Consider the following 260927-nt stretch of genomic DNA (forward strand, 5'->3'; position numbering starts at 1 on the left):
TTACAGGTATATATTTTAAATTAAACAGATTTAATTTGGTGGTACTCAAAATACGAATTTGAGTGATTAAACCAGTATTTTAACAAATATCCAAAAATCAGTATCAATTTCACTTTTTGTTTTAAAAGTCTTAGCAGTGTATTTCTAAATGCTGCTTAATCCACTACTATTCAAATGCTACACTATAAAAATATTCTAGAACTAAACAGACTGCAAAACTAATCACTCCAGAATGGTCTCTCAAAGTCAAAAGCCAACCAGTGATGAACCCTTACCTCTTCATCAGATATGTTTTTGCCAACTGCAGTTTTGAAATAGGCCATTGTTTCTTCTAAAACCTCCATCCACTCTGACAAGCTCCAAATGGTGCCATAATCTTGGTATCGAGGATATGCACGGCCACATATGCCGTCAACTACTTTATGAAGGAACTGAAACAATGTGATACATAACTTGAGAATATAATTCTATCACAGTTAATCTACCAACTATGAGACTGATCAAGCAATTCAGTTATCACCCTTCCATCCACTAGGTACTCCCTCAGTGCTTCCCGAATGCAGCATTCTAGAAAGTCTTTAAGAGGTAGTCCCTGAATGCGAACTGTCCCCCCTTCTGCCCTAAAGTCAATTCACGAAGTTCGGCCACAGAAATCACAGCACGATTCAGATTCCCCCTGAATGTGGATGTAACTGGCATGCACAACTACACAGCACCGCTGAGCAGCGGAGTTGCCACGCCAAAGGCACCTCAGTCACCTCTGCACCGGGATGGCCAGGTTGCACAGCACAGCTCCAAGTGCTGATTTCGAAGCCTGTGGGCATCTCTGGTCTCCCAAACCACCGTCCTCCACCACCGCGGCCTGGTGGGAGGGGGCGGTCCCGCTCCGCGGCCCCGCGCCGCCGGCGGGCCCGGCCTCGCTTACAGGTGCCGGGGAGCGGCACCTGGGCTTTCCCGCGGCGAACACCGCCCTCCCCGCCCGGGGCCGCGGAGAACCCACCTCGGGGGCCCGTCCCGCCGGGAGCTTCTCCAGCGCTGCAGCATCTCCAAAACCCCCCCGCCGGCCACGTGACCGTCATGGCGGCGGTACGCATGCGCACAGGCAAACACCCGCCCTCTCGTCACCGGTTCGAGTCCCAGTCCCGGCAGTGCACGGCGCGATTGGAGTGGGAAGCGGTGCTCTGTGTGCGACCCTTCGTCAGACCCTGAGCACCGAGACCTTCCAGATTTTACGACCTCTTATATGCAATAACACTTTAACTATATTTGCATTCTGCCTGTTTGCTTTTTGACTCTTAACAGATTAACTTTCCAACTTGTGGCGCGAGAGGAAACTCAAGGCTTGCGACAGGCACTACATCATCTGTGATACTAAATTAAATTGAGGAAGTTAAGAGAAACACTAACTACAGAAGTTCGTGCTGCTGTAGTGTTTTCCATGAACAGCTCACTTTTTTATGCTTTGCCAAAGTGGGAGTTCAGTGCTAACCAGACCATGGAGGAGGTTTATGGAACAGGTTTTAGCATTAGCAACGACCTTTCCGTGCCTTGAATTGATTGAATGCGAATGCAAAGAAGCAAAATTGCCCCGAGCACTTGTATGAGAAAACCTGTAAGAATTCAAATCCCAAGGAAGACAGAAAACTGCACAGAGCAGGCAGACCTTATTTCCCTGAAATCACTGGGCTAATTTACAGTCAAACAACTGGGCTGTAAGAATACAAAAGCAGCTACAAGTCTGTACTGGCGGATATAAGGTCTATGAAAAAAAACAGGCTGGTTAAGTCAGTTTGCAGCACATTCTCCGAGCATGTGGCCTTGTAGGAACAATGTGGTGCATGGGAGTTTTGGAGAAGAAACAGAGGGGGAAGAACTGATTTCAACTCAGTCTCCCTCAGGGTTTGCTACCGCTAGTAGATTAGACTTTTAGAAAAGGCTTCTTGACAATTTATTGAATTTTATTATGGAGAAATTACTCAAAGCTGCTGTTAATTTCAGGAATAGATGAAATTCCAAATAAAAAATTAATTTTCAATAATAATTTCCTTTATTCCCTTGGAATTCGCTTTGTTAGATAACTGTAAACCTATCCAGTTTGTTTTGACTGTACTATGTTTTTACACTACAAAATAGAGCACCAGGGGGAGCATCTGCTCCAAACAAAATAGACCCAGAGACAACAGGAGAAATACGAAGGTGATCCAGGCTTGGAAAGAAATAAATTACAGAGAGGAAGGAGAAAGATAGCGAGCGTCCCACTCAGTTGAAAGGGATCAAACAAGTGAAAAATGCGAGAGAGCAGAGATGTAACACATGAAAACAAGAACAGATATAAGAGGATAGGAAACTACCATCCCATGTGACACTATCTCAGTGAACACTTTCAAAGCAGCTAATTTTTTGCAGATCTGAAGAATAAAGAGTTTCACTCTTCATGGATATGTAGTTTAAAAATAATATTTTGGGTTCAGCCTACTGGCCTATGAAGAGCAAAGGGGGATGGCGCAAGAAAACCACAGTTGGTTTAGCTAAATCCATGGTTCAGAGCCCATGTTCAACTACAAAGGAGCAGGGGATATAAAGCTGGCTCTGGCAGTTTGGAATTTGTTTGGGCCTGCATTACTTGGATCTGCCATCAGGTCGTAACCCTTAAAAATACCTGCTTTTCATGCTTCTGTACCACAGCAGCAACAACCCATCCCACCCCCCTGAAGTTAAGCTCTCAAATAACCACAAAATCAGAGACAGGGAGGGAAACTTGTAGAACAGTGAGTAGACAGACAAGAGACGCCAGGGCAGCAAGGAAAGAAGAATTTTATGAGAGAGAAATGCAGAGTGAACTTTGCATTATTTTATCCACATTGCTGATAACTTATAGAGCTTTATTTGCTTTAACAGATAACCCACAAGCTGCAGTAACTAAACCTATTTTAAAATTAATCCTTTTGTAGCCCTTGGTTTTGGAAGAATGGCATTAATTAAAACATTGGGAAATAACTTAATCAGAGGTTCTTAATATTATAGTAGCATAAAGTTGTATTACATTGCTCTAAATATATCCAGTTGGGGAGAGCATCCAAGCACCGGTATAACTGTCCCACAAGGAACTATTAAATAGGTATGTCAATAGAAATAAATAGATATCTGTGTATTTTACCAACACAACAGGGACAGTAAATGTGTTTTTAAATGCAGTGGAAACATGAGGTTGCAGTTCAGATTATGATGAGCTAAATGTAGGAAAAGGGAGGTTCCGCTGGTCCCCTTGCCCCTGTTGCCAGCTCTGCTTCCTCTCCCTGACCCTTATGCCAGCACAGGAAGAAACTGCAATTTGTTTGAAAACAAATTGTTATTTTTGCACTGGTTTATGTTTTCCATGGGTTAGATTTCAGCCAGGCTGGAACAGAGCACTATTTCTGACAGAAGAAACAGACCTCTTTCTCTTTTTCCTCTTTGGTACTGAGGGGGAAGACAGAACTACCCCTTCTGGCAGCCCATACTTAGATCAGATGAAATTAGTCCTGAAACTACAGCCTGACAAATTAATATCAATCAGGGAACCTCTTTAATTATCAAACCAGGAATCTTGAAAGCTTTTGTAGAAGCTTAGATATAAACATGTGATATGCTACAGCTGAAGGAGATTGAAAATAATGTTCCTAATTTTTACACTCTGACCAGCCAGTGAAGTTCATAGTAAGTGAAGCTGGATGAACAAGGTGACACGGATGCATAGAATATACTTTATCAGCTATTCGCTCTTCATAATCCATAGTCATGACTCCTCCTGAATGACAAATTGGTTTCTTAAATAATTTTACTTGTCAATTTTAAACACACAAAAGCATGAGATGTTTTGGTTCTCCTCCACCCTCTTCCCACTCTGTAAATAGAATGCTCATGTATTTATTCTTTGAGATATGAAGAGTACAGTATGTGATACATAATGGATACAGTCTATGTCCACAGGTTTACACTTGTCTATCTTCTCTACCTGTTCCCAGTAAGGCGATGTAACAAGAGGAACTTCCTTAAATGTTCTTGATTTCACTTCTTACTCTGATATTTCAAAATTCTCTTGTTGGTTTCTGCAGCAGTTCTGTCCTTCTGACAGATTGCACTGAAGAACTAGCAATACCTCTGAGGGAGATTCTTCTGGTTCACCGTAGAGACACACAATTTATATACCAAACTCTGTACTGCCTTTCACAGACAAAAACACACTGAAGAGATCATTCAAAAGATCTCTCTGCTACATGGTAAGATTTTTAGAGAGGAACTCCTATTGCTGGAGACACTCCAAAAATACTTAAAGTACCAGATAGGGAAAAATCTCATACATATTAATCAAAATCAAACAAATTAATATCATAAGTTTGTAAAATACCTGAACTATATGCATCTCTGACACCTGCCTGGCTGAGGTAGTGGAAGAGACAGAACCTGGTATCACACCCAGTATTCTGCAGGACAGAGGCAGGGAAATAGCTCAGACCAGAAGAGTGACCTTCTGTATAGTCCAAGGAGCCTATAGTTGGCTTGAGCCACATGTCCACTAAAGCAACAGCTCATAACTCAAGACAAACTAGAATCAATAACTGGGACTCTGCTCACAAGTAACACTGGTCACCATCTTTTGTAAACAGCTGGACAGGCACAGACTTATTCTGCCTTTCCTCCCCTGTCTCCAACACACTTCTTTGCATAAACTTCTTTGATGGGAGAGGGAGGAGTCTTCGTCTTCCATCCTACAAGAGTATCTATGAATATTCTCCTAACTCTCCTTTCCTACAATTCAGGCCCATTATTTCTTACACTGTGCTCAGGGAACATGTAGAGAGTTTATTTTTATCTGCTCTATTGCTATCATCTTATAAGGAAAAATCTATTGTCACCATTTCTATTCCTCTATGTCTCTTTCTTCATGCTTAAGAATTTTAAGTGAACTGAATACCAGGTATGTGTCATGTCAGGACTGGAATTTTACTCACAATGTGTAGGTCTAATGATTGCAGCGTCTGGAATGACGATGACAACAGAAAATTAGTAGTGCCATTTAGGGCAGATGCAGTAAAACCATAAGCCAAATATTCCCTCCCTTCTCTAAGCCTAAACTTAAGATTTCAGTATTAATAATGAATGGTAAGATTGTGTTGGTGGTTTTCAATAATCTCTGGACATCATAAAACAGAAAAGAAAATGCCCTGTAGGTAAATTAGCCCTATTAGTAAACAACAATTAGTAGATGCTGGAATATGCTGCATAGCAAGTTGTACCAACACGTAATAGCAGCAGAGAGAATGTATTCCTAAAGTAATAAACACCCTACTAGGTACATCTCCCCTCATCTACACAAGGAGTTCATGGACTGTATTTATTATATTACTCTGAGTTGAGAGCTACTATGGTAGCTACTATAGATTTAATTTTTATTGCAGCAATTTTAAAGCAATGAAAGTTGGTGAAAGTTACGCTGGCAACATTCTGTTTTTGCTGAGAGAGATTGTTTCAACCAAGGCATATAAAGAGAAGGTAATTTTGATAGACTAAGAAAAAGCAGTTTGTTTATACAGCTACATCCACAGTAAGAGTGCTTTTGCCAGTACAGCCCAGCGGTGCTTTTTTGACTCAATCCCTTCCAGGGTAAAAGGAGCCAACTTGCTCCCAAGTCAAATGGCCTTTCTCAGTCTTGTCAGTCTGTGTCCAGTTTGGCAGCACATTGTGCTGGCCAGATTGTCTGGACTTCTTTGGGGTCTCTAAATAATATATTAAGGGGCAGCTTTTCACATATCTACTTCCTACTTCTGCTTTTGTCTTTTGCATAAGAGAAATAATTAATAGACTTCACCAAAACAAATCAAAACAAATAATTTGAAAGTAACATCATCTCACAAAGCTAAGTATTCAAGTATTAATGTTAAAAGTGGATTTTGGGAAGCAGTTGTAAGAGTCCTGGACAACTTCCTTATAGTTACCAACTTTTCAAACCTTGCTAACTGCCACACTGTCACTGCAGTTGTATAATCGCCTTGACCCATGTCCTCCATGACTCCTGGGGCAAATTCTGCTTTGAATCATATTACTGTAATTTCTCTTCTTTTTTTTTTTCCCCCCCAGCTTGAGAGTGTCTCAAATTAGCAAAGATACAAAAAGAAAAGAGGCACTTTTTTACATTGGCAGACAATTTTCTTGTGGCTTAGTCACTGATGATGCTGGTGACAATAGTATTTTGATTAGTATTTTGCTCACACCAGGTTTGCAATGGTTTGATGTTACAGCATCAGTAGAAGTATTTTTTATTTTCAATGAAGTAGCTGACATTTGCTGTTATTTAGAGTTACTCTGGAGCAAAGTCTGGAGGAGAGCTCTCTAGAAAATTTCTTTGCATAGTGAAGACACGGTCTGCTTGTTCTTCCAGAAGATACAGTAAAGAATGTAGTAGGAAATTTTTATTTCATAGTTTCGAGAATATTTTTTGAGAAATATTGAGTGACTTAAAATAGAAAATTTACAATTATGTTTACTTTCCTAGTTTTCCTCATATAGTTCTTCTACCTATACAAGGAAAATAAGAAGAAAATATAAATTGTTCACTTGAGGACATGACATGTTTTTTCCATATGTTATTTAAAATGCATTATATGACATAAAATCCTAGCAAAGAGCAGTTGTTTTAATATTGTCACATATAGTGCTAGTTAAAAGCAAACCCTAGGCTTTCTTCTAAGTTTGAACTTGACATACAATACCTTTAAAAGTATAAATCTCTCTTATCTTTACCAGGGCTTTTCATTAATTAATCTTGGATCTGTGATGTACTGGGCTAACCAAGTGGATCAGAAACACACATGTGGTAACATTTCTTCCAAGTTAACTAAAGTCGTACTTGTGCTTTGGCTTGGTCTTGGTCTATCTTGGTTTACACTTTCTATCAGTTTACACTGGCTCTAGAAGGTGAGATGATCAGACATAATGTCTGCTGGGACAAAGTTTCTCCTTCAAAATTGTTGAAATATATATGAGCCATAAAAATGAGCTTTTATCAGTGTGGTGTCTTGTGGACACTTTTGATCTGATTCAAGGTTTCCTAAAAATATATTAACCATCTTATGGTAAACCAGCCTTGAATTCTCTCTTTTGGAAAATACCTGAGAGAATCCAAAGTCTAAATGATATCTTCATATCTATCTGCTGGATTATTTTTACTTGTTCAAGAAATGGATACAGTAATTGTGACATAAGTAACTATGTTAGAATATTGACAAAATTTGATTGGCAGCCAGCAGTATTTGAGTTAGAAAAGCTGTAAACAAAAGTTAATGGGAAAAAAAAAAACCTAAAAACATGAAAAATATTATAGCCCAGTTAATAACTTTCTACAGGCAGAGAGAGAAAAAAGGCAATATTTACTAAATAGTTCATTTGATATCACTGACTCAGGTCATTTCATTAGCTGATAGAGTGGTTTGATAAAAAGAAGATGTACAATTAAGGATATTTTGTGGACCAAATAAAATCAACACGTCAACTTGCTTACATATACAATGAAAAGGAAGGCATATAAGTACATAAGTGCATATCAAAAGTGTTTTGATGCACAATGAATCTGTAACAGTGTAAACAAGCTAATGACAAGTTTACAGCTGTAGATAAGGTTGAAGATTAGCCATGGGAAATTGCTACATCAAATTAAACAGAAAAAGAAAGGATAAAGCAATTGACCCAAGTGCATCGAAGCTCCTGTGTGTGCAATTCCACTTAACTAGAACTACTTTCCAACCATACACACTTTCCCATCAGTCCAGAAGTAGCAGATTTAGATGGTGTTCCCTTTCTTTAGGGTTACTTTTGTGTCTTCTCATGTTAGTTCATGAGTAGTGACCCAGGATTGTTAGAAGCTGGAGTCTCACTATAGATTACCAATTCAGCTTCCCTAGTGAATAAAGTACAAATGACAAGATAAGAAGTAAATTCCTGCTGCACTAGGAGCTGCAGTAAGACCACAGTGTCTCATTTAAGATGATTTTCTGCTTGTCCTGGTAATCAGAGTCTCTTAAAAGTGAAAGACTTTCAGATTTCTTGTTGAATTCTAGTTGATAATTACTTTCTGCAGAACAACAACAACAGAATGAAAATCTCTAGAAGAAAAAATCTCATCATCTCAGTGACTTTCAGGATGGAAGTTCCTAACACACATGACGGCTAAACCACAGTGAGTGGTAATCAGGAAGTCCTATGCCAAAAACAACAACCGCTACTGACTGCTAATAACTGCCCTCCAAAACTGGGATATAACACAAGCTTCCTGATTCCTGGCATTCTGCACTGGCCTAAACACAATGGTATAAACCACAGGCAAAGCATGGGGATTGCACGAGTGAATATTTCAGTCAGTGACTCCCTTAAAACTTTTCTACACAAGCTGTGCCAGCAATTTATCCAACTGTAACTAAGCTCTGAATGGATTTGTTATACACCTTTGGCTGGACACTTTTATTCAAAATTTAGTTAGCCTTCATTCAGTTTGATATAATTCATTCTTATCTGGTTTACTTTAGCAAAACAAAGATGGATTGATAAACACCAGGAACAAAAAATTATTTAATGGAAACAGTGGTCACTGCTAATATAATAGCTAATGGGTATAAGTTTGAGTTTAGAATTCTTAACCCTTATAACAGCCATACTCTGGAATAGTTTTCTAGTACAGTAATGTGAGCAAAATACTTAACTACTTTTAAGGTAAAGCTCAGTGGGTCTATGAACCAGATTACATGGCATGTTTGCAATAACAAGCATTTAATGACCCTGAAGGTGCCTTTCAGGAAAGTTCCCACAATAATATTTACATACCTATTCTACCTCTCTCAAGATTTGCAAAATGTACATAATATACACAGAACATATCTTCCACTGTAAAAACATTAAAACAAATGTTAGATCTTTCAAACTCAGTATGTAGTTTCAGAATCACTAACAAACACTTTCTGCCTTGTTTCAGCTTTTTATTTGTAACATGGAAGTAGTAATACCTTCTTGTCTCACAGGAAGCAACTAAGGAAAATTCATGACTATTTATAAAATGCTCACTCCAGTGAGAAACCCAATCTCCTCACAATGAAATCACTAAACTAATACAGATTTAGACAGTGTATGGTAAATAAAGGTCTTAGCTACACACAGCCTAAACAAATAAACAGCTGTTTCCTTCATTGTGTATCTGTCCTCCTGTCAGGATTTCCTGACAGGGGTCCTGCCAGGAAATATATCTGAGGACCTTGAAGTATCTTGTAGTAAGAAATTACCTTAGTGATGTGCACAACAGACAGCTTTAATTTGCACTGGCAACATTGGTTAGGACTCTAAACACATAATTTAGCCAACGATCTGGTAAACAATAATTCAGTGTCATTTAAAATTCAAGGGTTTTTTGGCAAAATCTTAGGTGCAGTTAAATTATTTGGGTTTACCGCAGAGTTAAGGAGGAAAAACATGAAAAACAAATTACTGGGTAATAATCAATTCCCTTTCTGGCTATAAATTATTATTAATATTCTACCACATCTTCAATATTTAAACTAGAGTGTATATCATAGTATGTCACTATTACACTGTAAATACACACTGAATCTCTCAGGTACATCCACTGACCTGATATGAATGCACCTTGTACTTACTAAGCTGATCCAGGAGCATCCATACTGCAGTAACGATAACCATCTATGTCTACAAACTCAAATCCCCACTGGCTCTGCTATTTATGTGGATTTGGCACTGGAATCATCACTGGGTATGATTCTCCAGAGGAGAATTATACCCAGGTTCCTAGCATTTCATTAACTTGTGGTGCTCTGGGAAACATTTGATAGCATGCTATGACAAATTTCCATCTTCCTTTCAGACCTTCATGGGAAAGTTTTCAGTCTGCCAACCTGTTAGGTTGACAGCTGCTGTGACGTAAGTTCCTCTCTTTCGTGTGTCCCAAACAGTGCCAATATGAGCACAGCAGGATGAGCAGTTCATGCTTGTACTTGCAGAGTTATCACAGCCATGAACAGATAGGGGAGCTGAAGTACACAAAGAGCTCTCTAACTGCTCTGGAGTCATCAACAGCTCTCACAATGCCCATAGTTTCCCCTTGGCATATGGATGTTCAGGAGGTGATATAAAAGACACCTGCAGACCTCTCTGGAAAAAAAAAGGATATATCTGTGTGGATGACAGTGTTATTACCTCCACATAGAAAAGCTGTCAGTGAGATTTCTCAATGAAGCATTACCTCTGGTGACTGTGTTCTTTGTAGTTACTTTTCCATAGGATACTTGGGAGAAGATAGTTTTAATTACACTTCAGACATTCTGGATGGTTGCTTTGCATGTTTAGGATCAAGACCATTCATACTACTGGACAGTTGTACGAAAGGAAAAAAGTGAAAATATTTATATGTAATGGCCAAATCAGGAGACAGCAATGCCTCTCATGTACCTGACCAGTTGTACCTCTCCAAACAGCTCATATGCTCTGCTTCAACACATCTAATTAGCTGCACTAAGGCAGTTGTGCTCTTTGTGGCAGCCAAACTAGCTCATTTATGGTTTGATCAGGTATTTTTGCACTGCACTGTTGTGCAGGCCTAATTGAGGCAACTGTTACTGCTGGGCAAACAAGGGAAACAAAATAATGCTTTCTGTAGCTGTAGGCTTACAGAATAGACTCACATGCATGAAAAAATATGAATGGGAAATGTGAGACACTGCATATGAATTATTTACAGCTCCAATGTGATGACAGTAGAGGTGGTTATTTTGTTATGAGCTGTGTGATGTTCTCTTCTTTCTCAAACATCTCTGCAAGATGAAAGTTCCAATAAATCAATGTTAACCAATTAAACCACATAAAGTGGTTTTAGCACACCTACTATCACCTTGTGTCTTGCAGCAGCTTGCTCTGCCCTCCTCAGAGTTGCTTGCTCTTTCCTACAGCACCTGATCCAGCAAAGGTGGTGGATCCTGCAAGGAAACAAAACTCTATATCTTTTCCTGCCAAGAAGAATAAACCTGCATTTCAAGACAGCACTTATGGCCTTCCTTCATGTAGATGTGTTTTTATTCCATCTGATGCACCAATGTGTTTTGAAATTCCTGCTGGCCATATGAGCACTTCAGAGAAAGATCATCAGCTGCTGTTCACTGAAACATACCCAAAATGTTTTCAGTGTCAGGTCAGGGGTGCGGGGCCTGCTAAAATGCAGGACAACAGAGGAAAACAACACCATGCACATGGGAAGGAGAGCACAGCCAACTACCACTGCTCAGCACAGCCCTCCCAACTCTGTGTTAGGAATTCATTGTTGACACTGGACAGGTACTGGTAATCCCAGTGTACTTCAGTAGGGACCAAGGGATCCGCAATTAACCTTTCCTGTTGGTTGTTACACAGTGCTGAAGCAGGAATCCTCTCTCTTCATGTAAAAGGCCATGTGATTTCACTGTAAGAGGCAGCTTTCAGGAGTGCCCTGGTAGACAGTAAGAGCAAAAAGGACAGTGTGGGACTTCAAAAGGACTATTGATGAAACAACTCAATGAGGTTCCTGATGGCAGTAATCTGTTTAAGACAATTTGGAGAGTATCCAGAGGCTTACTTCCTAGAAAACAAGAGAGTGTTTGCTATCCTCGATTAGCCTAGTGGCTAGAAAACTTTATGTTTAGATGGGCCAAGCTGCCTTCAGACTGTCATGGCAAAAGATTAAGAACATCAATTTCCCTGACAAGCTGTCAAGAGCGTCAGGTTCTGTCACAGCCACACTCCTGCCACAGCCTCCATCTGCTGAGGCCTCAAGGGGAAAAAGAAAAAAAAAGAAGCCTTAAAACAATAACTAACCTCTGGATGGGTAAGCGCCATCCACGGACCCTACGGCAACGAGCAAAGCTTCCCGGCCCTCTCGCGGAGCAGTAGGACGTACTAAGGAGCCGCTTTGGGAAGGGTGCCCCGCCTCAGTCACTCCCCGGGGGAGAAAGAGCCGAGCCGGGAAGAGGCAGGGCGGGGAGGAGGCGGGCCGGGAGGGCGGGAGCGCCGGGCGCGGCCATTCCGCTGGGATGTGCGCGGTGCCTTCGGTAAGCCCGGCGGGGGTTCAGGTGGGCAGCTCGGTTGCGGGGTCGGGTCCGTGGGGGGGCACCGGTGCTGGGCACCTGGGCCGAGACCTGGCGCGGGAAAACGTGGAAGCAGCGGTGGCGGAGGGAGAGGGGTCCCTTCTGCCCGAGCCGGGCGGCGTTTTGCAGGGCCAGCGCTGAGGAGCCCGGAGCGGCCCCTGCAGAGCACGGCGACGGCGGGGCTCGGGGTACGAGGGCGATTTGTGCCTTTATGTCTTTAAATGCCCCCTGCGCCCGAGCCACCCCCGCGTGTTTTAATCTCCTCGACTGAGCTGCTCTGGCAGCAGACCAGAAAGAAAGGTAATGAAGACTGACTCCAGAAACAAAAGCCATTGTTTTAATAGCTCGTGGTAGTGACTGAGGTGTAAGCTTTTTAGTACTTTACAGATTTATGGTAAAGAAGTAGACTTAAGTCCATGTAAGTCACAGGGAAATTCCTAGAGCTTCAGGGAAGTTCCCAGGGGTGCAGAGTGCACAGGGCACTCAGGGTTGGACCACAATAATAGTTACTGGGCTTAGTGATGAAAAAATAATCATGAAGATGGGAAAGAAAAATCAAAGTTCTTGTCAGAAATACAGCTACTGAAGAAAAAGGTGCTTTTAAAATCAAAATTATTGTAGTACTAAATCGATATGTATAGGGTATTCATGTACTCACCGATGACCACAGTTTTGAGAAACCTCTTATTTAAAACATATTTGTCTTCATGTCATCACCAAGAGAGAAGTGAATTGTCATTATTCCTGTTTTCATAAATGGTGGTTTGCAGCAGAGAGGCACTAAATGGTTTACCTAAAATCAGAGTGGAATTTAAATCACTTAACTCTTGTGTACCCCAAAAGCTGGTCTGAAGCCATTGTTTTAGACTGAATCTTTACAGTTAGGCTGTGGGCATTATGGTTTACAGGAGCAAAAGGTAGAACTGACAGGCAAGGATCGCATTCTTCTGTTACTTGCCACTGCTGTGGATAATCTGAATTTCAAAGGCAATAGCCAGAGCTGATATATATTTCTAATGAAAACTAGGCTAAAATCAGGACCAAATGCTCTACATAAGAACTCAAAGATAGTCACTCTAATCTGACATTCCTGTCCCACTTTGCTTGTGCCAACAAGTGCTTTCACAGCTGTAACAATGGATTGGGAAATCCAGTAATTTTATTGTCTTTGAGTTAGTAAAAGGTCTTGCAGATCAGTGAGAACCAGGTTCAGTAAGTAGCAGATCGATTATCAAGGAGGGATAGGAGCAGGAGGTAGAAGCAAGAACTGTTCCATTCAATGTTAACTTTTAACTCAGTTGAGCTACTCACAGCGGTAATACTATAGTGTCTTAAATAGTTTTGGGGTTACTGGGGTCAGACTTTGAGTGTTCTTAACTCCTTGCATTTTTTTTCAGGTTTATATATATTTTGGCTTCATTTTTATTAATAAAACTTTTGAAGATACACGTTTATAGTTGAGCCCTGAATTGCTGTAGGTAACTTCTCACTGTCAGGCCTGAAAAACCATCTCAAGATTCATGTTTTGCTGTCTTGCAGAAACTCTCTAGTGGTTACAGTGGATTCACAGGTTATTCCTCTCAAAATATCGCCAAACAGTGAGCAGGTTTTATTGCTCTGTGACAAATACCTGATTGTACTCCTGAGGTTATACAAGAGTAGGTTTTATCAAAAATTCACTAACCTTAGAGTACTAGATCTGAAAACCTCAGTGGATGCCTTGGGAGTTTCTGGAACTCTTGAATAGCTGACAGTGTAGGTGTCTTAGAAAACCAGAAGAAGAAAAGAAAAACCAGTCAGAGACCTAATCTAGGATTTTAGGAACTCCAGTACAGTTTCTTGCTGTAACAGGTACTTTCAGTATAAATTTCAGTGAGTACCCTAGACCTCATCTACGCAACAGAGATTGGGCCCTTTGAGTAAATCAGCATAGTTAAAAACCAGCAATACTGCCAGTATGGATCCATTTCCTTTAGAACTATTTATGATAACATAGGGAGTGTACACTGCTACAAAAAAAATCACATCGTTCGGTATCATGTGAACACCAGTATAAATTTTTAACATGGCCCACACCTTAGTCTTACTGTGACATTAATGTGAGTTTCACACATACCAAAGCATTTGTAGTGATTAAATGCTGCGTGACCATAAGCTAAAGATACCCTTGGGTGGAAAATGGTCATAAAAGAGCGACACTTAACCTGGAAGGTTTTGGTTTACAATTTTGAAACCAATGTGGTGCATGAGAACAGGGTGTAAAGCAGAACTTTTCTCATGAATGAAGAAAAGGAGGTTTAATATTTGCACACAGGATTGCTCTTCAGCAGCCTTCAGTTCTGTTTTGCAACTGATTACCTGGAGCAGAAATACATAGCTCATCTGAAATTTGTTAGTGCATCGTTTGGTTGTGTCTGTAGGTACAAGATCTGATTGGCATCCTAAATAATTTTACCCAAGGTGAAGGAGATTTTTTTGGGTTTTTTATACTGCTCCCATACTGTAGCACATGAACCAATACTACTGCATGTGTGGTTTACTTTTAAGTTGTCTTGTGTCAGGGCCTTGGCACTTCCTGGGTTTTTATGCAGCTTGCTGATTGTTTTTTAGTTGTGAACAGCTATCGATGGCTGGCTTACCATACTCACAGCCAAAAAATTTCCTTTCCAAGATCCAAGGCATTTTAAAGCTTGCAGGTTTTCAGTGTTGCACATACTAAATTAGACTTTGTAGGTAGGAGTGCATGGCAAAATAGTGCCACAGCAATTCACTTTTCATAATAGCGTCTGCTTTCCACTCTTAATTCAAGAGTTCTTAGCATCCCCTTTATAAATATTACTCAGAATACGTGGTTGCAAGTAACCACATATTTTTCTTAAAATTGAAGCTTTGATTCCTGCAGGTTTTTGGCTGCTTGTCCCATGAATTGGCAGCACAAGTCTTATCCAGATCTATTTGGCATATTAGAGTGTCTCTGCGTATTTCACGTTGGCTTGCAAAGACACGTGATAAATTTGTGAAATCGCATGTTACAGAGAAAGTAGCAAACCTTAGGAAAAGAGATGAACTTGTTCTTCAGAGTGTAAATTAATCTTCAGACCCTGCTTCCCTTAAGTTTCTCCATTGTCTAATAGCTTCTGAGTTTTAAAAGATGATTAGAAGGAGGTTTTAACGTTTAGCCTGTATAGTTCTGTCAGCGTAGGGACACAAGTGCTAATGAACCTACGCAGTAACATTTACTACGATGTTTAAATGGGACTTTTGTGTGGATCAGGGCTGATCCACTCTTCCATAGCATTGTGTAGTGTGATCTGCATCTGGGTCAGTGTTTTTAATCTTCCCTGGCCACCCAGAACCTCAGACCTGGAGAACATCCTGAAATATTCAGATGGAGAGCAAAGAAAAGGGATGTTGCTGGGGAGATGCACTGTCTGAATTGCTTCCCTTTTGGGTGCTGTAGACATTTTTCAGGTAAGATAGTGCAATTTTATTGATTGCATTTCTGTTTGCTAAGAATTGATTTATTACTTCCTACTGGAAATCAGCACAGATGACACAGAAGGCCTATTGCACATTGCCTGAGAAGGAACAGAATAGAAACACACACCATAAACATGGTTTGAGAAACATTCTTGTCAAAAGTGTCATTTGCTAAGTGTATTTAACAAAGAATTTTCTGAAAGAAGAACGAGGACCAGCTATTTGGAGATCATAACAAAAGAGAAGGATGTTGTCAGAAGGGAGGAAGTGGTCAGGAGAAGGCAGGGTAAGTGGTAAGGCACTTAAAGTGACATGTGAGCAGATGACCACAACATAATAGTAAGGTGCAGTTCCAGAGCATAAACATAGACTAAATTATCTACGCATTTGTTTTGCTGACAATATTAAGAAATGGTCTAGTATGGGAGAGGTCAGTGATTTGAAAAAGGCTACCAATAATGTAACTGGAATTAAGGAATTTTTTGTCTCAGCTCAGTCCCCCTGCAGGAAAGCTAGGAGCAAAGCTGTGCATGCAGATATGCAGGTGATATTTTGCAGAACTGGAAGCTGACAGAATTTATAAGAGAAAATGGAAGGCAAGTAATTGGAAAAGAAAACAAATTATGGACATGAAATACACACGCAAGAGAATGCTTATACTGGGCTTTATGATGAAAGACCCTTCTTTCAGGGTGCAGACCATTTAAAGAAGGGGGTTTCTCAGTATTACCACTAGCAGAGGGTTCTCAAAGGCGGTTTTTATTGTGATATAGGATGGTTAAACATGGATAGTGTTGATCTGTCCTGTGGTAAAAATGACACTGCTGTGCCTTGCTTTAACAAAGATATGACAACCAGCTATTTCATGCTAACCATATCTAGTCCTTCCAGTTTATCATATCTCAGATATGAAGAGGAAGCAATCAGAGTACGTGAGGGAACTGGTATAGAGAGAAAGCAAATATGTCCAGTGTCAGATAATTCCTTCCACATTTCATCATTATCATGTGACGTTAGTGAGCTTGCTACAAAACTTTTCTTTTTGAATGTAAGACATCCTGAATTACCTCTGTATCATCTCTTGCCATTCAGCAAGATCAAGTAGTATTCACTTGAGTGTATAGTATGAAAATGAGAATGGTCTAGCTTGTATGACACTGTCCTCAAAACTTGGCATGTGATCATTTAGGCTTCCTGTTTTCAAATAGTTGAACGTTATTCTTGGGTTTTTTAAATAAAATTCTAAAAATAGTTCTTCAGAGTAATTCATCTTGTGGGTCGTTTGCCAGTGTTTAAAGAATTATCTGCCATTTTTTATTACTACTTTTAATTCACATTAGCTGGAGAACTCAAGAATTTAAAATGAAAAATAGCATAACAAGAGGGTCAAGTAATGTTTTAAGGGAGGGGATTTCTTAGAAAAATTGTTCAAAACAGCTTTTATTTGATCTTCAGCAACTTAATCCTTGATAATATCTAATGTGAAGTTGATGAAACTCCTTTTGACCAAAGAAAAGGTGTTCATTACTTTCTGAACCAAATTTAATGAGGAAGAAGAATAAAATGATTCTAAATAGTTAAAAAAGCAAAAGAGATTTCTGAAGTTTGACACCTCATAAATCCTATTTTAAAATGGTAATGCAAATGATTTAAAAAAAAATCATTTGCAGTAGTAGCTCTGTCAAATCCCGGGTGAGTCAGAGGGCATTGTGGCAGAGTCTGAGGTCCAGATACTTTTTTTCCCAAGATTAAATTGTCTGATTCACCTTTCTGATCATAGAAGATTACTTCTTGTTTCTCATACAATGCTTCCAGTGTGGTAGGTTCATGTTAGTTATTTCTGGTCCATACAATCTTCAAAGTTTACTTAAAAGTTGTTACATTAAAATACTGGGGATACTGGCAGAAATATGCAGTGCACACAACGGAATGTGATGCTTCCTGTCCCTTTCTAAGCTCTGCTTCTCTGAATAAAGATGAGGAAGGGTGGGGCAGAGGTTTTGGAGCTGTGTCAGGGATCAAGGGTGTGTATGTGGTGAGGGATGACTGCTCTTCTGCAACACTGCATATGCAGTTTAAACCTTTAGTTCCAGATCTAGTGGTGAGGAATTCCATCTTAACATGGTGTCATGTTAAAATGTCCAGTACTCTTCCATTCTGCTGTTCCCCCTCCCCCTTTTTTTTTTAAGTAGTGGTCACTGGGTATCAAATACTAAAAAAGATAATAAATTATGAAAACTGAAAAGACCTAGAATTTAGGAGGGTTTGAAATTTTTCAGGTGTATTTTAGCTATATAGGTTATTTAGCCTGTATAATTTTCACTGAATGAGCAAGATCTGCTATTTAAAACTTCTGCACTCCCTTTAGCGCTGGGAATTTTGGAAAGAGTTCATTTTAGTGCTTCTTCATCAATATCAGATGTTTGTTTGCTTGGTCTTGTGAAGACAAACATGATTTTCACTACAAATCTAACCTGCTCTCAAATACCTCACTTGTGGCATCCTGAAAAAATTTGCAGCATTTACTTAAGTTTTCTACAAGGACATTGCACATTATAACAATATGTAGAGGTATGTAAGGTTACTGGGCAAAGAGCTGTTTCAAGCAAAAGTGTGGTTAATTGACACACCTTGTATGATTCATGCTAAAGACAGAACCTTGAGAGAGTCTGATAAATTTAATAGAAGAAATCATATTAAAACTCTTCCTGATAATTCAGCACATTGTTAATTAAAACGAACATTTATTTGAAAAGGTCCCTCACTGCATAAGATCTGTTTGTCAGAAATTACTGAGTTGTCACAGCAGAGGTTGTGAAGAAGTGGTGTTTTCTCAAAATGGCCAAGACTTAAGAATGTCATCCAAAATGTAGATGTTTGGGGTTTTTTAAATAGCTGAACTGCCAACATTTGTACCTCTTTTTAAGAAGTCATCTTTTTAAAGTCTTTAATTTTCAATACTTTGTTCTTTGTTCTTTGCTTCAGTCCTGACTTCAGTGTAGGTGGGTCTTTGTTAATTTGGTTTTTGAGAGCTCTAGGTGTATTGAAGACTCTTCATAGCCATGTGTGGACTCCACCAGCAGCACGTTCAACAGTACCTAAACATTTTTAAAGACTTTACTACCTTTCAAGCTTCAGACTTGTTCTCAGGCTCAGTGTAAATGAATTGAAGCATCTCTTTTGCGTGTGTACAGATCAGTGTTCATATGTATGACTATATAGTAACCATGCATTAAAAGTAGTTAATTGGTGTGAAGTAGCTGCTTCTACATGTCAGAGTTTCCATTTCTGGTGGAAAGACTGACCCTGACTAAAATGGGTCAGTAACCTCTGTGCAGTCCCTCTGGGAACTGTCTCCCAGGCAGTAGGATTAGGGGAAGCAAAGGTAGAAGATGCTGCATTCTGTGCAAATAAGAGGATGCCATGTGTTTTGGAAAATTTTCACAACTTTCTTCTTTCTTCTCTGAGAAGTTCCAGACATAGCTTCCTTCCCATGCAACCTTTGTTAGTCCGATGGTTACTGGGACCACAAGATTTAGGACTGAGAAAAACAGAAAGCCTTTTTCTCAGACTGATCCCTTACATTGCCTGAGGGAGTGCTGCAGAAGGGCCTTGGAAGAACAGTAGGGTACTGCCAGGGAATGCTGAGAGGAGATGCTATATACAGGTTTGTTATTCTCTCCTTTGTATGCAGATCATGGTTTCTAAACAGGAATGTGATTTTAATGTACGTGGTAACAATCCTCTGAGACATTAAGATTGTAACAGTCAATCACTACCACATCTCATGGTGATAGGACAAAAATGTACCATCTTATTTCATGAGAGGAAGAGGCCAGAGAGACAGTAGGGAGCTTGAAGGGTAGTTGCGCAGAGGACCAAGCTCTTTAGGAATGTTGGAGAATTTTCTTTTTAAGAATAGAACAGGTTGATGTAGAGATATGAATACTGTCTCATTGTTAGAGGACCTACTGAGGGCATTGTGCTCATGTTTCAAACTTTCTACAATTATAATAGGAAAAAGAAACCAAGGACGGTATGTAAGAGAAGATAGTTTGGATAAAATGGATTAGTAGTTTGGAAAATTGCTTCTATAAGGAACATTTTGGAGGAATCTTGAGCAGGACAGTGGCATTTGTCAATGGCAGAGAGATATCACACGAATAGAAAATTGAACTGATTAAAGCCAAAATCAGGATTAAGCTGATGACTGCCTAGGGTCTGTTGTAAAAAGATTTCATTTAGAAAGATCCAGCAAGTTTTAGAGGCAGCTTTTGTGTGGGAACTTAGGAGGAGGATTTAGTAAAAAATTTTGCTAGAATGTATACAATTAGTAAGACACCAGATGGAAGGAAAGTAATCTGCAGTGAGAAGTACTGATGATTTAGGGCTCAAGCAATTTATAGTTTTAAACAAATATACTGTAAGCTGTTCTATGGAAGAAATAGTACAAGAAATGTAGCAACCATTAAGGTGTAAAGGTTCATAAATTGTAAAAAACTTCATTGTAAAAACCAGCACTTTTGAGCTTCTACTAAAGCATGGTTTGTGTGTGTAAGAGGCCTTTTCTGACTGCATTAGGTGATTTGAAAAAGTGAGTATCAGCTACATCTATGAACTTCAGCTTTCTTTAGGAAGACAAATTCCTGTGTCGAATGCTAGAGCTTGGCTGGGTGGATGGAGGAGAAGCATTTGCATGAAATTTATTCATCCTCTGTCAGTTGTTAAAAATTTTCAAACTTGTTTCTAATTCCATAGAAAAAGGGGTTTGTTCATGATAGTTACTTAGTGCCTTTCACTGGCAATTCCTCACTTTGTGTCAGTACTCAGATTCATATTGCTAGATTGTTGAATTCTGAGTTTAATAAACTTTGTTAACCATCAGTATGGACTGCAGTGTCTGAGATGAGGATTCCTTAGAAAATGCTGTTCCCTGCAGAATTAGCATCTTTTCTGCTTTTTTAATACTGTAGCATGAGAAATTGGTGGGCGGGCTGCTATTAAAAAGCAATTGTGCATTTTAAACAGAGTAATGAAACTCTAGGATCCTGAAAGAGTGGATGAAATTCAAGCTTTGAAGCGGAAGTTCCTGGCCTCACATAACCTATTAACTGTCTGGGTTGGTTTTCCTTAGTCGAAATATGAAAATCACTTTTTCTCTGGGCTTATTCAAAACTGTGACTTTTTAGTTGAAAAGCCTTTATAGAATTGTTATGTAACTTGCTGTATTTTAAAACATTTCTAGGTAGAGGACATTCCTTGGATTATAAAGCCTTCCAGGTGCAATGGCAGATCCCATCCGCTGGGCCCGATACCGTTGGCAGCGACTGATATCAGCAGAGGGCAGGGAAGGCAGCAGCAGCAATTCAAGTAGCAAGTGCCATCAATCATCAAAAACTAGTGGCAAACATAGGATAGTGATACCTTGTTTGGGACATTTTAAAGAAGAGTATGAAAAAGTATCAAAACTATACATGAACAACAAAATACGGACTACTAAGTATACTTTACTGAATTTTTTACCACGGAATTTATTTGAACAATTTCACAGGTAATTAACTCCTTTTTGATTGTGGTAGTTCTTCTGAAGTGGAATCTTTTTATTTAAATGTGTGTGTGTTGCTTTCTGTTCAAAAATTATTCTTCCTCCTGACCTGCTTATCATTTCTGAAAAGATATGTGTTATTTGGCCAAAGTGTCTTAAATATCAGTGTTGGACTAATCCTTTTCTTCTTAGCTTATGTACTTTCCACGTATTCAGTTCTTTGGACTATTGAACTATTTCTTCTTCTTGGAGCACTGCCACACACCAATCTGCAGTAGGATTTTCAATTCATTTCCTGTAAATGTGTTTTTCCCTTTCCTTCATGTCTGTCTCTCTTGCCAGTTTTTTTTCATCTTCCTTCTGCTTGGAGGACTGCTGATTTGTAAAGTTATGCAGGGAGGTTGTAGGATGGCTTCCTTTTTAAGACATGCCATCTCCCCTGAGAGATGATAAAATTAAGTTTAAAAGACCTGGAAATTTGAGAGAGTGGAAGTTTGCCAGTGCTTTACTAGAAAACCTGTGCCTGGAGGACAGTTTTGAAAATAAAGGAAAATTCTTGGTTTCTGCATTGTCTGGTCATGTATATTAAGCAGCAGTGCAGCTAAGTAATCTGTTGACCGGAGAGTGAAAACAGAGTTCTGGATACTTAATTCTTAAATTGCAGTTGGGGTGAAGAAAAGATAATTGCTGTTAACTTAAATGTCTATATAGCATGGAGTGGGGAAATAAGTATCACTGTCTGCTAGTACGGCTAACTCCTGTGTTTTCTCTTTGTTTCAGAGTTGCCAATTTGTATTTCCTATTTCTAGTTGTCCTAAATTGGGTTCCTCTGGTGGAAGCTTTCCAAAAAGAAATTACAATGCTACCTCTGGTAGGGGTTCTGACAATTATTGCAGTGAAGGATGGTTTGGAAGATTACTCAAGATACAAAATGGATAAACAGATAAACAACTTACTAACCAAAGTATATAGCAGGTAAGAGGCAACTGTCTATATGGTATATTGCTGTTATTTGATTATGACTATTATGTGAAAAGTTGTTGATAATTCTTTTGATTTACTTTCTGAATACTCATAGAATCATAAAATAATTTGAGAAAGGTCTCTGGAGGTCATCTGATCTTAACCCCCTGCTCAAAGCAGGGCTATTTAGATCAGGTCGCTCAGGGTCTAGTTGAGTCTCAATCACCAGTTTTGCTAAATGGGTATCAAATTAGTGTAAAATTTGCTGAAAAAAAATTATGCTTTGAGCCGTGTTCATGCATGAGTTTGTACTGTGTTAACCAAGCTACTTTGACTAGTTAAGCATTGTTGTACATGGCATTTGTTTTGAAAGGTGTATTTTTAGTTCCTCTAAAACGGCTGTAAGCACCATGGAAATTCAGAGGCTGCTACTTTATCACTCATTAATGGCATCATATTGTACTTACAATGTAATAACATTTGCCCAAGCAGAATGAGATAATTTTCTATTTGAGTGCATCACAGTTTGGTACAAATGTTAGCATCTGTTTCACCGTGCAGGACTGCAATATTGCAGACTGTGGGTGCAAGTCAGGAGTGGAATCTGCTAGTGGCAAGAGGTTTGCTGATAGGCAATTATTATACAGGGATAATAAAGAGATAGGAATACAAACTGATGATATTCTAAATTAACTGGCAAAAAATTCTTTTAGTGTATGTTGGTGCTGCCCACATAATTGTTTTTCTTTTATACCTGTCATGAAAGGATATTCTGAGCATGTAAAATACAAAGATAAAGGAAGCATAGGGAACTCTTTTTCTTTCTTGCATGCTCTGTTTCCATGTAGGGAAACAAGTATTTTGGAAAATGTCACTTTTAATGTGTTGTGGTAGCCATCACAAATAGCACCTGGAGAGGTGCTGGAGAGGAGGGATTGAGAGTTCAACACTTAACATACTGTAGTTGCTGTAGTATGAAACGACATTTAAATCTTCCTCTTTTCATTAAAGACACACCTTTTCTTAGTGAAGGCAATACAGGGAAAATAAGCTTTTCTAAAATCTCAATGTGCTAGTTTAGGTTTATGCCAAACCCTAAACTTTGTACTCTAGAGGTAACCTTAATTAGCCCATGCAGTGTATTTACAGTCTGGTACTACATAATTATTAAATGTAATGTGGTAGTTAGCAGATGGAATCTCCAGCTTTCTAGCATTTGCCACACTCTCTTGGTAGTTTAAGAACTAACTCATAACCATAAAAGTCTGGACTATCATCTGGGCAAGTCTGCTTATCATCTGGACAAGCAAAACCAAACAGATTTTGTTGGCAAACACAAATATATATATAGCAGCTTTCCCAGAAACATTCTATTCAACCTATACAAATTTGAGCTCAAAACAAGTAAGAAATTGGGCTATTAGGGAAGATAAGTGTTTTCTTTCTTTTTCATGTCTGCAGAGAAGGTTTAAGGGAGAAGCTGGATTATTTCTGGCTATGAATTGTCATGTACCCTGAAAGAATTCATTGCCAGAAAGCTGAAGTATTCAATCTTCATATTCCTGAAGATTCTGTGTTACTTGTAATCTCATACCAATGTTAATGAAACAGAATTAATTTCTGATCTTCTGTTCTGGCTTTATTTTTTTCCCCCTTCACCAAAAATCTGTAATAATCAGTGGCCATATTAGTCCTGTGTGAAAATTCCTTATTGTGCTTCTAAATGTTTTGGCTTTGTAACTTTTTTTCTCCTTAGTTTTTGTCATGAAGTATTTTATATAGTCTAGTCTGGTTTTAAAAATAAGCTGAGAGGCATGGTTCAGGAGAATTAAATGCTACTGGTACAAAAAATTATTGCTCACTACACGTGAGCTGATTTATCTTAAACTTCCATTAATCTCACATTAGGATTCAGAATTTCTTAACTTTTTTAACAAGAATCCCCTGTTCCAGTGCATGCATTTTATCAAACATAGTAATTGTAAACGTGATGAACAACTAGGTAATTTTGAATACAATTTCCAGTAATTTTCTTGCTATGCATTTGTTCATGTGGAAAAGTTGTATACATTGTATGTTCTGTCTGTGATTTTACTTACACGTTAGATACTGACACCTACATGGCTTCTGTGTGCCTAATATAGCAGCTCTTCTTGCTATCTCAACATAACTAAGCAATAGTTGTCATGCCTGAAAGCTGGTAGGCCAGCTTTTTGTACCTGAAGATAATTTGTGTGATGAAGCATTTTCAGGAAGACCAATGATCCTTGCATCTTGAACTCTTGTGAGGCTTGCTTGTGTACAAAGCTAAGGGTTTTCATAATAAAACCCAGTTTCACTGTGCTCTGTTCTCCATGACAAAACGTGACAGTCTCAGTGCCTCGATAGGTCTATCTGAGCACCTAGATGCTAGTTTCTCTGTTTTTTGACAAACCCGACACCATCCCCTACTCCTTAATTGCTTTTGCTTATAGCAAATGTCTGACATCCATAGTTTCAAAGTTTTCAACCTGCTACTTTTTAGAGCTGTGGATTGTATCCATTTGATGGATCAGATTTATTGTATTTGGTCTTAAATACACAGAACCTGAGGCAGATTTTTCTAGGAAAGTTTATTTCTGTGTTGAAAATGTGATAATATTGCTTAGAATTTTTTCCCCTTTCTCATTTTTCACTTGTGGAGTAGTAAAACATATCAATAAGATGTGCTAATGTGCATTTTAGTTTAGTTTATAATTGTTGCTATGATGTTAAATAGTTATCAAGTCCTTGTGCATTTTGAGCAAGTTATCATTCTAAAGTAGTAGGATCTCATTTAAATAGCTATGAATCATGAAGTATAAAGGCATTTCTGTTTGAGCATCTGTTAACATTGTGTAGTTCATGTCATTTTAGTAGAACAGTGGTGAGGTGACTATGATGGAAAAATCCATTTAGTTCCCTGCTGACCTACCACTAAAGGCAGCTACACTTTTTTGTTAGACTTTGTGCTGAACTGGATAGAGAATATGTGCATGATCCACCTGCTGCATCAGAAGTAGGATAGATGATGTTGCTGGTTGATATGTTTTTCTTCTCTTCTTCCCTCTTCTGCAGAGCTCTTCAAGTATATTTCTTTTTCATTGCAAACCTTGCGAGTAGATGTGCTGTAATTACTGTTCTTTACAAATACATGTTTATGCAAATCATTGTATATATTTGGAATCCAGACATAATTTAATAATCAGTTTTTCTTTGTGGAACTGAGCTCTGTAAAGAAAAATCCTTTCTACATGACTCTTCCTTACTTTTAGCTTTTCTTTCCTCTCCCAGACTCCAGTCTGGCATAAAGAAAGTGGGACTAATTCAAGTCAATCAAGTAAAAAGAAGCATCATACATTTTCAGTCTAATGTTCAATAAACAGGTAGTGATTTAAAAGAGGAAATATTTTCCATCACCTAATCTCAACACTGGCAGCATGGACAAATAGTTTTTTGTATTTTTTTGTGAAATGCATAGTAGTTAGAAAAAAATACAGGGATGTGAGAGTACTGGTATTTTGTACTTTTTTTAATCTCTTGTAAATAATTTCTTCAAGAATAAATCAAAGGGTTGCTTTGTCACAAGGTCTAGAGTTTCCAAATATTTCTATGGTTTTGGAAATTCCAATTCACTTTGAAAAATCTCTGTAGAAGTCAGGGACAGAAATTGACAACTATTCACCTGATATTTTTATCTTACTGCATTAGTGATGCCATTGCCTTCTTCGCTTATGATCTTATTTTGTCTTGCTTACCTTTCTGTTTCCACCCTTTCTCTAACTCTTCTAGATGCAAGCTGGCTGAGGAAGTAATCTTCCACTGTCCTCATGGGTTCTCAAATCCTTTCCATCCTGTTTCGAGGGTGAGGTAAAAGGTTGCTGTTTTGGAGTGACCAGGGCATTCTGCTCCAGTTGGTGTTGCACCCTAGTTGGACTCGTTTGGCCTTCATAGTGGGGTAAAGTGGCCTACACAGAAAGTTATGCTGATTGAGGTTCTTTCTGTACCTGAAGGGTAGTTCTAAGCAAACAAACAAACAAAAATTACTAGTTTTCGTATCTCTGTCTCCTGAATAGATTTACTTTGTCAGCTATCAAAGCCTAAGTCATACCTTCAGTAAGTGAGAGTCATATTGTGTTTCAGCAGTTCTTCCTACCCTTTTTCTGTTTGCCTCTATAATTAATTTGAGGTTTGTTAATTTACTTTGGAACTTTTTCCTTCAACTCCTTTTTTTTTTTTTTCTTGTCTTTATTTCAGTGGAGATGTACTGGTATGAAAAGTTGATTCCTGCAGTTTTTTTAATCCATCCATCTTCTGATAGACATGACTGTAGCTTTAAGTTTTACATGCTTTCCATTGTGCCAGCGTTCCATCTGCGTAGAAGACTAGTGATGAGCATCTTAAGGAGAAAACAGTTGTGCATTATATCACTTTAATTTTTGTCAGCTTTTATTGCTTCCTGGTTTTGCTTTGTTTGCACTTTGAAAGCAATATAAACACCTCCTTATCTTCAGTGGAGAAACTGTCATCATTACAGTGGTTAAATGTGTGGGCCTTGTGCCATCTGTTTGTAGACAGGTATTTTCTAAGGGATACTATCAGATAATGCAGGTCTGAAAAGTACGGGTGCAAAGCTCAATACAGGAAATGTTTTTCCGATATTTTCTTTGTCATTAGGAGTGTCTGTTTCTGTTTGAATAGAAAATACAGCCCAAACCATACACCAGTCTGGATGACTGAGAAATGAAGACTGTGGAGAGTACGTGCTCCTCTCTTTAAACATTGCTGTTGGGTTAGTCCATGCAAGGCAGGAAACAAAGCAGTCACTGAGGGCAGTAATAGTTTTTACAAAAACCTACTCCAGACCTGCACAGTCCTTGTAGCAGTCACTGTAGGTGTGTTTCATCCACCCACATTGCACTAGCCTGCTGCTATGTGCCTCTGGCTAACTCCTCAAGCACTCTTTGTTGCTTTTTACCTTGCATCCTGTTTACCACTCTAAACTTCACTGTGTTTGCAATGAACTGCTGCGATTATACATTAAAGGAAAATTCTTAATCTCAGCTGAGAACACAAAAAGCAGCTATAAATGGAATGTTGAAAACGGTTCAAACTTATTTACTTCATGCCTGGATATTTCATACTAATAAAGAATTTCAACTCAATGCAGACAAGCATGAGCTTTTATTGACTTCACTGAGTATTACAGAGTCTTGGTACCTTCACAGAATCATAGAATGGTTGAAGGGACCTTAGAGATCATCTAGTTCCACCTCCTAGCCATGGGCAGGGACACCTTCCACTAGACCAGTTTGCTCAAAATACCATCCAATCTGGCCTTGAACCTTACATTCAAAAATTAACAAAAAAAATACTTTAAAATTCTGTAAATACAAATATTTATATTCAGAGCATCAGTGAAGTTGTTGCTGAATATTCTTTCCTTACTGGTAAATATTTGTTATTTTGGGAGACAGACATTTTTGAAAGGCCTTATCAGAAGAGAATAAACTGTTCTTGTTGCGTAATTGCAAGAAAAAGTGAAGGCCCAAAGAGAAATACTGAAAACACTGTTTCCTTTCTTGGAATGATGAATATATAGGAAGCAAGTGTGTTGAATTTTAAATAGAGCTAAAATAATTCTCAGAGGGTGTCTTGAATGTAATTCCCAGAAAAATGGCTTGGACTCCAGAGTTGATTCTTTGTAATTATATTCAGCTTGCGCTATCTTATCAGAGATTTTTAATGGTTGGAAGCATAAATAGTTATTTGAGACATTTTCTAGTTCCAGTGTGTTTGTCTGACCTTTCAGATTAGATTATGCATTTGTAAAAAGTCACTGTTCTTCTGTGTATTTCAGGAAGGAGAAGAAATACATAGATGAGTGCTGGAAAAATGTCAATGTTGGAGACTTCGTCCGGCTTTCACGTAATGAAATCATTCCTGCTGACATGGTGCTGTTATATTCCAGTGACCTGGATGGGATCTGTTACATTGAAACAGCAGGCCTTGATGGAGAAACCAATCTGAAGCAGAGACAGGTGGTGAAAGGATATGCAGAGCAGGTGATAGTTGTGTGTTTCTAGTCACCTAAGAAAGTTGACAAGACAGATGGTCAACTAAAAAAACCCAATCAACTCAGCCCTCTACATTGCCTAATTCATGATAGCTCAGCAGTCCACATCTGAAAACAAAGTTATTAGGTAACAGTTATAAATTGTTACTGGAGTTGTTTTGGAGAAAATATTTATGTGTTCACCTAACCCTGAGAAAGACAGATCTATTTGAAGTAATGCAAGCCGGTGAAATTACCTATTCAGGTAAATGTCAAGAAGTCAAGTATGGTGCATAGCATGCTGTGGGTGAGAAATTTGAGTTTTTTAGAGGGGACTTCTGTGCTGTATAAAGACCTAAAAAGAAGAGCAGATATTATCTTCTCTTTCACTGTTTTTTTTGTATTTCAAATATATTGTTACTCCATACAGTACTTTAATGTTATACCTAGCAGTCAAAATGTTGGAGACTGGCACAATAGGAAGGGGACAATATCAAAAGATCAAAGAATCGTGTCATTTCTGCAGTCTTCAGCACACCTGGTACTGAGTTCTGCTGCTGAAACACCATGCTGAAAACAATAGCGAGGAGACTCAGTGCTGTCTCCATAACAACAGACTGATTAGTCCTCTGGAGTTAAAATTACCTGAACTGCCTCTGAATTTTCAACAGTGGTGAGGAAGTGAGAAGTTGTCTCTAAGTCCCGTTACTTAGTGAGTCTGGTAATAACAAAGGCATGATGTGCTGTCCACGAGAGTCAATCAACTTCAGGTTAATACAGTGCAATACATCAATACAGAAAAACATAATAAAAATTTTTTTAGCAAGCCAACAATATATAAAGCTAATAATATAATGTCTTCTGAGTTTCAAATTCTACTTACAGGGTCGTGTTTTAAGCTCACAGTTGCTATTCTGCCAGTGTGAAGCCACATGGTTGTGGGAGTACAGCCTTCTCAGAAACCTGTAATTATGCAGATGTATTCAGTAACACCTGTGAATCAGACAATTATACCTGGGAGTTTGAAACTTTGAATTGTGTATTTGGTTTTTTCTAAACAGTAGAACTTCCAAAGAGTTCTTTCCAAAGAGTTAGTGACAGGTACTCAGTTTGGAAATGACTCAGTTATACCCGTGGCTAGCCTGTGTTATACTGGGGACTAGAGGCATATGCCATTAACTGAAATTAAATTGCAACAGCAGGTAATTCCTAAAATAAGGCCTTTTGGCTTTTCTCTTACTTCTTGTCATGCTTCATTCTTACTAATACAGGATTTTGTTTTGCTTGGCTTTTCTAATTAACGTGTACCTCTGGCCTTTCATAACAGCCTTTTCTTTGGTACTCATGAGTCTCAAACATCATTACAAAATTCTACCTGCTTTCTTTGTGTTAGCACAAATAGCATCCTGGTCATGGTACTAGGAAAAAAATGCCTGTGTGCAAGAAATACTGCTTGCAGAGAAGACAGTGCCTCTTCTTTTTCTTTTATTTTCCATATAATGAAAAAAACCTATGGGAAATCTCTTCCTTTTAGATGTTCTTATTGGTTTTGTTGTTTTCTTCTTCCTTACTCTTCCACCCATTTTCTCCTTTCCAGTGCTCTCAGAATATCAGCAATGCAACTGATACTTGTCAGGGCTTGATATTTACTAGAAAGTCGTTCTATGATTTGTAAGTCTGATTTATGCAGGGTAGGAGGCCATCAACACCACCCACAACCTACAGTTTCAAAGATAGCAATATCTGAACCTATGAGTTTATGATGTTTTTAAGTTCTATCTCATTTTGTCTGAGTTCTGTTTTTGGGGTTTTTTTTTTGTTCCTGTGGCTTTAGGTCTCTGAAATTGATCCAGAGGAATTTTCCAGTAGAATAGAGTGTGAAAGTCCTAACAACAACCTCAGTCGATTCCGAGGCTTTGTGTAAGTATACTTGATGGCTCTTTAAACTACTGTCTTTTGCTTTGTCAGAGTTTGTAATGTTTGCTTTAAAAAATAACAATATAGATAGAAATCAGTTTGCACCACTGCCTTTCTGAGTGCAGCCCAACAGATAGAGCTCCAGAGGGTTTTCTGAGCAGCAGATTGTGAACTGATGCTTTTTATTTTCTATTGAATATTTTTAACATCTTAGTTCAGGCTGTTTTGCAATTGTGTATTTCATACTTGAAATAGCTGTTTCAAATCTGCCCTTCATAATGTGTGACCTCTACAGTATTTGATCTGGAGCATGGCCTGATTGCAAAACTGCATTGCTGAGAATTGGAAATCAAAAGGACTGGCTTCCCTTCCTGCTCTTTGTTTTCTTTAACCATCAATTACTTGATCAAACTCCTTTTCACCAGTGTACCTAGCTGTAGTTTTTTTGTCAGGTTTAGTTCATGATTAGGGTTAGGGTTTTTCTTCAGGGTTAGAGTTGGAAGGAGCCTTAAAGAACTAGATGATCTCTAAGGTCTCTTCCAACCCCAGCCATTGTATGATTCTTACAGGTTTATGATTTTCTGTAGACAGTAGGAAAACAAAGTGCTGTTTTATGGGGTAACTGATTTTCAGGATTTGAGAGTTATGTCTATATTCTTCCCTTTGCACACTGACACATTAGATATTTGAGAAGATAAATAAATATATATAAATCTTAGTTTGAGGAAGCACCTTTACAGTGGGCCTGCCTGCAGTGAAAGTATACCACAGGAGTGGTGATGCTCTCAATATGTTTAAAATGGAATTTTAAACATATTTTCTATTTTCTCCAAATTTTTTCTGATGCTGGTAATCCAAGTAGAAGTTATAGGGTTTCAAACTTCCAGTGTTTGTCTTGGATCTCTTTTCAATAGTGTTGCCTACTTCTCATATGACAGCTGGCAAATTCTGGGCTTATAAACACAAGAAAATTGTAATGCAGTGCCTTTATGCTTGCTTGGATTTTCAAGAGTGATCTGCTTGCATGTTACTCCATTCTTTTGAAAAGTCCAATCAGTAATGTCAGAATGGGGGTCAGTGACTAGCAGCTTCTTTGGGAAGTCTACTCTCCAGTGGTTTTGCAAAGCCTAACTGTAATTGCTGGAGTCCTACAGCTGACGTGATGTGCTTTTTTTTACAGTGAGCATTCAAACAAGGATCGAGTGGCTCTCAGCAAGGAAAACTTACTCCTGCGAGGATGCACAGTAAGAAACACAGAAGCTGTTGTAGGCATAGTGGTTTATGCAGGTTAGTGAACCACCCTGGCTTTCACAGATTGCCTTGCACACAAGATGGTTATGTGCCCTAAAAAACAGTATCATGCAAAGGGGAATTGGAAGAGTAAAAGCTTGAATCCAGCAAAAGGCAGCTGTAGCTAGAAATGTTAAGAACTCATGTCTGGGGGAAGTTTGCTTCTGATTTAACAATGTAAAAAACTGATATGCCTAATTATTACTGGAAGAACAGATCTGTTGTGTGTGAACAGGCCCTTGTCCTTAACTATTAGTTGCAATGGTAAACCCAGGTTTTGAAGTGAACATGGAAATGCTTGGCTTGCTTAGGATTTTTTTCTTATCTGAAACTGAAGCTAGTGCTGTTCTTCAGTGTTCTGCATCAAAGGGCAGAGGTTTTTAAACTAATCAATATGATGTATCCAGCCAGATAGTTGTAACAGAGGCGTAGGATTTTGTAGAAAACACTAGAAATAATATAGAGGGATCAAGAATGAGGTTGTTTCTGTAGGAAGGAACATTAGTGACAAAAGGTAATGTACACATGACAGATTTTGATATAGCTTGTTCAGTTTTCTTTACAACAGAATTCATGCATTGTATGAGAAATTAATTTACTCGTATTTATAACCACTGTTCAAATATTTGTCTATAGAAATATTCTGTTTCCCAGAGCTTTAGAAATGTAAAGCACTTGTGGTTCTGATACCTGTCATCAGAGAATTTCAACCTGTTTTTTGGTTGCAGGTCATGAAACCAAAGCCATGCTGAATAACAATGGCCCTCATTACAAGCGCAGTAAATTGGAAAGAAAAGTGAACACTGATATTCTTTGGTGTGTTCTACTTCTAATTTTGATGTGTTTAACTGGAGCAATAGGTAAGTGAGAATCACCAGACTCCTACTATTTTCCTCTCTCAGCTTAGTGTTTTATTTTGGAGTTGATTCATTTTGTCAGTCTTTATCCATGTGTAATTCCCTAAAAATTGAGGATGCTGCCAGGTTTTAGTTCATGTTGTCATATTTAATCTGGGATGTGGTCAAGAAGTATATTTCTGATGTGAGTTCTTAGGTCTGGAACCTGTTTCTCTGGTTGATTTCCCTTTTCTCTCACTACTGCTCTGCAGAACTCCTACTTTCTCTTGGGATTTTTCAGATAATGTGTGATGTACACATTGAGGTGAGAGATCTAGCGTGACTAGAGTTGTAATGATCTGATTTTTTAGGGATTGATTAAATGGTGACCTTGAGTGTATCTAAACATACTAACTTTTCTGACAGATCATGAAGGTGTTTAAAATATGTTTAAAAATACTTCTTCAGACTGTACTTAATAATGATGACGTTCACAGGTAGACTAAAACCTGAACAAGCAAGGGTAGCAATTAATTGCCAGAGGGGGTTTTTTGGGGAAGAGAAGTGTTTGTGAAGTGTAGTTAATATTTCCTTAGTTCTGAGATATGCTGTATAGATGTGCTGTTGATAGAAATGCATGTAAGGTATTTCTTCTATGCACTGATATTTGGGTTCCTGTTGAAGAAAAAATTAAGAAAGAAAATGGTAGTTTAAAAGCATAGAAAGGACTGCAGAGTGTAACAGGTACCACAACGACCCTGAACTGTGATACAGTTTACATACAACTGACTCACTTTATCTTGTTCTTGTTTTCAAGGCCATGGAATTTGGTTAACTAGGTATTCGGAAATACCTTTTATTAACATCCCCAAGCCAGATGGGAAATCGGTTCCTCCAATATTAGCAGGGTTCTATATGTTCTGGACGATGATAATTTTATTACAGGTAACTTTAGTCTGCTTTGAACATGGGTCATATTCTGATCTCATTTATACCCTTGAGTAACTAACTCTTCAGCTTCAGTAGAGCTACTTTATATTTGTAACTGGCCAAAGACTTTGGTTTTATTTAATCTCCATGTTTTATTTTGACAGGTCTTGATCCCAGTTTCTCTCTATGTTTCAATTGAAATTGTCAAACTGGGACAGATCTATTTAATACAGAATGACATTGATTTTTACCATGAGAAAACAGATTCAACTATTCAGTGTCGAGCACTGAATATTGCTGAAGACCTTGGCCAGATTCAGTATATCTTCTCTGACAAGACTGGAACCCTCACTGAAAATAAAATGGTTTTTCGGAGATGCAGCATTGCAGGACAGGAATATTGCCATGAGGAAAATGGTAAGACACTAAACCTGTGTTCACATGGGTCATTTTTCCAACATGATACCATTTTGATACCATGAATGTAATATCCTTTACTTGCTCTGGAAGAAATCATGACTACTATGTTTTGTTTCTCTCCTTGAAATATTCAGAACCCAGAACACTGGAAAATTGCCCATCTAGTCTTTCCTCTCTTTTTTTTCTTTCCCCAACTAGAGTGCCAGTGCTTACCTAGCATTTTAGGGTTTAAACATACTGTTGACTGACATAGCAATATACCAGCTTTATATAGTATATCTTAAGGCTGCAATTCAACATACTTTTGCCCTTGAGGATACAATAACATAAATGAATTACATGCTTAACAGTATTAATACATTACTTAACAGTAATTTTAAGGTACAAGTCAGTCACGTGTGTCCATATGTGTGTTAATGCAAAGATAAGTACCTCCATCAAAAATGACTGTTGTATTCTTACTTATATCTTACACACAGCTGTTTATTGTTAGCCAAAAATTTACCAGGTGGTGTTAACGGATAGTTGCTATCTTATTGTCTAAAAGTGTACCATCTTTCAGTATACATACCATGAGAGCCAGCTTGAAGCCTTATGGGAGCCAGGAGAAGATACAACTCCAGACACAAGAGAAAACTGGGCAGAGTGACACGAATTATTTAGTAGCTATTTTATTAATTATATAAAAACACAAAGTTTTTGTTACAGTTACCATGTGTAAGTACTAGCGGCTGCAGACCTTCGCTCTTTTGCTGGTGGGCAATGCAGGCATTCCATATGAGATCAAAGGGGAGGTGCTGACAGGTGGACATGTGAAGCACAGCTGTGTATTAAACCCTTTGTGGTATTGGTGGGTTTGCTGCCAGATAGAGCTGCTCACAACTGCGAGCAAAAGGCACACCCTGCTGGCCACAGCAGTGAATCAGTTCAACCCTCCTTTTGTCACAGGACCAGATGGTTGCAAACAAACTTTACAGCAATTTCTGCACATATTTTGAAAATGTTATGGTGTGGCTGTCCAGATAATTCTTTAGCTTTGCATGATTGTACTGGGAAGGATGGCTACAGCAAAGTGAGAAAAAAATATTTTTAAGTCTCAAACTTGGTGAATGAACAACTTAGATAAGAAGTAGAATGTATTTTCAGAGCATTTCCTATAGGAAGGAAAAGTATTTCAGAAGAGAAACCAAGCAGTAGTGTGAATGATGCAACTGTAGCTGATTCAGGTCTCAGTGTGCTAGGGAAAGTATGTCTACATGTACTTTTCTATGTAGTTCACATAGAGTTATCTTCCAAAATTATTAGTGTGTTAGTTATGTTCATAATTATTTCCTCCTGCACCCTGTTTTTTTCCTGGAGAATAAGCATAGGTTTCTTCCTAACAAATTAGAAATTATATGAGCCCTGAAAATCACTTTATGAAACCTTGGTAGGTCCTGTGGTTTAGCCCCGCTTTGTATTTGTTCAGTTGCATAGAGCTGCTGCTTGCAAGGCTGCTGCTACACAGGTTAAGAGTTGCAGTGCAACACAGTACAGTCCTTTGCATACAAGCCACCTAGTCTAGACATTTATCTCTGTGTTTATATCTATGACCCAGGGTAAAGGGAGCACATGAGGGAAGCACACAACAGCAATGCCTGTGATTCAGTATAGTCCTCCCTATAGGTGCCCCCATGCGGTGTTCTCTCTAAAGTAACACGTGCCTCTTGCACCATGGCGGTAGAGCAGTCTGGTTTTACAAGAGGTGACACATGTCACTTCAGACAGAGCATGCAGTTCTTCTCAACAGCCTAGAAGCATAGTGGAATGGGCATGTTGTCCAAACCTGCCTCTGCAAAATAAGTCACTGGCGTTGCTTTCTAGTAAAAGGTATCAATGCCTCATATGGGATATTGTATTTGGTAGTTGTGGAGAGCCACAGTTTGTTACGTTCCCATCTATCTGTTTTTTGAAAGAATTACGTTACTAATTTCATGTTGACAATAGGGAGATGGCCTCCCAAGGAAGGTGTAAGCTCTGGTCTCTCTGCTTTCCTTGGCTCATCAGAGTGGCAAGATGAGAGGATTCTTTCATTTATGTTCCAGAAACAGAAGACAAAAGAAAACATGGAAAACCTAACAGGGTAGCAAATCTGGTACCTCATTTCTGGAACATAGCTAAGCTCCTGTGCTTTGCTAGGAGGAAAAGGACTCACAAGTGACATAACAAACCTATTTCCATCTCATTTTGAGCAACAGAGCTGGGGACTGAACTGTGGATAGGTTTTATGTTTACATAAAACAGAATAATATTACAGTTTTCACTTTTTCCTGTACAGTAGCTACCACTTGAAATAAGAAAGAAATAGGGAATTAGAGGTGTTGCTGGATAAGTCTGTGTGTTAATGTTTTGTTTTTCCTAGGATGCCATTGTTTGTATTCATACTTCAATGAAATAAATATGCAACACACAATCCTCAAAACAATTTTTCCATGCTGTCTGTGGATTTTAGGTACTGAACTGCTAGTGTATGCTCACTGCATGCTGTTTTCACAGTGAGAGGTAAAACGTTGAAACCTGAATAGTGTACACTGATCCAGTGCTTTCTGGATTCAGATTTCAACTTGTGACATGTCATCAAACACTGTTTGAGAGCTCCAGTGTAAACACTTGGGTATGTTCTTGATCAAGTACATGATAGCATAGGAGTGTTTCCATTTGCTATAGTGGTTCTTTACAGCACTGACCTTCCTGTGGGGCATAGAACCGCATTTATATCTGTGGTGCAGTTGCCCTTCACTTGAAGACTATTATTTGGTTCCCATCAGTGTGCCCTTCTGAAGACTGTGTAACTCCAGCTAATTTTACTGTTTCCATGTGACATGTTGTCTAGAAACCTCATCATTCTTGCTTCCTCTTCTGGATTCGGTCCAGTGGAATGGTGCTCTCGAAGTGCAGTGTCCCAAACAGGAAGTCAGTGTGACGGCTTCCTACAGGTTGTGGATTAATGGTGGATTACTCTTAACTATATATTAAATTCCTTATTTTAAAATTTTGGTTCCTGAACCTTTAGGCAGTGTTTTAGACAAGTTTCTTTTTGCTCATGGAACAATAATTTTGTTTCCCTTTCCTTAGCAAAGAGGTTGGAATCCTATCAAGAGATGGATTCAGAGCATGAGGATTCGGTTGATTGTCAGTGTGGCTCTTCAACACATATGTCAAAATGGCAGAGGCACAACTGCAGAGCTGTGTGTGAACCTTTGAACAGAAAGTCTTTGAACCAGTTGTCTGGTAGTTACCCTGCATTCATAAGGGAAGATGGAGCAGGTGGTGGTCCCCACTCAGGACACATGGCTTTCAGCAGTCCCATTGTAAGTAAAAGCTGTTGGGTTTGATGCTAAATTTCTGAAGTAACTCATTAGGGAGTATCTTTTTACCCTCATTTGATCAAGAGTGCTTGTCATTTAAGAAATCCCCTCTCTCTCCCCTCAAAATCAGAGCCTGTCATGATGGCTTGGCAGCATCCTATTTGCACCTGAATTGCAGATACTCATTGAATCATGAAGGTTTATGCTTTGGTTCTTGCTGCTGTGAGTCCATGACCACTCCAGATGAAATTGCCAACTTCATCTTAATAACAGTTTGTTCTTTTATTTTAAGAAGTTTCTAGAATTTTCTTTTGTTTTTAATAGGAAATATCTAGATGATCAATATTTATTTGAGGTTATGAGAGGCAAAAACTCTGCTTCTGTACCTGAAGGTGTCTAAATAGCATTCATCATACTTAATCTCTGTAGAAGTGTCTGTAAACTAAGACCTTACTGTTTACCTCTTTGGGCATGAAGTTTTCCATTTTCAATAGACTAGCATAAGGCAGTGAAAGCGCCAAAGTGTTTCTCTGTTTCCTAGTATAACTAACTTAGCACAGGAGGGAAGTTGTTCATTCATTCTTCTGTAACTGATTTAATCTTCAGAGACTGAGATTAATTTTATAACCTAATGGACATTGTTCATTTCATAATAGGAAACGGATGTTATACCAGACACACAGCTGCTGGAGAAGTTCAGTCAAATTTCTTTTCATTCCTATCAACAGTCAGAAGAAGCTAGCAGCAAATTATCTTTGGAGACAATGTACATCACTGACTTCTTTCTTGCTCTGGCAATCTGTAATACTGTTGTGGTTTCAGTCCCCCATCAACCACGTCAGAAGGTAAGAAGGCTTCACTTTTGGCTTTTGGCCATATTTACAAATAACCAAGCTCCGTTTTGGTTTGATTACAAAAGGAAGAAAACAATTAACTGGCAATTAAATAATTATCCTTTTATCCTCTTAGTTTGTCCTGTTAGAAAAAGAAGGGAATTACTGTAAAGCTACAGAGTGCAATGAGTTAATGTATAAAACAGTGTTGGTAACTTGGCTTCCATCTTTTTGTTTCTGTGTATAGACTGTTCATAACTTTTACAAGACAAATTTTGAGATTGAATTGCCATTGTAACTTTTTTCTATAATCTGTGTTTTTTTCCTAGATATGGGCATAGCTTCCTTTAAGAATACACCAACACTTAGGCTACCTTTACAAATAGGTTACTCTTGGCTGAAAGATAAGAATAATCTCAGGAGATTCCCAGAATATTGGAACTAAGAACACTCTTCCCTGTTCCCTGACTATTCAAATAGAGCTTCAACAAAAACATGGAAGATCAATTTTTTAAGTATATTAATCTGAAGAAAAAATGCTTTACAGTGTGACATAAACTGGTCTCACCTTGAATTGACGGTGCATTTGCTAGATTGTCCTGCTTCAGTAATCTGGAGTGACTACTCATTGTTTTCAGAGCACACAATCTAACTTTATATTTAAAGATACTACTATTTTTTTCAAATCTTTGGGTTTTTTTCAGGGTGGGATTTTCATAACCCCATTTTTTACCAGTTTTGACTGTGTTGCAGGATAATTCTCAAGTTCAGCTTCTATTTCCTCCCCCCATTCTTTGGTGATTTCCATTTGTTGACTTTGTCTTTTGAAAAAAATATTAATGGCACGTGAAGGACTAGATTTTTGTGTCCATCTAGGCAGTGAACCTACAATGATAGCTGGAGACATTCCCAAAACATGTCCTGTAGGATATGAACTACCTCCTGTGTATAAATAAGCCTGGTATTTTACTGTGCTTCCAAGCATTCCCAGAAAGTGTCATAGGAAGCCTAGAGGTCCATGTGTGGATGGGGCACCTGAGTTCATAGTTTATAGTTAGCTATTCCTTAAATGCGATGAAGAAAAATATACAGGTGAGAGTGTACAGGTGAATATTCAGAAATATTCGGAGATATTTCTGAATAACTTGCTAGCAGAGTAGAAGATCTCCAAGCACTGGTAGGAAGGCTGAGAAGAGCAATGTGGCATGAGGTTTCTGAGTTCACAATTAGAGAATGAATGAAAGAGCTCAAGGCAACAGCAAATTTCAGTGTCGCATTAGGGAGGGGTAATGTTCCTAATCTCTATTTCCATGATGTTGAACGCAGACACATTACAACTTGCTGGAATGGTGGTAGAACTGAAGCCAGAGTCTGTCCTTAATTTATGCTTTTCAGTGGTAAAAGAACATGTTTTCTGGTAACTCATTCTTAGCTTTTCAACAGCAGTGACAAAGGAGTCAGCCTTGCATGCCTTGTTCCTCTGTTGTAAGCTGTTAGCTTACTAACTGTTCTAAGTAACAGAAAGCCAATTATTTTGTAACATTGAGGAAAGAGGAACTGACCTTTAATTTAAAACATTGAAAAAGTATTGATAAGGTACTGTGTTTCTAGCAATTCTTGTAGCTAGTTACTGTGAGGGGTATGGAGTTGGTTTATTCCTCACAAATATCTTCTAATTCAGAACAAGGATTAAAGTGTTCAATTCAGTTTGCCACAACTTTTAAAAGTTACAATGTCATACTAACTCTTTTCGTTACTGAAAGTTCTAAAAAGGAGTATTGTGTAGAGTCATGAATCAGACTTGAAACACATCCAATTTTCAGACCTGAAGTGTTTTTACAGCTTGCAGGAGCTGTTTAGTGTACTTGTGTGTTTATATGTTTAGTTGAACTGCCCATCTTTAATACAGGCAGTCAAACTTGTGGTAAATTTTAAAATACTGCATTCATTAAGAAACATACATAGTTTGTAAGTTGTCCTTCTTTAATATAATAAAATATGAAGAATTTAACATAACTGCTTTCTCTAACTATTCTTTTCCAGATGAGACTCTCTTCACTGGGTAGGATGCCTATTAAATCGCTTGAGGATATCAGGCAAATGTTCCAGAGGCTGTCAGTCCGGAGACTTAGTTCCTCCCCACTTCCAAGTGTGAAGGAGTCATCATCTGAAAGCCCCAATAGTTTTGTGAGAAAACTGTCTATTTTCAGAATGAAACTGGCCTCACCTGCTTTGGATGGAGCTGCTCACAGAGCTGGTGAACCTCACAATACTGACAGCCCAGAAAATTCCCAAGTGCCTCAGGAACTAGATATGGTGAATGTAGCTGGCTGTGAACCCAACAGTGCTGTGTCATCTATTGAGTTATCTCCCTTACCTAAACTACGTTATGAAGCTGAAAGTCCAGATGAAGCTGCTTTGGTTCATGCTGCCAGGGCTTATAAATGCGTTTTACAGTCTAGGACTCCAGATCAAGTAACTGTGGACTTTGCAGGTCTGGGATCTTTAACGTTTCAGCTTCTGCATATCCTGCCTTTTGATTCACTGCGGAAAAGGATGTCAGTGGTGGTTCGGCATCCAGTCTCCAACAAAGTGGTGGTGTACACAAAAGGCGCAGACTCAGTCATGATGGATTTGTTGAGAACTGCATCTGAAGGTATCTGTAGAACTCGTAATTCTTTGCTCACCTTGTACATTCTTCAGTACAGGTGAAAGATGGCATGATTCATGAGAGGAGACAAATGAGCAAGCAGAAGTATTATCTGTGTCCTTGTGGGGAGCCCAGAAAGGTAGCACTGCATGTCACCTAGATATATCTGTGCCGTGTGCTGGTGTGGGAACTGCAAAGAGAGAAGCAGCTGTTAATCAAAGAGTTTAGTGGTGTCTTAAGCAGACCCTTTGGAGCCAACTGAAGTATTTCCAGTTGCAAAGTAAGGTCATCTGCACGAGAGTTGGCTTCTGCTACACAGTGAGTGGTGTTTATTAGAATGAGATACTTCTAGCCTTTACCTATGTTAGCGTTTCTCAACTTTTGGAGAGAGGTGTCAGGAGCAGATGTCAGCTCTCAGAGTGTTTTGATTTTTTTTTTCCTCAGCCACTCATTATTTCTGTGTTTCTAGATGTAATAATAATATCTGCTGGGCCCTGTTGTGTGGAGGTAAATGTTTCTGAATGGGCCGCAGGAGGGATGCACCAAGCACGTTGTTTAAGCTCTGACTTATTCATACGCCGTAGCAAATGGTCACTGATTTTTAACTGAGGGGAGTAAAGAGAAAATATTACCTGTGTATATTAGAAATAAATACCTAAGTATATTTAAGTTCAGAAGATGTTCCAAGGTGGTGGTGGGGTTTGTTTGTTTTTATGGTTTGAAAAGTAATATAAAGGAATTATATTTAAAGGCTTGCTTTCTGCAAAAGGAAGTTTGGTTTGTATGATGTATGAAGAGAAATGTTTCCAGTTTCAAGAGTGGATTTTAACTTGCCCAACATAAGCCATCTAAAGTTTAGACAAAAAGCCTCTGTAGGCTTTCATCTTACTAGGGGAGTAATTTCATTCTTGAGGTGCCTCGCCTTACTTTGTTTCTCAAGGTAAACTTGGAACCTAACTTTTGCATCTCCGAAGTTAGGTGAATTGAATGCCTGTCTGAATAGTCCACCCCTTAACAGTTATTTTTATCAAAGCTTTTCAGTAACTGCCCTTTTGGGTCCCTCCCACTAGACCAGTAACAGTAAAGCTTCTTGACTATTTGTGGCCCAGTTCATTTTAGAAAATAATTTTTTTTAGAAAAAGATTTTGATACAAAGCAAAGACATATCAGTACCAGATGGGTTCATCTGCACTGCTTGTGCAGACTGGTGCACTGCATGCTCACTATAGAGACAGCACATGGTGGAAACATGAAGATACATTCATAGTTAAAAGTTTAAACATTTTGGTGTTTTAAGAACGTATTTAGACCTTCAAAATTTTCCACAAAATTTAGCCTAAACAAACATGTTTTATTTGCTTTCTCTTTTTTTGTGTGTGATAGCATGTACTAATAATTCAGAAATTGAAGAGAAGATTAAAGAGAGAACTCAGCAGCATTTGGATGACTATGCCAGAAGAGGACTGCGCACTCTTTGTATTGCTAAGAAGGTATTCCTTTTAATACATACTTTGAAGACTGTTTGCAGTCTGTGACCAGCCTGAGAGGTATCACCGGTGGAGCAAACATCACAGCTTCTAAACAGATTCTTCCATTGCCCCACTTTGTTTATCCTTATGTTCTTTCAGAAGGAATCTGTAAGATAACCCAGATCAATTCCTGACTTCTGTTGGATTACCATAGTTGTTGTCAATTTAGGATCAAGCAGCTTAACAGCCCAATTGTGAAACAGGGGTTGTTAAATACTCTGATTTTTCTTTAAGAGTCCTAAGCAGACCTCCTTGTGCGAATCTTACCCTGGTTGGAATTTCAGGCACAGAAAACAAATTAAGTCACACGTGTTTTATTGGATGTCACAAACAGTTTGAAATGTTACAAACTCTAGATGCAGAACTTAAGTGATGTTTTGAGATTCCACTTTAAATTCAAAGCTGATCAGAAGTAAATTTCCTTAGGGATTGAAACAGGCAAGGAGCCTCTTTACAAAGCCTTATGTAAAGTGAAAGAACAGGCTGTGTAGTTGCGCAGTCATCGAGCTGTACTCAGCTGTGCAGTGGTTCTGTGGCTGTCTCAGTGCTGCAGTTAAAGAGCAGTAGGGAGAGAATACTGTGTCCATGGACTGCTACCTTCCGTCTAAGTGGAAATCTGGCAGGCAGCTCCAGGAACCCGCAGGGTCCCAGTGAGTAGGCTGGGTAAGTAATTCAACTCTCTGAACACTGTACTAAATCCAGGGACATGTTGGAGCACATGTCAGAGCAATGCTCTGCCAGGGGCTGCACTTCTAGGCTCAGGATGTGGGCAGCAGAAGTAACCATGAGAACACTTCCGAGGCACCATTGAAAACACAGTATAGATACATGCCGGATGTTTTCTCTCCCTGTGTAGGTGATGAGTGATGCAGAATATGCAGAGTGGTTAAATCATCATTTTTTAGCAGAAACCAGTATTGACAACAGGGAGAAGCTGCTGCTTGAATCTGCCACGAGGCTTGAGACAGAACTAACTTTGCTCGGTATGTAGAAAATGCTGTAACCCCCAGGAAACAGCTTAGGATGTTCATAATTGGAATTTGCTTGTAGAGAGCTGTGCTAATCTCAATTTGTGTAACACATAGCTTTCTACAGACCTAGAATTTATTGTCACTCCTGAATTTTCATAAGTCTCACTAGTAAATTTGTACTAGTAAAACACTCTGAAGACAGCTGGTACTCTTCTGTTGTTTGTAAAGGGTAAACTTTTTTTTACTGATTTTTTTTTTTTTTGTAATCATTACCATTGTATTTTTCTGTGTTCACTAGAGTTTTTAAATATCATTTTAATAAGCATATGAAATGATAATAACAAATCACAGGCCTACCTATGCAAACATTCAGAGATATCCCACTTCTGGATGTGTTTTCCATCAGTGTTGCATTTGTGGCACAGCAGGTATACTTGTGCTGTGTCCTTCTGTAATGATATGGAGCTGGGAAGTCAGGCATGCTTCTGCAGGAACCATTCTTCTGAAGGTCATTCAACTGTGCAGAAATGAAATAAAAAATGTTTCAAAAGGTGTGTAAAAGGGCAACTGCAGACTGGCAGTAAAGGCAGCTCATGCTAGAAGCTAGAAGCTGAAGAGAGATGGGTCCTATTGTGTAAAAAGGTGTTACTTCCCTCATTTTGTGCCATATCTGCTTAGTACAAATGCCATAAACCTTGATACTAAAAAGAGTTCTGGAATTACTGGCTTCAGTTTCTGGAGAGAAGCCAGAGGAGTGCTGCAAACTGATGTCATTTTAAGGATATACAGGTACCCTTTGGCACTAAAGCCAGCAGAGAGAAGTCTAGCTGCTGTGGGGTCCTGCTGTCCTGCAGGCCAAGGCATTTTTTTTTGCTTGTGTCTGGTGTGATAGTAACCAGTATGGGTTGGCCCTAACGTTAAATGGAAGTGAGAACAAGGATGTTAAATGGCTTCATACAGCCAAGGTGCTTGCTTAATCTCACTCTCCCTCCCTCCCTCCCTTAATCACTCACTCCCTCCCCTCTGTCCCTCCCTCCCCCCAGCTCCTTCAATCCCACCCTCCCCCCCTTTATCCCTTATTTGACCCCACCCTCCCTCTCTGCATCCTTCCCCCCCTGCATCCTCCCCCCTCCCACCCTCTCTTAATTCCATTTTCCCTCCCTCCCTTAATCCCCTAATCCCACTCTCCCTCCTGCCTTCACTCCTCCCCCTCCCTTCCTCTCTCCCCATCTCGCTCCCATTTTCAAGCATTTCACAGTAGGGTGTCTAGTTTTGGATGTGGGTATGCAGAGAACCATCTTGTCCTGTCACTCTTGCAGCATCTTGAAAATAACAGCAGCACTAATCCTTCTGCTTGTTTAAATTAAGGTGCCACTGGCATTGAAGATCGCCTGCAGGAGGGTGTTCCGGACACGATACAGGCATTACGGAAAGCGGGAATAAAAATATGGATGCTGACAGGTGACAAGAGAGAGACAGCTGTCAACATTGCCTATGCTTGTAAGCTGCTGGAACCAGATGACAGAATCTTCAGTCTTAAATCACAAAGTAGAGTGAGTGGAAAATTAGATTTTCTTCTCTGCTGAAAAATTCTGTTAGGCTGTACCACAAGACAATATAGAGAAACAAAATGTTCTCTGCTTTCTCAACCAAACAAAGACAGCATGATTTCTTGGAACATGAAAATACTGGAAAACTAATGGTTTCCTTCCATGTGGGTAACATGTGAAATCTTTTCTATGTATGTAACATTTGTTTCTTTATATACAGTCCCTAAATTATGATTAATTATTTCAATTAAGACTGCTTAATTTCCCATTATGATAAGTTAGGGTGTTAACAAGGCCGCAGGTTGTGCCAGGGGAAGTTTAGGTTGGATATTAGGAAAAGTGTCTTCACCAAAAGGATTGTCAAGCATTGGAACAGGCTGTCCAGGGAGGTGGTTGAGGCACCGTCCCTGGAGGTGTTTAAAAGGTGTGTAGGTGTGCTGTTGAGGAACTTGTTTTAGTGGTGGACGTGGCAGTGTTAGGTTTATGGTTGGACTGGATAATCTTAAAGCTCATTGTCAACCCAAATGATTGTATGATTCTATGTTATTAGACATTTCAAATGGCTGTGAGTTATAGCATATTAGCAGTATGAGAATTACTGTTAGGCAAATTCTATTGAATTAAGTTTTATGTTACTTTCTGTAATACTTGCCTTCAGCCCTGGTTGTCTCACAAAGATATAGAAGGAATAATCTCATTGAAGTACATTGCATGCAATTCAAACTAATCTGTCAACACTTTTATCAGAGAAAAAACCACCTTCTCCCTCACAACCCGGTAATTGAATTGTGTGATAAAGAGTGGTTAAAAATGCTGGTTTGGATAGCAAGTTTAATCCTACTTCATCATTTCATCCTCTTGTGGTTGCTTATAAAAAGCTGGTTTTCAATTAATTTTTATCAATTTTGGATTGCTTACGAAAGAGATTGCTGGTAAAGCCAGTGTATGAAATGTCCCTCCTCAGAGCAGCCATAAAACCTGAGGCTTCTCCAAAATGTGGAGGAATTTTCTAAGATCTTTCATTTTTCTTTGTTTCTCTTAAGAGAAACACGTTACTTAAGAAATATAGTTTGTATTTCTTAAGATGCCATAAAAGATAGTGTGGCAAGTAGTAACTGGGGGTAAAATAAAGTGAAAAATAAAGGATGTTAATGCAGTTGTGTTTGAGGAAAGCTTGGAATTTGATTTCTGGTAACACTTCTCTCTGTTTTTTTTTCCCGACTGGGGAATGAGTATCTTACTTGACAGTGGGAACTGAGCCACTTTTGGAGTAGTGCTCCCTCTAACTGGGTTTTGAAACAAAAAATAGGATTTGGTACTGTTGCATTTCAAAGTAAAATAATGAGAACATTTGTTCTTCTGTATGGCATGGACTTACATATATTGATATCAATAAACTTTTGGGCATCTTATGTTGATTCTGACAAGCTAAAAAATTCTACCGGACCAGTTCTTCAACAATTCACTGCAGCTCACCTGTAATCTGATTTGAAATGCACTTTTGGCTTTGCATGCTAGACAAAAGAAATCTAAGGAGCAAAAGTTTTTTATGAAAGCTGTACTAACATTACAGAATCCTTAACAGTTGCTTTTCCTGATAGTCTGTGAAGGTTTTCTGACTTGCTTCAGTTTTTTCCCTTCTCCTTATGCAATACCCAAGCCAATCTGCTTAAGCAAAGTTATATCACAGACCCTTTTATTAACAATGGACTGCATCCTTAGTGATTTTAAAGGGTTATTCAGGCTCATGTCTGAGCCTTTCTGGATTAAAGAGAAATGCTATACAAGGGCTGCATTTGACCTTTTCTCCGTACGTATTTTATGAATTGAAAAGGGAGCCAGAATACAAACAGTATTTAATAAGTTGCCTTTCTTTTGTCTTTAATTAGGATGTCTGTGCCTTGGTAATGAGCAAAATTTTAGAAGACATCCAGAAGAATGCTTCTGCCAAAAAAAACCCCAGTCAGAAGCTTGGAAATGTCTCTACAAGTCCCTCCACCCAAGCTGCAGGGTTCAGTGCAGGCCTGGTTATTGATGGAAGGACTTTAGAGCATGTCCTTCATGACAGCCTACAGAATATTTTCTTGGAACTCACAGAAAAATGTCGGGCTGTAGTCTGCTGCCAAGCCACACCACTACAGAAGAGCGTCCTGGTCAAGCTGGTGCGAAGTAAGCTAAAGGCAGTGACGTTAGCTGTAGGTGAGTCCTGTGGTTATCCTTCTTCCTCTGAAAAGAAGTAGAAGCCAGTTTCTTCTCTCCTGTATTTTGTTAGTGTCTGTAACAAAATTTGTTTTGCAAGCAAGATAATCTTTGAACCGTAGTTGTCTCTAGCATAAGATGCTGTTAGTCTTCTGAACTAGCAAATTTAGTCCATAAACTTAGAGTAATCTAAAGCAATAAGAACACCATCAGTCATGCAATGTTATGTAACATGTGCAAAGCAGCAAGTAAGAGGGTTTTCCTTTCCATCACAACCCCCCAGAATAGGAAGGCAGAGGGGATATAACTGGCTCTGATTTAAAACACCCATATTTTCTGTTCTGGCATGCCAACTAGATTCTGGCAAAAGGAACAGCTATTATCCATTTGGAGAATATAGCTCAGTTCAGTCAGGCCTTCCACTTACTAATCCTCTTTTCCTTAGCGTTTTCCATAGGCTGCACTGTTGGCCATAAAAATGTTTTTCTCTGAACTCTCTGGAGTGTAGTATTTGTCTTTTCCTGCCACATCCATAGCGATGTGATAGCCTGCAAAGCTAGTTTTGATTCTCCCTCTTTTCTCTATAGGTGATGGTGCCAATGATGTCAGTATGATCCAGGTGGCTGACACTGGTGTGGGAATATCGGGCCAAGAGGGCATGCAGGTAGTGTATCCAAAGACAGCTGCAAATGACGTCAGGTTCCATTTTAAATCACTTTGGAGTGTACACTGGAGACCCAGCAGCTCCACAGTCTACACCCTTACACAGGCAAGACTTTGCAGCCTGAGCTCGCAGCCTGAGCTCACGCCCTGGTCTCAGCATTCTGCCAGGAGCAATCAGAAGCTGAATGCTGCAGGTCAGGCTCCAAACAACAGATCTTTTTGCCTATCACTGAGCTCCCAATTACTCATGTCCTGCAGGGAAGTGAACAGCCTAAGTGTCAGTGATTTCTGTGCACTTGTGTGGTAATAATGGCAACAGCTATGTTCCTGCCTATGCTATGTTGGGCTGAGCTCTGTGTGTTAGTTGTAAAGTTTTGTATGGAAGGGGATATCTGAGTGAGGGTAACCTCGTAAGCGCTATATATAAAAAAATCATAAAATAAGTATTTCCAACAGTGGGTAAGTTGCTCACTTGGCGGTATCTGAAGCTTGTCTTTAACGGTTTGGATGTAGCATATCCTTTTCTTCATGTGCATTGCAGGCTGTGATGGCAAGTGACTTTGCAATCTCTCAGTTTAGACACCTCAGGAAGCTGCTGCTTGTCCATGGTCACTGGTGTTATACCAGACTTGCCAACATGGTGCTTTACTACTTCTACAAGAATGTGGTATGTAGCTATCCAATCCCATAGAAAACACAGTTTGCATATTTGGGGGCACTGAGGGGTTTAGTGGGGCTTCATTTTGTTTTTTCTCTTCCTATTGTGAATGAGATCAAAAAGCATATGTCAAACAATTCAGTTTCTCATTTATGTCTGCAGAGACCAGAGACTCTTATTTCTTGGACTGAATTTCCCACTCAAAGCCATTGTCTGATTTGATTAAACAGTGGGTAATGGGTATTATTAATGTGGTGGCAGCATGACTATTTAAACAAGTCATGTCTGATTTTGAAGTGTAAAACTGCATGCTAGTCAAATATAATTTCAAGTGTCAGATGGCATGAACTCTGTAGCATTTATACCTAGTTTTCCACAGATTACTGTAACCAGACCTAGGATCTACCTGGTTTTCTCCTGGCTTTTAAAACACTTGTCTGTGAGTAACATTTTATCATGTCATCTTTGACTTTTCAGACCTACGTGAACCTCCTATTTTGGTACCAGTTTTTCTGTGGGTTTTCAGGCACATCAATGACTGACTACTGGATCTTGATTCTTTTCAATCTCCTTTTTACATCGGTGCCACCCATCATTTACGGTGTCTTGGACAAAGATGTATCTGCAGAGATACTCATGCAGCTCCCACAGCTGTACATGATGAGCCAGAAATCTGTGGTAGGTTAAAGAGTGCTTGGCCTGAAGCAAATTGAAATGGTCAGCATTTGAGCCATTTTTATCTTTCTTTCATGATTCACCTCAGACAAACATTGTTTTAAAGCACTTTCTCTATTAGAAAAACATCTAGGCCTGTGCAGTATGTGCACAAATAAAATCTGTTTTTCAGAAAATTTTTGTTGGCTCTTTTTAGTCATAGACCCGATCTTATCAGACATTTGGATGATAAGAAAAATTAAAGACTTCAGGTGAAGCAATGTACTACATAAACATTGTTAGAGAAGTCAAGCAGAGCATGTACCAAAAAGAAGGGGATGGACAAAGAAGAAAGTGGGACTTGGCATTCAGTGATGGTGAAGTGCAGGGTACATCACTGTCTGCTAGCCCCCTCCTTTCCTTAGTACTCAGTTAACTACAGCTCTAGTAGGTCTGTTCTGACAGAAATGACTGTAAGATCAGAGTTCCCAGAGGTGGCTGCTGATTTAAATACTAACAGTTATGGTTGGAGGGAGATCTTCATTCTAATAACTATAACACAAAAGATGCTTCTTTCATTGGGAAACTAACTGGAATTACTTCTGCATGTAATCTTTCCCCAAATCCAAATTAAAGCTAGTTAAGGATGCAGCAATTTGTTCAGTTTGTTTCAATGCCATTATGTTTTTTTCTCACAGGCTTACGTGCCTTCAACTCTCTGGATAACCTTGCTGGATGCTTTTTACCAAAGTCTGGTTTGCTTTTTTGTGCCTTACTTTGTAAGTGCTGGATACAGAATACATTTATACATTTTGACATGCTTAAAACCTAGGCAAATCAGAGAATAAGTATTTGATTTTTCTTCCTGATATATAAATGTATACTAAGAAGATCGTCATTGGAATTCAAGTGAAATGTGTGCATGCAAATATGTATGATATTGAAACTATTCATGACACTTTGTATTGGGACTATATGTAAAGAATATATTACACTGACTGCTGTCTTCCTTTACAGACTTACTATGACTCAGACATAGATATTCTTTCTTTTGGAAACCCTATAAACACAGCAGCGCTCTTCACAATACTGTTTCACCTTCTCATTGAGTGCAAGTCTGTGGTGAGTACTTTATTTCCAAAACAGTATATTCCTAACAGAATATGTGCATACAGCTTTCAATAAAATGAAATGGAAGAAAGATCTTTATATACAAAACAGAATACATATAAAAGGGCCAAAACCTAAATATTATACTTATGTGACCATGACAGCTTTTCTAATGCACCTCTCATTGGAACCAATAGAATTACTCATATGACTAAAATTAATACAATTTGGCCTCAGAATTATTTGTAAACAGTGAAAGGATCCTGCCTTGTTAGGGTATGGTGGATTTTGGGGATGTCAGTTCAGTTTTGCAAATGATAAAATCAACCAGTGATCTACTGAAACTTCCTTAGTTCTCAAAACTGGCATCTCAAAAACAACAATGTGAATTGTTGATTTTGAATGCTTGGAGCTGATGATCTGCTCTGTTGCCAGGATGAACAGTTCGGAGGGGTATTTTGATGCCAAAATGGGAAAAGCAGTATGGTACGGAAACATTATTGCAGTTTTTAATTAAGTCTGCGCAAGCTGACTCATCTGCATTACCTTGGATAAAGTTATAGCCCTTACAAGGGTAATATTTGGCTATTTGGCATAATTTTAAAGAAAATACATGAATGTTTACAGTAGAAGGACACAGGTTAATGGATTTTATTATTTATTTGACTTTTTTTGAAAAATATTTTTAGGATTGTTTTATAATGGATGAAATTTCAAGTTGTGATTTCATTGTTCTCTTGGGAGCGTGGCAATCATGACAAAAATGTCTTTATTGAGAATATATGGATAGCATGAGTGTATTCACACTCTGAATAGAGAACTTGACTTAAATGGGTTTTGTTTGGCGTTTTTGAATGTCGGCAAGCTGTCAGACCAGTTACAATGTTGTTTCCTATTATAGTCGTTTAGGTGTAAAATTACAGAAAACTCCAGTGTAGAAAGCTGACTAACCTCTCAAGCAAGATACATAAGGGTGGTGTCATGTGAAGATCTGGCCTCCGTTTGCTTGAGAAAGCTTTCTTTGCTGCCAGTAGATGAGGTGGCAAATGGCATAAAAATGTCTTTCACGAAAGAATGAAAAGCTATGAATTTATTAAAATTAAATAAATTAAGTGGTTGGGGTACCTGTGTACTGTGGAAAGACAGCTCCATTCTTTCTGGACCGTTTTGTATGAAATTGGGAATATTATCTGAACAGATGTATCCTCTGGTACATTCAGCAGCTGCCCTTGGAGGAAGAGGATGCACGTTCATGCTTGCCAGTGTACACACATACAGGTGTTACAGGTCTTCCTGTTTTAGAGCTTAAATCTAATTTCTTTCCTTTTCTGCTTTGCAGACTTGGATACATACAGTAGTTATAATTGGCAGCATCCTGTTTTACTTTATCTTCACTCTGGCTTTTGGAGCAACCTGCAAAACCCACAACCCACGATCAAATTCTTACTGGATCATGGAAAAGCACATAACAGACCCAGTATTTTACTTAGTTTTCCTCCTGACTACTTGTGTTGCTCTGCTACCCAGGTGTGTTTCTGTTTTATAATCACAGATTTCTGCTGTTACCAAAATTAGTTTTCTGTGACTCAGTGATGTTATAAATCTCTGGCTAGAGGTCTTCCCCCCCAGCCTCCAATTTAAAGAACATTTCATGACTCTACCAGACCAAGCTATTCAAGGACAACTTTTTAGTGACACTTAGTTCTCAAAGTAAATTTCAGTAATAAAAAAACATTTTGTTATTTACATTATATTAAATATTGTCTTTGAGGGGAAAGAAACAGTAATTTTTCTAACCACAGAGTTCATAATTTATATACAAATCGGTGATCAAAGCTGGACGTGTACTATGCTTAGTGCATGGACATATAAGTACTGTGCTTAGTCTGTGTTTATTTGTGAAATGATTTTCTGTTTGAAATTTATGTCACAAGTATATACACGAATATTTAGAATGAACAATGCATGTACAGACTTCTTTGTGAAGTGAAAACACACTGACTAGGTTCACAAGGGACCCTGATATTTTTTGCCTCACTGCAGAAGTCCAAGTTCAATAACTCATTCACTCTGGAAAGGCGGGAGCATTGGGTGGAGGTCCCAAACCCCAGCATGCTGAGCAGGGTGACACCTGAGTGAGCCAACAGAGGAAAACAGTGTGAAAACCAATGAAAGAGACTTGATCAAACTCTTGGTTTAGCTCTCCTTAGTAGCCACAGCCGTCTTCCTTTCACTGGCTGAACATGAACTTGTCTGCAGCCTATCGGTGAAGTGCCTCTGCTAATTTGTTCATTGTTCTGTGTTTTGTCTCTTTCATTTCAGAAAGAATTAGACTTGAAATTGAATTGCACAGACAGATACTAAGAAGTGCTGGGGAGAATAAGTGCTGTTTCTTCCTCATCTTATGTAATTTTATATGGCTAGACACAATCTCAGCACCCTTTCTGGGTCAAGTGCTGCAGTACAGGCTGCATAAGTTGTCAGTGCTGCCAGCAGGAAAGCTGGCAGAGCTGTACCTGTAGGTGCCTGCAATAGCCACCAAGCATTCAAGTCCCCTTTGAACATGGCTTGATCTGTGTCTTAGGCGTGTCATCCAGGGTTTTGCTGCACTCACTGGGGATCATGACTGATCTGATATGACTGATAGCTTTGGTTCACACTTCAGCAGAAGGACAAACTGTGAGGTACAAGAAACATGTCTGCTCTTTTCTTTGCATCCTTGCTTCTCAGCTTGGAGGTGCTGACAGTAGAGCTTTTTCTTTCACACACAGTAAATCTCCCTTACATGACAAATAAGTAGATAAATGCTGTTCTGGGACCTTTTGGTAGGGCTGTAGAGAGCCAAGGCAGGAGAAAACATTCAGCTTGGTGTCTGCTTCCAATGTACAGCTGTTCAATTTTGTAGAAGAGGGTGTGTTTCATGGTGAATTAAATGCAAAGTAAACTGCACACGGATTTTCATGTCTTTTTCCTGGGGCCAACACTATACAGAGAAAGTTCCACTTCCAGTGTAGTTGGAACCCTGGCCCTTCACTGAAGCTGGCAGTGCATACTGGTGCAGAAACTAGTGTGTAGGAGAACTGTATTCAGGACAGAAAAATGAAGGCAGCTGAGATAATATCTGTCTTTGAAAATGACAGTTTTATGGCATGTTCTGGTGCAGTTGCTGGACTAACAGTTTCCAGAGCCTGCTGCAGCCTCAGGGTTACTTGAAGGTGTTCAATTTCCTTTAGTGTAGCTGGAAACAGTTTTGAGTTTGCTTTTAAACAGCTTATTTGTAACTGTGTTTATTTTGTAGATATTTTCTGAGAGTTCTCCAAGGAACATTGTTTCCATCTCCGTTATTGAGAGCCAAGCACCTTGACAGACTGACCCTCGAGGGGCAGACAGAAGCAATTAAGAGATGGAAAGATGAGTGCAATGTGAATGATAGAGGGGAGTCCCAAGCTACTTCTGTGTCTTTCAGTTCAGCTGCACGTGCTGCATCAGAGGAAGAAACCACTGACAGTGTTTTGCCAACATCTAAAACACCTTTTCAGGCCTGTTCAAGAGATGGGTTAGTAGAGGACACCTCCTCCTTACTAGACATTCAGGATGATTCTGGGAGTACAAATGACTTGAACTCTAAAAAGACTGAATTTCTGAACTTATCAAAGGAAACTAATACAGATACATTTGGTGGTATTAATTCATGTGCCAAAGTCTCTGTGTGTGCTTCTGAAGTGGGCAGCAGTGCTGTATCTCCAGCAGAAAAAGCAGGTTTGAATTCTCTTTTGTGTGAAGAAGATGCTTTACTCTGTTTTACAAAGTTGGAATGCTAACTGGTTAAACACAAGAGTAATAACTGCTGATTTATGCTACACTGTGGTTCTGTTTTCTTCAGCCAAGGTAGATGACACACACATTTCCTTAAAAGCTTTTTTGTTTATAAAACTTTTCAATAATTTATTAAGATGTTCAAGATCTCAGAGGCTGGGTTGTTTTTTATATATCTTCATACAGTAGAATTTGCATACTGCTTATTTCTTGTATGCAACATTGCATAATACCTAATGGTATTGCATGGATGCAGATTTGCAGGATCCAGTTAAGGTAAGTCATCCTGCTCCTTTGCAGTGCTACCCTAGAATCCTGGCATTCCCTGGGATTCACCATTTGCTGAAGTGTGAAGTAAGCAGAAGGGCTGGGATGTAATGTTACTGGTTGGCTTGTTTCAAGACTTGTAGTTACTTGTTGCAGTGTGTGTACACAGTAATTTCTATAACCATTATGGTCCAGTTTGTTCACCAGGCTATTGCAGGGGCCATCTCACTGCTGGCCAAACACCTTTTTAACCATCAGGAGAGCAGCCCAGAAGAGACATGTGTCATGTGTGTCCCTCACCTTTCTCTTCACGAAAAGAGCAAATCCTAATGCAGTCTTTTGTTCTCTGTGTTAGTTCATCCTCCTACTGCATCCCTCCATTTTGACTCCATGTACCATTCCAAGTTATTCACCACTGACAGGACTTCTTTTCCTCCTCACCCAATTCAGATGTTGACTGCTTGACTTTTCTGTAAACTGCCTCCTGCCTGCACTGCAGAATTGTCTGGCAGTGGGTAACTCCGGTCTGTCTTCAGGCTTTCTCTTACAAATAGCAGCTTCCAGCTGATGAGATCACTCTTCTTTACTCTCAGGTGTTTTTACATTCTTCCAGACTTTTATAATAATCAGCTGAAGTGTCTCTAAAGGCTGCTCAGAAGAAGGTATAGCCCACTGCATATCCCACATTCGAGTGCTGTTGCTCATCTCCTCTTGGAGGTAGATGAGTCCAGCACACTGAACAAAGGTGGTTGAGGTACACATGGCTACTTCTGGATTCCAGACTAAAATATGGCTACCATTTTACTTCCCTCCATTTACTTCCCTTTGCCAGTTACATGGCAGATTTATGGAGGAACTTAGGAAAATTTTTTGTATCTGCTAACACCTGTTGAAATAAAAACTTTCCTCAAACTGTAGCTGCTAATGAATTATTAGTATTGAGCCCATTTTTTGGTTCTGTTACTTTCTGAAAGGTTCTGCTTTCCAATTGCCAAGATTTGTGTTTATTTTTAGGCACTGTGTTTGGGGCAAGGGCTCTGCTTTTTAATTGAACCATGAGCTTTACACATCAATGATCAACATTACATATTCCACATCTTTTAAGATCTCTGCAAGAATTTAAACAAACGCTGTGAGGTCTGAGACTGCTGCTGCTATGCAGGGCAGATACTGAGGGCATGCTAAGTTCATTCAAATGCCGGTCACCACATGTTACCAAAAGTTTAAAACGGTTCTGTTTTCAAAAGGTAAAATGTAATTAGGGCTGACTCCATCCCTAGTGTTAGTGAGGAGAAAAAGAGAAAAATAACCTTTTTGTTTTTTCTTCTGTAGAAATAAAAAAGAGGAAGAAGCCAGTGATGACAACTATTTCTGATTTTTTTTTTTTAATCTGGTTGAACATGAGACAAAATGTTTTGTTAAGTTCTAACATCAAGTTAGTGGGGACCTTTGAAGTGATGGCAGACATTCAAATTCTAAGAGATCATGTCGAGCATGTTGGTTTGCAGTTACGTTTTCAGATGTTTGTCTGTAACATCCTTCTTGCTGTGGGGGCACCTTGCCAGGAGTGGCCTCCAGTTGTTCAAGTGAAACATCTCAGCTTTCTCTACAAACCATGGGAGCTGCAAGGTGTCCAAAAAGAAGATGCAAAAAAGCCAGCAGGTTGTGCAGGGAGATGAGCTGATACAAGGGCAGAATCATACAGGAAGAGACTTACTGGGATGCAGTGAAATCATCTACTCTGCTGCACAGTCCCAAGGCAAGCTCAGCTCTACCCTTGCAATTCGTAGCAGATGTTCTCCTGTTGTAAAGAGCTACAGAGAAACAGGCCAGGCCAGTGCTTTCCTGCCCTAGAAGTCAAATACTGGTTTTGTTTCTATTGTCTGACCTGAATGAATCATCTGCACCTTAAGCCTACGGCACTTGTGTCTACAGGGCAGATTGTTTTTATGTTCTGTGAGTCTGTGACTATGACTGTTGAGCTTTTATGGAGGAGCTTTGAGACTTAGCAGTGATCTGAGGGAGTGCAGGGCTCAGCTCTGTCCCCTCCTGTCACTGTGAAAAAGAGTTTGGAGGACAACACTGGCCTGTGACCTGTCCTCTTACTGCCTCTGCTGCAGGAGCAGAACCTACCAGCACATTTGTCAGGTAGATCATTTGGAGTCAGGAATTCACATGGGTCTTACACAAAAGCCATAAATATTAAGAGTAAGATCTTCCAAAACCTGTCTGTAAGCCATGGCATCAAAATAACTACATGAAGAAAAATAAGTTGGAGTCATCTGTCAGCCCTTAGACCAGCTGCATGATGCCTCTGGGACATTTAAATTGCTATTATGTGACTCTTTACAAGCATGATCACCCCACTACTCACAGCTTAGTGCAGGACACATCTTAAACTGGATGAAAGCTGATTTCATTTGGGTCTCAAAAGTGCCAGGCTCTGTGGGTTACTGTGAAACTTCATATAATTTTAAATGTTTCTCTCTGCTGAGATTGTGTTTTTGTATCACTTGAAATGGTGCAAAATAACACACACTTTTTTTATTTTGTGTCTTGCATCACTGATGTATTTGATACTGCATGTTGCTTAAAATTGTCCTCTATAGGTTGTGTTCTAGTAGAGGACTTTGACAAGCAGTTTGGGTGATAAAATTATCTGTTATCCGTTGCATAAAACACTTTTTTGGGGGGTTGCTTTTTTTTTGGTTGGTTGGTAGTTTTTTGGGTGGTTGGTTCATTGGTTGGTTGGCTGGTATTTTTGTGATGGACAAGCAGCAGAAATACCTGAGGGCTGTTTGCTGGGATCACTTGCTGTCTTTTACTGAAGGGAAGATGAAGGTAGTGAGTCTTTAGTAAAAGCTTCAAAATGTTAATTGGCCATATCTAAAGTGGTGCCAAATGAAGGGTGCAAACGAATTGCTCTCCCTATACTTCTCAACAGTTCAATGTTCCCTTTATTATTTTTTTTTTTAGCACTGAAAACATCATGATCCCCTGCTTGCTTATGCACTCCTGCACTTAGGCACAGCATGACCTCACTTTTCCATTTTGAAAACAAGCTTTTTAAGATCATCTCACAGGTGCCTTCCAGATGTCATGTACATTTAGGCTTTTGTCATTTTAAAATAAACCAAAACAACCACTTTGAATTACCCCAAACTTTGCAGCTACACCTAGAGCAGCTTTAACTGCCTTTGTGATGTGCAATATTTGATTTTTCTTTCACTGCAGCCATGCCTGTGCTAAACATTTGCAGGAGGCAGTCAGCCATTGCCTTTACTGAGCAAGTGTTTTGGCAGCACTGAGGTTTGGTCTGTACCTGGGGCACAATTTCAGCTGAATGTTTAGCCCAAGCCATGTTTTTTCCTCAGGCCCACTGGCTGCAGCTCAAGACTGAGGAGAAGGCAAGGCAGAGTGCCTGCTGCTCCTACCATCCCTGGCTCTCTGTGAAGGCTAATGGGCAAGTCCTGAATGTGACTGTGTTAAGATCATTCTCACAACTGAATTTCAGTGTGGGTTTTGTATTATTTGTTCTTGTTTTATTCTGGTTGTGTTACTCTTGCTCTCATGGTCCTGGCTGCCTTACTGCAGTGAAAACATACATTTTAACTGTTTTAAGCTTCTGTGTGCATTTTGATTTCAGCATGTTTGCATGTTGTTGAAATGCTGTGTACAAGTTAAAAGAAGATTGTTATTTCAAACTAATTGTATTCCAGAGAAATAGCCATAGAACAAAATGTGTTCCGATTGCAGATTTAGTTTTTCAGATTTCTCAGTCTGTTGCTGGTAATATTCTGTACTGGAAGCATACACACAGAAGAAACTGAAAGTTTTACAGTGATAGTAGTGACAGAATCTCCACAAGTGTTGCAGTGCTTACAGGCCTGTCAGGGCTGCGTAAAAAAAAGCCAGCTAAGGGTACAAAAATGCTTTTTGGAGGCTATTTTTAGGCATTATTGCTAAAGTTATAACTTCACATCTCCTTATTACCATTTAGTCTCTGTAAAGTTTAAAACACATTTTCAACAGAGAGGTTACTTGGAAAATGATTGTAAATTTTTATTAGTACAACCAGAAAGACACGCGTCGGCTTGACTGTGTGGCATTGCTTCCATTTGGAGCTACAGCTGTGGTGGAAACAAAACTGACAAATGTTACCTTACCTGTAAGAGAAAAAGTGTAATTATGATCAACACACAGGGAAAGACTTGCTACAGTGGAAGGAAGAGCATGTTTGCCTATTTCATGTGCACACATAAAAAAACCAGTATAAAAATACCTTTATAAAATTACAAATTTCCTCTTTACACGGAATGTTGTGTCAGACAGAGTTGTGTGGAAGGACAAGACCCAACTGCTCCCTCCTAAAGCCATTTGGGATGGGATTCAGCCTGTAATTTCTTCATAGGAATCCCATACAAGATGGGTCTAGACCATATGTTTAAGCAGGACTCTCCCTCATTTCCTGGGAGGGACTGCTTGGAAACTGGTGACAGGCCAAACCCAGTTAATTAAAATGTATAATTACATGTTATCATTTAGTAATGCTAATATCTACATGAATGATTATATGTACTCCAGTGCTTTACAATATTCAAAGCTGATAACCACTTCATCTGGTGGAGAGAAGTCAGGCTGGGCTGCTCATTCTGCAACAGCACCTCTTTGGAAAACAGACCTGGCTGAAACCTGTTACCAGGCGTGTCAGAGGGACAGCAGGGCTGGCTGGCTCTGGCAATCCCTGGGGCCGCCTTCTCAAGGAACTCTTGGTAACCGGCTCCGGCTCTGGGACTTGAGCTTTGCTGCCCTACAGCTGCAGAGATCCTGGCCCCACAGGAAAGCTGAAGTGAGGACTGAGAGCTCCACCCTCGATATCCTTGAGGCAAAGATACCAATAACCTGCTTCAGCTGTAATCTACTTGCACTGGAAAAACACAGTCACAGCTGCTTTCTCTCATTTATAGCTGGGGGAAGAAGAATATTAAAGTGTTACAGTAAAACCAAAAACCCTTAAGATACCAAAAATAAAAAAAAAAAACCAAACAACTAAACCAAAACCTAGCAAAGCCTCAGAGCGTTTTCTTTCTGAGCATGAAACAGTGATTCAATAATCAATTAGTTTCAGAATCCATAACATAAATCTTGAATATGTATTAATATTGATGTCTACATCGCTGCCTAATATGACTAATGTTCTAATGTTAGTCATGCTAAAGAAGATATGGAGATAAGAGGTAAACCTTCACTAAAGCAATAGGTCTATGTAGATAAGTTGCAACATGATTATTAGTACCTGAAATGTCCATGTGTTATGTCTTTCAATGCATGTTTCCACATATGGCAGTCATGGTATTGACAAGGCCCTGCCATGTTGCTATGGGGGCATGCCAGAGGTAGCAGAAAGGGTAATTATGTGCCTTAGGCTGGATTTGTGGGGGACTAGGCACAGCACTGAAAACAGTTTTTAAACACATTGTTCCCCAGTGGAATTCATCCTGTAATCCTCAGTTCCTGACTTCTCCTTCCTTCTCTGGCCTCCCAAAAGCTGAGAGCTGTGCTGGACATCACCTACAGAATTTGATAAGACACACTGTCCCTCTTGCACCATGAAGAGGTGCCAAGCTCCATTATAATCTTTTTCAACCAGACTCCTGGAGACAAGGCTTAGTCTCTTACTACTGCACAGAGCACTCCATGTCTGGCTACCAAGCACAAGAGCTAGGCTCTTTGAGCCTTTGCTGGTAAAGCTGTTGTACTTAGCTTCACTTATTTCTAAAACTCATTTGAACAGAAGCTGGAATCTCAAGCTGCCTACTATTCAAGTTTCTTTCTGCTTTTTACCTTTTCCCAAATTTTTACTCTTGTTAGTCAAAATTAAACTTTAAATGCAAGGCACTAGAAGAGACGTATCAAAAAATACTCAGTTCCCAGTATTATGGACATTGCCCATACTGTATCTTTTCCATTTTAAATCTGCATATTCCATCTCTCACCAGATGTCCAAACTAGCTGACTTTAGAAGGGGAAACCATTGCAGTGGCATAGGCAACCTTCTCATGTTTTTAGAGGGCTGGAGAAGGTCCCTGCATGCTTTGTGTGCTGAACACACATGAAGAGAAAAGCCAGTGGGGCACAGGTTTGATAAATGCACTGATCACTGTACTGCTGCCAAGACATGGATGTTTCCTGGACATGTTAGGATACTGGAAGCTGCAGAAAATAAAGTGATAGAATCTGTCTAAAGAGTGTGAATAATAAAGTTTTGGTCTTGGGTGCCTCAAGTGGTAGTTACGGGTCTTTTGGCCTACTGGTTCCTCCATCACTCCTCCGAGATGCCCAAGCTGTCTCTGGGAGCAGAAGCTGTGAATTCAGGACAGTACAGGGTTTTGCCCATGCAAGTTTGCCACTCTGAGGGACAGAATGCAGTGTGCCAGACAGGCACACTGGGAGCATGTGGCTACACACCTTTGCAGACCTGCATATGTGCTTTGATGTGTCCTGTGCCACATGGGTGTACAAACCCATCAATCTCTTCCACCCTCCAACATATGGTGTGACCATGTCTTTGTGTTGTCCTTGTGAATATATGTCCTGCAGTGCCACCTGAATGCACAGAGTTCCTTCCTCATGACAAGAAGTGAGTGAAAATGCATGTGCTACTAATTGAATAGTATTAAAATAGGTTATTTAAAAAGGTTTTCCTAGCCTGTGCTGCTACTTAGTTTTAATAGCTGAAAGGCAGAAAGTGGCTGATTCTTTCCTTTTAAGCCTTTTGCTGTGTTTGGAATAGCACCACAACACAGTTAAAAGAAAAGTCCAAAGGATTATTAATTCTACCCCAAAGTATATTCATCATCAGAGGGTTCATCATTAACATAAACTGCTTGTTCTATAGCTCCACAACAAGAACAGACAGAGCTTGAAACTACTTTATAGAGTTTCTGGACTGCAAAACCTTTAGTGTTGAAGTGCTGACTCCTTTTTTCTTTTGTCTGTCAGCACAATTCTTACCATCTGGAGTTAATTTAGCAGAAAGGTGTGGATGTATATTTGTCTTTCAATCCACTCAATAAAATGTGACACGTTACTGTAAACTCCAGGTCCCAAAACCTTGGAAAAGCAGACAGAGCCCCAGGATGTTAAACCAAACAAAGTCCAGCGCCCTGCAGGTTGCTCGCACACAAGTGGTCCTCCGCTGTCACCCTGCAACAGAAGAGGGAAAATCAGTCTCTTATACATGTGGCTAGCAGTCATGGTTAAAGCTACGTCACAGTTCCTACAGCCATTTGCCTTTAGTAAATAACTCAGCTGTAAAAACCAGCTGCTCTGCTGAACAATGTAGCAGCACACAGCATTACCAGTATTTATGACATTTGTACCAAAAATTACCTGCAAAAGGCTCATACAAATTAAAAAGTTAACTAATATAGATTAACCCTAGAGTCTTCAAGCAGCATTTAATTATCATGAAATTTTTTACATCAGTAACAATAATAGTAATAATAATAAAAGTTTGTTTAAAATATGTAAATAGATGGTTGTCATTCCTATAATAAAGTATGCTATACCTAATAAACATCACTCTACTTTGATTTCTAAAAGCAATTTTGACTGTTTCCATAGAGAGAAGCCTACCATGCAAGAGTCCACAGTGCCAGATTCATAGCCAGCACACAGCATCCTGCTGGTGATGATTTTCATGTCAAAGTATGACTGGCATTGTTCTAAGGAAATGATGCGAACCTCTCCTTCTTGAAGCTTGAAAGGCACTGATAAACAGAATTAAGCATTAAACTATATGCAAACACACAAATACTTAGCTATGATGGCTGTTTGAGAAACATTTTCATTGGGATGAATTTTTAATATTGCTCTGTATATTAAACGTAAGGAGTGAAGAATCTCCCTTTAGCACAAAGCCAAGGTGAAAGCCAGTGGATTTTTGCACTATTGCATTGCAGGATTTGTGACTGTCATGCTCCTGAGCCAGGAGCATTATGTGTTGCATTCTGGAGAAGGACTGAGCACTAGTGCGATGCTGTTTATTGAACATTCGCACCTTGACATGATATGGTGTGGGATTTCTAAGACAGGGGCAGTAGTGGTTGGAAAACAGTCATATGAGGAAGGTGAAGTTTGATTCACTGTTCCATGGCAGGATCTCCCTGTTTCTTTTGTTTCTCATGGTAAAGCCTGGTATAATCAAAGCCATTTTGAGTTATGTTTGGGTAAATCTGACTTACAGAATGTATCAGGGAATCAGAATTCGAAGCTTATTGAAATGATTGTATCACTTTCAGGAGACAATAAAGGACTTTTTTGTAGACTGGACAACTGAGTGAGCTTGAATTCTAATCAAGTTGTTCAATCTAGGTGGTGCAGTAATAAATGGTTTTTGATGCTTCCTAACATAAAACCTTTAAAAGCAACACTGACCACATTAGAGAGCCTTTTTCCATTTACCAGTGCTGTGAAAGAGTTCTTTTGGGCTTTTTTTCCTGACATTACATAGAGATATTTTTAGATGGATAAAGCTGCTAGTAAAAGCCTGCACACACTCCTCATGTGTGCAGTTTAATTTTTACCCCATTTGACCTGGCCACTGCAGCTGAAGTCCCACCTGAAGCAAAATGGAAAGGAAAATTTCCTTTTCCCGTGTACAGAAAAGCCATCCCTAGTAATTACTATAATAATAGCAAAGGGAGAAAAACACAATGGCTAGTACATTAACAGGGTTGGGGCAGGCTAATTTGCATATGATTCATACAGAATCATTTTTCCTGAACAAAGATTTACATAACAGTTCTTGTCATGGGACACAAGGATTGCAGTAGCCAAAGAACAAGAAAACACATTAACATTCTGTTCAAATACAAAACCAACAGCTGTGATTATGGAATAAATTGTGTCACGAGTACAAAGTGTGATCCAGTGTGCTGATTCAAGACCCTATTCCTTCAGCCTGTGTACCAATGCTTTCAGAGCCTTCAGCTTTCACTGAGCTAGGAATATTTCCACCTGCAATGATGATGCGATACCTTTGCAATACAGTTCTGAATACAACTCAGACCAGTAAAATGATAAGTAATTCAGGTGACTTTCTTGACAAGAGTTTCTAGGTCCTCAGCATTTTTAAAAATCAAACCACTTGTCTAAATAAGGATTAAGAAGCATAAATTGAGGCTGCTGCTTTGGAAAAGCTAGGCTCTAATCACAACTTGATCTGTTCGAGAGTAGCTCCAGTTCCCTGGTATTTACTAAGACCCAGTAATAGTATAAATGGATGAAGGTTTGTAACAGGATCACTTGTTTGAGTAACTCAGTAGAAGGTTCACATGTCTTTCCTAAAGTCCCAGAAATACTCATCTTACTTTTGTTGCCCATGTGTCCCCAGCCTGTGATGTAGCAGTAGGTGTCTGGCTGAACCAACTGGTCCTTGCTGGGCAAACAGACAGGTCTTACATAGCTTGTCTCATTGATATCCTTGTCAAGCTCCACGATGCTGATATCATAGTCTACGACTGCTCTGTTGTACCGTGGATGGAGGATGATGGTCTTCACTAGTCGGGTCTGCATGAAGCCTGATGGATGATCAAGATTGCTAATTCCAAACACTACTTTCCAAACAGCTGCATTTTCTCTCCTTAGTAAAAAAAAGAAAAAAGAAGAAAAAATGTGAAATTCAATCAAGATCTTTCTTTTAAGATAAAATACCTGAGAATTTTTTCTCCCTTTTTGCACACTGCACTTTGCAAAGCAATGCACATACAAATACTACACGAAAAAAGAAACACTTAGGCATCATTCCTTACAGCTAAGATCTGAGCAACAAAAGACACTGCTTTCCATTTCCTTCCTGTCTGTAACCAAAGGCATTGAAACTCACTCCGTTAGAAGATATGTAACCATCTCTTAGTTGCTGTATTAAAGGCTCTCAAAATCATCTCTTGAATTCTGCCCAAGTGTTAGTTGCTCACATGCTCACTGGTGGGCACATTCAAATTTTACTGGGATGAGAATATTGTTCAGTAGTCTGCTGCTGACAGCAGTAAGTCTAGCTGAAATCCCTATGGAGTCTCAGAGAAGCAATGCTATTACGTAAATTAAATATTTTATGATGGCCATGGGAAAAATCCCTTATTTATTGGGCAGTCCATCTGTGCCAAGCATACTTTCTACGCCTAAGATCAAAGGTTACTTTGACTCTTACATTTGTTTAAGACTCTTCTGGTAAATGTACAAGACCACAAAGCAGTGATACATATGATACAAGTTGGGAAGACTGAACTAGTGTCAGTTGAGACACAAGTGAAAAACACAGATTTTATGAAAGGCTTCTCTTGATCATACCTGGTCACAGAACAAGTTGCAGGTTTCTAATTAGTCTTCATGGGTTCCTAATTAGTCTGTGATTCGAAAAGCCCTCAAAAAAGTCAGCAGTTCTCACAACTGCTGAAAGACAGCTCCATATAACTGAGAACCTTTGACAAAGGATTCAAAGCAGTGTAAATCAAAGCATGCAAAATTTCAGCTTTTTCACAGTACTCAACAGGATTGTAATTCCTGTAATTTGCCAAGAGATTTGGTTGCTAAATAAAGGCTATTTTTATCTTAAGAGTTGGATGAAAATTCTGATATTTCAGACTATAATGATCGTTTTACCATCATGATCAGTTTGTGAGTTTTTCCATAAAGTTACAGAAATTAAGTGCTAAGAATATTCATAGGCTCTTGTTTTTATGAGCATTGAGAAAAGCATTGCCTAGAGCAATAAGCAGTCACAGCCAAAATGTATTGTCCTACAATTAAGAAAAAACCTTACTGTCTTGGATGCTTTAATATAATGCATTTCAAAACAATCTTGACAAAACTCTGGGGACTACAATAATAAAACTAGCAAAGACCATGATGTTCAATGCAGCTCTTTCCATGACTATTAATACTACATTACTGTTATGTATTCCTCATGTTTTGTATTCTGAACTTCATATTAACTTCATAAAATACTTTGCAAAATGGAGCATTTTGTATAAGGCACCAGAGCACTTTAAAGTCTCTTGAAATTATTGTCTTATCTGGTTGGTTTGGGACATTTTTAAATACTTTTTATCAAGAAAACTTTTTGACTTCATGAATGATCTTGCTGTTGATACATTAGGCTTACAAAAGAATGATCTTGCTGTTGATACATTAGGCTTACAAATGGCTTGTTACAAATGAAGAATCTGAAGATTTCAGACTCCTCAAATCTATTCAGAAAGGCAGAAAAAAGTTCATAACTGCACAATGAATTATTAAACTGGAATGTTAGTACTTTAAGGTCTTTAGAACACAAATGTGAAAGAAACAAGTAATACTCTGAGCTCCATAGAAACTATATAGCCCTATGTGAGGGGTAAATGCACAGCACCAAAATGTAATGGCAGTCTTTCTACAACTGACAAAACTGGGAGAATTTTTGCTTTGTAATTTGACAGCTGGTTTTCCTATCTTTCACTAATGGGAGAAATCTCTTATTCAGGAGATTCAGTATCAGTCCAATATTGTGGAAGGATCGATCTCTGTCCCACTCTTTATTTTAGAAAATGTTCTTCCAAAGGTTAGGAAATATTCCAGCAGTATATTTAAAAACAGATGGAAAAAGAAGAGAAATTTCTTCTGGACCCAAAACCTGATAAAATACTTTGTTCTTGTTTGTATTATACACATTTAGCACACTGTTTAGGAGGAAGGTCATCTATGTTCAAGTTTCTGATTATTACTTTTCTTCTTTTTGAATGCAATCAGTTCTTGAACATCCTTAGAGCTTGATATGATGTGTTAGTCAGAACTGAGGTCTATCCAATGGCATTTCCATTAATATGGTATATCTCACACCTTGAGATACTCACAGACGTCTTGAGATACGCCTGATGTCTTCTGGCTTGGACACAAAAGTCACAAACCCCAACAAATACCAAATAACTCAGTCTTTCAGAAATAAAAAGACAAAATTTAAATTATTACTCAAAAAGTGAACGACTAACATTATAAAGAAATATCAGTCAAGAGAATTTTGCTTAGCAGAGGATTTCAGCAGGCTTGAACACAAAGAAAGGTGTTTAGAGTAGTTTAAAATAATTTCCAATGAGCAAACACCAATTTAAAGCAAGATTAAGCAACCATAAAAGCACTTGCTAACTACAGCAGAAAACACTCGTTTAAATTTTCTTTAGAAATTCAATTTAAAAACTTTAGCACAAGACAAAAGATACAAGGTAATAAAATTCCCTCCAAAATATGTGGTTCATCAAAAAGAAATATCGGTTAGCACCAAAAAGCTGACATGATCAAAGCAATTCCAAGACATGTAAACATCCCTTGCACACCTGACTGTTCATACACCACAGGGCCTCAGATACCAGGAGGCATCAAGTAGTGGTTAATACTGACTTCTTAATGATTATGATCCTAATAAAAGGGTGAACTGTATAAATAGAAAAGGCAGTGACTTCAGTATGTCATTTGCACTGTGAGCAAATACTCAGTTTTCATTTTTACCAATGGCCATAGCATTTTTCCAGGGTCTTTTGTACAATCATGTACAGAATGATTTTTTTAAATCCATGGCTGTTGTAGGAGAGCTATAGGATTAGTATTTTGGTCTTCCTGTTTTCCTGTTTCCTGCTGAAAGTCAGGGCATCTTCGTTGAGCTTTCATCAGTAGAGACACCAGCAATGAATAATAAAACATCTGAAAACCTAAGCTGATGCTAGTTTGTACCTTTTACTTTCCTTTTTAGTCTCTTAAAAAGCAGGCCTCTATGACTGGCCATTCTGCAGAGATCATCACCTCCCCCCAGTGTGTTTGGTAGTGGAGGAAGGACTTGGTAATTCACATGTGCAAGTTCATATGAGCAGTAAAACCATCTTGAGCTCTCTCACCCTTCAAAGCAGTGTGCTACTGTCAGGACCCATCTCTTTGCAATCAGAACACAGCCACATATGTGTCCACTGGGCTCACTCTGCAGGGAGCACTGCCATGGCCACCGGCCCGGGCGGCTGGTCCTGCCCCCGAGGATCCTCTTGTTCATGCGAGCAGCGGGGCGGCGGCCACAGTCTGGGGAGGAACAGGAGAGCGTTAATCGTTACCACAGGGGCAGCACGTACAAGGCTGGCTGCAAGAGAACAGCACAGAATGGTCTTAGCAGAGCTGTGAAATTTTAATTGACTGAAATTAAACTAATTTAGTGTACAATACAGTAAATTAGGTCATCGGCAACTGCACAACAGTATTAAACATACTGAGCCATTTTTATTCTTCCTTTGTATCGAAGGATTTGCTCTCCTGATGTTAATTTTGATTGGCTCAGCCTGAAATATTAACCAAGCTAAATTTGGCATCCTGACTTCCTTTCTCTCAGGAGTTACTGGACTGCTCTTGGGGAGGTCTCCTGGTTTCATATCTTTGTCCTCCTGTCAGCTAGCAACATGTTAGCCTACTTTCCATGAGAACCACTCCTGGAAGATCTGCTCAGCAGTAACAAGGCTTTTCTTAAGTCAGGTGTGAGGTTAATGTCACACTGTTTCCTCAGCTACACAGCAGCAAATTTGCTTTGCCTGTGGAATTTACCAAGGAAAAATATTTGAAGATCTGAAGACATTCCAGTAATCTGTCCATTCCACTTTACAAGCCACTTCCACTGGAAATTATACCAGATTCCCACTTGACAGTAATTTTTCTGAAAGAATCGTTCACTTTTGTTTCACTTTATATTCTGGACTTGAAAGACGCCAGACTTGTTATTTATCCTGTTTATACTCACTGTGATTTAGAGAACAAAAGAACACCACCAGTTTCTGCAATCAGCATCCCAAGGGAGAATATGCTACCATTGCATGTATCTGGTAATTTAGTGGTGAAGAAATAAATTGGAGCAATGGTTATTTCGTAACTTGTAATTCCTAATGTGTTCACTTAACTTTGGAGGGCAAGGAATTTTAAGTGTACTTTAAGTAACACATGAGAGGCAAACACCTTTGACAGGCTCCTATGCGCTTTTTCCTTTTTTTGATAAATAGCAACTGTTTTGATTAGTTTCCCAAAGTTAGATCATGCCTCGAAATTACTTTTCCCTGGGTCAAGCTAATTCATAGTTTAAGTATTCTGCAGCAAAGTTCTCTTTGTCTGTAGAACATGATTTCATCACAGACGAACTTCACAGATGAATTTCTGCATTTTCAAACCGCTTAAACTTGCAAAATCTGCTGCGCCAACAGACTTGGTCTGTAACTTTCTACTTCAGGTTCTTCTGTCCCCTTGTGCTTAACAACTAAACAGATCACAGCTTCAACTCCCAGGCAGATAGCCTGCTAACCACTCTGGTGGTAAAGGATACTTTCAGAAGGAAGTGTTATGAACTTAATTCTTGGAACCTGACTGCTGACAAAATTTGTTTTGTGGTATCAGGACTGGGCTACCTCAATACACAGATCCAATAGTCAAAATATAAGAAAATCTGATGAAATTGAGAAAAGTAGGGAAAAAGAAACCCAGTGCAAAACTGGATGTTGCAGAGGTCTAATAAAAATTTCAGAATGAAGCCACACTAAACATCCACATTTCTCAAAATGATTTAACACATTTTAACACAACATCTATTTTATATGCATTCCTCTCTTACCTTCTTTAGTGCAAAAGAGAGCCACTTTGCTTCTGCTTTGACACATCTGTCTAAATATGGAAACACAAACATGGCAGAAATCTCAATTAATTGATTAATTTTAGTAATTTGAAAATCAGCACAGGTATTGTACTCAGTGTAATCCAGTTGTTAAAAATTCCCCCAAACTGTAAAAAGAAACTCAAGGAGTTTCTTATGCCAGATCATTCATGGTTTCCAGCATCTGCCTGGTGAAAATTCAAAATATTAGTTCAGCTTTACAATGCATTTCAGGAGGGGATGCTACACATTTTGCAGACTACCTCGCTCCCTGGGCATGGATCCAACTCTGAGGTCGACTGGGATGTACAGTCTGTCAAGTCGTAATTTATGGCCCCCGAAAGCACAGAGATTGCCAGTCTCCTCTTCCTTACAGTCAAAGGACAGAATTTTCCTTTAAATGCCTTTGATAACATGCCTTAGAAGTTTTGTGCCATAAAGTTTGGGTGTTTTGAAAAAATCCAGGAAGTTTGCATAAGTAAGCATTAAAACAACAAAAACTTATCATTTGTTGTAAGTTTTCATATGAGAGAGGGAAGAGGTGACTTTTTTGTCAAGCGAGGGGAAATCCTGGTTAAATCAGTGAGCACTGTTGCACAAAAAGAACATTATTCTGGAATGTACTGAAAAACACCTGAAAGACAACACAGTCATCAGTCACAGCCAGAACGGCTTCATGAGAGGAAAGTCCTGCTTATCAAACCTGATTTCTTTTTATGACAAGGTAACCCACCTAGTGGATCAAGGGAAGCCAGTTGATGTAATCTTTTTGAATTTCAGTAAAGCTTTCAATACCGTCTCTAATGGGATCCTTCTGGACAGACTGTCCAGCACACAGCTGGATAAACACATCATGTGGTGGGTGAGCAATTGGCTCATGGCTCGAGCATAGAGGGTAATAGTGAATGGGGTGACATCAGACTGGTGACCATCTTAGGCCCAGTTTTCTTCATCATCTTCATCTTTCTTCATTCATAAATGACTTGGACACAGGACTGCAAAGGATACTGAAAAAGTTTGCAGAGGACACAAAACTGGGAGGAGCTGTCGACTCCCTCGAAGGCAGGGAAGCCCTGCAGAGAGACCTCACAAATTAGAGGAGTGGGGAATCACCAATCATATGAAGTTCAACAAGGGGAAGTGCCAGATTTTGCACCTGGGATAAGGCAACCCTGGATGTACATACAGGCTGGAGAATGAGATTCTGGAAAGCAGTGCTGCAGAAAGGGACCCGGGTGTCCCGGTTGATGGCAAGCTGAATATGAGTCAGCAGTGCCCTGGCAGCCAGGAGGGCCGACCGTGTCCTGGGGGGCATCAGGCAAAGCATCACCAGCTGGTCAAGGGAGGGGATTGTCTTGCTCTACTCTGCACTGGTGCAACCTCACCTTGAACACTGTGTGCAGTTTTGGGCACCACAATATAAGAAAGATATTAAGCTGTTAGAGAGAGTCCAAAAAAGGACAATGAAAATGGTGAAGGGCCTTGAGGGGAAGCCGTATGAGGAGTGGCTGAGGTCACTTGGTCTGCTCAGCCTGGAAAAGAGGAGACTGAGGGGAGACATTGCAGTCTAGAACTTCCTCATGAGGGGAAGAGGAGGGACAGATACTGATCTCTTCTCTGTGGTGACCAATGACAGGACCGGAGGGAATAACCTGAAGCTGCATCAGGGGAGGATTAGGTTGGAGATCAGAAAAAGATTCTTCACCCAGGGGGTGACTGGACACTGGAACAGGCTCCCCAGGGAAGTGGTCACAACACCAAACCTGCCAGATTTCAAGAATTGTTTGGATGATACTCTGGGGCATGTGGTGTGACTCTTGGGGGTAGTCCTGTGCAGGGCAAAGAGTTGGACTTAATGATCCTTGTGGATACCTTCCAACTCTGCATGTTCTGTGATTTTGTGAACTAGCTGACTGCCTTTGTATTTCCGCTACTTTTTCATTCCTACTGTGTACATGCTTTTCTGGCAGAAGCAGAGCTACCTGTTCCCCATGTAATTCTTCGAAGGCTTTAATCTCAGTCAGTAAGTAGTGTCTTTAAAACTGCAATCACCTAAAAAGAGGATGCATCTGATTTTAAGTCATAGATAGTAATATGGGCAAAACAACAGAGTGCCAGCCACCTCACCAGATTGCCTTGAATCTGGTATTTGACCAGGCCTTTTTTCCCTACATTGCATTTACCTCATTCACATACTGTGCAAATCAGTTTGTTTCTGTTCTTGAAAACACAGACTATAAAATTATTTTCCAGAGATAGTAGAGATGGACAATCAATTTCAGGACAGAAAATCATGTGCACAATTTTGAGAGACATTTGCGCTCCCTAAAAAAATTCACAGAATACAACTGAGAACAGCCATGATCATGTTTTACACTTGTTTCTTTGACTTACCAGACAGCCTGCTCTAAACGGCAGTTCTAAAGAGAAAACGTTAAGCTTTTATGTGTGCATAGCCTGTACTGTCAAAACTTTATGAATTAGTGGTGTATTTTTTAGTTCTTACCCAAGTTTCCATTAGTTCAGGAGCCAAACAGCCCTTTAAACATCCAACATACTCCACAGCACAAATCATTTACGTGGTGCAATTGATCCAGATGAATACACCTAGACTGCAGGGCTCGGGAGCACTTCCCAGTCATCTGGACTGGATGCCTGATGCAGCCAAAACAAAAAAACCCCTCACCCTTCATGCAAGGCTTTAGTTTCTCACTTCTTAGAATCATAGAATAGAATCATAGAATCAACCAGGTTGAAAAAGACTATAAAGATCAGCAAGTCCAACCCTTCAAGTGCAACCCTTCTTGTTACCCATTTTCTGGATTCAGGGGGACTCAAACATCTGTTCCTATATATTACTTTAATTTATGCAACAGATTTATCAATAATCCTCATTACTGATGTTTTCTCTGCTTGAACTTGTACTTTGGGCAAAACTAGATCTTTTGCTACTAGATCTTGTAACTCAGAGGCTCCAAGTCCATTCCTTCACACATTTCCTAGTAGACCTCTTTCAAACATGTCAAAAAGTACCTTGAAATTTCTGCTTTGCACTTTAGTGACTGAACAGAATATGACTGTGGATCTGCCTTTGCATCTGGTCACAACCCAAGCTGTTTATTCTTGTATTACCCTGGAGAAAAGCATTTCGATACTGTTAGGCTAGAGGAAAAACACAGTGAGAAAGGAAAAGAGTTAAAAAGACAACCTTCAGGTGTCAGGCACCATCTCATAATGACCTTTCTAGATGAAGAAATAAAAATGAACTTGAATGGGGGAAATACCAATGTAAACCAAAAAGTGTACAAAGTTGAGATGTACGAAAACAAAAGTTGCTTCTTGCTAGCTTCTTTTTAGTATTCTGCCATTAGGAAAAACTTTGAGTACAAAAAATAACAGAGTCAAGCAAAAGAAAAGTAGATTTATTCCTCAGATTTGTGTCTTCACACATATTGTATCTCTGCAGTTACCCAAGACAGTCTTTTCTTGTGAAATAGAAGGATTTTCTATGGAAGAAGGATGTTCTGAAATCTCCTAGACATTTGAAAGAGAGAATAAAAACTATACATCTGCTTTTTGAAGAATGCAGCTGTAGATGTGGATTAGGTGTCTCTCCCAGTTTTTCCCAGGATTTCTGAGTTAATTGGTTCTTCAGTCTCAAAGTCACACTTTGAATGTCTGAACCATGAGATCCTGGGTTCTCATTAGCAACTACCTGTTTAGTCAGGTTAATTGAAAGGAATATACCATCAGCCAGAGGAGCTGCTAAGGAAACCTACTGTAAGTGGATACAGACTCTGCTGAAGAAGCTGTGTTTGCTCCAGATGTATGAATCCAGACTACACGGGCTGAAGAGGATGGTAAGATGTTGCTGCAGATTTTGCTGGACTGTCTTGCTCAGCAGAGTTTTAATGAAGCTGTCTGGTCCAGGTGCTTCAGGGGCATCACCTATGTATTACTCAAGTGCTGTTATTTTAGCAGAATGGCCTCCTGAGGATTTGAAGTTAGACGCAGACTACAGTTGTTGTAGACACTAAAATCACTGCAGAGTGTATCTTAACAACTCACATGAGTATGTGCTGGGATTTATACACAGATACCTTGGAAAAAAAGAGCTTTCTTTGGGAGTAAGAGGGAGTTTGTTATCCTCCATTAGTAAGAGACTACCCACAGCAGTGACATAGATCTTATTTACCTGTTACTTACCCATTCACTAGAAGAGCGTGTAAAGTGGATGCATTTTTATTCTTCCAGTCTGAGTGCAGATTCAGCCATTTTTGGTGTTGCATTTCCTCATTCTCTACCACAATTTCTGTTTTGGATGGTCCTCTGAAAGAAATGAAAGACACTGATAGAACCTACTTCCAGTAGGTTTCTGTGTTACAGCTAAGAAAGTGAAGAGGCCCTAATGCCCTCTGTTTACTACGAAGATACACAGTTGAATGTTATGGCAAAGCCATGTGTGGCAGACACATAGTTAGGAGAATGAAATCACCCTGAGAAGCCAGGCCAGCCAATGTATGACTGCCACTTTGTCCTTTCTGACAAGAACCCAAACTAGAATCAGGAACAACAGGAGCCTTCTGGTGGCATTTACTGTAGTGCACACATTCATACTGTTTTAAAAGCTTCTCGCCTCCAAAAATAAAAAAAAAAAATAAATCTTCATATGTAAAAGTGGTGAAAGAAAAATTATTTTCTTACATTTCTGTCTTTGGAAATCCATTAAAATTTAACAGTAAAGAGCAGTCTAGGTCTTGTTAATAATACTTGAGAGTATCTATAAATCCAAACTGTCTGCTTTGTGAAACAGAACAAATCATGGGTGATGATGTCAAACCTGTCCTTCTGCAGCAAATTAAAAGTATATGTGTAAGTTAGAACAGTTCACTAGGAGATATTTTCATATATCCACTTCCTCAGTCTAATTACTGCCTGATAGACTCAAGCCCCTGAAGAAATTGCTATTTTACTAAATCTTGATTGCCAAGTGGAAAAAAGGAGTGCATTTCTATATGGCTTTACAAGTCATGCAACTTTCCAGCACAGAACCATCCACGATTAGCCATCGATCCCTGTCAATGACAAAGAATTACAATGACTGCTCTCCTGAACACTGGTCAAAGGCCAAATTCTAAATCCTAGTTCACAGTGAAAAGAATGAGAGAAGTTCAGAAAAAATGGCATGTCCTAAAACTGTCCTCTGCACCCAATTTCTCCTGACAGTACCTAGGAATGCCAGCCAGGTTACTAGTTTAAGTTCAATTTTCAGAACTGACTATATATCTTTTTAAATCTTTAAAAAACTCCAGCAGCCTTTACCCTTGATTGCATAAAGTAATAGAGATCAAAGAATTCTGTTTTATGGTAAAGTTTTCAGCGTAACCATATGGAAATGTTTTCAACAGAGCTGGCAGAATAAACTAGGCTTTGAGGTCACGGCTTTGGATTTTTCAGAACTTTCTCTGGGCATATTAAGCAAATATCATTCCATGATCTACTAAACAGAATGTGCAGGCAGATACTAACAAGCATTTTTAAAGACTGTGGTTTTAACTCATTTTGAGAAAGCTGCTTGCTGCAAAAAGGGTTTTCTTTCTCAGCACCTGCTTATAGCAAACACATAAAGCTCTCCTCTCTTCATATCCACATTTCTCACTCTTTTTCACAAAAAACATACACAAGTGTTTTTTCTGAAGATGACATTCTGCCTTATGATCTTCTGTGAGCAATGATGTTCATCATTTCTTAAATGTGTACAGTGATATTTTATGTAGTTGTAAACAGTGTCTGATCTATAAAATATGTAACTCAAAAATGTCCAAAAGGTGGAAATATCATGCCATTTGATGGATCCAAAACTATATTACCCCACATACCAGATTTTTTTGCTGAGACCTGCAGCTCTGAATTACAGCTTACAGTGATGATATAATCATCATTTAGGAGATACATACTTCTAAATCAAGGTAACAACCCACAAGACACTTACGCCTGTATGAAATTTTATAATTATTTATACAATGTATTATCCTTAGTCAAAAGTAAGATTCTGGCTATGCCTTTTTTTCCTTGGTGGTCACATCTTGATATACTACACTGAAAACCAGTATAGCCTAAGTTGTGTCTTTAGAATGCTTTATAGGAACACTTATAGTGTGACCCCCTTGATGCTGCTTATAAAAGTTTTTCTTTCAGATAGGCAAGGGCTGCCACTTGTCTCCTTTCATTTATTTAATTAGAAATAACCAGAATGAAGGAGACCTAAGATCATAATTTCTAGGTGAAGAAGGATGGAGACAATGGATAGCATTTGTGTAGAGACCAGAGCATACCCAGAATTGCCAGAGAATGAGAGAACACGAGCTAAAAATGTTAGGATTAAAGACTTGGGCTGGTGTGAGCTTCTGGGTGTGGGACTTTCAGAGGGGCATCTGGGCCAAGAGTTTACATTATACCAGGGACTATAAATCACTCAGAGAAAAGGAGAGAGGTGGAGCAGTGAAGACTTAATTTAGGCAGACCCATCCTGTGCTCCAGAAACACAGCAGGCAGCACATTCTACTCAGTTCCTCTTGGAGCTATAACACACAATTTCTTCTTAGAGTAGACACATTCTAAAGAAAAGGGAAGAAGGATCTTGCAATGGACAGAGCCACATGAACTCACAATTCACAAGAATATTTGGCTTTATGGAGCTTCTCAGACTCTTAAAAAATAAGGTTGCAGCTGCTAATTACCTTTACACATCGAGCTTCAAGTTCAAAATTAGCTCTCCTGCCAGTTTTATAGTTCAGTGGCCTGCTGAAGTTGCAGTATCTTTCAGGATTTCAGGCAAACCAATTAAAGACTTTTTTTTACTAAACACTTTCAGAAGGCTCTTTCACTTCTCTGCAGTTTTCTATTTTCCCCTTTGGTTTGCATATACCGGAACAGTTTTGTTCAGAAACCTGGTGTGGATTTTAAACTAGTGCTTTTAATTATTACCTGTACTGCAATAAAAAGCAAAATTGAAACAGTGTTTCTTGACTGAAACCATTTATATTGGAACACAGTGTGCAGTTTTGAGGCGCCTCAGTTTAAGAGGATATTCAAAAACTGGAAAGGATCACGCAAATGGCTTTCAAATTTTCTAGGGCACTCTGGCAGTGACGCATAAGTAGGGTTTGAGGGAACTGGACTTGCTTATTCTTGTGAAGAAGAAGCTAATGGACAATTCAATAAAAACCTTCAACTACTTGAACAGGAGTTAAAACACAACAGAAAGAAATTTTTCCAGAAGTGCTGCATGGTAAACCCTGGGGGAAATGGCTTACAGTTGCAGCTTTGGAGATTCATAGAAGATGAAAAGGAAATATTTTTTCACTAGGAAGGTGAAGCAGCTCTGGAACAGAGAAACTGTGAAATTCCAATCTATCCAGGTTTTTAAGACTTAGTTAAACAGAGCAGTGGTTGAGCTGAGCTCATTTTGGCAATAATCCTGCTTCAAATAGGAGGTGAACTAGATTTCTCCCGCTGTTACTGTGAGGATTTTATGATTCTGTTGCACAGTACAAATAGACTGTAGTGACCAGTACCTACACTGAAGAGCTAAATTTTAAAAAAGGCCAAGTTACCAGAACAGACTTTACACACATCAGAGTGTATTTTAACATTAAGGTACAGTCACTGAATCACAGAATCAATTAGGCTGGAAAAGACCTCTGAGGACATAGAATCCAATCAATTTCTACGTGTAGATATCTGAACTATCTACATTACTTCAGTAAGTTTATTAGTGATATCTGCAAACTTAAGGCATTCATACCATGGTAACAATAATTCACACCTTTTCAGTTGTGATTTTTGGACCAGATCCCTCACCAGGTTTCCAAGATAATGTACAAATCCTGCCTGCATCCACATGACTTTATAACATCTCGTGGTGCTATTTGGATGAAACTATTAGTGTACTGAAATACTATTTTTAAACCCTTGGGGTTTTAAGAATCTGAACAGACCACAAAAGTTTAATTGTCTCATGTGTCTAGTGTCTGGAGTAAATCTTTATATCCAAAAGAGCTATGCTAGAGCTTCTGAGCTCAAACTGCTCAAACATAACACTCAAAGAACATACTTTAGGGTTCCTGTAGTCCCAGCCTGTGGGCTTCTCCAAGACTATATGAAAAGTGCCATATTTAAGTAAGTTTAAAACAGATGCACAACAAACAGCAATGTTTTATGATTTTTTTCTCCTTTATATTTGAAGTGATAGAAATACCAGGCTTAGTGGTAAAAGACAAGTATGACTTTCATGTAGATTTTCATTAGGTCCTCTGCACTGCTTTCAAGAATGAAATAGAATTAGCATCTATGAAAAAATTCTTCCACAAGACTTTCTTTCACTAAACAATTAACTATTGGAAAATTCAGCCGAAAGAAATCTTACGAGGCCATCTGATCCATTCCCCTAATCCAAAATAAGATCAACCATATCTAAATCCTGACAGATTTTGTTCTAGCCTCTTTGTACCTATCCTCAGCGTTTTAAGGCAATATATGCAAGCAATGTTTTTCTAATGTTTGTTCTTAATCTGCCTACCTGTCTTTTAAGCTCATTACTCTGTCTTATTTCCAATGGAAATGGAGAACAAGTTACTCCTTACCTTTTACATATTCCAAGGCTCCTATACCTCCCCCTGACTGACTACCCAGAGTTTCCAACCCTTCTTCATATACCATGCTTTCTAGGTCTCCGGTCATTCCTGTGACCTATTCTGAACTTTCCTCATCTAGTCAAAATCTAACACAAACTGAATACTCCAGAGGGATTACTCATAAACATTCCTGGTTAATTCAGGCCATTTCTCCAGTCTGTCAAAAATTTTTAAATTCTAATTCTGCTCTCCAAAATGCTTTCAGATCCTCCCAGTTGATGGTGAATGAGAAATGATCAAGCGTACTCTCCACTCTCTCTTCTGAATGACTCAGAACACCACTACCACTCCAGACACACTAGAATGTGTCTAGCCCCCTACCAAGACATCTTTATGGTTTGACAATGAATCATCAACAGTCTCATATCACTTTATCTTCGTCCATATCTCCTTATTTATTTCAAAAGTAATTTCACATAGTGTGAAAGTTATATCACATCTACAGTTCCTTCCCCATCCACAGTGGCTCTGCTATTTCAAGGAATAAATTAAGGGACTCTGACATGATTCATTACTGACAAATACATTCTGCCTGTCATTAAGACCTCATATGTCTGTAAATATTTGTTGGTATTTGAAGCTAGGTGACTAGTTTGTAAATCTCTGCATCTTCTTCTTTTATCCTTTTTAATGAAAGATGGCATACCAAATAGTTTTCTCCATTCTCTCACACTTCTCAAAATTATGGCTTCCATTACTGTCAGCCATAATGGAGACCAACCATAGCCATAAATTTAAATGCACTTGGATGAATTTCGACAAAACTAGCTACTATGTAAAGTACTTTATTACCTATTATTTTCTTACTCTAGCCCCATTTCTTAGGTCTTTGCCACTTTAGACACATAACATGATTTCCTAAGGTTTCTTTGTGCTTTTGTTTTAGTTTTTTGCTTGTTTGCTTTGGTTTTGTTTGTTTGTTCGCTTTGTTTAATATTCCTGGTTTTTTCCAGATATTTTTGCTGTTGTTCTATACCACTTCCTGTAAGTTTGAACTACATCTTCACTCCCTCTAGAATTCCATTTCCAGTTTCAGGTCACTCTACAGCTTGTGCCTCAGCCAAGTTAGTCTTGTTCTTCACAGAAGATGTCTGCTAGATCTAATGAACTTAAAATTCTAACATATCTAATTTCTTTAATCTAAAAAGTTTCCTTTAATCTAAGTCAATTAAAAAAATCAATAATCTGTAAAATCAGTCACTCATAAAATCAAAAAACAAGACATTTCAATTTTCAGTAGCACTTACGTCTACGCCAGTGGGAAATTCTAACATTCTTACATTTTCTTATTTTTCAATTTCAACTTCAAAATTAGAACATTCCTTTAATACATTTAATTTCGCACTATCTAATTCCCTTATGTGTGTTTAGGAGAGGAATTTTTAGAATTAAGAAAGAAAAATCCAGTCTGTGTTCTACATTATAAATGTGCTCACAGTGGGGAAAAGTAATGTTTCATGAGATAAGCTGTACAATGGAAATATTAAATAAAAAGCATTGAAGCCTGCTACCTGCTGATCACTGTGCACAACAGTCAAAGTTTATGTTGGAACACAATGAGCATTATGATTTGCATGTTAAATTATAATAAAAAATAAAGAAAAAAATAAAAGGCAGGAATTAATTTTAGTTTATGAAGTTTGTCATTTTGTTTGTAACAGTTTGGGATACTTTATTCTCCCTACTTCATTCTGGAAACCTCTGTCAAATGTATTAAATTGCAAGTTTAGGATAAAGTTTAATCCATAAACTGGATTACTTCTCCCTTCAAAGTAACAGTAACATGCATCTGTTCAGCTTCTATAATTCCATTGTTGTAAACCTCTTGTGACAAAAGGCTTGGAAAAGGAAGCCTTGAGTTATTCCAGAAAGCAATGAATAATGCATGTATGGGCAGTAATTTAAAACAAATTAGGCCTATTTCTGAGCTGCCACAGCATCTGTTTCCTGTCTGTACTTACTAGTTAAGATGATTCTTGGTCTTGAGTAGAATTCTCTAAAGCCACAGCCGTGCCATAGAATATAAAGTAAAAGATCAAAAACTTGATTTTTACAGCATTAAAATCAGAGAAATGTGAAATTGTAATGTGAAAACACATTGAAACATAGAAAATGGAAATTAAAAAGATTTGCTGCATTGATAGAAAACTCAATGATTAAATAGTTCTTAAAATTTCTAGCAGAAAGTAGGCAATCACTGTGATATTTCCAGGTTTCAAAATCCCTAAGTCTTATGTTCTAACTGATAAACTAGTCAACCCTACCAACAATTCTACTTGCTTTATTTCTGTGTGCTGGTTTTGGCTAGGATAGAGTTAATTCTCTGTAGTTAGTATGGAATTGTGTTTCGGATTTGTGCTGAAAACTGTGTTGATAATAGTGGGTTGTTTTTATTCTTGCTGAGCAGCGCTTACACAGAGTCAAGGTCTGTTCTACTCCTCACCCCATCTCACCAGAGAGAGGGCTGGGAGCGCACAAGGACTCAGCAGGGGATGCAGCCAGGACAGACCCCAACTCTCCAAAGGCATATTCCATACCATATGGCATAATGTTCAGCATGTAAAGCACGAGGAAAGAGGAAGAAGGGGAGGGGGGAATGTTTGGAGTGATGGCATTTGTCTTCCCAAGTCGACATTACATGTGAAGGACCCTATTTCCCTGGAGAGGGTTGAATACACCCCTGCTCACAAGAAGTGGTGAATGAATTCCTTGTTTTGCTTTGCTCGTGTGTGTGGCTTTTGCTTTACCTATTCATCTGTCTTTATCTCAATCCACAAGTTTTCTCACTTTTACTCTTCCCCATTGTCTCTCCATCCCACTGGGAATAGTGAGCAAGTGGCTACATGGGGCTGAGCTGGTGGCTGGCATTACAACACAACACTCAGTTGCTTGAGTTTGTAAATTATAGGTCTCATAAAGTATGATTTTGTAGCTTAACTTAAAAAAAGACCATTTGGGACCATCTAAATTTAAAACTTCAAATAAAATCTAGATTTTCTTAGCTGGAAGTCTTAATTCAACTTCAAATTAAATGTAAACTCCGTCATTTAAGGTCAATTAGGTTTTAATTTTTAAAATACGAAGGACGCATTTTAGAGAAAAATATTGTTTTGAAATAAAATTGTACATGTTTCCTTTTAAAAAGTTGAAACAAATAACTTGACTTTTCAACCTTTCTTCCCCTGCTGAAGCTGTTCACTGAATTTGAACAAAATTCACTTGTTTCTTTGTTTAATGTTGTCCTTGACAGAATTATTATCCACTAAGAAGTCTTCTCATAGTTCTACTGGTAATAACAAATTAGTAAAAAAAAAAACCAACAACCAAACCAAACCAACCAACCAAACACCTCCCCCCAAAAAAACCCCAAAACCACTTCAACTTGCAGATTACAGAAAGACTTTTCAGTGCAGACAGATTTAATATCTGTTTAGTGTTAAGGTGAGTAAATTTGACCTGGAAGCCAGGGAAAAAAAAGAAAATGAAGGGGGGTTTATAATGTAATTTGTACAAGCTGTGACATAAAATATTTTTAAAAGGATTTGTGATCAATACTTAGAATAAGAATTAAGAACATTTCCTTTGTTGGCAGTGTTCATTTATCTTTCTTTTAGTCAATCACAGAATGGCTGGGCTTGGAAGGGACCTTTGGAGGTCAAGTAGGGCCACCTATGGCCAGTTACCCAGGAGCACATTCAGGCAGCTCCAAGGCCTTTGAGATACTAAATTACCAATAACAATTCTCTTTTTACTTAAAAAAACCCCAACTATCCGATTATGGAGCTAAAAAGTGTTATATGAGGTAACTGACCCTATGATTAATTGAAGAAATTGTCACAATTTGCCAGGAATTATTAGGCCGAAGTTTCTTTGTAAAAAGCCTTATCCAAATAATTATATTTTAAAATACTACATATGTACATGAAAGATGAGACATAATCTATCAGATTTAATCTAATGCAACTCTAATACACTGATTAAAGTCTGCATATTTTAATATTGGTTTACAGTTGCTCAAAATTACTAAAACAGCTTTCTACATCTACCACAGCTTGTGATGTTATTTTCAGTAAATTTTATTAACAAGTTATTAGTTTCCATTCTTAAAAAATTAAATGCAACATGAAGAATTTGCTATTTTGCTAAATCACCTAGAGAATTAATAGAACACACTGTGGTCATGGACAATGAGAATAGATTCAAGGTAGGTCAAGAATATTTTACATTCTGTTGAGTGTGTCTAGAAATCCAGACAATTAATGAGTTCAAATACTTCATCTTTGGCATGGAATTTGATTCACTAAATGTCATATTTATTCTTGGAGAAAATGAAGTAGGTTACATTCAGAAGTTCAAATTTATTATATGACAGAAGTATTCAGGGTTTTTTCCTTTGATTTTTTTAGACAATCAAGACATTAAACTGAGCTTCCGTTATCCCTGTTGCAGAAACAGTTATATAGTAATAAGAAAGCATAATAGTTCATGTAAGAACAACAGGTTATTGGTCCAGCAGCTTGACTGCTCAGTTGTCAAATATTAGTAAAGAACTCCATACAAAAGAGAGAGAGTGAGAAAGTATTAGGAAAGACAAAAGGCCAGACAGTAAGAAGAGATTGGTCCCTCCCTTTCATAAATACACACACAGTAGATGCTACAGCAGAGGAAAAGAAGGAAAAGGAGCTACTGCTTTCAGTGGAAACACAGCCTCCAAGAAAAGGAGCAGAAGCCGCAGGAAGAGGTAGCAGAGTTTACAGTAGATTTTTAAAAACAAGTATCTTGGTATACAGCTGTGATTTTATGCTCTTACTGCTAGACCAGAACAAGTAGATGAGGTAAAATACTCCTGTACTCGTGCTGGGTACAAGCTGCTGATGTTTATCATTATTATATTTCTTATATCATCCTAGTGCAGCAAAGAAAGACAAAGTATTCCATTACATTGCCATGGAGTAACAGAACAGCTCCACTAACTTCTGCCTTTGTCAAACTTCAGAGCTGAGCAGACCATGGTTTTACGGTCACTATTTCATCAACAAAAAATGTGGATTCCAAGTATATGAAAGCAGTTTTCTTTAACTGAACATCAAGACAAAACTACAGTCTTCTAACATAATGTTCTGAACCTACACGCTACACCCACCTTCAGCAGCATAGCCTCTGTTGCACACACCAGGACAGATGTGAGACTGATGGCAACTGCTGTTCCATTTTCTATCTGTGTCAGCAGGAAAATTAATCGCCAAGGTCTGCATTTAATGTCACTGTACTGAAATTTGGGACTCAGAAGGAGGTCTCTGAACAAATTTATGTGTCCTGAGATGAACAGGCAGTTGCATCAAGTGATATGATAGTCCCGTCTGGCTGTAAACTATGAAACCTAAGACCTGAACATTCCCATTAGGCTCTTAGCGTTACAAACAAAAGCTTACTTCATATCTAACATTCTTTTTGCACTAGAGGGAAACATAAGAACTGCTAAGAATACATACTGCATAACTTTAGCAACAGCCATCATTAGTCTTTCAGACAATGCTTGGAACTTGCAGTTTTCTGTGATGTTGCATCATGCATCACACAACAGATTGCACGAGCTGTGCAGTAAAAAATTGGAGAACCACATCATCTGTGGAATTACAACTGGCAAACAGCCAGGAAAACTACTTGCACTTTGTGCAATAGGCAGAATAGAATTAATTTTAATGCTGCTTCAGACATAATGCTTATACATCCCAAAGAGACGGATTGATATTCTGCAAAATGTGTTACCACTATCAGCTAAACTAAACCAACTTTAACCACTGTCATTTAATTATCTTCATCTGTTTTTCAGCTTGATTTAGACTTAAGTATTAAAAATATGTTATTTTTAAATAACTAGAATATCCAAAAGCTGTTAGAAAGACACTGTTTTAGTTTATTAAACATTACCACATTATATAGCAATTGGTAGTTTTTATTTGGCAAAGTTATGAAAAGTAGTTTGCTTTACAGAAAATAAAAATGTCATATGTTACCATTCATTGTAATTCCAAGTCTAAGACATTAATAAGTCCTAACTTTGATATCTGATGTGCATTACTTTTCTCTAAGAATAAACAAGGGAACTATTACATCAAAACCAAGTATTCAAGAAGTCATTATTAAAAAAATCTGCACAACTGCAAAACTGGGTGTTTCTGTACTGTGCTCTAATATGGACAGACTCTGTATATTCACACCTTTAATATTCTGAAGGAGTAAAATGAAGTTGTTCTGACTGGGAATACTTGAAGAAAAGAACTGCTTAAAATATTTTCTATTTATTTATTAATAAAAAGGAGTGTTTTTATCATTATTTGAGTTCTGTGCAATATACAGTCTAATTTACCTGTACCCTCAATGGTGACTGGAAAGACCATGTTAAATACACCAATGTTATCAACCTCACAGACATTCTTATTGTAAGTCAAATAAATAATATATACAGGACATAACAGTCAACAGATGAAGTTTATGGTTTCAGATCAGATTTCACAGTGAGTGGCATGAAACTCCATTTTATAATTTGGTCTTCCATTTCACCATATAGCAAATGTTACCTCTGTGACATTTTCATTGAACCCCTATGCAATGTTTACAAAGGAATTGAATAATTATGCTAACTCATATTACTACTTTTTTAAATCAGTTCTGCTGAATGCATCATAATCTTTGTTTTTCTTACAACTCTTCTTCAAAGACAATTTACTGTACTTTTGGCAGTGCCACTTGACAAAAACTTGGAGAACAGCTAAGAAAATCAAGCTTCAGGTGACTGACAAAATCAGGCACTAAGAATGGAAAGACAAACACTAGTTTGGCTTTCTGAAGTACTGTGAGAAAGAATTAGAAATTCATACTGGAGTCAGACTGAAGTTGTAGACTTCAAGTTTGTACTGGAATTTCCCACTGCCCTTCACACAACTACTGTCACTACTAAAAAGATCTTGTAGAAAAACTGATTTGTAAACTATCTTTCTTACCCTGTTGGAAAATGGATATGTGAGATTTAAGAATCATTTTTGTCTCATGTTTCTTAAAAGTGTAGGATTGATAACATCTGTTAGCAAGCATCAGTGAAGAAGCAGGAAGGTATAGGTTTCTACTCATGCTCATGTGCCTTCAGCCTAGGCACACTTCTGTAAAAAGGAAGGAATCAGGGGTCCTGTGATAATTAAACACCTTTTTCATTTTCCTAGCAGCAAGTATCATAGGAAAGTTAAGCAAATTTTATGTTAGGAATGATGTCAAGTTGAATATGAGTCAGCAGTGCCCTGGCAGCCAGGAGGGTCAACCATGTCCTGGGGGGCATCAGGCAAAGCATCACCAGCCGGCTGAGGGAGAGGATTGTCCTGCTCTGCTCTGCACTGGGGCAGCCTCACCTGGAATATTGTGTTTTGGGCACCACAATATAAAAGATATTAACCTGTTAGAGAGCATCCAAAGAAAGGCAACGAAGATGGTAAAGGGCCTTGAGGGGAAGTTGTATGAGCAGCAGCTGAAGTCACTTGGTCTGTTTAGCCTGGAGACTGAGGGGAGACCTCATTGCAGTCTACAACTTCCTTGTGAGGGGAAGAGGAGGAGCAGGCACTGATCCCTTGTCTATGGTCACCACTGACAGGACCCAAGGGAATGGCCTGAAGTTGTGCCAGGGTAGGTTTAGGTTGGAGATCAGAAAAAGGTTCTTCATCCAGAGGGTGGTTGGGCCCTGGAACTTTCCCAGGGAAGTAGTCACAACACCAAGCCTGACAGAATTTAAGAAGCATTTGGATGATACTTTGGAGCACATGGGGTGACTCTTGGGGTGTCCTGTGAAGGGCCAGGAGTGGGACTTGATGATACCTGAAGGTATCAAAGCATTTTAAGCTTTATTAGGATGTTATATAAGGTTAAAGCATAATGATATTATTTAGATACACTAAACTAGCTAGAGGAGTATAGAATCTTTGTGTATTAGAATGGCAGGCAATCCATTTACAGATGTTCTTGAATGCAGGGTATTACTACAACTGATGTCAAGTATCCCCGCAGTGCAAGGCAATATGCAGTAAGTTAAGTGTAACCCAGGGTCTTTATTCTCCTGTGTATTTTGAGAAAGGTACAAAGAACAAGATTACATGTCAGTATGTGTAGTGGTGAAAGACAAATAGAAAAGACAATTCTTAATCCAGTTTGGGGATCAGACACTGACAAAAGATATCCTTATATACCATCGGATCTGTCTTTTCCTAGTAGAAGACAGCTGGATATCAGAACAGATGAACTTGTTTTTTTCCCAACAGTTATATTCGTATCAACTATTCCACAAAGCAGCTATTACATTAGTGTGCGTGCAATAAGAAAGACATACAGAGGCTATTTCTTTTTCTGAGTTCCACAAAGAAAGCTCTATTTTTAACAATTCATTGTTCAGAGATACCCAAGCTAAATATATCTGCTTGCCTAACTCACAAGTATTTGTTGCAGAATGCAAATAAACAAAGAGAAATTTTCCTGTGTTTCCTAAGTCTGCTGTAATTCTTCGGGAAGAAACAGAGTATCACATTGCCAAACAATTCTGAGCCTCAGCAATAACTGCAAGTTCAAATATTGAGACTTGGCAAGACATTATCTGTTCAACACACTCTTTTAGTAACAATCATGCAATGTTCATAAAGTGGTGAAAGCACCTAGGTTTTAGTGAACTTCTGTTCCTGCCATAGTTTACAAAATTTCTTTACCTCTTTTCTCAGTGAATGATTTCCACACCAAGTCTAACATGGCAGTGATAATGATAATATCTAACTCCAGCACTCCGACTGTCCTAAGAAATTTATCAAATCTACAAACTACTGACCTTACCCTAAACCCATCTGATTGCAGGCCAGTTGGCTTAAGTTTTCTTGCCACTCATCAGCACAAACATGGTTATCAGTAGCTGATCTGTGAATGGTCAGGAACATCAAGGAATTCATGTTTTTAGACAGGGTAACTGGAAAGAAAAAAGGAGGACAATTTCACTGTTATTTCACATAGTTTTATAAATGGCAAACTGAAAACATACAACTACATTAAAAAGAGTTTTCCAAGATGCCAGCACTTTTCCTGGGTTTATAGGCTGAATAGCTGTGCAATTTAAAACCAAGGCAACCGTGGCTATCAGAACCTTGCTAAGATTGAACAGTATGAGACACTGGTAGCATTTAATCCTGTAAAATGATGTTTCACCCCACAGATAGTACATCCCACTGAAATAATTTCTGGGATGAATGCTGCTTAACATAAGAGTGATTTCACTCTTGGTAACACATACTGCTCCTGTCATAACAATTTGTGGGTGTAGAGATAGAAAAAAACAACTACTATTTACAAGAAAGATCATCACCATTGCTTCTCAATCAGCATATCAAATTTTATGAACTGCTTTTATGACGTACAAAAAGATTTCTCAAAATGGCCTTCCTAGACTCAGCATCTTCCTACTCGCTCTTCTATCCACGACATTTTCCACACTACCTACACATTTCCCTGCCATATCACTTTTCTTCTATATTTACACTGTGACACTTCTCACCGAATCTTTGCTTTCTCTTTTGCCCACTTCCTTGGATGCTTTCCCAACCTCAATCCAGTCTTCCCTTTGGTAATAGAAGGAGTATTGCTCCACCACTGCAACTGTATTCTAAATCAAATTACCAGTGACTACTACCATCACCCAAACATCAATTGAAAGCACCCCACAGGGGAAACTTACCACAGTCCCATTCATCTGAGCTGTCACTGCAGTCTGCCTGCCCATCACACCAGAGCTCACGTGGCACACATTCATGGTTGGCACATTCAAGTTCACTCTCTTCACAAAATGCTGCAAGGACAAAAACATGTTTCCCTCTCAGAAGTAAGTGATCAATGTGAAGTTTACATTGAAACTAGACAAACAAGGAGGGTGAAGACCAGATTTAGGGAGCAAGAAAGTGAGACAGATTTGGCACAAAATTCAGCATGGACATCACTGAGGCAGAAGGTGCTTGCTGCCATGCAGTGACAGAGGGCACCACAACTCAAAAGGAAGGAAGAGTGTCTGGAAATGCAAGATGCAAAATTACTTAATATCATTTGTGGCCTTGTCATATGAAACCTCTCTAAGCCTCTCAGAAACTCTAAGTAAAAATATTGTGTTCCATGCTGTTTTGCAGACTACTCCATATTTGTTTAATTATTCATGTTCTTTGAAAAAATATTTTACTGTAATCAATACATATTTCCTCTCATCCACAGGAATTCTATATCAATTTTTGGATTCTCCTTTGCTTTTTAAAATTATGGATTTATTTTTATCTCCACTTTAGAGATGGGGAACTGCTGTACAGATAGAAATGCTTTTGGTCCACAGTTTTTTGCCAGTTGACAGCATGAGATAGGGATTTCCAGAGTCTGTTCAGTGCAGGAACTACAAGAGCTTCCATATGCAAGTGACTTCCAGCTTTCTCCAAATCGTAACAAACCCCCTCCCAAAAGGCAGGTGTGTAACATTACAGTACCCTTCTCACTAACACATTTCTAGCTTCTATAAACTCTATCATTAGAAAATTCTAGAGCCGGGGTAGGGCAGAGAGGGAGAGAATACATGGAAGGAAGTGCCTTCCAGTTGTGTCTATGTTTGGCTTATGTACAGCATTTATACTGCCATACAATCCAAGCATTTATTTACAACACAACTGCAGAAAGTATACTCCACAGTGAAAACCATACAGACAGAGCAGGCAGTGCTGCCTACCCTGATATAAGTGATCTTTCTGGCTCTGGAATAAAGCATGCATAACCATAAAAAGCTCTCTAATTCTGCCTTCCAGAGGGAGCATAATTCAGCTGGGGAAACTTTGCTTCCATTTAGAATATTCAAGCCCCAATACAAAAGCAGAGAAGAAACCTACTCTGGTAATTATAAACTAGCTTAATGTTAGCCCTTCTGTAATCTTTTCCCTGCCATGATCTTAAAGTGTGATCATGAGTAAATCACTGTAATTCACTTTTTTAGATTACAGCACACAGCTTGGAAGTCAAATGGTATAATCTTCATAATTAAAAGCAGATTAAGTGTTTTGAGAGCTGTCTCTTCCCCCTCACAAAAAAGGTTAATTTAATGATATATGCAGGCTGCTGATCATTCTGGTAAATATATTAATATTCTCCACTTAGTACATAAAATGTGCCTACTACCCTGTCCCTGGCAACAGAAGTCAGAAGCAACTTTTTTTTAAATCATAAAATTGCATCCTAACATCCCAGCAAAAATGACAAAATACCAGGATTACCCAGAGAATGAAAACTTCAGTTTTCAACCAACTTCACCAAACAACCATCTCTTCTTCCTTGTGCAGGCTGTCACCCAGTATGTCTTTCTAGTTCCTTGTCTTGGGGACATGCCCACACACCAGGTTTTCTCAAAAGAAAAGAACTCAGGGTACCACAAATATATTCATGGAAGTGAAGCTAACATCTCACAGCACCTGCTCCCAGCTTCATACACAGAGTGGGAGCCTGCAAAGAAGCTGCTGCTTGCAGGTCTTCCACCTCTGCCCGTCCCTCTAGTCAGTGGCACGGTGGCAAGAGAGCAGAGGACAGCCCTGCAGTGGACCAGGGAGCCTGTTGCACCCTGTCAGCACTTTGAGCCAGCTTACACTGTGCACACGGACAGCGTGCCCATGCCATCAGTGTACCATACTAAGTTTTGTACCTTGACAGTTATTACAGTTCAGATTGCAGAAGTCTTTGGAGCCACGTGGGGAGATGGAATCTAAGAACTGTCAATCAGAAGGGAAATCAAATAAAGAAGTGAAACATATGAAATTTACCGATGAAGAGATCAGAAGGAAAATCAAGTAGAAATCAAGATAAAAAGAGCAGCAAGTAGCTAGGCCTGCATGGAATAACATTGAGAAACATTGAGAAAAGGAGTCAAAAGGCTACAGGGAATAAAGAAAAGAAGTACAAAGACATAAAACCGAGGAGGGGGAGAGAGAGAATAAAAAATAGGAAGGACCAGAGTGACCAAAGGGACAGCAAGGATCCAGGTATGAGAACAACAGAGGACACAAGATGAGGAAAGAGATAAATTGGTGCCATAGAAAAACTGAAAAGGAAACTGAGGGAATGAATAAGCCTTTCTATATGTGGAAACATTTTTACTTTCATTTATTTTGCACCCTAACATCCCAAAAATACGATTAGCCTTTATGGGACTAATAAACTGCATAAGTCCTTACAGCAGTTCTTTTCATCCATCATGTCAGGGCAGTCTGGGAAACCATCACAGATCATAGTGTGTTTGATGCACAGCTTCTTCAAAGGACACTCCCACAGGCCCCTTTCTCTACAACCTGGAGGCAGAGAAGCACAGCTCTGAAACACTTGCATGCAATATCAAATGAACTGTTTTCTTCTTCTTTAAAAGTCCTGAAACACATTAAATATTTTCACTTGCAGTATAAACTTTAGGAGGTACCAAGAATAGTTACTAATGAAGAAATAGAGAAAAGATTGTCAGAGTGCACACTTGATAAATGGATCTAAAATGTATAACACCTCATAATACTTCACTGTTTTTTAAATAATAATTATATTATGCTGCACATATCTATAACCAGTGGTTTAGGCACAAGCTCAATTAGCTCAAAACCCATACACCACTACTCTTGAAATACATTTACTAATAATATAAGAACTTTTCTAATCCTCAAGTCTGTAAAAATTCCTTTAAAAGCATACCACGCAGACCTTCGATCTTTCAAAAGCAAATCCTATGAAAGTGTGGTGTCTCCATGAAACACATGTAGAAATATATACTTTTTTTTCTGGCAGTGCTGACACAGAACCTAATGCAGAATCACAATGAAAGGTAGAAAGAGTTGTTAAGTATTGACCATAAACAGTACTCCTGGTTCCATGCTCTGAGACCAAGCCAATTTGAAAGCTACATGAATCTTCAATTTTCCCTGCATTATAATGCAGGGTACACAGGGCATTATTATTTCTTCAGAGTCCTGCTAACCAGCCTCTCTGGTTTCAAGAGGAATACTTACAAAACTATGTCAAAGTGCTTTGTCAGTAAAATTCCTGCTAGTCATCTAGAGGAAATTAAGAATGGTCCAAACTACATTTTAGAAAAGAGTTTTCTCTTGTTTTATTCCACTTTTTATTTCCATCAACTAATAAAGCACTTCATTGTGATAACAGTTTAAATACTTTGACATGCTAATGTCCTGCATGTCTAACACTCCAGTATTATAGGAAACCATAAAAACTATGTGTTCTCCTGACTAAAACAGATTATTTGATTGCCTTTTTTGACCTGTTCTACAAATGATGTTTTTCATTTTATTCCACGTGCAAATTCAAGTGACAGCCCTGATGTCCCTACATGCAAATACTGAGGTATAAATTTACAAACTGCATTTAAAGCAGCACCTCTGTTTGCCTGGACCTAGAACTACAGCAGTGTATCAGCACTAAGTTACTAAGCAAATACACTGTTTCCAAGAATTTTTAATTCAGAAGTGAGTCTTCTACAAATATGAACCAGAGAATCACTACTGGATTACAGGAAAAGTGTACTCAGGTTTTTGCTGGTACTGGACATGTAGAGTGCTTGATTTTGTTTAGATTGGAAAAAACATGTCAATAAATGTTACAGCACAGAGAATTAAATAGCCTTAACCCTTGAAACTAATTCCTCATGATAAAAGAATTTTCTTGGGTATCCATTTGCCAGGTCTCCTTCTTGACAATATTTGTGTTAACTATTAATGAAAAATTAATTGAAACCAAACAGAATCTTTACTCTAATAAAGAACAAAGAATGTAGTCATGTTAGGAACTTGATATGTGTAATGGTTTTGAGTTTAGGCCTTCCTTCCTGGTTGCCAGGCAGTCGTTCAGCACGATTTCTGTTGTCCCAAGGAAAGTAGTAAGATATACTTTTGCTAATTCTTTAGTTTGCTAGATCCTGAGTTTTTGATTGTGCATATCTGTTTTGATTTTGTCCCCTTTTCCCCCCTTCCCTTCCCTTTCCCTTCTGGGGTTGTATATAGTATTTCAACTGTATATAACTGTACTATACGTAAATACATATATATTTTAATATAGTTCGGCTAGTCTGGATTTTTTTTTCATAGTTTTTTTTCTCTTTTGCTCTTTGCCAGAGGTTTTTGTGCTGGGTCTTGGGTTCTTGGTGGGGAGCCAAATCAAAACTTAGACAATATGAAAATAAGAAAGCTTAAAACCCCTATAATTTATGAACTTTGCAATTTTTTAGTAGTGTTTACAATTCATTAAATAAATGTTTGCCTTTTCCCTTCATCACACAGTGTTCCACTGTGAAGTGTAGCATGACTCTCCAAAACTTATGTTTGAGTACAGCATAGACAAATACAGAGACAATTCCCTAGAAAAAGATTCATTACTTACTGAATTCGGTGTTCAAATATGTTTTGTTGATAGAGGTCATCTACCATTTGCAGTATTTCTATCTCATCTCTAATTATTTTTGTGACATGCATTTTTAATTTAATGACAATGAAAGGGAAGTGAAAATGGAAGTAGGAAAACTTGGCCATATTTACATTGTCCCCATCTCAAAAGTATGTTTTGACAAGAGACAGGGTTTCACATATGATCTTACCTTCATTCTTTTTCAAAATATGAAGGAAGTTACCATTTGTTATTCATGTATACATTTCCCATGCAATTAATATTAAGTCATTAATGTTAAGACCACCACATTTTTCTCTCAACTAAAATACTACAGTCAGCACCCAGATTGCAGAAAATAGTGAAAGACAGTATTGGTTTTGAAAGTTATGTCCTCAATTTCTTTAGTAGTTGTAGGACAGTCTTCTGCTCCCTGCCAGGAGTATTGTTCAGCAGCCAGCAAATTAATACAATCAATTACAATCAACTATATTTAATACCACAAACTCTTGTGATGTCTTTCATAATATTTTTCAGAAATTACTTTCCCTACACTTTACTGAAATGCACTCACAAGTCTCATCGTCAGAAATCTGGGTTAATTTTTCCCCCAAATCCCAGTTTAAATGACAAGTAAATCCTAGGATTTAACTGCAATTGCATGGGTGAGATTTTCTGTCACAAAGATCACACAAAAGTATGACAGGGACTCCTAACAGAAGGAGACAGTGGGTGATGAATACAGCTCTGCTCTGCATGGGTAGAGTATACCACATTGCCTTTGGACTGTTCTTACTTACATCTTTTGGACTTACATTTTTTTTAAGCATATGAGAGCTGTAGTTACTCTTTTCCAACTGCCTTCTCCCTGCACTGTGAGGTTGTTCTATGCCTATCATTTAAGGCACTTCAAATACAAGGTTTTTAAATTAAATGCTGAGTGTTACTTAATGTTATAAAACCAATTCCAAAGAATAAATCTAATAAAATTTGAGCTAGCAATTTACACATGATAAGATCATCAACTTTTGATTTTGTCCTGCACACATGGAATATGAATGAGTCAGAGTTACTTCTGGAGCTCTACAAGGACTTTTTGTTCTTCAGTAACAGTATTACCCCTGGTCAATGTAATGTCACGCTGACAGCAGTAATTTCCTAGCAGATACAGTCTTCCATATTTATAGAAACTGATAAGAATTCTGCTGATTGCTTGTCACATTCTGTCTAGACTGTAGAGACAGAGAGAGGTCCACTCGAGAAATGAATGTTACATATTAGAACAATATTTCAAATGTTAATGTCTAGGAGAAAAAAATTATGCTAAAAGACACATAACAATTAGTTTTCTAAGGAGTTCAAAATTGGTGGCAACAAAGAATGTTTGTCAGGGAGGACAATTGATTCAAAGGTAAAGAGATGACAAACTCTGAAAGACTCACTGTGATCATCACCTCTGACCTTCCTTCATAATCCAAACGAGAATCACCAAGTATTTAAACTGTATTTCAGAGAGCTTTCTTTCTTTCTTTCTTTTTACAGAGGGAGGGGAAAGAAAGAAGGAAAGAAGTAAGGAAAGAAGAGAAAGAAAGAGAGAGAGAAAGAGAGAGAGAAAGAAAAACAAAGAAAAAGAAAGAAAGAAAGAAAGAAAGAGGAGAGAGAATACAAGCGCGATTTGGAAACTCCCAGAGACTGAGAACACATCACACCTTAGTGATAAATAACCCCTTGGTTACTGCAAACATTAAAACAATCTGCTTTTAAAAGATAAGCACTCCATGGAGCTGACAAGCTTGAATTTTAGCCTAGCTTCAGCTTTCTGGTTTTGGATTTGATTTTATCTTATTTTTGTGCATCTGAGTAGAAACTTTCTTACTACCATAGTTTTGTTTCTCATATAAACTGTGCTATCAACTTAACCCGCTCTCTGTTAAAGAAAAAAACCAGCTTGTGCACCTTAGCCCTGCTCTGCTGGAATGTTTTTCAATCTTTACTTATATGCACATCTCTTCTCTAAATCGTTAGTGATGCATAATTATTCTCTTTGCCCCTAGAGATGCCAGGTGTGCATGTAGACCTCCATGGAGGCTACCCTTTAGTCACGTAAAGAAACAGTTTAAACTGCTTTTTCCCTCTCAAAATTCTCCTGCCAGCATGTGCAAGGATAACAGTGACCAAGAGATTTGTTGATTATTCTCAATCTCAATACATCCCCTTTGGTTAAAAGTCAAAAGCTTCTCTACTATAAGTAAACTCAGAAACATACTGGGGAATAAACTTTGTGGTTCTGTGCTTGCACTTAGAGCTTGAAGTTGATCAATCTGAAAAAATATGTAATTCTTGACCTTGCAGTACAGAGTCCACTTCAGCAACACAGACCTTTTGTTGATACATCATAGTGAAAACATTGTCATGTATAAATTTGAAACTACATTTATGGATTCAAGATTTAATCTGCCAGGGAGTTATCAGTAGAATCTCCAGCAACGTCAAAAGAATTAAATCTGCAGAATGTTTTTAGCTTGATTACTGAAGGAATACTCAAACATCCTGGAATATGGTTAGCAGAATCTGAATTATCAAATATCATAAATTGCATTCACATTGATCAAGAAGGATTCTTGTTAAAGTATTTTTACTGAAACTGTCTTAAAAAAACCCAACACTGAAGGAAAAACAAAACTCATTTTCTAATGCTGCAGCTACCCTCCATTCCAACTCGTTAAATTTATTTACCACAGCTGTCCTCATCGCTATCATCCTCACAGTCAGCCTGACCATCACATCTTCTGGATGCCAGGACACACCTCCCAGAACGGCACTTGAAGTGACTGGGTGAGCATTCTGTCAATGACAAGAAACAGGGAGAAACAATTCTCCATAAGCTCAAGTTTAATCATGACATGGGCACTTATCACTGTGGCTGTTTTGGAAGGGCAAATGAAATAAAAAGCTTGTGCGATACTAGACTGGAACTATGCAGCAGACAAGATACTTAATGATTGAGCTGTGAATGGGATGGAACAATGTGTTGCAGAGCTCTCCCTCACATGCTGCCCTCTGTCAGCAATTGGTGTGGTGCTGGCAGCAAATCTCAAAACACTGACTTTCACAGATCAAGGGTAATTGAACCTTCCTTCAAACAGACATCTTATGAAAATTTCCTCTTATCTGCAAACTTCAGGTATTCAAATTCCATGAAACTCAGTTAGGAATAATTTCCACAGTTTAAATATTATAGTTAAAAAGAAGGTATGAACTTGGGAACCTATTTAAAACTTTAATTTGCTGTTATATGTATAGGAGATACCTTCTACATCTTCATCTGGTGTTAGACAAGTTTGATTGTCTGAGTTCTCATCTGGAAACTGAGTGCAGTCTGTATCCTCTGGCCACTGCAGACCTACAATCCCAAGAACAGCCTCGCAGCGTTCCTTAGACTGTACACATAATGTCCTGAGGAGACAAAATGGAATTGCACAAAGTAACTGAGTTAATGTCTTAGAAATTCTGAGATACTGTAAGTTAATAATCCCTAGCAAGGGAATTTTAGGACATGCATTGTAATTTTCAGTGCACTTTTCTTTCAATGCAGTAAATGTTAATTGATAAATACTGTCAAGGTAGGCCCAATAAAGGAGGTAGAAATACAGTATGAGAAGGCTCTAGCAGCCAGTAGCTCAAAGAGCTCTGCCTGCTGCTCAGGTTTATTAGCTCTCCCAATCTGCAACAATTGCTGCTACCAAAGCCACAAGATTTACAGAACACAGCCTCTTTTGAACAAATACAGGCTCTAAAAAGTACAGTGATGTTACTTGATGAGGATGGTAGAATAGTTAATCTGACAAGTAAAAAACATAAGTTAGTCAGTAATTCAGAATGATGTGGCACTCCTAATTTAGAAAGGCAAACGCATTAAAATGTCAGTTGTCAATAGCAATTAGATAGAACTTTTCATAGAGTCATGTACTAATGTAAGGAACTATTACAAATGCTAGTGTTCCAAATAAATTAATTGATTCTTTGTTTAAATACCCTTTATAGTGGTGCAAACACACAGAAATGGAAAATGCTTCATACAAAGCTCACAATATCCTTCTTGTCAACTTGTCCAACACTAGAGTCAGCAGGTTCACAGTGCACTGACTAAAGAACTGGATGAAGGGCAGAGCTCAAAGAGCCCTAGTGAAAAGTGCTACATCTGGCTGGTGACTAGTCACCAGTGCTGTTCCTTTGCATTAAATTTTGGGGACAGTCCTGCTCAATATAGCAGGTCTGGATACAGCAGTTTAAAGCACCATCAGCAAGATGTTGATAATACCAAAACAGGAGGTGCTGTTGACTCTCTTGAGGGACAAGAGGCCTTGTAGAGAGATCTAGATAAATTGGAGCATTGGTCCATCATCAAGGCCATGAAATTTAACAAGAACAAATGCCAGATTCTGCACCTAGGATGGAGTAATGCTGGACACAAACTGGAGAGCAGCCCTGCAGAAAGAGTGCTGGTCAGCAGCAGATTCAGTGTGAGTCAGCAGCATGCCCAGGCAGCCAACAGGGCAAACCATGTCCTGGGGCACATCAAACACAAGTGTTACTAGCCAGTGAAAAGAGGTGATTATCCTGCTGTATTCGGCGTTGTCGCAGCCTCACTTTGCACACTGTGTGCAGCACTGGGCCTCACAATTTAAGAAGGATGTGAAGGTCCCTAAATACACCTCCAGAGGAGAGCAACAAAGCTGGAGAAAGGAATCTCCTATGGGGAGTGGCTGAGGAGTTGGCCTTGTCTACTTTGCAGAAAAGCTCTCTACAGTTTCCTGAGGAAGGGACAATGAGATGAAGGTGCTGATCTCTTCTCCCTGGGATACAGTGATAGCACACATGGGAACGGTTCAAAACTGCACCAAGAGAGGTTTAGACTGGACATTAGGAGGCATTTCTCTACTAAGTGTGGTCAAACTCTGGTATAGGCTTTCTAGAGAGGTCTTCAATGCCCCAAGCCTGTCAGTGTTTAAAAGGCATTCAGACAATACCCTTAATAACATGCTGTAACTTCTGGTCAGTCCTGAAATGGTCAGGCAGTTGGACTAGATGGTCATTGTAGGTCTCTTCCAACTGAAATAGTCTAATTTATTCTATATATACATTTTTAAAATAAACTGACTGTCATTTCTTTCCTTTTTCTGAATACTTTTGATGCTAAACAAACACATGTAATGAACTGCATTTAATAATCATAAAATACAGTTCTCTGTCATTTGCTACGGAATTCCAAACCAAAATTTCTGGCGTTTTCAGTGGAAGCATAAAACTGCGAAAGGCCAATATGATAGACAAAGTCAAGAATTAAATGAAGTATAGTATAGTACCTGCAAGGTGGGATCCGCTGATTTGTGTGAGGGTCACATTTTGGTACTAAGATTGTGCAGGCAAAAAACATCAGGTACTTGTAGCAGTTGGTCTGAACCAAGGCTGGGAAAAGAGAAGACTCCCAGCTGATAGAGGCTTCCTTCTGCGTCCTGTGGCCCAGGTAGTTTGGGTAGTAAGTATAGTTGTAGGGCAAGTTCATACAAAGTTCCAGGCTAATTGGTTCACACTGACCTGTTGCAGAAAAAAAACAAACAAACCCACAAATGGTGTGAGATTCAATTAAATACAGTAGAAATAATTACATACGTGTTTAACAAATTTATTAGTCAAGGAATTTCCTCCCAGGCATGAGAAACAAGTTCCAGAGCTCAAGACCCCATATGAGTTCTCATGCCAGTAAAGGTGGGTTTGACTTCTGCCTACCCCACAAAACTATTAAGAGACTGATATTTCCTTATTAATATGCATTAATTTCCTGAGCAATGTCTTAACTTGAATGTGGTACAATAAACCATCCTTTAAAACAGATTTCGTCTTTTCAAATCAAAAAGATCAATAATCTTTTCTGATTATTTTCAAGAGTTCCCGTACTTTATAGCAACACACTTCCTACTGGTGTACTTACAATGCTACCACACACCTCATCTTGACAGTGCAATTAACAAAATTATGAAGACAGATATCATTGGACATTTGGGTTGGAAAGGATCTCATGAAGTTTCTAGTCCAATGTCCTGCTCAAAGCTTGGTCAGCTCTGAGGACTAATAAGCTTTCTCAAGGCTTTATTCAGTCAGGTCTTGAAAAAATCTCCAGTGACAGAGACTGCACAATATCTCTGGATAGAAAACAGAATACAGAATTTGTTTTTTAATTTTAGTTTTTGCATACTAAGATCTGAAGGAAGAATGGGGACAATTAGGTTATGTATTGCACAAGCACTAAGCAAGAGACAGTCTACATGCTAATAATTTAATTCAGATAAGACATCATTAATAATAAAGAGAATGATAAGCAAGGGCAAAATGAATGCAACAGCTACAGGTCTATATGATTATAGAGACTATAGCTATATACAAAAATTGTCCAACTTATAGGGGTTTATCCCAACAAATACTGAACTGATCTAGTATTATGGATTTAAAAAATTGCACAGCTTTTTTATTTCTTCTCAAATTGGAAGTCAGAAATGTAATTTTTCAAATTTTCCACCACAACAGAAAACTACAGAATTTCACTTCAATTCAGACTGAAATTCATCTTCTGATTTAGCAATGAGACCAATCTGAAAATATTTAAATTTATTTAGTCTGGATATATGAGAAAATTTTCCATGAAAAATTGTACAATTCAAAAGTGATTTTTTATCTAAAGACTGCAAATATTTGACTATTCTGGAAGAAAATATAACTTAACATGATTAATATACTCTGCCAGCCAGTTGCTAGCATCAGTTGCCAGCGCAGTGTGGCAACTGTGTCATCCCATAGCAGGATCTTTGAGAGGAAGTTGAGAGAAGATCCAACAGTCAATTATTCAGCTGATCAGCAGAACTGTCCACTCTTTCTTGGTCTTGTATTTCCTTTTTTAACTTCTTTTACTGTTACTTCTAATCTGATGATCACAAAGCTCATTTTATGTACAGCTTTTCCTCTCTGCTAAATCCTTGCACACCACCAATACTGAACTATTTCTGTGGTCTCAAATGCCTCAGTTACATCTTTGGGGTATACGAGGCTCAGTGACTTCAATTCTCCTCACATTACTGCCACTTCCTTTTCTTCACAATGAAGCAAACCCAAGACATCACCAAATAGATTATGCCTTATTTAATACCTTTCTGTGTTTATTATTAACTCACTGTATCTATCAAATAGGAATTAGTTCCAAACATAGTAACAGAAGTGAATGGAATGTTTCAGAAAATTACAGATTGGCTGAGGTTGGAAGGGGCCTTTACAGGCCAACCCCCCTTGCTCAAGCACAGCCAAATAGAACAGGTTGTGCAGAATTATGTCCAGGCAGCTTTTGCCTGTCTTCAAGAACGGACTCTCTACAACCACTCTTGGCAACCTGTGTTTAGTCAGACTCACAGTAAAAAAAATGGTCAGAGCTTCATTATGTTTTATTTTGTGCCAATAGCCTCTGATCTTGTCACTGAGTCACAAAATAGCCTGGCTCTGTCTTCTTTACACTCTCCCTTCAAATATTTGTTCCATTATCCTAAATATGTTGTAAATGCATTATAATGCCAGCCTAAACTGATCAGATATTATCACACACGGAGAACATCCATCGTATTCAACACTGTGAAATGTGGCCTTGCTTTGGAATTTTCCAATCAAATATTTATTTGGGCCACCAAGTACTGGTTTGTCAAAACTGAAATTTTCCATGAGAACACTCACTTCTTACCAAAGATGAAATAACTCAAAATGCAAAGAAAAAAAATAATATGAAAAAAGACAATAGTTCTTCTAGATGTTATGCAAGAAAAATCTCTCCCAAATTGTCTTGCTGTTCCATTGTGTATAAACAATTAAATATTCACTAGACCAGCAAGGGAGAAAGACAGATGATTCAAAAGACTAATTATTTGTTACTCCCGTTAAGAATTACAGAGAGTTGCCCATTTTATGTCTTGAGGAAACATCTACACTAAAAAGCTTTTGGCTTTCCCATGATATGGAGTAGGAACATTGTTTTGGAATTCAAATATCAAATGTCAAAAATCATAGAATCATAGAGCGGTTTGGGCTGGAAGGGACCTTGAAGATCATCTTTAAGGGGAGATCATCTTTAAGGGGAGATCTTATTGCTCTTAACAGCTACCTAATGGGAAGGTGTCAAGCAGACAGAACCAGACTCTTAGAAGTGTGAAGGGACAGGATGAGAGGCAAGACATAAGTTGTGACACAGAGAATTTCAGTTACTTATATGGAAAATAGACTTTAATGACGAGAGTGGCATAACACTGAAACAGATCTCTCAGAATGACTCTGTAATCTCTGACCTTAAGGATGCTCAAAGATCAGCAGCAAAAGTCATGGGCCACATGATTCAATTGGCACTGATTTGATGAGGAGTTTGAGCTAGCTGACCAAAGGTGTAACCTAAATTCCTTCTAATGCTAAACATGGTATTTAAGATTGTTCCCTTACAAAAACTTAGGCAAAGCTTTGAAAGAAGCACATGTAAAGCATTTATTCTTTATAAAGTATCTTATATCTTTACTTCAGCAGCATCTAAAGACACCAGCATGAATGGTGCCTGTCTCAAACAAACACTTGCAGGTGATAGTCACAGCTCTAAAGAGAATATGGAGTTTGGACTAGTTGACCTTCCCACATCCATTCCATCCTAAATGGAATAACATTATCCACACAAGCTACCATATAGTACCAGACCATACCTTGCAGAGACAATCTCAGCACAAAGCAATCACAGCTATACATTCGTATATAAGTGAAGCCAAGCCTGCCCATGTGCCAAGGTGACCTGAACTGATGTGACTGTGTTAACACAACACTAAGTTTTAATTAATTCTGAATAATTTTGAATATAGTTCTGCCCCAGTTTCAAACCTAGACAAATAAACTTCCATTACTTGTTCACATTGCTGCACTGCACAAGTGGAAAGACAGTTATTCAGAAGCAAGTGCACAGTTAGTACAGGAGCCTTGCGTGGAGTGGTATAGTAGAGGACATAGATATAAGGATACATAGAGTTGAAGACCCTCTACAACAGGTATTGATCAGAGGAACAATTTGTTTTGTCAGTTTGAATATCAAAATGACTCCTTCATAAAGGGGCTAAAATTCTCCAGGTTACTAAATACAGCAACATGTGGGGTTTTTTATATTTTGAAAATAAACCGGTAGGTTCTGCTTTACACTTACACTGTGTTGTTTACCTTATGTAAGCACCAAATGCTAAGAAAAAATGCAAATGCAAACATTCATTAAAAACATATAAAAATTCACAGAAGGAAAAAACCTCCATGTCAAATATATGTACTTATGATGATGCTTTTGTTTCAACATTGCCCCTTTCAAAACTTAATCACTGCACGCACACATTAGCTAGTAAATTAAAGTATTACTCACTGTGTCCTACCCTGCATCCTCATTATAATCTAAAACATCCTAAAACAGTGACATTATGAAGCACATGACCTACTTACTGCAGTTTGCCTGGTTGTTTCTCATCTCACAGAAAGAAGCTCCACAGGGATCAGGACAGGAAGAACACCTCTGGTCTCCCTCCTGACAGAGGGTTTGATCTGAGGGAAACAGAAATTTATTGTTCAAATTATTTACCAGACCAATAAAAATGACTGAAGTGTAGTGGTGAGAAAATACACTGTTTATGTAGCAATTAAGTATTTCCTTTACATAGTTGAATAAGTATTTCAAGTGTAGTAAGGATGCATTGTAAGGAAGAAAGTTGTGCACTACTGTCCAGATTTCACCTTTCTTTACCCCTGTGTTCAATGTAAGAATTTATATCCCAGTTTCTGAATAAGAGATATAGGTCTCTGAAAGACATTTACCATGACCCTCCAGCAGAGTATGAAAAGTCAGGTAAATCATGTTTTTAAAAGAACAATAAGTCCTAGCTGAAAGAGAATACTCTCTGAGAATTGTTCTTCAATGCCATTCAGTTGATCTGCTTCTCATTTTCTAATTTTGTTTTGCTCGACAGTACAAGACATCCTGAAGAAAGATCATCAGAGCTGAAGCTTTATTGTCCTTCTTTGACTGGTTAAAAAACAAACAACAAAAAGAAACCCAAAAAAGCCTATGGTCCTAAAGGTGATATCCAGAATAACTAAACCCAGCATTTTATCAAAAGTTTCTGAGCATGCTACCTGGGTAGTTAGTTTATGTGACAAATCCTTGGACTTTTCTCTTTCTTATAGTGAGGTTAGCTCCTTTTCAAACCATTAAATTCTGTCTTTCATGTGCAAAATCAGTCATTTAATCTACTATTCTGTACAGAAAGACTGAATATATGGTATTTTACCATCTCATCCTGTTTAAAATGGTCTATTTCCACTATTGCTCAGAGTTTATATTGCACTACTGCCCATGAACATTAATCATTCAGTTATGACATCCTGACACTGGGCATACAGAAGATGCTTAAAAAATACCTTATTTCAATGACCTTGATAACAACCTTTTCAAAGAACTGATGACGTTACCATATCTACTCATAATTATGTGGATTTAGTTCCCTTCATCCACATAATATATTGAAGCAATGAAGGCAATTTTTTTGCCATAGCAATTGACTGTCTTATTTTACAGGTGCATCTGATTGCAAAATGGAACTTGAAAGGTAGGCAAAGCTGCCTGACTTCTAAAGCTATCCCAAATATTTACATTAAAATTATTTTTTAAAGTTTGCTCCAACTTCTTCTTATCCCACAATGGAAGAGTTTCTCCATTCTTTAAAAATTTATGTGCCACAATGTAGATTTTTTTGATCCTAGCACAGACAATGCTGAATTTCTGTAAACCAACTCTACTCTGTCTTTTGAATGGATCACAGAACCAGCCATGAATACATCCATATTGGGTTTCTATTGTCACAAAATGAATGAGAGCAGTACTCTTCACAGATGCTATACCTTAGATTTCCTTAGGGTATGTAGTGAAGGAGAACACTTTTCTTATTCAGATATAGACAAAGCAATGGCCATTTGTAATCTCTATGTGTATACACTTGTACTAGGACACAAGGTCCCTGTATCCTTATATAAGCAAGTGGCAAGTCACTACACCTTGACCTCAGATTTCTATGCAGATTTCACATATTTACTGTGTTTGTAACAAAACCAATACTCCAGATCACTTTAGCCCTTACTTCACTGACTCTGCTAGGCATATCTAATTTTTTTTTTGATTTGTAGAGCAGAGAAGTAGTAAGTGTATTTGTAGTAACTGTATGTCCTATTATATTTTCTGTAGTTGCTGAAAACAACAAAATACATAAGAAATACAATAGTAAGCAAGTTAGGCACAAGAATTCTGTCTTCCTTTTACACAGACTTTGCAAGGAACTAAAGGTGATAAAGTCCAAAGTCTGACAAGATATTCCCATGCAAATTAGGATGGATGGAATATGGTTGCATAAAGAATTTTGCCCTACACAATACTGCAAAATATTGAATCTTTTAATCTATACCTGTTCATCTTAGCAAAAGAAGATTTTTAAACATTCTTCAGCATTAACAGGGGAAAAAAAGCAGTGAAAACAAAAGACACCACTGACTTCTAGCCCAGATTATGCAAGAGAAATGGAGGATCAAAGAATTCATAGTGTAAGCCTCAGACTGGACATCGAGAAAGATGAAGAATAAAAACTGAACATTTTGTGAAAGTGCACAGTCAGAACTGAGGACAAAACTTGGTCCTGAGTTTTTAGATTGCCACAGTCAGAACTGAAAGAAATTTCATGCAAGACTTTTTTACAATGTCAACATTAATAGCAAAGAAAAATAACTACATTATTTTCTGTGTTTCAACTTCTCAGGTATTTTTTGGAATGGAGATGTTTAGACTGGAGTAGGAAGATCTCAAGAACTTTATATGAACAGAGGAGACTGAGCAGAAATGCTTAGTCAAGATTTCTTCTAAACTGGTTTCCTGAAGAAATGAAGCATATACAATCACATTGTATATTTATCTTACGAAAATAGGCCTGTTCTGCTCTAATAAGTTTTAAGTAGTTTGCCCTATTAACACTATATTTGACAGCACTAGCTTTCTAAATAAAGTTAAATATTTTAATTTCTTTCAAATAAGATTCATAACAGAAAAACTTTAATAATTCTTGCACTGAAGGAAAGGCTGCAATCTGAACCTATACCTCACCAAAAGTAAGATCATTACATTTGAAAAATAACTTCAAATGTTGAAATACAGCATAACATGACAATATTTATTTCTGAGTGTCTTTTGGAAACCATGTTCTGGGGCTCAAGAAATTGTGTGGTTTCTTCTTCTCTCGTACAGTCCATCATAAGACAGTTATCAAGTAGCTGCAAAAACTTGCATTCTCATATATTTTCCCTTAGTAACACTAAATCATTAGTTTACTTATGGAAACATCCTTTCTCTGATTCCCAAGTTATGACAAAAAAAGGATTTTCATGAGAAAATTCCTCCTCAAATGGCACCAATTCCTGTGACAATAGATTCTGACTGCTCCAGACAATGTGAATATGCATTATTTCAAGTAACAACTGATCATGTCAGATAACTAAATACTATGCTAAATATCACCTCCATTTCTTTAACTTTTTATATTTTTAAGTACTAATAAAAGTCTGCTTACAAATTCCTGTGTGAAAGCAGACACCAATCAGCCTTAGCACATGTTATTCGAAAGGCAAAGAAATTTGTCAGACAGCTTTAGCTAAAGACGCTTCAGAGCGCAGAAGTCAGCGGCAGGTTTGGTAAGAAAAGTAAAATGAGGCATATCCTTACTTTCATTGCAGTTTTCTTCATCACTTCCATCTTTACAATCATTATCTCCATCACACTGGAATGCACTAGGAATGCACTGCCCATTTCTGCACTCCACGAGACCCTGGCTGTCACATGCTAGAGATAAAAAAATAAAAAAAGATAATATTCTTATCAATTTCGGTTAATGAAGGTCTGTATTATTTTTGAACATCATCCTGAAGTTATTTTAGGAGGAGCTGATAACACTGCTCAGCACTGAACATCAGGAGATATTTTTCATTATGTTTTCAATACCCCATAGCTGTGCTGATATTTAACTACAGAGACTGAAGCTATATGTCAGGTATTAGTAACAGATTTATATGAAGGCTTAGCTTTAAAAAAAAAAAAAAAACAACATAATTTTTACTCATCTAATGGGAACATTAAAATTAACAAAAAGCCAAATCTGTAATTAACAAGAAGCTGAAACACAAAGCACTGTATTTCTCAACAATGGCAACAAATGTTCAATTTGCTGCAGCTGTCTACCAGAATGGACATTTGTCAAGTGTGAACTTCTGAAATCAAATAAGCTTATAGTTTTGCCTCACAAGTAATTGCACTACTTATCCTAATTTTTTTAATTTAATTTTAATTTAAATATTTTTTTAATTTTTAAAGAAAGAAAAAATAATTTAGAGATTAAGGGAACTTACAGCAATTTATCTCATCTGATTTGTCTATACAGTCATGGTCACCATCACATACCCAATCAGCTGTTATACATCTTCCATCTCCACACTGATGATGTGTTACCGGATTACAATCTACATAAAATGCAAATTTGAAGGAAAAAAGGATGCAAAGTTACCATTTGTGTATTTTATATTACTGATCAATTGCTCTATGCCTATTAGTTAATCACTCTTATTAAGGAGCCATTTTGCATTAGTAAATTACATCTTCCGTACCTGCAGATTTTTTTGCAGATGGTAGTTATATATGTTCTGAATTCTACTGCCTACATAGATAGCAATGCACTCCTTCCATCTCTCAGGTGCACAGCTGTTACCATTTGCAAATAAGGTTTTAAAATTTGTTAAGCACGTTAAAGGATCTTCTGGTTTATCATCTAATGGAATGGTTTTCAGTTAGCCAACATTTTCAGTTGACATTAGAGAAAATAATTCTGTACATCTACCTTTTTACTAAGACATTAAAAAAAATAAATTCTTGACTTCAGAAACTATGTCTCTGGCAGCCACTTGGAATTTTCCATAAGAATTATTTACGAAGAAATTACTCCAATCTTTATCTTAGTCTTTCTATCTGAATGCACAAATAAAGAAGAGCATTCTGTTGAGCAGGCTAACTTCACACCAAAATAAATACAGAGCGTAGACACAGTCCAGTCTTCCAAATCTGCTATGAAAACCACTTATAGACTGTACAAAGACTTAGATCTTAAATTTTATATAGAAAAAACTATATCAAGATAGGGATTATAAGAGTCAGATTAATGTTTAGAAAATATAAATCATCTTTAAACAAATATTAATTTAAAAAAAGAAAACACCAAACAACCAAAACTGACCAAAGAGTAGTGAAAGATCTTAGAGTGTGCTTAATTTGGAGCATAAGTATAAAACAATTCTCAGGGGAAAAAAAGGTCATTGATTTTTAGTTTTTAAATTCTTTGTATTTTCTTTAGAAAAGCAAAAGGAAAAAGTAAGAAATAATATTTTAACTATTAAATAATTAATTCAGAAAACTTAATTTTATCTCAGGTGTAGGACCAGGAACAAAAGTTAGTAAAAATAAGGCTTTCAAATTTTTCCAGTATTTACATGTGAAGATTATTCTTTTTTACGGCAAAACTTCATTGTTTCTCCTATGACAGTTAGGTTTAGGTAGATAGATAAATATAATGAGTCAGAACATGCAAAGATGATTGAAAACAGAACTTGGAAGAAACAGAATTTAAGAATTTTAAGTTCACTATGAAGCTTATGTAAAAACAGTTCAGCCATAAAACACTTGGCATCACCGGAGTGTAGCCTCCTATGGTTTCCTTTAATCTCAGTTAAATTCAGTCAAGCTAGCAAGGAAACAAACATAACATTTTTTGGGATTAGTTCAAAACAAACTGATAATCATAATATTTCTTATAAATACCACTACCTTCAAGATTTGGATTGACCCAGATCTTTCCTCTAAACCTTTTCAAATTGTATATAGAATTTGTGAGCTGTTTTCACTTTGTCCAAATAGAATAACAGCAGGATTTATTACTCCTGTAGTAGTTTAAGAGAAAAGATGACTGGTTTAGGCAATTGTGGTATCTTAAAGACTTTAGAAAAACATAAAACTTTCATTTACCACAGTTTTGTTCATCGCTAAGGTCTCCGCAGTCATCATATCCATCACAAACAAAAGTATAATTTAGGCATTTTCCTGTGTTGCAACGAAATACATCACTACTGCAGTCTACAAAACAAATTTTTGTAAAATGTTAAAATTACATTGGAACATTCATATAAACTATGAACACTAGAATGTACTGACTAAAATAAGATTAGCTAAAGATACACTACAAAGGTCTGCATTAATACTGGTGTGCATCAGTTTACGAGAATCTAATATGGAAGAACACGAAAAAATCAAAGAAATTTTCAGATATTTCTTCTCTGTTCCTATTAATTGTCTTTTTGTTTAACCAATTGCTCTAGTTACGCATATGGACCAAACTGTTCGATTAAATTATACACGTAAAGTTCTCAAGAAAGGTTGTGGGTTTCATCATCTAGATTACTAGGACAGTCTTGAGCACCCAATGTGGCTGTTAAATGGAACTGAGGATTCTAACAGCAAAATCAATATCCCTAGACCCTGTTTTTGAGCCTGCCTTTGGTCTTACAATGGTTTCAAATGAGCTTCACGCTTTACACAGTTTTCAGCTCAGTTTTGGCTTGGTGCCTTCTCATCAAGGAATTCTTATCACTGTCAGCCCTAAATCAGTTTAGGCTTTGTTTTCATGACTGAAGGCTTCAGTAAAGGCCTGATAGATATTCTCTGAGAATATCGAAAATACTTGAATACTCTCAGGTTCAATACAAACATGGACTCTATGTTGCAGTTGAGAAAGTGGGTAGAAGAGAAATCAGGGTTTGTGGTGTCTGGTCCCATTAGAAACAACTTTTAATTTCAAAGCACACAGTTGGGAAGTGAGTGACCTAGTTTCACTGCCTTCCTCTAGGCTTCTCCTTGACATGTAGCTTTCCAGGGAGAAAGTCAGGATATAAAACAGCTGAGAATCCTTCCTTCCTACTGAAGCTATGCCACTGGAACCAGGGAAGTCCTTTGTACTTCTCTCCTCTTGGCATGTGACTCCTGTGTTTATGATTGCACAGTGGTCCCACTTTGAAAACAGGGTGTCCTTCTAAGTGTACTACACACTTATAGGTGCAAAACTCTCCCAGAAGGTGCAGTGGGGTTTCTATCCCTTAAGATCAATGTCAGCCAAGTGTTTCACCTAGGTGAATGCCCTAAGTTTCTCAAGCAATCTCAGCTCTGGAACTTGAATATGAATCACTTTTTTCCTTCACCTCACAGAAATATTCATATTTTCTAAAAGTTTCACGTCATCTTAGAAAGTAAAAACAGAATTTATAGCATAGTGTGCTTAAAATCAGACAAATCATGCATTGTTCTATTTCTCACCTCATCCTCCATATAGCAGGTTAAGACACTTATCTCAGATAAAGTCACCTGCACAGGGAGAGACTATTCCATCCCCTACGTATGTAACTTTATAACTAAAAAACAGAGATGTCTTTCCAAGCTGATAGCATCTAAATTTTAGCATAAATCCTTCTAATATAAGAATTTTGCAATTGCAGATGTATCCTCCCTTTGTCAGGCACAAGGCAGTAGCTTAAAGGAAAAGAGTCCACACTTGTGGTAGCATGTGAAACCCCTTCTTGCCCACCTCACCTTCCCAGGTGCTTCTCTCTGTACAATGGGTATGAAGCTCTGGATGTGGAAGGCCAGTCAATGCTCACGAACTAGTGGGTTTCATTGACAGATGAGTTAGATCTTTAAGCTAGACTTGAGAGGGGAGGAGGATAGTATCAGGCTTGACTGTGACAAGCTGTGGGATGACACACCAAGGTTAGACATAAGAGCTGAGTGATACAGTTGACTCTCCTGAAGGACGCCATCCAGAGTGACCTGCTGCACATGGGTCTGGGCAACCCCCAGTATCAATACAGGCTGAGGAATGTGGATTGAAAGCAGCCCTGCCAAGAAAAACTTGGGGGTTCTGGTGGATAAAAAGCTGGACGTGAACCAGCAATGTGCACTTGCAGCCCAGAAAGCCAAATACGTCCTGGGCTGCATCAGAGTGGCCTGTAAGTCAAGAGAGGTGATTCTGCTCCTCTATGCTGCTCTGGTGAGAACCCACCTGGAGTGCTGCACCCAGCTCTGGTGTCCTCAACACAGGAAAGACATGGACCTAGGCCACAAAAATGATCATAGGGATGGTCCATCTCTCCTTTGAGGAAAGGTTGAGAGGGTAGGGGCTGTTTATCCTGGAGAAGGAGTGGCCTTTCAATACTTAAAGTGGGCATATAAGAAAGATGGGGACAGACTTTTTAGCAGGGTCTGTTGCGACAGGACAAGGGATAATGGTTTTAAACTAAAAGAGGGCAGATTTAGACTAGACATAAGGAATACATTTTTTACAATGAGGATGGTGAAACACAGGGACAGCTTGTCCAGAGAAGTGGTAGATGCCCCATTCCTAGAAACACTCAAGATCAGGTTGGATAGGACTCTGAGCAACCTATTCTATAACTTAATGAGGTGACTTAAGACTTTGAGAGGGGCAAGAATGGCAAGAAACATTAGCATCTTTTATCAGACAAGCTTTCGGGAAAATAAGTCCTCCTTTAGTTTTGCTATTTCTGCTATGTAAGTCAAGAAAGTCTTATGTGACCCCTCTCCTCGACTCTTACTAAGTATCCTAATAGAAGACATACTCCTGTATCATTAAACAGACAGGCATTCTTTTAAAGGTAATCTTAGAGTTTGCAATCTTAGCTCATGAAATTTATGCTTGTTTTTTCAAGACATGTAATATATTTATTCTTTTGTTACTAATTTCTTATTTTCCCATTTCTAATGGAACTTGAGAGCCATAGTCCCATAGGCATTTTTAAAGTTTTTAACTTACATTAAATCTGAAGTTAATGCTGACAGGAAAAATATAAACATGCAATACTTTTTACACAACAGACATTATCTCAATCTCCATTAAATAAATGGAGGCTATTAAAGGAAAAGCAAGCTCTAGCCTCATTCATATTGAGACCAGGAGGAAATTAATGCCATTTATTCCTTGGAGTATCCCAGATAAAATCTAGCAACAACTTCCTTAGAAGTAGCTTTGTGAGTCTTGGAATGCTCAGGCTCTTAAATCACTAATAAGAACAAATCTTTTGAGGTGAGTGTAAACTGCATGGTTTCCAAAGTCTGAATGAGCAACACTGTTTTGTGGCATCATGCCCTACTATAGTCGCTATTTAATAATTTCTCCACATTTTCCTTTTTTCTTTCTTTTTTTTTCCCTTCTCATAATTTTCCTACTGTACATTTGCTCAGCTTTTCTAAAAGTGTTTGTAGTCCAAGGACATTTTTGTTCACAAAGAAAAACACATAGGAACTCTAAAGATGTGCACTACCATAGACAGATAAATAAGAAATTAAGTTATCACATATGTATATTCATTTTTCTTTTCTACTACACCACATAGTGGGATTAATTTAAGTAAATCTAATCCAGGGTTGATATGAGAACTTTCTAAACAGATGGTCTTGCATCTACTCTAAAATCAATGCCAAGGACAAGGAAAAACCTATAGCTAACAGTCTTCAGCTGACTATCGGAAGCACTCCCTTATTGATCCATTTTTAAAAAAGCCCCCAAACACTTCTAACTTCCACATGGCTCTTTGCAGAATATCTGCCTCAAGGCACAAAATTTGACAGATCAAAACCACATGCTGTAGCCTGAGTGAGCAAAGGTGAACAGAATCAATGGCAACTGACAGGAGTCCAAATGTCAGTATATGCAAATACCGTGCAAAACTCCTATTCTGTACCAATAGCCTTCTTTAGTGTTCAGGTTTCCCTGAAGGGATTCAGGGCTTCAAAAGAACACTGCAAGGTTTAAGAAACTTACTGCAATGGACCTCATCACTCCAATCATCACAGTCGTTGTAGCCATTACACTGCAGTTTCCCTGGGATGCAGATCCCACTGGCACACAAGAAACTCTCCTCTCCTCCACACAGTGCTGCAAAAGAGAAGAAAAGACAGAATGAAGAGAAAAATCATTAGCATCAACACTACAAACTTAATGCTACTTTAAACTGATATTCAAGATTAAACTGATAAACTGATTCAAGATTTCCCACAGGGAGGAAACATCACTGAGTGCAAGAAGGTCAAGAGAAAAACCTGAAAGAAAAATCTCAATTTTTGAGATAGAACAAAGCCATTTAAAACTGCTATCCATTTCAAAAGACCTCAACAGGCAGTCATGAAAAGACTATTACACATGTTAAATCTGCCCTTGGGACTAAACAAGAAGCCTTTAACATGCCTACAAAAAAAAAAAAATAATTTCTGCTTAAGACTGGCCTTACTGTTTAGCAGTGTGATATTCTTCACAATTTGCCAAACCACTAGGTAAACAGTGGATGCTGTGAGGTATCACTTAGCACTGGACCTGCCTAAATATGCGTTTTTCAAAAATGACACATAGCTTCAGCTTGCACTGACGCTATTGCTACTTGCAACTATTTATCTAGATTTTTAATTTTATTTGTGGTCCTAAAACAGCAGTCCTTTCTATCACACTATGGCAACAGATATTCACACGCACACCCTCAGTACCTTCATTATTACTTTTAACTTTTGTCAGCAGGGGATTATTTTTTTCCAACATATTTACATTCTTTTTCAAGCCTGAAATGTTATTTTATCATCCCCAAGCAACAGGGCAATCTTAAGACTTAGTCAACTGAAACACACACCCTTTATGAAAAATTTGTTTGTAATAAAAACTTAGGAATAATTTCCAAATCTTTTCTATTACATTCCCAGGTGTACTCTCCACTTGGACAGCACATAGTTTTGATTTTGCAATACAAACATCATTTTCTAGTTGTGCAATGAGGCCATATTTATTGCAGTGAAAGCTGCTTATGCAATGATTTTAAAAAGGCTTCTAACTTCACAGAAAAGTGCCCAAAATAGTTTTTTTAAACTAAAAGTTTTCAACTAGTTTGTGCCATTTAATCTTTGTGACTCTTAATCAGAAGCAAGATAGGGCAAAACCACCAGCACCATCCTTTTGCACACTGTTATTGTTTACCTCATACTGTGCTCCTCAGTAGGTTCCCTCACAACACACTGTGTGGTTGGACAGGTTTCCTAACTTCTAACTAAAGAGTTACAGCCTTACCTGTGTTCTACCAGTTTTGTAAGGGTATTACAAACTGCAAAATATCATACTCTTAAAACCAACATGAGATTTGATAGCACTTACAGTCTCATTTTAGAGGGGACAAAAATGAGGCAGTGAGATATTAAAGTTAGAACAAATAATAATTTGACCAATGTTAGCACGTGTGTGGTTTTTTTCCTGGAGAGTAAAGACAGATATTATTTTACATGTTAAAAGAATTCTTGCCTTTATTTGTAGCTGCAAGAGCATGTTTCAGCTGCAAATAAACTCCACCTATACAAATGAAGAGTCCACTTCTGTTCCAGTGCCTTGCTGAACATGGTGACTGCAATGGTGACAGGGAAGAATCTCATTCCATATGATAAAATCACACTTTCTTTATTATGAGACAATCTTTGTGTTTCTCCAGTTTCCTGCCTTATGCACTGCACTTCCTAATTGCTACAGTCAGTAAGCTTTACAGGGGCCCCTAGAAACAACAGACTTCCTCAGTATGGGCTCTAGTTCCTGGGAGACCAGTGTTTAATCCCTCAGACAATTATGTCAGGTAAAAATAGAATATGATAACACAATCAAAAGATTGTAATTTATCATACAAGAAAGCATCTTCAAGGTTGGAAAGGCAACTTTAACTGACTCAGTAATCTTACATTCTTGTAACTTGGGCTTTTACACAGTTTCCTGTACGTTCAAAAAGAAAAACAGCAGAAATAGCTCAAAAGGAACCATCTTGATTTGCTTACAGATCCCCATCAGCACAGAGTTTTACTGGTACTAAGCAACAGTAAGGGACTTCTACCTTTTGTGTGAATATGCCAATTTGGCCTGGGAGAACAAAGGTAAACAGGAAGGATATTTATGTGATTATTTTTCTTACAGATCAGAAGAGCAAAGATTCTGGGGGTCCCATACTCATTTCTGGGCTGTGAATGAAACTGTGTTCTAGCATTTATAAGTCATTCTGACTCTGCCTCCTTAATGCATCCCCATCTTGTTCTGCTCCTACCCCGAATGACTTCTCCTACAGTCATACCTACAGTCAGTATTTTCCTATTTGTTTTGTATGTTATACACAAAAAAAGAGGAAGACTGAAATTACTACTGTTTCTCTCAGTTTTAGCATATGGAAGCAATCAGAAGAAATTTTTAGAAACACTAATCTCACCTCTTGCAGTCTTCTACAAGGTGATGACTGGATATGTTTGGTCCAGTCAATGCAGTGTTCATGGCAAGGAGAGCACATACACTTTGAACAGTATGTCCAATGAATTTAATTTCTGCTTTCTATCAAGCTTGTCCAAAAAGTTTTTAGTAGGTTGACAATTCGATCAGAATTTATTGGAAATTATGAAAGCCTTGTCAAATGCTGTAAAACAAACATTTTTGCTGAATGTTGAATCTTGATATTTGATCTGAAACCTAGAGGATTTAGTTATGCAACCATGTGTAAGACTTTCTTGAACACACGCAAATGGCTGCATACTCAGAAATGCTGGGACTGCTTGAAACAAGACAGCAGCAGCAACAAAAGAAATAATGCCTGAAATAGTTGTCTGAAGTAAGAGAAGTATGAACCATTCCACTCAAAATTATTAAAAATTGCAAGTGTGTTATTCTAAAGAAATGCGCTGGGAAATGTTAATTACTGATACCTCTGTAAATAATTGACACATTTATTAATAAAATCATGCAAATATATGTGTACCTGAATTACTGAAGAAGAAAAAATATTAGGTAAAAAAGCCCAAACAAAATGGAAGTAATCCTTGCTGACAGAGAAATTTACCTGTTGTAGACCTTACCCAGAAAGATTTACAAACTGGAATAGCTTCCAAAGTCCCTGACTAAACACTATGGGCAGCAAAGAGTGCTTTATTGTACTGTGTCTGATGTACTATCAAAAGTGGCTTTGAGGAGGCAAGACCATTTATGTGCTGTACTTCCCAGCTAGATTACTGGAATGTCAACTATAGAAGATTATGTGGGCAGGTCCCTGGAAAGCTGCAGACAGCACGGACTGAAATAAACATCATTTTACCATCCTCAAAATCTGCATTTCAAGGTATAACAACAGATAAAGCATTCTTTATGCTGTGAAAATGACCATGGAAAGTGATGCTAATTTTTTTCAAAGTGGAGACAACATTCACTACCTAATGCTATAAAAGAACTTAGGAGGTATTAAAACAATCAAAAGGCAACGATCTTCATACAATGCTTTGATAAGTTGTAACACTTTGGAACATGATACTGTGTATGTTAAAATGTGCATAGGTCCATAAAACAAAGGGACATATTAATGGAATAAACGTCTATGGTGGGTCAGAAGTTAAAGAAAGTCTTTGGATCTCAAACAGATGCAAAATGTAGGAGCATTTGGAAAAGTATTGTCACATTGTCTTGCCCTGTTCTCCTATTCTTCTCTGTGCATTTGATTTTTTCAGCTTTTGGAGTCAGCATTATAAGATAGATGGACTCTTCATCTGCATCTGACCCAATATACAATAACACAATGGGACACAGAGGAATCCCTGTATTCTCTTGCCTGCAAATTTTCATCTCCTGCTCCCTATACCATATGTACCCTGCAGTACAGTGCATGCATCTTGTTCCTGTCAACTCCAGAAAGTTTTGAGAATAGGATCATGATCATGGAATTAGAAAAGCTGGCAACTACTTACTCCCAGGAAATGGTTCATTTCTCTATTTCCTTATGATGCAAAACCCTGTGGGAGAAAGAAGACAAAAGACCCTTCTCTTTCACTCAAAGGATGTGGCCTAAAAAGGCCACATAGGAAACTGCAAGCAAAGAAACAGGCAAAGAACAGAAATATAGGCAGAGATAAATGGTGGGGGAGGCAGAATGGGAGAATAAAAATCAAAGAACATAAGAAAATGTAATGCAGGATCAAAAGAAGTAAAGAATTAATGCTTGCAGGAAATAGTTTTTTAAACTGTGAATGCTTTCTCACATGAAAGACCACCACAATCCTGAAAAACCTTTTATCTCCCTCAAAAATTATTCCAATATTCCTGTTTTTGCAGCTGGTTAGCATCAATGTTACACATACACAGATCATCTCTCTCTCCTTTTCACTGCATTAAGGAAATATAAGGGCACAAAAAAGATGATGTCTTCCTGTTTTTAAAAGCTTTTTCTCAAAAAAAAGCTCAATTGGATGTATTTAGCTTCACGTTCCCTACAGAAAAATAAATACCTGGTTGTAATCAGGTATTTCAATTATCTACGCGAAGTTATTCCCCTAAATTAACACCAGTGTGAACCTAGGGGTGACCTAATTGCAGCCTTCCCATATCTGAAGGGAGCCCACAGGAAGATGGATAGGGACTTCTTGCAAGAGCATGTACTGACAGGATAAGAGGGAATGGCTTCAAGCTGAAAGAGGGTAGGCTAGGATTAGATATTAGGAAAAAATTCTTTGCTGTGAGGGTGATGAGGCACTGGAACAGGTTGCCCAAAGAAGTTGTGGATGCCCCATCCCTGGAAGCGTCAAGGCCAGGTTGGATGGGGGGCTGAGCAACTTGGTCTAGTGGAATGTGTCCCTGCCCTTGGGAGAGGGGTTGGAACAAGATGGTATTTAAGGTCCCTTCCAACTTTAATCATTCTATAATTCTGTAATTTGTTAAAAATCTCATGTCTATGAAGTGCAGTTCAGGCCACTTATGCATCGTTTTTTAACAGAAACAGACATTCATTCATAATGCCTTGAGTAAAAATACAAAAGTGAACATTTTCTGACAGTTCTATACTGTCATTTACACAGTTTTGTTTTATAAACAGCAGAAGCATCATATTCACTGCTGCTTTTGAAAGCATTTTACCATTCAAGTTACCCAAAAAATAACTTCAGGGCTCTTGTGGGAGCTCCATGTTAATATAAGTCAGATCATTGTGTTGCTTTATTTCTCATTCAAGATACTGTGTTTTTTTCCTCCATGGTTTTAACAGCATGTTGTTGGCTGGTCAAATCAAGTAAAATAACAGAGTTAACACAGTGTCAGCTGAGAGAGAGAAAACAGAGCTGGAATATTTCTGTGAGTAGGGATACGAATGGCAGCCCTCAGAGGGCTTCTGAGATTTCTTCCCCCCCAGAATGTATCATTGGTTTCATGAGGAATGAACGACTGATGATGCCTCCTTCTCACTTCCTTATATGTTTAAGAGACATCCGGATCTGGTGAAATGGTTTAGTGGTTTAAGGATTACAGTGGTAGTGCTGGGTTCAAGGTTGGACTGGATGATCTTAAAGGTCTCTTTCAACATTGATGATTCCATGATTCTATGATCAAAACTCATTAGACCTGTGAAACCAGCTGAACATGAGCCAGCAGTGTGCCCGGGTGGTCAAGAAGGCCAATGACATCCTGGCCTGTATCAGAAACAGTGTGGCCAGCACGATTAGGGCAGTGATCCTCCCCCTGTACTAAGCACTGGTGAGGCCACACCTGCATTAAGTTTTGGGCTCCTCACTCAAAGAAAGAGATTGAGGTGTTGAAGTAAGTCCAGAGAAGGGCAACAGAGCTGATGAAGGGTCTGGAGCACAAGTCTTATGAGAAGCAGCTGAGGGAGTTGGGGATGTTTAGCCTGGAGAAAAGGATGCTCGGGGGAACCTTATCACTCTCTACAACAACCTGAAAGCAACGTGGGGATCAGTCTCTTTTCCTAAGTAACAAGCAACATGACAGGTGAAAATGGCCTCAAGTTGTACCAAGGGAGGCTTAGATTGGATATTAGGAAAATTTTCTTCACTGAAGGAGTGGTGGTCAGTCATTGGAACAGGCTGACCAAGGAAGTCGTGGAGTCACCATCCCTGAAGGTATTTAAAAGACATGTAGACATGACATTGAGGGACATTGCTTAGTGGTAGACTTGGCAGTGCTAGGTTAACCGTTAGACTGGATGACCTGGAAAAGTATCTTTTTCAGCCTAGATGATTCTATGACTTTATCCATGGGCATATAAAGACTGCCTTTTGAAAAGTCTACCTCTTGATCAGTTTGGGGATCATTTTTACAGCAAGGAGAAAGGAGATACACTTGAAATTTGGTCTGTATATCAGGTTCCTGCTCCAAATAGCAAACCTGTATTTATTAAGCTTAGCAGAGAGAAACTAAGAACATTTTCAAAGATTGTATTACTTTTCTCCTACCTTCTTTCCTCAAAATAGCTCCAAATTTTTGATGCAAAACAAAAAAGCCTCAAATCAACACAAGTCTGAAAAAAATTCAGACTAAACAATTAAAGCACAGCAAAATTATAACCAACTGACAACCAGACTTTATCACAGTAATATGAAGGGAAATAGTAATGTAACAGGAAATAATGATTTCAATATAGAGCGTTTCCTACACAGTAACAAAAATACATCATTAAATAAGAACTCATGAACATAGTGTAACAGTTAAGAATGGAAACGTACAGTGCTCTCCTTTTTCTTGGTGTGGTGAGAAGCATACCCTTGTAGCGGTGTCATTTTCAGTTTTGTTTTGGAATTGAGAGCACTTCAGGAAATCTGGCCAAGAAGCATTTACCATACCCAGGACTGGTTCACAGCCTTCTTTTGCTGCCTCGCAAAATGTCCTGCAGGGCAAGAGGCCTCGACTGAAGAAAAGAGACAGAGGACAAAAATAAAAACTATTATTACTGTAGTAGATTGTGAAAGCTTTTTAAAAAGAGAAAAAATAATAATTAACACTTTTGAAGAATTTTGCATTCTACAGAACCACTCCAAAAAGGTGCCAGATCTTCATTATTCATTGGACGTGACATAATCTCTTGACTTTCAGGCTAAATTTAAGCCAAAATCAGGCCCAAATCAGGCTCAGAACAGTTTCCCAGACAGGGTCAACCTACCACAGATATGCACAGCACAGAAATCATTTAGAAATTACCAGTCTTCTAAAGCACAATCACATAGTGATCCAAGAAGCCAAGCAGAGTTTGCAGTCTCTAGAGAAGCTCTGACAAATCAGAAAACATGGGATTATCCAGCAATTACTGCAATATTTGGCCCAGTTTTAAAGTTCAGTCACGTGTGCTCCATAAATTAGGTATTTCTGGATAATGATCAAGTTTAGTATGGACGTATTGCATAATTTACTGAAAGATGAAAATATTATTAAAAATCTCCATCTTGATTAGTCTTATTTACAACTACTCAGAGACCAATAATTTTAAAAGTAAACTGGCAGGTCTGTGGCAATCTTATCAGAATTGATTTGGCGCCAGGAGCAGGTTATAACATATTAGGGTGCGATTCTGCTCTTCAGCATTTTAATGGAAAAAACTCTTCCTGAAAATAGAGTTTGATGAAAGAAGTGGGTTTCCTCACAATTAAAATTCATCCTTCAGTTATTTCAGCTGCATAGAAATACCCAAATTAAGAATTGTATGACACCAGAAGAAATAAAAATGTTCTTTATAGTTTACTAAAAAGTATATTAAGGGTAAAGAGAATAAGTAAGGGTTATAAATTTGTAGAAGGTATCTTTGGAGAAGCTATTTATCAAAAGAGTTTTATATCAAATATTCATTGAAGTAGATATACACAATACATTATATACTCTAAAACTATTATGTTAAATGATTTTAAGCTTCCAAAGAGGCTACATAGTGCCTGAGAGCAGATGATTTGACTTCCTCTTCATGACAATCACTTAGAGTTCACTTAAATTGGAATTCAAATTGCTGATTATAATCCTATAGGGATCTACTCCTTATCACTTACTTAAAGATGTTTTACATTTTTAGACTAATTCTTTTCAGAACTTACTCTTTCTGTAATACTGACTCCTCTTCTTTGCAATCACATTACCTTGCATGGGGCTCATCAGTAGACTCTATTTCTTTAGTGTTTGTTTTGAGTACTAGAAGTTATCAAAGAAATATTCTACAAGAAGCAGTAAAGAGAGGGAAGATCCTTTTGGCAATTCTTTTCCTCTTGCTGCAGAATTTAACACATTTTCTAAAGTTAGTTCAAGGTAGCTAAAGGGTCTGACCCTCAGCCTCAGCAGCCACTGAGGGCACATCTTTTCTGGAAGCAGTAGCAGCGTGTGCAGCTCTTGTTCCCAAGTGCCTGTATCTGACTCTGAGCTGATTTCAGTTTTGCTGTTTCTAACAGCTGTGGTACACCAGCCTACCTATATCTGGCTGTGCAGTAAGCCAGGTCAAACAACTGATACAGCTAAGAGTAATGTGACAAATAAAAAAGCACTTTTTTTCTTATCTGACAACTGAGTTGGTTCCTCCGAAGGGATACAGACAAAGCAGGAATAAGATGGCAGGAGACGGAGAAGTAGAAATTGCTAAAGTCAACAACAGTATTAAATAAAATATACAATTAACCATCCTTTGGGGACTCCCCATGCAACTTAGTAAATCTGATAATATATCTAGAGCTCATTATTTTCTGTGGCATTTCTTTTGTGTCTTCGCATTAGTATCTCCACTGATAGATGCACTGCCACAGCCATGCCCTATTGAGAAATTCATTACTGCAATTTTACAGATGAAAACAATAGAGGATAAATAACTTCCATGCCAGAGCTGCAAATACAGCACAAAGATCACTCTGAGAATACACAACTGTTGACTGCTCCTGCTAAAGGTCACATTTGCAGTTCAACAGACAACCTGACTGAAGGCAGACTGATGAACATTTTTAGCTACTGTTGGTCCTCATTACTGTTCTTTCCCCAGCTTCATCCCTTCAGTTGTTCCAGGATACCTGCTCCTGTGGCCACACAATAAGCTGTACTCATGTATTGAGCCAAGTTGAAAACAACTGTAGAGTATTTTGCTGGATTATTTTTTCATCCAAATCTGTTTAAGGAAAAATTTAAACTGGCATGGCTGCCAGAGGACATATTAGTCATCCACAGCCATGCCACAGAGCACTGCGGAATAATCCACTGTATCATTCATAGGCACACAGGCTAAGAATGGTGATAGATCTCAGGCCTGAGACAAAAGAAAGGAAGTGGTAATACAATTGTGAGAGACTGTTGGGGTAAGGAGGATGGCTACAAGGACAAAATGAAACATGAAAAAATTATGGGAAGAAGAAAACTGAGGTTATTCTTTGTGTTTTTGCAGCCCTGAAATCAAACAAGTTGATGTGGTGAGCTGACACACCAGTCATTGTTAGTTCTAATTGTTTTTAATAATTTTCAGGATTTTCTAACAATAAATACTTCCACAGAACATAAATGTAAGAAAAGAAAGTTTCTACAGTAGGGCAAATACCCACACCCAAGATTTCAGTTTTCTGGAGTGATAGTTCTTGCGAAATCTTTCTCAGTACCCTCTCACAGTACACCAACATAAATAGCAGCACAATCAGTGTCACTGAAGGCAAATTCACAAAACCCTCAGCATTACTTTTTGATTCATGGATTTGTAAACAAATGGGCTGCTTAACATTTCACTTTCACATAATCCAGAAAATACTGTACTTTTGTCTTTCATTGTTCAGTTTTCATTTTTATCTTGCAAATTAATTGGAATTTTGCATTTTCTCATGTATTTTGTCTCTAGAGATGGGTTTAAATATGAAATTTGCTTCCTTACACAGTAATAAAATCTGAAAAGAAAGCAAGATTATTTTAGATTTTTGTGGTTATTTCACTTGACAAAATTATTTTGAATCGATATAGCAACATTTAAGGATGGCACCTCAATTCCATTTAACACTTTGTGGTTCTCAATGCAGAGCTAGCCGTATGTGTCTTACTTCTTGTTTTTAGCTCAAATTCATGAAGTGTTTCCTAGAAGCAGGTTCCTGTGTGTAAGTACAAAAACACAAAATCAGCCTGTAAAAGGACTACTTAGCACCCACAGTATGAGAAACCCCTAACACCTTAAAGGAGAACAAAAGCACTCAAAGGCGATCCTGGTAAAAGGCAGCAGCAGCTCAGTTCCCCTGGGGTAACAGCCTGAAGAATGGTTCCAGCTGCCTAGACAAGATTAAGGCCTTGTATTAATTGGCTGAATTGCTGGTAGGTGTCCACTCATCTGCCCTACAAGGACTGAATATAAGGATTTACAGCTGGTGCAGAAAGCCAGTTCTCACTCATGAATGCTCCAACTGCTGTCATGAAGTTGGCAATTACAGATGAGCCACAAGAGGAATGCCCTTTCCAAGAGACTGAAAAAGATTTGTTTTATACAATGAGAATGAAAAAGATGAAAAAGATGGATATACTGAATGGGTTGCCTGCAGCATGGAAGAACATACAATCTGTTTAAAGGCTATGAGAACACAAAAGTCTCAAAACCAAATAAGATGAAAAAATTGGACTGCAATCCCTTCTGTGGGTCCACACAGATGCCTTTTACTTTTTCTCTAAAAATTACAGGTCCAATTAACTACTCCTTAATAGTTGCCATATCTTGTGGCAACAGAAAAGAGCCAGCTGAAGAGTTATATTTGCAGAAGTCTTAGAAGAGATCTGATATCCAAGAGTACCATACTTAACAAAGAGCTCACATTGAAGTCTGAAGACTGTTCAGACAGAGGAAGGAAATATAAATTCCTGATTTCGTTGAAAGTGGAACTGGGAACAAATACAAATATACTGTTAGATTAAAAAGGCTCTTATCCATTAAGAAATGAATAAAAGAGGTAGCAGCTGATGTTGAATTTCACATCTTCTACATCAGCTGCTGTTGTATTTATCATCTCTTTCAGGCCTAGCAATGCTTCTTGGACAATGTGGCCAAAATCAGCCGATATCCTTAAGGATGGGTAGGTACAGTCTCTACAATGCAGGTTAGAATTTTTGGTCAGTGTAATTATTTATTTTGTAGAAAAAAAACCAGATAAATGATTTTTACTGAAGTAAGGAGTCACAATTGAGTCAGCAGTGCCCTGGCAGCCAGGAGGGGCAGCCAGGAGGTCCAACCATGTCCAGGGGGGCATCAGGCCCAGCATTGTCAGCCGGTCAAGGGAGGGGATTGTCCCGTGCTGCTCTGCACTGGGGTGGCCTCACCTGGAATATTGTGTGCAGTTTTGGGCACCACAATATAAGAAAGTTATTAAGCTCTTAGAGAACGTCCAAAGGAGGGCAACAAAGATGGTGAAGGGGGAAGCTGTATGAGGAGTGTATGAGGAGTGGCTGAGGGCACTTCATCTGTTCAGCCTGGAGGAGACTGAGGGGAGACTTCATTGCAGTCACAACTTCCTTGTGAGGGGAAGAGGAGGGGCAGGTACTGATCTCTGCTCTGTGGTGACCAGTGACAGGACCCAAGGGAATGGCCTGAAGTTGTGTCAGGGGAGGTTTAAGTTGGATATCAGGAAAAGGCTGGGTACTGGAACAGGCTTTCCAGGGAAGCAGTCACAGCATGAAGCCTGACAGAGTTCAAGAAGCATTTGGACAATGCTTTCAGGCACATGGTGTGATGCTTGGGGATGGTCCTGTGCAGGGCCAGGAGTTGGACTCGATGATCTTCATGGGTCCCTTCCAACTCAGGATATTCTATGATTCAATGAATCAGCAAAAAACTTAAATTCAGAAATCCATTCTGACTCTTCAGTCACTTTCTCTATATGACAGAAACATGTCACAACTGAGCTTCTAATACCGTAACAATCAGAAACACCTAAAATATACTCTGTAGAGCAGAAGCACTTTATCATACTTAGACAAAATGCTACATCTATTTTACCATATAGCATTAACATTATTGCCACAAAAAAGCTATCAAAATCATTTAATGTGTTTTTTATGATGACCATAATTAATTGGGATGATCTGTCCTGACTAAAGCAGCCAGCCCTTCCAGATTTCTCTCAGTGATCCCACTACTTGATTCAAACATGACAGTGAAAATGGGAGAGATGTAGTAAATGAATTCACTAGAGCTATAATTCAGCCAGGAATCAGTTTAAATAAATATTATTAAGAATTTTGCTACAATTATGAGCTATTTTTACAATCTCATACCATCTGCCAGAACTTCTCCTAAACCAGGTCAAATTTCTGAAAGTTCTTTATTTAATTCTAATATTTAAATGGTGTTTGCATGACACTGTTATGAAAATGATGTGAGTATACACTGTTTATTTGCTTTACTCTATAGGAATTTCTTCTGGGAAAAAAAAAAACAGCTCTTAATATGCCTAAAAATCCAGGTTACAAGATCTTTTCATGTTAGTAAACAAAATTCACATTTGGAAAAGACAAGCTGTCACAGTGAAACAGAAGTCCTCTGAATCACACACGGGTATTTCAACCACAGGATTGCTACAGAAATTCCGGATTAACAGTAATTCATACACCGTACAGCTGCTCTAACTCTTTGTATCATATGGGTAATAAAGGCACCCAAAACAATACTGTGCCTAAAGGTCTACCTCCCATTTCCACAGATCACTGTGATAAGTACCTATAAATTATTTCATGTAGCTTTCCAGAACCCATGCTTCCCCGTGCACTTCAGAGGAAGACTTCAAGAATTAGCCGAAGTTAAAACTTTCTGAGCTGCATCTTGTCAGGAATCCTAAAGGCAGACACACCTCTCACTCACTGACACTTTAGGCTTCTCTCTGTCAAGTAGAAAATCATTATAATCCATTATCCTGCTACTTCAAGTTCACATTACAGTTGTTTCACAAACACTTCAAGTTGGCAGGAGCAGATGACTTTAATTGAAAGAAGCTGTCCTACCCCTCATAAGCCTGGCTCCAGAACCTCTCCCCACCTCTCTTCCTTACTTCTTTGTGCCAGCACGGCACTTCATGGTATTACACAATGGATCAGATCAGTCACTCCTACTTTAATTCAGATCGGTTTCCAAATCCAATCTGCCATGGAGCTGAACAAATACTTCTGCCAGGACACGGAAAAGGCACAACGGAGATGGGGAATAACAAGCAGGGGAATAGGGTAACACTGTTTGTTCAGCACCACTACCAAATTATACCAACTTAAAATCTACCATGAAACACTGGCCTGGAGTATCTTCTCCAGAGACGTAGTGGAATCTCCATCCTTAAGGATCATCTAAACTCAATTGGAAATGGCCCTGAGGAGTCTCATCGAATATAATGCTGGTCCTGATCTGAGCAAGAATAGTTCCAGAGGTTCTTCCCCACCACACCTGTGATTCTAATTTGCCTATCCTGCTCAACCTGTGAGCCTGGTGCCTACCACCACAGTCTCCAACAGGGCAACAATAACTTCTTACAGGAAAGACTAACTTGTGAGAGGTAATTATGTCTCACTAACTAAATCCTCATTAGGTTTTGACTGCAGATGGTTTAAAAGTTATTTGTTAATAAGCTGGGCACTAAAAGAGGCCAAACATGAGCTGAACAGCATATGAATTCTTGGAGAATCCTTTGACTACTATTCAATTCAAAACCATTTTTTTATTAACTTCTGCACAAGAGGGCATACTCATATCTAGTAGGTGACTTCTACCAAATTCAGATAAGATGTTACGTCATCTATACGTTTCTGGTTTGAGTCCAGGTGCACAGGTCTAATAGGAAACTATCAGTGTTGATAGTCCCAAAATGTTGCAAGATTCTACTGAAAGCTCCTGTCTTACAATTATTGCAATTTATTAAAAGAAATCCATCTCATTTTTTGAAAATGAAGAGTTTTTCTAGCAGATATATTAAATTAGCAAACAAACATGAACAAAAAGCCATGTTAATTTTAAGATTTGTTGTAAATGTTTATTTCAGTTACATAAATGATCAGTAGTTAGTCATAAGAAATAATATATTGCATGTGATGAAGAATAACCTATGACCCTAGTTACCATACCAACTTAGAAACTAGAAACCACAGCTTATAAGAGATAATACACACAACAAATCATTAAAACAACAGGGCTGGAGGCAATCAATCAGTAAAATATGCTTTCATGAAATAATCAGTCCTTCCGATTCCCTTTTCTGCCTCCTTCCCTCTGAGAAGCATTGTGAAATATGTTTTCAAACAGACATTCCCGTGCCCAGACTGTTCCCAAAAATGTTTCTCTGTCTGATAACCTTTTAGCTCTGGTCTGTCCATAAATCCCCCAACATGCGCACTTTGAAAGTAGATCAGTGGAGAGACTGAAACACTGCATGAAATTTGATGCTGCCTGCTATGGCAAATGCTGCCTTCACATGCGTTGGATACATACATCATTCCAGCCAATGTAGAATGCCATTACCTATATTTCTGTATTAGTTTTCTAACTTTTAAGCAATCCTTTCCTTCTTTATATTGAGTAATTTACAAATTAGACATACTTGTAATTTGAAACAGCCTCTACTTGTGGGCAGGGAAGGGGGGAAATAAAATCTTTCCAGCATCCTATTTCTCTGTCCTGCTTTCCCTATATTGTGCCCCTGGTTTGCCCTTACCCTACACTGCACCTGCCATCTACTGGCACATTACTGTAAGAGAGTTGACACCAGAGAGTTAACTTCAGACCCTTTTAGGTAAGGGCCTGTACCTTGATCCATTGCCACACCTAGCCATTGGGAGGGTCAGGGACATGAAGATTCTTTAGGCCCACCCACACCAGGTGAGCCATGACAGTGACAGAAAAGCTTTCAGAGACACCATAATTTTTCAGACATGTACATTAAAAATTGGGGATAAACTTCTGCAGGCATATCCATAGGTACATAAACTTTGTAAACAGAAGTTCCCATAAAGTAAATGCATTTTCTTTCTAATTCCCTTACCTTCCTCTTCTAAAAGCCATGATGAAGAGTGAGCTTACTAGAGCAACTTCCCTGCCAAATTTCAAGTGCTTTTTTCTTTACCCCCTCCCCCCCCAAATTATATACATCTGAAGAAAGGGCCCTCCTAGAAAATATGTTAATCAACTTTAAATACAGTCATTCTGGCCCATGCCACATCATTACTTATACTCTCCCTAGCACTCCTTGCAAAAGCCAACTTTATGTTTATCGCCTTTATACTGTCTGAGCTTGGGACTAAGTAGTAGTGGCTCTTAAGGTGATGAGTATGACGTTGACTTCAAGATCTGAGTTCTGAGGAACAATGCAAAGTGTAATCTTGTTAGCACATTGTTTTCTGCCCTACGGGGAACAGTTACCCAAGACTAGCAAGATAACTCATGAAGTATAAAACTATTAGTGAGTAATACAGGCTGTCTTGAGAAGAAAGATGTATCTTCAGAAATGCTACTTTACGAATGCTGTTTCTTCGGGTTTCTTCATTTGTTTCCTGGCAAAATGGTCCACTCCAATATTTCAGAAAAATGTGAGCATTCCTTTCTTTGAAGTCAGATGTGAGTCAGCTGTTTCTTAACTAAAGATCTTGGTGGTGTCCCATGAAGATCATGTTCTAGACATAGGATAGTAGAAATAAAATTCTATTTCCTGAAAAATTATCTTTCCTCAGAGCAGGAGTTGGGATTTGAGGATTTGTTTTCTTCTAGATCCCTTCTCTGTGCAAATATTCTGTCACTTTTTGAACCTGCATATTGTAGATTTTCTTTAATCAATGTATCTATTTATTACTTACTCAATTTTCCAACTTAAGGCTCCCTGATTTTACTCACTGAGTCCTTATCTTTAGAAATTCAGGTCTGTTCAGCACATTCCCTGAAACATGGTTTAAATCATGAATTTGCATGTGACATCTGTTACTGCACATAAACACTCTCAAAAGTATACAGGAACTGTCTAGTGCTATTGTACAAACATCTTAAGCAGACAGTTTTGCTACTTTGAATCCCTACGCAGCATATTACACTGTCAACCATTTCACTTTCTTGCTGTAAATCAGTTCTGTTTCACCTTGAATTAGTGTGCCATCAATTTGATGGTAGATTAGAGCTGAAACTGAGTATTTACATTGTGTAGGAAAGACTTTTCAAGATGTTTCTTGGGGCATGCTGACTATCTGCCCTTAGCAACTCTATCCTCAACGTTTTACTTAGCAAAAAAATAGACCATGCAATTTATTATAACTATTGATAAAATCACAGCTATTTGAAGGTTATTGACTGGTACAAAGGAAAAAAATGAAAGAAAAAGTGTTCATTCGTTCTGCTCTTCTGGGCTTTTTCAAGTAACACAGACCCCGTGTATTCATCATTTTTTCTGCTAAACAGTAATATCGTATCAATTCTCTTAGGAGAATGCTTAAAATCAACAATGAAAGACACAAAAATTAATAACTGGCAGATGGAGAGAAAGATAGGATGATAAAATTGTGAATGCTTGCCCACACAAATATATTCTCTAATTTTTGTTTTCCCTTTTGGCAAGATTTGACTATACATCTTTTTTATTACCTAGATCTCCATAGTTGCTTGTTTCAAATCACAGTTGTGCTTACACTAACCACAACTCAATTTAAAAACTGAAGAGTGGATTATGACTCAGTTAGGTATTCAGAGACAGATTTTACAAATATGTTTTCTTGTACGTAATGAGTCTGATGGATTCTGAAGGGCTCAAAGCCAAGACATGGCAACATTTAAAACAAAAGGCATGTGATTTCAAACATTCTATGCATAAAACAGTTCATCCACTGAACATCACCTTTGCTTTATTCATGATTAAAAAGTTCAAGTTTCTAATCTTCTGTGTCTAGACAACCATTGCCAAAACTCCATCTGCGATAGCCTCTGTCAGTCATGTTAACTTGCTTGGGCTAAAGAGGCACCATCACAAAGAAAGCATATTAAGAGGATGAAGCAACTCCCACAGGGTGTGAAAAGGCAGACTGCAAACTCAGGAAACTACTGGTAGCCACTTCATAAGCATCTGAAAGTAGACTTTGCAAAATAGATATTGACTTAAATATATGTTGATAGCTTCCTGTTCAAAGTCTTAAAATAAAAATTCTTATTAGCTATGTAAACAGGATCTATGGGATCAGTCAACTTTTTGCAGTTCACAAAAGCAGAAAAAGGGAAACAGCCACATCACTGATCTCATTCATGGGTTGGACTAATCATGACAGACAGATATCTCTTACTCTATGAACTTCAATTATTTTCCTTTTTCTAAGAGGAAATGAACAAAATTGTCTTCCTCTCCTACCTTGTACTTCACCCTAAATTTGTTTCAAGCTGTCTCTGGTTTTTAATAAAAGACACCACACATATTTCTGGATTTGTTTTTTGGATCTAGTATTTCATTAGTTTATGTCCACAATGAAAATGAGACTTTTTATTTTTTTCCTTTTTATAAATTACAGAAAAAAATCAAGACAATTAAGCAGAAAAAACCCCCACAGAATTGAATTTGCCACTATAAATCGTAGCAGAGCATCTCTTCAAAAAACATTTGACTGCATACGCAGTCACATATTCACAGCTTCTTAGAACCGATTTAGTATTAACCTAATTTTCAATAGTTAATTTTCCCCACCCCAAGCATACCATGTACCCTTATTCTGATCTCTTCCGCTTTCTACAAATCGTTACCCGACTGCTGTTTTTTGTAGCAAAGATACTACAGCATAAAAAATGATTTGCTACATATACACATTAACATGACAAACTCCTTTGTAAGAAGGAGTCTGAAAATCAAAGAAAGTCTTTTCCCTTCATTATATTATTTTCCCATATAGAATTAACCTAAGGGGGAAGGGGGGAAAGAAAAGAAAAGAAAAAAGTCAAATTATGGCAGAGTTTTTCCTTACATTCATGAGATATTAGATCACAAGTAAAGTGAATAAATGATAATGAGAGAAATTAATTTTCAGACTTTAAACAAGAGGAAAAATAAGTGTTACAAGTTCAGTTCTCTGCTCTACTGCAAATTTCTTGCTAAGTCTCAGCTTCTCTAGCTATTAATGTGACAATGTTAGTTTCCATTCCTATCCTTTAGTGGTTTTCCTCATCTGGGCTATAAACTTCCAGAGGCAGGAGGTTGCCCCTCAGTGCATGTTTGTACAGCATCCAACATAAAAAGCCATAATCTCGGATGGACTCTTTGAGCCCAAACTGAAGACAAGCCACTTCACAACTCTATTTCAAAGATATTTGTCATGAAAAAGACCATAGTGAGTAAAAGGATACATAAATGCAAGGTGTTTTAGAATTTTACCTTGGAAGCATATTACACCCTCTAATTTGTGTTGCCCTAGTAGCATTTTCTAGGCAGAGCTTAAATCCAGTTTGATCTCCAAATATTTGAGACTCTGGGGATCTATCAATAATAAGCATTTCCTCACCTTTCTGGAATACATTTCTACACAGAGATTAACGGAAGTACTCAAGATATTATTTCTGTTTTAGGAGGCAGCATGACAGCAAAGAGGTATTATGAGAATCCATAACTTTCAAATTCATTCCCTGCATAAAAAGTCAAAATAAACCATGTACGTAGGCCTTCAGGATCTTACAAAGCTTTACTATTTTACCAAGCCTTTTGATGAAACGTGATTATTCACAGAGGGCAAGAAATAATAGAAAGCATCATTCAGTAAGTCTATTTGTATTATGCAGTTATAGGCTGACCCACTATGAACTTATCTATTGATTCTGAATCTTTAAATTTTACACCAATTTTGGCTTTAAAAAACATCTGTTTTTCTTTTGAAAGTATGAAAAAATTTCATATCAACATTTTTCAGATTTTTTTTGTCTTCTTGATTGTAGAATCCAACATGAGAAAATTACTATAAATAAACATTCATTACATTGCAGTAATTGGCCTTTGGCCCACACTCAGTGTCTTCCAGCAGTAAGGGAGAATTCACTAGATTACATCACTGCTCTGAGGACAGATCTTTCTTATAACAAGTAAAGTACCAGAGTTGCATTTGATGGTAAGAGGTTGCAAGCTACTATTACCCAAAAGGACAAACTTACTACTGGGAATGTTTTAGAAGTCATTAGTTCAGCACCCCAACTAGTTTAAGGTGTTCTTGCACCACTAGTGTTACTTTTCAGGACTGTCATGTTCTCTTAGCAGTGCTGCTGGACTGTGTCAAGACAGGTTTTTTAAAGCTGATTTTGAAGTCATATTGGAAAGATTTCATCCATTCACCCAAGAAGGTGGAAGCTGCATGGTGCTCTTACTTATATACAAATTATGGACAAGTAATAAGCAAGCAAAAAGCCTTACTACACTTCAACTTTCCATGTTCCATTTTCACACAGGTTTTAGTTGCACTTTCAAACTTTATGTTTACTAGAAAGTAGTATAAAAATACTGTTATATATTTTCATAAAAGAGCAGAGTTAGCTGATTGTAGACCCGGTTGCTGAAATCAAATTAAAAATTAATATATTTTACTGACATGCATGATTTTTACTGCAGTAAGATACAGAACTTTTTCGAAGAGTAGCAGTATATTGGCATTATTAAGAAATTCCACAGTGTTACACAAACAGTGAATAAGTCCTCTGCCTAGAAACTTAGTCTCCTTCGAGTGTTAATGAATACAATGTTTATAAACACATGAAAGATAAATGGGAAACAGACATAAATAAGTTTAAACATCAGAGAAAAGCTATATGTAATGACAGCTCACTGGATGCGAAAGATTAGGGCTTGTAACTTTTCTTCTTGATGCTTCTTGTAATGCATTATTGCTTCCATGGCTGCAAGCTGCCAGCACAGACTCTCAACAATACCTAAGAACAGACGTCGAAGCATCACAAGAGTTTCATTTCTTCTGTACTATCTAAGCAGCTTTTGTCAAATTATGCTTTACATACATTAGAAACAATTGCTCCATAAAACAAAAAGTTATCAATAGATAAAAAATTATGATCATATATGCACTGACATTACAATGAAACAGCTGTAATTATCTGGAGGAATTGGTGACAATGACAATAATAACTGTGCACCATACTAATGTATGTTTTATGATGCTGTATAATAAAAAGCAACCATAATCCCAAAAAAGTTCTACAGTGTATCAACACATCCCCATTTATTATTATCAGACGCTTTCCACAGTGACTCTTCTGCTTCTCCTTCAGTGCATTTCCACTTACCAGATTCCCCTATTCAACAAACCTAAAACAGGGCTGTGTCTTTCAGTTTTTGTATCTGCACCCAAAACACAAAAAGTAACTTGCCCCTATTATGCCAAGAACTTTAAGAGTTATGGGGAGCAGTGAGAGAAGGGGAAGGGGCTGGGGTGAGAGTGGAAGGTATTAAATAACTATTTTATGCAGATATGATGCTTCTTAAAATCATTATTCTTGGCTTTGAAATACATCTGTTAGCCTGCAATAATTGGATGCTACAAGAAAGACAGTAATCGCAAAAATCACTTGGTTGCCTACAGAATAAAAGATATCCTTCTTTAAAGAGGAAACCAGAAGTTAAACTAGGACAACTCGGGTTTGGCAGACTAGATTTAACTGACCAGCGCACTGTCGATCCACTCTTACGGTTCTTCCTGTGGTTGCCACTTCAACTGCATAGACTGCATTTTCAAGTGACACCCATGGAACGCTCTAGAGACATATGGTTACTAAAAGTGAAGTCAGATTCTAACACAATCCTGCATCATTGACAGTCTCACATTGGACATTCTTCCCCAATAAGTTTGCAGGGGCCAAAACAGTTTCCACAAAAAGGATTTTAAAATAAAAATAGAGGGAGCATTGTGACATCCAGGACATAAAACAGGGCATGGAAATCCAGTTCCAGTTTTGACATTAAAAATTAATAGGAGAAGGTTGCAGTTGGGGAAAAAAAACAAACAAACAAACAAACGCACAAAAGAAAAACCCTGACTCTAGAATCTCAATATATTTTGATTGCTGCCAAAAACCAGAGCAAAAGCTTGCATGTTTCAAACATTAGTTTAACTTCTATGCTCTTTAAATTAGCAAGGCATAACGTAAACCATGCAAGAAACATATCTTCAGGAAAGAAATGGAAAAGAAAAGGTACAAGACTTATCCTTTCACCACCCTACCTATTTGATTGATTTATGAGCTTTGCACTTTAGACACGTACCAATCACTCTCAAAAGGTTTGTGAAAGTCAAGTTCCAAACAAGGCAGAATAAGTGAAGCAACAGAGAAACAGCCTGTTCTGTTGCTGAACGCTTAAATGCATCAATTTTTTACCTGAGATCATTTTTCTTAATTTGTTCAATGATTTCTAGGGACAACACGTAGTTTAAGGCTGAATGTTATCAGATTCCTTAACTGGAAAAAATTGTAATAATGAATTGGAGTGGAGGGGCTATAATTAATAATGCACTCAATCAAACAGGATTAATTGAAAATAGCTTTTGGTAGGCTAACAAAGATACGTACACGGGTGAATTTGGATTAAACCATTCTGCCAGTCCAATGGTCAGTCTTGTTCCACTGTTACCTGTGCTGCTTTTACTCCACCCTAATGCTATTCATATAATCATCTGTACACCTTTATTCTGGGTTAATTTTCTGTCAGTTTAGTGAGCTTAATTGCCAGTCCAGGAATCACTCTGATGCAATGGAAATGGCAAGCATATATTGCCTGGAGTGAGACTGTACCTTTCATTGGCAACTATATTTTAGACCAGTTCTCACAGAACCTTTTTCATAAGCATCCTATTCCTTCTAAAGCACAGCTTTAGACTTTCTGGTTCTTGTTATGTTATTTGAATCACTTATTCAATTGTCATACACTCTTCCACTGAATTTCCCAGTGGAGAAACTGGAAATCAGGAAAAATGAAAATAAGGAGGAAGAAATCTACCCTCTCTCTTTCCCTCTCCAGAAATATCAAAGATTGTGTACATTTATTAAAAAAAATAGTTCATTTTCCCCTTTTGGTGCCATGTTTTGATTTTAGCACTGTTAAACTCACTGATCCTTTTTTTTCAAATCAAACTCAATTAAAAAAGTGCATGCACATGATACTAATGCTGTAAAATTATGTAAATGTGGAAAAATATATGCTCCTTAAGCTTCCAGAATAGTTTATGTCCCTCTGAACACATCCTGCTAATCTAATACCATAAGATATATTTAAAACATTAATCTCTTTGAAGGAAAACACCAAACAAATTTGAAGCTTAACACTTTATGCCAATACTAGACATTTCCAAGGCGTTAATGCTGCTAAAAAGCATTCCATTTCAGCACACTCAGATTGCAGAAATTAGGTACAAGAAATCTGGAGAGCCTTCTCTAGGAAAATAATCCTGACTGCCCTAATATCACAGTGGCAATTTTTTTTCCAGAGGAACTCAATTGCAGTTGGTTTATCATGGCAGAAACGTTGCCAATAGCTTTGACAGACAGGAACTGTGCAATGAGAAGGTCATAGGCTCCCTTGTCTGATTAGACAGAGAGTATTTTACCACAATTGGCTCTAGTCACTGACAGATTTTCATTCCCAAATACCTGTCATCACCGTCACTGATGCATTCAGGAAGAGCAAGACTACAGCCAAACAGCATAATGTGTTGATAGCAGCTGAGTCGACTGAGATAACTGAAGAACTTCAGGAACTTTTCCATTTCAATACTTTTGACAATGGAAAGAATTGAAGTTACAGTGGTGTAGTTATATGGCAGCATCTGGCACTGGCTGTTGGTGATATTTATGCAGGCACCTGTGAAATCAGAACAATATATTTAGAACAAAAGTATCAACATTTAATAGTTGGTTTAAAGCATATATTGAATTGACTAGTCAGTACATATAATACAGAAGTAATGCCTGTATCTCGCAATAAGATTACATTCCTTAATGTTATTGTAATACTGTCAAAAAAAAGGAAAATAAAAAAAAAAAAGAAAAAGAAAAAACGAAACCAGAGAAGCTTGGTAGCTTAGTTTGGAAAACCAAATAAGCACTTAGATATTTTCATAATCCTCTAATTCTGTACAAAACTGGACTATAAATAACATAAAACCAATTTCTTTGTGACACAGGTTGGAGGAACACACCATAAGAATAGCCTGGATACAATCAAATTCAGATGAAGCTAAGAATGAAATCATGCAGAAAAAAGTAAGGTTAATTGGGTTCTGAACTGCCCTGGTTTTAGTGTTTCTATAAAGTTTCTCTTTTTCCTACCATTCTACTTCACAGCTGGCTTTCCTGACAAATCACAGATTCAGTTACATATTTTTTCCCAAGGTGATGGCTTTACCTTCACAGTCTTTCTTCTCTACCCTGTCAACATAAAACTATCTGATTTTACAGGTTGAACACCTACCCTGTCCTAAACCGTTTTCCCACTTTTGACATATGAGAGCAACCTTTCTCTGCTATTGCCCTGTCATGTGCAGCAGGCTCTCCTCTCAGCTATGCATGATCAGTAGGTAACTTAGTAAGTGGAGTCCTTAGAAGCAAGTTTCACAAGCCATACACCAAACTCAGAATTTTCATCACAAACAAACTATTAAATTACATTATTTATGACAGCTTCCTACTCTGATGAAGGCCTTTCTAGGCCATCTAGTCAGCCTTCAGCAACATTTTATTCACACTCAGAGCATTCCCACATTCTGCAGGAAGTAGGGTCCCCAGCCCATTGACAACACTAGACTTTGCAATTAAGCATGCTGTAAACAAATCACTTCAGATCAGAGTTCTCTTTTAAAAGATGCCATCTCTTTAATGACTACTCACCTTGTGACTTTTGTAGACTACCTTGACCTGCTATAAAAATGTAAAATCTTCCTCCCTTTTTTGCATTAAATTTTGTACTTGAACAAACTCATTACCATTTATTGTACTGCAAATGCTTTTTTAATGTTCATTGTTTGGAAAAGCTTAATAAGAAAACACAGAAGTTCTGATTTAAAGATTAAAAATATTGAAGCTTTTACAGCAGGAATTCTTTAAACTACTAGTCTCCCCACAGTTATTTCTTGCCTAAATTCTTTTGCTGATGCTGGGACTTCATTTTAAGTAGCTATTGTGATAAGATGATAACATACCCAGGCAAAATTCTAGGTATCCCCTACCCACAGAAATCAAATTATCCTAAACTGGGGAGAAGTAGGGAGGGGTGGGGGGACGGGGGGCACACAGCGCTTAAACAAGTGAAATTTCAACAAAATTATTCATAAAATCACCATGTGTCTCCTGAGACACAAATGCAGAATAGTCCCTGCCATGGCATGTGCCATGAAGCAGTGATATTCTGGCTGAGATCATGTGCACAGACTGCTTTAGAGCTTTTAAAATTCACACAGTCCTGACAGAGAAGGGCTACAGTTCCTTGGAGCTGATCTTTTTGCAGTACTCAGCACCTGGACAACAGAGCAATGAATTCAACATTCATGGACAAGAAGGAATTTTATGGCAATTATGTAATAATTTTTAAAACAAAGAGAGACTAAACTCGGGACCTGTCCTTGCAACAGAATGATCAGACAGGGTAGAGTGTAAATAGTCTCTCTCCATCTTTCTTGTAGGCTCCCTTCAGGTACTGTAAGGCTACAATTCTGGAGAATATAAACTAGTTTTGGCAATACCTAGGGGGAGGTAAAAAGAGCAGTGAATGGGAATAACAACGTGAAAAAGCTGTTGATCAGAACATCATGGTTCCTAATTATATGGGTCATTTCTGACATTCATCTGAATTAAGAGTTTTCTGTTTATCACAAGCTATTGCCAAATGGACTGAACTAATAAAAGAAGGGCTTCCTTCTACTCCAACAATTGCAATGCAAGACTGCATTTTCATATTCAGTCCTGATGAAACTAATTTAAACAGCACATTTTCCCTTTCCCTCTCTCCTCTTCAGACTGTTCCCAGATTACACCACCTATTGACTGCACAAAAGCACACTGAACTAGTAGACTGAGCTGACTGAAAATAACCACCCACATCTTTTTCCAAAAGAAAATGTGTATGGCAGCCCCAAAGAAATGCAACCAGAACTGCACCTTAAGCTTAATCAATCTTTTTAGTTTTAAAACACTCAATCATACCTGTAATGACAAGGTCATGGTTCCTCACCCAGCAGTGACTGTCACTTCTGGATGTTTTTGAGTCCATGAAAGGAACTAGTTCTGTACATTAGACTGCCTGGAAAACCCAGCCTTTTCTTTCTTCCCCTGCCCCACATTTTAATTTTTTGGTGGGCACAGAGCAAGGGAGAGAAAGAGGAAAAAATTAACTATTTCACTTGGATCAGATCATTGGGTTGAACAACTTTTTGGCAGCAAAAACATTTTTTCCATGATAAGAGAAGGAGCAGTGCAGTGGCAGGAACCAGTGGGTAACATAATGCCTTTTTTACCTCCTCTGTCCTAATGCTACTGAATATCTGGATTGCCATGGACTTTTCCTCCTGATCAAAGGAGCACAGCATTTCATCTAGCATCTGGTCTTTTCAGCAAAACTTGTTTCCAGAACTCATTACTGTCTTCAAGAATTTTAATACCTCTTTTAATTTACTATGACATCTTGCTACCTTTTTCGTTTCAAATAAAACAGAACATGGACAGATTTTCTTGGCCTCCCTCCAGCTATGAATTTCTCATGTATAGTTCACTTGGGACTGACCATCCAATACTGCATTTCAGATGTTTTCTCTGTAACTCAAGAAGAGCATCCCAATAAGTAATCCGTCCAGGATTACTGGACATCTCAGGATCCGTCCAGCAGAGAAATCTACAAACTGTTTTCTCCTTAGTTTGAATATTGGGAGTTAAAATCAACTATTTCACAACTAAACCATAGTCTCTGCAATTTTATCACATGACTGCTAATTTGAAAACATGATTTCCACAATTCACATTTCCTGACACAGCAGCCTGGCTGCTGAGGGTGTATGCCAGTTGACTGTTCCCTTCTAAACACATTCTCAATTTCTTCCTGGCATTATTTCCATGCTCCTATTCGTTCTCTTCCAGGACACATAATATGGAAAACATCAACAAATCCTTACAGAACAGCACACAGTCACATTACACTATTGAAGAAAATAAAAAGAATACATACACAATCTACAGGAAAAAACTAACATTTCTACAATTAGGAAGAGCACTAGTGGGGTGCTCTTTAACCCCTTGGAAAAGTACACTTCAATGCAGGATAATGGATCTTAAGAACTTTGCAAATCTAATTGTATGATAATAGATTAATAAAATTGAAGTATTAGCAATGCCATATTCATAAGCTTTAACACTACAAGAAAAGTAAGGCCTGAAGGAAAAGATATTTTTAATTACAACACCTGATACAGACAGAATAAAGTATTATTAGCATTTCTATCACAGGAAAATTCAGCCAGTATATTGTAATGTCTTATGAGTGTCTTCTGGACTTGATGGTTCCACCAACGGTTAAAATATATCACACTGCCCTCCAGACAAAAGCTTTCACTGTATCAATCACTGTTTTGTCTTTCATGGATGTAATTTATTGCTCATCATTAAAATAAAATTTAGAGATAATTTTTTCACTTTATTTCTCTGGGTTTTGCTTCCTCTTACATGATTTAGGGTAAAACTTGCCTGTTTGTCTCAGCTTTCTCAGTATCAGGTGCAGGGTGGCAATGGGGGTTTGCAGGCTGGGGCTGCCCCATGACAGACACGGACAGTTCCAGCCAGCACCAACAGATGACTGCAGGGCACAACTGAGGCCCTCAGCCATGATGGCAGGACTTCTGGGAAAGTATGTTTAACAAAGAGCAAAATCCTGCACAGGAGAGCGAGTGAGAAAATGTAAGTGTGCGCAATAGTCCTGTGAACACCGAGGTGAGAGAAGGAGGGGAGAAGGTGCTTCAGACACGAGAACAGAGATTCCCGTGCAGCCCATGGAAGGGACCTGGGATGGAGCAGGTATCCACTCTGCAGCCTGTGGGGGGCTCCACGAAAGAGTAGGTGGCTATGTCCTGAGGGAACTGCATCCTGTGAAGGACAGGTGCTGTAGCAGGCTTATCCTGATGGGCTGCAACCCCTCAAGAGGTCGCATACAGGATCTGCTCTGAAAGGATTGCAGCCCTTGCAGAGATCCAGCACTGAAGCAGGGGAAATCGTGATGAGGAAGAAGCAGCAGAGTGGAACTGTTATGGACTGACCACAACCTCATCCCCCATCCCCCTGTGCTGCTCACATCAGGGAGGAGGTACAGGAGTCAGGAATGAAGGAATGAAATTGAGGCTGGGAAAGAAGGGTGTGGGGAGGTGTTTTAGTTCTTCTATTTGTTTCTCACCATCCAACTCTGGTTTTAGCTGTCAATATATTCAATTATTTTCCCCAAGTCTGTTTTGCACCTGATAGCAATTGGTAAATGTTCTCTCTGCCTTTCACTCAAAATAAGAGATTTTTCATCTTGCTCTCTGCACTGTCCTGTTGAGGGGAGGGAGTGAGAGAACAGAGCAGCTAGGTGGATATCTGGCAGCCTGCAAAAGGCAATCCACTATAGTCTAATAAAAATTTTCTTTTCAAATTCAAGTAACATGAAAGTATAATTGAAAACATTAAAACAATTCTAAGAAGTTAGTTTTGACTCATGCATTGCTGTACTTCTCTTTAAATATTTTATTTAGCTAGCCCAGATCCCACTTAGCCATGTCAGATTTGGATAATTTTTATGTGCTTCTCACTGTGTGAAGGTGACCACGTCAGGGAAGATAAACTCCATGCCAACCAAACAGAATTTAAATAGAGACACTGGACTCAGAGTCATGTGGAAAAAATTCAGTGATGTTGGGAGAGGAAGTCCAAGAGAAGGGGAAATTGTAGGTCATCTTTCTGTATGGAAGGTTAGACAGAAGCAAGAAAAAGACAAGAACACATCAAAGATGCAGTAACAGATTTAGATCATTTGGATAATTCCCACTATGGGATAAAATTCTGAGAAGTCTCTGTGTCAGGCTATATGGACTACATAAGTTTATAAACTGGAGAAAGACATAGCATGGACAGAAAAACAAAATCAAGCTGTGGAAGGAAACAGCTTTAAAAAAAATCTAAATACTTCAATTCTTTTCAAGCCTGATCAACATCTCTGTATCATTTGTACTATTTCCCTCAGTCTAAATTCTCAATTCTTCTAAAAAGTGCTCTGTTGGCTATTTTGCAGCTGTTTGTATCAGGACATATTTTGAATCACAGTTTGAAATCAATAAAGAAACTTCACAGAGACTCTGGGCATTCAACTCAAAATGTATCAGTCAAACTAAGTCAGAGTTTTCTTCCTACTTTCATGTTGGATAGTGTTCACTGGGCTTTGTTTTTAAATCAGAAAGTTAAGGATTTTTTTTTTAATTTCTTTTTCTGCTTTCCCTTAATATTTCCCCTTCAGAACTACTGAAAATGCCTATCTTTCAGGCATCTGTCCTAAATTTGATATTGTAAATAGTGAGACAAAGAATGTATTTCATTTCTTCAACAATTTCAAGCTCTTCAGTGTCTGAATGATTCTTGCCATCTATTGGAGACCCCTACTGTCTCCTTCCCAGAGTATCTCTTATTCTGGATGCAGTGGAAATTACTCTTCATAAGATATAACTTCCCATGTCATTACATTTCCTTTCATATTCCATCTTTATCTTCTCTTCAGTTTCTGTATTACAATGTCAGCTTCTTGCTGTAATTTCAACAATCTTGTATTGTCAATGCACCTCTTATTTTCACATACAGTTTGTATATTCCTATTTATATACTTTCTCCCCTACCCAAGACATAACAATCATTACTTCTAATGAATACATACTACCTTTCAATCATGACTGCAATTTACCCTTCAACACAACTCACCTTGCTTGTGTTTCTTTGCTATTTTCTGCTACTTGGATTTCATCCAACTTTTCTTCACTTAAAGGCTTATGGTTTAGGTAAGATTTTTAAAACTCATTTACACAAGAATTTTAAAAATATTTATGAGGGTATAAGCTATTTAGATACAAACCATTTGAGCCTATTTTAAAATTTATAGTAACTGGAGGCTTTTTTTGCATTATTATCTTAGTTCTGAAAAACCATTATAGTTTTACGTCACGTGGTTCTATTTTTTTCCCTCATGGAATGCTGAAACACTGAGGTCACAGACACTGCCGATGTCCTTTTATCTAAATAACAAATTGAACACTTGTTTTAATCAGAGTACCTAGTCACGCTTCCAAAATTAAATCTATCTAAATGAGAGGATTACATTTGTTTTATAAGCAGCTCAAAATTATAGATGTTAATGAAAGTATTACAAATAAAAAGAGTGTTCTTAACTTTATTTTCCTGCATATTTTGAATCACTAAACTGAATATTTGAGAAAGACATATCAAGATTTAACATCTTTCATTGGCTATCCAAAATGAGACATCCATTTCTAAAAGGCACTGAACATTCACAATGCACAAAGTAAACTGAAGCATCCTGTAATTAGAGGTGAACTATTCTAATAAGCATTAGTTGGATGCCTCAAATCAGAGGTCACAAGTTTGGGAAAAGTTGCAGAGCATCTCTGTCAGACCATGGGTGATTAAGGGAATTCTTAAGTTTAGTGCTGTTCTCAAGATCCTGATAGAAGAAACTGCTTAAAACTCTTCATATCCTTGGATGTGGGGATAAAAGGTAGGCATAGACTACACAGACAATTTTTTCAGAACTACTGAGTACCAGCAGACCCTTTTCAAATCAAAAGGGGAGGTAGGTGCCAACTGCTTTTTCTAAAAGCAATGACTTTTGCTTATTTGGAATTTCAGTCTTGAAGCTAGACACCTTCTCTACTGAGAGCATCTTTCAAGCATGAGCTGAAGTGCTTTCTGAATAGAGATGAGTTGAGCATATGCTCAAGTGTTGTTCTCAATAGTTGACTTCTCTTTTTAAATGTGCCACTCTCTTGACTTCTGTAGTTCCTTGAGATTTAATGTGAGCCAAGACACATTGTCACCATAATACTGGAAAAATAAAAAGCTTGCTAAAGAGACATTTGTAAATGAAGCAGGTTTCAAATTCCTCGTGAACAGGGAAGTGCAGCGAAAGACATTGAAGTAACATGTTGAACAAAGAAAAGCTCAACACTGTCTATTCATTTCTGGTTCCTGCCAGGATTCTCTTCAATTGCACATATTCCTTCTGTACCTATTGAGGTGTATTTGCATAAAATCAAAACATCAAACTTTCACTCAAGCTGACGCCTAAAAAGGAACATAAGGTACGTAATACATCATCTGCCTTTGATTAGGTCAAAACTTCTGATAGAAAAACAGACACCATTCACTTCTGCAACTGTATTTTGTGGTATCTAGATAGGAGTAATTTTAATAATTATTCCATGCACAAAAAAGAATTCGTAGTTAATAAGAAGGTTATAAAATGCAAATCTCATGGTTCAAAATCTCTTATTTCTTATGGTTTCTTCACTGATGTACACCATTTTCCATTGTCTTACAACTAAAACACAGGTGCTCTTACACAACTAAAGCATTCCTTTATTATATTTTCACTTTCTAAAAAAAACCCAGCATAAAATCTGTAGTTTCAAGATTAAAATTAATCTCTAGTTTTTAAAGATGGAAATTTACTAGGGAGTAAATTATTCTACAACTATGTTTTCCTAACCTGATGCCAGCTACTGCCACACAGCCTATATGCCAAAAGAAGTCGCAAGATCAGCATTCACTTTGTTGCTAACTCCCTCTTATATCTGCTCTCTGTTAAAAAAAAACCTCGGTAAAACTATAGGGGGCTGCTTTATCACAGTCAAATTTTGTAACATCCACAGAGAAACTGAGTCATTGGTGACAGAATCATCACTTCCTTGACACATCTTCTTTCCTTTGCAACCAACGAACTATCTAACTGTACCATGGAAATAGAGAGCTCATACCTAAAAGTATCCACTAAGCACTCAGGAAGTGAAGGAAAAGACAAAGGGAATACTTAATGTCACATTGTGTTGTAAAAGCACAATATTGCAATCAACTATCAACAGCAAGGTCCTCATTTCTAATAGCCTCTCTCGACAAGATTAAAATATCCTTGAGGAGTTAACAAGTATTTCTGTCTCAAGAGCGCTACCAAATGTAAAAAGAAGCTCCTCTTTGACGTGCAAAAAATAAACATTTCTCCTTTGCTAGAACGGAGATCCTCTATAGTATACTGCAAAAGAGAAACATGAATTAAAAAGTACTTAAGTAAGGTGATAAGGGGCATAAATGATCCTGCACATTTTGGGAAATCTGGTTTATCAGAAGCAATTTACATATGAAATGTAATGTCTTGATCCCTAAAGAAAGGCTTAACAGGAGTGCATTTATACAGCTTTAATACAGCACAGACATACTCTCAAGAGAAGCAGTATTAAGTTTGTTACATTTACATGTGGGTAGACATTTGACAAACTCATTTCTCCTGAGGGCTCACATTCAGGTTTCAGTAACAGTAATGGCAGCTTAAAGATACAAGCAAGGTACTGTCGAGTAAGTTTCTAACAGAGGTCATGACTTTTCTTAGGTCAATTGACACAGACAGAAAAACATTTCACAAGACAACTGAAGCAATGGCGCAATACTGCTTCCTCTCCACCATGTGTGCTTGCCATTCTCTTTGAAACAACTTTTGTGCCAAACCACCCAGGGAGGTTAACTCAGCCAGCGTTAGAGCCAAGTCAGCTCATTGAGCAGACAACAAATACCTGGGGAGATGCAGGGAAGATGGAAACAAGCTTTTGAACAGCAAATTCCATCTGTGGATCTGAAATAGAAGTCAGACACCAGGACTAGCTGAAAACAATTTCTCTGCATTTAATTTCTTTCAGCTAATGAATTATACAATTTGAAAGAAATGAGTCACTGTCAACTCGCCCTTGTGCTCCACAGGTACCAAAGGCAGAGGTGATAAGGCTACTAACCACCTGCAGTAGAGAGAAAAAAAATTCATTATCTCCCAGGTCACAGAGAGGGGATTAGCCATGAGGGGAATACAACTCATATTTTAGATCAGAGTTGAAGTGTTATCTACTTATTTTTTTAAGGCAATCTGCACCAGCTGCTACAGAGTAGAACACCACACCCTGTCTGCCCCAGACAATTCTTGCTCAGAGCATGTCATAAATTCTAACTCAGTTATTCTCCTGACCAAAGAACATTGCAAAAGGCTGGACGTTTCACCAAATCACCTCATTTTTTGGAGCTCCACTTCTTTCAGCAAGTTGCTTCCAGACACTGCTCTTCTTGGCTGAAGCACATACTTCTTTAATCCCTTGGGCAGGCATAGCTGAGAGCAGGTAAGCTGAAGAGCCAGAGCTGAGGCTGAACACCTACCCACCATGAGGTGCAAGCTGGCCTGTGTTCTAGATCTGGTGTTATGATTAGTCATTTCCTAATTACAGGATTCTTTAGTGAAATTGGAGACATATTTCTAAGAATCTACCATTAAATAAATAAAAGACATATACTGAAATTAATTTCAGGATTAGATCTATCCTTAAAAGCTACTTTCCATGGCATACTAAGTTTTTGCTATTGTTTTGAAACATGTGCATGACTTTAGCACTCTTGATAGGCTTTGTAAAAAAAAAAAGGGATTAAAAAATGGTAGATTTCACCAGACTCAGGCAGGTATCCAGATGTTTCTGGTTGACTGTTTCTGTGGGTTTTTCTAACAAATGTGTTTTCAATAAGTGAAAATGAATGCTAGCTTGATTTAATTATTTAAACATTTAATTATGTACCAATACTGCTATGGTCAAAACAAAAAAAACAAAACACAGTCCTTTGTAAAAGACTTGAAATACTTTAGGTTACAAATAGATCAGCACAGAAATAGGCTATGCCCGAACCATCCCAGTTGTCTCTGGTTAATTACCTTTCTAGAACAGCCACGTTACTCTTCTGATCTATTTAGTAAGAAATTAGGCTCCTTTTTTCCAAGTGTATCTCACAATGGTAACTATACCCACCTCAGTTTCAGACATAACTAACACAGCAAACCCCTCCCTGTGAAATCTATTTGGAAACTATGAGGAGAATACAGCACCGCACTACAAAGTGCAACATTGCAAGTACACACAACCTATGCTTTGCGACCTGAAGCTTTCTGCTTGGCAGTTTGCAGGGGAAGCTTAAGATCTGAGTGTTGGTCTTCAAAGCCCTGGCTAACTAAGGACTGATCGGTCTAACAAATTGATTGTTTCCCCTATGGAAAATACGCACAACTATATTTTTCAGAGGTATGTAGGTACTTGTTTCATTACAGCATAGCCATTGTCTGTAAAGGAGCATTTGCATTAGCCAGAAATACTGCAGCTTAGATCTTCTGAATTTGCTAGCACATTTGGCAAAATATATGTGGCACAACATGAGATACAACTTTCTTGACAATTTCTTCATTCAACTGCTACTGACTCTCCTGTTTACATCACTGGAATTTTCTTTTGAGCACTGCATTTTTAAAATATTCAGTGATGGCCTAATTCTTTTTCTACCACTAGAATCCAAATACTTCTGTTCACAGACAAGCCTAGCTGGCTACATTAATGAGTTATTCTTTAGAGTTCCAGTTGCACTATTTGTTCTGTGAACAAGGAAGAATTCGGACAAACTTTAACAGCCTGAGCAGTTCGAGGTAAAAATGACCCTGTTTTTTAATGTGTAAAAGGAAAGTGTTTAAGAGTTTAACACGATTAACTTTCTTACAACTGTGCGTCAGTTCAGGTTGCATTAAAATCTCATGAACATTATGCCTTCAAGTTGCGTGTGCAAACTGAGATTTTTAAATCCTTGTACCTCAACTGCTCTTCGCAGAATGGTAAGTCCATTTATTTCTTTCACGTAAATCCACTAATAAATATTGATACCTTCCTTCAGTTCTCTCATAGCTCATTGTTTAACTGCCTGTGTCAGTTAGAGAGAAACTACAAGTTTTCCCGTGAAAATTAGGATTAAATTACATCAAATACCAATAAAAAAGTTGTAATGTTAAACTTTTTTCGACCATGCAAATGCTCACGTTCTACTCCCAATTTTTTTATACTTTAGAATCATAGAAGTATTGATAGAGAGAGTCCTTTGGAGGTTTCTAGCCAACTTGCTGCTCCAAGTGACATTGCCACCAGCATATTGTCATCCATGACTTTGAGTCTTGGAAACACCCTAAGTATAGGGATCCCACAGCCCCTACAGGCAACAGGTTCTACACTAGCAAACTGGTGAAAAAGATTTTCCTAATTTCTAGTATGAATTTCTGCTATTTTATTTCATTGAAGAGTATAATTTTTTTAATTATCAATCATAATAAAGGTGAGAAAGACAGATTTTGTGTATGGATTAGTAGCTAAATTAATCTTTAACTGTATTTGGATATTTATCACTTTCTCAAATTCCCATTCCCACAACAATTTCAAGCCATGGTATTAATTATGTTGTTTTTGAATTTCACGTGATTGCAAAAGAAGACAGTGATTGTAAATCACTTTCTGTTGTATCAATGCTTTGACCTTCCAATATTTGGACAAGAGTTTAAAACTTACTGTTTTTATTAATGATGGCTCTGTACCCCCACCTGGCTGCACTCTATCTATTATAATCCATAACAGACCATGCAGAAGCCTAAAACAGATCAGCTTTAATCAACTATAAAGTCACATGCTGCTACCAGGTGTAAGGTATACCTTTGGGAACTAAGTGATCAGTCACAATATAGAACAAAACATGTATTAACATCATCTTTTCGTTGAAATGACCACACAAATACTTTTTTAAATAGTTACAGACAAGCTGATGGGTCTGAAACAAAAGTCAGTGGCTGCAATTCTCAAACAATTATCTTGTTTCATCCTTCCCATTCCTGAAAGTTTCACTCCAGGTGAAGCATTTGACATCTTGTTTAGCCTCTTGGTCAGTCTGTGGTTCAATATGACAACAAACATCTGCTTAAGATGCAAGCAACAAAGTGTAAAACCCCATAACAGATGTATAAAAGGCATAAAGCTGAAAGTCTTCCATTTTTTAAAGTTTTAAAAGTACATACATCCATACCATTATGGTAATGAAAAATGGCTCTATACTCTATATAGTGAATAATGGGGTTTAGGTATCTTTTGGATTTCAGCTAATACATCTTGTATGTCAGAAGCCTAATGGTTTTCTTGTCAAGCTATGCCCATGCTTCATAAGAAACAACAATGGAAAAACAGGCAAACTGATGAAAACCAGGTTCTGGCTATTGAATTTAGTGAAAATTCACCATGTGTTTCTCTTCTAAGTCATTCATTTTTCCATGTTAAATACAATTATAATTTTAAATTTCTGCTAGAGAGGAAAAGCAGAATAGTTTTAGTGATTATTTTGACTAGTGAAAAAATGTATTTTTAAATGAGGACTGTATTGCCAGAATTTTAGAGCAGCTTTTTTCACTTTCTTTAATTTTAACAGAAAACGTAGGTATAAGTGAGATAAAGAAACAGAAGCTATTGCTGGAAAACACTCTCAAGCATGAACTCAAGCACCAACAAAATTAATAGTTACCATATCAGTCTACTTATGCTTGCATTTGCATGAAAAAAATACAGTTGAGTGGCTAAACTTCTGGTCTGACACTTAGGTCTGCTCATGCTCTTCTATGCCATTCTGAAAAACCAAAACCATTTTCCCTTCCAGAGAAAATCATGTTTTAACAACATTTTGAATTTTTTTTTTGAGGACAAGAATACCCCCAAAAATCTACCATGGGTCTGTTGTTACTATTGCTCCTATATAATTGGGCCTATTCCAACTTTTATGAGTAATTATACATAAATTGAGCTAAAAGACAAAGTGATTTATCAGATCACTGCTGGAAATACTGGGGATTAGAAGGCCACAAACCTATGGACTGACTTTGGATGCAGTTACTGGATACCTTAGCTTCAGTAGATAAAAATGTCTTTAGTATGAGCAGTACAAGGCAGGGAAAGAGAGGAATAGAATTTCTTGTTGTCACTTGTGACATACCATGTCCAGCTATCCCCACAGTGGTTTTCATATCACTCTTTCCTACCAAACAGAAAGCTGGGCCAGATTAGTTCTTTGTAGATTCTAATAGTGGCAGAAAACCAAACAGAAAGCAAGAAATGCTGGGTAGAGATAAAGATATTTATTTCATGTATGAATTGAACATAGTTAAATGACACTACAGAGGATTAGAATAACCTCTAGACTGAGCAGGGGACTGCAAATAAATTACGTTGCCCAGTTTCAAACGTGTGGTTGAAACATGAAAAGACCCAAGGTTCCTCTGCATAATAAGAATATTTGTTATTTAGGAAAAAAGTAACAGATGCAAGCAAGGAAACATAAACGCCTAACAAGTCCTCTGATACACTGCCTCGCTTTTGCGAAGACACTTTTCCATTTCATTCCTCCAAGAAACTGTTTAGGGCTCTGGGAGGGGTTTCACCCTCCTGACACTTGTGCAAGTGCAGGGAGGAGCTGAGCAGGAACCCACCCACGTTCATTTGGCATGCGCGCCTTTTCCTAACTCTGTCAAGCACATTCAAAATAACCCATAGATGAAAAAAGCCATAGATGGAAAAAAACTTGTCCCTTGTTTCCGTCCACCTTGCTCTTTACTCCGTTCTTTTCCTAATGAAATGCCTAAGAGGTGTAGTGCTCTCCCTGGAGTCCCCAGAACACCCTGGGGTTGTGCAGCCGGGCTGCTCCTCAGATGAAAGCCTCTGCAGGCCACCTCTTCTGCGACCAGCGCCACCGCCCACTAACACACGGGGGTGCCGGCCCGTCCTTCTCCGCAGCCGCCCATTCCCGGCCTCTCCCAGCAGGCGAGGCCGGTGCCCCGCGTTTCCCCCGGCAGCCCTCTCTGGCCCTGCTCCCAGGGCCGCTCCGGGGCCGCTCCCGGGCCGCTCCAGGGGGCCGCTCCCGGGGCCGCTCCAGGGCCGCGCTTCCGGCCCCGCGGGGCTCGGCACCCGCGGCAGCGGCGCCCTCTCGTGGCGGCGGCGGCGGAGCGGCGGGAGAAGCGGCACAAGAGAATAAAGGGATGTTAAATATACACAGGCACGTGTACACTGGTGAGTGTGGGAAACAAAATCACATGTTAACACCTCTTGTCCCAGTGCATATTCCTAGATGTTTTTCTAGGAAGAATGTAAACTCTTGCTCGCTCTTCTCCTTCCTGTCCCCTCAAATTTGCAGTATTACAGAACAGGGTGTCTGCTTCATTTGAATGCAGTCTCTCTCTTTACTGCCTAACTGCAGTCTGCTTTCGTTTCAAAGAGAAAGAAGTGTCAATGAAGTTGTGCTAATACTTATCATGGAAAAACATCCTTTATTCTTTACGATAATTACTATTTAATGTGGGGTTTTTTTCTGCTAAGCATTGACTGACAGATGAACAGAATATACTGCATATACTTCTAAATTGCAAGAATAAATACTACTAAACCTATTGATTCACCTAAGACTCCCTTCCTGATGTTTTTGCTATCAGAAAACTCTCCAATGAACCATTCTCATGACCGAGGACCACGGCCCATGCCTTCAGAAAACATTTAAACATGAACTCACACAAAATCAAATGCCTCAACAGAAAAAACATATTTCTTCACTTGCTTTCCAACAGAGAGGTAACACAGGATACACTTAACTCAGAAGCTGGTCTTTGATAGAGGCCAGCATTATATTTCCAAGAAAAATTCTAATAATATTGGGCAAATATAAGGAACAAACATCTAGGAGTATAACAACAACTTCTGGCAATGTAAAATCTTGAGCCTTCACAAGTCAGAGGTTGCCACTGGACTATTGTGTCTAAAAGCACCATTAGACCAACCAGTCATGAGGTTCTCCAAGTATTTTCATACTTTCAGGTTTTCTCATCATCCTGTGGCAAAGAGTTCCATGCTGTTTCCTTTTTCTTTTTTTAACTTACTGTCTGATAGGAAAAAAAATAGGGCAACTCCTGGTATAATAAAAACAGTGAGTAACTGTTCTGTTTCACCAAGACACACTCGAAATGGTATGAATGTCTACCACAGGCACTTACTCAAAAGCCAGCTGTTTTCCAGAAGGAAAACAGTGTCTTCCTCCTATGTAGTGCCTCCCCACATCTAAGTCATTCCACGTCTCTACTGGTCTACTTGGCTGCTATTTGCCTTTTTTGATTCTACTATTATCTTTCTGAAGTTATACAGTGATGTAGTGAGATTTTCTGTTTTGTCCTTTGTAGACTTGATGACAATGCCTAACACCATTTGCCTTCTTGACAGTCGTGGAGCCAGAATGCTGAATGCAGCAAACCATCAGGTCCCTTTTCTGGTGGCAACACTAGCTGAGAGTCCAACAGTGTATTCAACAGAGCTAGCGTTGTTCCCCACTCTCCAGCGTTCTTTTGCATCTATCAGCACAAAGTCATCTGCACATTTTATCAGTCACTGTCTCCCTATGAGACCTTTATGTGATTCCCAACTATTCATTTTAGACAGACAAATCTGTATTAGCAGAAATGTTACTTCACTATTCACTGTTTTGCCTGATCAGAAAACACTGTCTGTAAGACTCCATCAGTAGCCCTCTTCACTCTGGAGCCTAACCACTGATTCTTAATTTTCCTCCTGTCTCTTAATGAACATGTAGTGTGTGAGAAGAGTGTCTTTAAGACTTCTCAGTGATGACTGTTGTTAACAGCATTTTGAAAAGATAAGTATGTTGTATTAATCAGCATTTTCACTGACTCCTCTCTAATAAATGTGTGAGGCATTGTTTTCCCTGGAAAAATGAAAATAAACTTCTTCATCTCTTCCTTTTTCTATCATTCATTCCTATTTACCCACTAACCTACTCTTTACTAGAATTTCTGCCAAAGAACTTCCTTCTGCTTCAAGGACTTTTTAAATAATTGATGTCATATGTGCTAAATTTCATTCCTCTCCAGTTAGTAACTCAGCAGCGTCTTACTTGTGTTATTTTGAAGTCTTGACTGAATACCACATGGTCACAATGCTGATAATTCCTCTAATTAATGTCTTTTATTGAAGCTGTGGTTCACCAGTAAAGCAAATCCAGTGCTAGGGATACTAGTATCAGACCAAAAACATAACAGCCACAGGAATGTCAGTCCAAATGTGTTCAGAGAATTTTGTCTGGTTGGCCTTGCACTGGCAGTCTCTGTTCATTTGTCTTTCGACATCCTGTATAAAATCAGCATAAAGTCCAAGTTATTCACGCTTACTAAATCAACAGAAATGCATTCACCTCCCCACATTTGAACCAGATGAAATTTGTACTGATGGATGACTTGCTAGTGTGCATTCATGACAGAACATCAGCCTCACACTTCATTTAGAGGTTAATTTCCTTATGAGATACACTTAGAAAGCTCAAATCTCTGTTTTACATGGGTTCAAAAGTGATTACATCAGTTCATGGGAGAATGCTTATCGGGACTCACTGGAATCTGCTGCCATGTAATGCTGAAGTGTCTCAGTATGCTAGACCTAGTTTATTCTTCTTCAGGTATGTGCCAATGTTCACAGCTGGATTCAGACACTAAGCAAGAGAGACCTAATTTGATCTACTACTACCATTCCTATGTGGTTTTTAAGTTTCACTTGTCCCAAAAAATCATTTTTACTCCAACAGACTATTCCAGTTTTGCTATGAGATGAGGTTTATATCTCATCTCCCAATTATACCTCATCTCCCTCCACATTAGAATACATAAGAACTTCCTATAGACATTAGACCACCTTCTCTGTTACTTTACGGTTCTCTCCAAGAAGCAAAGCTTAGTGGGAAAAGAAAGATCAAAGAGACCAAAGATGAATATAAGGAGTTAATTTACAAAGGCCAGGACAAGAAAGGTAGTGAGGGGTACTATGTGCTAGTCAAAATCCCCTGCTTTTTAGTCCTCTATGCCTTGGACAGCCATGGTAACATATAATTACTCTAAGATCAAATTCTTCTGGATCCCTAATATACATATTTGTATGTATGTGTGCATGTATATATACGTATATGTATATATATACACAAACATATTTTTATGTATCTACACACAAAATTAAGCTAACGTCCACATGAATACAGATAAGCAAAACACTTGTAGGTGGAATCAAAGACTGAGAGGTTATTGATTGGTAGCATACTAATTCCTGATGTTTCTGATAGGCAGAGAAAAACTTAGCTACAAGTATCTCAGTTTGGGATGTTTGTTGGTTGGTTGTTGTTGTTGTTTTCTGTTTTTTTAAGAAACCTGTGGCATTTCAAATTTGTCTTTGAAAAGCTTTTATTCTTTTCTCTTTACACAGAAGAAACCACCTCACAATAGAATTCCAAGTAGTCACACTGACTGAATATACATGCAGTCATAATGCTGTTGGAATGCAGTGAACATATCAAAATAGAACACGTACTTAGAAAGTCCTTCATAGGCTAAAAGTGCCTGTCTATATAATACCAAACCCCAAATATTTGAAAGGTTAGAAATCCAGGCCTAAGGCTGTCCTAAACCACTGCAGCACTACCTTGCATCAGCATCGTAGGAGGGAAAAAATATCACGTCCCATACACATACATATGCTATTACGTATGCACACATCTCAAAAGAGTTCCTTCCAACACAATAAGATAAGGGAAAAGGGGTTTATACTGTTACATCTACCTAAAATAGGTATCTCATTTATGATGATGAAAATATCTGTGGTGTAGCTCACTATGCGTTGTTGCTGTTCCTGGGCACAATCATAACTAGCCAAGTTGCCAAAAGAAGTAAATAAATGAATCACTAATGGGATTCAAGTGTGCATTTATATATACTTGCTCTGTTTGGGGTGCAGGGAGAGAAAAAGAGATAAATCTGTATAAGAAACATCACTTAGGAAACAGAACCTACAGAAAGCCTGCACCATTCAAATGGCCTGTGAAGTCACTACAGTCTAGAGGAAAGAAGAAACAACTGACAAATTAGTGATTTACAATAAGGTTGTTTTTTTAAAAGCTAATTTTGGAGTAAGAAACTAACATATCACTGTAACACTTTCAAAAGTAATATTTCCTGTGTAACAGGTTTTAAAAAAAGAAAGTCTTATTGCAAAGTTTTCCCTACTTTTACTTCACTTGAGAAAGAACAAGGAAAAGACAAAACTGAACTATTTCCCAACTTTTATCTGCCACATACATAGTTCTAAAGAAACAGAAAATTCAACCTACAAACTTAATACAGCCTGCAATAACTCATTTTCAGCCTTGGCAAGCATTAATTATTACCACCATTTGAAAAATGTATTGTAATTTTTCATACATGAAAGAATTTACTGCATCTTCCTCAACAGGTCGATCAAATGTTCTGATAAGAAACCACTGGCTTGCAACATGTAATGTGCATGACAAATTATCAAAAGGGACACATGCTTTAGAACTCACAGGAACACACTGGAAAGCATGCCAACAGTATGCTCTGTAGTTTTTGAGTCAGAATTATGGAGCCAAATGAAAGGTAAACTTACTTTTTTTCTGATACATTTTTTGTGATGCAGACGGACGGGTAGGACTTAATACTGGTGGAGTGGTCATCCTCTCTATGTTGTTAAAGGATGCATCTGTAGACCACAAAGTCACCTCCTCTGCAGTGGCAAACAGCTGGGTGTTGTCTTCAGAGCCCTCTGACAAAGCAGCATCATTTGTAGGCTGACGACTGAGCACTGTGGCTTGAGTTGGGAGACCAAATGAATTTTCCTGGAAAGACTCTCTAAACATGTTTGAGTTCTTGTTCATTTGGTCAATGTGGGATAAAAGTGTGGTGGTCCAGGAAGAAGGCTGTGTGCTGAGATCCATTGTGAGATCAGTCTTGGAACTGTTTTCAATCATGTTTGGCAGAAGATCATCATATGTTTCGAAGTCACCATTAACTGTGATGACCTCAGTTCCATTGGAATAAAAGCATGTTTTTTCTAACACCCCTAGAAGAAAGGAAAAAGGCACCAAAATTACCATCCATCACCTGGAAGAACAAGTGTTACCAATCTGTTTTGGTAGGTTAATAATAAATATAATGACACAGATTTAAAAGTAACATTTATTTCCAAGTTAAAGATAACTAAATTTAAGAATGTAGCAAGAAAATAATAGTAGCACATAAAACAAAAGCTATAGCTACTGCAGGATAAATAAAGAAACAAATGGTTCCACGAGCTTCAAATATTTTAACCTTACTTATAGTCATTTAGTTACAGAACTCTTACACATTTAAAACTATAGAGTGCAATTTCTAATGTGCTTTCGTTCTATTATAGTGTTAACAAGACTGACAATACTATTTTTTCTCTTTTTAAATTGAATCATCTCTTGTTTTCATAGTGTCAACATCTCCAGAAATCTAATTCTGAAGCTTCAAGGGAACCAATACGTTTTTAATATATTTTATATTCACTAACTTTTAAAATGGAAAGAGATACTCTTTTCTCTATATAGGATTATGTAATTTAACTACCACTGGTAAACACAGATCCCTGATTGTGAGTAAATCTTTATGTCGAACTTCTACTGGAAGAACCAAGGGGAACTTTATATATATATATATATACACATATTAAGGTTCCTGGTTTTCCACCAGCAAATATTTCAAATAATTCAAATAATTCATTGGGATTTGGAGGAATTTACTGTGTGTATTTTACAGAAGCAACTGAAAATCTCCCACCTGCAAATTATTTCAGCAGCAAGTTTCTTTGTTTGAGTCCTCTGGTCAGGCCAAACAGGAAGAATGAATGTGTTGCAGTTGCACAAAAAAGGACCACTATTAATATAATTTGCTAAAGCCTAAGGAATTGTGAGTGGTTGTGTTCAGAAATTGTGCTTACTTAAATGTAGCTTTTTTTGGATGCTTTGTTTCCAAATAAAGCCTTGAATTTCTATAATTCAGAAACCTACTTTGTTTCAAGTTTCAAACTTCACTAGATTTTTTGTAGTTTTCAAAAAGTTAAAACAAGCTTTTTTAACGCCTTTGACAAAGTGCATAATAGCTGAAGGTATTTTTTCACATTCTCTCTGCTCCTCCCTGGACTTATCTCTTCTCCACTCAGCATAAAAATAGAAAAAGTTTCTAAAACATTGGTCCCAAAGAGCTATTAACAATGATTTTAAATTAAAGTTAAAATGATTAGGTATTTCTATATCACTCAGCAAAATAGCAGACAATACATTTCAAGACAGGTAAACTCTTGAAAGAAATTTTAAAAACCCCTTTGGACAAATAAATACTGTGAAGCAAAATATGAAACTACTAACTGGATTCTGTACTCTCCTCACTCAGACTTATTTTATTCATTTTCTGGAACTACAAATAATAGCTATGTCTATCACTACCTATAAGGTAATCTACTTCTTTCACTGAGATCCCCAAAGGCTTCTTTGCTTCTTCAACCCATCTTTCCAACAATGCCATTTTTTGTTCTATTTTCACAGTTTCCTAGTGATAACAACTCTTCTTGACAGGTGGACAACACAATGAACCTCTTCTAAATAAAAGGCCTTCCTAATTGTATTATCTCAGCTGACAAAGCTAAGCCAAGCAGTTCTACTAAAATGAACTTTTCCTGATGTTTATTCTGTGAAGGATCTTCATTCCCACCAGGGCTGGCAGACTAAGAGATATTTAAAATACTATTTTTGCAAAATGTGTAAATGCCTAACACTGTGCAGAGATAAAATGGTATGCTGCTTGCCTGAAAGGCAGGCTTATTTGATATGGTCCTGCAATGTGATCATGTGCCCAAAAATTACATCTGGACTGGAAAAGTCTGACATAGATGAAACCCCTCTTTATGTGTGTCATAACACTTGTTCTGATTTCTACAGAAAAAATAGACAAAGCATTAGTTGTGGATGGGTATTAGCAGGAGATAGAAGAAGACCATCCAAGTATGATTTGAGGACACTCATGTGAAGGGATGGGAGGAATGCAACATCTACCGTGGAATGCATTTATCACTATAAAATAAACAGAACTGATTTTCCTTTATGGGACTATAACTATAAAGCATTCTGTTTTCCCAGATAAATAACTGCAACGAGAAGCAATTATGGTTCAATCAAAAAAAAAATTAATTTGGTATAATGCCTACCAGCTATGAAGGACTTTTTAAAAACAATGTTTCGAGTAGTTTAGAACACTTTCTCTCTGCAAGGATAAGAATGAAATGTTGGAAATTTTTCAATCTAACAAATATGCTAATTTTCACCTTTGCAATATTTGCATACTATTCATCACTTAAGGATTTTTTTCTGGTTTTTTTCAGCAAAATGAGACATAGACTACAGATTCTAACACAATTTGAAGGGAATCGTACATCTCTCCATTTTCAAGAAACATTTAGCTGTTCAAACCATGCATTCAGTTATTGTTTGTTTTTCTGGAAAGTGATGAAATTGTACTGTACTATACTGCACTGTACCATACCATACTATACTACACTAGCTATAATCCCCAGTAAAAAATTATGGACCAGTCTTATTAGAAGGCTCTTGAGGTCTATAGGAGTCAAGTGTAATTGTAAGATATCAGTAATCTTAATCATATATAATCTAGCCTTTTCTTCCCCCTTCAAATTTATATTGCCGAGTTAGGTCTTCATAGTCAAGATCTGGAATGTTAGGTCTTCGACAGTTCAATGCAAGCAATATTCCTACTCCCTTCTCTCCTCTGATGTACCACAGGCTTTCAACAAATTACTATGGTCATGGTCTAAAGGTTAGACTTCCTTCAAAGTAACTGGTAATGCCTCTACTTCCAGGAGTGAAACAACATTCATTCCTTACAAGGTTTTCTCCTAGAGGTTGACTCCTGGTGAGAGATAGCAGAGTATGCAGAGCCAGAATGTAAGCACTTAAGAGAAATCAAAACTAAACAACTCAGATTGCTCTTTTCTTCTATGGACCTAAAAGTTTCTTGCATTTTTAGTCAAAATCAAATGTATCTCGACTCATAATTTGCTTTGTCATTTCTTTATACACAGTTCTACAAAATTACTTTTTCAAGGGCTTTGGATCTTGAATACTTGGAAGGTAAAAAATTTTTGCAAGATTGATTTATGTCATATTTTGAAAACAGGGCCCCATGACACCTCAAGTAGGATATTTTCCATTACTACAGTATAACCGTATTGCTCTTCCTGTCACCTTTCTCCCACACCAACTTTTCTGTTTCTTCAACATCAGAGCTTGCAATGACATGCAGGCAACAAAAGAGATGTAAAGGAAAATGAATAGAAAGGTTCTCAGGTGCACGCACACTTTTTCATGTGTATATGCCTCATTTAATTAAAAAATATTACAGAAGTAAAAGAATAATTGCCCACAAACTTACCACAGGAAACAAAACACTTTCTTTCAAAATATAAAAGGTTTAATTTCCTGATGAATTAATTACCAAAGTCGAATCTAAAAAAGTTCATAAGGTTCTTAAGGATAGACTGGAGTTTTCTATTTATGTTTTATGCACCAATGAAAGATACTAGAATGACAACCACAGATTTTAACTCCTTCGTTTTTGGAAAAAAATGTAAAACTGTAATTACCCATATATTAAATAATTTCTCTTAGCTGGTCAGGACTATCAACTTCTTTCATACACTGTAAGACTTCATATTAATATTAGACTGTAACAGAATTCAGTTATTATTGATCTGAAATGAATATGAAGTACTATTCTGGATATAGTGCATTCTCAGTAACTTAGACTATATTACACACACTTTAAAGAGGTCCACAGAATTTGTTCATTTCATTCTACTCATCAAACATATTTGCTTCTAAGCTACCAATGCACAGAAAATGAAAGCTGCTGAGAATACTAAATTATAATATGTTAATTCAAAGGATGCTCCTGAAGGGAGCTTTGCCAGTTTTAGACTTGGGTTATAACACCAAGCCTTATTCTTTACCCTACAGTAATTTCACTGAATTAAGAGGGGATAGTCCCGATTTTTGCTACGTAAGTAGGATCAGAACAGGTCCCATTTCTCAGAGGATTTAATGCATTTTAAAGTGTTATGTCGATACATCCCTCAGGAGGAGACTGAGTAGAGCTGATGTAAATACACCTGCTTTTTTATCTGCTTTCTCACTAAAGAATGAAAATCTAGGGCAGAGGATATGAAGGATACAAATGGAATGCTAAACATAAGGAAAGCAAATTGAATGGCATCATATTTCCTAATTGCCAGACTTGATCTTAATCCATTTCAGACTGTTCTTAGTTGAGAGATAAAACCCAAGACTTACTTGTCAATCATAACATTCACTAGAGCTTTGGAGTTTTTTTTACTACCCTAACTTAAACTAAATGAAAATAACAGGCCCACAATGTCTTGCTGCAAATCCTTTACAGACTGAATTAAGAAAACAGGTTTAAGTTGTCTTGACAGTGCTACTGAGATATGTTTCTTCCTGCCCTTGCTAACTGTTTGACTGTTTGATGTGTATTGAAATCGGTGTATTTAAAATCAGAAAATTGATATATATCTGTATAGTTCATACATTATCCCACTTGTTACAGGTGTGCTTCTGAAGTACTTAGGGGAGCCCAACTAGAAAATATTCTCATTAACAAAATAAAAAAGGCAAAAAGCTCAACACCCCTCAGCACTGAAAGCAGATTATTTTTTTACTTTTTTTCTCTAAAAATGCTTTAACTTAGTATTACTGTCTTTTTCATGCTGTAGTTGAAGCAATTTAATGATATGTCAGCCTTCTCTAAAGGTAACGAAAGGAAGATTTTTAAAAAATTTATGGTAATAAATTAGCACCTTTTAATTGTGTAACAGACACAGAATTACGTAACAGACTAAGCCATTATGAAATCTAATATACCTGGAACCAGTTTCCACAAAACATGCTTGGGGTTCTGCATTAATACGTATTCCATATTTAGAAGAAATGAACATAGTTTTCCTTAGCAAAACAGTAATATTTTGTAGAACAGATTCAGAAAGATTTGTGGCTATTTATAAATTAAATTTCACTTGAAAATAAGAATCAGATTTGCATACAAACGTATGACATAAAGGGATAAATATTCGGTTCCAGTGACAGTGATCTAAAGCTCTAACATAAATATCTTTTTGTACTTGTGAAATGACTTCTGAAAACTATCTACATGCTACATGCTTCTCAAAAGAAAATGCTACCTTGAGAAAATCAGAGATGGTTTCCTCATTGGTACTTTAAATATGTTTTAAATATATAAATCTAAATAGTGTATTTATTTCTCTGCAACAAGCAGTCATTAGGTAGATTAACTGGTTAGGTAGATGTGCTAAGATACATGTTTAATGTCCACAGTTATATTAGCACTTGAGAATGTGGTCTTAGTTCTAGTCTCCTTAACTTGAAAAGTGCCAATTTACTCCATTAGCACTCACCTACAAAGGTAAGCAGAATCACCAGCAAAAGGATAAGGGCACAGATGCAAGGAATCAGTATCAGGAGCAAAAGTCGAAGGAACTTGGCCGAAGCCAGTTTCTGAGAGCAACCATCCCCCATATTATCCTCATCTGTTCCTAAGACCTGAAAAACAAAAAAGCAACTTTATCATTATGGTGTCAGTTAGTAACTCCAATGTTTTCAATAGCAGTCCTCCCTCCCTATTACACAGAACAGCTACATGATTTAAATATATGCTATAAATGGCTTATAGGTTCTTAATGACAAGTTGTACATAAACTTTCTTTCTGGCAGACAGCCTAGTGTAATCCGTATAATTTAGTTAACTTTATCCAATATCCACAGACTTACAGCTTCGTTGAAATTTCTAAGCATTTCTGATGAATTGGAAGTTGGATAGGCATTTCATTTGAAACAAATGGAAAATACATAATAAATTTAAGCAATAAAGCTAAATACATTTTTATTTACAATTAAAAATAACCCATTACTAATTAGTCAAGACCTCCAGGTTCTTAAGTTTCTCTTATTAAGGAATTAAAGAACTATTATAATCTTTGTTTTAAGTGACAACAGAAGTGTTAAGGACCATTCCACTTACTATGCACAATAATGCTGTCTAATTTTTTAAGTACCTTACAAAATTATAACTTATTACAGTATTCTGTAGAGTTTGCAGCTCATATTTTCTGTTCTATGAATGCAACAAAGAAGAATGAAGAAAAATGATTTTCTGAATTCAACTGATCTGCAAAAAGTACAAAAATTCAAACCTTTGCAAAAGCCTAAACATGTATTTTATATATTTTTTTTAAAACCTAGCTCCATTAAGACTATGATCTCATATACTGGAGAAATGTCATACTTTTTAAACAGAAGCAAAACCAAAACTCCAAGTTACTATGTAACAGCAAGATTGAAGCTGTTATGAGGTCAATACATTTTTATCTGAAATTGACTAAAAAATAAAATTTTCCCTGTGATAAGGTGAATCTAGGTGATAGGATTATTAATTCCAGACAATGCCTTCCCAAAGGATGACTAATAGTTTATCCTCTTTGTCAGGAAGATCAATCACATCAAAGTTGATGGTGACAGGAACCAAGTGTAAATGCATCCATTACCCTGACAGCTTCTCCCCAAAGAATCTCAAGTGACTGAGGTCTACAACATGCATAGGATTAGTCTTGTAAATGCCAGTCTCTGTGTGTTATCTGGCTCTGCTTTGCGTGCCTTTCTGTAAAGAGCAGGTTGTCAGACTGACTGGCACAAATGGAAGTTGAAATATATCTTAATTCAGCAGAATATCATTACCACATGAACACAGACTCCTCATGAAGGAGAGCACCCTATCCTTTGAAATCATGATATTCTGTAAGAAAGAACCCATTTCTGCTGGAGCAGACAACAAGGAGCAGGACCATCGTTACACAGCTCAGTGATTAGGGCATGTGGGAGCTGATTGTTAGTTTCTTTAAGACAAACAAATATAATATCCAGCTCATTTTCCTAAAGGAATGACTCCCAGCCAAGATGCACTCATTGCAAATCCCAAGCAAAAGTGCCCAACTCTATCCAGTGTAATACTAGGTAAGTTCTGACCCATGACTCCCCAAAGAGTTTGTCTTAGGAGTAAAATCCTTATCAATAAATAACAAAATAATAACCATCCTTGCTTTTAGACTCTTTTTGTGAGGAGGGGGTGATGTTGAATATTTGGAGGTCCAAGAGATCTTAATAACCTCAAGCACAAGTGTATACCTGAGAGCAGTGTTACCACCACTGTTGTATAGATGCCTCAGAGTTAACCTAGGGGAAACATTAAGTGTGTGCCAATTAAAACAGTGAGCTTCTTCTGTTTATGTGAGAAATGTTTTCTAAAGTCTACTGGAATTGTGAATACTACTTATTTTACAGAAATGTTAGATACTAAAAGAGAACATTGAATGTTTTCCATCTTGTCAACTCCTGGAAGCAACAATAAATCTCAATCTTTGCATTGACAACTTATTGCTCCAGATTTTAAAATGGACTGTTGTATCCAAATTTGCTTTCAGTGACTGCTCAAGAAAAGAACGTTGCATTGTGATAGACAAATTTCTCTAAACACCATGAACTGCTAGTTCTGTAGAACAGTGTCCTAGTTAGAGCAGCTGGGACAAGTTCATCACGGTGTGGGTGTAACCCAAACTGTGTATTCTACACCCTCTATGTCATTTCCAGGAACTGTTAACAATACACCATTTCCAGCAGCTGCCCAGAGCACACCTGACCCCTCAAGCAACAAGCTGGGTGTTAAGAAGCCTGTGAGATAGGAGGATGTTCCTATCCTCACACCAATGACTCAGGTGTGATAACTCCCCTCCAGGAAGTCATTAGCACCTCCAAACCCAGCCTGAGGGGTCCTGTCTGCTAATGGGCCATCAAGGTTTCCAAAAATATCTCACAACTCACAATCACCCATTGTGGAACCCCCTGCCCTGGGGGAGGTACTGGGCATTCCCACTGGAACCTGAGTGTATATAATCTTGGGGTCTTGGGACTTCTGGGCCCACTTATTGGATCCAGAGGAGGACCAGAACCTTGACCGCACTGGAACCACCACTCTCAACCGGACTGCAACCAGCACCCTCACCAACAGGTCTTCCTTTCCTTTTACTTTAGACTCAGGGGGACCATGTGGGGCTCAGCACAGGGGCCAATGAACACCATTTTGTTCATGCCCCAGGGTACTGGGTTATACATCTGGGTTTTGTGGGTTAAAACTAATTGTTTGTCCGTATAATTGTATTTATTGTATTTTTTTTATTAAATTGTAGCTCTGATTTATAATCTCTTTTGAGTTGGGTTCATTTCTCCTGTCGGTTTACCTTTAAACCAGCACAAACAACAAAGTAAATATTTACAGGCAACTGAACAGCATGTTGTATTTTTCCCTTCTACAGGAAAAGACCTCAAGAAAAACACTAAACCTATTTAAAATTATCACCAGCGACTTGGCAAGCACAAGCTTAATTTTCCCAGTTTTCCAGTTTTGCCAATTTTCTATCACTTGAACAGCTACATTAGTTTTTTTCCATCAATTTCTGTGATGAACATGAAAATAAAACTGCAAATGGTGCTATTGGTTCCTACACCTTCAATGAGAGTTTAAGAAACATAAATGCATTAATTATACCTATTTTTTATATATTCCCCGATAGTGTTTCTTTTCCTCTTGCCAATACACAAATATATGCACCAGTTTAAAGAGCTCTAGTATGACAATGGTATCTGTACAAACTTCAGACATGTTCTGTTCTCTCAGTTCTAATAAACAATGGAATAGAGGCACAAATAATGGACTAAAGGCATAAATAATGGAATCTTCAGAGAAAAATGGGCCTGTAGAAGGAAACAGAAGTGCAACATTCTTACTCCCTTAGCTCACTTCAAGCTTCTGCATTAGTGGCCAAGATGGGAAACCAGTCTCCCTCAACTCTCTCTGTAGTTTCTCTGATTCATTCTCTAAGTCTGTAAGACTGAGGTGCTGGGTAGATACACATTTATCTCCCTTTCCAAGGGAAGGACAAGAAGATCTAGAATTAGAATCCTTGTGGGCCCACTGAAAGAAATCAACCCTAAATGCTGGAGATTATAGCATAAAATAGATTTAACACAGCATTGGACCAAAACATACTCTCCATAGTTGAAGAATACTGGTGCAAGTTCTCTTTCTACCACTGTTGTTAGAAAACTTGATTTAAGAAATATTTTTCTGAATTTAGTACTGTGTATACTATAGTTAGGAAATGTCAGTGTTTCATTTTTAAGGCAACAGGTCATTTGCTTTTAATACAATCGTGTTTTGTATTAAACAAGAATATAGTCGGAAGATAAAATGCTTAAAACCATAATTTCTTCTGACAGCTAAAAAGTTCTGTCCCTAATGAAATTACAATAACCACTCCTTAACTGAGTGCCATTCTTTCAAAAATGACTGCAATAAAGGAAATAGACCATAAAGTAACACTGAAATAATTTCAATGCAGATTTTTAAAAAATCCTAGGCTTATCTAGGACTGCTGGATCAGACTGCTCACAGTTTATTTTCTGAGACTACAGAGGCAGAAAAAAATAAGAGATGGAAAAAGTGCGTAGTCCCATCTGACTACAAAAATACAAAAAATTAATTGGACCAAAATTCACAGCTTATTTTCTGCAAGATGTGGGGAGAATTTGATCTCATGGCTGTCATTTCAATAACATGCCTGTCATATTAAAGCAGAGAAATGACAGATTACGTTAAGATTTATGGGTAAAAAGCCTATGGTAGCATGCAATTTTCCTTTTAGACACAAAGTATCAAAGTTACTAGTCTATAAAACAGCCTGAATCATGGTATAAGCACTTGACAAAAATATCTCCTGCTGTAGTCACCAAAAACCTAACAGATGTTCTCCCAATAAAGAAATATCATTAGGGCTAACTGCCTACTGTCAGTATCTTCTGTGCACGATGGGCCTATACACAGAAATGTAGAAGACAACTGTTGTATCAGAAGCATTAAAATATCTCAAGCAAGCCTTACCAAAGTACTACATAGTGTTTATACCAGAAAGAAGTGGAAACAAGACAAGTACAAACATGAAATGCAGAAAGAATGTCATTAGGGGGCAGTAAACAGATGGCTTTGTAGAAGTCCTCATAATGCCACTGAAGAATCTGCTGCTCAGCCAAGCAATAGTTCATGTATGAAAAATATGTTAGATTATGAAAACTATCTGCAGTTCTTTCCATATCTTTGATATTGTTCCCCTTCTAATATTGAAGCAGTACTCAGTTGTCAGCTCCTGTGATTTTATCAGCTCTCATGATACTGGTCTTAAAGCTCCAGATACTGGATTCACATGACCATACCAGCCATTACAGCTTTCCCTTCCCCATTAAGGGAAGATGGCTCCCACTTCTTACGGCTACAGAGTGTAGCCATAAAAGCCATAAACTGAGCCTGTGAAGTGTCAATGTTTAAGCACAAAACAGCATATATATATCATCATCATCATCATGGCTGGCTTTGTGAACAAAGATTTGGGGAGGACTCTACCCACGTTTGTTACAAGCGCTTTGGTGGCTAAAAAGGCCAATACGAGACAGGCACGTCCGGTTGCAAAAGGCACAGCAGAAAGACTCCTTAGGTGGTATATTCTGCAAGGCACGATTCTTTCTGCATTGTCTTTTCTCCTCAAGAGTGATCCTGTGTGCTTTCTCAAAAGCATCAGCAGCGTTGTAGAGATAGATATATATAGATAGACAGATAGATATAAATTTAACCATACTCATTGTTACAGCTTTTCTTGATGGACTCATAATATTCAAATGCCTGGGAACAAGTAACAGAAGCTGCAAATGGTCTACATTTTTTATCAGTTCTGTCCTGTTCACATGAATATTATGAGTCAGCAATGCATCTCTGACTACTTTATAGTCAAGAAATATAACACCATACTTTAACAGTCACTATAACAAATAGAAAGTGTAAGGTAAATCCTCCAAATGTACAAAGTCACATGCTAAAAACACAAACAGGCAAAAAGTTGCGTAATCTTTCGTTTTCAGTGCTGCAGGAATCAGAGAGCCAAACTGAAATGGACCCTAAAGAATGAATGTTGACAGCAAAAGAAACGAGATACTAAGCAGCTTTTGTCTGCAAATACAAATAGTACTCAAATTCCAGTGTACACAAATTTAAGAACAGAAGTGTCATATTTATTCTGAAAGTAAATAGTGCCATTCAGAGGAAAAAAACTTTTCATGCAGCAAAGAACAAAACCAAAACAAAACCTTCACATACAGTAAGGCAGAAAAATAAAACAACCCAAACAACCCTCTTCATACAGCAAGGCAGCAAATATGAGAAGGATGTTATCACATGAATTGTTATTTGCACAATGGAATGCACTACTTTTCCCGATAGTCCAAATAATTCCTTGTAATTTCTCCCAGGAAATTCCATATCCTCAGACAAATTACAAATTGCTGAAGTAATCAATTCGAAGTTAATTTTGATGATCAGACATCCTTTCCCTTTCGTGAAATTAACCAATCTGAAATACACAGTATCCAAGTAAGGGAGATGTCATATAAAGCTGGCCACATCATTCCAGAAGAAACATTTGGCTGGTCCTAGATGCCCTGGCTAGCCGGATTCCTTTGCTGAAGTAGACATACATTTTCACTTAAAGTAATGAAAGTGTAACTGTGTCAGTGATGTTTCATCTCTGTTAAAGAAGATGCAATGTGTAAAATAAGGTGATTTTTTTTTGCCTTTCAGACTACCATAAGGACCCACTGACCACTTCTGTTCAGGTGACTTTTCAATTTGAGACACAGTGCTGTAAAAATGCAAACCAGGCATCACCAAAAGTGATGACATTCACACTAATGAATACTGATGTCGTATTCTTCATTTCTGTTGCACAAATTTGGGATTCTTGACTACTGACAATTTCAGCAGCTTGGTGAGCCACGGAGACAACTCTGGGACTGGGAAATTGTGGAGATAGGCAGGAGAAGCTCAGAAAAGACAAGGTGACATTCAGGTATGTGACACCCAGCTCTGTGACAATTGTTCTGATGCCGCTCTAGCTTCAGTTTGTGATAGAGCCAGGGGTAAGTTTGCTGAGACAAAACCCAAACACACCTATGGTGTTCCAGTTATCGATGTGTTTGAGAGCCTTCACTGCCACTTTCCAAGCTATGTCTCCTTTAGCGAGTGCTTACAGCGCTGTCCAGTGTGACTGCAGATACCTCAGACATAACCCACCCTCACTTCAAATTTTGTAGCTGAGGTACAAGCAGCTATCAGAGCCACTGACACACTGAGTTCCAAATCTGTTTTTGTCCAGGATGACAGATGCATTTCTCAGTGGTGTTACCAGCATCCAAGTTACTATCTTACAGGGTATGCTTAATTTAAGAGAGCTTGCTTCTGGTGCAACTTCTCTTTCATAATTCTTTCTTTCCTTTCTGAAGGCTTGAGGGAGGTGGAAATAAGTTGATCACTGAGACACAGGCACTACAGTCAGGAGATCTGATGTTCTGAGGAGTTTATTCTCATTCCATCTAGTTCTTTTGAAAAAGGCTCCACTGTTCTACCCTGGCAATGTAGTGGATTACAAAGGCACTTTCAAAACATCTATTTGATATCAAAATAAATAGAAATAAATAATGTAATACTTAGTCTCCATGAAAATATTTTATTTAGAAATCAGAAAGTTATTGACAAGAAAACTATTGACCTTGATCCTCCATTACAGGTGATCAATGCTTAACATTTCATGTAAAAGGGTGCAAGTGGAAAAAAAAGAATCTTCTTGGATTCCATGTGTCAAGAACATGACACTACTAACTGCTCTCCATCTCACTATAAATGAGAATTAGACACTCCATTAGCCAACATATATGGTCAGTACTGACCACTTTTCAAAATTTTCATTAGAAGAGAGGGAAAAAAGGACATTTATCACTACTAGAGAACAGCAGTATCACTCTTCAGCACCAGTATGTTTTGATCTCCTCTTTTTTAAAAAGAAGTGTTGCTGAATAATGATTCTGCTTTGGCATAATTGATGATGGTTTACATATATTATATATATTTACAATTATTTATAATTTCACTGATGTAAACTTGTGACTACTATGGGGATGCTTCCCACATTCACAATGGAACTTTGTTGAATTTTCAAGAATGTTCAGATTAGGAAATCGTACAGCCGATGGCAAACTTACTACAATTCTAAGCTGTCTCTTCTTCATCACTCAGAGTTGGTGGCAAAGATGTGTGATGTTGCCATGCCTCTTAATATGAGCAAGATTCAGTAAACATATGGAAGATATCAAAGATTTTTCAAAAACTGAAGGCATTCATTTTAAGAACTAGACTCTGGTTAGCATTATCTTATATTTCTCAATGCCAGAACATGAACACCCATTCAGCCCACTTTAACAGGCAGTGGGAAAGTATTTTGGGGAAAGTAATCTTTAATTAATGCAGAATTTAGGCTTTAGGGGTTATTAGTTTTCTTTAAGTTGCTAAGGCTTGCGAAAACTACTCACAGAAGTTTCCACAGTGCCATGCTGTTTTTCTGAACACACCCAGACACTACTCTAATGCTTTCCTGACTACCCAGATGTTCATTGCATTGAGGTTTGCTAAGCACGTTGAACAGCGGTGGCAAGCCTCTGGTTACACATTGCTGAGAACTACAACCCAGCAGGCAGGGAGTAACACAGTACTCACTTCAGGTTCCTGTTTTGCCTGGAATTCAGTGAGCAGATGTCTGGAGAAGAGCCATTAGCACCGGAAAGCAAAATCGAAAACCATAAAAAAAAACTTTAAAAAAAATCCTAGTGGCCTAATTTGTGACAATAAAAAATTCTGGAAAAAAAAAAAAACATTTTGAGGGGGTGGAGGCATACAGTCAGAGGAAAACTTCCTCTTAAAAGCAGCTTTCAAGCCTGGAAAACTAGAAGGAACAAAAAGAAATCCTGCCTGTCAGGCAGGCTCCCATTTAATGTATCAATCACCCACCCCTTGTGTAGAAATCCCATCAGAATCCCCCTCCCACACAAGGCAATTAGACCTCATAATTGGACATAACCTTTTTTCCCATTATTGCCTGATCAGTAGACTTAGCCTTCTGAACTTGAAGGTGATCACCACATTATGTATGTGCCATGTGTATTGCTGATTATTCAACTCTGCAACTTATTTAAAACCAAAAGTTTTCAGTTACATGAATTGGATGCTAAACTAGAATACAAGCTAAAAAAGGCATGAATCTTCTTAGAGGCATTTGTCTTCTTATGTTTCAAGCATTTCTTATTAATATTTCACTAAAATGTGTAATTATTCTTACACTATAAACATCTGCTAAGAAAAATTTAAAATTATTATTTGAATGTGTAATGTTAACTTTGCTGACTTTTTTCTGAACTAGCCCTTGGACCAGGGATAAGACCAGCAGCAATATTAATCAAAGGAAAGAACATGACGGAGTGTAAAAGCAAAGTTTTATCTGTTCAGCATAGCTGGATTTTTATTTGGCCTCCTCCCAAAGATGAAAATGGACTTACACAACGTCTCAAAGGTTGATAACCTACTACCTATGAAATTTAGAGGTGACTCATTCATTTTTCAATAGGATATCAATTTGTTCAGAAACAGATCATCTTTGAATATTTTGCTTCAGTAGAAGAAAATACAGAAAGAGGAGGATATTTTTTGAAACTACCAGGACATCTTGACAGAAATAACTGGAGAGGTGACTAGAGATTAAACCTATTCATTATTGTTGAAAATATGAAAAAAGGAGCTGATACAGAAAACTCAAGATTAAGTGGGTTAACAAGGCACTTACATTGGTGTACACACTGGACTATGACTTTGATGTAGTACTAAAGTTTTATGGATCACATAAGGATTTATGGAATAAAAACTTTCAAGTCACTGAAACAATAACAATCTGGTGAATTATTTTGTCAAAGAAGAAAAATCCTACTGTATTTATGGCTAGGAATATTCAATTTGTCATCCCTAGAACAGATGCCAGGTTTCCTCCCATTTACATTTTCGTTGGAAATCTCCAAGAGTCACAGAATACTCCTATCGATGATGAGAAAAAAGTGAATGGAAACCATCTGGGTTCTTAGCCCTTCCAGACCACCATCAACACTCTTTCATATCTCTGACTTTATAGGGAAAAAGATTTGTTAACAACTTTTAAACACATTCAGTCTTCATTTCAGACTTCCTTTCCATCCTTGTCTACATGCAGTACAAATTATTTAAACTTACTCCCTTAAAATGGCTGATCAGGGACAAACCAAAGCTTATAAAAGGCACTTATTAGTTAATTCTTTTGTTACATAGTTGTTATAAATGAAAAAACAAGGTGAGAGAAAATAAAATTAAAAAAAAGAACCACACAAACAAAAGAAAGATAGCTACTTACTCTACAGTTCCTGACATTCTTTCAGATATATTATCTATTTGGACCATATTTGCAGATGCGGAAAACTAGCATCTTTTAAACAATAAACTGCCCCTCAATACTATGTCCTGGCAAAAACGCACAAGTTGCTAAGGCAAGGTGGCCTCAGCTGTCTGTGTTTCTTCCTGGTAATGCAAAAAGGCAGGAAGCTGGAGAAAGTCTGAGCACTGCAGTATGTGCTCTTTCTATAATCTCCAGGTCCCACTAGTTTCAGGACAACTTTAACATAGGCAAAATAATCCATACAGCAGAAGATATGACATGAGAATCAGGAGCAATAGAAGAAATCTCCATGTCGTACCACTTGCCCATGGAAGTCCGGAGCAGACACAACTGTGTTTTACAATTATATGCTGTATTAGTACATTAATGCAGAGCTGCAGGTCTGAGAAACATGGGATGAAAAACTCCTCAGTGCTACCAGTGTTTTTATTCCCAAGAGAATGACCTGACTACTTTCTGAAATCTAATGAGATGAACAATGCAAGGAGCAAGGAAGTGATTTCTTACTGCTTCATTCAGAGGCAGTAAGGGGGAAAAAATGAGTGTCTCTTTCCTTAGTAAATGCTTCCCAAGTCTATGATGTTCTCAAGTAACTCACAGTAATACTGGAATGACAGTATAGGTTATTTTGAAACTAGTTCTTTTAGGTGACAAACATTATAGGAATTGCTCTGGGCAATTACTGCTACTGCTAAATCATTGTTAAGTCAGATCTCTCTAGCATCAAACAAATCAGTCATGGAAGATTCTAGCACATTAGTATTTAAAACACTAGGTTCTGTATATGGCAGAAATGAGTGTTACAGTTTTTAGGAAGAGAAGAAGGGAAAGACAGACTTTGACAAGTCTGGAACCAGTCGGTCCTGAAGCACAGGCACCATCCACTGAGATCACATTGGGATCTATCTGAACTACAACATGTGAATTGGAGTAGATGCAACCTGATGGGGTCCCAAAAAAGGAAACTCTATCTTCGTTTCCTTTCCCTTAAGGAAGGTGAAGATGAATTAAATGTTCAATATAGAAAACATACCTTTTGCAAGAAAAAGTGAGCCTTGGAATTCAGGAAGAGCAGTAGCTTACTGGAGCACCTGCCATAATGCAACTTGACAGTCTTTTTTCCCCCAGATTTACAGGAGCTGTCCCCCAGGGTCAGGGCTTGAACCATCCCAGCATAAACTTCACCATTCCAAAGGACATCTGTCAGTATCTGATTTTCAGCCTCTTTTCACTTTCTATAGGGCAAAGTGCTAAAAAACTACATTTTGCTGGCAACAGCACTAATAAAAACAGAGAATTGTAAACTGTGTGGCACCCAAAGAAGCAGATGTTGCAGGGTTTTCATTCTAATGACAGAGGCGATGAAAAGGAACTGAAGGATCACAGAATCACATAATCTGCCAAGTTGGAAGGCACCCATCAGGATCATCAAGTCCAAATCCTGGCCCTGCACAGGACCATCCCCAAGAGTCACACCATGAGCCCGAGTATCATCCAAATGCTTCTTGAATTCTGTCAGGATTGGTGTTGTGACCACTTCCCTGGGAAGTGTGTTCCAGCACCCAACCACCTTCTGGGTGAAGAGCTTTTTTCTAATATCCAACTTAAACCTCCCCTGACACAACTTCAGGCCATTCCCTCGGGTCCTGTCACTGGTCACCACAGAGAAGAGATCAGCGTCTGTCTCTCCTTTTCCCCTCATGAGGATGCTGAAGACCACAATGAGGTTTCCTCTCAGTCTCCTCTTCTCCAGGCTGAACAGACTAAGTGACCTCAGCTACTCCTCATACAGCTTCCCCTCAAGGCCCTTCACCATCTTCATTGCCCTCCTTTGGACACTATCTAGCAGCTTAATATCTTGCTTACATTGTGGTGCACAAAATTGCACACAATATTCAGTTCATCCCTTCATGATTTGGGAATAGGGGAAGCGGGATAGGGTGCTCCATGGTAGAGCAAATATTCCCAAAAGGACCGCAGCCCATGGAGGATCCACACCAAAGAAGAGAATGAGTGAGAAGAAAGGAGCAGCAGAGAAGAACCACAGTCCTTCCCTGCACTGCTCATTGCCTCACTGAAGGGACTGAGTGCCACCTGTGGTGAAAGCAAGGGGGGAGGAGTCTGGAGTGAAGCTGAGCCTAGGAAGGTGGGAGGAGAGGTGTTTTCCTGAAGTGTTTTAATGTTTGCTTCTTCTTTTGTTGTTGTTTCATAATACCTGAATCGGTAATTAAATATTAATCAGTAATAAACTAATTTACTCCATCAAAGTCTGTTTTGTCCATGATGGTAGTCAGGAAGCAATCTCCCAGCCTTTATCTTGACCCATGAGCTTCTCATTCTCATTCTTCTTATTTTCTCCCCCATCCACAGGAGGGGTGAGGGGTGAGAGAGCAGATGTGCAGTGCTGAGGCCATCCCACCACCACCCCCACAGCAGGTTGTGCTCCAGCAGGCACTGAGGGCCAAGAACTATGACATGGATGCATCTCAAGGAGAAGGCATAGCAGCAGTCTGTCTTTAACCTCCAGATATTCAGATTTCACAGGTAAAACAACCAGAAATAACAGCATAATGCACAAATTAATTGCAAGCATTGCTTTAAATTATAATGGCTTATAATTTATACAGCCAAGGAGACCCTATCCCTCCAGGGGAACAGTTGTCTGCACAAGGTAGGCAAGGGCAGAATCTAATTCAGACTTCAGAAACAGTGACATTCTCATCTCTTTTTGAAAAGACAAGCTCTTGCTTGACAGTCGTCTCATTATTATTTTTACATTTAGGATATTAAGCCATTATCCCCGTTTCTTTCATGTTTGCTGATTAGAAAGACAAGCCGAAATTTAAAATGCTACCTGTAAGGGAACTATCTGTTCCATCTGACAGCGAGAAAAGCATTCTCAGCACTGGGGCACAAAAGCGCACATGGATCTGGGAGCAAGGGGAGCTCTCAGCGCTGACGGGAGCCAGGAGGTCCAGGGGGGCGGCGAGGGCCGGGGCGGCACCGGGAGCCGCTGGGACCTGCCGGCGGGGCTCCCCGGCCGCTCTATTTTTGCTACGGCATGTTTTGCATTCAGACTTTCCAGTGCAGGCGGCCAGGGTCAGGGGATCCGCTCTGCCGGGGGAATCTGACAGGTCAGCCCAGCCAGAGTTATTTATAGAGGGCGGAGGACTGAGGGAAGGGATGCGATCGGCATCGTGTTCTTCTGCCGCGGGGCTGCGGACTGGGAGAGGCCCCCGCGAAGCAGCCCCCCCTCGCCCCTCAGCAGAGCCGGGCAAGGCGGGTGTGTGCGGCGGGGAAGCCCCAGAACTACCCGGCCTGACCCGCGCCCCCGCCCGCCCCTCACGGCCGGGGAGAGGGGCCGTGCCTGGACACGGGGGCTGCCACGAGAGCCAGGGAGCTGAGCCACCCCGGCAAGGCCCAGGCGCTCCTTTCCTTTCTTCCGCACATTTTTCCTCATGCAGCCTCTCGGGAAGTGAGGATCCACCTCACACACCTAGTAACATCCCCAGTTACAGATCCCAGCACTTGCTGGGTGGCTCTTATGCCCTGCCACTCAGACTGAGGCTCAGTACAGTCCTGGATGAGACTGTGGAGGGCCACTAGAATTAAAAATTCAGAGCCAATGAGAGTAGTCAGGCTGGAGCAGATTGGATACTGTCTTCAAAGGCAGTTCTGTGCGTGAAGACCTTTACAACGAGCTTTCCTTGTCCTTCTGTGACAATCTGTCATTTCACAAGGGGTTATTATCCACCTTTCTCTCCTGCGGTTGGAGAACCATATGTACCCAGCTTGCCAGTTATATCGTCCATTTCTTTTCTATAGGGAAAGAAACTGGAACAGACTACAAACATGAAAATTTCAAACTGTAATCAGACTGTCCCTCTCAAGCCCTGCTGCTTACTTAGCTGCTTCATCCTGAAGGCATTTAAAAATAAGGAAGGGGTCTGGCAGCCACATTTGGACGGGCCTAGGCTGCATGTGCAAATCTAAAACTGCTCTGCTGCAAGTGGCCCGACATCCACCCCTGCCAAACCCTGGCTGGCATTCAGAAACAAGACATTCATCTGGCCTTGTAAGCACTTGCTGAGGATACCTGACACGCTGACAGGATTCAAACTCTTCCCACACAATGTAGCCATAGCCACCATCTTTTAAAACCTGACCAGACCCAACCAGGAGTGCCACTGCATGTAACTGCCTGACAGCAAGTGATCTTCAGCCTGGAAGTAGATACCTGGTATCCAGGGCCTCCTGGTCCAGGTGGGGGCAAAGCCACAGTTCCCACCTCTTAAAGAAGCATCTATAGTGCTTGTATTGTGCCTACTGGACTGGAATGACCTCAGTTTGCTGGGCCTCAGCATGGCAAACACTCACAGAGCTCAAACAGCCACTGAGACACACCGATTGAAGCACTGTCTTCCTACTTGTGTCTGAAGAGTATGTTCAGAGTTCAGTATTTGTTGGTTGGAGTAGTTGAGTAGTGGTGAGAGCAGGAGCCACTTGGCTTTTTTGCCCAGTATAATTATTCTGACATTCCCTTGCCTGTTCCACCTTCTCTAGGAAGGACCGTTCTCCTCCAGACAAATGAGATTTCTGCCTAGGTGCTTATCCACCTCAGCCTCTGCACTCGCTCCTTGTATGGCCACACAAGTAATGACAAGAAACTATGTGTCTGGCAATACATGGACTTAGTATAATGGCAGGACAGTAATAGTAATGTTCCTCAAGGGAGCTGAGTGCTAAGACCTAAATATGTATATAAGCTTAGCAGAAAAAAAAAAAGGGCAATACAAAAGCAACTCCTGCATTCAAGTAAGCCTGCATTTTTAAATAATTACTGGCACTACAAACAGTCCTGGCTTTCATTTGTATCTGCAGACATCATCTAATACATAACTAATAGTCAACCAATAATACAGATACATTAAATTGCCCTGTGTGCATTGCACATTTTATAGAACACCTCCAATCATGACACATTTCAAACAGTACTTTTGATTCACTGAACACTCAAATTATCTACAGACTATCAAGTGCCAGCAAAGACTTCTGGAGAAGAAGTCAAAGTTTTGTTCAGTATTTTATAGTTACAGCTCCAAAAGACAGGAAAAACAGTATTTTGTCCTGATGGTCCCATGAGACACTAAGTGCACAAGCAGACTATCCTAATCTGGGCAAGTGAGCTGGGCTGCCTGGCTCACCATCCACGAGAGGCTTCTCAGGAAAATGAGTGCTGGTAGCTTCCTTGAAAATGTATGCTAAATGAGGATTACATGCAGGGTGAAAGGGCTGGGCTTCCCCACAGCCAGAATCTGAGAGAACTCATCTGCCTGTTGGGGTACTCCATAAACAGAGGAGAGAAGAAAAGTCACAGGCATTCGCTATCTAAAGGAGGCTTGAACATTGTTTAGGATTTCTTTGTTCACCTGGAGGAGGCCTCAGCTTCCTAAAGAACCTTGATGTCCAAGATGCTCTGGAGATGTCATCAGTTTTTACAGAGACACAGAAGCAGAATGGTTCTTTAATTCCCTGTATTACTACAGTTGCTTGGATTATAATTGCTTGGATTATCTCAGTGACACTAATTCATAGCTCTCTGTGTCACAATACCTGAGAAGCTTATAACAGAGATCTCCAACCAGGGCATTCATTATAAAAACAAACAAAAAGTTTAATCCTGCTGAGTGGTCCATCTTTTAGGAACACAGGGAGTGTGTAAGTGGCCATATGGAAAAATCCACTACCATATCCTTACTGCTGAAAGCTAAAATTTCACAAGAGACCCCGTGAATGCATTAAAAGCTCTAGATATTTGATTTCACTTAAGAGTTTCACCATCTCAGCCAGACTTCTAATAATTTAAAATAAAGGTTAATTAATTAATCACCTGCCATGAAATGCGTCCAAAGATTCTGCATTTTAAATCAAGTGGAGTAGCGATACTACCAAAGTATACTGCCGTATTTACAAACTTGTGAAACCAGCTGCAGTGCCATTTCGATCGCGCACGATCGCTGTGACAGCACAGGAGGCTCCGACGCCCTCTCCGCAAGTGCCACGCATCAGGCTGAGCGCTCCTGTGCTCCCCCTCGCCGGTCCCGGCCGGCGGCGGAAAGGGATGCCAGCCCTGCCGGCGGAGAGAGATGACACCAGCCCTGCCGGCGGACGCTCCCGCTCGCTAGCCGCGGGCTTCACACCCGCACTGTCACGGGGAACGCTGCCCCTGGCCCCGTTCTCCACCTGCGGTCCCCGCCGTGCCTGCTCCTCTGTCAGCGCCACCCGCACCGGGGACACCGGGGGACAACCTGCGCCCCGGGTAGCGGAGGGACGGGCAGGCTGGAGGGCCTGACCCTGCAGGTTCGCAGGGTCCTACGAACAAAATACTGACCCTAGCGCGTCAGCCGCCTCTCCCACAAAGGCGGCCAAAGAAAGCTCCTTCGCCCCCTCGTCCCTCCTCCAGGAGCGTGCTGGGACACTGCCAACGCCCGCGCTATCCCCTCAGACACTTCCAACTACACAAGTGTGCTGATTCTCCCTGCAAGGATTAACTGCTTCATGGGATGACCTCCCCCTGTGGGTGGTTGCGGCCAGCGGTACCATCCCGCCAGACAGCCGTAGCAGGGGGCGAGAGGAGGGGAAGGTGTTCCTCCACTCGACCCCAGGCTGCACCGACGCAAGGGTAAAGTCAGCTCCCGCTCCTGCGAGGGGGGCAACTACCGCGCCGGGGTCACGGTGCATCGGCTCTCCGGGAGCGCGGTCTCCGATGGAGGTTGCCATGACCGTCTTGTCAGAGGCTAAATCCAAATTTTGCTCCTGCAAATCCTAGCCGGACCTGTTGCCCTCGGGTTCGGCCACCTCCTCCGCAGTCCTTCCAGCAGCAGAGCAATTAACAGGCACATCGACCCCCTTGATCATCCCCGTTGACTTCGTGAGAGAACTGGGGAGAGGGCGCCTCTCGGCTCTCCATGAGACGCTAACAACGAGCGGCTCACCTGCAACCCGCGCCTCTGAACGCGGCCCCGCACAGCCGCGCAAGTTTCGGCACTGGAGCGCTCCGGGACGGCCCCATCGCGGCAGGTGCCGCGGTCTTCATGTCCCCGGCCGATCCCCCGGCTGCCGCCACCGCGGGCAGGGCATTCGTCCCTGCCTGCGAGCCACAGTCCGCTCTCGCTACGATCAGATTGGCGGGCTTCGGGTCGCCTTCTCTTCGCTCCGAGGAAACCTGCCGCTGCAACCACGCCGCGGCAGCGCAGGGTGTGCGCCGCGCACGGGGATTCCGCGCAGACCAGCGGCGGGCCGGTGTGTCCCCCTGAGCGCGCTGCCCCCGCCCGCAGCCTCAGGGGTCGCCGAGCGCGGAGAAGCCGCCTCACCAATCCCCGGCCCCTGGTCCCCATGGCGCCCCAGCGCACGGAGGGAGCGCCCTCAGCTCGCCTTACGCCGCATGCGGAGAGGCCCTGCCGGTAGCGCTCCTCCTCCGCAGGCAGGGCAGGGAACTGTTGCGTGGAGAGCATGCTCTGGCTGGTGCTGATCCCTCTCCACTTTGGTTGTCCCCCTCACCCTTCTCTACCTCGGTCTCCGAGGAGCCGCCTCCTCCCGCCTCCCGCACAGATACGCTTGCCGGGCGGGGGGAGTTCCCGCATTTTGTCTTCTCGGCCGACTCTCCCTCCCTCCTCCTCCACCCAATAATAATAAACCTCCGCGAGAAAGAGCCACATCCCCACCCCTTTTGCACACAAGGCTCTACCCCTTTGGGACGCGCTGAGAGACAGCCCACTTGCTAATTTCGCCCTAAAGCCGTCCCTCGGGGACGGCGGATGAAGTGGGCACAGCTTTTGTTCCCCCCCGTTCTCTGCCACCGATCAGGGACGCCTCTTCACGCCGCGTAGGGCTTCAGGTGGCAAGACAAGCCTGGGCCAGGGACGATGTGCGGGCCGAGAACCCCCGGTGCTCGCCCCTCGCAGCCCTCACCTTGGCTCGCCGGCGCTTCGCCGGCCCGCCTGGATGAGCACTTGCGGCCGGAGCGATCAGAAGCCAGCACAGCCCATGGACCTCCCGGTACTCCCGGCCCGTCGCGTCGAAGCGCAGAGTTCAGAGCGGGGAATGGCAAGCGTGGGTCCGTTCATTCATCAGCGCTTCCCAGGTGGACATCCCTGGGCGCTAGAGAACGTACCCGCCTTTCGACTGCGCTTCATTTTACGTTACGGTCATGTTTTCATTTTACCCCAGGGACAGAGAGTTTCGTTCGCACAGGGACTGCAACGCTTTCCTCCCTAGCACAGAGGCTCGCTTTTCCCAGCCCATCCTCAGCTCCAAAGAGAGCTGAAAGAGGCGCCGGCACAACAGAAGCGGAGGGGAAGGGGCTCCGGCGGGAGAAGGCTCTCCCGGAGCCGACGACAGTTTTTTCCAGCTCCTTCCCCGCAGGAGGCTCCGGTCCCAGCCCCCTGGCGACAAGTCCGCCGTGCCCCGTCCCTCCTATCGGAAGAAGCGCTGCGCGGGGGGACAGCGGCGATCCGGAGACACTACATCTGTCCCCGTGCCGGATCAGGCCCTGACCCGCCCCAGCGATCCGGAGCTGGAGGGAGGTGGTGGTTGGTGGAAATATGTTGAAGCAGAGCTCTCAGGCCAAGAGACAGGTGCCACCTGAAGCTGCAAATTACAGAGCAAATGCCCCACCCCCATGAGACATCGGCTTTTAAGACTTGCATTTGATATATTTATCCTCTCTTCCCTGTATCCAAAGATGTCAAGTCTCGGTCTGTGCACATAAGGGAGCTCGCAAGCACTATTCAAGAATGATAAAGTCGACAGGACAAAAGGCAAAACAAAAACCAGGACAAAATCAGTGGAAGTGGGTGCTACCAGAACAGAAACAGTTCAGGACCCTTCCAAGAGTCACAAAAATGTCACTGGCACAGCGGCTGGGTTCTGAGATGACATCTGTAAACGAGAAAGGCTGCCAGTATTTTACTGTGCATGACTGAGTGCTTCTGAAATGCTATCGTTCAAAATGTGAGTTAGAAAACATTAAAAAAAAGTGAACAACCACTTCGCCATGAATATGGCTGCTAGTTGTGTCACCACTCTTGGCTATCAGTGAGGGTGATAACCCTCACATATAGACTTCGTTTATATTTCTAAATTTATACATATAATATTCCATATGTAATAAGGTGAACACTTCTTAGCCTTTTTTTCCCCAGCTTCTTTTCCAGATGTCTGTATTTCAATACCTTATGATTTAGGCCCTCTTACTTTGAGTGCAAAGTTTATGGTACAGAGACAAGGCACTCTCTGCTTCTAGAGTGCCAGTGTACTTAAGAGACTTCTGCTCATGGTCCTGCATTTTTTTAACTAACCAACCAAAGTCCGCTCTGGAGGAAAACAGTGGTTTTGGTTTTAAAACAATTGCACAAAAATAGGAAAAGCATGGAAAGAGAAACAAGAGCACTTATGCAAAATCTTCAAACTGCTTAATGTAAACCAACAAATATTTTGTGCTATAATGCTGATAAAAAGAGGAATCAAACCATAATTTGTTATTCATAACAGTATTATACAGAGATTAGGTAGCCCTAATAATAGGTAGTCAAAAATTTTAATAGAAAATGAAAACTTAAATCTAAGAGCTGCAGGACAAAGCCAGCTTGGTCTTGGCTGAAGGATGGTTTCTCTTCAGCTGGAGAACTGTGAATTCCAACCCCCAAGCCAATCTTGACTCCTAATCTCATACTAATTTCCTCTAGCAGGAGAGCCATTGAAATTGCAGTTTCACAACAAGGTTCAGCTTCAGTGTACAGTACACAGAGAAAGCCTAAGCTGAGTTCTGGCTTTGCTGGCAATTTTATCACTTAAATCACTGCATGAGCAACAATTATTTAGCCTAAGTAATACTTGGTTGAATTGAGCCACAGTTCCCTCAGAGTACGACTTACTTCTACACAGCTGTGGTTTCACCTTATGACTCAGTTTGATACATCACAGAGCTCATATTCATACACTATCCATACCATAAACTTGTTTTCCAGTACCATGGCATATGAACATTTTAATGCAGTGTTCAAGGAGTTCATTAATGTCTAACCATTAGTGGAAAGAAGAATATCTCATTATCTTATTATTATTTTGACTTCATTTGATTTTCTCTGATTTTTACCCTCCTTTCCTAGTAAATACAAACCACTACATGTTCTTCATTTCCTAATTCTTTAGAGCAACTGACTGATTTACTTAAATAAGAGCAGACATGAATACGAATTTACATTCATGAAGCAAGAAAAGGGAGTAACTTGAATGCCCATAGATAACAACTGGTAATGGGATGAAACCAAAGCAGAAAAGGGATATCCAAATAAATTACACCAAGGACAGGGTGACACACAAACTGTCCACGCAAGAGTGCTCCACCCTAAAGCACACACCAGAGAACAACTGCCACAGATATCAAGCTTCCACTGCCTGGCACAGGAACATTTTTCAGACCCAGCATCTCTGTGCTCTAACCCCACAACACACAAGCTCATAACTCAGAAAAGCTGGCACAGAGCAGATATGTTTTGGAGCCTGAACTACTGAGATGATAAACTCAGTGCTTTAAAGCCACAATCAAGCACAGACGCTTTTATGAACAAATTTTGGGGCTATCTGCATAGTAACATTTCCTTCTCTAGTAGTTACGATCAGCACAAATGTCTAATAACCAGCTATATTTCTCCATATGAGGCAAAAAAAATCAGCTACTCAGTCCATTCCCATGTTTCATCTTAATCAACTTCCCCAACCCATTTTCACAATTTTGTCAGACCAGTAATATGAAGGAACATGATTACATAATTCCAGCATTAATTCAAGCAGTAAGAACTATCCCAGCCAGAGAAAGGAACAAAAAGCATGTCTAAAACTTCCACTGCAGTGTGTCAGTCTTCATTACCCTGGAGGTTTGCTGCTTCACTACACCAGTTCCTTGAGAACAAACAATTTTTCAGGTTGTTTTTGATACATTTATTGTCTGACTTGGTTTTTACATTAAATTAACACACACAGTGGATTTGATATTGTTACAGGGAACAAACTTGTCCAAGGAGTTTCCAATCCCAAATATACCGACAACTTGTAAGCACCCTGGTTCAGCAGAAGGATAAATGCTCACCAGAATGCATCTGGAATCAGGAAGAGCCCCAGGTTTTTTCATTTTACACATGGCTAAATATTCTCCATGTTAAATCACTGTCAGGCTTCTATCACTGTAATTTCCCTTCAACAGCAGGTCAGATTATATAATTTGTTTTAATGTATACTTATCAATATTCTTTTTTTTTTGGTAAACAGTTAACATCCAAAATATTTCCTCATTACATTATGTAACAGTATGCTACATATAAATTGCTAAAAAAAACTCTATCTACCTTCAGTTCAGTTCTTTTCTAGAATTACCATCTTTCATTAATACTAAATAACAGGTGATTTTATAGGTACCTTTTACTTCAAAGGTTGTTGACAACATGCAGCTCCAACCAAAGAAAGGCAAAAAATTAACTGTAAAAATAATTTCAAGAACCAAGTAGAAAACTAGTGATTTATTAAACTGCAGATTGCTTGAACCCCCACACTTTTTTTAGGCCAAGAAATAAATATCTGGTTCAGCAGGCAGACCAACAGAATGCAGATGGTTGGATAAGATACACAGAATTATTTTGAATAAAATTTCAAAAATAGGTATGTCTTGCATATGCAAGGTTCAGGAGAGTTACTAATCCTTTAAGAAAGGGAATATGTCCACACACATCTGTGCTTTCTTATTATAATAAAGATGATCAATGAGAAGCCTTTTCAGCATTTCACACAAATACTACAAAATATGCAGAAAAGAATACTAAGAACTACTTCAAACATAGAAGAAGTGTAGTTCATTTTTACAGCTCTCTAGAGAGATATTTCTCATCTTTCTTGTAGAGGCAAGGATAAACTTTCCATTGTACTTGTTTTAAAGCAAAAGATAGCAGTAAATAGAAAAAATTAGTTATAGTCATGTAAGATAAAACTCTTTTCCACAATTGTCTCATTCATGTTGATCTGCATATTTCATCCAGAAAGGTATCTTTTTGTACTTTTGGACAACCCATCACATTTTACTTCAGCTGAACAAAAATATCTCTTCTTTCCCTCTCAGTGAGAAAAGAGTTACTGGCATAAGCAGTCACACAATAGCATTTAAAGAAAACATTATTATATCTGGAGTTATCTTCCAGGCATTAATATTATAGAAAAATATTAAAATAACAATATGAAAAATGGTTTATTTCTTATACTAGAAAATAAGAAAATTCAATAGAGATGCAACTTTGCCTGGCATAATTTCAATTCTACAACTTTAAAGACTAACAGTCTGACACATAACTAATATGCATTTCTAAAAAGTCAATTAAAAAGCCCCATAAAGCACTATAAATTAGCATCAATGCATGCTAAATATTGTCAAGTTTTCCTCACCTCTCTCCTCATTCACCAAACTTCAGCGAAAAATTGAGAAGAAACTGATTTTCTCCCTGTTTGTTGATCTATGCAATCAAAAGCTACTGACTTTTTACAGCTTTTCTATTTTATTTTCCTGCTGCTGAATCAGAATTACAATTGGGTATATGCTCAAATTAATACCAGGTCCCTTTACAGGTGGGTCAAAATCAACCAAAAGAGCTTTCAAGCAAACTGCAATCTTCTCTAGTAATTCACAGAAATGGTCCCATTGCTTTTGCAGGATTTGTGATGAAATTATATGCCTGAATTACAAGGCAACTAATGCCCTTTGGCTTTGTACCTCGTTTTTTTTCCAGGAGCTTGTAATCACTTTGTAGCTACCTGTAATGCTTGAGTATCAGCATAAAATTTCCAGCAGAGGTTTAAAAATTCAGTTTCCTGATTTCCCCCTGCTCCTGAATTTAACTTGCAGTCTCTCAGCTGAGACCACATAGCTTCTCTGATAATCCTGAAGCTACATAAAAACCTCTCAATTCTACCAACCAACACTTATAACCTTAAGCGAGGTATTCCAAACTGTCAGTAAGAAAATAGTTAAACGTTTAAAAGTTTAGCTAGATAGTTTCTATGTGACTAGCAAGCACCATCCAGATGGTTTCAGAATGACATCTAACTGTATTATGACACTATTCAATTACGTTTTCGCACACCTGTGCAAATTGCCAACTGTGACATTTATCTATACAAACAGTCAAGTGATACTCTTAAGTTCAATTTTGAATTGTTTTTCTGCTGTTGGCATTTGGGGATAGTGATAAAAAGGCACCCCTGTACTCTGAAACTACTTTACATTCATGTTCAGCCAATGTATCTGTCCACTAAATGAACTTTTCAATTAGTTTGATCTTGAGGAAAGAAGAGCGGAGGTGGGGAAACAATGAAAAAGCAAACCTCACAGTCTGCAGTCTGTAAGGAGGCCACTGTATTGTTTGTGATATAGCTGTGATATATTTCCTTTCTCTGAACGAGGCCCCAGAATATTCAAGACTAAGTGATCCAAAGTTCCCTGTTAGTTGTCATAATTAAAACTGACATGAAGCACAGAAATTATTTTGTGATACAACATAAAGACCAGCATAAAAACACTAATCTTCAATAAACCACTGAACTGATTTTACAGGAAACATATATTCAATAAAGCATTTTATACCAAACTATTCTTAATATTATGAAATGGAGACAAGGAAAAGTAACACTACTAATAGAGGAGATGTTAACAGATCTCAGTCAGACAAACTATCAGCACTTCAGCGTAGATTAAAATCTACTATTACTTTCAGTGTCTGAGTTCAGTTTCGTGCTGTGTATGTAGTACACAAAAGGTGACATTTCTTCCCTCCTCTGCACTTTTCTTGGCAAATAGTGTACACGCATAATCTATGCATATTAAGTTCTGTTACGCACAGATTGACATTCTAGGAATAATAGCTACCTAAAGTCCAACTGAGGTATATTAAATATTAAGTTGTTTTCAGCCATTGTAGACCATGAGCCATGCAACCATCACAACAGCAACTCCAAACACTGGCAACATAATGAGGTTCTTGTATTTTTGCCACAATGATGGTTCAACTTCTACTTCGTCTTTTCTTCTCTTATTCTTTCTTCGCCCTTTTAATCTGTTTTCGAAAGCTTCCAGCTCAGCCTAAATGAAGAGAACCACAAGTAGTTGACATTTGTGTCAGAATTAAAGATAAGAAAATTTTAAATAACATTCCAAAAAAACATTTAATAAAAGTAACTGTCAGCCAATGGAAGTTATACATCTCTTACAGATGAGACAGTAGGACTACATCCCAGTTACAAAGCACTTCCCTTTCAAGCATTAAACCATTGTTTAATTTCCTATAAAACACGCTGCCAAAAATGCAGCCAACTGAAGTTTTATATTCAATTTTCAACTCAGGCTGAATATATTAGGCTAACGTGAGATTGTTATTTCCATGAAATATGCTAAAAATACATTATTTTTTTGTATTAAAAACCACACGTATTTAAGCTATTACAATAACATAAGAGCACAGGCTGAAACTTCAAAGACCTCCTCCAGTAATAAGGATGCACTCTGCTAAAGATAAATAAAAACATAAATAACTAAAAATCTATCATATTTCCCTCAATTCTTTACATTTGCATGCTTAGCTAAATTTTAGATAATAGCTATTGTGCATCTTAGACATGCACAAAAATATTTGATTTGCTAAGTGTTAAAACTTAACATTTAGTCACTCATATGTCTGTAGGTGGTATATAGTGTCCTTCAATAGGAAGCATATGCCCTTAGGCTCAAAAAAGAAGCAGAGCAATTTCAAAAATAAGAAGAATGCTAGGCTTCCAACCCAGAATGGTAGTTTCAGGCTCTCGTCTGGAATAAACAATAGGATCCTCTGATTCCTGTTCCTCATTGCCCTCCACATTCTTTTAAAAGAGCACCAAGAGAATACAGACAAAACTGATTTTAGGGAACAAAGCTGCAGTAAAACTCAAACTAGGCAGCCTAGAATAAAGAGTGAAGACTGGCATGAAACTCCAATGAGAAGCCTTCTAATTGCTAGGCAGATCAGAAAAGACGCTCTAAAGGAGATCTGAGACAGACTAAAACCAGAAAAGGTCTGACCATTACCTGGATTTTTGAGACAAGTTGTCAGCTGCTAGAGAAAGTATGGGACAAGGTGCTAGGGAGCAGAGAAGCTAGATGAAGTAAAAGGGATAAGTGGTGGGAGCAGCAGAGCGCAGCAAGCCGGGACTGGCTGGGCAAAAGACACAAGACTGAGCTGAAGCAGAGGAAACATGGACAGTGAACAAACACAAAGCTTGGCCGTGAGAGGAAATAAATCTACAAGACTACTACTACAGTGCTGCCAGGAAGAGGGACTAAGACAGTAAGGTAGGTGCTTTAAAGAAACAAGAATACGACTGTTTTGGGAAATGCGCAGAGTAGTAGTACAGTAAATAAAATTTTCTCTTGAAACTCAAGATGATTGCCTGATATTTGGTCTTCCTTCCCTGACAGCAAATATTTTTCAGTTTCACAAAGCAGCTCTTACTTCCCTTCCTGTACCAGATACCACTTAGCAGGAGGAGACCCATTTTGATGTGTATTCCTTTGTACCTAATAAAGGGCAGAAATTGTTGGCTCTTCTCTGACGATATGGCAGGAAACTTAAGACAAAGTCACACAGCCTATTTGAAACAAGATTACTTTCAACTAGCTAATCCTCCTTTAGAAAAGCAAAGTATTTTAATGAAACAGTTTTTCAAAACCCAAAATCTGGAGGCAAGGGCAGAGTTCTTAAGGTTTTATAGATAACATGACAGTATTCCACGTTACACAGACACTAAATAAAATTTGGGGTTTCTATAGTTATATACTTGTGATCTGTAAGTTTTAAAAGCAGAGTGCTTTGTGAATTGCAGCAATTTGAATTAAAATACAGGACTCAAACAATTATATAACAGGCACTGCATTGCTTTCTCAGTGAACTTTATAAAAACCTGGCTAAAAATAAATACATCATAAAAAACCAAAACACAGAATGAAAAAGGATTCCTAGGCAAAGAATATGAGAGAGAAGTCATCACTATCCTTGGAAAGCTACCTACAGATTTTATGTAACTGTCTTCATTCCCAAAGTGTCACCTTAATGATCTCTGAAAAATAATGGTTGTGTCCAGTCTTCAAACTGTACTTTTCAAGCTAAACAAGCTTAGAATTTTTATTTAGAGTAAGAACCCAAGTTCTTTGTATATAGACATATTAAAAGTAAAATGATATGCATTTATTTAAACTGTATACCCAGTATATGGTATATAAAACTGTATATGATGCCAGATAATGTCTAGTTTAGTGTTGGTCAGGCACTGGATTTTGCTCTTTCATGTGTTATTCTCTATATTCTTCCTGCATTGAAAGGAGTAACATTCTCATGGGACAATGCAGCTACCTGAATGCAAATAACAATGACTATGCAGCCATAAAGTGTATATTCTGAAAGCGAGGATATGTTTTTATTTACAGGGACAGGTATTGAGTGACTTTTGTACTTTCTAAGGATCTGTTAAAAAATTTTCTTTCTACAAAACAAAAGGAAACAAAATCTTTCATAACCTAGACTTCGGGTTTGAGACCCTGACTTTCAGTATTGAAACAGTTAGCTAGAAACCAAATCTTTTACACTAGAGAGGGACAATAGAGAGCACTGATCTTTTTTCCACCTCTAGCAATTGCAAAAATCCTGGCCTCACAGGGTGCCTGTGAATTAGAAGCAGAGGGAAAGTTTGGCTGTTAGGGCCATGACGAGAAGCCTAACCAAGCCATCTCTCTTCCACTAAGAGACAAGTGATTCCATCTGTAAATGGCATTAGCAAAAGCTGCTACCAAATATAGCAAATACCAAAATACAAATGTGCACTTACCAGAGCACTAACTAGTTTGTATATAAAAGATTTATTAAAGTATTACTCAAAATAGGTTTTAAGAAACTGTGACTAACAGATGAACAGCCTTTATAAAAATGTGCTAATGAGTTCAGGAAGGTGGTACAAGGTGCAAACTTCTGTCAGAAGGGCGTATAATCAAAAATACGCTTAGTGTGACCCAACAACCTACAATAGTAACATCCTCCAATTTGCATCACCAGATTATGAGATCAAACTGGAAAGGAACCAATGCTAGATAAAAAGTCTTCAGCAGTTGAGGTTAGTACTTGTGTGCAGTTCTAGAGCCTATTTATTAGTTACTGTTATCCTTTTTTTTTTAAATTGGTTTTGTCCCTTTTTTCTTTTACTGTTGTCCTAACGTTTCCTAATGTGCTGTAGTAACTAGCCACTCTTAACTAACCTTTTAATAAGCTTGATTATGTATAGTTGAAGTTTTCTGTGCTGCATCCATCACAAAACACACACACACAGGAGCAGTTGCCATATATTGCGCAAAGGTACTGTTGGGCTGAAACTGTGAGACTCCTGTGAATGTACAAGCAGAATGCAATGGTGGTGTGACTGCAGAGAGAAACAATCACTGCTGCAGAATCCAGCCAAAATGATGTTGCACAATATACTGCTGGAGTGAATCTGCTACAGTTTCAGTGGAGCCTCATTACTGAGACTTTACTAGAGAGATTATAGTAAGTGATTTTGCAGCAGAAATCATTAGTAAATGGGTGGGATGCCTTCTGGAATGCATGAAACACTTGGTACAAGACAAACACCAGCAAGTTTGAATTTCTAGCTTTAAAACCGTATGCATATTTTTTACGTGTGAAAATGTCCACTTCAGTACTTAGCTTCCAGAACCATCAGGTACAGATTTCCTCTACCTAACAATATGTTTCAGACATCTATGTGCAACCTATGCTTCCTGACCTATGTGCCAGAACTAACATTTCCAGGGTCAGCTTAGAGAAGAAGAATTAGATTAACTGTTTTGAGTTATATGAAGGAATATGTGACCAACACTGTAGACAGCTGAGGTATGAATGTTGCAATAAACATTGCAAGATGATCACAAAACAGTGCCCAGTCCCCTGGGCAATTGGTGCATAACTCCATGCTTTTCTTGTACGATGAGTAGACACACTCCCCTTTGAAAAGCAAAAGTAGGCCTTGCTAGAGCATTGCTTGGTAGACATAATGCTTTAATTAACTGCCTAGAGAATTATTGAAGTATGCATAACAGAAGCTGCGGTCCAGAGAGAAACTGTCTATCCTAATGAGATTGAGAAAATGGCATGAAAAGACTGGATCTGTGAGTAAGCCTCCCTTGCCCCCTTTCAAGCAGGGAGCAAGCCAGTGTCCTGTGATAAAAACAGAGTGACATGCAGGTGAAAACACAAGTATAACCCAAATACATAAATGCTGTGACAATTGAGTAAAAGGAGTCAGAAAACACACACTGGAGCTGGAATATGATTTGGTGTCAAACGCTCACTCAGGCACACATGCATGAACTGGCTGGAAGGCCAGTTACAGACTCCAAATGACAAACCTGACCTAGCCATCACCACCAACGAGCTTACAGTGTTTGCCTGAAATATTATTAGTATCAGCATCTCCTGGAAGCTGGCACAGAAGCTTTGTGGATTACAATGCTGACCACATACCCTCACCACCAACAGCAATTACAATAAATACACATTTCCCCCCCACCCTCCACCCGCCTCAGAGACCTTGAAAGACAAAGACTCATTTAGCTGTCCTTGCTCCTTTATGATGGGAGGGAGAAGAGGAGCTTCACCCAATATTTAAATCTCTTCAGAGGCTATTCAGCATTCTGTGGGTGTTTACGAAGTATAAAATGTTTGATTAAAATAAAGAGTACTTAGTATTTTAAAAATAAACATTTTGCATAAAATTACGAAAATTGTTTGGAAAACCTGGCCTTTTAATCATTGTAAATAATTTACAGCACAGAGAGTACAGTAACACCTGACAGGAATGACTATGCATATGACATTACAAACTATACATATTTAGTTGCATATAAATTAAGTTTTTTACTAACAAGAACAAGGTGAGGAGGATGTGGGTGAGGAAGAAAAAAAGGTTGATACCTGTTGTCTTCGCTTCTCTTCTTCAATAGCAGCTTTGGCTTCTGCCTCTTTTATCTGTCCAGACATACAAAGTGATAAGCAACTGCTGTAAACAGCAACTAAATCTATTTTCTTATGGAGTCATAATTACTCCTATAGAATGATTCTCAGCAAAAGGATGCAATCATGTGATGCTCCATCATGTGAGCTCTTAACTTACTGAGATGACAAAATATTTTTGGAAAAAGCTGTATCATCTCACATTTGAAAAAACGGAATGTATAATGGGTGCAAAAGGTTGTAAATTGAACTTCTGACTTAAACTTGGCAAGCTGAACCAACAAATATAAAACCTTAAAATAAGAGTTTGTTTACTATCAACTGGCAGAATTCCTAAAGACAATAATTCTAAGTTTTCAGCAACTTTATCCTCAATTCAGTACACCTCACACATACAGATAATTCCTATGTATGTATATAATTTACACACACATATTTCATTCCAAGTACTCTAAATATTCCCTGACTACTAGAGCAAAATTAAATCTGTATATTTGTAAATAATACAACAAGTATTGGATAATGCATAACAAAACTGCTTTAAAGCTCTTGGTGTAATACAAACCAAATGTAATTAAAAACGTTCCACTATCAAAGAGTCATATGAAAAGAAGTCATGGGAGTTAGAATTGATAATTCTACAGAAATATTTTGCAGTGTTCAAGGAAGTAAATTAAATGCTACAAAGTATTAAGAAAAAATGGTACAGAAGAAACAGCAGTATGTAAACACCATGCTCTTCAATCTTAGCTCCTGCATTCATTCGGTTTTGGTCCAGCAATAACAAAAAAATGTGAAGCCTGAACATATACAAAAGATAACAGGATGGAGTGGTTTCCATATAAAGAGATGCAAAACTAGGATTTATCGGGTGACTAACAGGACACCAAATCCTGAATAGTGTAAAGATGCCAAATAGGGATAAAATATCAGTAATTATTTTTCATAAAGCAAAGGCATAAAATGAAATTACCAGGAGCTTGGCTCACAACAGAGGGAAGTATTCTACTCCCACAGAGTATTTGGCTAAATCTAAAATTTCAGTGTACAGGACATTTATAGGTGCCAAAAAAACAACCAAGCCTGTTAATAGGAGATAAATCCAACAAAGACCAAGAGACAAGAGGACAGCATCTCACTCTCTTAAATCCCCACCGTCAGAGATCACTAAGTAATAGTAGTAACAGAAAGAGTATATGGGGGAAGTTTATGTGTCTGCCTTCTTGTATACATTTTTGGGCCTTTTTTGGACCACCGAATCACTATCTCAGAAAAGTTAGATGTAAAATCTATTAATAACCCATGCTTTAGCAAACTGTAGCTCAGTGTGCACTGAGTGCAGGGTCAATAGAATAGTCCTATTTGCAGGTTTTCAGACAAATGTTTAAATTACTAAACACTGTATTAAATAAAAGCATTATTGAGAATTTCATTAATCTAGGCACAATGACAGAGTCCCTTTAGAAAAGTGCATAGAAGACGTTTTCAGCCATGCACATCTGAAATCTGAAAGTCTGGTGTGCAAAAAAACTACACAACTAGCCTCCTGGTATTTCACTGCCATCTAATGGCAAAATTTCAGCTACAAAAGAAAAAGTGACCCACAAATGTGGAAAAAAAGGCAACAGAAAACTTCTTTTTACACTGATGTGGTCATATTTGTAGAAGATACATAGGTATAACATACATTGGTAGAGGGAACCTTAACCATTAGAATCACAGTATAGAAAAACATTTCTAGAACTATTTCTTTAATAAAATGTACAGTAAAAGACACAACTCCTCGTAAGTGCATACTCACTAAGTGCTAGACATGAAAAGTTTTATTAAGAGGTAATGCACTTTGTTTTCAGAAATTCATGTTTGTTTTGCAATTGTGCAAACCAGTTTATCTCTGTAAATGTCTGGAGTTTTTAAAAGATTTTTTTCCAGTCTGGACATGTTAAAAAGTAATAGACACAATAAACTACTTTTGTCAAGTGTTTTACTATCACTGAACATCACTCGTTCTCAGTGAAAGAGAAAAGAATCAGTTTCCACAAATTAAAAAGAAAAAAACAAATTAAAAAGAAAAAAAACAAAAAACAAAAAACAAAAAACAGAATACTGTTTAAAATAGTATTTCATTCAGCTAATTAACAGTGTTCACAAATGCAAGTCTGAAAAAAACAGCTGCTATTCAACACCACATCCACTTATGTTGTAGTTTTTGCTGGTATTGCCTTGAAAAATAATTGTGTTCATTTTTTCTACTTTTCTTGAAGCACTGAGAAGAAATTATAGCTACAACGGATACATTACCTCAGATGCTTTCCGCTTCATTTCCTTGCATAACGCATCGCATTCCAGTGAAACTTGGCCTTCTTGTATCTTGCTGCACTGTATTTCCTGTTAAGAATAATTTGTCTTTTATACTCATTTTCCTAGATAACATTTTAGCTATAATGTTCATTTCTTTATGTCTCACTTGTTTGCCTGAGACAAAATAAGATAATTTTCTGGACCTCTGGCAGAATGAGTTCCCATTCAGAGCCTTAGTCATTTCATATACGTTTCTCTTAACTGGCTCAGATTACAGGGCAAGGTCTGGTCATAGCAGGGAAAAAAATTAGGTAATTCTCAGTCACACATTCTCCACTTCTCCTAATATTGAAGTAATTTAAAAAAAAAAGGGGGGTTATCCGTAAGCAGAGATTGATCCATTTTAAGCACTTATTCTGTATATGTCATCCTTTCCCCTGTTCAACACCCCATCTGCAAGACTTCAGGATGCACAAGACATATCTTGGAGAAGCCTCAGAATTCTAGGGAAGTGCAACCTGTTTGGAACACTTGGAAGTTAAATGAGTCCAGAAAAATAATTTACATGCCTTTTCCTTAAGTCAGATTATGTTTTTTTTCCATCGAGATATAATTATTTGTTAAGACTTCTCAAGACTTTTCCCTCATAATAATATATAGTTATAGTAAACTTGTTTCATTACTTTGTTCTTATCTTTGTTAGAAACTGAGGGTGCTGATGGCTGTACTTGCTTTTAAGTTTACAGGGAACCTTAAACTGATAACATCAGTTCCCATTTCACAACATCTGTACTAGTTCCAATTTATATAAACTTTCCCAGTATCACCAGAGAAATATAATTTGTTTTCCTCAAATCACTCCAGGTTATCTGACTGGTCTTCCCATGAAGCTACAAAAATTGAAATGTGCTTGAAAACAAAGCTATTGTAAGTCAGGCAGCCATCATTTGCTAGAATTAACAAGATTTTATATTCTCCAGTGAATCTTCTGATATAGCAGCCTAGATCTTCAGCTGATGTGAACTGTTACAGATCTACTAGAGTAACTGGGCCTATTCTAATCTGCACCATCCACAAAAGTCATCCACACAAGACTAGGAACATGTAAAAAAATATGTACATCCTTCTCAAATTGCAACTTAGAGATTTACCTTTTTCAGTCTCTTACAGAGACATCGGAGTTTAACCTTCTGGCTGCAGTTCAGAGGACAGCTACCTGAATGACAAATCTCTTTACATCGGTGACCACAGGGCAACTATAAAGAACAAAACACACAAATTAAGTTCCCACACCAATAAAATGTTTGCTTGTTATTTATTGTATTTCAGTTCCAGAAAACTAATTTTTCTTTTATTGGCACAGTTTGATTAAAAAACAATTTCTCCTTTCACATGTTTCAAGAGCAGTCACCTCCACAGTAATGTATACAACAATTACCCTAGCTATCTGTATGTTGGGGGAATACAAATAGATGAAGTAAAAAACCCCTGAAAACTGAACTTAACTATACTGTAGCTACTTGTAGATTAGACAGAGTAATAAAAGAAAAAGGAAAGAATCAGAAGCAAAAACACTGCAAAAGAAATTCTGCATGCAAGAATCATCTGATGCATAATTAAAATACAGGTCATCAATATTCTTATGTCCAAAATTTCACAAAATCCTCCATTTCTGCATTTGGCAGATTATCCCATTTCTGCCATCTGAGAGATAAAGACTTCTTTTACTGCCAGTACAATTTTTAACACTTCTAAAGAAAATATTATCATTCAATAACAGTATTAAGAATTGAGTTAATAATTTAAATATGCTGATTGATAAGAATGTAGCAGTGCTCCCAGCATTATATTAGATAAAACACATCAAGAAAATAAGCAGATTTTTTTCTCTGTTAAGGACTTTACTGAAAATATTCCTTGTTCATACACATGCCCATAAGAAATCTTCATAATAATAATTTTTCATTTTCAATTACACAACCCAATACTATTTATAATTGAAGGTGGAACCTCACAGGACATATCTAAGCAATTGATTTACAGAGATAGCATTAGACAGTGTTCTTCATTAAAAGTGAAATTTCACCTCCTCACTGTCATCAAGAGATTACCAGAACCTGGAAAATGCTGTAAAGCATACATTTTTGAGACACAGTTTTTCACATTCATTAAAAATTGAAAATTTATACCTACTACATCACTTCATCCACAAGAATGAGCATACTACATAATTATGAAACTCAGGTGTATAAACCTTGATTAGTAAATCTGGAATCTCAGAAGTCCACAGGAACTGGCTCAACATCTGAGCTAGCATCATGAAACACATACCTAAACAGAACATGAAACTTTCCAACTAAAAATTATGGAACAGACATCCATGTTTTTATGTCCATGACAGTCACAAACTATTATTACACTGACAGATACTTTGTGGTTTAGGCTCAGGTTTTTAGTCATTGTTTCAGCACATTTCATACAGGCTTAGAAGCAACATCCAAGTCACCATGCTCAGTCCTGAAGTCAAGCCTTGCTACAGGCAGGCACCTTCTGTGATCCTTCCAGGACTGGATGAAGTCTTACCATGAAAACAGTTCCCCTTCTGACCCCATTCTACTGTTTTGCTAAGGAGACTGCTCCAGGAGCTCACCAAAACATGCAAGAGTTTTTTAAATTTCTTAGATTTGTTCTAGCCAGTCTAAGCCCCTTAGTTCTTATCCTCATATTGAAGTATTTCTCTACTGTCCTTTCATAAAAGGCTCTTTATGTCCACAGTATTCCCTTCATCGAATTTCAACCAGCTAAAGTCAATGTTTCTTGACTACATAGCCAAAACTGCATGTAATATTCCAAATGACATCTCAGCAGGAAGGACTTTGTACAATGCCCTAATTGCACCTCATTTTTATTAGAGTATCTTCCTCAATATATCTTGGCCTCTCATTTGCATCTCTCTCCAGCTACTCATGCTGTGACAATAAGAATTTCTGCTGTTTCCTGGGAACTTACTATTAGCTTCACATGCATGGTCTAACTCATTGTTTTTGTGTATGATGCCCCAAATACATGTGTTCTGCAGATGCACTTCCTCAATTCTCACATACTGACAACCCTGTACAGATTTTCATCAGAAAATTGCAATGTTTATTTGGTGACAAAGTCATTACTGAAAACAATGAAAGGTCAACTGTCAGTTCAGTCCAGGGGAAACCTTCCTTATTGTTAATATCTCTTGCTCAAACTTTTGCTTTAGTTTTGTTGTTGTTTTGGGGTTTTCGGGGGGGGTGTTAAAAAAAATAATCGAATACAGACAGTTGTTTTCTTTAGCCCACCTTCATCCTTGTATGAAACCTCTCCTATATCTGAACTAGATATTTACTGAGTAGCATTGACTCACTTGCTCTGCTGAAGCCTCACATAGCAGATCTAATCTATTCGCTTTACCTGGAGGGAAAAATATATAAATTGGTCACCTTATCAAAGAAGGAATTTAGCTTTCTTTCACGTACAACTGATCATCAGCAAATATTTTCGCCTGAAATAAATTATTTTGCCTCATTTTGGAAAAACAAGGGAAGAAACTTGTCTTTAAGCCTTGTATGCCACCGAAGTCAGAGTACCAGCCAGAACATGGAGCCTGCTCACTAGTGACCACAATCTCTGCAAAACCAATTTACTACTGCATGACCTCTGTGCAGTAGGAGGGCCCTTCTCCTGGCTCTCTAAGAGAATCATACACAATAACTCAATCTAGTCTCACCTGCAAGTCATCTTAAGCTGGCCAGAACAAGCCATGGCTAGAACTATTACTTCCAGATTACTCTTCTGTTCTCATTAGGCACATTTTCATTAATAGTGGCAAAGCCCAAACAGTCTTATGAATGATGTCAGAGCTGCAAATCCAAGACAGTAGCCCTCATCTCAACCTCCAGGTATTACTACACCATTAGAGCAAAATTTGCATAGGCAGATGTTTAATCCAATACCGAAACACAAAGGTACACATTTAGTTCCCTTCATAGAGCTACACAGTTCACATCCACAGGAATGCAGGACAAGAATGAAGCTGGCAGAGAAACTTTTTTTTTACTCCTTCCAATGCAAAACCAACATTAAAAAAATATCAAGAGAAGCAGTAAAATGCGTAGCAAAATCACATTTACCCATGATCTCGGAAAACAAAAGCAATCATCCTGCTGCTTCTGCTGGATAAAAAAATGTAATGGGAAAAGATTTTTTTTTGCTTGTTTTTAAATTCCATGCTGAACTACTTAGTGCTAAAACAAGAAAGTGTGTACCCCTTTAGATCCTTTTCTACTGTACAAGATGTCTTGTCAATAGCTTGTGGACTACAGGCAAAAAAGAACAGGTTTTATGTTTGCTATGGCAAGGCCTTTAAAAGAAGGGATTTAATCCACTGAAAAGAAACCCAAAAAATATCCTACAAGTATTTTCCCCATAGTCAATGCATTTAAGTCTTAACATTATATCTGATGATGGTAAAACCCATCAATATTTATGGAGGCTTAACTGATCTCTGACAGAAGGTAATAAATACAACCTGTTAATACACATCTGATAATAAAGAAAATAACCTGCTAGTAAAGAAAACAGCACTTCTGAGCCACAATCCCAAAAGGTAAGTACAAAAGGCAATTTTACAACTTCCAAACAAAGATGCAACCCACATACATCTACAAGGTGGGTTTACGACATTAAATTTTATTTCCAGAATGCCTCATTAATTTATTAAAAAAACCTAAAAGATATGCATACTCCTAAAATTTAGAGAATCATAGAATCTTTAAAGGTGTAAAAGGCCTTTAAGATCACTGAGTCCAACCCTTTACCTGACACTACCAAGTTCACCACTGAACGATGTCCCCAGGTGCCACATCCACATATTTTTTTGGTACACTTCCAGGGATGGTGACTCCACCATTTCCCTGGGCAGCCTACTCCAGTGCCTGACCACCCATTCAGTGAAGATATTTTCCCAGGTATCCAATTGAAACCTCCCCCAGCACAACTTGAGGTTGTTTCCCTCTTGTCCTGTCACTTATTACTTGTGAGAAGAAACTGGACCCCCACCTGCTACAACCTCCTTTCAGGTAATTGTAGACAGTGATGAGGTCCCCCCTGAGACTTGTTTTCTCCAGCTCCCTCAACCACTCCTCATATAACTTGTGTTCCAGACCCTTCACCAGCTTCACTGCCCATCTCTGGACATGCTCCAGCACCTCAATGTCTTTCTTGCAGTAAGGGGTCCAAAACTGAACACAGGATTCAAGGTGCAACCTCAACAGTGCCAACTACAGGGGAAGAAATTACATTGTCTCTACTGCACTATGATGTTAAAATAAATTTATCACAATGGGGTCCCATATTTCATGCCTAGACAGTAGCAAAGTGCACAGTAAAAGTACAAAGTATGGCTATTTTGTTAAGAAATACTAACTACACAGAATAAAGTGTTAAACACAGATTCACAAACACTGACAGGAATACATAAGCAATGAAAACTGACAGACTTAAAATTTCTATGTAAGAATTGTCACTAAACACCTGCAAGCATGATCATAAGAATTTAATCACCCTGACTAAAAAAAAATTAAATTTCCTTCAAGAGGATATTTTGTTATTGTTACCAAACAAGAGAATTAACTTTTTAATTAAAGGATCATCTAACAGCTGTGGTAATATCAAAGACACCGCTTCTCCCTAAAGCAGAAGGAAAATGCGGGCTGTATTATATATGTTACGAGTCACTTTTATAGTTTTATATTGCCATAGCCAAAACAAAAGTATGAAAACTTTCAAGATTTTCAAGTTCTTGTAGCATTTTTTTCAAGGCACCAGACAATATAATTGCTTTTCTTTATCCTCAAATGTATCATGGTACCTGTAAATCAAATATGGTAGCATACTGTCTACTGCAGTTTCCATTAACCAAAAACATCTCAAAACTATGACTTCAGTAAAATACTGTATTCTACTGAACCTAAGTTGCACTATGGTAAGCTTTGAGTGACAGTGCACACTGATTTTTAGCAAACACCAAGTTCAATGAGCTCTGCTAATGACCCAAGGTCAGCTTCTGACATCAAATAAGGAAATTCTCATATAACACTAATTTGAAATTTACTTGAGGCTGCCAGAACTGTACATAAAACACTTACATTTTAGTTTTGGGCAGACATATTAGATTTGTAAACTTCAAATGCTCTAAATTGGCCAAGGTATTTGTATGTTCTTGTCTCATGAGACAAAAACTTACAAACAGCAAAATGAGGTTGACCTAGATTTGCCTGGGAGGGGTGGTGATGGCAGTGGCAGGGTGATGTCTGTTGAGGCTGCTCCTTCAAATTGTGTTTATCAATTATTCCTTTGAAAGAGAATTACCAGTATAATTTATATTATGAGACAGTTAGCTAATTTTCTCAAAGTTGCAGACAAATATTGTACACTTATAAAACAGAAACAGACAAACATCCCTAGCACTGTTCAATATTCAGAGAAATGGGAACAGATATTTTAGACAAAAAAATGGTAAAACCCTCATACTGTACACACCAAGTTACTCAAGTAGGATCTGAAGAAAGTAGGATGAACTGTAACACAAAGATATGAACTACCTGAAGCAGGAAGGTACTCATTACTTCTAGGTTTCATCAAAGACAGTAAGAGCTAGAGCTAGAATCACAGGAAGGGAAAAGCATGCATTTTTTCATCATCCATTACCCTAAAATGATTCTTTGCATAGCAGAAGGTGCGGAAAACCTTATTTTTCAAGATAATTACAGAAATAAGAACCTCATTGTTAAGTTAAAGCTTTATAAAAATAACACATTCTGTTTTCCTAAGTTTTCTTTCGCATCCCACTGAATTAAGTAAAAAGGACATCATCTGTGGAACAGGGCAATTCTGAACTGGAAGCTAAAATCCTGGACTGCTACTAGGTGGATTTTAAATCCCAGAATGAGTCTGGGGAATATGTTCAGAAAAATCACAACAGTTACATTAATCAAAGATGAGATATGGGAGAAAAAAAAAATCTTTGTAGAGAAGCTGAAGTACAGAACACACAGTTCATGATAAGAGATTATAAGCACTCTTGAAAATAAAGAGAAGTCTTGGAGCAAATAAAACCAAAGTAACAGAAAGGGATGTGAAAGGACAAAATTAAGAGGTAAATGGACAATGAAATAATATCTCAGTGTTCCCTTGCCAGGAAGAGGGCTTTCAGACATCCAGATGAGAAAATTGTGACAGGCACATTCATTTACAGAAAAAAAGATAGGCATCTACAAGGGCGAAAAGCAGAAGTAGGTACAGAGCACAAGAGCACAGCCTTCCTGTTGGGGTTAACACAACCTTGTCTGAAAAGTGGAGAAACAGACACTTCTGGGAAAGCAGCAAGAATCCTGTGAATTTATGCATTTACTCAAAAGCAAAAAAAATTTTCTAATAAAGGCAAGGATTCAAATGTCAAATTTCTGACACTAGAAAATGATGAAACAAAAGTTTTGAACCTACATTTATTATGTTGGTAAGAAGACAGAGATCTCAGACTAGAGGACATCCTAAATAATCCAGCATATGGGAACTAAGTGGAATCAGGGAATGAGAATGGGTCAAATCAAAGCATTTATGAGTGCCACTGAATTACGAGACAGAGACTCAGCTACACATTAAAAGGCCAAATCACATCAACAAAGTGATTAAGGGATAAAATATTTTCTTTAGTACAAGCATTTTTATTGCAGAGAAGAAGAATTTCTCAGAAATTCTGGAGAGTTTAGCAGTGGAAGCACTTTCCAAAATATTCCTGACTATTCCTGTTTTTCCCCTTCATACATTTTATAACCCTGCAGTGAGACATGGAATAAAGAAAGGGCTGTTACTCCCACCACAATTAATTACAACTAAAAACCAAACATAAAATAAGAAGCAACGTGCGGATTTCTGAAAGCACAGAGCAGCACATAACAGCAGCACTGGAAGGGACAAGTCATTTGACCCACCTCTCATGTCCAGTTGTGTTTAACACTGCTTTAAGACAAATCCTGAAACATGTCTAAGCTGTTACTGATGAAAATACGGAAGCTTCTCCAAGCAGTTCCTGCACTGCTCCACAAGCTTTACTACCCAAAAGCAGTATTCAACAGGAATCTTCCTTACTGATGCCTATTTCCATTGGTGCATAGTCTAATCATACAGTGAGGATATTATTCTTCTCTTCTTCACAGCCGTTTAGATATACTCAGATACAGTAGAGAGACTACCTGGTTTGTTTGTATTCTATTTCATAGTACTTAACATCTATTTCTCTAACACACCAGGGCATTATTAGCTCATCTCACTTATTAAGTATAAAAACTCTTTGCCCCCAAATTGTTGCACAGACAGGGGTTGCTAGAGCTGCACTTAGATGAGAACAATAGCAAATACAATTCTCAGTATTTTTCCTAATTAAACAGCCTCCACATGTCTTGCAAGTACAGTTCACTAACCACCTTTGCATCTATCATTTAGCATATTCATTTAGACTAAGCTTCTCTAGTTTGCTTGGCCTATATCCACAAAATTCGACATATTGATCAAATCAAGTATCTCTTTGTTAATATGGGTTACCTCTTTTGGGCATTGATTTTTGCAGGAAATAAGACGCTCCTTTTCTTTTAAATCAGCACATGTTAGTTTTCTGTAAAAGGAAAGATGTATTTGTGATAATTTCCAATTTAAAACCAACAAAAGTCAATACAATTAGGGGTACATTTTAAGTATATCTCACTGCAAAGAAAAGTAAACTCATTTGTCCACATCCTGTGTGACTAATATAAACTACCCTATTTTACAGACAAACCCATATGAATTTAGAGGACTTGAGGTACTTTAAATAAAATGAACAAAGGAGAACATATTTGCATATGATGACTATTTTCAGAGCAATAGACAAAAGACAGTGCTTAAATCCACAAATTCCATCTTATATTTCATAAAGTCTAGCTTACCCTCTATGCACACACACATAAATGATTTTAAAAGTGTACAAATCATTATTAAGGAGTTTTCCATTAGGACAGCTAGAAATTGCAGGACAATGGCTGTATTCAAAGGACATACAATTTGCAACTAATTGCAAAGACCTTTTACACTAACTACATTAATTCTAATTCTTGTTATAAAATTCTTCTTCACATACTCTAAAAGAAGTACACATAGAACAAACATTACGTAAATTACTATAATATTTTCATAATTCAAAATATTATCTGTATTATAAAAACATTATAAAAATAATTTCTGCTCATAAGACTCCATGCATTTATAGTAATTTTAGTTAATACCAATAAAACTGGCTAAATTTAAATAGAAAACCCATTATATTACTAATTACAATCTTCAAGAGAAATTTTATAACTTGCTCTAACAGTAGCTCCCATCCCCAGACATTTCAAATAGTTTCCAGTTAGTAGCATTCAAATGAAAAGCTGGGTTGTGTTCTGGCACTTACAAGCATTCAACATACAGTACTGATAGTTTACAGTGACACTTTATTTTAAGCATCTGGAGACAGGATGGGCAATCCCCAGGATGACAAGGCAAAACACATCGGTGAGGACAGCCAGATGGCCGGGGCTTGGTACACTCCTCTTCACACTGTGAACATTCTGGACCCGCCTAACAAAATGAAAACAAAGTACTAAAGAAAGTGCCAAATGTTTGTTTGTGAGATGTCATTAGCAAGCTTTTATACAGAAGAAAGAGTTGGGGTGTAAAATACATTTTTGAAAAGCAAAGTAGAAAGGTCAGTGTTTGTCAGTCAAGGAGACAGAGTTCTATTTTCCTTCCTGGGTATAAAAGAATCTCCTTAATATTAGTGCTTTGGAAAATTACCATTAAGCCTGTTAATTCTCTACGCAAAACTGTTAGAAAAAGAAGTAATTTCGTATTCTGAACTAACTTTTCCCACTCACCATGTTACTGTAATGCTTTAGTCATGACATTCTGCTCTGTAATACAGGGGTGGAGGGGTTGGTTTGCTTAATTTTAAGAAGCAAACTTTAAGCCATTCCATTTCCATACATGTATGATATTCCATATAATCTTCCAGAAAGTATTAATTTAGGTATATGCTGGGAGCTGCCTAAGGCGTTGCTTCCATTCCACAGACTACATGAAGTCTACAAGAGCTATGGTGTCATCCTCATTCCAAGTGATGTGATCAACAAGATAATGAAAATGAGCACAGTAAATTAAGCTTCATTTCTATTCATATTCTTAACAACTCATTCAGAACCCCAGTCTGCAATCAAATACACCCAGATAGACTGACAGGAGTTATCAACTGATAAATGTTCAGTTTCAAAGAAGTCACCCAAAGTCAAGCAAATTTCTCCAAGAATGAAGCTACATAATACTTCCCCAAAAGGACTATTCCATGTCAACGTTTCACTTTATGCTGTTCAAAATAAAAGCATAAGTATTTAAGGTTTTAATTGTTTTTCCTCAGTTCCTTCTTCTTCTGCTTCTACAGCTGAAGAACTTTTGCTGAAGTTTAAAAAGGAACCATTGTACAATGACTGTTTAAAAAACTTAACTCCCAAAAATTCAAATCTAAGAAAAACAACAGCAACTAAAAACATTTAGAAAACTGTGATACAACATTTAACAGTAGGTAAAAGCAAACAACTGGCCTTTCTGTAACATTTTCTAACACAACATGCAGAACAAACCTAAATTCCAGACAGAAAAATCACTGCTCAGACATACAAGCAAGAAATTTAATCAACCCTGACTACACCAGCAATTTAGTCTACCAAAACAACAGAACAAAAGCTCTAAAGGTCACAACCAACTTGAGTTCATAAAAAATTGAAGAAAATTGAGAAATGAGATTTACCCATACTTCACAGGTACACAGGCTTCCATTTTCTGAGAATGTATTGCCTCATTCAAGACAGAGCTAGAAACAGTCCTGACTCATTCACATTTCAATTGGGTCAGCTGAAGCAGCAGGCAGACAGCCTCTTACAGTCATAATTGGAGATGCTTAACTGTCACTCTCAGTATTTACTGACATCGCTCTGTTGCTACAGATTACTGTTCCACCAGTTGCACCAAAACCCACACTCCTCAGACAAAAGTTTCACAATCATTAATAGAGTAATATGGTAGCTACAATATATATAGTCATTAGATGAAAACACCACCACTTCCAGGATTGGAATCCACAGAGTATCATCCTATTTAAGTTAAATGTAACAGCTTTATACCCAGCTGAATGCTTCTCAGTTGTCTAAATGCCCAGAGAACCCATGTGGCAACTTCTTCTGAAGTAATGCTTCAAAAAACTTGATAAGTTGTTGTCCTTCAAATCATGACTCTCTCAAGCCACAAACTATGTGGTTTTTACTACTGAAAACTTGAACAATTTTCAGCTTTATATTTACTTCTTTTTTGTTTCATATTATCTTCAGCAACTAACACCCACAGCTTCTTAATTGCATAAATGGCAGTTTCTAGTAGACACTGAATAAACGTGACTATATCATGCCAGTGCTTTAAAAAGTCTTCAGCAACTCTGCAACATTCCCAGTGCTCTGACCGAAAGATCTGCCAGCCTCCTCAACCTGCTTTCCAGTCTCCTCAGTAAGTACTTGCCCCAATAGATTGCAAGTGCATTTGTATATAGGGATTATCAGTAGTTCACTTGATCTTGACAGTTACAAAAGATAACTTTAGAATTGTCAAGAGTGTCATATAAGGTTTTGATGTAATCAAAATAATGTATGTCAACATAAAATGCATAGAATTTGCAAAATATAAAATAATCTCCATTTTTTAGTCTAAGGAAGTACAGATTAGCGTCAATGGAAACACCACACAAGCAAGTCTCCCAGTGGGATTTGGATGCCAGGGGGATCTTGTGCCTCCCAGTTGCAAATTCTTTATTTTCCAGTTAAAACTGAAGACAACATATAAAATACATTAAAAAAAAAAAAAAACCAAAAAGGAAAATAACCTACCTTCTTTGCATCTCCACTACTGTTCAATTTAGTAACATGATGACATTCTTTCATACACGTGTGATTCTGGCAATCAAGAAGCCTCCCACAGTATCTTTTACATGAGTAGGGATTTGCAGAGTGACAGGGTAAGGGACTAACCTAAAAGTTAAAAATAAATAAATATAGATATACAGACAGGGTATATATACACACATTGCACCGAAACTGTGTGTGATACATACCTACACACAGAGGCACAAAATCATTACTGAGAAATTCTGGTTCTCAAGCATCTTTGTTAAAAGAAAAAACACCAGTCCAATTCTATTTGATCTCTTTTTTTTTGAAGTATTATTTAAGTTCCTGTCCAGATAACATAACCACACACATTTGTTTTACATTGATGATACCAGGTAAAAAAGCATACTTCATTAAACAAGCTAACTTTTGCAGCATAGTTTGTTTGGTTTTTTTAAAACAGACTATTACTTTCTCAAATCTTTTAGTGTGATTAATCTCATCTTTATGAATTAAACTCATACCTTCCATTAAAGGTTCCTAAACTGTTTTACCATTATTGCAGAAGACAGTTACAGTTTGCTTTCCCAGGCATAATTGTATTATGGTCATCATGCACTCAAAATATTATACACCTAAACAATCATCATACACCTAAAACAGTCTGACAAACAGAAAACAACCTGCAAGCCAGAAATTCTATAAACCAAATACTGACTACATCAAATGTAACTACCAGGAGTAGTAAGAAGAAGAAATGGCACATGACAGGACTAAGATTTTAATGTGTTATGATACATTTGTGCTTTCTAATTTGAGGGTAACACTTCAGTTAACAGAGCTCAGTAGTACTATTCAGAGCATCTACTTAGAAGCCTTTACCTTCATCAATACTGAAATCGAGTGTAAACTCCTAAGTAAGTTAACTAGGTTACTTTTCTAAATTTGAATAGTACAAGTTCCTTCATGACAGGAGATTAGAGGAAACTTGCTGTTCCCATTTTTTCAATCATTATGTAATGTTCACATGGAAAAAAACATTAGTTTCTGTGATGTCAAAAAAATTCATTTTTTTCTTAATTTCACGATCACTTCGAAGAGAAAAACTATTTGTGATGTTATTACACAAGAGGCTAATGTGACATAACTCACTTTGACTAGACCAGGGGTGTGATTTTGTGTTGCAGCTTAAGTTGATGGAACAGCTTTGCAGGGTACCCTTTCCTTTTCTCTCTTCCAACTCTACAATACTCATTGCACACTCCTACCACTTACTTGGAACAAGTCCTACCACACATCTGTCTTTACAGCAAGACAATTCAAATAACCAAAATGGAAGAAAAGGAATCAATAGAAAAAATTTCTTCTGCTAATGAATTGACCATACAAACAGGCACTGAAATGAGAGAAGAGAGGATGGCCCCACAGGGCAGAGTGAGAGACAGCCTCCCTTCACCACTGTCCATGTTGGTTTCCTTCAATCCTAAAGCAAAAATACACAAAGTAGGATTTGAATCCACTTGCCTAGATAAATGTTTTCTGGTCTTGAACCAAAAAGTACTACTCCAAGTTACTGCAAACTCCGATTCATTTGGAAGACTTCTGAACTCCTCATCTTGACCCTTCAAGATTGAACAAGAGTCTGCATGGCAGGCTGATCAAGCGTGGAATACATAGGAGAAAACCTTGAGGCTGTCACATCCAACCACTCTCACATCTCTACATCATGGCTGAACCCAATGCTGGCTAAAGCACTAATACAACCACAGCAAATAGTCTGAATACCTGGTTCATACTGCCCCGTTCAAACATCCCACAACTCTGTCTCCGATGGCTTATGTTTCTGGTGACCAAGGGAGGAAAGGACAGCAGTAGGCATAATAAAATGATGGTCTGAAGCAGGAAATAGTACTATACCCAGCAAGCACACATCAATTACCATAGCTTTTCACATTCCTAATATGCTACCCCTTCTCATTCTCCTCCATGTCCCTCCTCAGAGCACCAACTGCCTTTCAGTAGCAACATTAAGTAGTCAAAGGATGTTGAAAGGTAAAACAATGAAAGAAAAGATGTACTAAACATTACAATCTGCCATTTCCCACTTCCCTACCTTTCCTTGCTCCCCCATTGCCACTCAGTTTTTAATGACTACTGGCTCTGCTGCGGCTCAGGCAGTGATAGCAGATCAGAGCAGTAACAGCAGATAAGTTCTATGGCTGCACTGTTCCATAATGCTCATGAGACTTCTTTCTACCAGGAGTTGAGTCTTCCATCAGAGAAGGACACAACCACAAACTCCAGTTAAAGTGAAGCACTTAGGCAGAAGTGGAGCATCCCTTCCGGTAGCATCCCTCGAGTACACAGTTGAGAGGCACTGCTGACCACAGCCAGGGACAGTGAAGCACACAAGCCAGCCAGACAACAATGGCAGCTCTCAGATCGCTGACTGCAGGGAGCATCCCAGCCCTCTGGTTGCATCCAGCATAGCTTTATCTTGAGGCCAATAAAAGATACGATAGTCTTCTGGAATCAATTGACAGTGTAGTCAAAAATTGAAGAATTTCAATTAATTTAGACTGACTTTTTTTTTTTTAAAATTTCTTAACAAGTCATTTTTTTGTGGATCCTACTAATAAATCCAAAGGACAAAGCAGAAGAAAGCTGTACTTTCTACATCTGGAATGCATTTCTAAAATGGCTGAATGAAGGTTGCTACTCTTGCTACAAAGACAAATATCAAAGAAGATGCAAACTCCAGGAGGCTGATGAGCTGAAGAATAAAGAATGCAGATGAGAACCAGAAGTATTTAATGAAAGCTGAATAGGAAAAAAAGGAAAATAAGAAGGCATCATTTTCACACTATAGATATTCCACAGGGAAAAAAAAAGGAAGGAAAGGAATAAAGGACATGACAAGGTTCAGAAGCTTTCCAGGAAATCTCACAAATGCATAAAAGCAACTAATAGATACACCAATTGCAATAATCAAAATACTCATCAAGGAAACAAAATCGGAGCACCTTCCTTCCTCTAGAATATTTAATGAAGCCACCACAAGAAAATTATAGACAGCAGATAAATTCATATCATATTCAGTTAAGATTTCCTTCTTTGTCCGCATTTACCTTGTATCAGTTTTACTTAATGTTTTCCACAAAGAGATTTAGAATAATTTGATTTTTTAAAAGTCTTTAAAAGAGCATGTGTACCACTGCTATGAAATACCAATGTTTATAACAGTTTTAAAAAAAGGTAAAATGTCAAGATTTCCTTTCGGGGTGGCGTCAACTGTTGTTGATAGGTTATTTTTCTGACATACAACCTGAAACAAAATTCAGAGCTTCTTTTAAGAACCTACATATAGAAGAATGAAGAGTTATTTAGTTTTTAAAAAATATATGTAAAAACAACCAAAACTTACAGAGTAAAATTATTTGAAAGAAGGCTATGGACCTCAGCTAAAAAAAAAATTTATTTTAGCTTAAACATCATGCAGAATCATACTTCAACTAAACAGAGATTTTATAAAATTATATCATCTGGAAATTAGTTTTAAGTCTGTTGTTTCAAGTGATAAATTGCTTGTTCTAAATGCCAGGACATGGAAGAGCGCAAACTAAATCAATGCCTTAAAAATACTTTTGAAACTAAGATTTGCTTATTATAAAAGTCCTAAGGTGTTTGCTTTTATTCTCTATTCTACTCATTGTCTGCAGGCATTCTGTTAAAATACAAGAAGACTTTGTAATTTTCTTCATTCCTAGTTTCTTTCTACCTCCTCCATTACAGGATGTATAGCAACATCAACGTAAGGAGTAACATAGTACAGCAATGAGCACCTACTCATAGCAAAATTTTGCTTGAGAAAATTGCTACTTCTGTCACTAGTGAAAAGTTCACATTTCCCAGTGAAAATGCCATCAGGAGCTGGAAACTATTATAGAAGGGAAGCTCTTGTTAACAAAAATAAATTAATTTGAGGTGGGTTTACTTGTTCAGAGACAATGTGGCTGTAAAACACTGAACAGACATTACATGTTAATTTTTTTCTTTCCAGAGATCTCAGAACAACATAAAAACATACAATGTGCATAAAATACACTGCAAACACCCTCTTCACACACACATTAACAAGTCATTCTCTTCCCTGACTTCCACAAAAATCTCAAAGATTAGGAAATTTCACTCCATTCCAGAAACTGCTGCACTTCAGAAGGAAGGCAGAACTGCCCTTTGCTGGCTGAGAGTATAGAGTGTCATGCAGCATCAACATCTAAATAAGGTCAAGTATAGAGTCCCTGGGATTTTTATTTATTTTCTCTACTAATCCATAAAGAAAACATGACCCAAAGCCATTGACTGATTCTGTTAAGACTAGTATGCAATAGAGATTTTTTTTTAAATTATTCTGAAATAAGTAGTAATAAGTACGTAGTAATTGGTACCATTTTCTCTAATAAGAGTAGTGACACTGTTTAACCCTCTGTTATGTGGAGGGACATAAACTTCACAACCATGTACAACTAAACAGTATCAAAACCAGCAACATTATCTAGAGCAAGTTATATATTCAGTCCATTGACCACAGCTTATATTCTGTTTATACATAAATTCATGAAAATCAGGGTGAGATTCCATATGTCCTATCAAAAACCATATCACTCACTCAATAAAATATTGGATAATTAAGCCATAAGTTTTACTGCAGAAAAAAACAAGACCCACTCTGTTTCAGCAACAAACAAATAGGCACTGTTGTTCTTTTCATTCATTTTCACTGCAAATTTTTCTTTAGGTACCGACAAGCTGCAAAGTAGTTCTATGGAAGCTGCATTCACAGCCCAGATGGGTTAACACATATGCTGCACAAACAGACTGCAGAGACAGGAACTTTGGTAACAACATTTGAAGATGTTGCCACAACATAATTGATCCACCATTTTAATACATATCAAAAGATTATTAAAGAAGGTCAAAGAAAAAAAAAATTTGTTTTTACTGTTTTCTAGAATTTGTTACTTGCTTAAAATGATTCTAGGTTTTTTTATAATATTGTTAGTTGGACTTTGATAGTGAATTTATGCCAGACATACTAGATGATGATAATGATGATTAGTAGACAAAGCCATAATAGCAATAGCTTTTTTTAAAATTAGTTTAGCAATCATCTTTTAAAAATCAAGAAAAATGAGTTGACCTTAAATTTCATAACTTTTAGAAATTACTGTGAATAATGATGATAGTTATTTAAGCATCAATTAGATTTTCTTCTCATGTAAGTCAAAATAGACAATGACTTCACTTAAAACTAGAGAAGGCTAGTTTTCATCAAAAGACAACCTAATAAGTAACACTAAAGAAGTTTCTACTATACTGTCTGATTTCATCCATGTGTGCTTAGATCCAAGTCACATGAAAATCTTCCTGTATGACATTATGTTCCTTGTCTTTTTAAAATATACACAGCAGTTTATAGGAGCGCTAAGGAAAGTGTGTAATAGGGAGAGATTAATAACCATAGAATGAGGCAGAAAAAAAACAGAAGCATCTAATAAAAAAGACCACCCAAAACCATTCCAACATATTGTTAACAACTGCAAGAATACACGAATAGCTACGTAAATCATGAGTCTAAATTTCTGTTCACAAATTCTATGAAGTCAATTAGTTACATATTCTTCAAAAAGGAACTAAAATACCTTCTGATACGTAAGCCCTTGTAATAAGGTACTTAATTGGTTTAAAAATATGTATTAAAAAAATCTATTATTTGTCTTTTGTGTTTTTTTTTTCAGACTGACATAATATCTGCCATATTTCACTTTATAAGGCAGTTTCCACAACTCACCTCATGCTGTCCAAGACACTCCCTGTTAAAGAGAAAAATCACAGATTTAGAAAACATGTACTTCTTTAGGGGATTTAAAACAGTGACAGTGTTTTTCACACAAAAATCAATGCAATCTATTTTTAAAAAGTGCAAACTAATAGAAAATCATCTGTCTATGCAGCTCAATGCCTCCTCCTTTCCAACAGTTGTTTTGATTACTGTGTTTTATGATGGCAATCCCAAAATATGTTTCATGTGCAAATTAATTGTAGTTGTATATGAAATCAATAACTTATTTTAGAAAATAACCTGCTTTGCTTCCAAATATCTTCTCCTTTGTCTCTACTAATAGGTCAGTATCAGTTATTTCAAAGAACTATCTAGTCTACTCTTAGGTTTACAGTTTTCTCCCTTTTAGAAAGCTCTACTGTTCCTAGGTAAGAAAACCTGCACTCTGATCTGAACTGTGAAGGTATTAAATAATTTGTGACTCATTCAAACACCAAAATCAATCCTTTGCTCAAGTTACTTTGAAAGCTATCTTTTTTTTTAACTGTCACTTCATATCCATCATCTTCTTGATTTCTCTATTGATATCTTATAAGGGAGAGCACTGAAATAATCATGAATATTCAAGCTAAAATACCTGTAAATCAGTTCCTAAAAATTTCCAGAAGAGTATTTTAAAAAAAATCCCTGATAACTTCTCTGACACAAAACAACTAACAATAGTTACAGATGGTCTTTAGGACAGCACGATACTAGCAAGAGCAATCAGTCTTTCACCTAGTATAAGAAACAGCAGATGCAGCACAGGAGCCTGTTCTTCATTCAATACAGCTCAACTACCTTATATCCACAATAATCTTCCTATATCCAGCTAACTGGGATCTAGGATCTCTGCATTCCATTGCAGCACACTTCTGTTCAACTGCAAGGGGAAACTGCTCAGCCAGCCTGATTGCCTTCTGCCATGTAACTACTAAATCTGTGAGTGAGGAATTCCCCATGGCAAACTTGCATTCAAGTTGAGCTATAATGGTGTCAGATGAACTACCAGACACACCAAAAACTAGCAGGATCACTGGGCTCAAATGGTAGTAGTTAGTTTTTGTATCCTACTTGGACAGCAGTTGCAGACAGAATTCTTCAGCCTGGGACCTATCTTGTTTAATTATTTTTTTCCCCAGTAACTTGGAAGAGACAAAATGCACTAATTTTGCAAGTAACATTAAAGGACACTACAGTCAACACATTTGAGGGCAGAGGTGCCATTTGGAAGGATCTAGACAGACTGGAGGAACAGGCTGAGAGGAAATTCATGAAATACAGAGACAGACAAAATCCTGCATCTGTGACTGACTAAATCCCAGCAACGCTGCAGGCTACTGGCTGGGGATAAAATAGTAATCTTTTAGCATTAAGGGGAAGTTACCAAGAAGATGAAGCCAGGCTCCTTACTGAGGTTCATAGCAGGGAGGCAAGAGACAATCATACTCTTAAACAAGTAAGGTTCTGACTGGATACACAGTGGAGGAAAAATAAAACCAAAATCAGTAAAAGTATAATTGAGCACTGAAAAAGATTGTTCTGAAAGACTGCAGAATCAATTTACTTGGGGTTTTCTAAGGTCCAGCTGGACAAAGCTAGAGCAAATTGCTCTGACTTCAGTGTTGATCTGCTTTCAGCAGGAGGCTGGACTAGACGACCTAAGCCTCAATGGTCCTTCAAAATTAACAGAGCAAATAGTTTTCCAGAAACTCCCTTTTTAACCAGTTACAGAAATAAATACCAAACGCATAACAAATCTCTACCTGCTCCTGTTCAAAGATACCAAATTACTAGAAAAAAACCCAGAAAATATTGCAAAGTTTCAGCAGTCAAGAATGGAATCTCCACTAACATCCATTCATACAGAACAGTATTATTTAAACTATTCTCCATCATCATATTTGTTCAAATGTCACTATTCCAGCAATGATTTCAGAAGCTCTGCTAATGATCTAAGAAGTTGTCACATAATTTGATTTGTAGCAACCCATTACTTTATAACCATGGTTTTGTTTATTACTATTTTCTTAATTCAGGAAACGTCTCCCATATCACTTTCATTTAAAAAAAAAAAAAGGAAAAAAAAAAGAACATTACAATTGCAAAGATCAATCAAAAGAGTTATGATATTCCAGAATTAGTATGATCTAATGCTAACAGAACCTTAATTTGCTCCAAGCACTGTGAAATGTAATGATGCTTCCTCTAGTTAGAAAATTAAATACAACTTTTCCAGTACAGTTTCCTTCTCACTTAGCAGACTTACCTCCTCTGGGGAAAAGTCTTCAGACTAAAGGAGGCTATTTTGATGTTGAAATTCAGAGGAACTAGGAGACGTCTTACAAAATGCATGATGTTACACTGACTTCTACTGAATACCTACACGAAACAGCTGCTACAGGCTTCTACACAAACACTGAAGCCAGACTGGTCAGAATAATCTGACCTTTTCCACCTTTTGGGAATCTGGCTTTGAACTTTGAACTCAAGTATCACAAGCACTGTATGGTCACAGTTTTGAACAGAAGTAAAACCTATTATAGCACAATCCTACATTAAGTTCTAAACATATCTACATTGACAAGTTAAATGGATCTTTTTATCATCTTCCTCCATCTAGTTCTCACTTCACAAAATGAGGATGTAATACTCCCTCATTAAAGAGGGATGTTTAAAAACCAAAAAGGCAGTAATGCCTGTGAAGTATGCAGGGTTTAAAACAGTAAGAGACCACAACACAAAACCAAACCAAAATCCCCACCAGCATTTCATTTTTCAGATAAATACTGAATTCTCTGTAACGTAAACAGAGGCTCCATCACAGTGAAAAAGAATGGTGAAAAAGTGTCATCATCCTGTGTTCCCCTGTATCCTCAGCACCATCATAGAAAGAGTTGATTCAGTTCAACTCAAGGAACAGAACCTTCTGGACAAGTCAAAATCAGAAAGGAAACAAGCCTATGGGATGAAAAGTATGAACCTATCATTCAATAGCATACCATAACAACTGAGAAACAAAGCAGCAACTCATTACGCAGAATATTATGATCCCATAAACCAAGACAGAAACTACACAGAAAAAGTCATGTCACTGATGACTATCAAACTTTGCATTTTCTTTTAAAGTAGCATTGCACACAGCACACATTGGAAAAACTAATCCTTACTATCAGTGCTTTCACACAGTGAGCACACATTAGAGAAATGTCTTAAAGAACCAACAGCGCTCCCAGCTTTATGAGAATGGTGTTCACATAGGCTTTTTGCATCTGGAGACGAAAATATGGTTATTTTCATGTCCACCTCTACAACAGTATAAAAAGAAAAAAATCTTTTACCACGTAAAAACTTTTTTTTCCTTTTTTAATACGTACACTGGTATAGGAACCTCACAGGGAGGACACGGTAATGCAGTTTGAATGAAAGCTGGCTCAGATGGATGTTCCCAAGGACCTGCAGACTGATGCTGAGAGCAAGAGACACTAGGTGAATACAAAACACAAACACAACTATCTGCTTGACCATAAATAAACACATCATCTAAAGAGTTCCCAGTTCTAACAAATTCACTTCCTAGTAACTAACTTTTTACTAATGAAAATCTCAACACCCCCTACACATAAAAAAATTACTGTTTCATCCTTAGCCTGGTTAGGAATAAGAAAATGTGGTCCTTACTGCTAAAAATTAAGCACAAAGTCAAACAAAAGAGTCAACCAATCCTAACTATTTAATAGAGGTAAAAATATAAAAATATTTAAATTAGTAAGCTAGTTCAATTACCATCATGCAGTGTATGCATCATGCTCAAAAATGCGAAACAATTTCTCACTTCTGTCTTGTGCAAATTTTGATGGTTAAGTAAATATCAGAGGTAAATTTATTTTTTGCTCTTATGTTAAAAGCAATTGCGTACATTTGGAATTAACATTTGTAATACAACTGTAACAAAAATCTTATAATTTCTTGAGTAATTATAATTGTTGAAAACTGCAAATTCAATTATATATTACAAAATCACTTACATTGCAACAAAGCACCATTTAGTTTTGCGTTGAGCAGTATGCTGACTGATTTTTATTTACTCTGAACTTCAAAAGCCTCCAACATAAGATTAAGGTTGAACTGTTGCTCATTCTTCACAACAGTAATACACCATTTTTCACTATTTACTTACTGAGCCAGTTTGCCTCACAAGAGCTTCGTCGTGGCAGGAAACAGGGCACAAATGACCACATGTTAATGTTTTCTGGCAGGGCTGACGACACGGAGGACACCGCCCAAAGTGACAGTAGTGTTTCTCCTGGGTAGAGTGGTGGCAGGTAGGTGGTCGACTGAAATAAAATCCAAGAGGAATCAATATGACAGCAAAAAATAAGAAGTTACAGTCAGAAGTTACTGGGCAATTATGCTCAATACACAAAGAATTGAAATGAACAAGTTGGTTTGGGTTTTTTTTTCTTCTCGACTTCAGCAGTGGTTAATATTACAATAAAATTAAAACAGGAGTTCTAAATAAAACTAAAATCAAAGCTGGGTTTACATATTCAAACAGCTGTTTCAATCCAAATTCTACTCTGCGATAAGCAATCTTGCTAGACCCCAGTAGAAAATATTCTTTTTCCTTTTGCTAGTCAATTTTTCTAGATAGACTGTCTCATGGAGGTACTTCAAAACATATCAGAGATGACTTGGAAGAAATGAGTGGGACTACAAAATTAGAATAAGAAACAAGAACAAAAAACACACATACTTTCTATACTGACCTGCACAGCTGCTTGCATTTGGGAGGTCTGATTGTACGCTCCCTGCCACAGGGCACTTTAATGACAGTTTTTCCACAATTGCATTTCACATCTACAGACTCTGGACATGGATTACAACTACCTAAAAACAAATACATTAACAGTATGACATTTTGAAAAGAAGTCCAGTTATTTGGCTCACACAGTACTTCTTTTTCTATTAGTATTTCAGTCTTATATACATATGAAGACATATCATCTTTCATCTAAATTCAAAAAGGTAAGATACACTGAAAAACTGGTAAGGTTTTGCAGATCTTGGATGATATTAAATGTTCAGTATATGTATAATGAATGCTGTTTCGAAAAGATCCTTCACCTCTATAAAGTTTCTCATGTTACTAATCTGATATATTTTTAAAAACATATTTGTAAAAGACCCATGTTTTAATTTATAGCTCTCTCACACCATTTTTTCAAGAGCCAATTCCCAAGTTTTATTATTGAGTAATTAATAGTAAGAATATGAATCTTCTAAAAAACGCAAATTTAGATGTGGGTCTTGGCTTATTAACCATATTGGATTCTGAAATTTTAAATGAAGCAATGTTTTGAAAGAAGTATTGACAGCCAAATGTTTTAAGCAATTATGATTTGTTAGCAGGATCTGAGAAGCATCACTTCAAGAAGCAGATGTCTCAATAACAACAGGCTGCTGAAGAGCAAAGGATGGAAGTACTACAGTCTTTATATTGCAAAGTAAATTAAATTATAATATATTATCAGCACACATAAAATCATAGAATCACAAAATGGTTTGGGTTCTAGTTCCATCCAGTTCTGAACACCCCTGCCATCAGCAGGGACATCTTACACTACACCAGCTAGCCCAAAGCACCATCCAACCTGGTCTCGAACACTTACAGGGATCAGACATCTCAAGGTTCTCTGGGCAACCTGTTCCAGTGCCTTACCACCTTCACAGTAAAGATTTTTTTTCCTAGTATCTAATCTCAACCTACTCTCTTTCAATTTGAAGCCATTCCCCCTTGTCCTGCCACTTCATGCTCTTGTCGAAAGTTCCTCTCCATCCTTCTTGTAGGCTCCCTTCAGGTATTGAAGGCTGCAATTAGGTTATCCCAAAGCCTTCTCTTCTCCAGGCTGAACAATCCCAATTCTCTCAGCCTTTTCTCACAGAAGAGGTGCTCCATCCCTCTGATCATCTCGGTGGCCCTCCTCTAGACTCGACTCAACAGGTCCATGTCCTTCCTGTACTGGGGACTCCAGAGCTGGATGCAACACTCCAGTGGTGTCTCACAAAAGCAGAGTAGAGGGGAAAAATCACCTCCCTCGACCTGCTGCCCATGCTGCTTTGGATGCAGCCCAGGATACAATTGGCCTTCTGGCTCCAAGTGGACATTGCTAGCTCATGTCCAATCTCCCATCCACCAGCACCCCCAAGTCCTTCTCAGCAGAGCTGCTCTCAAGCTGTTCATCTCCCAAGCCTGTGTTGATACCAGGGTTTGCCACAACCTGGGTGCAGCACCTTGTTCTTGGCATTGTTAAACTGCATTAGATTCCCATGGGCCCGCTTCTCCGGTTTGTCCAGTTATTTTTACAAAATAAACTGAAGGTCTAAAGCTATATGGTTCAGAGTGGTTAATATTTCTATTCCCTGGCAACAAATTCTAAATTTTATCAAGCATGAAAAAAATAACAAAAAAAGAATTAAAAAAAAAAAATCAAACCACACACATAATAGATTGTTACCTTTTTTCAGGGACCCCTGCAAAAGGCCAACAGCTTATTATCAACCTCTGTGAAGTTATTTTCTAGGAGGTATATATTTCCTTTAAAATCAGTGGTCCCTGAGATCTGGCAGCTCATTGCAAAATTAACCTGACCTGGTATTACATTCTAAAGATAAAATAATTAATCATAACTTTCAGTAGCTATTAAAATACTGGTGTATAAGGAGAAACATGAATATAAATATTTTCAAATAAAAATAATTGCCTTGATTAGGAATATTTACATTCATTAAGATATTACAGTCTGTACTAGACTGTATTTGTTAAAGCACAGAGAAGATTTTGAAAATTGTTTTAGAAAATAAGTTTATCATCTGATATCATAGTTACTAGCTTCATTATATGCAAATTTAGTTGGCAAATAGACAATTATACTCTTTTGATAGATTACACTTCAAAGTGTATATATTTGACATTTACAGTCTCAAAGATCACTTTTATTTTCTTACAGATACTGCTTTATTGTTTTCATGTTAGTTATTAGAAATCTTTGTCATTTTTAGCCAGGCTGTAAAATGCAAACAGCATCAAATATAAACCATCAGTCAACGTAAAAGTTTATCCTATAATGCAACACTGACTCCTTAGTTTTTCAATGAGAATTTTATTCTATGATTTAGTTATCAAACAAACTAATGCAGAAACACAATGTTACCAGTTTTGTTCGGACAGTACAGAAAAAATTATGTATTTCTAGGATTTTGGAGAGGTACAGGGGCAGAGGGGAGAAGAAAGGAAAGGTAAGAAGAAAAGGGACACAGTTCACAGACTAAAAAACAAACCACTAGTTTGTGGCGACAGATTTAATAGCAAGTTAACTGGGACAACTACCACATTTGCCTGTACTCTCCTCTAAAGAGTCACTCCCTCAGAAGGAAGACTGGTTGTACAAGCTGTGAATTATTTCTTGAGTTGTTGCAATTTATAGTTCAGAATACTAAGGGAAATTATATAGGCTACTCAGTTGCTGTTTCAGCAGGGCAGCAGTTTCTGTGGGGAAATTGCTGAGAGGGCAGATAATTTTCCAGTCATTCCAATTTAATCCCCTACCAAGGAAATGTCAAAGCAATTGGCCAGGATAAAAGCTGCCAGGTAATTCTGGCCATTTCCAGCATCTTTTTAACCAAGGTCATGGCATGCAGAAGTAAACTTTTTTGCTATCCTTCATACAGTAAGTAACAAGTACTTATTTTCTTTCAACAGCAAGATACCAATATACTTTCGAATTCCATCATATTTATTTTTAAATTTTAAGCCCACTTGTACCACATGTTGTATTCTAGGATTTTTAAAATTAATCCAGACTCAACCAGCAACAGTCATTTCTATATGTATTTGTTATGCATATTCAGTGAAAAGAATAATTTTGAACAGAATTATTGGTGAAAAAAAGGCAAGCCATGGCTTTTGAATTACACAGCTGGAAAGAGGAACAATGTTAAGCAAAAACACCAGGTAAAAATTCAAGTTGCCACTATATAGGTCTTTAAGTTCTAACCAGCACTTTCAAACACACTGCCCCCACAAAAAGCCCACATGCAACAAGCGAGAGAATTCATTAAGGACCACACAGAGTCACACAAGCATAAAATTTGGCAAAAATAAACAATATTCCATCACTACAGGGATTCTTCACCTGTTCTTACCTCTGTGGCAACCTGAAGGACATTTGTGATTTCTGCAGCCTAGAGTCCGCCCACAGACTTGATCACAAGGTGGACAATTTCCAGAACAGCACTATTAAAAAAAAAAATAAAACCAAAAAAACCCAGAAAGGTCTATATAACCGAAAACTTAGAAATTTCTGGTATATATTTTTCCAGTTCTGCCATCTCATTTCTGCAACACTTATTAAAAAAAGGTCAAGGTACTTTAGACAAGTTTCCTCCAGAAAGGAGGCTACCTGTACAGCGGTTTTAAAAAATTTCAAGTTATAAAATAGCAAGAAAACACACATTTGAAAGCATCATTTCGACATACTAAAAAGGCAGAGAGCTTAAAAAAAACATTTAAAAGTTCAGATTCTTGTAATATTTTAATCTAAAATAATTCAGAAGATTACACATAAAATATTCAACAATTTGCCCCATTACTCTGCAATTTCTTCCACTTTTACGCTATATCGTCCCTAGCACAAAGATACTGCTAATAATTTTTTTAAACACCTTTATAGTAAAGCTCAGATAACTTTAGGATCAGTTTTCTACTATCACACCACTACAGTGGTGGATGCCAGGACAGGAGGGAACCCCATTTTTAATAACTTGAAAGGTACCCACCTTCCAAACTGTATATGGAAGAATGACTATTAGGAAGAGAAACATGGATTTTTTTATCATAAATTAAAGATGTCAAGGTTGCATTTACTTGTTTTGTAATCTTTTCACGCAGAGTAAATTCACTTTAACAATAATATTAAAAAACACATGAGAATAAAACTGTATTTTTTCATGCCTGTTTGGGATAAGAAGTCCAACTTTCATAATGTATTAATTCACAAACAGCAGACAACTTTCAGGTCTTCTTTAATGAATAAATTGAAAAGACAGAGACTATCAATCATTCTTTTGATTTCAAATGAGAAGGGAAACAAAACTCCAATTCCCAACTGTCAGACTACTGCTGATTGCAGTGGTGCATATTAGGTGTGATGGAATGCTGGGCTATGAAAAATAAGAGTATGTTCCTTACAAAGTTATGACAGATCTCCAGCTTTGCCTACAAAGTTAGGAAATAAATGGGTTTAACTACTACAGAATGCATAAAGCATGAGTAACTACTAGAGAATCTGAAAGCAAAACTGCCTCCTAGAACTGGAGAGTTGTCAAAATCTCCTCCCGGTTTTTAAGGTCACTTAGTTTTTCTTGATGACTTGCTGTTCAGAGAATTCTAGTACACCGAAAACTAATTTGAATGGCATTGAGATCTTTATATAGTATAAAATATTATGTCTAAATTTTGAAAAAAGTTATCTAAACAATACATTTGAGAAAGATCACCTGTGGGTACTCACCTTTCTCCGACACTGGTGCTTTTGGCAATCTCGAATTTTAGTACACTTTGTTTCACACAGATATGGCTTATGACATGGCATGCGTTTAGTGTGCTTTCCACAGCGACACTGCTTTTCAACCTCCTGGGCAGCAAGACAGGTAAAAAAAGCAGAGTATTTTTAACACAAAAAAAAAAAAAAAAAAAAAAAAAGAAAACAACACGATCTACTACTACCTGTAAAGAAAAGTACAAGGGAAAATAACATTTACACTGCTCTGTCACAACAGGAAGTTTATGACGTGCTCTGAGCAGATTAGCTATCTGTGAAGTAACTACCTGGGGACCTTAAGTTGGTATTGCAAACACCTCACTGTAGCCTCTTCACTCAGAGGGAAGTCACTTCAAAGGAACCAAGCAAGTGTGTAGTGGAAGATGTCAAGTGTAAACACAAAACAAATTCATCCAAAAAAGAACCCCTCCTGCACAGTAAACTAGATTCATCCATCATGAATACAGGTAAAATGTAAGTGAGTAGGTCTATCTGACCTTCATCCCAGCTGTCATGTGCTAACTACTTTCACCACAGACTTTGTAGCCAAAACTGGCTCAGGAAGAGACAACTGAGACCAGAGAGCAATGGGTTTATAGACCAGACCACAGATGCTCCATGGATGTTTGGACCAGACCGAAACTTTATTTTCTTGTTTGTAAGAAGATAATGTTATGCTACAGCACCTTCCATTTCACTAATGAAGGAATATCATAATATGACAAAGCCACAAGGAAGCTAGAAAATTTGGGGAAAAATTGTCTTTTAGGATATAATTAATTAAAAAAATGAAAACAAACCAAAAATAGGCCCAAACAATAAAACACTCATCTATGCCTCAGTTCAGATACATAATGCTCAACTACTTATTCAGAAATGTATTGGAGCGACAGGCGAACAGAAAAAGAACGTGCTGCTTTTAATGAACATAAACTCATAGATTTTGTGATAGATACAACTCCATTTTCCTTAGGAGATTCGCACTGTTTCAGGCATACAGTTTAAAAACCCTAACAAAATGTGAACTTGCTACAGCAAGACTAACCTGTCTGCATATTTCACAGGGCCCCCGATGACAGCGCTGTGAACATTTATGGATGCCACATTCCAGAACTTTGTCACAACTATCACCACAGGTGGGCACATCTTCTGTGCAAGGCAATGTAAACTCTGTATAAAAAGACAGAAGTACAAGCAAACATTTAGGAAAAAAAGCCAAAATATTTAGGAAAAAAATGCAAAGTGTAACGAGTTTAAATGCCAATTCTCTCTCATTTTTTAAAAAGGTTCTCCAGAGTTACTCAGTTATTCACATTGCAAATTAAACCCCTGGTACTAAGTAAAGTTTTGAAAGCTATGCAAAAAAAAGTTAATACAGTGTCACAGTTGACTGTAAGAACTTTTTGTGGACCTGCAGAATTAACCTAAACTACTCATTGTCAAAGACTGGATGAGTTTTTTTTTAATTTATCATTAAAAAAAAATATAGCTTACTTGTTTTTCCACATGGACAGGACCTTTTCCCAGAACGAGGACAGTCTCCACAGGGACCAACATGACAAACTTGTTCACATGTGTGATTACCACATGGCAAACGTTTCCTACACACCTGAGAAACTCAGAAAAAACAAGTAAATGAAGTGTAGTGGAACTACACACCAAGACAAAGCAACCTAAGGGTAAAAAGTAGGAGACACATCTGGATGGAATTTAACTTTCTTTACATTTTGCTAACAAATTTTATATTTGATGAGTTCACCATATAAAACTGATCATCCCTGCAGTGATCCTAGTCTGAAAGACCCCTGTATACTGAGGAGGTAGTGGTTCAGATAACCTGAGTAGTCCAGGTCTGTGCTGTGCTGCACATACAACTTAACCTTCAGGTCTGCATTATACTGCACATCCGCCTTGGCTGTAGGATAAACATACTGTAGCAGAGGAGATTGGAGGCAGCTCCCACTTGGTACCAGTGATTATGCTGCCTTTATCTAGAAGTGTAGCAAGAGTTCTCACCCAAACATCCTTTCTGTTTGACAGTAGAAATTATGATCAAAGATGCTTTCTTGTAACAAAATCTTACAATAGTTTCAATGACCAAAATGGGAAAGTTCGTTTTACAGATGGGGTCTGCACTGCATGCTGCAGATTCACATTTCATTTGATGATGCACAGCTTGGGGTTCTGAACATCTAAAGGGACACACTATTTTATATTATACTCCCTTAGTGTTAGCTGAAATAACCTGTATTTTAACCAATGCTTCACAGAGGCTAAGTGCCTTCCTTACTGGGATCAGAATGACCAAGTACCTCCTGGTGCAGCCTCCCATCTACCACTTAATTTTTTAAAATTATTTTTATTTTTTACAGTTGATCAATCCATAGCCTTGATCTTAAGCATGAGCTGCAAATATACTTCAAGGAATGAATCACAAAGTTTTCATTCTGCTAGTCACTAGAAGTAAATAACCATGAAAGTCTTGCCTACTAAGCTGTGGTTTCATGCTTATTTTTGGAGGCAACAGCTGAAATTTCAATCTCAAGTACAAGCAGAATATGCAAAGTCAAATTCTCTATTACACTAACAATTCCAGAACAGTGACATTTTAGCTACTACAAGAAATTAACTGGGCAACCAACTAAATCTGTTCTCAAACACTGCTGCCTATATGTTCAATTGCAATTTCAAAACTTAAAAAAAAAATTATTTTCTTACCGAATTGAGTTTTTCCAATCTTTAATTACACCAAGTAATCAAATTTTATAATGATGAGAAATCTGTTAAAAAGAATAGCTTCAGCATACCTGATCACACTGCCACTGAGGACTTGCACAAAGTCTTTCTGCTGTCTGTCTTCCACAGATACACCGTTGTTTACTGACACGTGGACAAGGCTGACAATCTCCTGTATGTAATTGCAAAGTGACATTAAGAATAGGAGTTGCAAAAGGATGATGTATCTTAACAATTGAAACAACTACTCCTCTGAAGTTTAAGAGAGCAGGTGTACCTGCATGACAGGAATTCTCACAAGTATGTTGTCCACACAGTAATGTTCGTCCACACGGCAGGCGACACGACCACTCCTTGGCACTGCACCTCCGGGGCACTGGCTTAGCCTTCTTACAGTGACAGGTTGTTGTGACCATCTTTGGGCAAGGTGGACAGGGTCCTAATTACAGGAAAAAGAATAGCTTGCTAATGGTCATTCAGCAAATGCAGCCTTAACTACAGCTCTTTTATTCTTGAGAATTTTAAACATACTTAACAGATTTTAAGTAAAACTGTGTAACAGGTACCTAAATACAGGTCATGCAACCAAGAGAGGCAAAGGATTTACCTGGATGACAAAGCAGCAAACATTTATGACCACAAGAAGGTTTGAATTCCCTCTCACATATCTGACCGCAGGAGTGAGGTACCAGCCATGGGTCCACTGTTGGATTCTCCACTTTTCCACAGTAACAGTAATACCTACTGGGAGTTTCAGAGCGTTTGTATTCAAACCTACATTTTGGGCTACAACAAAGGAAAAAGGAGTGAAAAGAAAAGCAACTTTTTAAAAAAAAATTTAAAAAGAAAAAGCAATTCTTATCATTTTGGCTTCCCAAGATTGTTACAATGCTACCAATAACATTTTTACAACTACTATAACCAATAATAATATAATTAAATTTATAATATTCACTGAAGGTCTTTCTATATGTCAGATTTTACAGTGCATTCATTAGAACGTCTAAGGAATTGTCCCATCACAGCAATCTCTTTTCTTTAAGATTATACATAGATAAGAATTCAACACAGCAGGAATCAGAAGAATTTGTATGATAGGCAATACCACAACAACATATGCCACAAGGAGTTAACCTACTTAAACAGAACTAATTAAACAAAGGGATTAAAAACAGGTGTTTACTAACAGCAATCTACGTAAGCCATGTAAAACAAAGTTTAGCGATGCTACTAAAACTATGCATAATAATTAGAATTTTATCTGAAAAAATTTAGACTGGAGATGCACACCTTTATTTGTTACCCTTGATGTTGAAAGAAATTAAAAAATACATTATTGCTAAAGGTAGATAGGCATTAGAGGTCTGGAACTTTTAAGTGCCACAGGCTCTACAGGCTTTCATGTGCAAGCCATGGATGAGGGAGGCAACACTAGGAAGAAGAAACAAAGCAGTTTACATTTCTGGCTACAGTGGGAAACGACAAAAGATAAGGAGCTACTCCTCAGAGTAGAACAGGGACCTTGAAAGACCTATGCACTCATTTTTATCAAATAAAATGTCAATTTGCCATGATACAATACATTACAGACCATAAAGTATTTCTCAATAGAGCCTGCATAGCTTTAGCATGTGCCTGAATGTAAAATAAAATACAATTCACCTTGAATTTTTTTCATTATCAACATTATGCTAAAACACAAAACTAGTTTATAGTACAACAGGCATTATCAACTTGAGATGCTGCCAACCAAAAACTTGATACTTTTATTTCCTAAGCAAACTCACTTAGGAAATTTATTCATGCAGCCACAATATTACCTTCTTTTTTATACAATCTCAAGTAAAACTGCTAGACTGGCTTTAATGCTGAAATTATACAGAGACTAAAAGAGTAAATAATAAATCCCTACATCTTGCTATTTGAGGACTTCTTTAAAACTTATTTATTTCATGTTGCCAACTTTAAAAGGGAAAAATATGTAAAGCCATTCAGGAATAAATATTAGAAGCTGAGCCATAAGATAGATAAGTTACCTTCTCAGAAGTTAGAACAGATTTGATGCAGTAAGTTTTTAATATCACTGTGAAATATTCCTGAATCATGTTAATGAAAACTTAAAGATAATTTTAAAAATCAATAGAAAAGTCAGTCTTCTAAAAATGCTTTTTGGTATGCACATCATTTACAGGTACTGTTCCTTTCTAAAGTAACACCAGTTCACACAGTTTTCACAATAGAAATAACTGTAAATGTACCACAAGAAGCTCACCATGGCCAGGGATAGTCTTTCTTCCCAAAATCATCATCCGTCAAAGGAGACGACACAAGGAAAAGGCTGTCCTTGGCCCACTTTTGGATACACACCAGGTGAAATATACAAAAGCACCCACAGCAGCTCCAGACCTAAAGAGGAGACATAAATGTCAATTAATTTCAATTAGGTTTCTTTCTGTTTCTGTTGATGAACATCCATAGTATCTAAAGAAATACAAGCTTTCACTTTTCCCTTTAAAAATGGGTTTTCAGAGATAGATTATACCCATTGTTAGATGAATACAGGAAGTTCTATTGTTACAGATTCATACCTATAAATCTTTTTTTCCCCGACTCCCGTGGGAAGTTTTTGCCAAGGCCTATGGAGGCCAAAATACTCAGATAATCAGAAAAATGTTGATTTAAACACACTGTTGGAGGTCATGTAGCACAAACTGATGCCCAGAGAAGGACTATGGTCAACTTAGCTCTGTTCAGCAACAACTCTGCCTTGCAAAGTTGGAAAGTCCTGAGGGATGGGGACTCTGCAACCATCCTGGACAACCTACTCCAAGTGTCATACTACCTTCCCAGTACCCAATCTGCACCTTCCAAGCCTCAGTTTGTGCCACTGTCCATTATTACACCACCTGGCACCACAAAGGTGACTTTGGCTCTACCTAAACTATTGCAATTTGATAAGAAAAGTGCAGCAGAAAATTTAACTTGTAATTAACTATTCTACACTATGATAACAAACATATGTAAAAAAATACATATTCTTATTACAAGCTAGATATATAAGTACTTATATATATGTGTTCCAAAATCCAAAGATGCCAAGTGCTGCATTTAGTACTCTTACCATTTTAAAGCTAACAATCCCACGAATTATCTCAGTATTATAATTAAAAACACGTTATTCAGACAGTTCTATTTGTTTCATTCTAAAAGATTACTGAAAGTACTTACAGCTTGGTTCCTTTTAACGGAAGCAATGCAGATGAGACAGGTCATAGCCCCTGACTGAAAAGCTTCATTCATGTACTGTCTTGTACGTTCCAGTTCACTTGCATCTCCATCTTTAATGTATAAAGATTTTTAAAACAATCAGTAACGTTCGATCTGCTATTTGGTACATGTTGAGACTGCTGGGGGCTTTTTCTCTGAATAAAGGCCAGTCATATTATTATAAAACCACATTTAATACAGTTTAAAACTATACCATTGCTTCTGCATGGAAAGACAAGAAATACTGCCAGCATGCATGGCTGGGAACAAATATTCTTTAATGCAAGACATCAGTATAGAGTGCTTTCCTTCCAATTATGGAAAAATCCTAAAACAGAGACAATGACACAGCATTGTTTATGCTTTCATACCAAAATAAAAGCCAATAAATGAAAAAAAATTACCAGTTTGACTGGTGTAAATGTTAAACGTTTTGTCCAAAATCTTTCCTTGTTTCACTTCAGCATCTTCATCATCATCTTCAGACGAGGAGCTTAATTGATCTCCAATTAGCTTTTTTGCTGCAGCCTGATTAGCCTTCTTAATTTCATCAAATTTCTTCAGTGAAGATAATTCTATTAAGAGAAAATATTACCGATGATTAATACCCTGATAGTTAATCATAACACTACATTCAGTTCTACATACTTTCAACTGTCCTTTTTTTTAAAGAACTTACTGATTTTATTTTTTTAAGGGAGTACATTGTTACATTTTCAATACCATACAAGAACAGATAAATTGTATTTACTTCTTTACTGTGCATAATCCATAAAATTCACAGCAGGAACTATTATCTATCAATTACTACTGACAAACCCAACCAAATATACCAGAATATATGCATCTATAATGCTGCTTTATGAAAAGGATACTTAGAAAACCACACACACATCCTACAAAAACACAACTTTCAGAGCATGAGGAAGAAAAACAGAAACTGCACAATTCTTGACAATTGTTATGATTTGCAGATACCCTACAGGTAACTCTCTCCGCATTTGGTATGTCTTAAATTACGATTTTCACTGATGTCCCTCAAATTCGACAAATCTTTACTGCAATAGAATGTTCATGCCGTTTCACAGCTGGCAGCATTAAAAGCAATGGGGTATTTTAATACAAGCTTTTTTTGAAGTTACTGCACGTGAAATAGAGGAAGGTTCTCACACAGAGGTACAAAATTATGTAATTCAACAGAGTTCATAATAAACCGAAGTGCCTTTAAGATAACATTCCACGGAGATATAAAGGTCTTCAGCAGATCGCAGGTCTTAAGTACCTCCTAGTCTTCTGTATTAGACTATTGCACCCAATATATTCACTAGGGTGTTGTCAAGTTTAGTTTTTAGGTTTTTCTTAAGAAACTATGCTGCCACTTAAAAGAGCTCCGACTTTGGCACTTTTGTGCTGTATTTCACAAGGATTAACTTGCACTCACAGCAGCCCCGCGCACCAAAAGCCCGCACCTTTCCCAGACCGCGGCAACGCGGCTCCCTAACCAGAGCACCTAAAGATGCGTGTCCCTACCGGGCAACTCCAGCCGTGATAAGAAACTGATACTTCATCCTTTACTTCACACTCTACTCTTCTGCTTCAGGGGCACCGACTGTGCTCCCTGCGGAGGGCACAGCCCCGAGCCCCCCGCCACTGCCGAGGCCCCGCATCTCCCGCGGGCAGAGGCCCTGCAGGCAGCAACGGCAGCATGGCGAGCACCGGCGAGCGGGCGCGGAGCGGAGCCGGGGCCCGCCAGCCTCCCTTCCCCCTGGTCCCGGGCACAGCCCCGACCTGGCCACCTGCAGGGGCTCCGAGCCACCGCCGGCTGCCCCGCCCGGGACCCTGCAGCTCGGGTAGGGGGGACAGGACGCGATACTCACGCCGGCCCCTCGCCGATGGTCCCTGCGGCGGCACGCTGTGGCTACTACCGCGGGCCCTCGGGGCCGGGCCGGGCAGCCGCCCAAGGCGGCGACCCGTCCCCGGGCCTGGGCGGGCCACGGCCGCGGCCGCCGGCCTCCCTGGCCCAGGCAGCCTCCATTCGCTGCCCGCGGTGAGCGGAGGGCGGTGGAAAGAGACCGGTCCCAGCACGCCACCCCGAAGGAGCTGAGTCTCCCCCTCCTCCCCGCCCGGCCCGGCCCCTCCGCCCGGCGCGGGCGGTGGAGGCGGCGCGGGACCGCGGTGCTCCCGCGGCAGCGCGACTTACAGCTCCCAGAGCCCGCCCGCGCGGCGGGCGGGGGCGGCGCCGGCACCGCAGCCCTGGCCCGGCCCGTCAGTGAGTCACACAGACAGACCTTGTGGTTAGGAGAGGTCGGGGACCACCTGGTCCCGCTCTTAACCCTCCACTGCCAAGTCCACCACTGAACCGCGTCCCTAAGTGCTACATCTGTAAGGCTTTTAAATACCTCCAGGGATGGTGACCCCACCACTTCCCTGGGCAGTCTGTTCACTGCTTGACAACCCTTTCAGTGAAGACATTTTTCCTAATATCCAAACCAAACTTCCCCTGGCACAACGTCAGGCCATTTCCTCTCTTCGTGTCACTTGTTACTTGGGAGAAGACGCTGAACCCCACCTCACTACCACCTTCTTTCAAGTAGTTGTAGAGAGTGATAAAGTCCCCCCCAAAAGCATCCTTTTCTCCAGAGTAAATTTTTGGCAGCCCCTTCTGTGGCATGCAGCTCTTGCCTGCATTTGCTTCATAGCTCCTCTTCAGAGTATGAGAGTCAAAAACCAAACACAAAGCCTGTTTAGAAACTTTATTTAAGTATATCCAGAAAGTTTTACTGCAGGACAAGTTGAAATAGTTTTAATTTTATTGACATTTCCTTTTAGCACTTATACGATGTCATATGCTAAGAGAAAATCCTGCATTTAGCCTTTTTTTCAGCAAAGATATTCTCCTAAAAGTTGAGTAATACAACATTTCCAGTCATAAAGAGTCTGAAAATAGTAAGCGAACTACTGGAAGTCAATTCTGGTTTTCTGTTTTATTTCAAAGTGTTTTAAATTAAAGAATTTTTATTCTTAAGAAAGAGGTAGCTAGTGAATACAACTCATATCTTAGACTGAAGGATCAATTAAAAAAACCTGTTAACAGTAAATATCTGTCTTTATTAATTAAAAGTAATATCATATTACACATTTCTCAAATACAAAGTATTAAACACTTCAACAAAGGAGAAAAGTGCTTCCTAAGTGCCTCGTGAAACATGGTGTAGCCATCTAGGATGCTGCTGGCATACAGATTGCAAATTATATTCAAGGCCTGGGTTGGTATAATGCTGATTGTAAAGTCCAACACTCACAATAGTTAAATAACAAAATAATGCTTGTTCTCGTGTGCAGTGTTAGAGTCTTTAGTGATAGGATGGCATATTCTTTCCCCTCATGAGTTCATTAAGCCATTTGTCATTCAAAGCACAGGATCAACAGTGGATGAAAGCCATTTCACATTTATATTTATCCTTGTCGTTCCATATATATCCTGTGCAATAAGTACTTCATAACATTTAATCCGTGCAGTGGAATCAAGAGTTAATTATAAATCTCTGGCATTCTGGAAAACATCAACATTACAAAAAGTAAAACAACCAGAAAGGAATGTACTTTATAAAATATCCAATTTATAATATCTCCATCTCATTAAGGAGCAAATGAATGTGTAGATATATTACTGACATTAACATGTACCTATGTATTTTTTAAGAGTGGCAGTCCAAGTTCCCAGGGTAAACAAATTGCCCTAAATACAGAATTATCCATTCTCTCATTGCAGTCCCTTTCCTGGCTCCCTTTCATTAAATTTATCCAATGCTAAGTGCCTATGATCAAATTCTACTGAAAATACCCATCTGAGACCATAACTAAGAAAAACATTTTTGCCAATGAAAAGAGACATAAATTAGGGGGAAAATCCAAGAAGATAATGCTTCTCAAAGTAGTTGAAAATGGAGCTAACATATAAAACAGTAGATTTTACTACTTAGAAATAGTTATGAAGATATACCCTATCAATGGAAAAAATAATCTCTTTAGTTGTATTCTTTCCCCAACAGCAGCTACAGAAGATACTGCAGGGAGAATTTGGCCTCTTCCAGTCATGTCTGCCCCTTGCACTCTGCCAGCATCCACAAGTGTCATATTAGGGACATATACATTTTTCATCACAGATTATAAAAACTTGATAGTCCATGTCCAGCAGCCACATGGATGTTAAGTATTTGTCCTCAATGCTAAGTATTTTTTATTATTGTGAAAAGAACAGCTAGATTTTGCACCACTCATATCTGTCATATTAATGCTTGAAAAAAGTTGTATTTTCTCCTGTCTCTATTCTATTCCAGCCCTTGCATTTATTAGCCTGAAAAAAGGACCATTTCAAACCACCCACTTACATGTCAAGAAATCAATCAAGGTGGACCAAATAAAGTAATAGTATTTTCCAAATCTTACAGCCTTCAGTACTCTCATCTGCATATACTTAATTCCTGACATAATATCCCATACTTAATCTTATGGTAATCAATAGATAATAAAATGTGTTCATTTACACACGAGTTTAATATAAAGGTTAATGACCTCAAATAATATAGTTGTTACCAAAACTGTCCTTCTTTCCATAGGCAGACACGAAGAAATTATTTTAAAATAGTCAGCAAAACTTCCAATATTTGCTGGTATATGACTGTATATAGACTGAATGCATTTGCCATAGAGGAGTGTTACATAGAGTACATAATGCATTAGCAGATAATTCCACCTGCTTGTGCAAGAGCAAAATGTTATCTTCCGTTCTGATTTGTGATTCTTCTTTTTCTGCCTGAAACCTGCCAAATATGTGCTTCTTGTAGGAAATTGGTAACATTGCCTCAACAAATAACTTTTTGTAATTAATAGTCAGGTCCCACAAATATTAGAAATTCATGTATTCAGCCCCATTCAGGATTTGACCCTAAGTCTTACTGGCAGTGTTTTAATCTGCTTTTCACAATCCAGGTTTATCTGTGGATGGATCTGCTTCTTCTAAGGCTGCAAACTCTTCCTCTATAACTGGCTTCAATATTTTCTCTATTTGTGTAAGTCTTTTTTTCAGTTTCTGTTGTGCACCGTCATACTCAGCCAACAACCTGGCAAACTTTGTTTGTAACCTGTCCATCGATCGTTCCATGTAGGCGACCTTCTCTTCAAGATCTTTAGGATCACTTCCTAAATTTGCAATTTCAATGTCCAGCAATCCATCTTTCATTAGAATTTGCTTGCCTTTTTCTTCCAGCATAGCCTTTGCATCTGGATACTCTGTTAAAGCCTCCATAAGATCATCTTTAGACAGACAAAACAAGTCTGAATAGCCAATACTTTTAATATTGGCTGTTCTTCGATTTCCAGCTTTGCTACCTTTGATATTAAGAATGCTGATTTCTCCAAAGTAGCTGCCATCACTTAGGACCACAAATTGGGTAATTCCATCATCAGCAACTACTGCCAGCTTGCCTTCTTTGATAATGTACATCTCTCGTCCAATATCTCCTTTTCTGCAAATATAGTCTCCAGGACTGTATACTTGTGGCTGGAGTTTCAAAACCAGTTCAACCAGCAGACCAGCTTCACAGTCTGCAAAAATCCGAACTTTTTTTAGCGTTTCCAGGTGAACATTGATTGCAATCTCTGCTCTTAGTTTATCTGGCAGATACTTCAAGACTTCCCTTTCATCCACAGCTTTTTTGTTTGTCCACAGGTAGTCAAACCACTTTATAACTCTTTTTTCCATGTCTTTACTCACATTCCGAAAGTGCATATACTGCTTGATAGCATCAATCCTTGCTTGAAACTCTGCCCTGGCAGCATTCATGTTGGAGATCATAGAGCCCACGTTACCAACAATGGTAGCAAAAATCAATACTCCAACCAAGAAGTCAACAACCACGAAGAAATACTCAGAATCTCTTACAGGAGGGGGTGTTTCACCGATAGTAGTCAGGGTCAGTGTTGACCAGTAGAGACTGTAGACATATTTTCTAGTCAGACGAGCAAATTCAGGATCAGAGGTGTTGGGGTAGACCCATGTGTCAGCCCCAAATCCAATGGCTTTTGAGATTGAGTAGTACACACAGGCATTCCAGTGAATAATAATCACAATGTACATGACAAGGTTAGAGATCCTGAAGATATTCGGGTAGTTTGTCCTTGTTTCTGTTCGCTGGAAGAATTCAAACATCCGAGCTACTCTGAGTAGTCTGTTTATTCTTAATTCTGGGTAATTCAATCCTAACTTAAAGTACAAGAGATCAGTTGGTATGATTGACAGAAAATCTAATTTGAATTGAAAAGATTTCTTGTATTTCTCTCGAAGCTTTTGTTCTTCTTTCACCAGAAGACCTTGTTCCAGGTAACCTAAAATAAAATTGTCAATATTAAAAAAAGGCTACAACTTCAAATGTGCTGTGTTTATTGTCAGTCCAAATGTACTTTGAAGAAATATTTTGAGTGCCGATTCCAGATGGAATGTAACTTCTCTTACTTTTTAATATGCCATTTCTTATTTATAAATACTCAGCTTAGTTCTGTGTGGTTCAGTTTGAGCTGAATTATACACCTTTGAAAGATAAACATTTTAAGCTCTGATTCTTTCCCTCCATTTTTTCACTATGGTGAACATCTGGGAAAAAAAAAACAACCTCACTCTCCCCAAAAAACCTCCACAGGTTATAGAAAGGGTGGTTAATAAGAGAAAGAATTTGGACACAGGAATTTCAGTTCCATATTGAGTGCATCTACTCAATAGCTCTGAATATAAGATAAGATTTTAAAACAGTTGCAGATGAAGTTAATGGGAATGTCTTACTTGCTCAATCATTTTGAAAATCAAGCAAGTATTTGAATACCCCTTTAACACAAAAAACAGATTTAGGTGTGAGTTTTTCAGAATCCCCAATCCTCACTTGGCTGCCTTGCATGTTTATTTTGTCTTTATGAGTCAGCTGCAGGCAGAATAGCTTGTACCTAGCATACTTCAGGTTTTATGTATTCTTTGAGTAATACATTACAGTTTCTCTTACTTTTACAGGTCACAGGCTAGTCTTTCAGAGATCTAGCTCAGTGTCTTTGTTCACTTTTGCACTTCATCACGGGTATTCAGATAATCAAGCAGTAGTGTTTTGACTATTTTAAAAAACCTGACACAAATAAATGAAAAAGAATAATTAATCATTGAGTATATTTACCTGTCCTTGTCCGTACAAACATGTCAGCAACGTAAATGGCATCAGAAACATAATCAATAATAAACCATGCTGCTAAGTAGTCATGCTGAAGCTCATCAAAACAGGCTCTGAATAGGAAAAGACAAAAGCAAATCACCATGAAATGAAAGTTAAATACTTGCATGAAATCAGTGATGAATAAAATACTTTTTATTTATCTAGGGATATTAAGATTTGCCAGATGTTCTATATAGGCATTGAAGGAGTACAGCACCTAGCAATAATCATGGTCCAGTTGTACATGACAGGCATTGTGATGCAAAACAACCAGTTGTAATATATATTTCCTGCTGGATCAATGGTGAAAATATCTTTCTTCTTCCTAAGGGATAAGCAGGGAGGAAGAGAAGGAGATTTAATGAGAGACTTGAAATACACAAAGTTTTTGAGGAAGAAAGCATTCCAGAAATTGTTATTGTAAAATAAATGGTCTTCATTAAAGTTGAGTTGCTTGAGTGCATGGAAAATATGAAGCTGTTATGACTTGGGACACAAACTTTAGAATCTGAATTTTTCTAAGCAAAATTACCCTGGCAGTCCCACTTCAGTTTATAGTGGCACATGTAATTTTAAAATTAATTTTTTTCCTACCCAAATAACGGTCTTGTCTGATAATTGATTTTATCGTCTTAAAAAAATATTATATGACTACTAATGTTTAAATAAGAGAGATAAATCATCCCTATCATTCCTTTCTCACTGGGAAAAGTCTAGCTCTGAGAAAGATAAAACATTTACACAGAGAAACCAAAGAATGGGAAATCATACAACACAAGTTCCTGCTGCACTGTTTTAAGTTTCTGTCCTTACGCAGAAAATTATGAATTTACCAAGGAGAAGGTAAAGTAAAAACTTTTAGATCATAGAAAAGTTTACTCGCTTGTAGGTGCCTTTGTGTGTGGAAGATCTGTGTGTGGAAGAGACTGCTTTATGATGACACAGCTTTTGCTGCAGGGTGTTATCCACGAGATATTAGATGATCAAAATCCAAAGGAGATATGTCTTGATTAATTTTTTCCATGCATGCATATTTCTGTCATCCATATATGAAGTTAAGTCAAAACAACTCTACTCTAGAAACAACAACAGCACTCTGTACACTCATTCACTAGATCTATAAACATCTTTACAGGGTGTTCAGGAGTGGATTCAATTTTACATCAAAAGCAATTTTATTAGACAGCATAACATTCTAAATGAAAAATACTTACTCTTCTATATTTTCTTTCTTCTTGGGCTTATCTTTATTTTTATTTTTCTCCTTTTTTTCTTTGTTCTTTTCTGTTTCTCCATCCTTTTTTTTTTCTGGCTTGCTAAAAAATAGATTTACATTTTCCATTGTTAAAGACCAAATTAAAACATATTTAGAAGAAACTGAATATATTAGCAATAGTAGCATAATTACTCTTTGTCTTACCTCTTCTTTTCTTTTTTTCTTTTTTTCTCCTCCCTAATAAAAAGAAAAATATGATAGATCATGGAATGCACATATCTCTTGCTTCCACATTTACTTATTTATTAGAATCATCTACATTCAGTAAGGATAACATTATACTTAGGTGTTTGACCTTCAAAAAAACTATTGTATTCACCTAGAACTACTTTTATTTTAAATTAATAGATACAATACCAGTAACTTTGCTATTGAGAATGTTCATCATAGCTGATGTGCATAAAGTTAAAATATACATGCAATCTCTTTTGGGATTACCTGAAAGACATAACTGTTTCTAAAGAAATTATTATATATTATTACTCTTCATTTCTGCTTAAACAGACAATATTGCAGTACTCTCACTTTATGAAATGGCAAAGTTACTTACGCATCTTTATTACTATTATTGTTAATATTGTAGCATGCAAATACACCAGGTAGATATCGTTGCCTGGGGAACAACAAAATAACAAGTTATGTGATATCTGCTGAAATAAAAAGAAATCTCCTAAATGTTTATAATAAGCAATATATCATAATCTTAAAGACTTAGTTTATTACTAGTAGTGAAGAAAATTAGATGATGGCAAGCATCTGTGCTTAGATAATCCTATGCATATTATCAAACTAAAAAGAAAACAAACTGACACAAAACAGTATATTTGACATACCTGTTTTCCTCTCTCTGCATCAATCCAGGGTCCTTACTGGTGTCGTGCACTACTACGTTTGGAATAATTGTATGGGAATGATGGGCCTCAATCACTCCTACCTTCATGGTCAAGTTCGTCTTAACTTGAGCTATTAAGGAAGATATAAAAAAAGAATCAAGCCATTTCACAACAAGAAGCAGCTTTTTTTTTCTTCCCTAAAGATGAATACTTTACATCCTTGCTTCCTCAAAGACCAACAAGAATATTTTCAGTTTCCTGTCTCCCGTGAGGCTCCCACCAGACAAGAAAGAGCACTGTGGGTCCTTCATTGTGCTGAATGACCAGGCAACTGCTGCTAAAGAGAATGTTCAACACATATTTGTCTTAGAGGAAGCATTAAGTTAGGTCTTTCTCCTGAGCCTTGACACATACTTTGAAAATATTTAGACAATTGCATTTGAAACACTGACCACTGTTTCATTTGGTTTTGAACCAAAGGTTCGAAACTTAATGTATCAAAATGGATAAACAGATTCATGCACAGGTGGCATACTGAAAAACAGACTAAAATCAACTGATTGTAGGTCCAAAGAAATCTCAGTATGTCTGATACCCAAGAGTTATACGCTGTTGAGAGCAATGAGTAGGTTCTCTAAATAGGAAGTTAAGACTGATGTAGTAATTTCCTAATGCACATAGTAGGTAGTATGTAAAGACCTAAATAAAAATGTTAGTGGCTGTTGCTGCTCAGTTTGTTCATCTCAATAAAAAACATACTGAAAATATTTTATAAAAAATATAGTGCATTTTGCTGCACAGTTTTCTAGCACTGGGGTAATTAAGTGCTGCTCTCCTTTTTCATCACTTATTCCTACAATGCAGTAGGCATCAATAAGACTGCCAACTCTTTGGGCAAGAATTGTGTCAACAAGTGTGATCTGCTCTTGACAGGGCCATTTAGAGAGGATTATAAAACAGATGCTATCCACTGCAGTAAAAATATCCTGTGCATGTGAAATCAGAGTACAGAAATGTCTGTAAGACACAAACTGACAAATGAGTGGCTGTAACACTGATAAGTGAAGTCAGTTGACATAGAATGAATAATTCTTAAACAAAGTACTTCCATTCTGTAGTCAAGCAAACTACAGAAAACAGCAGCAGGATGATACAGCTGCCATATTATGGACAGACTTACCTGACTTCCCTTATTAGTCAACGAAAATAAAAATACTCTTATACAGGAATTAAGAGAGGAAACCCATGTTTCCAGCACTTATCAGACATGAATGACACATGGTGCAAAAAATAATACAGCAATACAACATTCTACAAAACAGAAAGATTGAACATTAAGACATGTTCTTCCATGAATAGTCCTAAATGTAGTCCAACACTGCGGGTCAGTCTTTAAAGGCTTAAGAACAAGGATCAGGTTTAAAGTAAATAGGCATTAAAAGATTCTAAATTTCTAAGACATGGTAAATATTAGTTTAGATTCACCACATGCCTAAAAGCTTTAACAGAGTTTCCACTGACTTACTCCAAAGATAAACTGTACTTGAAAGTGTGAAGATTGAAATTATGCCAAGTTGAATTAAGCAGCTTTATGTCTGCTTACAGATGCTCTGAAAGCTCTGCTAATGCTGTCACACAAAATTCCATCCTGATTAAACTTATATCCTCCACAGAACCACAAAAATAATGGTGCAAAATAAAGCTGTGTCCAACTCAGCACCAGTCAAATTAAAATGCATTCATCTCAAGGGAAATAATTTCTCTGACAGGGTGGGTTCTAACCCAGTTAGTTCATGTTAGTACTCCCAGTATCCACATTTCAACATAGGCACTCATTTTTCATGTCTCTATTTGGTCTTTGAGTCTTCTTTAGTTTCAAGAAAAACAACAAAAAAAATCTTTGTGCTCTCCAGACATACTGATCTGCAGTTGTACTAGAGGTTCAAGATGATGAAAAGTGTGTTAAAATAGAACATGTCTAAAGATCACACACATCCAGAGCTGGAGGTTGAGGGGAAATCTATATTCTCTACATTCCCCTACTCTTCAGGTAAATAGGATTTTCTGTGCATTTTTGCAAGTAAACAGATTCCTCTGGCTCTGTAAGTGTCTATTGTAAGTGTGGGATACTTTCTGAATTGTGTGAAAGGTGCCATGGCAGCCATGTGTAGGACTTCTGGGAATGAGGGGCTGCTATTTGGGGAAGGACTGGACATTTTCTATTACTGAGGCACTGGATGTATTAAGTGGCACAGAAACTGAAGTATTGATGACCCTGTAGTCTCAAAATACTAAATCTGAATGTCAGGCTTAGGTGAGTGCTGCATCAGGTTGTTTCCCTTCTCAATCAGCCAGGATGTGTAGCACAAGAATATCTTCAAATTCCACTAGTCTCGAAGCAAATTGTGGAGAGATTTTAAATTCCCAAGCCTGAGACACAGAAGTGCTAACGCAGCATGTGCAAGTTGGACAGACAGTAACTGGTCGTGGTTTGCAATCCCTTGGGGACTGTGGTTACCTCATTACAGTATTTATGTGACAAATCCCCCATACTGGGAACAGTAAAAAGTGTCATATTAAACTCAGTGGGTCCAGAACTCACCTTAATGCATTTTTTATTTTATTATACATGTTTTTTAAACAATATTTTAGACTTTTTTACTAAATTATAGCACTACCATCACTACTATTCTGTAGTCACCCATATTTTTCTAAAAGTGATACATTGTCACAAATTGTTTCACTGCTTTTATTTTAATAGCGCAATGCTGACTTTCACATTATCACATTTGGGTAGTAAGTTCAAAAGGTAATACAGATAGATATTTTCTTTAGAGATATTTTACATTTCTACCATATTGTCCTTATTGCATCATCACAATAGTTTTCTCTTACTATCTTGGATTTTTAAATGTAACTACTATGATAAACAACCAAGTTTTACCTGAAAAATAACTATATTAATTACTATACATCAAAATCTTTAGGGCTGCAAGAAAATGAAGGCAGTATTATCCTTTCACAGGATTGTGGCGAATGGAAGATCAGCTTCCACCTCTTCTGCTCTTTTATTTTACCTATTTCTGGTTTAGGCGACCCTGCCTTGGCAGGTGGGTTGGACTAGATGATCTCCAGAGGTCCCTTCCAACCCTAAAAATTCTGTAATTCTGTAATTCTCCCTTTCTTACTGGCCCACTCCGTTCACTTCTGTAGTCATTATTTTCAGAGAGAAAATGCTTTGAGTAAGAATATTTGGCATTGTATAAAGATCTAACTTTTTTCTTTACAAAAAGCAGTAAAAAAATCTTCATTAACATTAAAATCTGATGTGTGCTACAGCAAGATATTTCTTTTCTAACACGCCAGGAGTCCTTAGCAGTTCTGCAATAAGCAACTTCAACAGTGTGCTTACCTTGGGAATGTATTCTGCTGCTTCTAATAGAGATTCCAGTCCTTTAAATCAGCCACGTTTCCTTAGTACATAAACAGAGCCACCACAAAATCTAAATATAAACAACATTTCATAAATAAATCCTTTAACAATTGATTTCTCAAAGAGCCAGTTCCATGTGCAGTCCCTCTGAATTATTCCAAAGGAAGGACATGGATAGTAGAAGAGGATTTCCTTGACCTAGTGATGGATTTTGAGATTTAGAGGGAGATGAAAGTGACAACGGCAGTCACTATTATCCCTTGCCTGAGCAGAAGCTTACTAGCCCTATCTACATGCACAAGAAGTGATAAATATGGGAGTGTGCTCTGTCTTGGAACTGAAAAAAATTATTGTAAATGACTATATATTCAGTATTGTCTGTTCGTCTGTTTTCTTAATATTGCAGATGCTTTTTTACTGCAGTGACTGGAATAGACAAAACACTGCAAATGGAAATTTCCTGTTTATTTTAATGTGTATATCATATGGCCGAAGAAAATGAAACTCAATTTCAAACTACTTAAAGTTCTTAAATAATCTAACACAACATATTTTGATGCTTAAAAAATCCCATGAATTGTGAATGTATATTCAGTGGAAAATGCCATGATGATGAAGTTTTAAGACAGTCAGTCCATTTTCTAGAAAAAAGATTATGCTTTTGAAATTTAAAGAATAAAAATTGTTTTAAATAAAAGAGTAATGGGCAACAAGGAAGTGCATAATCTCATTCACATTGAAGCCAGGTACACCATTTTATAGTAAGATATCCAACATAATAAATAGATAAAGAAGTGAATTATCTTCTAATTTCTCACATATATTTCACCATTGTCCTTGAAGGGTTGAAGTATAGCTCCACTCCTAAAATCATAGATATGAAAGGAATCTCAGAAGATCACTGCATCCAACTAGTATTGACTCATGATCAGTTTTACTTCTGTTATTCTCATGGGTTTTTGCCTGCCCTGCAATCTGAAAGATGTCAATGTTCAGTGCTGAGCAGTGTTTTTGTAAATATGTGGTGTTGCTGAGTGTCTGGGACATGTGCCCTGTTGAGTGTCACAAAGGAGATGCATACCTTTTTTACTCTGGTATAGAACAGTCAGTTTTCTAATAAAATAAGCACTCCCGTAAAACAACTCTAACTTATTTTTTTCTTATTTGTTTTACCATGGAGTTTTGCAAAGTTCTCAAACAGAGGAAGATGAGACCTACTGGGCCAGGCCAGTTCCTTGTCTGACAGTGGCCAGGACCTCACCTACTTGCAAAGAAGTTTGCAGGACAAATTCTGTATGAGCTCAACGCAGTGGTGTCAATTCTGCCCTCCTTTAAAAGCCCATTACATAGTTGTCATTGACTTCACTGATGATTATATTAGTTTAGTGTCAATTTTTTTCATGGATATTTTTCTGGTCATTCTGTATTCCAGTGAAGTAACCTTGACTGATGGGAGAATGACTGTACTAATGGATTATTGTTTTAGTAGGCCAACTTTAATCTATTTTTGTATCTTGCATTGTCATCATCTGTAATTCTTCTCAATCCTGTTAAGGCCACATCTTGTTTCAGATACCCATAACTAGAACACCAGATACATTATACATATGTATTATTTATAAATAAGCAGGTTTTAATGGCACAACATTGCCTTTCACCCTACTGCGTTGTAGCTATGTAAACAGATGAGTGTCTGGATTGGAATTACAGTTTTGGCAGTCTTATTTTCTGCAAATACAGTTCTGTCTTTTCTAGTGCTGATGCAATTTAAGCAATTAATGTCATGTCGGAAGTGCTGTAGCTGAGAAGGCTCCAGAGTTTGTGGCTTATTTAATACACACTTATGTTGAATTCACTGCCATGAAGCACAGTCGGCTCCAATGAGGTTTGGTGACTGGAAAACCATCAGTGCCAATGGTGTCTCCACCAGTAGGTGGTACTGTATTTTTACTTTAGGGCTAAGTGGTGTGTGAGGGAGAGTGAAGTACAAGCAATTTAAGATTTGTGTTGGTGTGTTAGATTCCCATGTGCAGATGAGGCAGGAATCACAACGCACTGGACAGACTGCAAGCACAGTCTCAGGCACACAGCACAGCACCACACAGCTCCAAGGCTGTGTCAAAGCCTTTCACTAGCATCTTCCAGGCACAGACCCTAGTTTTTGCATGACTACTCTGAGCAGGGATTAGCACTTTTGAAATCTGTCTGGCCATGCCCAGCAGTTTTTTCGGTGCCCTGAGATGAACCTGCAATAAGGCTATCCTTGTGCCTCCCACATTCAGTGGGTGTCTCTCCCCTGAGATACCTCTTTACCTGCCAGCCTGAAACCCTCAAGGAACAGAGGGACTGGCTTACCAGAAAACTCTCTGGAAAATACTAGATCTTCAATCAGTTGTATCACTGGGATAAGGAATAATTGTAGTAACCATGCAGGAGTGCCAGAAGCTCTGAACAGTCAGGGTTTCTGTTAAGCAGGATTTTATTTCAAGTTAAAATAACATGAAATCTGGGTTGGTTGCACAAAATAATTATGCTAAAATGTTTACACATACAAAGGTGGTTCAACTGAGATTAATTATACATAAAAGAAAATCATCAATACACGATAAGAATGGTAGAAAATGCACTGTAGATAAAGTAGGTTTAATAAATCTAGCCTTGTTTGTCTTTCATTCATTGTAGCATAGTACAGTATAGCACATAGTATAGTAGGAGTTAAGGTGGCACTATTTGGGCATTTTTAAGGCAACATATATAGAATTAATCTTGCCACAAGAACAGCAATCTAATAATTTTGAACTTCAACATAGGGATATTTTTTTGTCTCAACTGAAGTTAATTCCTTCACATGTTGCTCCTGCAGGTCTGCACTAAATCAGCAGCATTTGGGGCAAATGGAATTCCCATGGTCAGAGCTTCACTCACAAGTCTAGCTCAGTAATTTTTGTGTGGCTATGTGCCAGGATGGGTAACAAGCCTATCTGTAGCTGCTGTATTGAGCAGAGCTCATGTTTGAACCCAGTCACTAGCAGCAACTGCAGGCAGGGTAATGCAGAACAAGGAAGATGAGCAATGATGACAGGACTTAAAAATGCCACAGATAATTTTCCTAAATAATAATAAATAAGAGATAGGTCTTGCTTCAACCTGGGCTAGCTGCACAGTGAACAGGTTTTCTAATTGTGGTGAAACCTGTTGTCATGATCTTCAGTATTCTGATAATATAATTAAATACTGCTTAAGGAACTCAATGTATATGCACATGAGAAAACAATCATCAACAAAATGAAAGAATTTATAATAAAGCCAAGAAGTCACACAAATTATGGTAATTAAGTCATTCATGGCTAACACAGAGGTAAGATGGGATTTATTAAGGCAAAAAAATGAGGTTTACAATTACTATTTCAGTTATAAATGTAAAAGATTGAAGCTGGCTAGATATTCAGTGCTTCTGTTTTTATTGAAAACCAAAAATTAAAGTCAGTGCTTGCTGATTTTAAGGAAAGTTTCAGGAAATCTTTCATTCATTACATAATGAATGAAATTATGCAATTACATAACAGAATTTTAACATAAATTTTCTCTTGCATTTTCCATACATTTAATGGAAAAAAAATAGTGCAATAACACAGAAAGGTATAGTAGGGTTTCATAACATCCTTATTTCTCTTTTGGAGAAATGGGAACTGCCACAAAATTCCTTTGACTGTTAGTACATGCATATTGTTACCTCATACTAAAAAAGGCTGATGTGTCCTTAGCCATATCTGGCATAGATCCATGGAATTAAGTGGAGCTGTGCTGATTTGCATTAGCTTATGATCCAGGCATTGGATCATAATCAACCACCATCTAAATCAACCACCATTCTCTTTCTGAATGGTAAACTGGCATCTTCTTCTTTATGTTAGATGCTAAGATTGTATATCAGTACTTTATTTTCTTTATCATTTGACCCTTACACATAATTGAAAATAAAGAAAAATATATCAATGTTGATAAACTACTTTTATGTAATTTCTTTCTTCCTGTTGGCATCTCAAAATTTTTCGAAACAAGTTTGAGTATGAAAAGTGTTAATCAACAATGTAGTGTGCACACACAAAGAGTATATCCACTCCCTTCTGTAATTATATTATAGATTGCAAGTTCTTTACATCTGTCCAGTGACTTGGATTGTTAGTTAGAAATGCAATATTCCTTTTCTCATAACATACAGAGCACTCGTTATGCTAAAAAATAAATATAGAAATAAAAGAGTAAGACTTTGAAACTGACCTCTTGTGTTTAACCCCAGGACTGCAAAGTCAAGGACACCTAAGGCAAGGAGAGGTTTTGCTAACACTGTCACCATATTTCAGCAGTCTGCACAGTGGTAAAACAGTTCAAACCCAATGATGGTTAGTTTTGGTGCTGCACTGCAAAGCATGGTTACAACTCTGCTAGTCTCAAGTCAGCATGTCCCTGTGGTGCTCTGTAGAGATGTGTTAAATTTTCAACTGTTTGCCTCCAGTTCAGGAAGTCCTTGTCCATACTAAAGGTCCTCAGACCGTCCAGGAAGTTTGCTGGGCAACATGTAATGTTTTATTAAGCCATATGTTTTGTAAATGTATTTCACTTAATCATGTTACACTTCTACCTTGAAACTACAGATTGGGTAATAAAGATAATTGTTTCTTATGACACCTTGGCGCTCGTTCAGCCACAGGGAGTCATCTCAGGGTGTGCACCATCAGGCACTGCCCTAGTTGTGTGACACCGGCATAGTTTGGCCAAGGGATCCCTCTGACTGTCCGCAGATCCACTGGCCAGAGCGAGCACGAGCAGCCTGTCACACACATACGTGGTTGCACATCAAGACTGATCACCTCTTCTTCCAGGTGCGAAGAGGATGAAAATTAAATCTATACAACTCTTACTAGACACAAATGCTGCCAAGGTACCCCAGGCCAGACCTCTCTTCCACGAATTCAGTGTTCAGGTGGGGCCGCAGCACTCGCCAGGTGAGACCTGGAACTTGATAACGACTTATAAAGCCCATTCGGGTCACTCCTGGAGTGACTGTCCCCCAAGACAGGTCCGGATGAGCAGCGCGGATGCCGCCTGCGCCTGCAGCAGCCAGGCGGGGCGCGGGCGGGCGAGGGGCGCGCCCAGGTATGCCGGGCCGCGCCTGCGGGCGGGCGGAGCGCCGCCCACACCGCAGAGGAAGCCGCCGACGGGGTGCTCCGCAAGCGATGGGGCAACCGAGAGACGCGCTGCCCGCACCGCCGTCCTGCCGCGCATGTCCAGTGCGGGTGCCGGTGCGTGCGTCGGGGCGCGAGGGGCGCCGGGGGAACCGCGGCGCTGTGGCGGAGGCGGTGCGGGCAGGCGTGCGGGGCCGGCGGAAGCGGTGCGGGCTGTCTGCGGGGTGGTGCTGGGCGCGCGGATTGCGGGAGGACGCGGCGGTGGGCGGCAGGTGAGGGCGCGGTGTGTGCCGCTGCGGGGGCGCCGCTCCTGCAGCCCCCCCGCTGCCCCTGCGCCCGCACCGCGGGTGCGGGATCGTCACTCCTGCACACGTAACACTTTCCTCCGCCCTCACGTCACGCAGTTGTTTTCCGGCGAGCGAGGCACTGCCGGCGCCAGGAAGGCTCCTGAGCTTCTCCCGTGGCTGCCTCGTGTCTAAGCGTCTTTTCAAGCGCTTTTTTTTTAATACATTTTTGTGAGTAGAGGTGTGCCAGGAAAGAATTCCTTGCTGCTTCTCGGTGCACCCACTTTTGGCCCCCAGGAGCCAGGTCTTGGCGAAGGTGGCTTGGTATTTCCTGGGTGACTGAGAAAGGCATTTCGTGCTTCTGCCAGGGCTGAGCTGACTCGTGAGCTCAATAGAAATGGTCAAATTATGTGTCTAATCAAAGCAATTAGTTTTCTAGATGATTTAAGACCAGTATCTTCAGTGTTGAGTTAAAAGCCACGTTGGCTGTTGCTAATGAACTGCAGGGTACATCAGTCCTAGACTTGCAGAACTGTAGAACAACAGCAAGTTAGACTTGACATAAGAAGAGTGTGGCACTAGTCTGGCTATTCTGCCAGTTCAGATAGAGACTATTTAGGTGTTTGGGAAAAAATATATTCAGATTTAGCTGAATTGTAAAAACAGTTTAGAAGTTACAACAGCGGCTGCCTGAACTCTGACTGGTTTCCTGTTGCTACCTCCCTGAGCTGGGAGAGTTTATTTCTGAATGGAGGGGTTCTGCTGACAGGTTCATGTTTGGAAATGGGAGGAACCTACCTTAACTAGAGACTGTGTGTCAAACAAGGCAGACAGCCTCAGCGGTTTGTCACCTTCCTCAGCCTTTCCAAGTGATCCTCAGACTGTTCCCAGTTGGCAATAAAGTAACTAATTCCTGGATCAGCCTCCTTTTCCCATCTCTCGGGTCGTTCTTTGATCAGCACTTTACATGCAAGTGGAACAAATTACTTGTTTTTTAAAACTGAGAAGAGCTGCTCAGCACAATAAGCAGAGATTATAACCATTCAAAATTGCTCCTCTTAGGTTTAGGTTGAACATTAGGAAGAAGTCCTTCACAGAAAGATTGATTGCGCTTTGGAATGGGCTGCCCAGGAAGGTGGTGCAGTCACTGTCCCTGAAGGTGTTTAAGGAAAGACTGGATGTTGCACTGAGTGCCATGGTCTAGTTGACAAGGTGGTGTTGGGTCATAGGTTGGACTCAGTGATCTCAGAGGCCTTTTCCAAGCTTAATTCTGTGATTCTGTGAATGTTCTGCTTCTCACACCAGTTTGGTTTAGCATCATTACAGATACTGGGAGATAAGGGATTTCATTCACTGGCAACTGCTCTGCTTTTTTTCACAGAATCATAGAATGGTTTAGATTGGAATGGACCTTTAAAGGTCATCTAGTTGGACCCCTCCTGCCATAAGCAGGGACATTTTTGACTTTTGCTGTCTTTGTTAGCTAAGAGAAAATATATTTATGCTTAAAGGACTTGTCTGCAATTTTCTTTTGTAATTTATTCTTTATTAATTATGTCAAAACTAAAGTATATGCAAATTTTTCTTCTAAGACTATGCTAATACTTTGGGATTTTAAACTACTTCCAGGTGCAGATGCAAATTTCATTTCTTTTGCATTATCCGATTGCAATTTCTAATAATTATAAGATGGCAGAATAGTATTTATCTTACATACTATGCAAAAGTAATTGCACATTGATCTAAGCTCTTTTAAGATTTTAATCTTCAGCTGCAGGATATGAACATACCCATTTTGTGGGACCACTTTTATGAAGTCTGACATAGCAGTACAAAACAACTCCTGTGATATAGAAACTCTCTTGGCAAACAAGGAAATGTAACTGCAAATCTTGCAAATCAAAGGATAGCTTCCTGTAGTATGTTTGTTGCACAGTATGGCACGGGAAAACTGAGAGCAAATACTCATTCTACTTCCTTACTTGTAAAGGATGGTATCTTCCAGTGTCAATATCAAGATTTTCAACTGCAAATGAAGATATGCTATTTTTAAGATGTTTAATGTTTTAAATATTCCTTCTTAAACAGTATTAGATGAATTACCCAAGGTTGCTTACTTGTCAGAAGTCAAGTACTTTTGACATAGCAGTAGTATTTCCAGAGCTTAGATATGAACAGACAGAGGCACATCCTTTTCTACCAAGTCCTCAAGTGTTTTTTTTTTCAGTGGGGAAAAAAGAGGGGGAAAAAAAAAAAAGGTGTGTATTACTGGTGGTGCCACTCAGCAGGATGAATCCTTCATGTGTCATTTTAATTACAGGGAAAACACGGAAAGCAAAATTATTTGTTGCATCCAGTGAATATGAATCACAGTGGACTGAGCTTTTGTACTTCTGCATCAGCTGTTTCATATTTTAACATGTCCTCACAATAAACCTTTTTTCCCCAAAAAAGTTGTCCTTAAAAGCTATTCCAGTCTAGGTTTTCTGATCCACGCTGTTTGTGCGATGCACTCTACTGTGAGAAACTGGGAGACATCAGCCTAGACTGTCATAAACCCTGTTGCAGCTTTGCTGCCTGTCCCCTGCTTCCCTAGGCAAAATTATAATTCCTTTTGTTCTCGGAAATGCAATATCTCTTCTTCCTTTAAAAACACATCTAAGCTGATAACAATGACATCATTCCCACAGACTGTCATCACAGTGATGCTGATAATGCTTGGCTGGCTGAGAGTGTGAAGGTTCAGTCTCAGCTGAGGACCACCTGGTTCTGCAGCTCTGTTGCAGGGATAGCTGAGGGGACTGTCCCTTGTGGGGCTGTGATCTCCCTCCAGACAGGGCATGTTGAGGTTAGATGAAAATTTCTGTGACTTGCAATGAGGCTTTCACCTGAAAACTTGGATGGATTAAAAAAGATCTGGCTCGCACAGTACTCACAGAACAGTTTTAATGAAATGAATATAGACCTAGAGTTTACTCCCTGTATAGATTTTTCTTCCTTTTTTTTTTTTTTTTTTTTTTTTTTTTTGTTGTTGCTGTTGTTGTTTTTTGTTTGTTGTTTTCAATCTCAGCCAGAAAAGTAAAAGCAGAAGCCTGGAATAACAGGAGACTTACTTAACAGGGAGAGTCCGAAATCATGGATTTGGCTATATGTTTGTGTTTTGGGAATGTGGTCTCTGCACAACACAAAAGAACCCTTTCATCTTGAGGTTTAAGGTTAGCTTTTAAGATTTTAAGTAGAATTTTACACTGAAGATCATATTTTATTGTTGCATTCTTTGGTATTGCCCTAATTGCTTGACTGAACCAATGAAGTGCAAAATATATATGTCAAATAATGTATGCACCTGTGAACTGCAGGTTTGGGTAATGACTCAGGGCAGTATTGTGTATGTTGTGTGGATTTTGTGTGTTACTTGTACAATTAGAAAGGACAAGTGCTCTGGGAAGACATAGAAAGGAGTGAGCAGAGTGACATCAGGGTTTTTCCAGTGCTGTGCCTGGATCATTTGTCATCTTTTTTCTCCTCCCAGGTGCTGTGCTCTCTGTTGCTTGCTGTGACTCCTGCCAAGCATGGTGCCAGATCATCAACGTGTCTGAATCACACTCTCCTTTCCTCACCTCTATGGAAGGGACTGTCAATGAAACAAACTGGAGCGTTTCCGTGCCTGCTGGAAGCAGGTATCGCCTCTACATTGGCTTGGCTTTGGCAATAGGTTCCAGTATCTTTAATGGTTCTGGTTTCATACTGAAGAAAAAAGGACTTTTGAAACTGGCAGACAGAGGAGTCACCCGAGCTGGTAAGTGGTAGTGCCTGTGTTGCTCCTGCTGGAGACACAAACACCAAAACACAAAATCAAGGTTTGAATCACAGAATACATGTTTAAAACTGTTGCACTTGAATCAGAAATCCTGTCTTGGTGAGGGATGGAGATACAGTATTATTTCTCTGTGTGTGATTACAGGGACTAGGATTTCAGAATTCCTAGGGCTATGGGACCTGCAGTGCATATTAAATCCAGTGAGGTGATGATATTTCGTCATTGACAGTAGTTAGTTACCAAATAAAATACTCCATTCATCTTAGCCTTCAAAATGTCTTTCTTTTTCCATTTTTTTTCCTCCCTCATTTGAGATGAAAACTCTTAGGATGGTAACTAGGTTTAGGGGGGGGGGGGTTGGGTTTTGGTTTGGGTTGGGTTTTTTTTTAACTTAATGAGTTGTAGAAAGGATATTTATTAGATGAGTTTCTACAGTTGGTACAACTATCCCTATCAAAGTCAACAGATGAAGATCTAGAAAAAGAACAATTGGACTAATCTCATAATTCCCTTTACATGAATTTAAATACATAGCATTAGCAGTTTTTATTTTGTTTGTTGTGTTTATTGCAGTATACTGTTCCAGAAAATCTGGTTATTTGAAAAAGATGTATTACTGAATATTCAATATACTTATGTAAAAAAAATAATTAATGCATGCAGGGGCATTTTTAATTTCTTCTGATTTAAAGTAAAATTGCTGATGGTATGAACATATTGGTTTTGAGCTGGGACAGCACAATGAAGCATTTCTTAAGATCACCAACAATCTTTATGGACATTTTATTTTTGTTTGGAACTTTCCCTCCATGTGTATTTAGTCAATATCATTCTTCAGAAGTCCAAGTCACAAAACAGTAGAGTGATTAATAAAATGTCAGTCAAAATCAAGTATTCTTCATGTCACACCCAGATAACATGCTCTTTCAGTACTGTGTAGGTGCAAACGTGAAGTTGTACTTTTCTTTATTATAATAAGGTGATCTCTTTCTTCTAAGATGAGGTTATTTTTTCTGCTTTCAGGACAAGGTGGATATTCTTATTTGAAGGAAGGGCTTTGGTGGGCTGGACTGCTATCAAGTAAGTCACCTCTTTCTTCTCAGCCTGTATGTAAATGCTACATAAAGGAGATTGTTTTAAAGAGATTTATTCCCTATTTTTCACTCCCTTCACTTAAAAGAAATGTCCTTGCAATCACATTCAAGACAGGCCTTTCTGATTTGAGCCATTCCCTCAAATACTGCATTTGGTCTTTGGAACTTCTTGCAGAATAACCACCTTTTCCTTATTATCCTGTCAAAAACAATGGGATTCATCTGTCCAGCTTCTAGGAGTATTTAGGAGAAAAGTGTTTAGCTTTCTTCAGCCTTTATTATTTCCAGAAGAGGTTGTGCAGCTAATGTTGAAATGAAAATTTGCATATATAGTGTAAAAAAAATATTCTGTTTTATATTTGCTATCATAGCTGTCATACAAAATATTGACAGTAGTGTGCCTTTTATATCCCCTTCCCCTCCTAAGCTGATCCAAATGTTCTTTCTTCTACAGTGGGATTAGGAGAAGCTGTAAACTTTGCTGCCTATGCGTTTGCACCTGCAACCTTAGTTACCCCACTGGGTGCACTGAGTGTTCTCATAAGGTTGGTACCAACTGGGAGCAGACCTTGGCAAATGAACCATTTACTGTATGAGGGAAAAATACTGTCTTTGGCTGAAAGTAGAGAAAAGCAATATATGGACAAAGAATGCTTTTTATTCCTTTGTGGAAAGATCATCTGCTTATTTAGAACTGAGTTTTCTGGGTAGACAGAATTAGAAGTCTTGTTCCAAAGACCACTGAATGGCCTTTCACCTATATTATAAAGTATTTCTTGTCAGCGTATACCAGGTATACTGTTGATGCACAGTGATAGATGGTTGTAATTTATCTCTTCCTAGAGAACTGAACTGTTACCCTCTTCTTCAGTTGTACCAAAATGTTAAAAGAAAATATCGTATTCCCCCACTAAAATGTTTTCAAAAACATTTATTTTTATAGAAGGATAATTTCGTATTAAGGCACACTTTCGGTTTTGTTTTGTCTTTTCCAAGTCCTTAAGGAAAGAAGGCAAATAAAATTTTGGCTCTTTTGAAACATGAATGTTCTTCAGAAATTTATTATTTCTTAAGTATGAAGAAACAAATAACTTCCAAGTACTTAAGCACATACATTAATGTGGCTACCATAGCAGCAGAAAAGACATGGTCTATGCTTACAAAGAACTTTCTGGGAAATAATTTATTAGCAAAATGAAATTGTTGTCTTTTAAGTATAAAACCCTTATTTTTAAGATCTGAGTATACTGTATGAAACGTGTTTAAAACAACCTGGGCCACATATTAAAAAACCACAAAACAATAAGATGCTTGCAGCAATCTAATTGCTAAAACTGCAGCCATTCCATCATAGCAAAACTAATGTAACTCAGTTGTGCTGCAATCAGCATGTAGGTAGATGCAGATTAACTGGCTGCCCGGCTGCTGCTTTGCAAAACAGCATGAGTTTTATTACCCCTCCTTTGATGAGGATAGCAATCTTTTTAATTTTCATGAAGCAGAGAGGTCGCGAGAACTTCATGTCAGTGAACTTGTTACCTTTGTGTGAAAAAAATGTCTGTGTTTTGATCAGTGGGTTGAAAAACTATTTGGGAGCGCGTCCACACACCATTGTGCCCGAGGTTATGCTCTAACAGGCTAATTGTGCCCTGTGAGGTGGTCTCATTTAGGCCATGTTATTGTCCTTAGGTTAAATATTGAACACCTTAGAGATCCTGGGGTCAGCTCTCTTCAAAGGGGGAGACGTGCCCTCTCTGTGGTTTGGGGGGAGTCCTGACAAGCCAGGCAGAAACTGTGCCTCGGTGGGGGAGTCCGGGGAGGGATGAGAAACAGTTTCCAAAACTCACGTGAATTGGTTCTAATGGCAAATGAAGTGCTTTAATCTATTTTTTAATGAAAAAATCCAGCTTGTGTAGTTAAGCTACAGGTATGGGAGAGTGCATACTCCTGGCCCAGGCAATCAGGAATGAGAAGTTCCTTGAGCACTTTGTACTCTTTGCAACCTGGAGGGAAGCGATCAGGGTTGTTAACATCCCTAAAACCTGACCTGACCTCCTTGGTCATGACCAACCTTATTGCAAAACTCCTGACAATTTGATTGTTTCAGGCTGGTTGATCATATATCCAAATTGAAATGAGGTTTTGAGTTACTGTCATGCTACACAGACAGATTTTGAATGTCTTGTGTGGCTGGTGGAGCTGAATCTTTTATTTATTTTTTACCAAACAGTGCTATATTGTCATCCTATTTTTTAAATGAGAAGCTGAATATTCACGGAAAGCTGGGCTGTGTACTGAGCATTTTGGGGTCAACGGTCATGGTTATTCACGCCCCAGAGGAGGAAGAGGTCACCTCACTAGATGAAATGGAAAGAAAGCTGCAAGATCCAGGTCTGTATGCTATCGCAGTGAATGTGTGCTACAGTTCATAGAGAAGTGTTCAGGACTTGAATGTAGTTCTGGTATTTTGTCTCATGTGCATTACTCTTCTTCCCTTTCCTCTTTCTTACAGGATTTGTCACATTTGCTGTTCTCATAACAGTTGTTGCCATTGTCCTGATTTTTGTTGTGGCTCCAAAGAGAGGTCAGACAAACATATTGATCTACATTTTAATTTGCTCGCTCATTGGTGCCTTCTCTGTCTCATCTGTGAAAGGCCTGGGCATTGCCATTAAACAAATGCTGGAGCAGAAGCCAGTTTATCGGCATCCGCTGGTGTACATTTTGGTGGGCATCTTGGTGCTCTCAGTCAGCACTCAGATCAACTATCTCAACAAAGCACTGGACGTGTTCAATACATCTCTAGTGACACCTATTTATTACGTGTGTTTCACTACGACAGTTCTGACATGCTCCATCATCTTGTTCAAGGAGTGGAATAGTATGCAACTGGGTGATATCATTGGAACCCTGAGTGGATTCTGCAGTATCCTTATTGGCATTTTCCTATTGCATGCTTTCAAAAATACTAACATCACTTGGAATCAGTTGATGTCCACTGTTGCCAAAGAATCATCACTACCACACCGTAGATACGAAACCCGTGACACTTTACTAGAGAGCATGGAAGATCCAGCTTTGGCATATGAGGAGGACGACATTTTATTCAGTCAATGAAACTCTCTAAGCAGTGCTCATCATCAAAGAATCATGAGTTGCCAACTAAGACTACCCATGTTTACTAAACTTTTTTTTTTCTGCAGTCCTCTGGAAAATGGTTTGTGAGGCCTGTTAAGTGCGGGCCGCTCCTCTGTGTGTCAGCTGTTGGCAGTAATGAATGAAATGAAAATGTTCAGTAATTAATATGACAGACAGAAACAGGAGGGTGATTGTATGTTAGACAATGAAAAACATTGTCCTTTTTTTTATGCAGCATCTCCTATTGGAGAATTTTAGCAAAAAATTAATAGTCTTTGTAAGCCACATTTACAAAATGCAATTTTCTTGTAATGATAAAGAGTAATACTTGCTGAAGTGACAAGTAGTCTGCTATTATCTTGGTGATGGCCTTAATATTTCAGGCTTTCTTTATGTTTATATAATTTATTGCCAAGCAAGCATATCGATATTCTACATGAAGGATATTTATTGGAGACACAATATGAAGAAAACAGTGTTTAACCCTTTTAGCCTTTAATATGAAATTTTATACAAGTTTTTTCCATTTTGGTCACCTACAAAAACCTTGAATAGATGTCATGAAAAGAATTTATCAAATACAGTTTTTGGTAACCTGTCTCCTTCAAAATCCTTTTCTACCCAAGGAATCCTGAGTGGATTGCAAATCCCTGAATATGCCTGTACCTTTTTATTTAAGATCAAGTTCAAGAAAAAGAAAATTCATTAGAGACCTGAAAACACTTACTATTGGCTTAAAAATTACATGAAATGAAAGAATAAAGTATTCAAAGGCAGAAGAGAAACAGAATGCACAATTAAGAATTTCTACTCTGTTTTATATTACTTTGAGGTTTAAGAAGGGACTTCGCTTATTTCCGTACATTTTCCTAATATTGCCAATTAAAACTCAGTTAAGCTTTTCAATTTTTTTCTCATTTTTCTGGAACACTGTCATTCTTTATTAATAATAAAGATATTTTATATTCTGTTAGAATCCATCTTACAGACCATGTGCTATTTCTAAAAATACTAGGATGGACTGTAAACAAGGGGTGAAAAATATCAAAACATCTTTTTTTTTAGTTTGGCGTTTTCATCATTTCTAAAAATGAGTTTTCACCTCTATTAAATGTTTAGCAATATGATAATCTACCAGAGACCTAGAAGACTGGTATCTGTACCACAGAATGCTCCTCAATTCTGGTCACTGATCTTTATCTCACAAAACCAGCTTGCAGAGTGGCTGATTTACTCATTACAATCCCCTTTGTTTTCCACTTTGTGAGCAAGAAAGTAGCTTCATCTATCGGATGTATGGGTCATTATGAGCTCACCAGAAAGTTAATAGTTCCAATCTTTGGAATCTTAAGTGTGAGTCTAGAACATTTTCCAGAAGTTACTAGCACTTCAGCAGTTAAAAACTGATTTTAATCATTTATATATGCCAAGCAGAACTCCCTCATGAAGCAGACTGTAGGTTCTCCGATGTTCAAAAAGTGTAGTAGAAGAGGACAGTTTGGATGGATAACAAATTATTCCACCAAAGAAAGCTCATAATTTAGATGTAAGAACAGAAGGGTTGCTGCTGATATTTCATATGTTTGCGTTGTGCAAACTTTCAGTACTTCCTTTTTTGAAAGATACTCATGAAACATCTCACTTGTTAATTATTTTTGATGATGCTTTAGAAGCTATCAAATACTAGAAAGCAACAGTAGGGATACTAGCTTAAAGTTATTTCTAAATTATAAGCACTTTTTTTTCACTTGGCTAGGTTTGTAGTTGACACGCCTACAGGAAGAAGTAGAAATTGTATCAATCCCCTGCACCTTCTTTCTAAACTCTCATTTTTATGATGAAGAGCATATATGGAAAATGTGTTACTGAAAAGTGTGTCCAGTTCTTCTTCTCATGGTAGTTTATAAAATATTGCAGGTAGTCTTGGTGTAAAGAGAAGCTCAGATAATGTCATTATGCAATGGGTCTTCAGTTGCCACCTGTGATTACCTAATTTGAGATTACATTCCATAGCGCAGGAGATGGCAGCATTGCTACCCAGCAAAAGAGACATTTTCTCAAAAAATGTACTTGCCTTGAAAGTATAATGATAGTCCATACAGCTTTGGAATATTTTTCAGATTCTTGGGTGATGAGACTTGCAGTAATTCTTTGCTGTTAAAATGCATGTGTCAAAGAAGCTTTAGGGAAGAAAATCTACAAACAGAGTTTCATTACTTCTTAGTTAATGTAGATGATACTGTGGCTTTATTGGCCAGATTCAAGCTTCAAAATCTTTGTTAAAAACAGGTAATGCAAGTAATAAAAAGACTGAAGATGGGGTTTTTATTACAGTTTGTCTGTTAACAAAAATTTGAATTGCTTTTCATTGTGAATTACTCCATTTAAAGAATAACTGAAGAAAATATTTACACTAAAAAGAGAAAAATAATCCCTTTCCATAGCTCGTGGTCCCTTTATTTGCTTATACAGTCATCACTGTGGTATGACCAAATGGGTTATTATTAAGAAAAAGTAACCAGTCCAGTTCCTGAATGAATGTATTGGCATTTTTTAAAGACAGGTAATATAATTCCTTTGAGAAGGGTCTGGACATTCTTTATACCAACTGTTGTACCAAGCAAAAATTCTGTTATTTTCTACTGGACCTGTCTATCTGCTTTTATACATAAAAAACAACTACTAGTAAAAGAATGCTATGTTCTTACAATGTCAGAAAACCAAGTTAATGCTTATTTTCATGGTGTACAGGAAGTCTGTCATGTTAAGAAGTAAATTACTGATTAAGTTTTTGTATAAAAAACATTTGCTGTAAGAGATGTTATTTTTTAAGTGTTTATATTTAGTTTGGAATAACTTTGATTTTTTAGTGAAATTATGCTAATATTTCTCTTGTAATAAATTATTCATGGCTTATATACTAAATTATCTGTATTTTTTAAACAAGGGATAAAAAAAAGTGTAATTCATATTTTTAAACTGGAGAAGAAAACCTGAAGCTGTTGTATTAGGCATCTCTTTCTCACAGGCAGTCACAATGGAGAGTATTTCAGCGAGTTGTCAGGTTTTCCAGGCAGTGAAATGAAGGATATTATGTAAAGTAATTAGAAGTGTTTTGGTAAGTAGGGCGAATGATTAAGAACAAGAACAAAGAAGCCTCAGAGACAATACATTGCTATCAAAATTATGGCTTTTAAATGCTGATACAAAACAAATCTTGGCAGCTGCTCATTAATTACCATACCTCCGGACAAATTAATGGGTAATTAAGTTCCTTACAAAGCTGCACTGACTAAATGTAGGTAGGTCAAGAAGATTTGAATAGGTTAAATAATCTGTCTGAGTTTAGAAGGAGATACACCAGTTGTTAATTTCTATAGAAATCTGTTCTCCCATCTTCCTCTAGCTGCCTTTCCAGCCACACTTGAAAGAGCTGTGATGTAAAAAATTTTCATCCCAAAGAATACAGATTCAAAACCTCAACCTCTGCTCATCAGAGTTGCATCCTGGAGCTATATGAGGAATTACATACTTCTAGAGAACATCGTTCTCTCGCTATTTAAATTCCTGCAAAATAAAACTGGCAAGTGTGTTAGAAACCATCCTTCCAGCAAAGCAGGTTTCCCATAGCTGACTCCTTTCTGGCAGATTTTAAAATGATGCTGAGGTTCAGAACAAGACTGGGAGGCTGAGCAGGATCCAGGCTGGTGGTGCATCGGGGAGGAGTGCTAGTGGTGACGTGCCTTAGTGTCTGCAGGGCCTCCCTGTTTGTGAAGCTTTAGAGTGGCAGGAGACAGGGGAGTTGGTCTGAAAACTAAGTAGGACTGGAGAGAAATGTCACCAGACCTGTACACGCAAATTATTGATCTGCATTGCTCCTCGGGAGTACCTAAACAAGGAAAGTAATTTCACTTTCTGAAAATACATTTCAGTTTGTCAACAGTGTGGGGTTTTTATAGAGATATATCCTAAGTGCTGGCTCAGAGAATCTCAGAATTCTGCCTTTTTTCCTCCCATCCATAACACAGACTTGCTCAGGTTTTCTGGTGTTTGATCAGGAAGCATCAGCTAAATTTTTATGAATGCTCAGCACTCCTACAGCCTTTGACCAGATGTTTCCTTTATGGAGGTGTTATAGTGTCTCCTTCTAACCTTTACTGCTCTTCTAGGTCTCATTTTTATCACACAAAATTTTGTTCTAAAAAAACAGCAGACATCTCTTTGTGGTCAGTGACAAGGGTGGCTCTCACTTTTCACCCATTTTTGCCTGTTTGAATATGGTTAGAATTTGACCTAAGCTCACAGATGCCATGTGGACTAAGGTGGCCTACTCAGTCTTTAATTATGGGTGTAGCTGTTCCGGGAAGTAATTACACTGTAGATACCTGACCTTTGTCCTGTAGACCTTTCTTGCTGACAATTAAGCACCAGTTTCACTGAAACATGTTCTAGTGCATTTTCATTTGTTTACTGCCAGCGTGATGATAGCAGCTATTAAATTTATCTGAATATTAATAACAGCCTGCTCATAATTTTCCCAGAGCCACCTACAGAAAGATTTTATTGAGAAGTGGAAGCCTGGTAGGCAAGCATTATTGGCTCATAAAAATACAATGTCAATTTAGAAACAAGGAAATGATATCACTAATTTATACATAAAATTTAGTATAAAATGCACACAGAAACCAATACTGAAAGCTATGCACTTAAAGTGATTTCTGTTTAAATGAATGATTTAGATTGTTTATGTTGGAAGAAAATATATTGATACCATCTGTAAGACTGACAGGATGGTTGTTATTGTCATCTTTTGAGTGTATATTGATAGGACACCATGGGCAGGAAAACCAGCAGCAATAATTAATCTTCTTTTAACAGGATCCATTTTTCCAACCACTTGTTCCACACAAATACTACTGTTACTGCCCATTTTCACAGATATAATATCTGGGACATTGTTACCAAAGCAACACAGAAAGAAATGTTCATCACATTTGAGGCAAAAGTTTTTGTAGGGGCACTAAAGCAATTTTTTTTGCCCATGCTTATAGGAGCTAACCTCCCAGATAAGATGAAATTATGTGTCTAATGCAGGCCTTTATAGGGCAACACTTTAAAAGGTTACTAGTCTGACCCCTACACACTGAAAAACTCTGTGCACATTTTCTCAGTATTAACATTCCTGAGCCCACAACAGATGGGCAGGTCTCAGGGAAAGCATAATGCTTTATCATTTTAAAGCACCTTTAGCACCTTTTAAAGGAGGTCACTTGAAATAAATAATCTCTTTGCCTCATTTTCTCATTTTGGTGCAGGCACAGAAACATGGGAGGCTACTGAATAAGGAACATATGAAATACCAGCACAAAATAACCTGTAGTGGCAGTTGTGTGGGCTCTGAATAATTAGGTTGTGTTCCCATCACCTCTTCACAGTTTCCCCAGAAGAGTGAGTACCTGTCCTAGAGCCACACCACTGATCTCCACTTTTTGGCAACAGTGAGCCGTTCGGGTCCGTTATTCTCAGGCTGGACCTGACAGCCCCTTGGTCTCTTACTGTGTTTTCTGACTCATTTGGATGAGTCCAAACCCCTGATACTGATCTTATCCTTTTGGAGAACAGTGCCACCATGGTACAGGACAGACCTTTGAAAAACAAGTATTTAGTTATGAACTGCTAGGGTGTTGTAAGCCTGAGGTTAGAAACAGGAGGCAAAACCAAAGGGAAAGGTAAGCAGCATGGCTGTGCTGATCTCATGATTTGTAGCCACAAGATAGATGTCCCCACCATCTCCTGCTCTGAGCCACTCACTGCCTTTCAAGTTCATCTGCCTCCTAAGTGAGCTGATTCATTCTACTAATCCTGCAGAAAAAACAGCCAATAAAACTCAAAAGTGGAGAGCTTTGTGCTGGGCTTGCAGGAGGAAAGAAGGAAGGAGACAAACTCTCTGGGTAGCAGTCAGTCATTTGATCAGCTCAGCTATAAAATATGGCATGTCCTCTGAGGGAAGACTGTGAGGGCAGAGCTATGTTTCTCTGGCCAGTGCTTGTCAGAATACAGTGTGCTTTCTTTCCCCACTTTGGCTGCTGCTATCACTAACGAGAAAAACCACTTCCCTGCTAGAGCAGCATGCATCACACTTCCTGACCACCCTCCCTGCATCCTGCCCTCCCTGCGTCTTGCCTCACGTCCTCAGCCACAGCTGCCTCAAGAGCTCATCACCAGCTCCTGGTTCTGTCCCTAGGAACCTTCTGTCTCCACTCTGCTAAATCAGAAGCCACCCTCTTCATTTCTGGCCTATACAATGCTTTTATATGAAGAAATATAAAGTGTGTGCTTGCTTGTATATACAAAACACAATCTGTACACTTTCGCTAGAAATATGAGTTGAGAAAAAAGCATTTAAAGTATTTAAAGGAGAAATTTGAATGGAAAGGAGATGGTTATTATATAACATATAACCACTCCCAACATCAGAGTACAAGATATGCTGAAGAAAATGCAAAGGAGAAAGAGGAATAACATGAAACAAATATAAGTGTGAAAAGGATCCTAATTGAAGTTATCTAGCTCTCTAAAATACCGAGGTATTTTGGACCAGAGGTTTTATTTCAGGCACGTCTTCATGATTGCTATAGTTTTGCAAAGTGTTTACACACATACACTCCATTGTAAAACACGAAGTATAGAAAGCTGGATTTGCACATGGCTCAGAACCCAGTTATTCACATGGTCCTCAAACACCCTTATGTTGCTTGTGAAATTACTGAGTCTAGGGCTTAACTCTGAATTCCCAGCAGATTCTAGATTCCCTGTCCATTTCTGGGATGCCAAACACTGCTGAAAGCCTGCCCGGTCAACCTGTGTGCCTCATACATAGCTGAACACTTTCAAACATGTCCCTAAATTGTCTCACATCTTGTTCTATGTGCCTGCATTTGCAGAGGTTGTTTTAGGCTTTTTTCTTTCTGTGTAGGGAGATTGAAATAGATGCCCACTCTCTTACCCATGTTGGTCTCTCGCCTTCCACCAGTGGGGATCATTCTGTTCAAGGATAATGTATTCTTCTGACTTCTTTAGAGGTAATCTGAAGGCCCTCTAGCAAAAACATCATAGAGTGCAATAACTCTGGGTTTCTTGGTGTAGTCTTCCAAGGCCTCGGCAGGTAGAGGCGGTAACGGCTTGTTCTTAAACTGCAATTGCCTCTTGTGCTAGTGAAAAATAAAAGTATCTTTCATAACTAGTCTTTTCTCTCTACTACTGTTTGCTTAATTCCCCTGCTATTATACTCTCTCAGTAAATAAGAGGAACTCATCATGGTTGTTACTTCCTCTTGTTGGTGCAGAAAAGAAAATTATAATGGAAAGTACAGTGAATAATAAATAAGCTATCTACCTAATGGGGGTGACTTCTACACAGTAGGAATGCTGGGACAACTCCTCAGCTGGTGTTAAAGCAGAGCAGCATTAAAGTTACAATGTCTGGAAATTCAGTCATTTGTCTGGAGAATCAACACAGAGGACACTGCAGACTTTCTTAGCAAGTTATCAGAAACTTAGCAAGTTTTCTTTTGCATCAGGGGAGGTTCTAGCTTAGCACTTAGTTATGATTTGAAGACTCAGATTAATTGAACTAAGATCTAGTAAAACTGAGGTGAACATTTCACATACCAGCTGAGCAAGGCAAGCTTGCATCTGCCCATCAAGGCAGTCCCACCCTTGCCATCTCTGTGACCCAAAACAAAAAGTAGGAGAAGGAACCACCTTCTTCATGACAGCAAGCTTGGGAAACCTCACCATGACCCTGTATTTACATCAGTATGAATCTTCAGTTACTTTTACTCTGTAATTTTTATGCAACAAAGTACCTTATGTGCTCAAGAGTTAGTTCCTCCCCTGCTTGCCCTGGTACTGAGCCAGTGTATGTCAAATCAGCTCAATTCTCCCTTTTCACCTCCCAAAACATTACTTACCCTGCACTTCCAAGTACATGCATAGGAAACGTCTGGTTGTGAGGCTGAGTAATGGGTCTCCAGGCCAGTGTCAGGATCCAGGTTCACTTTTGTTCTCTTTGCTCTGCTTTTGACAAACATGAAGCATTTATGTGAATGCATATCTATAAATATTCACATAAAAATATCCAAGGATATACATGCCTTCCTTCATTAAGGATATGCAGAGTACAGTGTCTTTAAACTTCTGCATATTTAATTCCCACTGAAAATAGAGGGATTTTAAGAAGTCCTTTATGTATAGATATTCTGATCATCATAATCACTGAACAGATTAAGCATTTCACATACCTTTCTTGCACTGTGCAGCAGCAGCAGCAGAAAACAGACTGGATGGTGTGATCTGTGAACAAGAACATTTTCCATATTTTCCGTGTTTCTGTTTGTTTGTTCACAGAATGTACAGAATTAAGAATACCCTATGTGCTTAGCCCCACTATTAGCTCTGTCTTCCTGTGAGATATCTAGCAAATATTAAGGCTGAATTTGGAGCCACCAAAGACAGCAGAGTTTTTCTACTACCCACTGTCTTCCTTACAATGTCTTAGCAATTATGAGGCCACATGTATGAGTTAAATCATCTTACTAAATCAGCAAAAATAAAATAAAAAAGAGACCTTGTCAGCCAGATTAGTACTGATCTGACTGATCACACCACCCTGCACAAGCTCCATCCAGTGCAATGAGGGGGATAAGAATCTCATCAGGGACAGAAAGTGGAGAACTGTCTGCTTCAGCACTGACATAGTTTTTAGATCATTCAAGCCAAATACAAAATAACACTTGTATGACAAGCTTTTCTTTATTGCACGGTTTATTGCAGGAGACATACTTCATTCAGTTCTTTGAAATAAAACTGATTTTCTGTTGCTGACATTAATATAATAAGTGCATTAGCCCAGGTTTAAAGTGCTGACAGATATATGCTTTGCTCTTACATATCAAGTATCTTATAATCCTGAGAAAAATACACTGGATACATCATCACAGACATCAAACATTTAAAGAGAAACCAATCCAATATATCTTGTATGTGCAGCAGGAAGGACATGATATTAAATAGGTCAGAAGGCATTAAGAAGATCTGAATGAGGAAAATAAATGGTTCACATCTCTCTGGACTTCTGCTACTCAGACTGAGACCTACTTTCCACAATCTGTGTTCACACAGCAGTTTGAGCCAAGTTGTAGCAGTTATGGTCCCATACTCTTTCCCTCTACACTGTTGTTCATCTCATTTCAACATGAGCAAGACAGGATGCTAAACCAGCAGGTAATCCCTTCCTGCTGGCTCAGCTCCCTGAACTGTCTCACCATCATGCATTGCCATGGGCGGGTGGGAGGTCAACAGCATCAGCAGGACAGGCTCAAGCTCTTGTATGCAATGTACAGTCTCTTAAGAAGCATGAGAGTCAAGGCTGGAGAGACAAGATTCCTCTCATATTCAGTTGTACTAACAGAAAATAAACTTTATATCCCACTCCAGTGTGTCCAATTTTTCTCTGCCACAGAGATCGTAGTTTGCAGAGGCCTCAGAAAGTTACTTGAAATAGGCTTCCCAAGGTTTCAGAATTTTGCTGCTTTGTATTTCACATATTTCTTTGTGTGGTCCCATTAGTCTCTTCCACTTTATTTGGTTTTGCCTTCTGGCATTTTTGTGTTGTCGATCCCTATGACCTAATCCAGCCTGGAATAAATAGAGTGTCTCTTCGGATGCCTTGTGAAACTTTTTGCCAGTGCCTGTTACCAACTGAAAAACCAAGTGTGGTGAGAGTATGCATCCTAGCATTCAAAACATTAAGCAACCTTACTACATGATGAAAATGTAATTATTTTCTCTATTTAAGTATGTAACTTAGCAAATCTTGCACAAATAAAAGAAGTGAAAATGTCAGATATCAGACTGATAAGACCAATTCCAGTTCTTAGTTGGAAGAGACCCGTCTCATAAGTGTTTTGTTTAGGACTGTCTTTAAAGCCATGGCGCAGTTTCCCTTAGACTGTTGCATCCTGTGATGAACCTATCATGTGGGAAACTGGTGGGCCTACAGTAATCAGAAGACACCATCAGTTTTTTTATCAAGTTCCCACTGACAGCTCTGCAAAATGCAGAAATTTAAAATACCACAGCCAGCTGACAGGGACAATTTTCTTCAAAGAAACCAGGCTTAAAAGATATGGGCAATGCAGTTTATTTGCTGCATAATTTTCCAGTGTACATCAAACTGTCCCTCAGCTGTTTAAAACTGTGTTTCATAAACAGTGAACCCTGTGGGTGAAAAAATTCTTGGGTTTGTTTACTTCAGCCAGTGACATGAAGTTTAATCAATGTTTATGAAGCATTCAGTTATTTGCAAAAAGGAATATGCATTTGAAAGCTTGTTTGTTTCTTCTAATTGAAACTGAAAGCTAGTCCCATAAGAAGAGAGAAGGCATAGTGAAAACACATCCTGGCCTAATACAGTCCCACAACACCCACAGTATGCTTTGGGCTGATAACATTGTCTGTATATGTGGCCAATTCCCACACTTATATACATACTTACATACATACAATCTTCAGTAGTAACTCACTCTAATTGGCAGCTTCGGAGAAGTAGCATCAAAGGTAAAAGCAACAAGTTTAGAGATCAATTTTTATAATTTGGATTTTATCATTTTATTATTTCACAGGTTTCTTGACTTTTCTTTTTCTGAATCACTGTTTGTCAAAGCACTACTAACGTTGAAAGTGCTGTAGTCCATGTCTAAGGCTTGCACTCTTCTAGCATGTTTTGCAAGAAACTCTTGCTCTTGCAGTGAAGCAGCACATTAATTGTGTTCAACACTACAAACTCAGCTTCACCCATCAAACCCAGATCTTTGCTGTAACACATGGTGTGCCTCCTGATCTGGTCTGTCAATTTTCAACAGTACTAGAAAAATCAATAATCTGATAGAAAGCCACACCACAGTTTGCTTCTAAAAACAACTTAAAATACAACCTTTCAGCTTTTCATGTGTGCAAGCTGAGGCTTTGTTTTTTCTGAGTTAAGTCTGCACTGGAGGAAAGAGAGCTTTAGTTCTACCAAACTTTTTACACATGTCTATGCAGTTCCTGCTCTTAAGAACTGTATGTGGAAACATCTGTCAGTATGTAAAAGTAGTAGTTGTTTTGTTGAATCCATCGTACAATGGACTAATATTTGTGCATTAATTTTGAAAGTCAAGACAAGAAGTCTGAACAGAGATCACCTTAGCAGTGCAGAAAACAGGTTTGTATTTTTACGGTAATATTTAAATACT

The 260927-nt window shown here is 38.2% G+C and overlaps 6 protein-coding genes across 7 annotated transcripts in view; 2 read left to right on the forward strand and 4 right to left on the reverse strand.

The window, feature by feature from the left end:
* Window positions 1–1093, reverse strand: part of COMMD8 (COMM domain containing 8) — a 5446-nt gene extending 4353 nt beyond the window's left edge. The window contains exons 1-2 of the mRNA XM_018068845.2: window positions 1001–1093; window positions 276–431 (exon numbers count right to left, since the gene is read on the reverse strand). Coding sequence (XP_017924334.2) covers window positions 276–344 — 69 coding nt within the window. The 5' untranslated portion in view covers window positions 345–431; window positions 1001–1093. The remainder of the gene's footprint in view (window positions 1–275; window positions 432–1000) is intronic.
* A 19786-nt stretch (window positions 1094–20879) lies between these two features.
* Window positions 20880–58162, forward strand: ATP10D (ATPase phospholipid transporting 10D (putative)). Of its 2 annotated transcripts, XM_018068850.2 has the most exons (23): window positions 20880–21180; window positions 21955–22149; window positions 25948–26025; window positions 28016–28220; window positions 30045–30130; window positions 31308–31414; window positions 32146–32277; window positions 33071–33198; window positions 33348–33600; window positions 36718–36953; window positions 37607–37795; window positions 39827–40439; window positions 41817–41923; window positions 42819–42945; window positions 44302–44486; window positions 46373–46682; window positions 47270–47346; window positions 47887–48012; window positions 48481–48681; window positions 49356–49436; window positions 49675–49779; window positions 51107–51294; window positions 53066–58162. In XM_018068850.2, exons 1-23 carry the CDS (start codon window positions 20915–20917, stop codon window positions 53586–53588), a joined length of 4518 nt encoding a protein of 1505 aa, XP_017924339.1. In that variant the 5' UTR covers window positions 20880–20914; the 3' UTR covers window positions 53589–58162. The 2 variants fall into 2 exon arrangements, with proteins under 2 accessions (XP_017924339.1, XP_017924346.1); XM_018068857.2 differs by lacking the exon at window positions 25948–26025.
* Window positions 58163–59141: 979 nt separating this feature from the next.
* CORIN (corin, serine peptidase) lies at window positions 59142–158444 on the reverse strand. The gene is made up of 21 exons (XM_018068865.2): window positions 158313–158444; window positions 152400–152852; window positions 133396–133606; window positions 117518–117699; window positions 110787–110900; window positions 106925–107032; window positions 105262–105372; window positions 104582–104698; window positions 101269–101367; window positions 97086–97317; window positions 95030–95175; window positions 94456–94563; window positions 89517–89630; window positions 87005–87115; window positions 86113–86242; window positions 72761–72883; window positions 68516–68565; window positions 66777–66951; window positions 63225–63496; window positions 61489–61622; window positions 59142–61056 (listed from the first exon to the last, which is right to left on the reverse strand). The coding sequence occupies exons 1-21, from the start codon at window positions 158431–158433 to the stop codon at window positions 60874–60876; spliced, it is 3294 nt and encodes a 1097-aa protein (XP_017924354.2). The 5' UTR covers window positions 158434–158444; the 3' UTR covers window positions 59142–60873.
* Window positions 158445–179357: 20913 nt separating this feature from the next.
* On the reverse strand, window positions 179358–225021 carry NFXL1 (nuclear transcription factor, X-box binding like 1). Its single transcript, XM_018067610.2, has 22 exons — window positions 224925–225021; window positions 223719–223889; window positions 223276–223385; window positions 222320–222453; window positions 220655–220833; window positions 220325–220486; window positions 220119–220219; window positions 218806–218920; window positions 218357–218481; window positions 217282–217404; window positions 215915–216005; window positions 212479–212599; window positions 211890–212046; window positions 211087–211178; window positions 207680–207701; window positions 201829–201969; window positions 199314–199480; window positions 198431–198500; window positions 190948–191052; window positions 189797–189883; window positions 187457–187510; window positions 179358–182550 (listed from the first exon to the last, which is right to left on the reverse strand). Exons 1-22 carry the CDS (start codon window positions 225019–225021, stop codon window positions 182377–182379), a joined length of 2598 nt encoding a protein of 865 aa, XP_017923099.2. The 3' UTR covers window positions 179358–182376.
* A 3274-nt stretch (window positions 225022–228295) lies between these two features.
* On the reverse strand, window positions 228296–232783 carry CNGA1 (cyclic nucleotide gated channel subunit alpha 1). The gene is made up of 7 exons (XM_008927435.3): window positions 232672–232783; window positions 232394–232460; window positions 231988–232020; window positions 231782–231883; window positions 230785–230892; window positions 230532–230638; window positions 228296–229701 (listed from the first exon to the last, which is right to left on the reverse strand). The coding sequence occupies exons 1-7, from the start codon at window positions 232781–232783 to the stop codon at window positions 228296–228298; spliced, it is 1935 nt and encodes a 644-aa protein (XP_008925683.2).
* A 12368-nt stretch (window positions 232784–245151) lies between these two features.
* NIPAL1 (NIPA like domain containing 1) lies at window positions 245152–249610 on the forward strand. Its single transcript, XM_018078949.1, is given in 6 exon segments — window positions 245152–245172; window positions 245174–245378; window positions 246423–246479; window positions 246948–247038; window positions 248724–248884; window positions 249006–249610. Coding segments are annotated over 6 exon segments (1140 nt in total).
* Window positions 249611–260927: the final 11317 nt, after the last annotated feature.

The sequence above is a fragment of the Manacus vitellinus genome, unplaced genomic scaffold (genome assembly GCF_001715985.3).
Source record: "Manacus vitellinus isolate BGI_N305 unplaced genomic scaffold, ASM171598v3 scaffold_0_pilon, whole genome shotgun sequence".
NCBI lineage: Eukaryota > Metazoa > Chordata > Aves > Passeriformes > Pipridae > Manacus > Manacus vitellinus.

What these genes read in the sequence shown, in the direction of transcription:
- ATP10D (XM_018068850.2), top strand. Translation starts at nt 20,915, where the DNA reads ATGGCAGATCCCATCCGCTGGGCCCGATACCGTTGGCAGCGACTGATA. An exon ending in CTAACCAAAGTATATAGCAG is followed by an intron (nt 22,150 to 25,947) that starts GTAAGAGGCAAC and finishes TAACTCTTCTAG; the next exon opens with ATGCAAGCTGGCTGAGGAAG. An exon ending in TCATTGAGTGCAAGTCTGTG is followed by an intron (nt 49,780 to 51,106) that starts GTGAGTACTTTA and finishes TCTGCTTTGCAG; the next exon opens with ACTTGGATACATACAGTAGT.
- CORIN (XM_018068865.2), bottom strand. Translation starts at nt 158,433, where the DNA reads ATGGGGGATGGTTGCTCTCAGAAACTGGCTTCGGCCAAGTTCCTTCGA. An exon ending in AAAAATGTATCAGAAAAAAA is followed by an intron (nt 133,607 to 152,399) that starts GTAAGTTTACCT and finishes CTGATTTCACAG; the next exon opens with GTGCCTGCATAAATATCACC. An exon ending in TAGCGATGAACAAAACTGTG is followed by an intron (nt 105,373 to 106,924) that starts GTAAATGAAAGT and finishes CATTTTATGTAG; the next exon opens with ATTGTAATCCGGTAACACAT.
- NFXL1 (XM_018067610.2), bottom strand. Translation starts at nt 225,021, where the DNA reads ATGCTGCCGTTGCTGCCTGCAGGGCCTCTGCCCGCGGGAGATGCGGGG. An exon ending in TGAGAATTCCTGTCATGCAG is followed by an intron (nt 220,220 to 220,324) that starts GTACACCTGCTC and finishes AATTACATACAG; the next exon opens with GAGATTGTCAGCCTTGTCCA. An exon ending in AAAATCAATGCCCAAAAGAG is followed by an intron (nt 191,053 to 198,430) that starts GTAACCCATATT and finishes TGTTCTTTATAG; the next exon opens with TTGCCCTGTGGTCACCGATG.
- CNGA1 (XM_008927435.3), bottom strand. Translation starts at nt 232,783, where the DNA reads ATGAAGGTAGGAGTGATTGAGGCCCATCATTCCCATACAATTATTCCA. An exon ending in GAGAGAGGAAAACAGGTATG is followed by an intron (nt 232,461 to 232,671) that starts TCAAATATACTG and finishes TTTTGTTGTTCC; the next exon opens with CCAGGCAACGATATCTACCT. An exon ending in AGAAAAAAAGAAAAGAAGAG is followed by an intron (nt 231,884 to 231,987) that starts GTAAGACAAAGA and finishes TCTATTTTTTAG; the next exon opens with CAAGCCAGAAAAAAAAAAGG.